The sequence below is a fragment of the Mustela putorius genome, unplaced genomic scaffold, assembly GCF_011764305.1.
Source record: "Mustela putorius furo isolate JIRA1106 unplaced genomic scaffold, ASM1176430v1.1 tig00000179_pilon_pilon_pilon, whole genome shotgun sequence".
In the NCBI taxonomy this organism is placed as follows: domain Eukaryota; kingdom Metazoa; phylum Chordata; class Mammalia; order Carnivora; family Mustelidae; genus Mustela; species Mustela putorius.
The window spans coordinates 11904877-12177947 of NW_025421305.1; the positions used below are offsets into that span (position 1 = coordinate 11904877).

Here is a 273071-nt window from a genome sequence, read left to right on the forward strand (position 1 = left end):
TAGGCCAGTTACCTCTGGGAGTCTCATTCCCTCATTGGTAAATGGAATTGATGCCTCTTTGGCCCGAATAAACCCATGAATGTCAAGATCGCTGCCGGGGCTCTTTGAAACAATAAATGCAGGTTCTGTACATACGTGTTTACTCTTTGACCCAGCGATTCTCCCAGAAGTTTACCTTGAAGCTCTGTCTCCTCCAGTTAACACAATACATGCAAAAGTTTATTCACTATACCTGCACGTCATATCTATTTGTTTTCTGTGGCTGCCTGATATATTTCTAGACATTTAACTGAAAGCAATACCTACTTATTAGCTCATAACCGTGTCCATCAGAAGCCTGACATGGTGGCTAAGTTCTCTCCTCAGGGTATCACGGGGCAAAATCAAGGTGCTGCTTGTGGCAGCAGGACTGAGGATCCCACTTCCTTGTTGGTGTCAGCCGGGGGCCACTCTCCGCTCCTCCAGGCAACCTCCATTTTTTGCCACACACCTCTTTCACCTTCAAACCGATCCATCAAATCCTTCTTGTGATTCGAAGCTCTCACGTTCCTTCTAAGAGCAGCTAGAGAAAACCCTGCTTTTAAAGGGCCTGTGTGATTAGCTCATCCACCTGGACAATCTCACTATCATGATCTGCTGATTTGGGACTTTCTTTACATGCATGCAAAATCCTTTCACTGCCATACCTAGAGGAGTGTTTGATCAATCGGCTGGGAGAAGGTGTGTGTGTACCAGTGGCCAAGAATCCTGGAGCCCGTCTTAGGACCCTGTCCATCACACACTGGAAGCTGAGTACATATGCTGTGTCCATTCACACGACAAAGAACGATGCTGTCATGAGAAGTGATGAGAGAGGCCTCTGTGAGCTACTCTAACATGACTTCCAGGATACATTATATACTAGTACCTGAAAAAAGCAAGGTTAAATAAAGTGTGCTACCTTTCACATAGGGAAGAAGGGGAAATAGGAAAAACAATACATATATTATGGAAGGCAGCCTTGAAGATAGTCCCCCATGATCCTTGCCTCTTCCATATAATCTTATATAATCTTTTCCCTTTGAGTCTGGGCTGGACTTATCAACTGGTTCCAGCAGACAGAATCTAGCAGAAGTGTTAAATTGGGTTCCAAAGAGACGATTGGCTTCCATCTTGGAGTCGATTTCCCTGACTCTCCCCGCTCTCTCCCTCTCCAGGGCAAAGCAAGCTCCATGTTGTGAGTAGTTACATGAAGGGGCCACAATGCAAGAAACAGAATTCTGGCTCTTGCGGGTTGAATTGTGCCCTCCAGAAAGATATGTCAATGTCCTAACCCAACTGGTACCTATGAATATGACCATATTGGAAATAGGGTCTTTGCAGAGATAATCAAGGTTTTTTTCCCCATTTAAAAAAAAGATTTTATTTATTTATTTGACAGAGAAAGACACAGCAAGAGAGGGAATACAGGCAGGGGGAGTGGGAGAGGGAGAAACAGGTTTCCTGCAGACCAGGGAGTCTGATGTAGGACTCTATCCCAGGACTCTGGGATCATGACCTGAGTTGAAGACAGACACTTAACGACTCAGTCACCCAGGTGCCCCTCAGATATAATCAAGTTAAGATGAGGCCATGTTGGCTTAGGGCGGGCCCTATTCCCATGACTTATGTCAGTATAAGAAGGAAACTGGGAGGGCACCTGGGTGACTCAGTTGGTTGAGCAACTGCCTTTGACTTAGGTCATGATCCCAGAGTCCTGGGATCGAGTCCCACATCGGGCTCCCAGCTCTGCGGGAATTCTGCTTCTCCCTCTGACCTTCTTCTACCCTCTCATGCTCTCTCTCTCTCAAATAAATAAATAAAATCTTAAAAAAAAAAAAAAAAGGAAACTGGGACACAGAGGCACATACACCGACGGAAGAACATCATGTAAAAACAGACGCAGAAACTGAAGGCATACAGTTGCAAGCCAGGGAATGCCAAGGGTGGCTGGCAATGGCTCAGAGTTAGGAGAGAGACAAGGAAGGACTTTCCTTTGGAGGCTGCAGAGAGAACATGGCCTTCCTTCATCTCGATTTTGGATTCCTAGCCTTCAGAACTGTGAGAAAGAGAATGTATTCTTGTTTCTCAAAGCCATCTAGTTTCTGGTTTTCTGGTCATTTGTTATGTCAGCCCCAGGAAACAAATACACTGGCCAGTGTCCAGTGAGGACCTGAGGCCTGCCAATAGCCATGTGAGTGAGCTTGAAACAGGATCTCCTGAGGCCTGCCAACGGCCAGGCTGCGTGGACTCAGGAGCAGATTCTCCCTGACTCAAGCCCCTGATGTGCCTGGAGCCCCAGGTGCCACCCTGACTGCAATCTTGGGAGGCCTGGTACACTGCCTATGGGAGCCCCTCTGGACTTTTGACCCACCGAAACTGTGAGCTCATATGTGCTTGTTGTTTTAAGCTGGTAAGCTTAGTTATATAGCAATCGATAACTAAAAAATCCATATAGTTCTATATATTTTTAACTTGGGGACAGTGGAAGAATATACTAGAAACTGAGGAACAGGATTACTGCTAGGAGGTGAGTGGGACCAGAGTGTAGGGAATGGGAGGGAGTTACACCTTTGTAAGATTTTATTTTGAACCATGTGGATGCTTTGTACATTCAAAAAATGAAATTGAATAAAAAAAGATGAAAACAAAAATCTAAAATTGATGAAAATGAAAATGACCAACCTGACAATATATCAAAGAGAGAATATAACCATAGCAAAAAGCAATGAATTCAAGTAAACTTTGAACACAGTGCTCTACCTGCACATAATTTAGAAGGATGTATGATCAAGATATGAGAAACTGCCAAGAAATCTTAAGTTTAGAAGATTTGTTGCGGTGGTAGTACTGGTATGTGATTCTCATCTGGTTTCTGTATATTATAGAACAAATGATCAAATACATTGATGCTGTCGTGAACTAGGGTTTTCACTGAGGGAGAAGGAAGATATAAATATGGAAAGAAGGAGACTTTCTGATGTTGGATTTTGACATGGAGGTATGAATTCATGATTTAAAACTATATCTGGGTGAAAGGTATACTGTTTACTGCATTACATCTATATCTCCATAGATATATTTGTGCAAATATATATATCTTTGTCCATTGTAAGGGCCTGGAAGAATGACATCCCAGTGACAGTGAGCACAAGAACTCTGATCTAATTTTCTTTTTTTTTTTAAGATTTTATTTTTATTTATGTGACAGACAGAGATCACAAGTAGGCAGAGAGGCAGGCAGAGAGAGAGAGAGAGAGAGAGGAAGGGAAGCAGGCTGCCTGCTGAGCAGAAAGCCCTATGCAGGGCTCGATTCCAGGACGCTGGGATCATGACCTGAGCCTAAGGCACAGGCTTTAACTCGCTGAGCCCACCCAGGCACCCCTGATCTAATTTTCTAAGTGCCATTTCCTCCTAAAAGCAGCGAGGGTTTTCCTGCCAAGGGCAGAGAAGATTCAATGAAATGTTAGTAGGTCTTGGGTCAGGAAACAAGGAAGTGCTCAAAGATTGATAGGGTATTATACAGGTAAAATCAAAGGAACCAGGCGAGGGGGCTTCCACTGATCAAATATCAGGAATTTGAGCACCAAAAGTAATAATAGTGATGCAGTAATAGTAATAGTAATTATAGTAAGTGACTTAAGTTGGATTTCAAAATGCAGGAGTCCACACTGAGTCGACACTGTTAACTCAAAAAGGGGAAGGTCAGGAAGGGGAGCTGGGAAGGGAAAAAGGATGAGAAGCAGGGGAAAAAATGAGAAAAGGAGAAAAAAGGGGGTACTCTTCTTTAGATGGGTAGAAGAAAGATAGCATTAGAAAATCACCATTTTATAAACAATTCAATAAGCATTCATTGGTGTGTGCTTATACCCCTTGCGCAAAACAATTCATGTGGTTCAGCCTATCGCTATGGACAGTCTCTGCTGCAGTAGGAGAGAGGTATGGTTGAAATAAAAAAGAAAGGGAGCTCAGGCCTGAAAATTCTCTGCATGGACAAAAAAACCAAACCAAACCAAACCAAAACGAAAAAAAGAAAAAAAAAAACAGTTTAATCATACAAAGCTTAATTTGCAAGACTAACTTCACCTGGATAATGTCTTGCTTATGCCTCTGAAAATCCTAAGCAAGTCTTGAGCTGTTTGTTAAGTTTGGTAAGAGGTAATCACTGACCAGCTCCCTGTTTAAGAAAATTCTAATATTATAACCAATCACTGTGAAGAATAGCCACTGCTTCCTGGCTATACAAGCTGTTTATAACGTAATTCTGAGCCTCCTTCCGTGTTCTGGTTTGAGTGCTCCCAGTTTGCAAACTGTCTTTCTGATGTGTGCACAATAAACTTTTACTGATTACTGGCTTAGTGATTCCTTAGTATTACCTCTATCATTTCTGAGCTTCTGACAGTATCTTTGTGGAGAGATTGGCCAGCCCATGCCTTGATCAAGTGATCCATCTTGGTGGTACAGATGATGGGACAAAAGAACATGGAGATACACATCACTTCCCACTTCTACTAAAATGTTTGGTCTGAATCTGATCATAAGGGAGCAATTCGAAAAATCCAAAATGATGCAGTCTACAAGACATTTGGCCTGGACTTTTCCAATATGTGGAAGTTACGAAAGATTTTGACAAAGTGAAAGTCCTAGTAGATAAAAGTTTCTAGAGAGGCACGGTGTTAAACGGAACGGGTGAATCTTGGGTAGACCCCGAGTGTGCAATTGTATGACATTTTGGGGCAATAAAGGAAATTTAAATAAAGACAGTATGTTGAATGATATGACAGAAATGGTATTAAGTTTCTTATACATCATAATAGTGAGATGTTTAGGGTCGAGGCAGGGTTGTGTGCGACTTTCCAAAGGTTGGCGGTGGGGCCTACATTGTGAGAGGACGCAAATGTGAAATGGTGGTCTTGAGTGAAGGTTATATGCTTCATAGTACTATTTTTGCAACTCTTTTAATTTTTTAAAAGATTTATTTCTTTGAAGACAGAAATTACAAGTAGGCAGAGAGGCAGGCGGGGGCGGGGAAGCAGGCTCCCCACTGAACAGAGAGCCCCATGCAGGGCTGGATCCTAGGACTCCTCTGGGATCATGACCTGAGCCAAAGGCAGAGGCTTTAACCCTCTGAGCCACCCAGGCGCCCCTAGTTTTGCAACTCTTCATCGGTCCGTAAATTTTCAAATTAAAAAAACTGGGATTAAAAAAAATTAGTGAGCTCTCCCTTTCTCCGACTGCGGAGGTTCACATAGGGAAGCAGCACCCCAAGAAGCCTCCAGTTCCGAGGCTCCCGGTGCGTTCCCTAAAGTTTCTCTTGCACTGCGGAGTGGACCCCGGAGGCCGTGGGAGTCACCGAGTTCCCACAGCTCCCCGCCTGGTCAGCCGGGAGCCGGCTACTCAGTGCCCGGTCCCTCCGCGGTCAGCCAGTCGCCGGCTGTCATGGGCGTGGCCTCGGCCCGGGCGGCCAATGGGAACCGCGGCAGAGGGCGGAGCCCCGAGGGGTGAAATGGGCGGGGCCGCTCGCGGCTCCGGAGCTTTTTCTCCAGCTGCGGTGCGGGTTGGCTCCAGGCGCGCTGGAGCGCAGGTAGCGGGGCTGGAGGAAGTCGCCGCCGCCGGGTAAGTGTCTGAGCACCGCGCCGCGGTCGCGCTGACCGCTCAGTGCCTGCTCCGGGTCTCCCTTCCACCGGCCCGTCCGTCTTTCGCCGCGGCGTCCTGAACTGGTCGGCGTGGGACTCCCTGCCCGGCCGCGGGCGGTGCTGCCCCTCCGGTCGGCCTCGGCCGGGGCTGGGACTGCGGTCGGATGGCGGCCCGGGAGAGCGCCGACGGGGCCGGGCGTGCTCAGCGTCTGCCGCTGCTACCTGGTTTGCTTGCGGAGCCCGGCTCCCTGGGGCGCGAGGTTCCGGGGCTGGGCCGCGCTCTTCCGGCAGGGGCGCCGGCGGCGGGAGCGCCGGCTGCAGGGCCTCATCACTTGGCTGCGTGGGGTGACTTATGCCCCCGCGTCACAGGTCCCAACTGTGCGGCCTGGTCCCCACGGTGTGTTTCTCCTGCCTCTGCATCCTTCCCACTCGCGTTTCACTCGGAGTGTGCGGCACCGGTGCCCGACAGCGTCTTACTCTGGGAAAGGGCACACTGGGCTTTCTTTGAATTGCTCCTGCAGGTTGGCTCACGTTTGTAGGGACGGGTGCACTTCATTTGCTTGGAAGGTTAATGTAGGTCTGGATCTTAGAGTCTTTCTAGGTGTAAATTCGTATAAAGCGTTTGCGGTGTTCATCATTGCTGCTCCTGCGCCAGAAGAGCAGAACAGTGTTGGGACTGTCCTACAGATTCTAGTTTTCGTCTTCCTCGGGTACTGAAAAAAGTTGAAAGGCCTGAACGGTGGTCTTGGCTTTGCCGCTGCCAAATTTTGTGATCATGGGCTCAGTTAATTCGTATGAAATGAGGTATGACTTCTAAGATTCCTTTTAAATTCCACGTTTCATAAGGCTGTAATGAGTTTATTTTCCATACTGTACCTTGAAAGAGAATGGGAAATGAAAGTCTATGAAAGGCAAACATGAGGAACAAAGATTTAAGAGGGCACAGTAGTTTAGAGACTGATTCCAGTTTAAGACTGCAGACTGAAAAGGAAACCTAAGTAAATCTGAAAGAACTTTTTCAGAATTAATTATAAAACAGAAACTTGGAAAGCTTTCAGAAGTTCCAGAAGCAATTACTGTCGTATATTTTACCTCTTTTTGCAGCTGTGCAAATGAGGTAAGGAGAGAATAAGTACTAAGTGAGAGAGGATATAGTAACTTAGTACATATCTAAAGATTTGGAATCCTTAATTTTGTAGGCATTTCTACTCAGGAAACACTTTTAAAAAATAGGTGGAAAGTTTGTATATCCTTTGCAGGAAAATCGTACATTTATTCCGATTGTGCAGAATTTCAGCACTGCCACCCGCTAATATTTTTTTAACAGCCTTTGGAAAATAACATCTGGCTTTGTAGTACAGAGAGGAGAAAGATCATGTGTTCCTTCAGGGAGACCTTAGTTTGCATACTTGGTAGCTGTGTGACCAGGAAAACTCACTTTTCCTCTCTGAGGCTGTCTTTCCTCAATTGTGAAATGTGGCTAACGTTCCCGATTTCATAGGGTTGTAAGGATTAAATGAAATTATTTGTGTGGAAAATCTATAGCAATGTCTGGCATGGAAGATACTCAGCAAAGATGGCTGTGGTTATTAGCATGGTGTTTAAAACGCAGCAGAGAAGTGGTCCCAAGATTTAGTAGGGCCAAAGGGTATGGCCCTAAAGAGGAGTGCAGGGTGGGAAGTGATCACAGGCACTGGTATGCCCGACACTGGAGTTTTTCCAAAGTTGTAATCCCTTCCCTGGGTCTCAGGCTGAGATGTCATCCAGACACTAGTGACTGCTAAGGACAGAAGGCTCCCTGACTGTGCTGGACTGTCGTGCTTGGGGCTTGAGTAGATTTGGGATTTTCGCAAAGAATTGTGCTAGGAAGTTAAGTAACGTATGTAAGAAAAACCCTTCCAAAGAGCGCTCCAAAATAAAGAAATGGTTCAGTTTACTGAAAAGAGATTTCAGCTTGAGATAGCCGCAACCCTGTCTCTGCCTGCGGTGGCCAGCATACCGTACTGAACATAATGTCTCCTATTCCAGCTTTAGCTAGAACCTTCTCTAGTTGGATCAACAACTGATACTGTCTGATTAGCCAGAGTAGTCTTTCTTTTCTTCTTCTTCTTCTTTTTTTTTTTTTAAGAGTCTATTTACTTATTTGTCAGAGAGATAGAACGCAAGCAGGGGGAGCAGCAGGCAGAGGGAGAAGCAAGGAGCCCAATGCGGGACTGGATCCCAGAACCCTGAGATCATGACCTTAGCCGAAGGCAGCTGCTTGACTGAGCCACCCAGGCGTCCCTAAGATATTCTTTCTTTGACACAGCAAACATTAACGTGGGAAGGCAGGCAGCAGGCTTAACTCCCCAGTAATCTAGTCCTAGCATTAGGAAAGCGAAAGATTTTTACCCTATTCCTAGCTAACTTTTAAAAATTGTAATTGAATAGAAAGTAAGTGCTGTCTCAGAGTTTAACCTGGGGATGCAGGAATGGACACTCACTTGGGGAAGATGAGTTTATGGTCCAGGCGCATCTGAATGGGAACAGCTGGGTGTGTGCTCCGCCCACTTGATTCAAAACCCTGGAGAGGCACTTCTACAGCAGTTTTGAGTTCTAGTTGAGTATTTGCATTTGAACCCAGAGCTTTTGGGTTTTGATTTAACCGAAAAGTTGATATCAAAACTGACAGAAGATGAGGGGTGGGGGCGGCAGGTGGGCAGGGAGGGGCACCTGGGTGGCTTAGTTGGTAAAGCGTCTGGTTCAGGTCAGGTCATAATCCTGGCTCAGGTCGTGATCCCCGTTCAGGTCGGCTCAGGTCGTGATCGTGATCCCTGCTCAGGTCCTGGTCCTGGCCCAGCGTCTGCTCAGCTGGGAGCCGCCTTCTTCTCCTCCTCTGCCCTCTGTCCCTTCCCTCCCCCCCTACCCCAACTCGTGCTTTCTTGCTCACTCCCTTGCTCTAGCTCTCTCTCAAATAAATAAAATCTTGGGGAAAAAAAACAAACTGATGTAAGACAAAGTCGCCAAAAGTAGCCATTAAAACTAAGCTAGTAAAACAAATAAGTAGTGGCAGGAAACCAGAAGGTTAATTGCTGAGATGGCATGAGGCCATATGGCATTAGAGTCTTTAAAAAAATGTTTGTTTTGCTTCTAAATTTGAGATTAGTTATGATTCCATTTCCTTTAAAGTTTTGCTGACAGTTTGCAGGAAACTTTCTGAACATACATGTGTGTAGAAAAAGAGTCACTACTAAATAAGATGAGTAAGGGGCGCCTGTGGGGCTCAGTCGTTAAGTGTCTGCCTTCCACTCAGGTCATGATCCCAGGGTCCTTGGATCAAGTCCCACATTGAGCTCCCTGCTCAGCAGGAAGCCTACTTCTCCCTCGCCCACTCTCTCTGCTTGTGTTCCCTCTGTTCTGTCTCTCTGTCAAATAAGTAAATTCAAATAAATAAATAAATAAATAAATAAATGAGTAAGGAGAAGGATAAGCTTTAACATCATCACTGAGAATTAACTACGTAAAGTGGGCATCTAAGTGCTAAGTGTTCCAAGGTGCGAATTGGGCACCACGGATATAACTCTCTTATTTTCAGTAACAGCACAGATGCTTTGGATGTCCCCGACGTCCTCATTCCTTAGGTGGGGCCCTAGGGTCTGAACTTTTCAGAAACTTGGTCGTCAGCTTAGGAACTCCTAATAAGGAGTTTTGTGTGCCACACAGATGCTTACCGTGTACATAGTATCACAGACCTGAAGGGGCTGTTGGGGGGCGGGGGAGTGGGGATCAGCTGGGTAATGGTTTTCTTTTCTGGGGATGAGAATTTGGAACTAGATAGCCCCAGGCGCTCACCACCACCACCAGCATCCTGAATGTGTAATGTGCCTCTGAATTGTTTACCAAATGGCTTATTTTATTAGTATGAGAATTTCACCACCGTGAACAACTCCCCAAATTTATTTGAATACTATCTTTGTATACTGTGTATTGGAAAAAAAAAACAACTATTGCTGTTTAGGTTGACTGCCTACCTTCTGAATATTATAGTCTCTCTTAAGACTTTTAAATTAAGTACATTTTTGTTTTTTATAAGATGCTGCTTATCAGTACTACCTTTTTGAGGGTGCTTAGCATTTTTTTCTCCTTAATTAAAACATCATCGCTCCTTTATGGTTGCATACAGCCTCAAGTTGTAGCAGAAGGAACACTGTATTTGGAATCAGAAGCCTTGGGTTGGAGGCCCAATTCTTACACCGGTCAGCTGTGTGCCCTTGGGCAAGGCACCTTGCTTGAGACTCTGTTTCCTAGTCTGTTTTTCTGTTCTCCCATCCCAAACTTGTTGGGGGATCCAGTGATATTGTTTGTATCAGACACTTTTATAATGGCAAATTATAGTGCTTCCGCGTGTCACTGTTACATAGTTACTGCTTTGTTTTTCTTAATTTGAATTCAGCAGAATCCTAGAATGGATTAAGAATGGTACTAGTGGAATGTTAATGAGTTATTAAATTTATTATTAACGTGTTCAGACAGTGTATATAGCTCATAGTATTAATCATTATATTATTAATATCATTAGGTTAAGAATTAGTTATGTACAGATATTATTAAATGTTTGTAAGGATGATAGGGAGTTGAGATGAGTTTTTGGGGGCAGGACTTGTTCTTGGTCCTGAAACAAAGCAAATGATGATTTTTCAGGTTCCATGCTTATAGAGCCCTTTATCTTACTTTTTTCTTTTTTTCTTTTTTTTAAGATTTTACTTACTTAACAGAGAGAGAGACTGCAGGAGAGGAAACACAAGCAGGGGGAGTAGGAGTGGGAGAAGCAGGCTTCCCTTCTGACAATCAGAGAGCTGGATGTGGGACTTGATCCCAGAACCCTGGGATCATACATGACCTGAGCCCAAGGCAGATGCTTAAAGACTGAGCCACCCAGGCGCCCCTATCTTACTCACTTGTAACCAGTCTGAATTCGGTTAATGTCTGTAAATGTAGATGTATTTAGAGTCTCCTTTGGGTTCCTTGTGCTTTTTCTTAGTTTAAGCAAGCCCCTGGGCCTTGTTGCAAACTGCCATTTTTGGCAATAATGACTTGTGGCAGGCCTTTCTTGAGAAATGTAGTCTTAGGAAACTTGTAAAACCAGTAAAAACCCTGGGTGTATCGCTCACCAGTAATGATTATAATAAATTAGGAATTTTATTTCAAATCACAATAATTATGGCTGATGGTACACATGCAAATATGTGTTAATTTGCATGTTTTCTCCTGTTATTGGCAGAGGCCAGATTTACCAACTGAAAGTGCATAAAACTGCAGAATGTGTAATAAATGTGTGGGACCGGGCATGGCAGGTGTGTAACTACGTGTCACAGCGTGTGAGCACCTTTTAAGTGAAAGGCAGATGGAAGGTGACAATTGTTGACTGTATTTTTTGTGCTAGTTTGAAGGTGTATATTTATTCCCCACTATGGGAGTACAAACTAGGCATTTTACTTAGCGTAGTCAATAAAAGCGTGGGCCCCACCTCTAACTGGTTGTGTTCGCTGCTTGGAAGGTGATGACGTTGTTGAGGAAAAACCCTAGAGGTTAGTAGGAACTTCCCTAGGAAGGATGACGGGTGACTCTGACCCTAGAGTCCACCCCTTTCCTTCAAACCAAGACACCTCCCAGCTCTTAACGTGAGGTGGATAAGAAAAGAAAACTAACATTTATGGAGTGTGAACTAGAAGTACACTGTGGTACTTTGGAGTAATTGTCATTTTATCTTGGGACACTGGGTTGCAACATTTTCTTTGCTCTAGTGGACCTAAGGGACAAAGACAGTGGTGACAAATGGCGCATAGTTGTTGAGTGAAAATGAGTGGATTTTAGATAAAACGGACTACCCAGAAAATAGCCTCCCCTGTGTTCCACTAAATACATTCACTATATCATGGGAACAGCATATTGCGTTACTTAAGGCCTGAATGCGATTTCAGGCAACTGATAAAATGAGATTTGTAGGTAGCTGAGCTTTGCTTTCTGAAGGCGAGGCTCCCCTGAGCTACTGGGGTGGGGGTGAGTGGTGTGGTTCACATACAGCATCTGATGGCAGTCTCCAGATGGAACACAGGTTTTTTTTTTTTTTTTTTAAGATTTTATTTATTCATTTGACAGAGAGAGATCACAGTAGGAGAGAGGAAGGGAAGAGATCACAGAGAGAGGAAGGGAAGCAGGCCCCCCGCTGAGCAGAGAGCCCGATGTGGGACTTGATCCCAGGACCCTGAGATCATGACCTGAGCCGAAGGCAGCGGCTTAACCCGAAGGCAGCGGCTTAACCCGCTGAGCCACCCAGGCGCCCTGGAACACAGGTTTTAAAGAAGAAACTGCTTGTGCATGGAGTTATGACTTCGACATGCCTTCCTTTTGTGTCCAGGGAAGACCCTGTCGGAGGCTATGTTTCTCTGATCCAGGAGAAGGGACGGTGGTGAAGATGTCTGCCCTCAACTGGAAGCCCTTTGTGTACGGAGGCCTGGCCTCCATTACAGCGGAATGCGGTAAGGAACCCCCTGGGGTAGGGGGCACTCAGGTCCCTTGCTTGCTCCTCTCTGGGGTGTTTGATGTGACCGTAGTTCCAGCACAGCATGTGAGAATAGAAAACATTAATCTCCGATTTCAAAATTGTCTTCTTTTGGTATGTTTTTCCGACACATGGTCATCTGGCTGCCAGGAGTTTAAGAGTTCAGAGTTCAGTGTGGAGAAAGTAGAACTTGTTAATCAAACAGCAAGTCTTATCAGTCATTTGTAGATTAAGTCTGTCTGGGTGTGCCTTGTCCTCCCCCCCCCCCCCTGTGCCCCCGTGAGCGCCTGGGGCTAGTAACCGTGCGGAGCCCCTGGTCTTCCCCGAGCCTGTTAGCCACACTGTGTCCGGGACTTCCTTCTCTGCTGAGCTCCACGTCCGCATTCTGGTTAGCACTGTCTGTGTCCTGGCATAATTCACTCAGCATATTGTGAGCCGCTCCCGAGTGCCAGGTGCTGGGCTGGACACGCGGTTGGCTCCCAAGGCTCGGTTGCTGCCGTCCTGGGACAGGGGCTGCCCCTGAAGGGTCTGTGAGGACCAGGGCTGGGGGGTGAAGGTGTTTGAACCACCCACCCACTTCGCTGCCTGTGTGGGTCAGCTCTCCCATGGCCACGGTGGGTCACCTTTGCTGAGAATGAGTGTTACATGTTTCTGTGGACTCTCCGTGAGGCACTGGGTTAAACTTTTTTTTTTTTTTTAAGATTTTATTTATTTATTTGACAAATGGAGATCACAAGTAGGCAGAGAGGCAGGCAGAGAGAGGGGGAAGCAGGCTCCCTGCTGACCAGAGAGCTCGATGAAGGGCTCAGGCCCAGGACCCTGAGATCATGAAGGCAGAAGCTTTACCCACTGAGCCACCCAGGCGCCTCTGGGTTAAACATTTTTACCTGCATGAAACAGATTGGCTTTTACACTACAGAATACAAAGTGAGATGTTCCTTTCTAAAGGAACGTCTCTCTCTTCATTCATATTGAACCCGATTTTAGCTTTCGGAGATGCAAAAAAATAATAACATTTTAAAATTTCCTGCTCATGTAAATCATTCCGCGTAGCTACCTTTCACATCAGTAGTGCAGCTTTCTCAAATCCTATGTCGAATAATATGGGAAACTACATAAAAAAAGGAAGGTATGTTTATGAATCTTTGGGGTCTTTTTAATCTTTTGGTTCCTAGTTTTTTTCCCAAATAGAGAAAAGATTGCAAAAGTATTTGCTATTTCTTAATTCTGTTTCTTTGTTTATGTTATAGTCGAAATGTTTCCTCAGTAATAGGTCATCATGTTTCCTTTATTTAGTGGAATTTCTTTTTATTGAGTGAAATATTTCTTTTTTTTTTTTTTTTTAATTTTAAGGTACTTTTCCAATTGACTTAACCAAGACCCGGCTCCAGATTCAAGGCCAGACAAATGATGCAAACTTCAAAGAAATCAGGTATCGAGGAATGTTGCACGCGTTAGTGCGGATAGGCAAAGAAGAAGGGCTGAAAGCTCTGTACTCAGGGTAAGTAGACTTCTGTACGTTTATATTTGATTATTGATCTTCCAAATGAAATAGACTGAAAAGTAAGATGTCATAGAGAAAAAGTAGAAATTTGAGGTATATTTGAAAAGAGCAAGTAGTTTGGGAGATTTTTCATGTTTCATTTCAATTTTATTTTCTGTGTATCTCTTAAGTAGTGAACGTTGTGGTGAAAGTATGTTTTTATTATTTTCAAATACAGATACTAATGCAAAAATTACGTTTCAAAAAAATTTCATAATTCAGTGTTTCATTCTGAGAAAAGCCCTTCCCCTTGGCTATTCTGAATTACCAAGGTTTTTGCTCTAAGGAAAATGATGGCGTGTTCTCTGTGGGTAAGGGTTGTGAACAACGTTTCTTTAGTTCAACATTTAGGGAACAGTGTGCTGAAGGCAGGGGATAGGAAAGTAAGTAAGACAGGTGCCTCTGTCAGCCCGAGTTCTGGAGAAAACAGAATTCACTTGGGTGGTTTCAGTGAGGAGACTTTAATGGATGGGTTACTTGAGGGTTAAGGGAACAAAAAGGAAGAATATTGAGGTACCTAGAAACGATCAAAGTGAGAAGTTGTTACCAACCCTAGGACCAAAAGGACAAGCACAGGAATGGTGTTAGCAGAGTCTGTTAGGACGAGAGCCTTGAAGGAGCAAACAGTAGTTGTGGGGGGATGATGCTTCCGTAGCGCCCAGGGAGAGGAGAATCCCTCTTCTTCCTGCTCCCTCCATCCCACTGTCGGCTGGTGGAATCCAACTGGAAGTCAGTCGGGGGAGCCTGAATGACTCATCCGTGAGCACCTCCCTCTCAGGGTGCAGAGCATCACCGAGAAGGCTGAGACTGGATCTGGGAGCACAGAAGGAGATCAGCAGCAATACACAGTCGCGAAGGAGCTGTTGCTTAGTTGGGGCTGCAGATGTGTGAAGAGGGGGTATGATGGATTCACATAATGAGTGCTAGGGTCTGGTAGAGGCAGGCAAGCCCAGACTACGAGGACAGGGGAGGGTGTGTTTCGGGAAGGCTGCTTGATCCAGGTAGTGCCCAGTGTGAGCTTGAAGGATCAAGAAGAGTGAGTTAACCAGGTGTAGTTAGAAGGGAATTGTGTTTCTACAGAGCCGGTAGAATGTGCAGGAAAGCTTGGTACATTCTAGGAACTACAAGTAAGGTGGTGTGGGTATGGTTTGGGAGGCAGTGAGCAGGAAGAGCTGGAGCCATAGTAAAGGGTCAGGGCATGGACAGTCTCGGGATGGGCTAGGTATCCTGATTTCATCTGGTCCATCAGAGGGCCCAAATCCCTTCCCTGGTCCGGGAAATAGAGAGGAGAGCTGATCAGTTGAAGTGGAAGAACATTGAGTCCACTGTGGAATTCTGGATCTGGAGACGGACTGGGTGTAGGATGTACACTGAGAAATCTGCAAAGTGGTTGGAAATGCATGGTTGGATCAGTGTTGGAAGCAGGAATTAGGCGTCCTGAGTCTTTGTGGTGCTGGAAACGTGGGAGTGGATGAGATCGTCCAGGGAGTGTGTGGAGCGGGGAGAGAATAAAGCACAGGATGGAATTCTGGGGATCCCCCAGAGGACAGAAGTAGGAAGCAGAGGAGAAAAGGAAACAAACGAGAAGGGGATGTTGTGGAGTTCAGGGAGGAGACAGCTGCACGGAGGGCAGGGTGGACAGTAGCAGATACCACAGAGAGGTCATGTAAGGTACTGAGTAGAACACCTGATGAATTTAGTGACAGAGATGTCAACTGGTCACCTTGGTGACGGCAGTTTTGATGGAGAAGGAAGGGGGACTGCATTTTGAGGAGGAGCTGGGAAATTCAGGAACAGCTGGGTGGACAACTGCCCCCGGGTGGTTCTGGGGTCCAGAAGGCTAAGAGAGGGAAAGGACTAGAACAGGGCCTCCAACGAGGTGGGAGAGGTGCTCCAGAGAAGTAGTGAAGAATGCTGGCTGCTTGCAGAGGGTGGGTTTCATCAGGAGCTTGGTCCCATTTCCCTTGAACACCGGTGAGCAAACAGAACTCCACGGTCACTTACCTTTTCTGGAAGGATGACTACAAGGGGTTGAGCTTTCACTTAGTAAACTAATAATTTGCATAAATTTAACTGAACACAACTATATTTTTTGTTGGATTTTGAATTGTGAGAAACCTGGTTTAGCATAGTTTGATTGTAGAAGGCAAACACATGGTTGCATCTGTGTGTGTATATGCGTGTGTGCGTGTGCGTGTGTGTGTGTGCGTGTGTGTCTTCTAGAGGATTTAAAGTGATTTTTAGGATCTTTGTCCTTTTGTATGTTGGTGTGACAGGATCGCCCCTGCGATGTTACGCCAGGCTTCCTATGGCACTATCAAGATAGGCACTTACCAGAGCTTGAAGCGACTGTTTGTGGAACACCAAGAAGGTGAGTGGGGAGTCTTTTTTCCACTTGTGGATAGGAGCTGGGTGGGTTGTGTGTCTCTAGTCAAGGTGAGATCAGATTTTCTTGAGCCTAATTGTGACTTTACTACTGCTGAGGAGAAAACTGGCTGGAAAGTCTGAATGAATAGTGTTTAAAGCCAGTCTGTCCTTACCTGAACTTAGGGGAGTGATGGTGACGGTTAAAGAAGGGGCAGTCTCAACAAATTTTTAGTTGTCCCCATCTCCAAGACACCCAGACTGGAGGGTATGTTGTTGTTGTAGTTAAAAATTTCCAAAATCAGGAATTAGGCCTATTTTTCAGGAAAGCAGTGAATACCTTCCTTAGTATCATGAACTGAATTCTAATACTCTATTGCTTGTTGACTCTGTGACTTTGCTTTAATCCATACAACTTTTTCTGGTTTTTTTTTTTTTTTTTTTTTTACAACTTTATCTTCTGGGTATCTTCTAGGAGTGGTTTTTGCTTGTTTGTTTGTTTTTGTTTTTGTTTTTTAAGATTTATTTATTTATTGGAGAGAGAGAGTGTGTGTGCTCACATGCCCTAGTGGGGGAAGGGGCAGAGGGACAGGGAGAATCTCAAGCAGACTTTGCTCAGCTGAGCATGGAGTCTGACTTGGGGTTCGATCCAGGACTTTTAGATCATAACCTGAGCGGAAATCAAGAGTTGGATGCTTAACCAGCTGAACCACCTAGGGGCTCCAGGAGTGTATCTTTTTTATTCTCCTATGAGATATACCTCATCTTAATTACTAGAGTGGTCTGCATTTAACACAAGAGTGTATTGGTATATGGTTGTCTACTTTGCATGAGAATTCACATTCCTTTTTTGGTATCAAGTCATTTTGCTAGGCAAAATCCCATTAAGCCAGCAAAATTCCTAATATTTTATTTTATTTTATTTATTTATTTTTTTAAAAGATTTTATTTATTTATTTGACAGAGATCACAAGTAGACAGAGAGGCAGGCAGAGAGAGAGAGGGAAGCAGGCTCCCTGCCGAGCAGAGAGCCCGATGAGGGACTCGATCCCAGGACCCTGAGATCATGACCTGAGCTGAAGGCAGTGGCCTTAACCCGCTGAGCCACCCAGGTGCCCCAAAATTCCTAATATTTTAAAAATTGCTTGATTCAGGGGCTACTGGCTGGCTCAGTCACTGGAACATGTGACTCTTGATCTTAGGGTCATAAGTTCAAGACCCACACTGGGTATAGAGATTCTTTAAAAAAAATTAAAAATCTTTTAAAAAATTGCTTTATTTGTAAAGCAGAGATTTTACTATTCTCTGAAGATGTACAAGCAGTATGTAAACGAGTTACACCTATATTTGAGCGATTGATACAAAGAGCTTTGTGTATATGAAAAGCTGAATAATATGTGCTTGTTTATAGATGAAACTCTACTGATAAATGTGGTGTGTGGAATTCTCTCTGGAGTCATATCCTCAACCATCGCTAATCCAACTGATGTTTTGAAAGTAAGCAGTGCGATATTATCTCTTTTTTTTTTTTTTTTTAAGATTTTATTTATTTATTTGACAGAGATCACAAGTAGGCAGAGAGGCAGGCAGAGAGAGAGGAGAAAGCAGCTCCCTCCTGAGCAGAGAGCCTGATGCTGAACTCGGTCCCAGGACCCTGGGATCATGACCTGAGCTGAAGACGGAGGCTTTAACCCACTGAGCCACCCAGGTGCCCCACAATCCATATCTTTCAGGCATACTCCACGTTTTCTTATTGACAACAACATTCAGATAATGAAAAGCTGTGAATATGACATAATGTATATGTGAACTTTAAATGTTTATAATTTAAATGTCATGAAGACTGTAACTTCGAAACCTCCACTGGGTAGATTTCCCACTGATCCGGAAGGAACTCAAAAGTAGAGCTCATGGAGACAAGGTTTTTGGTGATTAAGCAGAAAAAGAATTTGGGCTTGGATACATTTGAATTTCATTTTTCACTGAAAATCTTCCAGGTTTTATTGGTTCATTAAAAATGGATGGGCTGCAGATTCTACACAAGTTAGCTCACTGATGACCATTTCTGAATGCGTGATGTTATCTGTTAACTTAATTTCAGGAAATACGAATGGAAGTATTTCCTTACTGCAGTTAGACATTACGTATTGGATGACCTTGTTGCCAACACCAGGGTACAGCCTCCTTAAATTCTTTCTGGAATAAGACAAAGAAATAAATTAATTAAACAAAATAGAAATTAGTCAGAACTTCCTTTTTCTTTTCTTTTCTTTTTTTTTTTTAAGATTTTTATTAGAGAGAAAGAGAGCATGAGCAGTGGGGAGAGGGAAAGGAAGGCTCCCTGCTGCAGAGAGCCCGATGCAGGGCTTAATCCCAGGACCCTGGGATCATGACCTGAGCCGAAGGCCGATGCTGAACCTGAGCCACCTAGGTGCTCCAGGACTTATTTTGTCACGGCTCTCAGGATGTTTGTCTTTTTCCCTCTCTCTCCTTTTTTGTTCCTATTAGCTAACCAGCATTCGCTGCTTCTGCCTTCTATTAGTTGACATACTACGTGTTTAGGATCCAAAAGCAAATAAGATAAGGACCCTGCCCTCAGAGCCTTCACTCTATTAGAGATTCTGATAGACATCAGAGTTTTGTGCAACAGTGTGTAGAGTACAGCATGTGTGAAGGTGCTTTTACTGGGATTTTGTTAGGAAAGAGTGGAGAGAAATATCCATACGTCCCTTAATCTCTCAGACATACATACGGGTTTGTAGAAAGGCAGTTCCTGTATTTTGGTTTATTTTCCCATGTTAGCATGGTAGTAACACTTTCCTTTAGAAGTTAGAGATAATTGCTCCCTAAACAAAAGTAAGGAACAAATTTTTAGTGGGAAATCCCTTTTAATTTTAAAAAAATTTGGAGAGCTACATCAAACATTATTTTTATGTTGGAATCTTGGTCATAAAAATTCTGTGGCTGTTGTCAAGGTTATTTGTACATTCAGGTGTAACTGAGTGTGATGGGCATTGTGTGGTCATCTCGTGCTCAGCTCGCTTGCATACCTTTTGGTTCAGCTGGTTGGAAAGAGTAGAGGCTTGAAGTAACTAATTTAAGGAATACCCTTGCCCATGCTTTGTACTGCCACGTATGCTGGATACTCTTATCAGTTACATGAAATCTTAGCATACCATCACATTCTCTTTCCTGTTCAGTAACTTAGAAGAAAATAATCTAATTTTTTTTTCCCTTTTCAAAAGACTACTTTAAAAAATCCATTTTTGGGGACACTTAATGAGCTCTGGACTCCACTGGATGCATTTTGTTGATTCCAGAGTGTCTCAGAACCAATCCTTATGAATGTTAAATCCTCATAAATAGAAATCCTTATAAATCCTACCAGGGCATTTTAAACTAGCATTACGGTCCTATGTATACTGCAGTTCTTTTAATGGTTAGTAAACAACAGATTGAATGGTTTTGAGAAGTCTACATTTGGAGAGAAATGTGCTTTCCTTCTCATGCTCGTCTTTAAAATAATCTCCAGATTCGGATGCAGGCACAGAGCAGCACGATTCAAGGTGGGATGATAGGCAACTTTGTTAACATTTACCAGCAAGAGGGAGCAAGGGGCCTGTGGAAGGTAAGTCCACAAAACAGAGCCAACTTCCTGACTTAGTTCTTCCCTGTTTTCCTTCTTTGAATTTATTTTTCCTATTTCCATCATCTTCTTTAATCCGAATGGCAAAATGGCATATAGGAAGAAGAGTGACGTCTGCCCTCAAAATTGCTTTCTTCCTTAATTTTATTGTCTGTAGAATGGAAATTACAAGGAATATGTCATAGTTTCAAAGTACCTTTTGAATAATTCATGGATAAGAAATTCTGTGAAGATGGAGCATTTTTTTGTTTGTTTAAAAAAAATTCTTATAGAGAAGGGTTTTCTAGGTCATAGTTATGATGGATTTTTTGATCTGTGTAATTTCTTGGTCCTTAAGTGAAGACCGTGAATAGGCAAGTGCTGGTGTGGGCTGCTGCTCCCTGGTATTCCAGTGACCCGTCCGTTCACAGAGTAGACCCTAAAGGTCATCCAGTAGGGTCCTCTGTATGTACTTGGAAACCGGAGCCTCTGTGAGGCGACTTGGCCTGGCCAAGTTCTGGCCAAAGTCGTACAGTTAGTGCCAGAATCAGAACCGGGCGTGGGACTTCTTAATCGTCTGGACTTTTCTACTCTGTCACTGTGTAGTTTTTTCCCAAGGCTGGTTCCACGGAGAGCTGTCTAAAACTTGGTTGTTCTTATTTTTATGCAGGGCGTGTCCCTTACGGCCCAGAGGGCTGCCATCGTTGTTGGTGTGGAGCTGCCCGTCTATGACCTCACCAAGAAGCATCTGATTCTCTCGGGCCTCATGGGAGACACTGTGTATACCCACTTCCTGTATGTTTAGAGATTTTTTTTTTTTTAAGATTTTGTTTATTTATTTGACAGAGATCACAAGTAGGCAGAAAAGCAGGCAGAGAGAGAGGAGGAAGCAGGTTCCCAGCTGAGCAGAGAGCCCGATGCGGGGCTCGATCCCAGGACCCTGAGATCATGACCTGAGCTGAAGGCAGAGGCTTTAACCCACTGAGCCACCCAGGCCCCCTAGAGATTTTTTTTTAATGATATTTTAGGGATGCATTAATTCAGGGTGGCAGTTTGCTATAAATGTATAGAAATTTTAAAGAAGGTTTATGAATATATCCTCATATTTGAAAAGTTACAATTCAAAAGTAAACCAAGAAAAAGTGAAAGTTCTTATTATCTGTTTACATAGGTAACCACGGTCAACAGCTTGGTTTTTGGGCACATGCAGATATGTCTATAAATGTATATCATGTGTACTTATTACACAAGCAAGATCATGCTTAGCATTCTCTTTTTATTTTTATTATTTTAATTTTTTAGTTTTATTGAGCTATAACTGACAAATCTGTGAGCTATTAAAAACATAGGACGTAATGATTGATAGCATACACAATGTGAAAGACTCTGCCCCCAGAGTTCATTGATGTTACCTCACATGTTTATCCATGTATGTGTGTGTGTGTGTGTGAAAACATTTAACTTTTACTCTCCTGGCAAATTTCAGTTATATGACAGTGTTCTCAGCTATGGTCACCCTATTACATATTAGATCCTCAGCCCTTGTTCATTTTAGAGCTGAAGATTATGGCCCTTCACCAGCCTCTCCCTATTTCCTCCATCCCTCACCCCTTGCAACACTTTTCTACTCTGTTTCTAGGGTTCTATATTTTTTGTTCGTAGATTCCACATATAAGTGGTACCATGCAGTATTTGTTGGTTGCTTCCTTTTTTTAATTTAATAATATGCTCCAATTATCTTTCCATATACATACAGACAGACTTCATGAATTTACAATAGCTGCAGGTTAGTATGGATGTATTATGGTTTCATCCACTGAGGGCTGATTTTTGCCCCTCGAGGGACCTTTGGCAATTTCTGGAGACTGTTCAGATGGATAGGATTAGGGAATACTGTTGGCATGTGCTTCCTGGAGGCCAGGGAGCTGGTCAACAGCTTACAGTGCACAGGACAGCCCCCCACGACACAGACTTGCCTGATCCCCAAAATGTTAGAAGTGTGAAAGTTGAGACACACTGCCCTGAGTTGATGGATACCAAGTGTGGTCTTAGTCTTGTGAGATGGAAGGTTTCGTAGACCCGGAGACCCCTCGAGGGGTGGGGTGGGGAGGCATTACAATGAGGACTTTTTCTCTGCTCTCCCAGAACAGTATGGTTATGATAGGGCTAAAATTACTTTGATGCCTGCTTATAGCAAACAGATGCGATAAATCATCATTGGAGGACATTCCTTCATGTTTCTATGATTCTTTGACATTCTGGAACCTCAAAGGTGTTCTTAGTTGGGACCAGAATTTAGAAGCCACTATAGTCAGTGCCATATTTAAGAAGTTGATGCAGCACTCTAGTGATGGGCCTCCTCCTGGGGACCTTGCCTTCTGTTACATGTCACTTTGGCGATGTTGGGGAGGAGGCTGTTTCCTGCCTCTGCTAGTGATGGTTGTGGCTCAGTGGTGGTGAACTGTTCATTTTTCCATTGGTATCTTTTTCACAGCTCAAGTTTCACCTGTGGTCTGGCTGGGGCCCTGGCCTCCAACCCCGTGGATGTTGTGAGAACACGTATGATGAATCAGAGAGTCCTACGGGATGGCACGTGCTCTGGCTACACAGGTACCCTGGACTGCTTATTACAGGTGAGAGTGGATGTGCCCCTGGGCAGGGTCATGTGGTCCTTGCATGGCTTATTAGCTTCCTTGCTCCCCTCTGAAGAGTTTTCTTATCACCATGAAAAAAACAAGGGTTAGATAAGCAAGACAAACCTGTGGGTTGGACACTTGTGACTGTCTGACTTTGGCGGAGGTTCAGACTCTACCTCAGTTTCCTCATAAGTGAAATGGGACAATAATAGCACGTGTGTCATAGGGTTCTTGTAAAAATCATTGAGATGATGCCTACAAAACAGGATAGTGCCTGGATTTATGCATAGTAAGCCTTGTTAGTATAATAATAATAAGGGACTCTTATGAAATAAGCTAATATATTTTACTTACTCTTCACTATTCTTGTGGTTTGTTTCGGTCATTGGAACTGCCCCCCAAATGTGTGTGTGTGTATGAATATAGACCTGCATATTCACACACACATATTTGTATATATCTGTTTAACTAAAGAAGGGACTAAATTTTCAGGGTGTTATAACTAACATGAATGATGCTCCAAAACCTTGAGAAGGTGCCCAGTTTAGGCCACACTGGGGCTAATTTTATAAATACAAAATCTTGATGAATCTTTAGAAATGAAAAGTTCATTTCCTTTATACCGCTGCTCTGCTGTAAAGGGAGAGAAAATAGTCAGATTTTCTGCCATCATAGTAGAACTGTGTGTCCTTCCAAAGTGTACCTCCCTCCTCTCGAGTGCTGCTGGAATGAATATCCCGCATTCAGACATCTCTCAAAAGAACACGTCGCTCTTACTGTACTTTTCAGTGTGAACAGTGAGGGCTCCTGTTCACGAGGGGATGCAGGTTCGCAGCTGTCTCCCGACTAGATTGCCAGCAGCCCAGCATCCGGGTCTGCTTTGCTGTTCCTTTTCTCTGGCGTGACGCGGGCACAGCCTAGGCTTCAAGTGCTGCTGCAGCAGAGCAGAGAGGCGTGTCTTTATCCACCTAGAGACGTGAAGTAGATGCTCTGAATTAGGTCTTTACCGCGATCGCTTCACTTCTTTCCCACCTGCTCGTGAGTCACGTGGCCAAGAGGCAGGCGACTCCAGCTGGGCCTCAGTCTCCCTTCTCCCTCCTCCAGCTGCTCTCTGCCTGCTGGGGTGTGGGCGCGTTTGACACGCCTTCCTCAACGCGGAAGCCTTTAAAGAACAAAAAGGGGCAGGGGGCAATGAGGTTTTAAACAGTCTTTTCAAACAGGATTTTATTTTTAAGAAACACAGATAATTTGGTCTGGCTCCTAAAGAATTATTAACACATTTGACCTAATTGGAAAGTTCAAGTTAACTTGTTTTTCTCCCCCCTCCTTGTAACAGACATGGAAGAATGAAGGGTTTTTTGCTCTGTATAAAGGATTTTGGCCAAATTGGTTGAGACTTGGTCCTTGGAATATCATTGTATCCTTTTCTACCCCAGTACATCTTAAGAAAGATGGAGCTCGAAGAAGATTGTATAAACTGTCATGTTATTCATGATAATTTAGAAGTGGCTTCTTTTGAATTCCTCTGATTCTGAGAGATAATAACTCAGTTTTTATCTCAGCAGGTATAAAATCTCTGGGCTGGACTATATGAATCTTGATTTAGTGCTGGTATTATTGAAAGGGAATGACATCAATACAGATTTCTATTGAGACTCTGTTTTAGAAGCTGAGAATACTTAAGAGTACAAGGAGAAACAGGGATTGATTTGATATCCCAAGCCACCCTGGGGAAGGATGTGGTTTGACAGCGGTGTTCTAGAAAGCTTATTTTAGAGAATGCCTGAGGATAAACGGGAATTAGCTCCTGAGTTATTGGGCCGATTAGCACTGTTTCCTGTATGCCAAGTGGGAGGCAGGTTCATCAGACAGGGAAGGGCAGAATTACAAAGAAGGGAATGTGGTTTTCACCATCTCCTTTCTCTTTATCTGTGCCTCCCCCTGCTGAAGGCCTGCCTCACCGTGACCCTTGAGGAGAGCTTCCCAGGACTTGCTGTCTCTGTTCCACACAGAATTTACTGTCCTGGAGAGTCTGCCCACCTCAATGGTCACCAGAGCTAGCCAGGGGGGATGTCATCTACAAAGGGGCTCTGGGAGCTGGTGCTAAGGGATTTGGATATCTCTGCTGTGGTGGTTCTGTTTTAGGCTGACCTTGGGGAGGCCGGTGGGAAGATCTTATGGGATGAATAAGGATGGAGTCCCTCATGTTCAGTCCTGCCCATGGCACATGGTCTGCCCAGACGTATCTGTTAAAGGTGCTATCTGTGACCCTGTTTTTAGAGGTCTGGGTTGTTAAGATGGTGTCTTCTCTGTGAGCCTTAACCGGTAACCGCAGTTCTTTGTGACCTATGAGCAGTTGAAGAAATTGGACTTGTGACAAGTCAAGGCTGCATGAGACAGTGCTCTGAAAACACTCCCTTTTGAACCAATAAAGCTTCCTGCGTGTCACGCTGCTTCTCACTGCTTGGTTCACCACAGATTCTGAAGGGGTTAGTTCAGATTGCTGTGTGTTGGCAGTGGACGCCGTGCATCGACTGTTTCATGCTAGAAACTAACATCCAAACACGAGTCCTTACCATGCAAGTGCCCTTCGACATCAAAGACCGCATGTGGAACATACGTTTCTTGCTAAAGAGAACTTGCGAGAAGATCAGGAACTCGGTGTCGTTTTCTTCAGGGGAAAGCTGAGAATGCCAGGCTGCTCTAGAGAAGCTCATCGGAACCATGGAATAGAGCCTCCAAGAGGGTGTTGTTATTCCTGAACTGGGGACTGTCCCTTCTCGTCAGCTGAAGAACCTTCACACATGGAGACCTGGCCCTTTCAACTCCAGGTGGAAACAGTACAGGAAACAGAGCCCTGGAACATTGCCCTGCTTTATAATTTCTTATTTTGGCAGGATCCTTCACTTAAAATAAGTGATTTTTGGCCTTCGAAGGCTTGACCTTTGTGAGGAATTGTTAGGAAGTATTAATCTCTAAATCCATGATGGTGGGATGTGTTGGCTTTTGAACATGGCAGGGTCCATGTTGATGGAAGATCTTTGAGGCAGCTGGGGTTCAGTCTTAGGTAATGTTAGCAGTCTGCTCTGATTTTTAGCAAAGTTTATTATTTCTGTAAAATGGGGACGATAACCTGTATTGATATGGAGGGTCAAATGAAGACAAGAATAGTGGTAGGTGATGGACCTCAGCCCTGCTGTCGTCCCGCCAGAATCCCAGCATCAACAGGCTGGTGTAAAGAAGAGAGAGTGGTTTCATGATGGGACTCTCACTGGAATCCCTAGCAAAGCCCCTCGCCAAGGCCTTGTGAAAAAAGAGAACACGGTCTAAGTTTTTTTATGTTTTCCGTAGCAAGATGTTGTGAGGGAATCAGAGTTGATTTTTCCGGATTTCTCAGTTTTTACTTTAGTTCAGGTTATCTATTAAGATATGTCCTGTTATATTAAGGAAGTTATATTAAGGAAGTCCTCAGACTTCCTGTTCAGTTTGGTTGGAAAACACTTGCTTGAAAATTTAGAAACTATCTCTTCAGTGCTGCACCTGTTTTCCGGTTTCTGAAAAAAATATATAGCATCTTCCTTTCTTTCCCCAAGACAACAAAAATCGTTCTCCCTCTTCTTTCTCACCTTCGTCTTGTTCTTTTCAAACTACAAAGTGACTCTGAGAACCCGAAGAACTTTACACTTCTCGAAGACAGCCCAGGGAAGGGGACATATTTACTTGGGTACCTTCAGTTCTTCCATTCGAGAACATGACACACTGACGGGGGCTCTGGGATGGACCCTCCTACTAAAGTATTTGCGGGGCAGGTTCTCAGTTTGTTCCCATCCTGGATCACCACCTTCCTTGTACCCAGCATTGAAGGGGTGTAGGTTTCTCTTCCGGATGGGGCCTTTTCCCTGCCAATCACTTTCACGTTGCCTTCTCTATGAACATTTACTTTGAAAAAGATTTCGTGAGGTAGAAAGGTTATTTCCAAACTCGAGACAAAGTCATTAAGAAGAGAAGTGGTGGAGTGGCGTGTAGGTGTTTGGTTAAAGACTGAGTTGAAAGTCCAGATCCCCTCGCCCACTCTAGACGTGACTGCAGAGCAGGTGCACGGGGCCTAGCTCCTGGTACTGAACCGTTATCTTTAGACAGAGATTTTTTTTCTTCTTACCAAAACATTCCATTGACCTGGTCAGGGCTTTCTCAGAAAGGCTTTCACTTTTGGGTTCCTCTAGTTCAAAGGATTACTTTTTTAAGAACCACTTTTTTTTTTTAAATGAAGAAAACATTGTATTTTTAAAGTGTACATTAAATTTCTAAAATAGTAGAAGCAAGTTCATTTTGAAGACCAAGAGTCCACGTCATGCAATGTTGATTGTATCAATTTATTCAAATTATGTACATGTTCATACCAGGATGAAAAGAAACGGAAACCTCACTATAAAAGTTGAGCACATTTTTTAAAGACAAAAATGAAGTATTTCTCCAGGGTAGATTTATAAAACACGTTATGTAGAACAGGATCTTCACCTGTTCTGGTTTTTCTGCTTCCTGAAGGAGTTCATGCAATTGTTAAGCTTCTAACCAAGAGAGAACTTAAGGACTTGGAGAGTCAGTGCCCTTATTTTCAGGGGTGTGACTACAAGTCCCCCAGCCCCCTTGGATATTACTTAAATGTGGCAAAAGGATTTTTAGCTTTTATAACTAAAATGAAGATCATGGATTTTTTTTTTTTTGTCTGCTCGTGGATTTGTATAATCATCGATGCTGAATGTTGCCGATCTGTGATATAAAAAGGCTCCTGTTCTCCATATTTATTCATGAGCTAGAAATAGTATGTATTATGTAAAGACTATACATTTTTCATAAGCCTTTATATCTCAAGCTCTTTTATTTAAGCATTGTTGGCATATGTGGCATAAGCTTTGTTTCATTGTTTAATAAGCTGGAATAATACATAACAATCCAAATGATTTGTGTTTATTTTGGATAAATAGAAACCTTTAAACAAAGACAAGGTCCAAAGAGTCCAGAAGGTTGGAGTAGAAATAAATGGCACTTGTGAAAGTGGCTACCGACATTTCTCCTCATGGAGAAGTTGTTGGGGGGGTCATCTTTTTTTTTTTTTTTTAATTTTAAAATAATCTCTACACTCAATGTGGGGCTTGAACTTAAAACGTGAGATCAAGAATTTCATGCTCTATCATGTGAGCCAGCCAGGTACCCCAGGATCACCCTCCTTATTGCCTGAACATCTGTGTGACCTCCCACTATATGAAATCCTCTGTAGCCCAGCAGAGGCCAGTGACTTTGATCCATGGACTGGCTGGGTAAAACCTTCTGGAAATGCGGAATACCAGGGTGATGGCATGGGTGCCTTGAGCCTTCAGGTTCCCTCTGTCCTCCCAGCGTTTGGCATTGGCAAGAGATGGGCTGGGATGTTTGATTAACTGTGGATCAGGCAAAGGCACCTGTGTTTGGCTTAGAAGAGCCATGGGCTAGAACACAAACCTAGTTCATTAAATTTTTCACCTAAAAATATTCTTGGGGCACCTGGCTGGCTCAGTCGGTAGAGCATGTGACTCTTGATCTCAGGGTCATGAGTTCAGGCCCCACACTGGGCGTAAAGCTTACTTAAACAAAAATAAAAATTAAAAAGAAACCTCCATAAGATTATAAAAAACATAACACTTCTTTTTTTCTAGGTGCCTGTCTTACTAACATTTGAATTAAAGATGGTGGTTTATTGAAAAAAAAAATAAAGCCAGGAAAAATGGGCACTTTCTTAGTTCTCTTACCTGAGAGACTAAATGACACACACAATTGACTTTGTATGAAGGTTAGCAAGAACCACTGGCTGCTAGTGTTTCTCAAAGGCCTGTGGACAGTAGAACTGTCATGTGCATTATGGTACCTGTTAAGACATACTTGGCTTTTAGGGGCACCTGGGTGGCTCCGTGGGTTAAAGCCTTTGCCTTCAGCTCGGGTCATGATCCCAGGGTCCTGAGATCGAGCCCCGCATTGGGCTTTCTGCTCAACGGGGAGCCTGCTTCCTCCTCTCTCTCTCTCTGCCTGCCTCTCTGCCTACTTGTGATCTCTGTCTGTCAAATAAATAAAAATCTTAAAAAAAAAAAAAGACATATTTGGCTTTTAATCCAGGCTATTTATTTCTAAACTGGCAACTGGGAAGATGAGACACTAAATTTTTGGTAGAGTATAACTAAATCCATTCTGAAGCAAAACAGGAATACAAGACAAGGACAGTGTGTATAAATAGGTTTCTTGAAAGTTTGATGCAAATAACGGAATGAAGAACAGAAAACCTGGAAACTTCTATGTCTGTATATCCTCTGCTTAAATAATCCATACAATGGCTTACTGTATTGGTCTTGAGAAGAATGAATTAGATCTCAGCTGGCTGACTTGGAAAGATATCCATAATACATTATTAAGTAGGAAAAACTTAAGGTGCAGGCTCCTGTGTATACCATGAACTCACTTCTTAGGGAGAAAGCAAACTTAACGTTTGTAGGGAATGGATTTAAAGGGTATGTATTAGAGTTCTCCAGAGAAACAGAACCAGCAGGCTGTGTGTGTGTATGTCTGTATATGTATATATACATGATTTATTTTAAGAAATAGTCTCATGCAACTGTGGGGGATTGCCGAGTCCGAAATCAGGAGGACAGGTCAGCAGATTGTGGTGATTGTACCATTTTAATGTTCCTACCAGTAGTGCACAAGGGTTCTAATTTCTCTACATCCTGGCTAACGCTTGTTATTTTTTTGTGTTTTTGAGAGCAGCTATCCTACTGTGTATGAGGTGATATCTTGTGATGTGCATTTCTCGGCTGATTAGTGACATTGAATATCATGGCTTGATGGCCATTTGCATATCCTCTTTGGAGAAATGTTTATTCAGGTCCTTTATTTTTGAATTATGTTGTTTTTTGTTGTTGTGTTTCAGGAGTTTCATGATTTGCAGATATTTTCTCCCAATCTGTGAATTGCCTTTTTGCTTTATTGCCAGTGTCTTTTGATACACAAAATTTTTTAATTTTCATGAAATCTAATTTGGCTATTTTTATTGTTACCTGTGCCTTTGCTGTTCTATCTAAGAAATCATTTTCAGAATCCAATGTGGTAAAGCTTTTGTACTTTTTTTTTTTAAGATGATTTTTTGAAAGATCTTATTTATTTATTTGACAGAGAGAGAGATCACAAATAGGCAGAGAGGCAGTCAGAGAGGGAGGGGGGGAACCAGGCTCCCTGCTGAGCAGAGAAGCCCGATACTGGACTACATCTCAGGACCCTGAGATTATGACCTGAGCTGAAGGCAGAGGCCCAACCCACTGAGCCACCCAGGCGCCCCTGTACTGTTTGTTTGTTTCTTTCTTTCTTTCTTTTTTAACTTTTTATTTATTTTACAGATAGATCACAAGTAGGCAGAGAGGCAGACAGAGAGAGAAGGGGGGGGTGAAGCAGGCTCCCTGCTGACCCTGAGATCATGACCTGAGCCGAAGGCAGAGGCTTTAACCCACTGAGCCACCCAGGTGCCCCCGTACTGTTTCTTTTAAGAGTCTTACTGTTTTAGATTTAGGCTGGTGGTTCATCTTGAATTAATTTTTAAAATTTTATTTTTTTTATTTTTATTCTTGTTAAAAGATTTTATTTATTTGACAGAGAGAGAGACAACAAGAGAGAGAACACAAGCAGGGGGAGTGGGAGAGGGAGAAACAGGCTTCCCGAGGAGTAGGGAGCCCCACACCGGGCTCAATCCTAAGGTCCTGGGATCATGACCTGAGCTGAAGGCAGTTGCTTAACCAACTGAGCCATCCAGGTGCCCCTTAAATTTTATTTTTAAGCAAACTGTACGCCCAGTGTGGAACTCAGACTCAACCCTGAGAGCAAGAGTCGAATGTTCCAACAACTAAGCCAGGCTGGTGCCCCGTTTTCTAGTCTCAATTTCATTGATCTCTGCTGGAGTCTTTATTATTTCCTTCGTTTTGCTAGCTTTGAGTTTAGTTCTTTCTTCTTGTCTAGTTCTCTAAGTTATAAAGTTAGGTGGTTGATCTGAGATTTTTCTTGTTTTTGAATGTGTTTAGAGCTATAAATTTCTCCTTTTGCACTGTTTTCACTGCATCCCATACGTTTTGGCAAATTGTATTTTCACTTGCATTTATCTCTAAGTCCTTCCTTCCCCCCGTCCTCCCTTTCTACTTTCCTCCCTTCCTCCATCCCTTCTACCTGCCTTCCGTCCTTTTGAGAGAAAGAGAGTGAACGTGTGCACGAGCAGAGGGAGAGGAGCAAAAGAGAGGGGCAGAGGGAGTGAGAATCCAAAGCAGGCTCCCTGTCAGCATGGAGCCTGACACGGGGCTTGATCCCGTGACCCTGAGATCATGACCTGAGCTGAAATCACAAGTCAGTTGCTTAACCGACTGAACCCTCATTTGTTTCTAAGTATTTCCAATTTCCTTTCTAATTTCTTTGATCTATTGGTTGCTTAAAAGTGTGTTGTTAAATTTCTATAATTTTGAGGAGTTTTTCTGTTTTCCTTTCTTTCTTACTTTGTAAAAGATTTTATGTGGTCTGTACACTCAACCTGGGGATTGAATTTGCAACTCTAACATCAAGAGTTACATGCTCCACTAAGGCAGCCAGGCACCCCTTGTTACTGGTTTCTAATTTCATCCTACTATGGCCATTTATTTATTTTTTTTAATCTATTGAGACTTAATTTGTGACCTAACATGGTTTTCCTAGAAAATGCTTCATGTGCACTTAAATAGAATGTGTATTCTGTTGTTGCTTAGAGTGTTCTATATATGCCTGTTAGATCTAGTGCTTTATTGTGTTACGTCCTTTATTTCCTTATTTATCTTCTGTTTAGTTGTTTTATCTATTATCATGAGTGGGGTATTGAAATCTCCAACTATTACTGGAGAACTGTCTCTTTCTCCCTTCAGTTCTGTCAGTTTTTGCTTCAAAAATTTTGATGGCTTGTCATTAGGTGTGTAAATGTTTATAATTGTTATATATTGTCTTACTAAATTTAACCTTATATTAATATTCAATGTTCTTCTTTCTCTCTTGTAAGCTCTTCCGACTTAAGTCTATTTTGTCTGATGTTAATACAGCCATTCTTGCTCTCTCGGTCACTATTCCTACGGACTGTCTTCTTCCTTCTATTTTCAGCTCGTTTGGTCTTTGGATCTCAATGAATCTCTTATATATAGCATATATTTGGATCTTGTGTGTGTGGTTTTTATTTTTTTTTTTTAAGATTTTGTTTATTTATTTGACAGAGTAGAGGCCGAGGGAGAAGCAGGCTCCCCGCTGACCAGGGAGCCTGATGCAGGACTCGGTCCTAGAACCCTGGGATCATGACCTAAGCCAAAGGCAGATGCTTAACCACCTGAGCCACGCAGGTGCCCTGGATCTTGTGTTTTCAATCCATTCTTCCAATCTTTGTCTTTTTTTTCCCTTAAAGATATACATATTTATTTATTTTTGAAAGAGAGAGAATGAGAGAGAGAGCGAGCACAGAAGGGGAGGTTTGGAAGGAGAAGCAGACTCCCCACCAAGCAGGGAGCCCAAGGCGGGACTCAGTCCCGGATCTCGAGGATTATGACCTGAGCGGAAGGCATTCACTTAACCAATTGAGCCACCCAGGCGTCCCTCTTCCAATCTGTGTCTTTTGAGTGGAGAGTTTAATCCATTTACATTTAAAGCAATTATTGATAAGGAAGGACTTATATCATTATGTTGTTTTCTGTATGCCTTATAATTTTTATCCCTCATTTCTCACATGACTGTCTTATCTTATGTTTACTTGACTTTTTGCAGTAATATGTTCTATTTCTTTTCTTGTTTCCTTTTCTGTATATTCTACAGAAATTTTCTTTGTGGTTACCATGGGGATTACATTTAACGTTCTAAAATTACAACACTTTAATTTGAATTTGTACCAGCTTAAATTTAATAATGTACAAAAACTCTGCTTCTTTACAGCTCTGTCCTCAGCCTTTTGGTTGTTTATGTCACAAATTTCTTTATACATTGTGTGGCCAAAACAAACTAAAGCTTTTTTTTTTAATCTTTTTTTTTTTTTTTAAGATTTTATTTATGTGTCAGAGAGCACACAAGCAAGGGGAGTAGCAGGCAGAGGGAGATGCAGACTCCCCACTGAGTGAGGAGCCCAGTGCAGGACTCAATCCCAGGACCCTGAGATCATGAGCTGAGCCAAAGGCAAATGCTTAACTGACTGAGCCATCCAGGTGTCCCAGTAATTGCCATTAAAAAAAAAAAAAAAATTTATTTATTTACTTGAGGCAGAAGGAGAATGAGTGGGAAGAGAGGCAGAGGGAGGGGGAGAAAGAATCCCAAGTAGACCCCCAGCTGAGTGTGGAGCCCCACATAGGGCTTGATCTAACCTTCCTGAGATCATGACCTGAACTGATACCAAAAGTCAGACGCTCAACCAACTGACCCACCCAGGCGCCCCTGGAAACCTGATTAAAAGACATTTCTTCAAATACAGCGTGACACAAGGAGATGGAAAAGATCTGGGGGGACCAATGAAGACTAACCACCTGGGCTGTGGTCGTGGATTCAAGACCTCCAGGCTTGGTGGTACAGAGGTGCTGTTGGAAGTCTGAGCAGTCAGAAGATTTTCTTCTCCAGTTCTTTTCCAGCAACGCTCCTGACTGGGGCCGATACATGGCAGCTGTTCACTTTTAGCTGGTGCCTGTGTGTGGCTCAAAACCATCTATAAGCAGACCTAGGTCTTTCCTTCCTCTGGCCATAGGGAAATCCCAGTGATGCCGCAGGTGTGGCTTGAGGGCAAGGAAGCCATGCAGTAGAACCCCATGCCTGGGGAGTCCGAGCCACCTCCTCACGCCTCCAGCAAGTGCCTGTGCTCCATCCTGTGGAAACCATGGTGCCCCTGTGTACCGCGTTCCACTGCCAGGCCCCCTCTCCTCCTGTCCATTTTACTTCATGCTCAGTGAAACTTCAAGCCCTGTGGATTTTATCCTAAAATGTTTTCCAGGCATCTGCCTTTCTCCACGGACTTTCCTGTATTCAGGTCTTCTAGACAACTGAAACAGTCTCTGCTGCGTCCCTACCTCCCGACTGGGCTCCTGTCATTGCATGTGTCCTTCTGTCCAGGACCTTTCCACATGGTGCATCTGGCAATGTCCTCCCTGCTCGTTCTCTTCAGCGAAGAGGCCAGACTCCTTAGCATGACATCCAGGGTTTTATAGATTTGTCTCTATGCACTCCTTGGTCTTCATCTCTTGTCACTTTTCTAAACTCAACTCCACTTTCCAGCCATACTGGACAATTTGTGACTTCCTGAAAGTGTTCTATACTCTGGCTTCTGGGCATGAGCACGTGATGTTTCCTTTGTCTTGAAAGGGTTTCTCCTCTGTTTGTCCCCATTGCCCTTCTGATACCAATTCATTCAAAATGCATTTATTGAGCATCTACTGTATGCCAAGCACAGTGCTTAGATGTTCTTTCCTGCAGGAAATAAAACTACCTTCCAAGAATGGATTAGATGCTTTGCTTCAGTGCCTTATATAATATCATCAATGTTTACTCCAATGATATATTGGAATAATATATATGATCTATACAATCGTATATTGTATTGTACTTTCCAGTACTTCTCTGTCTCTCTCACTAGATTGTAAGGTTCTTGAAGGCAGGGAATGTTCTTTAGTATTGAGTACTCAGACTCGTTAGCACAACACCTGACACATAGTAGATACACACTAAATGTTTAATAAGTGGTTGGGTTCATGAATGAATTGGTTATGGTTTGAGATCCCTAACACTATAACACACACCTATAAGACACCCACACAACCCCCACACACACATAAAAATATATAGGAGTAAATAATATATGCACACTGTGACAAATACACACTTAACAATATTAAAAAACAGAAAATACAAGTAAAATGGAAGCAGTTTAAAATGATGGTTGGGGCGCCTGGGTGGCTCAGTGGGTTAAGCCTCTGCCTTCAGCTCAGGTCATGATCCCAGGGTGCTGGGATCAGGCCCCACATCAGGCTCTCTGCTCAGCAGGGAGCCTGCTTCCCTCTCTCTCTCTGCCTACTTGTGATCTCTGTCTGTCATATAAATAAGCAAAATTAAAAAAAATTAAATGACTGCCTAGTAGACCATCAAACAGGTTTACTATAGTTCTGACTTAAATTGCTTCCAAATGTTTGTTGGTATCCCATGATGAACATCTTTGTATATAAAGATTTTTTTTTTTAATATTTAAGATTACCAGTTTTTTAAAAAGCCCAAAGAGGGACATCTGAGTGTCTCAGTCAGTTGGGCAGCCACCTTTGGCTCAGGTCATGATCTTGGGGTCCTGGGAATGAGTCCCACATCAGGCTCCCTGCTCAGTGGGGAGTCTGCTTCTCCCCCTGCCTGCTGGTCTTATGCTCTCTATGACAAATAAATACATAAAATCTTAAAAACAACAACAACAACAACAACCAAAAACCCAGAAGTAATTTTAAAAAACTGCCACTGACAGATGTTTCCAAAGTTGTTTTATCAATGTTTATTCTCCTCACCAGCATGTGATAATGACTTTATTGCATTGTTTTAATTTTATGACTAGCCAAGTTGCACCTCATAGGTTTTTGAGGTCGAAATATTGGAAGGCAATTATGTGTATCTTCAAATATGACTTGACTGTAAATATGGATTCTAAATTCTAAGCTGGAGGACAATTTGTCTGGTCCAGGACAGCAATTCTTCTCTTAGCATGAAATAAAGTCTTAGCTATGTTTAAATAAATTGTCAAAGTTTAAGGTGATTTGTCCAGTTCACTGATGTGTAAAAGAAATTGATAGAGTCAGCAAGGAAATAACTTGCAAAAGCAAGCAGATCTTCAAACACTTGATAAAACTACAAATACTATCCCAGGAGAAGTGGTTCTAGTGATTGTACATGAAGAAATTCATCAATTCCAAATTAACGTGCTCTGAAAATTCAAGACGGAGTTGCAGGTGTGCATAAGAATATTTTCTTTTTAAATTATTCCATTTTGCAACTTTATGGTAAGTGAAGACAGCAAATGGAGCATGATCCGAGAAGCCTCCTGTTTTATCCTACCTCCTCTATGATGCCATGATTTAGTGTTTGGGACTTGAACTACTCCTGTCTTATTATAGATAGAACAGAACATACCAAAGCTTTAAGCCCTTTCCTCCTGGAGGTGTTTCTTTGAATTTGTAACAGTCACCCTTAAGACCCATCCTTGCTAGAATGTCCCGTTACAGAAAAGGACTAACTGGTTCCAATGTACGTCCCCGTGTCACTCACTTTCATACTGTTAGTGTAGAGGGAAGAGAGAAGGCCTTGTCCGGCATCCCTGTTCTAGTGATAATTCTGCCCCCTGCTGATCATCAGCTTAAGTAGGTCACAAACCTGCCTGGGGTTCAGTTCTTCATTCATTCACTGGGGATGGATGATATCTACCAACTCTTTCCCAGAGTTAAAGTGGGAAGCAGATGGGAGATACTTTGTAACTATAACATGGGCTAGCTTTGCAATGTTGCTTTATGAGCAGGGCCCTGAAGTGTTCCGATCTTAATCATTGAGTGGGGTTGACCAAGGTGAATTTTTGCAGTACCCACTTTAAGAAGGTTTTTGGATTCCTATGTCCTATCTGTTCTGCTTCCCACCCTTTCCTGACCTGGTACAACCCTGCTGCTTGTCCCTTACACATTTTTGCCTCACCAGTGCCCCATCCTAAGATCCTGATGGATGGAAAATCTTAAGAAGCAAAGGCATGGTTCTGGAATGTGGAGTTTCAGATTCTTGTAGCAGGTGACAGGGACTGTCTGTGCCTCTAGGACAGCAGGACAGGGTGCAGCATTTCTCAAACTAGAGTCTGTGAACAAAGTTTTAAAATGTGGGGTTTTGGGGCACCTGGGTGGCTCAGTGGGTTAAAGCCTCTGCCTTTGGCTCAGGTCATGATCCCAGGGTCCTGGGATCGAGCCCCGCATCAGGCTCTCTGCCCAGCAGGGAGCCTGCTTCCTTCTCTCTCTCTCCCTGCCTCTCTGCCTACTTGTGATCTCTGTCAAATAAATAAATAAAATCTTTAAAAAAATAAATAAAATGTGTTTTTTTTTCATATATTTAGACAATTATATGAATATTCTGGATCACCAACATGACTATCTTACAGCTTAGTGTTGCTGTGCGATTTCAGCCAGCACCCTCCTTGTTTGTTTATATAGATTATTATAGTTAAGCCACTAAAAAACGGGGCACCTGGGTGGCTCCATGTGTTAAGCAGCTGCCTTCAGCTCAGGTCATGGTTTCAGGGTCCTGGGATTGAGCCCCATGTTGGGGGGGGGGCTCTGCTCAGTGGGGAGTCTACTTCTCCCTCTCCTTCTCCCTCTATGTGCTCTCTCTCCTTCTCTCTCTCAAATAAATAAATGAAATCTTAAAAAAAAAAAAAGGCTACTAAAAAAGAACAGGGAGGGGCGCCTGGGTGGCTCAGTGGGTTAAGCCGCTGCCTTCGGCTCAGGTCATGATCTCAGGGTCCTGGGATCGAGTCCTGCATCGGGCTCTCTGCTCAGCGGGGAGCCTGCTTCCTCCTCTCTCTCTCTGCCTGCCTCTCTGCCTACTTGTGATCTCTCTCTATCAAATATATAAATAAAACCTTTAAAAAATAAAAAAATAAAAAAGAACAGGGATTGATTTTGTATGCACATGGTAGATCGAAGCTGGTTAATGGCAATATGGATATTAGGGAGCTAGCCTGACTGAAGGCTTCTTGGTGATGCAAATGGCAGGGGAATGGAGCATGCTGCTGGTATGACACAAGCACGGGAACCCCAAAACAGCTGTGTGGCAGCCGTCCACACCATCTTCATGTTGCCAGTGGCAATTCTGTTTCCCAGCAAGACAACAGCCTCCCTCTCATTAGTGTTGTTACATGGACTGTTACCAGTTTTATACTTTTATTGGCATGAGACTGGTAAGTCTTTTTTAAAAATATTTATTTGACAAAGAGAGAGATCACAAGTAGGCAGAGAGGCAGGCAGAGAGAGAGAGGGAGAAGCAGGCTTCCCGCTGAGCAGAGAGCCCGATGTGGGGCTTGATCCCAGGACCCTGGGATCATGACCTGAGCCAAAGGCAGAGGCCTTAACCCACTGAGCCACCCAGGCGCCCCTGGTAAGTCTATTTTGATGTAAACACACAAAGTTCATGTCAGGTTAAGTCATACTTAACCTGAAGTCATACTTAACCACAAGTTAAGTCATACTTAACTTGTGGTTAAGTCAGACTTAACCACAAGTCATACTTCTTGTGCATACTTAAGAAACATCCTACAACTCTTTACATAAATTGTTGGGAATCTAATTTTCTTTAAAGGGCTTTGCACATCGCTTAACTTGGAGAAACTGAGGTAGTATGAGACCATCAGCTGCACAAGTCAGGTTATCTGAGTTCTAACTGGCCTTTGACACTAATCACCTGGAGGACTTTGGGCTCGTCATCTCACCTCAGTACACCTCAGTCTGCTCCTCTGTGGAATGGAGGGGTTTGATGATATCTTTAGACTCTCTTCCAGCTCTAACTTCTATTCTTTAAGAAGTCAAAGTCCTCATTTGGGAACACAGCCAAGTACTGACTGGTGCTATTTGTACTCTGAGAACGAAGGCTGAAGTCGCTGTGCATTTAGCCAGAAACTTCGAAGACCACCAGGCAGCTGCTTGGGGCTGCCCTGACCCCGTGGAGGAAGGAAGGCCTCCATCAGTGTTGCCGACTCAGGTGCAAGGCACTCACCCTGGATCACCCTGGTGTATGACGATGACTCCTTATGGGGGGGTGGTCATCAAAATCAGGGCTTCCCTGTCTGGAGCCCTACCCTGCTTGAGAACCAGGTTGAAATAGACCTCTCCCCCCTCCCCACTTTTGCTTTTGGGACTGCATCAGATCTCCCTAGGGTGTGACACAGAAGAATGCCTGGAAAGCAGCTGAGGAATTTATCCTTGGAATGCACACAGTGCATTTCTGGAAGATGCTCACAGGCAGAGGTACAGCTGTGACCCTGTCCTGGAGGCTTTGGAGGGTCAGCCTGGAGAATTCCAGAGGGATTAAAATCTAAACAACTAGGCAGTTTCTCTTCCCTCCTCTCCTCCCTCTCCTCTTTCTTCTTCCTTCCCCTCTCCCCTCCCTTCAACAGCTAAATCTTACTAAGCACCTCCCATGTTTGATTCTAAGGCTTTCATATATATATCTCTCTATATCTATGTCCATATCCTAATTTCCAAAATTCCTGAGATTATATATATATATGTGTATACACACACACACACACATATATATATTTTTATTTTATTTTATTTTTTTTAAAGATTTTTATTTATTTGACAGAGAGAAATCACAAGTAGATGGAGAGGCAGGCAGAGAGAGAGAGGGAAGCAGGCTCCCTGCTGAGCAGAGAGCCCAATGCGGGACTGGATCCCAGGACCCTGAGATCATGACCTGAGCCGAAGGCAGTGGCTTAACCCACTGAGCCACCCAGGCGCCCCTATATATTTTATTTTAAAATTATTTTTAGTTAGTGCGCATTTTCCTACCAGGACACAGAGGCGCAGAGGTTCAATTTGCCCATATTCATGTGTAGAGGAGATCCAGGGTTCAGCCTTGGGTGGTGGGGCTGTGAAGCATGGTGTGAGCACAGAGGCAAGCACAGGCAAAAGCTGGCAACACCCCGGGCTGCAGACCCTGGGGTAGACCTGGCAGCTCTGAGAGCGCCGAATCCTAACCACTAGACCCCCAGGGAAGACCTGCAACCTGGCAGCTCTGAATGTAGCGCTCAAGCAGCGTTTGGGATAAATAAAGAGATCCGAGGCCTGCGTTCTCTAGCTGAGCGGTGGCTGTCTCGAATCTGCCAAGAATGGACAGGAGGTCCCCAAGCAGCCCATTACTAATGGGCAAGGGCTGTCTCGGCGCCCCTCACCCGGAGTTGGCAGGGTTTGCCTGGACCGGAGTCGCAGCCCCGGTCCGGGGAGAGCGCGGGCTCTTCCCCGCGGCTGTCGCGAGTGGATGGTCGGGCGCCCGCGGATCAGCAGCCGCCACCTGGGGGCGCCCCTGAGCGCAGCGGCCGCCGTCTCTGCCTGAGCGGCTAACCCCAAGTACGCGGAATTGGGGCTCAGGAGCGGGCGAGGGAAGGGAAGCCAGGACCCAGCACCGCAGACACAGCTGCTCTGCGACATAGGGCCACAGCTGTTCTTTAGCAAGCTCACATCCCAGTAAGGAAGTCAAAATAAATACGTAAAAACTTTAGAAAATGTTTCTCTCCTCGTTCCCCTCTTTAGGGTTGTCGGTTGTGTACAACAAAATGCCAGCCAGACGTAATGAAATCTGCAGACAAAATGTAAACATACAGCCTAGAGATGAGGCTGGTCGCGTAGCTGCCTTTTACGCCATGCTGCAATCGAAAGAGAACACATACGTTTCTTGCTTTTTTTGTTGTTGTGTTTTTATTCCCGCACAAAAAATTCACATACCAGGCTGTTAGTTTTAAACCCGAGAGCTCCACCCGTAGAAGGCCTTCACGGATCACCAGGACCTGCGCTCTCCGCCGTCCCTGCAGATAGGAACAAGGAGGGAACCTGCTCTGGTGTGTGTTGGGGGAGGAGGGCCCCCCATTTCAGACCTTGGACCAGGGCTCATTTGTCTGAGATTTCCCAGGGATGCATGTTAATAACTTTTACAGATTTTATACCCGTAACTGCTCGGGGTCCTGGCAGTGGAAATGCAAGCTGAGTGAGTACTGTGTGCGGGATTAAGAGGAGCAGAGGCCACTGGAGATGGGTTTCCAGCGCTTGGTCAGTCCTCCGAAGGCCTAACGTGCCTCCGCTTCCCCAGCTGTCGCTGAATTCCAAGGCTACTGTGATGTCTATGCCAACGTTCTTCATGTCAGAGGGCAGCAGTAGATCTCTTTTCCTCCACCCTTTTCTGAAAGGCTCCTCAAACCATTGAAAAATACATATTTTAATAACCATCAAGTGAACCCTTTCAGTTTCCTTATGATAGTTTTGCAATAATGGTTGCTCACAGGTTGTAGAACATTAGGGATGAACACAGTCCCCCAGAACACAAATGAGGTAGCCTGAAAAGAGGCCCCAGCAGAGTGGAAAACATGCATTGCCTTGCACCCTCGATTCAGGTCAGAACAGCTGCTCCCAGCTGGCCAGCTGCAGGCGATTGCTTGTGCTCCCTGGCCCAGAGAGGCCCTCCTCCTCATGAGCTTGGTGATGGGAGGCATGGGGAGGGGTTGTGTGATTTGGGTGGGTGTGAAGAGTGGACTCGACAGAACCCTGACATCACAGCCTGAGCTGACCTCCAGAGTTGGATACTTAATTGACTGAACCACCCAGGTGCTCTGGAAGCTTGCATTCTTCATTCAATAATATATGACGAATCTTCTTCCATGTCAGATCTTCCATGAAGATCTGCTTCATTCCCCCTCACCCCGGTTTTATCGAGGTGTAATGAATATGTCGCATGTGCAAACATATACTATTTAACTGTGCAGTTTGACCCATTCTGACCCATGTGTACAGTTGTGAGACCACGACCACAACAGAGATGGGACATTTAATAGATACAAGATAACATTTGATAAAACCAGGACATTTCCATCACTTTCAGAAGCTTCCTTGTGCCCCTGGGTAATCCATAGGGTTGCATGGAAGCAGAATTGATAAAACATTTCATTTTTTTCAATGGTTACCAAATTCGGCCTTGTGTGGTAGATTCAAAATGCTGCCTGTTCTTTGCAACTCCTTCCACTGGGAAGTGGAGTCATTTGCCTCCTAGATCTGGCCTGCCTGTTGAGACTCTCCTGACAGTGCAGCGGAAGTGACCCATTGACTTTGAAGGGGAGGTCAGAAGCCTCTGGAAACAGTCTCTCCAAGCCTCAAGCTGCTGTAAGAAGTCCAGATACTCTTCGTGCTGGAGAAGGCCTGTGGAGAGACCTGTGAGGGTGCAGAGATGTGCAGACAGCCCTGGGAGGTCCAGGCTGTAGCCATTCGAGTCACCCCAGCTGTGGTTTCCAGATGTGGTAGGCAGACATGTGTCTTCTCTGCTGTGCCCTATAGACTTTTCTGATGCGTGCAGTTATGAAAGATAACAAAATGGTGGGCTATTTTTAGGCCACAAATTTTTGGTTTGGTCAGCTAGGTAGCAGTAGATAATAGGAGCAAGACTTCTTTTATAACCAAAAAATATTTAGGTTGTATCCATTTTCTCTCCATGTCTGCTTGGAGGTTCTCCCCCTGTGCTCCCCCCTACACCCCCTCTCTTGGGCACCCGCACTCACTTTCTCTTTCTCAAATAAATAAATTTAAAAAAGAGAGAGATCTCTCTTCTCTCTCCCCATTTCTTCAGCTTTGATAGGAGTTGGCAAATTTCCCTCTAGAAAGAGTATATAAAAGTGGCCTTTTCCCATGGCCCCCCCAAATGTCGTTGAAAACTTTCTTCACCATCTTGTGTGAAGTAAATGAGATGAACTGCCATGCTGCTTTACTCATAGGATTTTTGATCAAGAGATTAAAAGTGAAATCTGAAAAGCACAAAATGTCATCTATTGTGATATGGGACCTTGATCATTTGGGTATGAAGCTCCTCTGACCTCATCTTTGTCATTTTCCCAAGATAGCCTATGCAATCAATCCTGTCTTATTTCCTCTTGCACACCAACACCCACACATGCACACAGTATGAACACAAATGTGTATCTTATAGATGTACAGGTTTTTGCAATATGAGCTTTCATTATATCAGTTTGAATGATTTTATGGGAAAGGGTAGCAATTCTTGACTCAAGTACATTTGTAAGAATTATAGCAGAGAATTAAAACTAATTGTATTTGTCATGGCCTCTAGAACTTCCGGGAATAAGTTAATCACCAGCTGAAAACAGGAGATGACTTGTAATACAAAGTATCAACGTGGATTCATTTTAGGAAATTTGTACTTTTTTTGGTGGGGGTGGGGGGACCAGACAATACTTGTCCATACAGAAAGGAACATTATTGTCTGAAGCTGAAGAATTATTATATTGTACACCACATTTCTAGTATACCTAGAACAACCTAGAGCAACCTCTGCCTTGTTTGCAGGTGTATATTTCTATGCCAGTGCTCCACAAGATTAAAATACCCCATGCAAACTGCTGTTACTCGGTTTCCCTGTTCTTATCTTCCTCCTGTCCTTGCAGGGCCAGCTGGTGACTGCTGGATCCCCCAGGCACTCCTTCCTTAGCTCTCTCGGTTCTTGGATTCAAGAACAGACCAGGCATTATTGTGTTGCATATCTATGGTCCTCTCCCCTCATTTGATCTCACAGCAGCTAGTTAAACATTCAGCCTTGACCCGAATCTTGGCCATGGGTACCATGACCCACATTGCATTCCTTTATGTCGGCTTGAAGCCTTGGAAATTCCATGGCTGAAATTAGAAACTGGCAGCCACACTTGGAAGGTAATGGAGAGGCCAAAGAAGGTAGCAGGCCACTCCAAGACAGAGGCCTTCAGTGGGTTTAGTCATATATTCAGTCCAGATTGTCTCAACAACGTATTATTCTCTCAAGGTTGTGTCCTTGAAAAGAGCCCCCCCACCCCCATGGGAGCAGTGGGCAAAAGTTACATTCTAAGGACAGGGGAAGAGGTGAGGAGGCTTGATGGTCGCAAGTCCAGCTCTCAGGTCAACTGGCGGTCTTGTCTTCTCGATGACCTCCTCCAACACTTTAGCATCACAAATCACCAGTTACTAAAAATATGTTAAGGAATTAAACATAATATTTAGAAGAAAGTAGATTTAGGAGAATCCGCAATAGAAACACATTTGGGAGGGAAAAATGCTTATATTTGGATAAATATAAAAGGATGATGTTTGGTGAGGAATTGACATCACAAAACTCAACAGCATTAATTTTATTTCTGAGATTTTTGGAACTAGAGACCAGTCTGGCAAGAAGAGAAAGTGTTTTAAGTACTTGGTGTGTTTAGGTACTTTGACGAATAGATCCACATGTCTCTATGGATCTACAAGAAGACTTTCTTTTCTTTTTTTTAAGATTTAATTTATTTGACAGAGAGAGAGATCACAAGTAGACAGAGAGGCAGGCAGAGAGAGAGGGGGAAGCAGGCTCCCTGCTGAGCAGAGAGCCTGATGCAAGGCTCAATCTCAGGTCCCTGAGATCATGACCTGAGCCGAAGACAGAGGCTTAACCCACTGAGCCACCCAGGTGCTTCTACAAGAAGACTTTCTTTAGGAAATAGCAGTGGAGTGGTTTGATGGGGAAACAATGCTCTGAAACTGGGTTGAGTGATTAAAAAAAAAAAAAAGATACGAAAAGAAAAAAACCCATAATTAGTAATCCCAACCACCTACATTTAGATAGATAAATGTTTTCTATAGCATGAGAGTTTTAACTCTTGACTTTGACGTAATTTTAGACTTCAGAAAAGTTGCAAAAGTAATAGAGAGTACAGGTGTGCCCTTTGTTCAGCTTCCTCCACTTTATCATCTTACAAAATCATGTACAATAATCAAAATGGAAATTAACATTGGTACAATAGTGTAATCTAAACTGTAGGCCTTATTCAAATATCTGTATTTTATTCTATAATTTTCCTTTTTTGTGTCCCAAGATCTAACCCTGATTCCTGTACTGTATCTGGCTGTAACAGTTCCATGGTTTTTCCTTGTCTTTTATGATCTTAACACTTTTGAAGAATACTGGTCAGTTGCTTTACAGGAAGCCCCTCAATTTGAATTTGTCTGATGTTTCCTTATAATTAGAATGTAGTTTTGCATTTTTGGCAGGAATACCTGCAGTATCACCACAGAAGTGATAACTGTGTCCTTCTCAACTTATCATGTTGGGAGTTTCATGATGATGACATTGACCTCTGTGGCTTGGTTAAGGTGATACTTGTCAGGTTTCTCCACTGTAAAGTTAATATCCGCCTCCCTCATTGCTATTAATAAATACCTTGGGGAGATCATTTGATACAATGTGACTTTTTCTCCTCAAACTTTCACCCACTAATTTTAGAATCCATTTTTAGATTTTGTCCATCAATTATTACTATTTTTCTCACTCTATTATTTTTTTAAAATTTAATTTTATTTTTCAGTGCTCGTTCTATATTTATTGATTGGAATTCCTCTGTAGAATTATCCCTTATCCCCCATTTACTTACTCAATCATTTATATTAGTATGGACTCACAGATATTTATTTATTCTATAAGTTATAGAATATAGAACTTTTATAAGTTTATAAATTATCCAGTATAATTATTTGTTTTTAATTATTTGTCAAAGCTACATGATTAAAAAAACTACAACATGATTTAAAAGGAGAGTATTTTAAAAAATTTTTTATGTATTTTAGAGAGGGAGAGTGCATGAGAGCAGGGGGGAGGGGTAGAGAGGGATATAGAGAAGCCCAAACCGACTTCTGGGTGAGCATGGAGACCCACCCCTGGACCCTGAGATCAGGACCCCAGCCGAATTCAAGGGTCTGCCGCTTGCTGGGGCTTAACGGACTGAGCCACCCATGCGCCCCTGGACAGAATAGGACCTTAATTACGTGTCAATGCCATGAATTAATCCAGTTCTTCAATGTTGGACATTTGTTTCGTTATTTAATACTATTAAGAATTTTTGATATACAGAAATCTTTGAAATTTTGTTTTCATAACTTAATTTTCTAACAGCAGATTTATTGGACATTGGAAAAGTTTATACTGGTGGTTGTGATCTAGGCGGTGGAAACTGTCAACATGTCTACACGGAAATCACACGGTCCACGCACTCCACGCAGACTACTCAGCTGTGAGCAGAGGCACGAGATCCTGGAGCTCGGGAGGACCTCTGCCGGCAGGGTCAGGTAGCTCAATTGTCAATAATCTGAAGAACACGTAAAAATAAAGTTATTGAAGTTGAGAAAGAGGCTTCCGGTAGGGGCATTTCTATTTCCGTCAGGGCCTGTCTCCTTCGCCCGCTTCTTCTATATCCCAACCGGAAATATTGGTACTCTGTTTAGAGCCACGTCTATCCTGGACTCGGTCCCGCCCACACACACTGTGGAAGCATTTCCGGGGTCAGGTTATTACGCTCCGCCCTGCCGCCGGTGCCTCGCTGGAAGCCCTGGCTCCCCCGGAAGTGGCCCGGGCCTCTCTGTCGGGGTCCCCACCACCCCGGTGTTGCTGAGGCCCACAGGGGCGGCGGCAATGGCAGAGGCGGCGCTCCTGCTGCCGCCTGAGGCGGCGGCAGAGCGGGACGCTCGGGAAAAGCTGGCTCTGTGGGATCGGCGACCCGACACGACGGCACCGCTGACCGACAGGCAGATGGACTCGGTGTTGGAGCTGAAGGCGGCGGCAGAGAACCTGCCCATTCCGTTCGAGGTGAGGTGACCTGCTGGAACCGGGCTGGGGCGGCAAGGAGGCGGGGCTGGGGTGCTCCTCGGGCGCGCCTGCGGACCGCGGCCTTGCAGCCTCCTGCACCGGGGCTTTCCTCGCTCCTCCCCAGCCACGGTGACGGCTCGGGTGGGAGAGGCCCCCTCACCTTCCGGGGCTGTCAGGCCTTGCACTGCCGGCGACCGCCGACTCGACTCTCGCGCGGGGACGTCTGCGGGGGCGTCCAGTGGCTGGTGTTGGCTGGCACCCAGCTCTCCGGGACGGTTGGCGCGGAGCCTTGCCCTGAGCGTCTTGCCCCCCCCGTGTCCCTGCTATCAGCTGAGACCCCTTCCTGCTGCCCACCATCTCCCAGGACAGGGCACCGAACCCGAAGAGCTTTGCTTCAGGACAACCTTCTTCCTACTGGTATTCGTTTACCACCGTGATGAGTAACCCAGCTTCCTTTTTCCACGGGGGCACTTGGAGAGACAAAACTTGATCCCGAATGACGGTTTCATCCATCGCACATTGAGCACTAAGCTCTCCAAGTGCGGGTTATGGGAGATCGATTGATCTGACCTATAACGAAGCCATAAAAACGAATTTTCTTTGGAAGCTGGGTCAGTACCTTATTAGGTAACGCTGGTTTTCGGTGTTAGTGTCAACATTTTTAATCTTCATTAAAATATTATGTATATTACCGCTTGTGTGATTCAGTTCAAGCAGTTGCAATACCAAGAAGTACGTCTTATGAATTGTCAGATGCTTGACAGACACAGACTTTTTTCTGGTTTCGAGGGCCAGGTTTGGGATTATCATTTTATTAATGATGATGGTTATTTTTTTATGTTGGAAGCACTCCTTGTACACGATTTGGAATTGTGTCCAAAGGCAGATTGTTTTTAGAGACTTAAAGTTTTTCTTTTTTACCCTCAAATATTAGAGGTTGAGAACTTGGATTTGAAAATTCACTGTTAAGTGCTGCACGATAAAGTACAGGTGTTCTTTCTTGTATTCCTCTGTCCACCTGTAGGATGCTGTGCTGAAATAAAGGAGGAAACAGGTGGAAATTTCTTTGGCTTGGCTATCAAAGTCTTTTATGCTCTGGATAATAGAACTTGTTTGCTCTATAAATGTTCCAGTCTGTTTATAATTGATTTGGCCTGTTACAGAAGCAGGATGCTTGGACATTGCCTCACCTGTGGGGAACACAGTCCACAAGAATAGTAACCCAATTTGTTTTTATTATCTTAGCTTATAAACTGTTATTATTGAGCATGAAGGAAAGGGGTTTGGAGGAGGTAAATGGAATCTTTCATTTTCACCCCATTTTTTTTTTCATATTTATGTAGTATAATGCCCACATTCTCCTTATGCAGTCATTTAATATATATTATGTGCCTTCTCTGGGCTAGGAATTGAGGCTAGAAGGGTAGGAAAATCAAGATCCTAGTCTCATGGAGCTGACATAATTGTGATCATGAACTTGAAAAAAGAATAAGGTAAGTTCAGAGAGTGATCCATGCATGATACAAGGAAAATAAAACAAGATAGTGTGACACAAAGGGATGAGATGTGCTCTGGACAAGGAAGGAAGCCTAACAAAGTGAGAATTTAAGGTGAGAACTCATGGTGGAAAACAAGATGCCAGCCTTGCAAAAAGACTAGAGAAATAACCTTCCAGGTGGAGGAAAAAACAATGGAAAGTCATGGGTAGGAGATGAGCTTGACAAGTTCAGGGATTCAGTGAAGGTGTTCTTGTACACAAAGCGTAGATACCGGATTCCTACGAGAATGTAATGACCTTTATTTACCTGTCTGGGATCCTTCAGAGGGATCATTGTTTTGTAGCTCTCTACAGTCTTCATTTACCTTTACTAAAGTATTTATATGTCTGGTAGGAACATTGGAATTGAATTCTTTATCTCTTACCACTCTTAACACTGGTGCTGAAAAAGAATGCCTCAATTTTTATTTCAAGTGTTTCTGTAAAGGATTTTCTGTAGTGTTTCACAATTTTCATAAGATTAATTACTTCCTGAACAACTGGAACTAAGCAGGTTCGTTGGACAGCAAAAGACCAGCTAACGCTTCAGTAAATATCATAAAGCTGTTAACTTCTTTAGAAAATAGCTTTCTCTTTTATGAAGGGGAACTGGTCTTATCTTGGAAAGAAGTTTTATCTTTTTTTTTTTTTGGTGTTAGATAAAAGAGTTTGCAGAGTATTAAGTAGACTGGTTTCTTGTAGCCAGGGCAAATTTTTTAGTAGTGAGGGCCTTTTTCTTTTTGCTGAACTTAGTAGTTCTTGATAAAGGCTACAGTAATTGATCCTGAAATGTACCTGAAATGTACTGCAACAGTGTTTTCCTAAAGGCTGTGTGTTCTTATATATTTAACCTCTTTTTTTCTTCATAAAATGGGGATCATAATAGTACCTTACTTGTCTGATGGGGAATTGTGAGAATTCAGTGAAATCATGTATGTAAACTGCACACAGCAAGTGTCCTGGTAGTATTATATTTTATGCTTTTGTCCCCCAAATGATTAATAACTTGAGAGAATAGATTAGAATCTTATGATCCTGAGCTGGTACAGGTGTCATTCAGACCAAAGGTAAAAAAAAGAAGAGGTTAAGTGCCTTGAGGAAGGTTCTGGGATTCCATCTATACCTCTTCAGTGATTTGCTCCAAAGAGAGAAAGTAACATCAGGGCTCGTTTAAGGAATGAAGTGTTTGGATTATGAAAGTGATATTGTCTAACCCAGAACTGTGCAAGAAGTAAAGTTTGGGAAAGAAAGGTGTATTTATTTATTTGTTTTTTCCTGGACCTGCTTAGCTGGTCAGGTAAGGTTGATAGTTTATTGTAATTATTATTTAAGATGTTAATGTACCATTTGAGTAAACTATTCGGTAACTCTCCAGGACTGCCAATTAGGAACCTAGATCTGTGTTCTTCTCTCTCTGGTAGTAAATGTCAGTTCTCTCTAGCAGCCAATACAGTGTAAGTGAGCCAGAGGACTCAGGAGTGCTTGAGAGCCAGTTTATTTATTTATTTATTTATTTATAAAGTAATTTCTACACCCAGTGTAGGACTCAAACTCACAGCTCCCAGATGCAGAGTTGCATGCCCTACTGCCTGAGCCAGCCAGGAGAGCCAGGAGCGAATGGGAGGTCAAAACAGGAAAGTTTGTGACCATCACACCTCTTCTTGATTTTCCTTTCTGTTCCAGGTGCTTTGAGAAAGGAAGACAGTTGAGCAAATGTACCTAATGGGGGCATTTTCTCACACTCTTTAAAAAGCAACTTGTTTTTTTTTTTTTTTTTAAAGATTTTATTTATTTATTTGACAGAGAGAAATCACAAGTAGATGGAGAGGCAGGCAGAGAGAGAGAGAGAGAGGGAAGCAGGCTCCCTGATGAGCAGAGAGCCCGATGCGGGACTCGATCCCAGGACCCTGAGATCATGACCTAAGCCGAAGGCAGCGGCTTAACCCACTGAGCCACCCAGGCGCCCCAAAAAGCAACTTGTTTTGTTTCTATTAAAAATTACTTATTAGAACTGGTCAGTGTGGCTTCTCTCTTGCTTGGTTTGAGAGAAATTGGTTTTGTGTTAGTGAGAACAAGGAAACAGGACAGGAAGCCTCCTTCTGCTTCTGGTATTTAAAAGTTCTTATGCAGGGCACCTGTGTGGCTCAGTTGGCTCAGGTCATGATGTCAGGGTCCTAGGATAGAGCCCCACATGGTGCTCCCTGCTCAGCTGGGAGCCTGCTTCTCCCTCTCCCTCTGCCTGCCACTCCCTCTGCTTTTGCTCTGTCGAATAAATAAATAAAATCTTTAAAAATAAAATAAAAGTCCTTATGCATGAAAAGTAGTTAGGATTTGTACATAAAGTAATCACATAGAATGCTTTTTCATGTATTTAAGTTACCATGTTTACTCATAGCATCATAGATTATATCTGGAATTCCTGCATTACCTTCTCAAGTATCTAGAGTTTTTCATATGATTTTGTTTCTGGAGTAAATTAGAAGATAATTTTTTTTTTAGATCTTATTTATTTATTTGACACAGAGAGAGAGATCGCAAGTAGGCAGACGGCGGGCAGAGAGAGGGGGAAAGCAGGCTCCCTGCTGAACAGAGAGCCCGATGCGGGGCTCAGTCCCAGGACCCTGAGATGATGACCTGAGGCGATGGCAGAGGCTTAACCCACTGAGCCCCCCAGGCACCACTAGAGGATAAATATTTTTTGGTTCAAGATGACAGAGTGACCACATTTCTATGACACCTTTGGTCCTTTTGACATGACAGTAATATTTGTGGCACCCCAAGAAGAAAGACATTATCAGTGAACTTGTAGTTCTGGTAAATTTATGGAAGTCAGGAAGAATGTATTACCATTTTAAAAATCTAAAGATTTAATTACAGAATAAAGTATAAATATTACATTTTGAAGAGCTACAAAAGAGATGATATAAATGACAGGATTTGAGATTAAGCATAGAGGAAAATATTAGGGATGCTCATTTCTTCATTTTACTTAGTGGGGACCTCAGATTGTTGAATTGAGTGAAGACTTGTGTAAATCTGTTTAGAGTTAAGGGATAACCATCAAAAATATTGAAAATGGTTAAATTGGCTAAAAGTGGGGGTTAGGGGAAGGATCTTTTCTATTGTAATTATTTTGATGATATTTATTTATTTATTTATTTTTAAAGATTTTATTTATTTGACAGACACAGCGAGGGAGGGAAGACAAGCAGGCGAAGTGGAAGAAGGAGACGCAGGCTTCCTGCTGAGTAGGGAGCCAGATGTGGGACTCCATCCCAGGAATCTGGGATCATAACCTGAGCTGAAGGCAGATGCCTAATGACTGAGCCACCCAGGCACCCTCTTTTGATGATTTAGAATAAAATTATGTTTTTGTGTTTTGAATAATTTCTATAAGGGAAGATTGATTAAAAATTATAAATTATCTCTTTCATTCCTTCTTAAGTTCTTCATTCTGCCCTCAAATTCCTTAGCAGAATTTCTCGATTATAAACACTGGTATTGTCTTAGAGAAGAACAACTAGGAGGGCAGAGGAGAAGACGACTTGATTTTTACTTAAATAACCATTCTGTTCCCCTGGACTTCTAAAATAATTGGCCTTTTACGGTTTAGTGACAGTTATGAATTTAAAGTGAGAGAGTAAAATCCATACTCTGTTGAAAAACAGTTGAAAATGATGTATATTAATTGGAAAAGGCAAAGTGTGTATAGCATACTATTATTCAGGTTACAAAGGTACACTTAACCTTGTGTGTATTTAGGCTATTGTAGGAGAGAGTCATGAGAAAATTCTAATAGCTTCTGAAGAAGGAACTGGATGGTTGGAGGATGGGTCCACAGGAAGGGGACTTTCACTGAATGCCCTTTAAACTTTGTACCATGTGAATTTATTATCTTTTCAAGTTCCTTTGTTTAAAAGGACTGCTATGGATATTATAAATGATTCTGGAACAAGTAGAATTTTACTTTTCATTTGTAATTTGTGATATATTGTCAAGTGGTGTCAAAATTATGTCGTTTAAGACCTCAAACTCTGATAAGAGAATATGATTACATTTTCATTTTGCAAAACCATGTATCGTGTGTTTCCTGGTATCACAACCAGAATTTTGACATTGATTTATATGATTTTTAAAGATACATTTAAGATCTTTTTCTCAAAGGGATTGAATTAAAGATGGATATAGGTCTTAGTGGTATTGAAGGACTGAATTTTGCTAGGTTCTCTGTGGATTTTCAATATTTCAGATGATTGCCCTAGTGTTTACAACATATTTCTTCAATTAGTCACAGCCTAATGAACTGTAGTACTTCATGGGCGAATAAGAACCTCATATTAGTAGCCTCTTAATTCTTCCTTTTTCTCTTTTGTGCTATTGTTATGTATTTTACTTTTACATATGTTTTAAACCCATGATACATTGATACTATGTTTGCTTTTGACCTTTAAATCTTTTTGAGTAATTAAACATTTTAAAAATTGTCATATATATCTTTATTTTATGCACTTCTGGAGAGCTTTAGTTTTTTGTTGTTTATTTGATTTTTTTTTTTTTTTTAAGATTGAGGTTCCCATCTGGTATTTATGTTCTGTCTGCTTTTGGAGAACTGCCTTTAACATTTCTTGTAGTACAGGTCTGCTAGAAATGCATTTTCTTAGCTTTGTTTAAACAGTCTCTATTTCCCTTTCATTTAAAAAAGATATTCTAGATAAAGAATGCTGGATTCAAAGTTTTTTCCTTTTATCACTTAAAAGATTTGCTTAATTTCTGATGGGAAGTCTGCCATAATTCTTATCTTCATTCTTCTGCATGTGAAGTCTTTTCTCCTTGGTCTGCCAAGATTTTCTTTTTAATTTTGTTTTTCAGGAGTCTGAATTTCATGTGCCTAGATGTGCATTTGTGTGTGTGTGTATTCCATTTGGAATTCTCTGAGTTTAGAGCTGAAGTTTGATGTCTTACTACTTTCGGAAAATTCTCAACTAAAATTTTTTTCTATCCTATTCGCTCTCCTTTTGGGATTCAAATTATGCATATACTAGGTAATTTGATGTCATCCCACTGTTCTTGGATGGTGTGTTCAGTTTGTATTTTCTCACTCCGTTTTCCCTGGGTGTGTTTACTGTTGGGTGACTGTATTGACTGTCTTTAATTTCACTGATGCTTTAGCTGTGTGGAGTGCATTGATGAATCTACTGCAGCAGCCCTTTGTCCAGCTTTCTTTTACCTTAGCCTAGAAAAAAGCCTAGTATCCCTGCTTTTTAGTATGTTTTTCAAATCTGAGCCCGATCCACATCTCCCTCGGAGCCCTTTTCCCTTTTAGGTATCATATGTTTTAATTTTTTTTTAAAGATTTTATTTATTTGTCAGAGGAAAGAGAGAGAGCACACAAGGGCGCAGCAGACTCTCCATAGATCGGGGAGCCTGATGTCGGACTCCTGGGATCATGACCAAAGCCAAAGGCAGACGCTTAACCCACTGAGCCACCCAGGCATCCCATAGTTTTGAAATTTGTCACAGTCTGTTCATTTAGAGCTAAGTTTTACTCCTAATGAGGTATAATTTTATAAAAATAGCATATGGACTGTTCTGTTCCCAAGAAGCACTCTAGATTCTGATTTAGAGATTTATGCTAAATACACCTAGTGTTGTTTCTGGTGGGTCACCTCCCCCTCTCCAAAGAGGCTGTTTGTTGTTAGTAATTGGGCTGGTTCCACAGAGCAGGAGCAGTGTGAATGCACAGCTTCTCTGCCTCCGGACTCAAAACTGGAATTGAAATGAAGCAAAGGCCCTTTACCCTTGGTGGCAGCACACAGTTGCTGGTGATGCTTCAGATTCAAGGTAGAGTCTCACTGGGTTTGAGAATCTTAGTGCTTACTCTGTCCTTTTGTACTGAGGTATTATGTCACCATTCAGGTAGTTTCCATGAATTAGTGATGCTCTTAATAAGATGTATTTACATATACCCACAACCTCCTGGCTCTTGAGTTAGACTCATTTGTGGGGAGAAGGCAGATCAAGGACCTTCCTAAGCAGTTTTGTTTTTCTTTTTTGGCCTGCAGCTTCCCAGGAGTTTAAAAAGCCTGTTTTCCCACATCTGTGTTTTCTTTTTTTCCACAATGGCTTCATAGTAGAGATACAAGGATTTCTTTTCTTTTCTTTTCCCGAAGATTAAAAATTTATTTATTTATTTATTACTAACATATCATGTTTTATTAGCCCCAAGAGTACAGGTCTGTGAATTTCCAGGTTTATACACTTCACAGCACTCACCATAGCACATACCCTCCCCATTGTCCATAACCCAACCACTGTCTCCCTGCCTTCCTCCCCCCAGCAACCCTCAGTTTGTTTTGTCAGATTAAGAGTCTCTTATGGTTTGTCTCCCTCCCAATCCCATCTTGTTTCATTTTTTCCTCCCCTACCCACCAAACCCCCCACGTTGCCTCTCAAATTCTTCATGCCAGGGAGATCATATGATAATTGTCTTTCTCTGATTGACTTATTTCGCTCAGCACAATACCCTCTAGCTCCATCCACGTCATTGCAGAAGGCAAGATTTCATTCCTTTTGATGGCTGCATAGTATTCCATTGTGTATATATACCACATTTTCTTTATTCATTCATCTGTTGATGGGCATCTAGGTTCTTTTCCATAGTTTGGCTATTGTGGACATTGCTGCTATAAATATTCAGGTGCACGTGCCCCTTCAAATCACTACATTTGTATCTTTAGGGTAAATACCCAGTAGTGTGATTGCTGGGTCATAGGGTAGCTCTATTTTCAACTTTTTGAGGAACCTTCATGCTGTTTTCCAGAGTGGCTGCACCAGCTTGCGTTCCCACCAGCAGTGTAGGAGGGTTATACTCGCCAGCATCTGTCATTTCCTGACTTGTTAATTTTAGCCATTCTGACTGGTGTGAGGTGGTATGTCATTGTGGTTTTGATTTGTATTTCCCTGACGCTGAGTGTTGTGGAGCATTTTTTCATGTGTCTTTTGGCCATCTGGATGTCTTCTTTGCAGAAATGTCTGTTCATGTACTCTGCCCATTTCTTGATTGGATTATTTGTTCTTTGGGTGTTGAGTTTGAGAAGTTCTTTATAGATTTTGGACAGTAGCCCTTTATCTGATATGTCGTTTGCAAATATCTTCTCCCATTCTGTCAGTTGTCTTTTGGTTTTGTTGACTGTTTCTTTCCTTTGCTGTGCAAAAGCTTTTGATCTTGTTGAAGTCCAGTAGCTCATTTTTGCCCTTGCTTCCCCTGCGTTTGGCAGTGTTCCTAGGAAGAAGTTGCTGCGGCTGAGGTCGAGGTTGCTGCCTGTGTTCTCCTCAAGGATTTTGATGGATTTCTTTCTCACATTAAGGTCCTTCATCCATTTGGAGTCTGTTTTTGTGTGCGGTGTAAGGAAATGGTCCAATTTCATTTTTCTGCATGTGGCTGTCCTATTTTCCCAGCATCATTTGTTGAAGAGACTTTCTTTTCTCCATGGGACATTCTTTCCTGCTTTGTTGAAGATTAGTTGACCATAGAGTTGAGGGTCTATTTCTGGGCTCTCTATTCTGTTCGATTGGTCCATGTGTCCGTTTTTGTGCCAGTACCATACTGTCTTGATGATGACAGCTTTGTAATAGAGCTTGAAGTCTGGAATTGTGATGCCACCAACTTTGACTTTCTTTTTGAACATTCCTCTGGCTATTTGAGATCTTTTCTGGTTGCATATAAATTTTAGGATTATTTGTTCCATTTATTTGAAAAAAAAATAAAGGATGGTATTTTGATAGGGATTACATTAAACGTGTAGATTGCTTTAAATAACATAGACATTTTCACAATATTTGCTCTTCCAGTCCATGAACATGGAACATTTTTCCATTTCTTTGTGTCTTCCTCAATTTCTTTAATGGGTACTTTATGTTTTTCTGAGTACAGATTCTTTGCCTCTTTGGTTAGGTTTATTCTTAGGTATCTTATGTTTTTGAGTGCAATTGTAAATGGGATTGACTCCTTAATTTCTCTTTCTTCTGTCTTGTTGTTGGTGTAGAGAAATGCAGCTGATTTCTGTGCATTGATTTTATATCCTAATACCTTACTGAATTCCTGTACAAGTTCTAGCAGATTTGGAGTGGAGTCTTTTGGGTTTCCACATAAAGTATCATCTCATCTGCAGAGAGTGAGAGTTTGACTTCTTCTTTGCCGATTTGGATGTCTTTAATTTCTTTTTGTTGTCTGATTGTTGAGGCTAGGACTTCTAGTACTATGTTGAATAGCAGTGGTGATAATGGACATCCCTGCTGTGTTCCTGACCTTAGTGGAAAAGCTCTTAGTTTTTCTCCAATGATATTTGCTGTGGGTTTTTCATAGATGGCTTTGATAATATTGAGGTATGTACCCTCTATCCCTACACTTTGCAGAGTTTTGATCAAGAAAGGATGCAGTACTTTGTCAAATGCTTTTTCAGCATCGATTAAGAGTATCATATGGTTTTTATTCTTTCTTTTATTAATGTATTGTATCACATTGGTTGATTTGCGGATGTTGAACCAACCTTGCAGCCCAGGAATAAATTCGGTTGTGGTGAATAATCCTTTTAATGTGCTGTTGGATCCTATAGGCTAGTATTTTGGTGAGAATTTTCACAACTGTGTTCTTCAAGGATATTGGTCTGTAATTCTCTTTTTTGATGGGGTCTTTGTCTGGTTTTGGGATCAAGGTAATGCTGGCCTCATAAAATGAGTTTGGAAGTTTTCCTTCCATTTCTGTTTCTTGGAACAGTTTCAGGAGAATAGGAATTAATTCTTCTTTAAATGTTTGGTAGAATTCCCCTGGGAAGCCGTCTGTGTTTTTAAAGATTTTATTTGAGAGAGAGCGAGCATGAGCCAGGGGAAGAGGCATTGGGGAGGGAGAAGCAGACTCACCACTGAGTCAGGAGCCCCATGTGGGGCTTAATCTCATGATCCTGAGATAATGACCTCAGCCAGAGGCCCTGATACTGTAATTTTTATTTTGTAGAAAAAAAATTGAGGATATTTTATAGAGAAGAAATTGAGCATTAAGTAATTTGCTCATCGTCTCTCAGCTTATACAAGATCAGGACAAACCAGGTGTCCTGCTGTAAGATGCTTTACTATACCAGAAGGTATCACTCAACTTGAACTCAGATACAAAAAAGCCTATTTTTATTTTATTTATTTATTTATTTATTTATTTAAAGATTTTATTTATTTGACAGACAGAGATCACAAGAAGGCAGAGAGGCAAGTAGAGAGAGGCGGGGAAGCAGGCTCCCTGCTGAGCAGAGAGCCTGATGTGGGGCTCGATCCCAGAACCATGGAATCATGACCTGAGCCGAAGGCAGAGGCTTTAACCCACTGCGCCACTCAGGTGCCCCACAAAAAAGCCTATTTTTAAAGGGTTGTTTTTCTAAATTGGTGATGGTGCATTGTGCATCTAGCTTTTTTTTTTTTTTTTTTTTAAGCTTTGAAGATCAAAATCCTATCTTCAGATGAAAGTTTTATATCTAGAAAAACAGATGGGGACAATTTCCTAAAGCCCTGGGTCAAGGTTTTATATAGGTGGGTCTTAAATGTTATGCCCTAAGGACTAAAAACTGGAACTGAAATGAAACAGGCCTGTTTACTTTACCTTGCATCCACACTCCATTTATTATAGGCCTAAAAATAGTATGTCTGTGTGACTATAGGAGAACTAGAAACTGCTGTAGGTCTGAGGACGTCAAAGTGAGGCCTTCTAGGTGGGGCTCTTCTGAAACTAATGGGGAACTCTGAAATTCTTTCTACTCAGTTGAAATTTCAAAATAGTCACTAAGAAGGTGTGTGTGAAGTGTGCCGGGGGAGACATGGCAGAAGGAGATATTTGGTAATTTTGATAGTTAATTCTCGGGTGTGATTTATTTTCTCTTGGTGGATTAATCAGGCCAAGTTCTTTTGTTAGATCTGGAAAGGCAAGCTACTTTCAACAACACAGGTTTTTGCCTTTGGGGCCAGTTTACAAGATGTTCAAGTAAGAAAATGTGTATTGGTTGGCATAGATTAATGACCAGTTTTAGAAAGGTAACTCAAAAGTCATACTTTACTAGTGGTGTGATACCAGTATCACGTTTATACTTTGAGACTAGCATTTACTAAAAAGAGCCTAGTTGTATTATTATATGGCATTTATTTACCTCAAATGGTTTAACAGAAAACATTCCTTTCTCTTTCAAAACAGTGAGATGGAATAACTTGAGTTTAGAGAATTTTCAAGTTATTTAAATATTTTGGGGGCTCTTTTTTTTTTTTTTTTTTGAAGCTTCCGGTCGAAGATATGTGTAGCATAACATCCCAGTCGCTGTCCGTTGCACAGGCTTCGGTAGTACCTGAATCTACAGAAGACATTCTCTCCAAGGGTTTTACTTCCTTAGAAATGGAAGAAGAAAGAATTGAAACTGCACAGCAGGTGAATGGCAGTGTTGTTTCTAAGGACGTTTGATTATTCTGAATATCTCAAGACAGGGCTAATAAAAATGTCCTAATTAAAAGTTCTGAACATTTGAAACTATAGTTAATATCAGATCTTTCTAGAACAATCTTGATTTGGTGTTACCTGTGGCTGTTTTGTGTTTTAAATTAACCTTTTGTCCAATTATACTTGAAATACAGATAAAGATATGATATTCCAAGTTTGGATGTTGATAGCTAGTCATTAGGGTTTTAATAGTTCATGCACTTTTGACTTCCCCCAGTGTATGTTTATGTTAATGCCCCCCCCCAGCTTGCGTGTGTGCATGCGTGCGCGCACATACTCCCACATGTGCAAATACACCCTCTGCTTGTTGCTTTGTAATTTCTTTTTTTAAGAACTTAAGTATTCTCTTTAGATGAAATATTTATAGTTACTTTTGAGTAATTTACGTGTGTAATCTTCCCTTAATTTTTATTTATTCCTAATTTTAAACCTAAATGTGTAGCAGTTTCTTCTGCTACTTCCTCTGGTTCTTCTTCTGCCTTGTAAAAATCAGAGCCTAGTCATTTACCAAGTAAAACAAAAAGGAAGCCTGCTGAATTGCATATGTAGTAAGTAAATCAAGAGGCAGTGCTGCAGAGTGAAAAAGAGCTCCACCTCTTAAGTCAGGCCAACCTGGATCTGAAAGTCTCCTCCATGACTTACCATCTTTGTGAGTTTAGCCAAATTACTTATACCTTAGGCTTTTAGTTTTCTAATCTGTAAAACAAGGATGATTGTATAACCATTCATGGGATTTTTCTGAAAATTAAGTAAGATAATGAATACAGTGTATGGCAGGCACACAATGTTCAATAAATGATAGCTAAGGTACTTGACAAGCCTTATATTTTTGAGAGCATAAAGCATACCCTTGGCTTCAAATCCCACTTGAGAATTATAGAAGATAATCTTGCACCGTGTCACTGAACTTATTTGGGCTGTTAAAAAAAAAAGTCATCTGGGCTAAATTTGTACTTATGTCTCTCTCTTTAAAATAAAAAAACTAGTATATTGAGTTGTAATTTATACCCAATAAAAAGTACTTGTTTTAAGTATATCACTTGATGAGTTTTGACAAGTGTAACTACCAGTATGATTGAGATATAAAACATTTTCATCATCCTTTATGTTTCCTTAAGGTCGGTCTTCTCCACCTTTTTTTAATAATAGCTATTTTTCATGACATAAGTGGTAGGGCCAGAACTCAAACCCAGGTTTAGCTGTTAACGAAAATCCATGTTCTTAAGCCACTCTATTATATTATTTCAGTTTATATTATTACGTTTCTTATTAGAAAACATTAATATTAACATTTACCCCCAAACCCTAAGTTACCTACTCAAATTGAGCAAAGTAGCAAATAGACATTAGCCTCTTAGGAAAGAATGTATATTTTTTACATATTGTATCTTTAATAGTCCTCCTTGTTTGACTCTAGGTATGGATATGGCCAGTGTTTTTAATATCCTTTGCTTTTCCTAGCATGTAGATAATGACTATGGAATTAAATTGTTATCTCCTGGTTAAAAGTAATTATTAATATCTGAGCCCCAAACAATAAGACTTAGATAGTGTCTACCCTTTTGACTTGCTGTTTAAATATAGCCACTTTGCATTTTGTCTGTTTTAGTTTTGTTGACAATATAATACCCTTTATTTTTGTAGTTTTTCTCATGGTTTGCAAAGCTACAGACTCAGATGGAGCAGGATGAAGGAACTAAATACAGGTATGTGGTTCTTTAGTTTGTTGGCTATCCTGATTTTTAAATCACAGTCATCTGCAGCATTTCATAATCTGTGTCTTCAAACAAAATTAAGGCACAAACAAAATTCCAACAGCAATATTTTCTTTAAAAAGAGCTAGAGAGAAATTGTGTGATTAAAAAAAATAGTTATAATTAATAGGCGGAGAGGTACAGTTATTAGTTTTTAGATAACCCTAGAAAGATTTGGGTTCAAGTGGGAATTTTACAGGCACTATAAGAGATACTTGTTGCTTTCTTTAGAAGTAGAGACCCAAGAGATTTTAGGAATGCTCACCTAGACTGTATATAACTATGTTGTTCTGTTTGTGTGTATTGATAGCATGGAAGAAATGATGGTGCATAGTTTCTAGCTGATTTGGGGACTGTGGGTTGAATAACTGCATTTATTTAACATTTATTAAGTGACTATTATTGCACGCAATATGTTAGGCTTTTTGATACATGATTCCACTTAATCTTTATAGCAGCTGTGTGAAGAAAGGTATTATTTTTCCCATTTTACAAATGTGCAAACTGAGGCCTAACTTGCCTAATGTCATAGAGACTTGGGCAGAGCTGGGACTTGTACTCATGTCTTCGAATTCCAAGTCCAAAATTCTTTCCATGGCATCACACCATCCTGGGATTTTTGGCATGAATGACTTGAGGGATTGACCTGCTCCATAGCTTGGGATGGCCCTAGTGTCCTAGTTTTTGAAAGTTGAGCTGTTGATTTGTTACCTTATATGTGAAAAGCCAGCTTGTGACTTCAGGGCTGATTCCTTTTGTTGCTTATAGTTGCAGTGATTTCCCTCTAAATTATTGAAAAAGGTGTTAACATAGTTTTTGCATATAATTAGCTTTAGTGAATGGTCAGACTTCTTTCCTGAAATTCAAGCATTTGGGGAAAAATGAGACTTTGTTATTTATTGACTCTGCTTATTGGGGGAAAATATTATTGCCAATCCCCTTTTGGTTCTGTTTTCTAGACAGATGAGGGATTACTTGTCTGGGTTTCAGGAGCAGTGTGATGCTATATTGAATGATGTAAACAGTGCTCTTCAGCATCTGGAATCATTGCAGAAACAGTATCTCTTTGTGTCCAATAAGACAGGAACTCTCCATGAAGCCTGTGAACAGCTCCTAAAAGAACAGGTAACTTGGAGTATGGGAGAGGATTAGTGGTTATATTTAATATTTTATTTTTAAGTAGATGAATAGAATTTAATTATAATTTCTCTATATATTGAACTGTGCTGTATGAGGCCTTGTGCTAAATAAGCATGCAAATTGTTATATTGTCAGACTGTTTTGTATTTTAAATAAGTTTACATGAGGGAACGGGGCAAAGCAAGCTTTCCTATGTTTTTGAGTTGTTATATCAGCACAATTTCAGAGTGAAGAGGGTACATTAGTTTGCTGTGTGTACTCTTACTAATGACATTTTTCAAACAAGCGCAGTGATTGTAGTAATGGTGGGGTTTATGAAAAGATGAACTGATCTGGATTGCATTTATATTTATGACTTAAAGATAGAACATTTAGGGCACCTGGGTGTCTCAGTGGGTTAAGCCTCTGCCTTTGGCTCAGGTCATGATCCCAGGGTCCTGGAATCAGGCCCTGCATCGGGCTCTCTGCCTGCTTCCCCCCCCCCGTCTCTCTGCCTGCCTCTGTCTACTTGTGATCTCTCTCTGTCAAATAAATAAATAGAATCTTAAAAAAAAAAAAAATAGAACATTGAAGCTATTTTATCTGTGTTTTTTCTATGTCTGCTGTGTGTTTTTTTAAAAGGCATTTAATGTTTTATGAAAGATCACATGTAAGTTGCTGTATTAATCATTGCTTATTAGTCCATAATTGCAGCAATCTTTGAGCATTAGTCTGAAATCTTATGTCAAACATAAACGTATCTATCTGGTATAAATCTGTTCAATGTAATTTTGAGACTGGAGTGTTGATTCTTATGTTCTTAACACTGATTTTTTTCTCTTTTAAAAAATGCAAGTCGGAACTTGTTGATCTGGCTGAAAACATTCAACAAAAGCTTTCCTATTTTAATGAATTGGAAACTATTAACACAGTAAGCATGGTTTTTTGCTTTTTGTAAAGTTAATGACCTTATTTTATATTTCCCTTTCTAAATATAATTTTTAGATTTCTATATTAGACTGAGTGATATTTGAACTTGATAGTTTGCTTGCTGATAGGTATTTCTATTTGTACCTGATGGAAATATCACCAGTTCAGATTTTTTCAAATATGATTTAAGTAGTAGTTCTTAAATTTTATTATTATTATTAAATTCTTTTTGTCAGTTAGCACTTATAATGTCTTATTGGTAAGCTGTGAAGATTGTAAGAAGGAATATTAAATTTTAAATCTTGCTGTGGTTGTGCTATTATTAGTAATTGAAATATTTTTAAATTAATCTCATGTTTAGTTTGAAGTATAATCCTTATAATGCATACTTGTATCCCAAAATAATAGTCTCAGTTAAAACTGCTGTGTAAATTATATTCCTATGTCTTTCTGGCTCATAAATTAATCATACTTACTATATATAAGTTAGTAAAATTATTAAATTAATCATAATTATTGTGATTTACTACAAAGATAAAAGCTAGGAGCTAGTAAACAGTGGAATATAAGGAATTTGTTCATTGCCAAGCTATCAAGATAAGAAATAATTGACTTTTTAAAAATATTTTAATATAAATTATTTATATTTTTGTATAATTATATTAAAGATGTATGTAGTTTTATATATTCTAATGTGTAATTTTATATATTAAGTATATAACATATATATAAGTATATAACATTTATGTTATATATATTTGTACTTACATTATTATATTTGTACTTACATTATTATTACTTGCATATATTTTTATATGTGTTTACTTATATTCTACTTATATATGTTTTACTTTTGTAATATGACTGCTAAATATGGTATGACTGCTAGTTAATCCTTTAACCTTGAGAAAATCACCAGTGTTTGAAAGTACAAAATTTGTATATATTATGAAGTACTAGAAAATGGGAAATCTAGGTAGTTGATGTGTTATTTTAGTATAATGTTGTACAGTGGGGTAATATAAATACTTGTTAATTTATGAAGAGCCCTCTTAAAGCTAATTAGGAATAAACTGAATTAAATCAGTATTTTTTTTGTCCTTTCATTATTAATTCACATGGGCTATATTTGAGGATATTTTGGTGATTCTTAAAATGTAAAGATACTAGTATAACTGTGTTATAGCCTAATGAGAAATAGGCTAATTCTAATACATAATTTTCAACTTTTGCCTGTATATTTTTTGTGAATTAAGTTTTTTTTCTTTCCTTAAAGAAATTGAATTCTCCTACGTTGTCTGTTAATAGTGAAGGATTTATACCTATGCTGGCCAAGTTAGATGATTGTATAACATATATCTCATCACATGTAAGTCATGGGGTTTCTGTATGTTTTTAAGAAATCTTAATATCCCTATTATATCATTTCTTATGCTATAAAGTAATTATTTCTTCTGAAGGGAAAAATATATCTGTAGTATACTTGAAGAAAGACTGTAGTAAATTCTTAGACATTGTCAGTAGTGATGTAAAAAATAAAAAAGTACTTCAGTTGCTGAGGCAATCCCTGGAGTAGAAAGAGATCCTAGCTGACACTATTCTATCCCACCTAAAAGGATGAGTGATTTTCAGGCTGTTGACTTCCTATTGTTTTAGGTAATTCTTTGACAAACAAAAAATGTTACTTGGGAGGAAATAAAGGAACAGGCCCTTTCATTTAATCAGCCTCTTTCTGTGCCCCAAGGATTTATAGCTGTTTAGGTTCCCCCACTATATGAAAGTAGAATGTTCCTATGAAACTTTTTGTAAGCCAAAGTGGCATAAAGTGAAGAAGCAGTTAACATTTCAGAAAAGTGAAAATCCTCTGTGGATTTCTTTTGGTTAGTGAAAACAGGTACTATTTTAGGTCTTTTATAAAAGCCATATGGCTTAAAGTGAACTTTGGTTGGGTGGGTATGAGGGAAGGGGCAGTGTGTACTTGTCTTTCCTGAGCTTACAATCTGTATAAGACCATATAAAGGACGGGTTTGTTTTCATTGTTTACTTTATCTGTTTTTGTTTCCTCTTTGTAAATCTTTCCCTTTCTCTTACAGCCAAATTTTAAAGATTATCCTGTATATTTGCTGAAGTTTAAGCAATGTCTTTCTAAAGCTTTGCACCTTATGAAGACATACACTGTGAACATACTACAAAACCTCACAAATCAGTTATTAAAAAGGGTGAGTTAACTGGTGAAGTGTTTTTTCTCTTCTTTTTCTTTTTTAATTCATTTATCTTTCATAATCTAAGTGTGAGATTAGTACTCAGTACTCTAAAAACATTTTTTTACCTTTTGTTAAATAATAATATCTCTCAGTTTTATTTATAATAAAAAAATGGCTGTATTATATCTGTCCATCAGAATCTTATTTTCAAAGAATATTTAATAGTACTGTATGATAAATAATAAGATTTAAACTATTTGTCACTTAAAACATTTTCTTATCTAATTCATAAAAATATTGGAAGGAAATACACCAAAATGATAAAAAGTGGTTCTGTCTTAGAGGTGGGATTACATACCATGGAGACTTTGAATTTTTTTCTTTATGTATGATAGCTAATTTTCTGTGTTTAGCAAATATATTTTTATTGAGTGACTTCTCAAGGCTTGGCATTGTACTGGGAACCATACGGTAGCGAGAGGAGCCAGCAAGGTCCCTGTGTTCATGGTGCTTAACATTCAGGAGAAGTAATCAGTGAAGAAGGAAACAAACAAATTAGTCAATTACAGATGGAAGGAGCAAGCTAGGTGGAAATTGAGGGGAGTGGTATGTTAGAAAATTAAGAGTAGAGGGGCGTGTGGGTGGCTTGGTGGGTTAAACCACTGCCTTCGGCTCAGATCATGATCTCAGGGTCCTGGGATCAAGCCCTACATCAGGCTCTCTGCTCAGCAGGGAGCCTGCTCCCCTTTCCCCATATGCCTGCCTCTCTGCCTACTTGTGATCTCTCTCTCTGTCAAATAAATAAAATTAAAAAAAAAAAAAAAGAATTAAGAGTAGAGCTGGCCAAGATGATCATTAAATACATTTCTTTCATAAGAAAATAAAAATAAAGATTATGTGTTCTATTTTTTAAGCTCACTTTCTAAAGAACATGGAATCTTGAACTCTCAGTTCAAAGCTACTGATTTTGGGGTTGCAGTTTATAGTTCACATTGCTCTTAGCTGATATGAAGGCCAGACTATATAATTTTTCTATTTTGTAAAATTTTTAAAAAGTTTAGGAAATTAATACCTAATCAGAACTAGTACCTACTGTGTACTAGTAGCTAGTACTTTACTGTTGAGCTGCATAAAACCTTTATGAATACACACACACACACACACACATACTTAAAGATTTTATTTATTTATTTGACAGAGCACAGCAGAGGGAGTGGGAGAGGTAGAAGCAGGCTCCCCACTGAGGTGGGAGCCTGATGCGGGGCTTGATTCCAGGACCCTGGGATTATGACCTGAGGTGAAAGCAGACTCTTAACCACCTGAGCCACCCAGTTGCCCTTTATGAGTATATATTATCACCATTTAATGGATGCCCTGAATCTCAGAGAGGTCCAGTAATTTGACCAATATTCTACTGTCAGTAAGTGACTGAGCATGAGTCTGAATAAGTCTGTTTACTACCAAAAATCATGTAACTCGGGTAGATTTTAATGATGAAGAGGAAGGAGATGACAGCTCCACATAAGTATTTCTCATTTGTAGCAATAATACTAATATGTAATTTCTTCTTGAGATTTTTCTCTCTAAGCTTTTGGTTGGTATATAGGCCAAGCAGTAGCTGTTTGGAATGTTTGATGTCATATTTTCTGAATAATTATTTGTTTGCTAATTATCTTCCTTCCTTCCCCTTCCCCATGTCTCTTTAGGATCCTGCATCCATACCTAGTGCAGACAATGCCTTCACATTATTTTATGTGAAATTTCGAGCTGCTGCTCCCAAAGTCAGAGTAAGTCTATTGACATAAATAGGATATTGCTATGAAGTTTATTTAGCCAGCCCTTTTGAAGTTCTACTGTATGTTAGACCCTTTGCTTATACCAGAAATGAACACTTGTGAAAGGTAGGCATTGCCCTTCTACAGTGTGATGTCTTAAGGGCATGGAGCAGGAGACACCTAGCTCTTCTGTGATGCTCAGGGAAGGCGTCTAGATGGATGTGATATTTGAGCTTAAAGAGCTCAGATTTATAGTGGGCTTGAGGGGATTGATAAGGGTGATTTATACAGAGAGAACAATATGTATAGGGACAGTTGTAGACATGTATTTTGAGAGAACTTGTAACTTGTTATGATCAAAACACAGACATTAATAGCATCCAGTTGGGAAAAAAGACAGGAAAGACTGTAGGCATCATTTCACAAGGGGTATCACATGTCATGCTAATTCAGGAAAAGTAAACAACTAGTGAAGTATTTTATTGTATTTATTTATTTATTTTAAAGATTTATTTAGTTAGAGTGAGCAGTCGGCGGGGGAGGGACATAAGGGGAGAGAATGTCCATCAGATTCCCTGCTGAGTGCGGAGCTTGATGTGGGGCTCCAATAAGTGAAGTTTTTTAAATAGAATGATTTGGTCAGATTTACCATTTCTTTTGATTTAATGATGCGCTGTGAAGAATGGATTATGGTGAAAAGAGTTTTGAGACAGGGAGGTCTGATGAGCAAGGAAGATTTTTCAGTAGTCCATGGGAAATAGGGGTTGATCAGGCGTTGGTAGTGTATTCTTGAGGCGGGGAACATGTGCCTTATTTATTCTCCTTAGCACAGTGCCTGGTACATAAAGGAATGCACTATATATTTATCTTGATTGAGTGATTGGAAATGGAGGGTGCAGAAAGTAGGTATATGTGTTAATATTTACGCATTTAAGATATCCAAGATACAGTTGACTGGAGCTGGCACATTTATCTTTTTTCTACTCATTGTGAAGGTACTAGAAAGAGTAGTCTACTTTTGTTGCCTCCGACTCTCTTGCTATTTCTCTTGAGAGTCAGTTGAAGGATTTTTTTTCTTTAATTTAAATTTTAGTTAGTTAACATATAGTGCAGTGTTGGTTTCTGGAGTAAAGTTTACATACAACACAGTGCTCGTGATAAGTGCCCTTTTTAATACCCATCACCTGCCTAGCTCTTTCCCCATCCACCTCCCTCCCATCAGCTGTCTATTTGTTCTCTATCATTAAGAGTCTCTTATGTTTCCCTCTCTCTCTCTTTTCTTTTCCCCCTTCCCATATATGCATCTGTTTTCTTTCTTCTATTCCACATATGAGTGAGATTATGCAGTATTTGTCTTTATCTGACTGACTGACTTCGCTTGGCATTATTTCACTCTAGCTCCAATCATGTCATTGTAAATGGCAAGATTTCATTTCTTTTGATGGCTGAGTAGTACTCCATTGTATGTATATACCACATTTTTTTCATTCATTCATCAGTCGGTGGACATTAGGGCTCTTTTTCATAGTTTGGCTATCGTTGATAATGCTGCTATAAAAACATCAGGGTGCATGTATCCCTTTGAATCTGTATTTTTATATCCTTTGGGTAAAGTCCAATTGCTGGATTGGAAGGTAGTTCTATTTTTAATTTTTTGAGGAACCTCTGTACTATTCTCCCAAGTGGCTGTACCAGTTTGCATTCCCACCAACAGTGTAAGAAGGTTCCTCTTTCTCTACATCTTTGTGTCTCTTAGCCATCTGTCGTCTTTGGAAAAGTGTCTGTTCCTGTCTTCTGCCCATTTCTTATCTGGTTTATTGGTTTTTTGTGTGTGTGCAGAAGCTTTTTATCTTTTTTTTTTTTTAAGATTTTATTTTATATTTATTTGACAGAGAGAGAGTTGGCGAGAGAGGGAATACAGGCAGGGAATACAGGCGAGGGAGAAGCAGGCTCCCCACTGAGCAAGGAGCCAGATGCGGGGCTTGATTCCAGGACCCTGGGATCATGACCTGAGCTGAAACCAGACGCTTGACAACTGAGTCACCCAGGTGCCCTTAGAAGCTTTTTATCTTAATGAAGTTCTATTAATTCATTTTTGGTTTTTTATCCCTTGCCTCCAGAGATGTATCTAGTAGGAAGTCACTATGGCTGAGGTCAGGGAGGTTGCTGCCTGTGTTCTCCTCTAGGATTTTGATGGTTTCCTGTCTCACATTTAGGTCTTTCATCCATTTTGAATTTTTTCTGTATGATGTAAGAAAGTGGTCCATTTTCATTCTTCTGCATGTTGCTGTCCAGTTTTCCTAGCACCAGTTGTTGTAGAGACTGTCTTTTATCCAATAGATATTCTTTCCTGCTTTTTTGAAGATTAGTTGACCATAATAGTTATGGACCCAGTTCTGGGTTCTCTATTCTGTTCCATTGATCTATGTGTCTGTTTTTGTGCCAGTCCCATACTATCTTGATGACTACAGCATTGTAATATAGCTTGAAATCCAGAATTGTGATGCTTCCAGTTTTGTTTTTCAGAATTGCTTTGGCTATTTGGGGTCTTTGGTGATTTCTTACAAATTTTAGGATTGTTTGTTTTAGCTCTGTGAAAAATGTTGGAATTTTGATAGCGATTGCATTAAATGTGTAGATTCCTTTGGGTAGTAAAGATATTTTAGCAATGTTTTTTCTTCTAATCCATGAGAATGGAATGCTTTTCCATTTTTTTGTGTCCTCTTCAGTGTCTTTTGTAAGTGTTCTATAGTTTTCAAAGTACAGATCTTTTACCTTTTTATTTAGGTTTATTCCTAGGTATCTTACTGTTTATGGTACAGTTGCAAGTTGGATTGATTCCTTGATTTCTTTTTTTACCATTTCATTATTGGTGTATAAAAATGCAACAGATTTTTGCACACTGATTTTACATTCTGCAGCTTTGCTGAATTCATGTATACCTAGAAGTTTTTTGGCGGTCTTTTGGGCTTTCTATGTAGGGTATCATGTTGTCTGCAGATAGTCAAAGTTTGACTTCTTCCTACTGATTTGGATGCCTTTTATTTCTTTTTGTTGTCTGATTGCTGAGACTAAGACTTCCTTTACTATGTAAAATAGTAATGGTGAGAGTGGACATCGTTGTCTTGTTCCTGATCATAGGGGGAAAGGCTCTCAGTTCCCCATTGAGGATGATGTTAGCCGTGGGTCTTTCATATGTGGTCTTTATGATGTTGAGGTATATTCCATCTATCCCTGCTTGTTGAGGTTTTTATCAGGAAAGGATGCTATGTTTTGTCAAATATTTTTCAGGATCATATGGTTCTTATCCTTTGCTTCATTAATGTGGTATATCACAATGATTCATTTGTGAATATTGAACCACTGCTGGAGCCCAGGAATAAATCCCACTTAATTTTGGTGAATAGTTCTTTTAATGTACTGTTGAATTTGATTTGCTAGTATTTACTGAAATTTTTTACATCTGTGTTCATCAGGGATATTGGGATCATCAGGGATATTCTCCTTTTTAGTTGGGTATTTGTCTGGTTTAATATCACACTAATGCTGGCTTTGTAGAATGAGTTTGGAACTTTTCCTTCCATTTCTATTTTTTGGAAAAGTTTGAGAAGAATAGGTAGATATTAGGTCTTCTTCACATGCCTGATAGGATTCCCCTGGGAAGCCATTTGGCCCAGGACTTCTGTTCGTTAGGAGATTTTTTTTTTTTGTAAAGATTTTATTTATTTATTTGACAGACAGAGATCACAAGCAGGCAGAGAAGCAGGCAGAGAGAGGAGGAAGCAGGCTCCCTGCTGAGCAGAGAGCCCAATGTGGGGCTCGATCCCAGGACCCTGGGATCATGATCTGAGCCAAAGGCAGAGGCTTTAACCCACTGAGCCACCTAGGCGCCCCGATATTTTTTTTAAAGATTATTTATTTATTTATTTGACAGACAGAGAACAAGTAGGCAGAGAGGCAGGCAGAGAGAGAGGGGGAAGCAGGCTCCCCGCTGAGCAGAAGCCTGATGTGGGGCTTGATCCCAGGACCCTGGGATCATGATCTGAGCTGAAGGCAGAGGCTTTAACCCATTGAGCCAACCAGGCACCCCCATTGGTAGATTTTTGATTACAGATTGAATTTCTTTGCTGGTTAAGGGGTCTGTTCTAATTTTCTACTTCTTCCTGTTTCAGTTTACTAGTTTGTAAGTTTCCAGGAATTTACCCATTTCTTCTTATTGCCTGGAAAGATACTTTTTCATAGTATTCTCTTATAATTGTTTGTATTTATGTGGTGTTGGTTGTAATCTCTTCTCTTTCATTCATGATTTTATCTGTTTGGTTTATTTCTGTCTTTTTCTTTCTTTTTTTGATAAGTCTGGCTAGGGATTTATCAGTTTTCTTAATTAGGAACCAGCTCTTAATTTTGTTCATTCATTCTGCTGTTTTGTTTGTTTGTTTCTATTGAATTATTTATTTCTGCTCCAGTCTCCTTATCCTTCTTCTGCTGGCATTAGGCTTTATTTGCTGTTCTTTTCTAGCTCCTTTGGGTATAAGATTAGGTTGTGTATTTGAGACTAATCTTACTTCTTTTTTTTTTTTTTTGAGGCTTCTCTTACTTCTTGAGATAGGCCTGTATTGCATTGTACTTCCCTGTTAGGACTGCCTTTGCTGCTTCCCAAAGGTTTTTGGACTGTTGTGTTTTCATTTTCATTTGCTTCTATGTGCATTTTAATTTTCTGGGTAACGCATTCATTCTTTAGTAGGATGTTCTTTAACCTCCATGTGTTTGAGGTCTTTCTAAATTTTTCCTTGTGGTTTACTTCATGTTTCATAGCTTTGTGGTCTGAAAATATGCATGGTATGATCTCAAGTCTTTTTGTACTTGTTGAGGGCTGATTTGTGACTGAGTATGTGATCTGTTCTGGAGAATGTTCCATGCGTACTTGAAAAGAATGTGTACTCTGCTGCTTTAGGATGAAGTGTTCTGAAACTGTCTGTTAAGTCCATCTGTCCAGTATGTCATTCAAAGCCTTTGTTTCCTTGTTGATTTTCTGCTTAGATGATTAGTCCAATTCTGTAAGTGGGGTGTTAAGTTCCCTACTTTTATTATATTATTATCAAAGAGTTTCTTTATATTTATCATTAATTGATTCATATATTTGGGTGCTTCCAAGTTGGGGGCATAAATGTTTACAGTTGGTAGATCTTCTCAATGGATAGACCTTTTAATTATGATATAACACCCTTCTTCATCTCTCATCATAGTTTTTATTGTAAAATCTAGTTTGTTTGATATAAGTATGGCTACTCTGGCTTTCTTTTGATGTCCATTATCATGATAGAAGGTTCTCTATCCCCCTACTTTCAAACTGCAGGTGTCTTTAGGTCTAAAATGAGTCTCTTGGAGACAGCATATAGATAGGTCTTGGTTATTTATTTTTTTTTTTAAATTTTTATTTTTTATAAACATGTATTTTTATCCCCAGGGGTACAGGTCTGTGAATCGCCAGGTTTACACACTTCATAGCACTCACCAAAGCACATACCCTCCCCAATGTCCATAACCCCACCCCACCTTCTCCCAACCCCCCTCCCCCCAGCAACCCTCAGTTTGTTTTGTGAGATTAAGAGTCACTTATGGTTTGTCTCCCTCCCAATCCCATCTTGTTTCATTGATTCTTCTCCTACCCACTTAAGCCCCCATGTTGCATCACCACTTCCTCATGGTTAATTTTTTTTTACCCATTCTGATGCCCTGTGTCTTTTGATTGGAGCATTTAGTCCATTTACATTCAGAGTGACCATTTTTAATTTTTTATTTATTTTTAAAGATTTTATTTATTTGAGAGAGAGAGAATAACCAGTAGGGAGGGGCATAGAGAGAGAGAGAGAGCAAGAGAGAGAGGCAGACTTCCTGCTAAGCAGGAAGCCTGACGTGGGGCTTGATCCTAGGTCCTGGAGATCATGACCCGAGCCCAAGGCAAACACTCAACTGACTGAGCCACTGAGTTATTATTGAAAGATTTGAATTTAATGTCATTGTGTTACTTGTAGAGTTGGTGTTTCTGGTGATGTTCTCTGGTCCTTTATAGAGTTTGTTGCTTTTGGTCTTCTTTTCCTCCACTCAAAGAATCCCTTAAACATTCTTGCAGGGCTGATTTATTGGTTATGAACTGCTTTAGTTTTTGTTTGCCTGGGACACCCTTTATGTCTCCTATTGTGAATGACAGACTTGTTGGATAAAGAATTCTTGGCTGCATATTTTTCTTATTTTAACACATTGAATATTTTCTGCAACTCGTCTGGTCTGCTATGTGTCTGTGGACAGACCTGCTATGAATTTGAGCTGTCCTCCCTTGTAGGTTAAGGACGTTTTTGCTGTTGCTGCTTTCAGGATTCTTTCCTTGTCTGTGTATTTTGTGAATTTGACTTTAATATACATTGGCAATGGCCAGCTTTTGTTGAATTTAATGGGAGTTTTCTGTATTTTGATGTCTGTGTCCTTCCCCAGATTAGGGAAATTTTCAGCTATAATTTGTTTGAATAAACAGCCTCCTCTTTTTTCTCTCGCTTTGTCTTCTGGGACTCTTAGGATATGAATGTTAATATGTTTTAATAAGTTGCTGAATTTCCTCAGTCTGCCTTTCTTTCCTTCTTCTTTTTAGCTTCATTATTTTTAATAATTTTTTCTTTTCTGTCACTGAGTCACTCCTCTGATTCGTCCATCTTTGTTTTTATCTTTTAATTTTAATTTTGGTCTGACTAGCTTTTAGTTCATTTATTTCTGCAGGAAGGGATTCTCTGGTGTCTTCTATGCTTTTTTCAAGGGCAGCTATATTCTTATAATTGTAGTTTTAAATTATAGTTCAAACATCTTACTTATATCTGTGTTGATTAAATCCTTGGCCTTGAGTTCTATTTCCTATTCTTTCTTTTGGGGTCGATTTCTCCATCTTGTCATTTTGTCTGGAAAAGAAAAGAAGAAAGAAAAAAAAAAAAGCAAAAACCCAAACAAAGAAAAAAACCAAAAAAAGAAATAAACTAGATCCTGTGTGTGTTTTGGTCTGTTTGTAAAAGAATCTATGTCCCAAAAGAAAAGAATAAAGAAAGTGAAAATAAACAAAAAATTAGAAATATATGTATAAATAAAAATTTAAAAATTAACAATAAAAGATAAGGACTTGAAAAAGAAAATAATTGAAAAATAAATAAATAAAGAATAAAAGTGAAAAAAGAAGAGAGATTCTATTTCTGCAAGAGCTGAAGCTTTGCAGTCCTCTGTGATTGGTAAACTTGGGCAGTGAGTTTGTGCTTGTCATCTGGGGGTAGTGGGCCAGGGCCTCCTGCCCTGCTTCTCAAGTGGACTTGTTTTAAAGGAAATGTGCGTCCAGGGTGCAGGAGGCTTGGTGTATGCCGCTCCAGCCTCCTCTAGGTATGCAGTTTTGCTCCCTGAAGGCACTGATGAAAAGGATGAATACAGTGGTGCCTGGGTCTTGGCTGAAAGTCTGTGCTCTTATTCTTCAGTGAGCCCTCACAGAAGAGCAGTCAGTCACCACTCTTTGTTTTGGTTTCCCACTGAACCCTGTGTTCACCATGCCTGTGTCTGAGCTTTTTTATCTCAGGGGTGCGGCTTAGTTTCAAAACTCTAAAATTTTAGGAACTCCCCTGGTGTATACCTGTGCTGTTCTCCTGGGGAGGATCTTGCCCTGCTTTTTTCATTTGCTGGCAGGTCCCAGGAAAGTGGTCACATGACTGCATAGTTGCTCACAGTTTATGGCAAAACAGAGTAGAAAGCGGATACCAAGACCCACTGCTCTTGCTCCTATTCCTGGAAACAGTGGTGCCACCCTTCTTGTGACCCAGGCGATCTTCAGACCCAGATGTCACTGCTGGGATTCTGCCCACTTTGCCACCTGAGCTTCTTGAAGCCAGGCACGTCCCCCATGGTAGAGAACTTCTAACAGTTCAGATTGTGCTGTGCTGCTTCTAATACTTTGCAGTAGGCACGGTAAACAGTCTCCCTCCTCTTTACCAACAGCTATATCTTCCCCAAGTCAACTCTCTGCATCTCCTGTCCTTCAAGAGGAGGTTGCTTTTCTTCTTGTAGATTCGTACTGTTTGTTCTCTCAGACCTCCAGTTGATTTCTTGGGTGTTCAGAATGACTTGACTATTAAGCTGTGTTTGAGGGTTGAGACAAGCTTAGGATCTCCCTACTCCTTAACATCTTGACATCTTAACTCCTCCCTCAGTTTTTTGTTTTTTGAAATAAGAGACACTTGGTCTTATTTATAGAAGATACAGGAGAATAGTGGTTCATTGATGGTATAAGGTTTAGCTTGTGCCTGATTGTTGCTTTTGCTTAGTAGTCAAATACCAGTGGTAAAAATTTGATTAGAAAAGAAGTGGTATAGGTAAGTGTGATATAGCTCAGTGTGGTAGATAAATATAAAGTTAATTATATAATGATCAGCTCCTTTCCTACATGCCATTTATCAATGGTAGTCAATGAATACATGCAATGGAGTCCTATTTATATTAGTGACAGCATAAATACTTACCTAGAAATAACTCTACTGGAAATACAAGGATGAAGAAAATGACAAAACTAGACAGAAAGTTTTAAGAGATTGAATAAATGATAAGCTTCTCTTTTTCCTGATCAAGGAGACTTAATTTTTTATTTTTTTTTAAAGGTTTTATTTGTTTATTTGTCAGAGCAAGTGAGAGCAGGGCAAGGAGGGGGAACCGCAGACAGAGGGAGAAGCTGGCTCCTCCCTGATCAAGGAGCCCAATGCGGGGCTCAATCCCAGGACCCTGGGATCATGACCTGAGCTGAAGGCAGAGACTTAGCTGACTGAACCACCCAGGCATCCCGAGACTTAATTTTTTAAATGTCAGTTCCTCCTAATATAATTCATCATCAAATATAATCTTAACAGAAATCCAGTGTAATTTCTTTCTGGATGATGCGAAAATTTATCTGGTATACTAAATAAGCAAGACTAATTATACAAGTAAATTTTAAAAATACATTGATACTGATTCAAGAATTCATTGATGGATCATTGGGGTGAGAAATTCTACAACTTGATATAAAAAAAATCAGTCTTAAAGAGGAAGGGTTAGAGTTTTCTACATAATATTGAGAAGACTTGCTGAGTATTTGGGGGAAAAAGTAAACTCTATAAGCTTTATAGCATTACCAAAATACACTCTAAGTGAACTAAAGAGTTAAATGTAAAAATTAGCAGGGAAAAAAAAAAACCTCTAGCAGAAATTACTGGGGAAAAATTACAGAGTAAAAGGCTCAGGATATAAAAATTACATTTTCTGAATTTTAGACAGCCAAAGAAAAGCAGAAAGTAGGATGTTTGCAATAGATAAGTGAGAAGGTTAATATTTTTTAATGTACTGAGTACTTCTAGCTCAGTAAGAAAGATGAATATCTGATATATAAATGACCAGATTTTGCAAAGAAAATGCAAATGGTTCATTAAATATGAGTGCCTCTGTAGCCTCAGTGGAGAAAATGTGCAGTTTAAGGTTAGATGACCCCCAACTTTTTTTTTTTGGTCAAGACAATGACAGATTAAGTTGTAGCAGTCAGTCCTTTTGAGGTTTTGGTGAGGGAGACAGTACTACTGACAGGGAGGTAAATCAATTCCTTTTTCAAAAAACATTTTAGGAGAATGGAGCAAAAGCACCTATAAGTATTAATCTCTTTTGTTGGGGATCCCCAGCTGGGAAGTAGGTACTGTTATTATACCTGCTATATGGTACAAAGTGGAAACTCAGAGAAGTGAGCCCACTCTCTTGAGCTCAGACAGCTCCTGGGGAGCTGATACCCATACCTTCTAGTTTCACTCCAGGCCCAGAGCTCATAACCACTGGACTTTTCTTCTCAGGAAACAGTCTAGATGTCTAACACAATATTTGACTTATGGTACATTTGTCCAAGGGTATATTATGTAGCCATTTAAAATAATGTTTTAAGTAATAATAATAATAATAATAATAAGTCATCAAGTGTTTACTAGGTGCCAGACACTGTGCTAATAAGGCTTTCCATATGTTTTCATCTGATGTTGAGTAGAATGATGTTTTGGAATATAATTTTTTGAAAGCAGATAATCATGTTGAATGTATAATTCCAGGTTTTTTTGTTTGTTTTTAAATATAGTAACTGAAAGAATATTCTAAAATATTAGTTGTGGTTATTTTATGGTATTACAGGTGACTTTAAAAAGAAAAGATTTTATTTATTTATTTGACAGAGATCACAAGTAGGCAGAGAGGCAGGCAGAGAGAGGAGGAAGTAGGCTCCCCACTGAGCGGAGAGCCCAATGCAGGGCTCGATCCCAGGACCCTGGGATCATGACCTGAGCTGAAAGCAGAGGCTTTAACCCACTGAGCCACCCAGGCGCCCCTGTATTTACAGGTTTTCTAACATTAGCCTGTATTAATTAAAATCAGGAAGTAATTAAAAGTATAACTAAAACAGATATATTTTAATATACTTTTATTTTGCAGACTCTTATCGAACAAATAGAACAGCGATCTGAAAAAATACCTGAGTGAGTACCTAGAAGTTCTTCAAACTACCTTCTTCTTGATGTGGTCCTGGTATTTTCTGAGCAATTACCTTTCATACTATGTAGCACATAACTTATTTTGGGAAAAGTTTGTAGACCTGACTTTGAGTTTGCAAGGCATCTTTTTTTCCCATAGCAGTATTTTCTTTTAATTTTAACGTTGTAATATCTTTCTGTACTCTTGGGAGATAAATCTTTCTTTAAAAGAATAAAAATTAACAGCTTTTGAACCACACTTCATTATGGTTTGTTTTTTCTTTTTATACATAAATATTTCTAGTATTTAATGTGGGCAAATGAGGGGTGACCTTATCACTTTAGAGGTTTTGAAATCTTTTCTGGAATTTAAGATCAGATTTAATTTCCATATCTGAAATGAGAAATTTATATTCTAATCTCATTCGCTTTTCATCAGATACCAACAACTGCTAAATGACATCCATCAGTGTTACCTTGACCAGCGGGAGCTCCTTTTGGGCCCTAGCATCACTTGTACTGTAACAGAGTTAACAAGCCAGAATAATAGAGATCATTGTGCCTTGGTAAGCTTCAGCTAGTTTTGATTGATGTTAAACCTTCTTCTAAAATATTTTGGTCTTTGAAGCTGTATTTGGGTAGATAAGTTTGGATCCCATATCAACAAGCTTTTAGAGAATTTTTCTTTCAGTTATGAGGAATCAAGTAATTAATATTCAGCTTATCAAAATAATCTCATTTTTATCTTGTTTTTGAAGAATGAAGATTCATGAACAAGTATTACTCCTTGAAAGATGTAGTTTCAGAGTTTGTGGATTTATACTGATGATTTAATTTAGATTTTGCTGAAGAAGTGCTTTTTTTGTTTAGCAATTTTAATTCATACTATAGAACAATACATAAAGATTGTTTTATTAAATACCCCTCTTAAACTAGAAGAGTATTTTCACTGTCAAAAGTTTAGAAAAAAAAAGAAGAAAATAAAAATGAGCCATATTCACATTTTGCCATAAACCATTGTAAACCAAGCAATTTCTGTTTTTCAGTGGGTTGTTTTATGAATATATGTGCATAATCTTAGTGCAAATAGAGTATTTGTTTTATTCATAAATGCTGGAATCATTGTGTGTCTTTAACTGTAGGTAATGTGTGTTTATTTCCTGCAGATTCGTAGTGGCTGTGCCTTTATGGTCCATGTATGCCAGGATGAGCACCAACTTTACAATGAATTTTTCACAAAGCCAACATCAAAATTAGAGTAGGTAGTACACAAACTCTTGTTTTTAAGATTTAATATGCTAATGATCATTGTGGCTTATTATATTATAGGAGTATTTTAAAATTAACTGCAAAGTGTTTTAACTTTTATGAGTGTGTGAACAGAATATTATTGGATGGAAAGTGATTATTTTAAAATAAATGTGCAATTTAAAGGCCAACATGCTTTTATATTATTTATAATATATCTATGGAGACAATGTGGTATGACAGTAAGAAGCCTATATTGGAAACTAAGTCTTGGCAATGTATATCCCTTTATCTCCACCTAGTATGCTAATTCCTTATAGTTAAAAAATTGTTCTAATTAGTGAAAGACATTTAAAAATATAGACAATATTTAATACGTTTTCCTTATTTTTCTCAAAGTGTCTTTTCAGCTCCTGTGTTAGTCACTTTTGATTTCTTCATGTTGGTGATTTTGACTCTTAGAAAGATTCCAAGATTATAACTTTTATAATGAAGAAGAGTCAAATGTATCTTATAGTTTTGATTAGATTGATCACTTTTGGTGAAATGCTATGTATAGAAGAGTACTATGGACAGTATGAAGAATATAGACAACTTAAGTCTTTCTTTTCAAATGTTTAAAATTGTCAAAAATACTTGTATGTCCAAGTACTTTGAGTTTTATCTAAGTCCAAGTATTAAAGAATTTTCAGTTCATCTTTCCTAGGGACAATGTTACATTTGATTCACAAATGATGTAGAATATAAAAGGATAATTATATCAACCAAAATATTTGTTACCATGTTTTAAAGGACATATATAAAATATGGCTAAATAAGTAAAGTTGTAATAAATTGACATAAATTGATATTTGGCCACGGCAGCTGCTTTGGAGTGGCTGCTGAAGACTGCTTATGGATTTTGCGCTTTTAAAGTAAAGAAAGATCTACAGTATTATTTTCACCCTTTGATTTCTCATTAAATAGTGTTCCCATGCATGATTTTCCAGTAGATTTTTATTTTTATTGGCTAGAAGAAATCAATGATGCCTTTTAAACCATTAGAAAAATCATGAAGATTACTACTTATAACCATGTTTTATTCTTTCATTTTAGTGAACTTTTGGAGAAACTGTGTGTGTCATTGTATGATGTCTTCAGGCCATTGATCATTCATGTTATTCATTTAGAAACTCTGTCAGAACTTTGTGGGATTCTTAAAAATGAGGTGCTTGAAGATCATGTACAGAACAATGGTAAATAATAATTAGAAATGATAATTTCAAAAGTTTTAAAAATTATATCTGTGGCTCAATGAATTTCAAAATCCTCTATTCTTTACCCCATTCACCGATATAAATTTATTATTTTTATAGCCTGGTTTGATGCCTTTTAAAATCAAGATACACCTTATTTTTTGACTAGGTTCAAATTAAATGGGAAAATAATTTTAAGATCTGGGCAAAATTGCTAATAAAATTATAGTTCACTTTTCTTTCTGTCATCTGTCAGAGAGAACTGTCAGTTTTGAGCTAGACATTTTTAATACATTCTTACCAAAATACCTGAAGTCATTGGCTATATTGCATACTTTTAATTTAAAAACAAGAATTATTTTAGTGTACATATATAATAATGACTTATCTTTTTTGAAATTACAAATAAAATGAATTCTCTGGAAAACTCTAACCATCTGATACATTCTTTAATATTTGATTCTGTTGTCATAGAAAACATGACTTAAGTAACTTTAAAAAAACCCTTCAAGTAATACTTTACTGGCAGAAATTATTGTTCTTACTTTGACTTTCTTTAGGAGACACTAGGTTTGTTATGTTTCCAGAGTTTCTTATTCTGCTGCATTTAGTTATTCTAAGATGTGCATTTTCTTACATATTAATGCCTCTGAATTAAATTAATTTGAATATTTATGTTTTTATATCATATCTCCAACTCCCCAGCCCTTGGAAAGTTGTTACAGAATTAATGGTTTGTCTTAACACTGATGGCATCTTAGGAATGCAGAAATTCTATATGAACTTATACTTTGTTTTAATTTTTTACTCATATTTCTTTATGGAAACCTTAATAAGTCATTTTATATTTGTGGGACTTCATTTATTTGTAAAATTGGGATAATAACCCAACAAATAAGCTGCCCTAGCTGTCTCAGGATTGGTCTGAAGCTGAATGAGATAACTTTTAACAAGCACGAAACACTTTAAAATTCAGACTTTATTATTCATGTTAATAATAAAAATAATATCACAAAGTGTCAGAAAAAAGGTACAAGGGCAAATTTCTTTCCCAATTTTAAATTTGAGGAAATTGAAAGACATTTAATTAAGTTTTTCTGAGGTCATTGAGTTATACTGAAATAGAATGCAACCACAGTCCCAGAGGGAAAAATGCTTCCTACTACTGCTGGACACTTGAGTAATATTTTTGCTTGTTTAAAGAAAATATTTTTCTAAATATAAAAGAATGGATGATTATACTTTTTTATCAGCTGAACAACTGGGAGCATTTGCAGCTGGAGTAAAGCAGATGTTAGAAGATGTACAAGAGCGCCTTGTATACAGAACCCACATCTACATTCAGACAGACATCACGGGGTACAAACCTGCTCCTGGAGATCTGGCATATCCTGATAAGTTGGTGATGATGGAGGTAGGGTTCTCTTATTTGATCTTGATTTCTCCCATACACTTTTTGGATGTTTCGTACTAGTAGAAATAGGATTTTTCTTTTTAATTCTCATTCAAGATGTAAAAACAAGATAAACTTGCCATAAAGTCACAGGAAATAAAATTTAAAAAAATTGAACAACATAATCTGTTAGGTTCTTTTTCCTTCAAGTTGTATTTTATAATTCATTTCCCTCCCCTTTTGTAGGAAATAGGTGTTCTCAGGTTTTTGTTTGTTTTTGTTTTAAGATTTATTTATTTACTTTAGAGAGAGAGAGAGAGTGTGTGCTCGTGCATGAGCATGGGGCAAAAGGGCAGAGGGAGAGGGAAAGGGAGAATCTCAAGCAGACTCCCACCTGATCATAGAGCATGACATCAGGCTTAATCCCACGACTCTGAGGTCACAACCTGAGCCGAAATCCAGAGACGGACACTTAACTGACTGAGCCACCCAGGTGTCCTGTGTTCTCAGTTTTTAAATTGAATTTGTGCTCCCTGTGATTTCTCTTTTTTAAAATAAATGGCACAGAAGAGGGTCTTGATAACATAGGAGCCACCATAGTTGATTGTCATAGAGCCATGTGTCATCCTGTCTCATAAAAATCGTGCGGGCCATGTCCTCAAAATTCTGCAGTACTGATGTCCAGTTTGTAGAGCTAGAGTTACCTCACTGATCATTTAGCTCACTGATTCAGTTATATACGAATCTTTATTTTCTTTTAGTGCTGGACAGAGTTTAAATAATGCTGAGGGTATTAGTACTAAACCAGAATTAGAGCCTAGAACCTTTTTTTCTTTTTAAGTGGGCTCCATGCCCAGTGTGGAGCTCAACATGGGGCTTGAATCAAGATCAAGATGGGCTCACATCAAGAGTCAGACACTTAACCACCTAGTTACCCAGGCACCCTAGAACCTAGAACTTTTTTAATGGAAGTTTCAAATATAAGCGAAAGGTAGAGGGAACTATATAATGACTCTTGCATATTATTACACCAGCTTCCTCGTGGCCAGTCTTACTTCACTTAGAGCTCCATTACTCCCTTCCACACCATTAATTATTTTGGAGCAAATTCTAAAGTATCAAAAGGTAAGGCACATTTTAGTTTTTGCAGTGAAGTCTTTTTCTAGTTTTATTGAGAAATAATTGACATATGTCAGTAAGTTTAAGGCCTAGAGCATGATGATTTGATTTACATACATTATAAAATGATTACCACAATAGCTTTAGTTAACACCCATCATCTTATATAGATAACAATCCAAAGAAAGGAAATTTCTTTTTGTGACAAGAAAGAACAAGTTGTTCTTTCTGAACAACTTTCCTATCTGTATACGATGTTTTTTGTTAACTATAGTCATTGTGTGTATTACATTCCTAGTGTTTATTTTGTAACTGGAAGTTTGTTTGTTTTTTGTTTGTTTTTAGATTCACATATAAGTGAACTCATACAGTATTTGTCTTTCTCTGACTTATGTTATTTAGCATAACATCTTTAGGGTCTCACCATGTTTTTGGACATGGTAGGATTTCCTTGTGGTTTTTTTTTTAATGGCCAAATAATATTCCACTGCCTGCATACACCGTAACTTCTTTATCCATTCATTCATTGGTGGACACATAGGTTGTTTTCATGTCTTAGCTATCGTGAGTAATGCTGCAGTGAACGTAAAGGTGCAGATATCCTTTGAGTTAGTGTTTTCATTTCCTTTGGATATATTCCCAGACGTGGAGTTGCTGGATCATATGGTAGTTCTATTTTTAATTTTTTGAAGATCCTCCATACTGTTTTCCAGAGTGGCTGCATCAGTTTACAGTTCTGCCAGTAGAGCACCAGGGTTCTCTTTTCTCCACGTCTTTGCCAACACTTGTTACCTTTTTTTAAAAAAAAATTTTTGTCAGAGAGAGGGAGAGAGAGTACTTGCATGCATGAGTGGAGGAGGGGTAGAGGGAGAAGCAGGCTTCCTGCTGAGCAGGGAGCCTGATGTGGGACTCGATCCTAGGACCTTGGGATCATAACCTGAGCTAAAGGCAGACGCTTAACTGACTGAGCCACCCAGACGTCCCAACACTTGTTACCTCTTATCTTTTTGACAGCAGCCATTCTAATAGGCGTGAGATGGTGTCTCATTATGTGCATTTCCCCGATGATTATTGATGTTGAGCATTTTCATTACCTGTTGGCCATTTGTATATCCTCTTTGGAAAAAATGTTGATTCAGGTCCTTCGTCCATTTTAAATTGGATTATTTGGTTTTTATGCTATTGAGTTATATGAGTTCTTTATACCTTTTGTATATGAATTCCTTATCATCAAGCTTTGTAGTTTGATGGTAGTCCCACTTTCTTATTTTGGTGAGGGTACTTTTCATTTTAACACAACCATGATATGGTTATCACATTTAAAAACATTATTATAGTTACTTAATATCACTGAATATTCAATTAAGTCTGGAATTTTTTCAGATTTACTAGTTGTTAGTGTTTTGTCCCACTTACTTTCTTTATGTGTATGTTTTATTGCTGAACCACTTGAAAGTAAATTATAGATACAGTGATACTTCACTTCTGAATACTTTAGTTCTTACTCTCTTAAGAATAAAACATTCTTCACATAATCACATGCCATTTTTTACATATATAAAAATTAATATTAATTCAACATATTATTTATATGTAGTACATATTCAAATTTTTCCAGTTGTTCTTCAGCTATCTATAAAACAGGATCAGAAAGTTAAAAAGTGGGATCCAGTCAAGGTTACTCTTTCTCCCCACTTGTTTTTTTTGTTTGTTTTTTGTTTTTAATCACCTGGCTTTTTTGAAGAGACCAAGCCAGTTTTATTGTAGAATATGCCACATTCTGGATTTGTCTGATTGTTTTTCTCACATTTAGATTCAGATTAAACTTTTTTCTTTCTTTTTTTTTTTTCTTTTCTTTCTTTCTTTTCTTTTTTTTTTTGGCAAGAATACTACACAGCTGATGTGTACTTACCTTATCACATCAAAAGCACGTAATGTCAGGATGTTCCACAATTGGTTAAGTTAGTAATTGTTAATTTTCTTCATTATAAAAGCATATTCCCTTCTTTGTAATTAGTGAGTACTGATGAAATGATACTTTGGGATTATGTGAGTTCCCCAGCATCTTTTTACCCAGTGGTTATTACAACCATTAATGATCTGGGCCTGAACCAGTTATTATGTTGGGAGTAGCAAATTTCATACCTGCCATTTTCATATCTGCCTTTTCTTCTGCATTCATTAGTTGGCATTCTGCTGAAAAGAATTAATTTCTCCTTCTTCCTCCCTTTTGCCTATCCCTGACCTTAGTAGATTAGTGGAGTTTTTTAAAAAGTCATTATAATCTATTAGCATTGCTCTTTTTGAAGCTCAGAATTGTCCCAGATTTGACTAGTGGAAGATGGGTTCTTTGTCCTTTAGATGGCTTCTTTGTCATTTTGTCCCTGTAATCTTTGAGGACTTCTTTCTTTTTTCTTACACAGTTTTATTGAGTTATAGTTTATAGACCCCACAATTCACCCATTTAGAGTTTATAATTTATGGTTTTTAATGTATTCATGGATAGGTTCAATCATTACCACAGTCGGTTATAAACCACTCACCATCTCAGAAAGCAACGCTGTACCTTTAGCTGTCACTCTCTGACCCCAGTCTGAGGGATCAGAGAACTTACAGTGAGTTCTGTGAACTCTATAAATGTGTCTATATATATATGTCTATATAATATATATGTATGTATATATATGTCTATAAAATATATATGTATCTATAAATTGCCTGGTTTTAAACATTTCATATGAATAGGATTATATAACATACGGTTTTTTGTGATGTCTTTCACTTAGAATCTTTTTACAGTTCATCCAAGTTACAACATGTGTTAGACTTCATTCCTTTTTATGCTGGATAGTATGCCATTGTATGGATACGTCACATCTTATTTATTCATTCTTCTGCTGATGGATACTTGGGTTGCTTCCACCTATTGGGTGTTATAAATATACTGCTACAAACATTCATGTATGCATGTGTTTTCATTTCTCTTGTTTATATGCTTAGGAGTGGAATTTTTGCACTGTATAATAACTCTGTGTTTAATCATTTGAGGAATGGCCAGACTGTTTCCCAAAGTGGCTGTACCCATTTACATTCTCACCAGCAGGATATGAGGGTTCTGATTTCTCCACCTACTTGCCAACTCTTGTTAATATTTGACTTTTTTGACTTAAGGCATCAAGTGGGTATGGAGTGATGTCTCATTGTGGTTTTATTATTATTTTTTTAAGATTTTATTTATTTAATTGACAGAGAGAGATCACAAGTAGACAGAGAGGCAGGCAGAGAGAGAGAGGGAAGCAGGCTCCCTGCTGAGTAGAGAGCCTGGTGCGGGACTCGATCCCAGGACCCTGAGATCATGACCTGAGCTGAAGGCAGCGGCTTAACCCACTGAGCCACCCAGGCACCCCTCATTGTGGTTTTAATGTGCATATTGTCCTTGCATCATTTGTTATCCCAACATTCTGTCCAGTTGTCCCAGCATCATTTATTGAAAGGCTATTCTTTCCTGCTGGATGGTCTTGGCACCCCTGTTGAAGCCAGTTGCTAATAAATTTTTGGGTTTCCTCCCTCCCTTGCTCCCTTCCTTCCTTCATTCCTTTCTTCTTTCCTTCCTTCCTGTTGATTTATTTGAGAGAGAGAGAAAACAAGTGGGGGGAGGAGCCGAGGGAGAGAGAACATCCTTAAGCAGACTCCCTGCTGAGCACAGACCCTGACTCAGGATTTGGTCCCAGGACCCTGAGATCATGACCTGAGCTGAAATCAAGAGTCACATGCTCAACTGACTGAGCCAGCCAGGTGCCGCGGGTTTGTTTCTGATCTCTCAGTTTTATTACATTGAACTTTATGTCTCTCTCTTTCTCTTTTTTTTTTCTTTATGTCTCTTTTTATGTCAATATCAGACTGATTTGATTGTTTTGTAATAAATTTTAAAATCAGGAAATATGAATTCTAATTCTTCTTTTTAATGATTTTTTTTTGTCTATTCTTGGTCCCTTGCAAGTCCATATGAATTTTAGAATCAGCTTGTCACTTTCTACAAAGAAGTCAGCTGGGATTTGTTAGGGATTATATTATATCTGTTGATCAGTTTGGGGAGCATTGCCATCTTAACAAATGTTAACTCTTCAAGTTCAAGAACATGAGATATTTTGAAATTATTTAGATCTTTTTCAGTTTCTTTCAGTGATATATTGTAGTTTTCAGAGGATAAATTTTATACTTTTTAAAGATCTTCCTAAGTATTTTATTCTTTTTGAAGCTTATTTAAATGGAACTATTTTCTTAATTCTGTTTTTTGATTGTTGATTGCAAGTGTATAGAAATATTTTTGATTTTTATATATTGATCTTGTATCCTGTTACCTTGTTGGACTAGCTTATTCTAATAGATTTTTGTGGATTTTTTAGGATTTTCTATATGTGTAACTATATATGTATGTATGTATGTAAGATCATGTTGTCTGCAAATAGAGATAGTTTTACTTCTTGATTTCCAATCTTTATGCCTTTCATGTATCTCTCTTGCCTAATTGCTTAGGTAGAACCTCCAATACAATGTTGAATAGAAATGATGAGACCATATATCCTGTTTTATTCTGATATTAAGGGGAAAGCTTCTAGCCTTTCCTATTTAGTATGATGTTAACTGTGAGTTATTCATACAACGCCCTTTATCAGGTTGAAGAGGTTCCCATCTATTCCTGGTTTGTTGAGTGCTTTTATCTTAAACAATTTTGGTTTTTGTTAGATGCTTTGTTCACAACTATTGGCATGATCTAGTGAAATTTTGATTCTAGTGAATTTGAAAATATCCCCTGAAATAATTTTGCTAAGTCATTACATGTTTCTAATGTTTTTTCAAAAATGTAGTCTAATTTTTGCAAGGTTTGCAAATTAGGCTTCCAGCTGGAATGCTGACTTAAATTTATTTGTCTATGAAAAATAGGTTTAAAGTCCATTTCTTCATAAGTGTATCCTATATTCATCAACATACCTTTTGATACCAAGTGGGAATTGCTTTTGTTAAGTTGTAAATGTGGCTCAGATATTATCCAATTTCTGTTTAGACTGCTTCTCCTGGATGTCACACATCCTGATTTTCTTTTCTTTTTTTAAATTTATTTATTTGACAGACAGAGATCGCAAGTAGGCAGAGAGGCAAGCAGAGAGAGAGGAGGAAGCAGGCTCCCCACTGAGCAGAGAGCCCGATGTGGGGCTCAATCCCAGGACCCTGGGATCTTGACCTGAGCCCAAAGCAGAGGCTTTAACCCACTGAGCCATCTAGGCGCCCCAACTTTTCTTTTTTCTTTTTTTTTTTTTTTAATACATTTTATTTTTTGGAACAGTTTTAGATTTACAGAAAAATTGAGAAGGTCTTACAGAGAGTTCCTATGTATGTCACATCCAGTTTTCTCTGTTATTTAACATCTTATATTATTGTGGTCCAATTATGGTGGTGAATGAGTCTGTAATGATACATTGATATTAACTAGAGGCTGTAGTTTTTTCACATTTCCTTAATTTTTATATAATGTCTTTTTCTATTCCAGGATCCCATTATCCATTTGTAGTTACTACCTTGCATTTTTTTTTTCTTTCTTCCATATCCTCTTAGGCTCTTCTTGGCTCTGAGAGTTTCTCAGACTTTCCTTGTTTTTGCTGATTTTAATTTAACATTTTTGAGGAGAATTTGTTAAGTATTTTATAGGGTGCCTCCCTATTGGAATTTGTCTGATGCTTTTCACATGGTTAGACTGGTATTATGTGTTTTGGGGAAGGAAACCCAAAAGTACCATATTTATCACATCATACCCAGGGTAGACACATCAATATGATTTACACTGACATAGATCACTTAGTTGAGGTGGCATTGTTAGGTTTCTTCATTGAAAAGTTGCTCTTTTTCCCCAAGCTATGCTACTTTCTTGAGACAAAGTATTTACATACATTATTTGGAATTTTTCTGCAAGGCAGATCTTTTTCCTTCTATATATGTAAGTATGTATATATGTATTTATTCACTTATTGATATCAGTATGAACTCATGGATACTTATTTCATATTTATGGATATTATCCACTGTTTTATGAGCACTTCCTTATCTCTTGGGTCTGTAAGACATTTTAGGCTCATTTTGTCTATTTACTATCTTAGCCTTAGAATCAGCCATTTCTCCAAAGAGTCCTGGCTTCTTTTATTGGAGAATGGTATTGGAAAACAAGGTCTAGGTGCTAGGTGTGCTCATAGCTGTAGAGTGTTCTTGATTTTGGTCATCTCAGCTGATAGCAAAGAAGTATGTGTATGTATAACCTATTCCTGTTGCAACACCTCCTCACCAGCATTTTAACTTACCCTAACTTATTTTAGTGCCTGGACTGATAAACATGTTGTAATAGGGGTGTTTCTTTTAAAGCTAGCATGCTTGAAATACACCAGGCTGTGTAATTTACTGCCCTTATCTAAGAATGTTTTTCTCAACTTTCATCCCTTCTCCTGACTTCTATTTAAATTTATATTTTGGATAGTTATATTAATTATTTGTATAGTACTTAAAAAAAATAATACATAAAATCAACTTTGCAGGAATCAGGTATGTGGTAGGTAGGGCATATAGTTTGGGGGCTGTTTGTTTATTGCCCTGCTTTCATTATTCTGTAGGCTTATAGTAGGAATGTTGCTAATAATTCCAGGAAACAGATAATCCATTTGCAGGAGTTACCTTGGGTTTGAAGGCCACAAAGTGGGTATGATGAAGACAAGATCTATTTCTCAGTCCAGTCTAGGGAATTGTGTTCTTTTTTCCTTTTATTTCTTTGTTTTCTTTATGAATAATTGGTTTTATATTAGGTAGAATGCCTGTTTTAATAGTTCTGATAAGATGTTAGGTGATTAAGATTACTTTATAATTTAGTGATAATTTAGTATAATTTAGTGATATATTTAGTATGTTTTATTTAGTCGTCACATAGCCAGTGTCCTGATGCCTTCTTGTGTGGACCTTTTGGTTTAAGGATATCACTTTCAGTAAATATGCTTGCTTTGCTTTTCTTTTGGTGAGGGACACAGGGGCATCAAGGTGATCCTGCTGTGACATCTTTGTGCCATGTGTTTATACTTTCTGGTTTCTGCATGCAGAGTTAGGACTGGCCCAAGTGATACAGAGTCTGTATCCCAAACACTTCTCTGGGCCATTCCTTTTGGCAGTAATTACGTTTGTTGGTCCTTCATTTTTATTTCTACCTTTATAAAACTATAAATGTAAATTAGTGAGATCTTCATCAATAACTTAGTAGTTAGTGACCTGTGTATATTTGATGTTATTCTTTAGGCAGTGAAGAAGGCTCTCAAAAATAGCTTACTGTAGCTATTCTCACATAAAGAGAAAAGCAGTTGTTTAGATTGGCTGGTTACTTGATAAAAACATTTCTGATATTCCGAATGTATTCTGTCCAATCTTAAATTTTGTTTCTAAACAGAAGTTTAAAATTAGCTTCCTAGAGGTGACTTGTGTATTACATGAACCTTCAGCAGATACCTGGTAATGGTTCTGAAATTAGTGGTTCACAAAAGACTGTGGATGTGTTTATGGGAGTAGAGACGCTCCATACTAATTTAACTTTTTCATTTCCATGGGTTGTTTTGGTCCATTTATTTATTAACTAGTTTTTTTTTTTTAACTTCATGGAAAGATTCATATTACAAACACAGCTGAAAACTACACCTTAATCTTTCTTCTGATTTCTTTATAATAGCAAATTGCACAGAGTTTAAAAGATGAACAGAAGAAGGTACCTTCAGAAGCTTCATTTTCAGATGTTCGGTTAGAAGAAACGGAGTCTAATAATCTAAGAAAATCCGGTATGTTATGATTAACTCCAACTTTATTCATTCATTTAAACTTCTGTTGAGGACTTGTCATGTTCTGAGCATGAGAAACAACCTTGTGCATTTGAAGAGCCCAAACTTGGGTGGGGGTAGATTGATAAGCTGTAACTGTGTGGCCATGTCCTAAAGGTATGGACAGTGTACTCTTGGACCATGGTAGAAGGGCATCAGAATTATGAAGGGAGGTGAGCTTTGAGTGCAGGAAGGTGGGTTCAGTGAGAGATGTGGTGTCTGAAGCTATACTCTTTATAAAGGTAGGAATGAGTGAGTCAGGTGAAGTAAAGTTGTTTAAGATAGAATAGTATGGAGATGGGCAGGCAGGAATGGAAGACTATGGTTGCTTTGGGGAAGTCAAGTGGTTAGGTATGTTTGGGCATAGGTTATTTGGAGGGAGGAACAGATAAAGCTGGCCAGATAGGTGATAATCTCAGAGACTTTGAACTTCTTGCTAATACAGTGTATTGGAATAATTGTACTACCAGATTTGCGTTTTGTAAATATATGGAGTGCCTGTGACTAGGGTAAGATACCGATAAAAACATTTGGGCTGGCTTGGACTAGGGTAAATGTTATGCAAGGAGTGAAATTGTCCAAGAAGCATCCTGGATGTTTATGAGTTACGTAGACAAAAAGCTAGATGAGAAACAGGGATCCTCTCCTCTCTCCTCCTAGCTGTAAGGGAGACACTGAAGCTCAGGTTTTTGGGGAGCTGGGATTGGCTGGGAGTTGGGGTAGTGAGAATGGGAGGCTTTAATAGCCCCAGTTGTCCCTAAATCCCCATGCTTAGGGCATCTCCAGGTATTGTGTGTTACTCTATGAACAGCTGATACCTCAAACCCAGACTGCCAAGCAAACTGGGTATTCCTTGTCTGGCAAAGCCAATTTTATCACATTTGTTTCATAGGAAGATAGAGCCATACCATAAGGGTTAAGATTTCCTCCTTTGAAATAGAACCTGTGCCATGTCTTCATATACCTTTTGTTTCTAGTATACACTTTGGTCCTAATAAATCTCTTCAAGAGTTAGTGGAGAGACTAGAGTACTTTTCTATCTTAATGACGTTGGTCTTATACATTTTCCCTTTGCCCAGTAAAGTCTATTCTTTCACCCTTGCTTGGCCTTAAAATAAATAAGTATCGTTGGCAGAACTGTAGAGCCTAGTTAGGAGATTGTTTTGTTTTCCATTTGAAAGATAAAAGTTTGAGCCAGGGCACTGACAGGGTAGGGAGAAAAGTGAATAGATGAGGCATCTGGTGAAAAGCTTGAATCAGTAGAATTTGATGACACACTAGATGTGGGGGCTGAGAAAGACTTAACAGCGTTCACATGGAACAACTGAGAAGATCTATGTATATCGATCTAGAGCTATGCTGTTCAATATGGCAGCCACCTGCCATTGAACATGTGAAATGTGGCTATCTGAATGTGCTGTTAGCATATAAAATACAAATCAAATTTCAAAGACTTAATATGAAATAAAGAATGAAAAAACCTTATTAGTAATTTGTCTTGATTACATGTTAAAATGGTGGTATTTTAGATATATTGGGTTAAGTACATTAAAATTCATTCCACTTGTTTCTTCTTACCTTTTTTAATGGGGCATTTTAACGTGTTACACGTATGGCTCACATTGTATTTCTGTTGGACAGTACTTTTCTAGAGCTATAAAGAGGACTGATTTAGAGATAAAGACTGTAGAGACGCTTTGGGCTTGTGTAGGGTCACCCCTAGGACAGAGAGTACAGTGACAATAGCAGAAATGTGGGGAGAGAACCTCAGCAGATGCTGACGTGAAAGAACAATGGAGGTAGAGGAGAGTCAACTTCATGTAAAGTAGACATTTTATAGTGAGGCCTTATAGAAGAGCTTTTAAAATTACACAAATATCACATGCTTTTGAAAAGCAAACAAAATAAGCTTACAGAATTATAAAGTGAAAGCACTAACCCACAGTGTTCTCTTCTTTCTTTTTCCCCATAAATCTGTACCATAAACTCTAGGCCTTCTAAGCAGAGGCTGTTCTGGCTTTTTTTTTTTTTTAAAGAATTTTGCTTTGCTTGGCTATACTTTTACTGTTTTAAGTATTGGCTATTACTTTTCTTTTCTTTTCTTTTCTTTTTTAAGATTTTAATTATTCCTTAGAGAGAGAGAGGGATCACCAGTAGGCAGAGAGGCAGGCAGAGAGGTCGGGGGAAGCAGACTCCCACTGAGCAGAGAGCCTGATGTGGGGCTAGATCCCAGGACCCTGAGATCATGACCAGAGCCAAAGGCAGAGGCTTAGCCCAGTGACCCACCCAGGTGCCCCTATGGAAAAAAGTTTCAAATATAAAGAAAAGTAGAAAGAATGATATGATGAACAGTGAACACCACTACCCACCAAATGGATTCAAGGCTTAACATTTTATCACATTATATATACATATATTCTTTTGCTAATCCTTTTTTAAAATTTATTTATTTATTAAGTAACCTCTACACCCAATGTGCGGCTCAAACTCACAACCCCAAGATTAAGAGCCACATGCTCCTCTGGTTGAGCCAGCCAGGCGCCCCAATCTTCTGCTAATCATTTTAAAGTAAATTATTGACATCATTGCCAGTTTACTCTTGAGTATTTCATCATCTCTCCAAAATATAAGGACATCTCCTATATAACTCTAAAACCTATTGCACTAAAACATTTAGAGTTTCCTAATGTCCTCTAATACCCAGTTCATATTTCATTATCCCCTCTTATTCCAAAGTATTATCTTAGCTCTGCTGTTGTGGCTCATTGGAACTCTCGTCCATTGAGCTGAAATGATTGTGCTTCCCTCACAGAGGTGTCTTTGCTCAACCAAGCTCCTCACTTGCTCCTCCTCACCCTCACCAGAGTGTCTGCCCTGTCTCGGAGAGAGGAGGGGACAATTCTCTTCAATTGGGAATTGGATAGACTAAGTAGGCCTATAAGTAATACAGCTAAGAGCATGGAAGGCAAGCAGTCAAGCAAACCAGCTTTAATTAATTTTCCTGTTTAGCATAGCTTTATTTTCTTGTCATTTCCTTACCTCCATTGGCTTCCAGTAGCTTCCACACGACTACTTACAGATCTACCTCCTTTTTGTATAAGGCATATATACTATTTATTCATTCTATAAGGATTGTTTTGTTTTAAAGATTTTATCTATTATTTATTTATGGTTTTATTTACTTGAGAGAGAGGGAGTGAACGAGCAGTGGGGAGGGGTGGAGGGAGAGATCAGGAGAAGCAGACTCCCCTCTGAGCAGGAAGCCTGATATGGGGCTCCATCCCAAGACCTGGAGATCATGACCTGAGCTGAAGGTATATCCTTAACCAACTGAGCGACCCAGGCACCCCAGATTTTATTTATCTGAGAGAGAGAGAGAGACCACGAAGGGGGAGGCAGAGGGAGAGGTGGGAGCAGACTCCCTGCTGAGCAGGAAGCCTGATGCAGAGCTTGATCTCAGGACCCTGGGACCACTGTCTGAGCCACCTAGGTGCCCCCATTCCGTAGACATTATTGATCACAGTTTTGGAATAGCTTTTGAATTAAGCATATATATATGAGGGTGGGATATATGTATGTATTTATGTGTAGTCTCACTAATCGTGTTGAATATCAGCTGTCACAATTCCTGTGGGTTCCTGTGGCATTATTGATTAAAGGTGAAAATACTTGGAAAAGAAATGGATGCCTCTAGCTACTGATAACTAAAAGAACAAACAGTTTATGTTTACTGTGCAAATAAGACAAACCTCCAGGTATGTGAAATGTGTCTTTTTTTCCATTTGGGTTTTTAGGTTCAACAGAATCCCTCAATACGAGGCCACAGACCACAATTTCTCCAGCAGATCTTCATGGAATGTGGTATCCTACAGTTCGAAGAACTCTTGTGTGTCTCTCCAAATTGTACAGATGTATAGATGTACGTGTATCAATTCTTATTTATCTTTACAGTAAATTGCTTGCTCTTTCATGTGAAATTTTTAAATTTTAAGTTTATTTTAAGATCTTAGTGTAGTATTTTGTTTGGTATTTAATTAGAATCCTATGATTTTTAGATACAGAGGTAAGTTTAAGATCAGTCTAATTTAGGGGTTTTTTAAAAAAGATTTTATTTATTTATTAGAGAGAGTGAAAGCATGAGCAGAGGGGAGGGGCAGAGGGAGAAGGAGATGCTGATTCTCTGCTGAGCAGGGAGCCCAATATGGGACTCTTGATCTCAGGACCCTGGGATCATGACCCAAGCCAAAGGCAGCTGCTTAATTGACTGAGCCACTCAAATGCCCTTAATGTAGGGATTCTTAATGTGTGTGTTCTGTAGAACTTTACAATTCACTAGTGGCCTTTGGGAAGTCTTTGGATACCTTGAAATTTTGAGTAAAATTGTGTTTGTATCTTTATATTTGTGTCTTTTTGAGAAGGATTATAGCTTTCATTGCATTTACTATGACCACATAAAAGTTTAAAAACTACTGGTTAATTCATCTGTTTTAGTTTATAGGTAAGGAAAAAGACGTGCAGAAAGGTTAAGTGATAATGTCCAGTGTCACATGGCTATAGTACATATTTAATATAAATTTGTTATTAAATGCATTTACTTTAGTTTCTTTTTTTTTAACTTTAGTTTTTTTTTTTTTTTTTTAAAGGTTATTTATTTTAGAGAGAGGGTGCATGTATGGGATTGATGGGAGGGCCAGGGGGAATGGGAGAGGAAGAGAATCTTAAGCAGACTCCCTGCTAAGCCCGACCTGGGGCTTGATGTCATAACCCTGAGATCATGACCTAAGGCAAACCTTAGGACATTTAACTGACTCAGCCACCTGGGCACCCCTTTATTTTAGTTTTGTACTCCATTTTAATCAGCATTTTTTTTTAAAGATTTATTTATTTGAGAGCAAAAGTGCAGGGCGGGGAGGCAGGGAGAAGGGCAAAGGGATAGAGAGAGTCTCAAGCAGACTCTGCATTGAGCACAGAGCTCATCATGGGGCTCTTTCCATCTCACAACCCTGAAATCATGACCTGAGCTGAAATCAAGAGTCGAATACTTAACTGACTGAGCCATCCAGGTGCCCCTAAGTCACTAAGAAACCATGGACTAATTTTAGTTATTGCTGAAATTGTAGTACCTTTTTTTTTTTTTGAAGCACGACCTTAAACATAAAGCATTGATTTTAGGTCAGAGCTGTTGTAAGCATTCAAGAATGTTTAATGATATGATTATCAATCTTGAAAGATTAGAGTTGTTTATACTTCATATTAGGAGTTTGCTGCTGAAATAGTTTATAAGATTAAATTTTTAAAAAATTTTATTTAAGTAATCTCTACACGCAACATAGGACTTGAACTTACAACCCCAAGATCAAGAGTGCTCCTCCCGCTCCTCCAACAGAGCCAGCCAGGTGCCCCTGAAATTCAGTGAATTTAATTTAAAATTTGATTGTTACAACTTAAATAGCATATAAAATGTGACAAAATAACAACAGCAATGTAATTGTCCTGAAGCTGTTGTTTAAGAATAGAGACCAAAGGGGGTATGTCTATGTTTCTCAGCCCCCTCATCGCCTCCTCATGCCCCCCAACGGCAGAAATGTTTTATATCTCAGAGGCCTAGGGGCTGAACAAGGTGGCACAGTTTCATTGGTTCAGTAGAGTGCATAGTACTTAGTGTATCTATTTTAAGCTACATAGTTATCGGAGTTTGTACTTGCAGAGATTTTGAAATTTAACCAGAAAATACCTTTTGGCCTATTCTGGGACTTTTAGGATGCGGCAAGATCACCTTTACAGTTAGATGTCTCAGCCTTTTTGTCCAGCTAATGAGTTGTCTTCTAGAGGGAAGTTTGGACTTTGGAATCTCCTCTTCCCCAGGTTCCCTAGCAGGAGTACTCAATGACAGTATGAGGCTAGGATTAGGAAGCTCCCTAGAGTAGAGCTGGGATACCAGGGGGATACATAGGGGCGTGTTCCACACAGAACCCATTGTCATCACAGACCCTAGTGAAGCCTTTTCGGTGCTTAAGAGGGATTTGAGCCAAACAGTAGGATAGACCTGAGGACGCAACTCTGCCTGTTTTTATTTTATCTTCTGGGACTGCCTGTTTTTTTGTTTTGTTTTGTTTTGTTTTGTTTTTTTAATAACGTAGCTATGTCTGAATCTTATTCCTCTCTCTTTTAACCATCTAAGGCGAGGAAAGCCAAGTCTAGTGAAAAACGCATTAAGACTGAGCGGGGGAAGAGTTGGTCTTAGTCGAGGCTGCTGATGTTCGGTCTTCCTCAGGCAGGAGCAGTGACCTAGCAAAAGGCAACCCTAATCTTTTCTTACTACAGAAGCTGCATAGGAGACAACTGAGAGGGAAGCAGTACAAAAGGAGAACAGCATCAAGTAGAGATCAGGACCCAGGATTGTGGCCTCATAATAAATATTTTGCTCATATTCCTCCATGTTAATTCCATCTCAGGTGGAATGGAGGCAGGGAGGAGGCAAGGGACCGGCAGGCGACCTTGACATGCCACACTTCTGACAAGATATAGAAATGACAGAATTAAGAATCATACTTCACATGATGTTTGTAACCCAATTATTTTGTTTTTATCTAATTATATTTTAAAAAGATTTTACCACCTCCTTCGGCATTCCTATATTTCATACACAGTATCCTGTAATTTGGATTTCCTAGTATTTTATTGCTTGACTCCCCCATCACTGAACATTTATTTGTTTTTTTTGGGTTTTTTTTTGCTGTTTTAAATGATGTAGTAAGAGCCATGTGCATGAATTTTATAATACAATACTGATTATTTGGGATACATTTTTAGAACTGGGTTTACTGAGGCTTTGTCTTAAAGTTGGTGGGGTCAGAACCACATCTGTCTTGTCCACCTACCACTGGGCATCCAGCATTTAGCACAGAGCCTAGCCTGAAATAGGTGCTAAGGAAATATTGCTGAAAGGTCACAGGAGAGCTTTGAGAGATGCAAATTACAGAACTACCTGTTGGTCTAGACAGGTTGCATGGGAATAGGAAACTCTAAGAGGAATATTTGCCAGTAATATAAGTTCATCCGGTGGATGAGGGCAAGCAAGCATTCATTGTTGAATTGCTTGTTCTCTGTTTATATAATTTCTCTGTTCCTGTGTTGTGAAGCACTTCAGTTAATGTTTTTCTTTTATTTCACCAGAGGGCAGTGTTCCAAGGATTATCACAGGAAGCCTTGTCTGCCTGCATTCAGTCGTTACTTGGAGCATCAGAGTCTATCAGCAAAAACAAGGTTTGATGAAGTGTTAGGTGAAATATTGTTACCTATAATAATATTGTCGAATATAGCATTTATTTGTAAACACAGAAATTTAAAGCCATTTTGGCGGGAGGATTTGTTTAATATGATTTAATTGAAGCCCTTTAAGAGAAGTTAAAACAGTTGACCCTTGAACAAGACAGGGACTCAGATCCTTTCCCCCACAGTTTGAAATCCTTGTAGAACTTTTGATTCCTCGAATACTGAACTACTAATAGCCTGCTGTTGACTGAAAGCCTTACTGATAACATAAACAGTCAGTTAACACCTATTTTGTCTGTTATGTGTATTACGTACTATATTCTTAAAGTAAGCTAGAGAAAAGAAAATGTTATTAAGAAAATCACAGGGAAGAGAAAATACATTTATAGTACAATGCTATAAAAAATTACCGTATAAGTGGACCAGTGTAGTTCAAACCATGTTGTTGAAGGTTCAATTGTGTATTATTATAGTGCTAAATAAAGACCACACTGTATGAAGGAGTTCCAGCTTTGCTGAAAAGTACTGAAAATGCCACTTTGGTTCTAAATCCTATAGAGTAAAGGTCTCTTACTATAGCCTTAGCAGCTGGGAAGGTAGTAGACTCCTGTTTCCCTGAAAGACCAAAACAGTGTTTATAAGAGAACATAGCAATTTATAATCATCCCTTCAGTGATGGTTTTAAATAGTTGCATGGCCTCACTTGAAGGAAATCAGCCAAGTCAATTTAGAAGACAGGGAACTGTGGCCCATGGGTTGCATGACTAGAAGTAGTTGCCGTGACTTCATGACTTACAGTTTTTAATCAAGAAGCAATCTGGGGCTGAAGGCTGCTCCCGGGGGCCCTGAGAATTTTTAAATAGCGTCATCAAAGATGTTGCTTCATTTAACTGTCCATTAAAATGCCTGTCACCTAAAGGGTCTAAGCTGTAGGGACTGTTTCCAGGGAAACTTTTTTTGCTTGTTTGGAGTATTCAAACTTGTGAACCTTTTTTGGACTTCCAGATTTATAAACTTGATTTCTTACTTCAAGGCTTTAGATAAATTAGGGTAAGACAAAAGAAAGCAAAAAAAACAAATGACAAAAAAAAAACTTCCCTCAAAAGAATTTGGGATTCGTTTCTAGGAGAGTTGTACCCCTGATTGTGACTGCTGCATTCTCCCAGTCATGGAATGAAAGGTTGCAGTGACATTTTTAGATGTTGGAAAGAAGATGGAAAGTTAGTTGTAGACAGGCAGATTTAATTTTTAAAAAGTATTTCTAAGCCTGAGCTCTCACATTTCTTAAAATACCTGAAATCAGGAAACATGTCTAATGTTAGGCAAATGGTTAAGTAAATTATGGCATACTTCATAGAGTAGACAATTACACAGGCGTTAATTTTTTTAATGAAGCAGTAACATTTAACTTAAATATGTTAAGGCAAAAAAAAAAAAAGGATACAACCAGATATACATCATGACTTTATGTAATGAAAACACTCAATAAAACATTAACATTGAAAGCTTTTGGGTGAATATGGATGATTTTCCCTTTTTTCACTACACTCTTCTTTATTTTCCAGTTTTCTAGAATGAGCATGTAGTTCTTAGATGATAAGGAGGAAAAAAAAATGACCTAATTTATATGTCTTCATGCACACCACCTCCTTTTTTTAAAGGGAGGAGTGAAGGGCTTTTTGATTATTATACCCTATGAGGCTATCCTGTTTTATGTAACTCTGCTTCCTGCATATTAGAAGGGGTTTAAGTTTGTGTGGGGAAGCTCTCGATTTGGCAAGCATTAGCTCATTTATTTTTGTTGCTGAGTTTGTGTACTTTTGCCTTTCAAGAAAAAAGTGATTAATGAAAATGACCACTTAATGTCTTAGCTTCTTAAGGCAGGAAGTTGTTGCCATACTTAATTGAACACCTAATATGTTTGCTGGATTATAGCAGCTTTAGTTAAGTGAATCTGTATTACACTGTTCTTTCCCCTTGGAATTGTTAGTTTTTTAAAAAATAGAGCAAGTATTCAAAATGTGTAGTGCTTCCTACTTATTTAATGCTCTGTGTTCCAGAGTACAAAGTGAGTTTCCATCAAATAAATCATTCTTGCATATTGATTATGTGTTTATTTAGAAGGAGGGAGGAGAGAGAGAGACACTAGAAAGGAGTTAGGTTGTTTAATAACCCCTTTAAAATTATTGCTGTTTATTGAAGGACAATTTTATTCTTTTCCTAATATAGTATGATGTTAGAAATATTTTCAAAGCAATATTCTGTCTTGATTAAGCAGCAAGAATGAGCAGATGCAGCCTTGCTCTTGTTAATATACAGACTTTTTTTGGAAGTGAAAGTTACAGTTATTCACTCTTTTAGGATTGGGTCAGACAGAGCTTTGAGAAGTAAATTTAAATCATAAGACTCTTCTAGATGGGTCCTGCCAGGGCAGATGCAAGTGTAGTGACTCAGGATATAGACAGTGCTCTGTTGGTGGCAGGATGATCCAAAATGGTAACCCCAAATCATTTTTGGATTTGGAAGCTCCTTTTGTATAAATATGAATATTTCTGATATTCTGGATATTGAAACCACTTTGGCCAAATAGAGCCATGGTGCTTGAAAAGAAACTGGAAAACCAGGAGAGGTCAGAGTTGTGTTTATGCTTTGACCTTTTCTTTATTTCCTGTTCTGTGCCAAGATTAGGTCACTTTATCTCTTCTGTTTCTAAATCAAGTAAAAATAGATTTGATTTCTTTTTCTAAATGTGTTACTTTATAACCTTTTATCTGATTTGCTTTCTTGGACTGACGAAATATGAGTGGGTGACAATGTTAGTAAGAGTTTGCAGTAAGATTTTTCCAGATAATTCTAACATGGGTAACGTGGGGAGAGTTCATTGCACCACAAAAGGAGTATTGGTACATACAGTTAGGTTAAGGGCCATACACCTCGGTAGATTAATGTTGATTAATAACACTGTATGTTTTACATGTTTTTATTTAATCTTTGATAATACCCATTTTTCTGTCTTATAATTTAGACTCAGATTGATGGACAACTTTTCTTAATTAAGCATCTTTTGATTCTTCGTGAACAAATTGCTCCATTTCATACTGAATTCACCATTAAGGAAATTTCCCTGGACCTCAAGAAAACTAGAGGTACTTCATTGTCCTGGCTGACACAGTTGGGTGTGTTTGACCTGTCCAAATGTGTCAGCAAAGGTTATAGGTTTATTTTATGTTCATCTGCAATTTTTTTTGCATGCTGTGCTTGCTAAGCATGTTACTTGTTCATACTGAGCTGAGCTTTCAGCGTCCTAATTACATCTAACTTGCTGTATTTTCTTTATGAAGGGAACTGTTTCTGAGCATTTCAATTTGTAATATAGCATTACTTCTCTTAGACTCTGCCACATATTACCATAACCAGTTAAAAAATGAAAAATCAGTGTAACAGCTACTTAACAGTGTCAGCCAATTGGGGTGATTTTAAACATTGAGTAGAGTTTGTCAGTTCATGAAAATTCAGGAAGCCAGCTGGGTAAAATGGTAAAATGCGAGTATTCAGATATCTAAGAGTGAAAGATTTGGGTTCCTGGCCCATCATTTCCTGGCTCTTGTGTGATCTTGGTTGGGTATTTTAGTTTTCCTATCCCAGGTGAAATGAGCAGAATCAACTTGTCACGATAACTTCTCAATAACCAGGTTATTGAGATCATTAAGCATGAAAATGTATGTTGAAGAGCTTTGTGAGCGTTAGGTGCTCAAGTAAGCCTAATTGGTATTATTTAATCAGCTGGTTGTTAGGTAATCATGTGGCTAGGCTCTTTGAGTTGTTAATAGACACTGAATCATATCTGTCCTAATGATTTGCCTCTGACTGAATTAATAGATGATTTCTAAAATATCAGAATAGTTATTTTCTTTCTTTTTTTTTTTTTTTAAAGAGTACCACTCTTTTTTTTTTTTTTTTTAAGATTTTATTTATTTATTTGACAGAGAGAGATCACAAGTAGGCAGAGAGGCAGGCAGAGAGAGAGAGAGGAGGAAGCAGGCTCCCTGCTGAGCAGAGAGCCCGATGCGGGACTCGATCCCAGGACCCTGAGATCATGACCTGAGCCGAAGGCAGCGGCTTAACCACTGAGCCACCCAGGCGCCCCAGAATAGTTATTTTCTAAGATGTTGATTGTAAGCAGTTAAGGATACACTATGAATATCCCTAGTTTCCTTTACTTACTTACAAATTTATCTAAACTTTATCTTTTCTTAACCATTGCTGAGGGAATTAAGTTCTCATGCCTTAAGCCATTGTTTATATAATGGAACTTCTCTCTGAGGTATTGGGGGAATTGAGAAAATAGTCACTCAAATTATTTCCTGTACTCTGGTTCAGAGGAACTCCAAATACGGTATTTCCAAGGGTAGCTGGTTATTAGTTCCCTAGTGACTGTGTTTATAAAATAGTGGGCTTGACTTAACTCACCTGAGAGCCATCGTGAGTCATATTAGAACAGTTTACTCTTTCTTTTCCTAATGTTCTCTTCTTTCCGCCATGGAGAATACCTTTTGGTTCTGTTGGAATTTGAATAGTAAACCTGTATGTTACTCATATTTTGTGATTAAAAAAAAAAAAAAGATTTTGTTTTATTTTAGAGGGTAGGGGAGCAGAGTGGGAGCAAGAGGGACAAGGAGACTCCTTGCTAAGTGTGGAGCCTGAGAATGAGGGGCTAGGTTTGATCTCAGGACCCAGAGATCGTGACCTGAGCTGAAACCAAGAGTCAGATGCTCAGCTGACTGTACCTCCTAGGCGCCCTGTGATTTTTTTTTTTTAAACAGTAGTCACATATCCTGGTTTTTGCCATTTTATAGAATGTGTATATATTTTTTAAGCTTATTCTTATCAGAGGCTTCCATCCCCCAACCAGTCTAGTTGATATCCTTCTGTCCTTTTGGTGTGAGGTGTGGGAGTAGTGCCCTAACCTTGAAGAGTGCCGTGGGCTGATAGTCCTTAACTTTATTTACATGATGGGACAAAGTAAGGCTGATCTACTTTCTTCCATTTTTTTCTAATTCATAATTTGTTGCTTCTTACTTAGTTCTTATATAGATCCATCGAAGTGTGAGATAATGAAATGCCCTAAAATTTTGGCAAATACTCGTTTAAAGTCTGTTTTCCCTAAAACATCATAAAGCCTATATAATCCTACTGTATGCTGTCGCAGACAGTCTTTTAAGTTATCTTGTACAAAAGACAGCAGAAACAAAGCTTTACTCTCAGTACTGAGTCTGATAGGTCTTTTACAGTAAGATCAGGGTCAAGGTAGTTAGTACTGTTGTGGTGTGTACTTGTAAAAACCAGGGTTGGAAGCATTTCATACTTGGCTTCTGCGGTGTGGCAAAACAAAGAAGTGGTCTTTTGTGACTATCACTTAAGAATACTTGCTCTCTTTACTTTCAGACCTCTAACCTCTCATAACTAACATTATATCTTAATTGCATTTGAACATCAATGAGACCTCAGTTAGTACTTTGTGTGGATTCTAGTTAGTCTGGAGGTTAAGGGGTAAATACGTCCTTTTGGTGTTTTCTTTCTGGCTGACACAGTAGTTTATTCATTCTGCTTCCAATGAATAAGTTTCTGTGCCAGCCAGGGACTCAACAAACAAAGCTGGGTAAGTATATGGATGTTTTCTGGAAAATCTATTTAGCAGCATAAAAATAAGGCAGTGAAATTTTCAGGTATCAGTTAGCATTTAGCTTTTTTTTTTTTTTTCTGTAAGTGGATAGTTGAGATTAATAGTCATTTCTCAAGTCTGACTTCTAGAAAATAACTATGTGTGGGTACTATAGCCATGGTTGGCACTAATCCCACCCTCTTCCATTCATGAAGGTGAGTTGGTGGAAATGAAACTGCTTTTGTTTTTGTGGTAATAGATAACTAGTGTACGTTAACACACTGAAACGGTAACTCGTCTTTTCTTTTAAAACTGTACCTGTTCACTGGATGAGTAATTTTGTTTCACAGATGCAGCATTTAAAATCCTGAACCCTATGACTGTTCCAAGATTTTTTAGGCTGAATAGCAACAATGCCTTGATAGAGTTCTTGTTGGAGGTGAGAAGGAGTCTGTTTCATTGGTGGTGGGAGATAAACAGCATTCTTTACACATCTGGTAATTTCTAGGCACATAAAAACAGGAGGAAATTGTCATCTTCTTTTTAAGGGTACTCCTGAGATAAGAGAACATTATCTTGACTCTAAAAAAGATGTAGACCGTCATCTGAAATCGGCCTGTGAGCAGTTTATTCAGCAGCAGACCAAGCTGTTTGTAGAGCAGCTGGAGGAGTTCCTGACAAAGGTATAGACCTTGGTGCATATTTGATAAAGTAATTTTGAATTCTTCCTTAGATTTCCTTTTGAACGAACCTCTTGTGAAAACTCTGGCAGGAGACAGTAAATAGTAAGCCTAAATCTTAATGATTCCATTTAGGAAATCACTGTGTTTCCTATAATGGAAGCTTTTTGATTTGGACTTTTAGATATGCTTGCATAGTTTTCAGTTTTTAAGAGAGAAAGTGCAGATATTGTCTCCTCTCCTTGCTAAAATCCATCCAACTGGCTAATGCCAGCAATGCAAAAATGAGATCATGGCTATTTTGACTTTTCCGTTTCAACCTAATTTTTTTTTTTTTTTTTAAATGCTTAAGTACCATTACTAAGGATTTTACTTCATAAAAATGTTTTAAAAGCCTTGAAATTAAAAAAAAAAAATTCTTGAGATTAGCTTTCATTTATTTAGCCTCTACTGTCTGTCCAGAATTAGAGTATATTATAAAAAGAGTAAAAATATGACAGCCCTTTCTCTCAAATTTACTTACCTAAGTCCTAACTGGGGAGACAAACTGTATCTCTGAAATGACCAGGAGACAGCTAAACAGATTATCTGTTAGTAATTTTTTGCTGGGGCCATTGATGCTGGTATGCCTGAAGCCTGTGATATTTGTTCAAAAGATAGAAGGTACTTGTTTCTGAAAATAGTAATAAATGCCCAAAAAAGCAGATATAGAAATGTTAAAGCAGTCAAACTACTCTTTTGTTTATCATTGGCATATAGTACTTGTTTACTGGGTTGTAGTCCATTCAAACAAGTATTTGGAGTGTGTGTGTTTTTTTCCTCTGCCAAATCAGTTTAAAAGGGGGGAGTGGTAGAAAGGTTTCTACTGGGTTTTGATTTTAAAAAATGGTGCAACTATTGATACTTTGTAATTTACAGATAAGCCCATTACAGTTTTTACTGAAATTGTTCTTATGGGAAGCCAGTCTGTAGATTGTAGTATGTATTTTTGGGAGAGCATCCACATTAGTACTGGTAGGAAATATTGTAGATGAGTATTCTGCAATAGCAGAGCTGCACAATGAATCTTCTGACATAAGCAAGTTGATTATAATGAAATCTAGGATTAAAGGCTTTTTCTGGAAAAGCACAGTCTTTGTAAAAGTCAAGAGAATGAAAATTCACTGATGTAGCTATCTAAGTTGATGGTAGTGTTAGTTTGGTAAATCTGGTATAACTCTGTAATTGTGCATTTTGGAAGGCTCTGGACACTATGAGCATTTTTTAAAAATTAGAGATACATGTAGAAAACATGTATTCCAAGTCTGAATTATATAGTGGTTTTCCATGGAATGCTACACATCTGCACCGGAGACTCCTGTATAGCCGGTCATGCATCTCTCTTTCTACACTCCTCCCTGAGGGATCGGAGAGGGAAAGGCCCTGCCTCTTGACATCATTGAGAAGTCAGTCCTGTCCTCCCTGCTTAGTCTGTGTAGTCTTTGCTCAGGTCATTCACTGTTGCCTCGTTTTCTTTTTTCAACCTTGGTCCCTAAGTGCTCTCCAGAGTCTGTTCAAAATATTTAGTAGGTAGTACAGCTTAGAGGGCTGAGCATCCCTTTTACATTATCTTATTCCAAATTCAGTCCCTTCCCCCATCCCGTTGGAGTGGAGTGAGTCAGAGACAAAGATGCATGCATGCACAGGGCATACATCATGAGCACTAGGGTTCACACAGATGTATGTGATCGTTTAAGACATTGCTTGTTAGACTTTGTGGACCAGACATTTTTCACTTTTATCTGGTGGATGTTACTAGTATTCTGAATAGCAGACACAGAATAAATGATTTTAAAACTTTAAAATGATTTTCTTTAAAGGTAAATCTGCAAGTGCAGAATCTTGTGCCTCTTTTATTATCGTTGGCGTCTTATAAGGCAGCCCGTGATTGTACCTTGATAAATGATTGCAAGAGAAGCAGCATCCATAGGTGCAGAAAGGGAACAGTATTTCATCTTCAATTTGGACGTATGCTTGTAGGTCTCAGGATTTTACCATTTGGATGTAAGCCTCATCAACAAATGTTCTCAGCTGAGAACAGTTTGGGCTGATTTTTAGAATACATGTGGGTTTGCATAATAAAACAAACTGTGTGAGTGTAGAGAACATTCTTAGGCTCTTTGAAGACTTGTTTTTGAGTGTAAAGATTCAGGGTGTGATTCTAGTCCTTTTTTTACTTGCTGTGAATTGGTCTTTTTTGTTATGTAGCTCCTTCCTTGACTCTCCTTGTTGAGATGCTTTGTTTTCATTAATTCTCATTACATCTCTGGCACCTAGAGTAAGTAAAACATCTTCATTTCACAGAATGAGAAACTAAAGTTATCCAGAGTGACCCAATATATATAAGACAATCATTTCTACAAACTTAATCTGACTAGTATAAACATCTTCCCTGATATTTTGGTACAACTAATGAAGTTTCTTAAGAAAAAGAAATAAATTCTAAAAGAACATATCCTATTTCCTGCTCCTTGAAAAATAATCTTTTTTCTAAGTATTTGGTGGCCCTAGGGAGTATAACACTGTTCTAAGTGTTGGGGGTAGAAGTTCATAGGAAAATAATTTGGGTCAAATATCTTCTGTTAAACACAAAAACTGTTGATACTTTTTCTTTCCTCCCCCCCCCCAAGTTTTTATTTATTTATTTGACAGAGAGAGAGAGAGCACGCACAAACTGGGGGGAGGGGGGAGGGGGGAGAGGGAGAAGCAGACTCCCTGCTGAGCAGGAAGGCCAAGGCAGGACTTGATCCCAGGACCCTGGGATCATGACCTGACCAAAGGCAGACACTTAATTCACTGAGCCACCCAGGCACCCACCAAAAAACTGTCGATACTTTCTGTTTTCTTAGAATTTCATTATACTGAATATTGCGTGAAATGAACCCTTAAGTAGGGGTTGGACTGGTCATGGGTGTGGTGGAAAGAGCATAGAGTTTTGACTCCAGAAAGCTGAGCTCCAGCCCCCCTTTGTCACCTCCTGAGTAAAATGGTAGCAAGGTAGATTCTCCAAGTTTTGGTTTTCTAATCTCTTCATCAGAGATAGCTACGGTATCCCTCTTCCCAACTGAAGGTTATTATAAGGACCAAAAGAAGATCATATATGTAATAGTACTTTAAATGCTGCAGAAACGTTACAGGAAAATATGACAAATTTGAAGTGCAGGTTTTGCTTTAGGAAAAATTCTGAATAAACGCATTTTAAAGGAAGTACATTTCAAGTTCATAATGAAGCTCAAAGTGTTTCCCCCTAGTGGGACCAGTTTATGCTGAAAAACTCAAGACTTGTATTTAGCAATATTCATTTTTTCCCCAAGCAATTTATTGAAGTATTTCGAGTTTATTTGGCAGGGGATGGGGGATGGAGGGACAGAGGGGAGAGAGAATCTCAAGCAGGCTCAGTGCTTAGTCTTACAACCCTGACATGACATGAGCCGAAAACCAAGAGTCAGACGCTTAACCATCTGAGCCAGTCAGGTGCCCTACAAGTTTATTCTTAATACTCCCTCTGAAGTGTTATTAATTCCTCAGCAACACTGTAAATGTAAATTTTTTTTCTTGATTGTAGTTCATGTAACAGAATTTGACCTATAAATTTAATTTTTGTTCTCAAGGACTTAATAACCTAATGGAAAATCAAGATAGAAAATGCGTAAACATTATGAGGTGTAAAGCAGTGTCATCATGAGACAGTGGGTCTCTGTTCATCTCGTAGGGTTTTTGAAAGATAGGGCTAGTTGGGGAAAACTTTTCAAGAAAATACTCCCTGCAGTTTGACTTAAAGGGAAGTATGTTACCTAGATAATAAAGAGACATGGATATGTAAGTTTGTCTTTGTCCTTAATATAAAAATAATTAATACAGTCTAAACAGACAACATATATATCATTATGAACTTGGTTAAATTCTGGAATAATCAATGGAATAATAGGCAGCCATTACTAATAAAACATAACTGTTGGACACTGAAAAATGTCCAGAATTTAGAGTTAGGTGGGGAAAAAAGATGTCAGAGCACTATGGTCCTGTTTTGTAAATGTAGACACGTTAGTATGTTTATTTATGTTGGAGAAGATTTCGGATAATACATACTAAACGAACATGTTTTTCTTTTAGCATTGTCTAATCTACAATATGTATAATTTGTTTTTTAAAGCTGCATCTCACAATAAAAAAGTAAAGATATCAAGAGGGATAGATTGTAGGAAAGGGGTGATTTTATACACATGTGCAGCATGAGCAAAGGCCTGTGAGCTTACTTAACATTGTATTCTGTCTTGTGCCTGTGTTCTGCCTAAATATTTTTGTGGCCTTCTTTAATCGAAAGTTTTTGTTCTCAGATTTTTCTAATGAGACTCTCTGGTGAGGCCAAGGTCACAGCCTGCACCTTTGGCCCCTAACAATCCATTTAAAAAAATGTTTTATGCGGTTTCTGTCCTTCACCTTCCCCAATTACACCTTAGTTACCATATACCCCACCATGGTTTTCCATCTTTTTTTTTTTTTTTAAGATTTTATATATTTATTTGACAGAGATCACAAGCAGGGGAGAGGCAGGCAGAGAGAGAGGAAGGGAAGCAGGCCCCCTGCTGAGCAGAGAGCCCGATGCGGGACTCGATCCCAGGACCCTGGATCATGACCTGAGCCGAAGGCAGCGGTTTAACCCACTGAGCCACCCAGGCGCCCCATGGTTTTCCATCTTGAGAACATCTTAAGAGCAGTCTTGTCTAAGCAGCCAAATGTACATTTTTTCGTTTGCTGCTCTGTACTAACGGCTGAGGAATAAAAGGGGCATGAACAAAGGGTGGGCATTCCAGTCTGCCTATAGCACTGGTTGGTCTGCCTCCAGCACTTTGATGCTATTTGAAAATCTTGTTTGTTTTCATAACATTCTCTGCCTGAGATATAATAAAGGAAAGGAATCTCTAGGTATGTAAAGGAGATTTTGTCCTGCTGGGGTGACATTTTCCTAACAGAATACAATAATAATTAAATGTTGACATAACAGTTTACTTGAAAAGGGACCAGTTTTGTCCTCAGTTTTGTCTTCCTTCTCTAAAATGTTTTAGGCAGAATACCTCAGGACATCAGTGGTGTTTTTTTGCAAGACAGCAGATGCCTTGAAATCACAAAAGTTTTCTAAAATGTGTTATTAGTTGGAAGGATTATGAGTTATGATGCAGTTTTTTAGGATTGCACATTTGACTATCATTATGTTTTAATATGTCCAGATGGTGTTGTATGTCCTCGGAGAGCAATGAAATGAAAAGAAACGTTTTTCTTTTTGTCTTGTCTCACAGGTTTCAGCATTAAAGACGATGGCCAGTCAGGGAGGACCCAAGTATAGGCTTTCACAGCAGCCTTGGGCACAGCCAGGTATTCACGTTTTACTCCGTTTTACTCCCAGGGATTTCTTTTTTTTAGCTGTTGATTAATTTGCATTTATATAGTCTCTGACAGCTTGGAGTTGGTTTCCTTCTTCTGCTGTGGTTTGTGTTGATGCTAGGTGCAGTTTGGAGCTGACAGGTCTTAATGGTCCAGCACTACTTGCATTTTAAAAAGCAATTTTCAAGGAAAGAGGAATTAAAAAGAAAAAATACACGCAGAGTTAAAAATAAAACATGGCTTACATGGAAATCCTCTGATTCTGTACATCTGCTTTTTGTTGTTATTAGCGCTTTGATGAAAGTACCGTGTTTGATAGTCTGAAATTAGGGAGGAAATGCTACTGTTCTCAAGTATTAGATGAAGGATGTTGGTCATTACTTTGTTTCACATTTTATGCAAGTTATATCCTCTGTTAACATTTTTAGAGTGTTCAAAAAAATTATAAAAATTGTGGTGTCACTAGGGAGTTGGCAGACAGTATCCCTGTCTGATTGGCGGATGTGCTTGAGATGCTCCTAGTTTTACTCTTTCCTAAATGTAAATTTTTCTGTGCCAAAGAGTTTCTTCTTCTTCTTTTTTTTTAATCTTTAGCATTAGACCTCAGACATTTAGAATCAGACCTTTGGGGGTTACTTTTGGTTCATTTTGTGGCATTTTAAGTTGCTGTTAAGCCAGAATAAATCATTGTAGAGGATTAGTATTTCTGGCTGGTCCCTGGCCTACATCAGGATAGAGATCTTTTGAAACCAAAAAGGGCAAAATGGTAAAAGAATTCGTGTTTTAATTATAGATAAGCTGTATTAAGTTGGTAGGGCAACTTTTTTGCTGAAAATGAGAGAGATCCAAATTCAGGTTTAGCATCCATAAGAAATTGACTGTCTACAGGCACCCAATCTAGTATTAGGGTTTTTTTTGTTTGTTTGTTTAAGATTGTATTTATTTATTTGAGAGTGAGAGAGAGAATGAAAGAGACACGTCATGAGAGGGGAGAGGTCAGAGGGAGAAGCAGACTCCCCGCCGAGCAGGGAGCCTGATGTGGAACTTGATCCTGGGACTCCAGGTTCATGACCTGAGCCGAAGGCTGTTGCTTAACCAACTCAGCCACCCAGGTGCCTCTAGTGTTGGGATTTTAATATGATTGGTTTTCCTTATTGACAGAATGATATGTTTGTCAGGTACTTATTTCTTTTGGGGAAAAGAATTGAGGCCGTTCTAAAAATTTTTGATTATTCTTAATAATGGCTCAGGATAATTTGAAGTTGAACTAGAACTGAGAAGCTAAAAGAGTAGCTGTGCATCTCGGAGGAGGATTTGTAAATATACTGAATTATCAGTTGTGTTTGAATGGAAGAGCAGATTTTATTTCAACAATTTGTCATAAGAACTTTGATGATGTCAATATGGGTTTGCATTGATTTGCTTTATTGCATATGAACTTTGTCACTGCTTTAGGTCTTTTGTTTACCTGTGATGGAGACAGTAACTGTTTTACTGTTTACAAGGGTTACTATACCTTTGTATCATGTGAGATTGAAATAACATCTTACCAAACTGAGATCATACTTGATGCAGTAGTACATTCTGTCAGAAGAAAGAAAACCAATTTATTTTATTGATAACACCGGAAGTTCTTTTTAAAATGGATTTTATTTATTTTTAGAGAAAGAGTGCAAAAGCATGCGGGTAGGGAGGGGTGGTGGGGAGGGGGAGAGAGAGAGAATCTTGAGCAGGATCCTCACGGAGCCAGACAGGCCTTGACCTCACGGCTCTGAGCCACCCAGGTGCCCCCACCCTGGAAACTCTAATCATAGTTAGCTGTAGTAGTAGCCGCCTGTTCTGACCTCTCACAGTCAGGAGCGCACTTTTCACTCCATAACTCAGCACAATTCTAGAAGGAATTCTGACCACCTTTGGATTAATTGGGACTTTGGCTCAAGGTTTCAGTCTTTGATAGAACTTATATAGAAATAGGAGCTGACTTTATTTTGAATGTTTATGTAAATGAAACTCTTGGGTGCAATAAATCTTTCTTAAAATAGGTAGAAACCAACAAACAGGCCTAGGTGTACTTAATATAGCTAAGCCCAGGGGCTTGATGCATTATTAATGTATTTTTCTTTCCTCTTTGGAAAGATCCCCTTTCACTCAAAACGGGCTGTCATTTTCTCAAGTGGGATCCAAGTGGAGCTCCCGGTGTTAGGTGTATTGTGCTCTCCAGCATTACAAGCGCAGTCATTAGTAAAGCAGGAGTGGATGAGAGGAAGCTGATGACAGGACATATTGCAGCAGGGCTTGCTGCTTTGTCATTAACCCCTTCCCTGTCTTTCTAAGGGAGGAGGGCTTGGCAGAGAGAGCAGTGGCACTCCAGTTCACTCCATTCTTGTATCTTCTGTTCCGTGTAGCCGTGAGGAGCTGTGGAGATGCTTTTTCTTCATCTCTAGGACAAGATGCCCACACTGCAATGTCAGGGATGTTTGGGCCTTTGGGTGGGAGCATCAGGAACAACCTAGGGACTTGTCTAGGGCCCTGGAAACCCAAGGTGACTGGTTCATGCAGTCTTGATCAGGTTCCTGGGGATCATTTCATGACTTGGTGTCTTGGAGCCCATTCTGTACTGGCATATCTGGCTCTCTGCCTTCTCTTTAATGGTGCATGGCACGCATCACTCTAGCATAATTTCTTTAATAATTCTGTTAATTGTTAAAATATTTTTAGTTTTTTTCCCCCATCCATTATTTAATAGATGTCCCTGTATACATGTATCTTGGTATTTTGTAAGTATATCTGTAAGGTAAATTTCTAGTAGCAGCATGTTAAGTGATAGAATATATGTGTAGTTTCAGTTTTGCTAAACATTGCCTGGTTTATACTCCCAAGCAGCAGTGAGTAAGAAGGCTTGTTTCTGCACACCCTTACCAAATGCGGGTGGGTACTCACAGGCTTAGTGATTTTTACCAATCTGAAAATACCTCAGTTGTTTTAATATATATTTCTTTAATTATGAGTGAAGTTGAAGGTCTTTGTAATTATGAATCAGTCTTTTTCTTCATAGCTTTCTAGGTAGTTTCCTCTTTTAAATGACCTCATAAAGATAACTACTCTTCTTTTCCATTTGTACTTCTTTTCAGACACTACACTTAGCCTACATAATTATTTCAGTTACAGTTTTCTGGAATTCTGTCCCAATACAGTGTAAGATTGTAACAGATGGGGGCACCTGGGTGGCTCAGTCAGTTAGTTGAGTGTGTGATCTTGGTTTTGGCCCAGGTCATGATCTCAGGGTCCTGGGATAGAGCCCTATGTTAGGATCCACACTTAGCAGAGTCTCCTTGTCCCTCTCCCTCTCCTCCTCCTCTTACTCATGTGCGAGTGTGCGTGCTAGGTCTCTCAGATAAATAAATAAAATCTTAAAAAAAAAAAAAGTAACAGTTGGATTTTTAGTTACCGTTAAATATGTGTGGATGTTTCCAGAATCATCCCACAAGACGAAAGAGCATCTCTTGCTGTGAGTCGCTTCTGTAAATGAATAAGCTCATTCATAATGAAGTGATTCTTATTTTTGTCTCTCTGCAGATAATTTTTTATTTTATTTTAACTATCTCTGAATTCCAAAGGCTCCATAGTATAGCCCCTATGAATGTCCTGAAGGGTATTGGAGGAGTTCTTTTACTGCCTTACCCTTGGGGAGTAGAGTTTTGTATGTAGAAGATAATGAATGTTTATAGGACTTGTGAGTAAACAGGAAAAAGGAAAGAAAATTTGGGGAGAAATTGAGTCCTTTCTTCTGCTGTTTTTCTCTCCCCTTATTCCCCTCTTAAGGAAAATGGAAGTGTTTCTTCTCTTTTTCTTTGTAACAGTAATGAGGTTTATTCTTTCCAGCAAAGGTCAGTGACCTTGTAGCAAATGCCTACAAGACAATAAAAGCAAAGCTGCCTCTGACTTTGAGAAGTATGTCATTGTACCTATCCAATAAAGACACAGAGTTCATCTTGTTTAAACCTGTGAGGGTGAGTATTGTGATATTTTACTTGAATGTTGTCCAGTCTCTTCAAGTTTTCATTTCTTGCCTTGTCTACCATTTTCCTCTTCCTGTAGACATTTAAAAGTGTTAGTATACTGTTCTAGTAAAGTTGATTAATAATCACTGTAATTCCTGAGAGGATTACAAAGCCAGCACTGGCCTGATCATATCCACCCCAGCCTTTGTTTTAAGTTCTTTATGTTGTTACCTTTGGCGACAAGGTAATTTTGACCTTAAAGTACAAATTAGTAAATAAATAAGTCATCAGACCCTAACATTGAATGTGGCCCAGTACTTGAGAAAGCAGCATTTCAGGAATTACGCTTCATTTTACTGGTGAGTAGTGGAAATAAATGGCTTGCAGTGGCTGCCAAGGGATTAAATGTCAGAGCAAATTTAGTGCTCATAACTTCCAGCTCTGTGTTGAGCTCACATCTTTACTGAAGGCATTGGTTGGTTTTTAAAGTACATTTTATGTGTCTGGGAACTTTATTATCTTTTGTGTAAGAAATTGCTGCTGAAGGCTCTTATTATTCTCTGAGGGGGCCAGGGCTTACTAGAGTTTAGCTTTTCCAGGAAGTATTATCTGATAAGGCTTAGTTGGGTTGTGCTAGCATGTGAATTATATGTCTTTGGTAATCCAATGAAAGATACATTTCCTCTACTTGTTTGGCAAATACCATTAAGATTTAATATTCTTAGAGAGAGAGAGAGGCAAACCAAGAAACAGACTCTTAACTATAGAGAATAAACTGATGATTACCAGAGGGGAGGTGGGTGGGGAGATGGATGAAATTGGTGATGGGGTTTAAGGAGGGCACTTGTGGTGAGCACCCACTAATGTATGAAAGTGCTAAATTACCATATTGTACACCTGAAACTAATGTAACACTGTATGTTAACTAACTGGAATTTAAATGAAAACTTAAAAAAAGATTTAACAGTCTTAGTGCTTTATGTTTGAGATGATCACATATGTTTCTAGTAACTCATTTAATGGGATTTCCTTTCTTTATAAGAATAATGTTCAGCAAGTCTTCCAGAAGTTCCATGTTTTGTTAAAGGAAGAGTTTAGCCCTGAAGATATGGACATCATTGCTTGTCCTTCTATGGAACAGGTAATCTATCACCTGAAGATCCTTGTTACTTTTTATTCTTGATTATTTGGTTATTTTACTTGAGTAGGTAATGTCTGTCTTTGTATAACCATGTTTTTAATTTTAATTTTAAAATTGTACCTTATTTTATTCTGATGAGCAAGAATTCAGACTTTGAATTGCTCTCTCAAATTTTTAGTGATGACTTTATAAATTTTGATTGCTTTTTTTAATCCTTTCTGATATTGAAAATTGCTGTGTTTAACATGAGCGAACTGTTTGTGAAAAGTTCAAATAATGGTGTTTAGGATGCTGAGTAATTTTATTTACAGTATGCATGATAGGAGGCTCACATTTCACATGAAATAAAGTTACTTCACGGATTTGATGTTAGAAGTGTTTCTGTTTCCTCTCTCTTCCTAAATTTGAAAAACTGAATATAGAGCTTAGTCTGTATTTATCATTCAGTACAGCCAGCAAGTTTTTTTGAGCATGTATTATGTATTAGGAGTAGGCTGGTGCTATGGAGGGTATTTTATTTCCAGTTTTAAGTTTGGTATAGCTTAGGAGTTTTATATATGTCAGGACTAGAGGGTATGGGAGAGAGTAGTAAGGTATGGAGCCTGAGAGGAGTAGGTGGAGAGTTGGGGAAGGGACGAGAGGCAGTGAGTGAGGGTGAGTCTTTGGGGGGTTTTATCACTTTGGGAGAGAAAAAGTGTAGCTGGAAGGGAAATGGAGTCTTTTTGTAATTGACATAGAACTCATATGCCATAAAATTTCATTGGTTTTTTGTATATTCACTAAGTTGTGCAACATCACCACTATCTAATTCCAGAACGTTTTCTTGTCCCACTCAAAAGAAACCTCATACCCTTTAGCAGGTTCCCCACTCCTCCATCTTCTGTAATTTATTTTTTGTCTCTGTGGATTTGTTCACTGTGGACATTTCATTAAATGGAATCATATAATACATGGCCTTTTATGACTGGCTTCTTTTTCTTATCAGACTGTTTTTAAGGCTCTTCCATATTGTAGCATGTATCAGAATTGTATTCTTTTTTATGGCTTTATATATTCCTTTGTATGGATAGATGGTTCATACTTTAAAAAGATGTGTTTGTGGTTCCAGGATTGTAATTAAAATACTTTATTTATTTATTCATTTATTACAGAGAGGGCTAGCGAGAGAGGGAACACCAGCACAGGGGAGCTGGAGAGGGAGAAACTGGCTCCTCGCTGAGCAGCGAGCCCAGTATGGGATTTGATCCCAGGATGCTGGGATCGACTTGAGACCAAGGTAGACGCTTAACAACTGAGCCACCCAGGTGCCCCTAAAATGCTTTTTTTAAGAGTCACTTGAAGTCATTGTATTCTCTGTGATTATACCACTAACTTGATATATAGTTAGGTTTGTTTCAGTGTTTAGAGATTTTTTCCCCCACCATTTTGATTTAGTTTTTTTAATATAAAATATTAACATGCTTCCCAAGTCAGCATTCTAGAACAAGATAGAATTGGAGGTGTTTTGCTCTCCTTTCAGACCCCTCCAGCCTTCTCCTTCCTTTGTTTTATTTGTTATTGGATTATCTTTTCTTTTTTTTTTCTTTTAAAGATAGAAAATACATGTTTTTATATTCATGCGGAGGATCCGGAGAAAGGGAAAAATTGATGCTGGAAAATGTTCTTGAGTAGCAAAGGGGGGATGGAATCTCAGGGACAGTCGGAAGGAGGATGGAGCCTTTGTTAGGTGCATGTGTTCAGTTGCAAAAGGAAAGAAGGCCCAGTGTTTGGGCATGTGTATAGGGAGGCGGTGAACACGATAGGACAATAGAAGCTCTCATCTGATTGCTTCATGTCTGTGAGTGAAACAGGAAGAGGTTATCACAAAAATGTGGGGGTACTAAAGATTTGGGGAGCAAGGCTCAGTTGAGTTCAGTGGTTATGAATCCAAGAGAGGCCAGTCAGCATGGTTGTCTGTTTTCTCCAGTAATATGTAGTCAGTTGCAGGAGTGTAGACGTGGGGTAGCCAGACAGGGCTTGCTAAGAACATGCAGAGTTCCTGGGCCCTGCTGGACTCCTGCCAGCAAGATACATGTTTTGTGTGTGTGTGTGTGTGTGTGTGTGTGTGTGTGTTCGTAACTTAAAAGTTTGACAGTAATCAGTCACATTGCATATAATTCAGATTACTCTGCTCTGGCTCTCTTCCCTGTTCACTTGATGAGCCAGTACATTGTTTTCATGATGCACCAGTGGGTCACAGCCTGTAGTTTGAAAACCAGTGACAGAGCCCATCATTCTGTGTAGCTTGGTGTTTGTTTCATCATAATTAGATTGAGGTTTTGTATTTTGGGCAGGAAAAACACAGAGGTGATGGAGAGTCCCTCTCATTGGGGATACAGTTTTATAGAAGAGATGAGGGGGCGATTATTTTGATTACCAAAATAGTTTGTGTTATGTCAAAGGGTTCCCTGCCAGGTTCATTTGGCTGCACGTCTTCTAGGGCTTGGGTTCCAGATTGGCCATGGGCAGACTGCAGTTCCCCTGCTCTCTCCCAGGTGGGTTTCTCTGCTTCTCCTGGGGGCTGGCTCCATGTCCTGCCCTCCTTCACAAGTGGTTGGGGTCTCTAGGGCTCAGAGTTCGGGTTTGTGCTGAAATTCACTCTTTACGCCTGTTTTTATGTATCTAAAATGGTCATTCAAGGAATTCAGCTTACACACGCTTCTTCCCACAACACACTCTGCACAGAAAAAGGTGAAATTGATAATTTAGATCTATTTCTATCCCTTCTCAGGGTTGGTGTGTAGTTTTTGTTTTTGTTTTTTCCTCCTGTCATTTTCACTGGATTCTAAATAAGTTGAGGGCATCAATTCAGTGATAGAGTATGGCATCCTCCCCCAGACCACCACAAAGCCCCCTGCCCAATGGCCGTGTGGTGACTCAGGCCAGCATTGCGGGTTCAGCTGTGTTCATTTGGCTTCTTAAAAAATCTCAGACTTTGGGACGCCTGGATGGCTCATTTGGTTGGGCCACTGCCTTTGGCTCAGGTCATGATCCTGGAGTCCTGGGATCGAGTCCCATATCGGGCTTACCCTGTTTTGTGGGGAGCCTGCTTTTCCCTTCCCTTTCCCACTCCCCTTGTTTGTGCTCTCTCTCTCTCTCTGTCAGATAAATAAATAAAATCTTAAAAAAAAATCGTAGACTTTTTCTCTTCTTCTGTGTTTGAGGATTAGTATTCCACGGTGGAACTAACATAGCCCTTCACTTTGCTTTTCAGGTAAACCTCCTGCTGTCCGTTGCTAAATAACCAGGCTGGCCGGGCTGTGCACGTCAGCGTCTGTGCGGTCGGAGTGGGCTGGGAGGTCCGGCAGCCTGCAGGACGCCGAGGAACCGTATGTGGGAGTGTCCTCAAGCGCCACCCCGGCGTGCTGCTCGGTGCTGACTGCAGCATGAAATACAAGCAAAGTGTTTGGAAGATTGGTGTTTCTCTTTTAAAAACATCAAAATGCCAAAGATTAATCTAGGAGTGTGAGAACTGCCTTCTTGAAAAGGTCACGAGAAATGTGAGTTTTTTAGAGGTAGCTATGGTGGGCATACAGGGAGATGGTTCTTAGCAAAAGATGTGCAATGAAACTAGGTTACAAGAGTAGTGCAAAGAAGAGCTTTACACAGAAGCGCTGTTAATTAGAAAGCTTCTACAAGTACGGTTTGTTAAAGTGCAAAACACTGCAATACTTTGAGCCACAGAGATTCCACGGGGGCTATTTTTTACTTCTAGAAATCTTACTCCTACACTCTATTTAATGTAATGTTTCTCCTAGCACTTTGAAGTTTCGTTTGGAGTAGATTGGGTGCATCTGAGAACACATTCTGCTTTCCTGGGAATATGGGGTGTTCTCTTTCTATGTGTTTGATGATGTGAGGTAGTTTGAAGATGCAAGGATCCCGTGTAAGGTTCCAGCCTCTGTACTCCCTGAATTGCTTAGGTGCAGAATGTTTAAATGCAGGGCCTGGAGCCTCCTCATAATAGATACGTGCGGTATGTTTAATGATCATCTTCATGGTACAATAGTTTGTGTTTGTGAGTGGGAAGCACCAATTAGGTTGTTTTAAATCTGGCACGTAAGGGAGAGGAGGCAGCCTGCTGAATCATGTATCTCACGTATAAAGGCGAGGGTTACCAGCTTTCTGTACACTGCCTTCGGTATGAATAGTTCTTTCAACAGTGAACACTTTCATGTCCCATGTGTTTGTTCATTGGCTGTGCTATGTACCAGTGTCATGGAGGTGCAGCCCTGTCACAGCAGGATACATTTTACCAACAAAGGTGAGGAGGATGAAGGTGGCCCACCCCTTAAAATCTACTGTATTATTCAGGGATCATCAGATAAATTATGCACATCTATGAGTTTTCCTACAAACACCTATTTTCTGAGCGGATGGGTTTCACCTCACATAAGCTGCTTTTTTGGTTCAGAAGGAATTTTCAGTTATTCAAACACTATCCAGAGAGGGAACACTGGAGAAGGTTCTGGAATGTAGCCAGCAGACCTCCTTCTACAGGACTTGTCCCGTTGCAGCAGACTCTTGTAGTGTGTAGTTAGGTTACATATCCTGATGTCTGTCATTTTAAACAGGTCATTTGTTTTTCAACTCCATTTAAATTGGTGATGAATGTGGCTTGAGAGAGCTTAATAGTCTATTTTGGGAAGATAGAAGGGAAAGAGGGTCCATATTCATTCTTTGACATGAAATGAATGAATCAGGAAGATTGTATTTACTTCCACTTAACTATTTTAAATACATGTTTAATGAAATAAACTGTAAAATATCCTGTTTTCTGTATTGTATGTACATTTGATTTTTTAAATAGCCTTTCCAAAGAAATGAGGGCATGATTATTGTACAGTACTGTGACTGATTTAATTTGATGTACAGAGCAGGCTACATTCTTAAGGATAAAAATATTTGATGGCACTCATTCTTGTGTTTTGAATCTTTTCTTTCTGAAACACTCAAACATCGTAGAAAGTGCTGAGTAGGTAATAGTGATCCAACTTGTTGGCTAAATGAATATTTGTTTAAATCTGTACAGTTTCAGGTGTTTACTTATACAAAACGTGTACATACTTTCAAATAATTTAAAATGCTTTATATTATTTGGCTAGAAATTGCAGTTTTTAATAAATGTGAATTTTTTAAAAAATAAAGATTTTTGCTTCCTACTTTGTCTTCACATGTCTGTTGTATGGATTCTTTTTAAAAATAATTAAAAAAAATTTTTTTTTCTTACAATTTTATCAGTTTGACAGAGAGCACAAGCAGAGAGAGTGGGAGAGGGAGAAGCAGGCTTCCCATAGAGCAGGGAGCCTGATGTGGGGCTTGATCTCAGGACCCTGGGATCATGTCCTGAGCCGAAGGCAGATGCCTAACAACTGAGCCACCTAGGCACCCCTAAAAATAATTTTTTTTAAAAGATTTTATTTATTTATTTGACAGAGAGAAATCACAAGCAGACGGAGAGACAGGCAGAGAGAGAGAGAGAGGGAAGCAGGCTCCCCGCTGAGCAGAGAGCCTGATGCGGGCCTCGATCTCAGGACCCTGAGATCATGACCTGAGCCGAAGGCAGCTGCTTAATCCACTGAGCCACCCAGGCACCCCTAAAAATAATGTTTTAATTGAAATTTTTATTGAGCTAGCTTGTGATTCACATGTAGTTGTCCAAGATGTAATACAGGGAGACTCTGTGTACCTTTCCCTGGATTTCTCCTAGTGGTAACATCTTGCGAAAGTAGAACAGGTTATCACAAGCAGAAGATGGACAAAAGTACACCCCACCAGTCTGTTCACATTTCCCCAGTTTTACCTGTACTGTGTGGATTTTTTTTTTTTTTTTGGTAAGATAATTATTGTGGGAAGACATTTTTTGAAGCCTCTTAATGCTTCATTAGTTGAAAGATAATTTTTTTCTTTGTTTGCAAAAACTGCCAATTTCCTGTGCATCTTCAGCGCATAGTCGTGTTGAAATTTAATGTTACGTAAGTAGAAATAAAAATGAGTTTGTATTTTCCCCCTGGTTTAACAATCCCATGTCTTTAAATTCTCTAATGCAATTTATTACAAGAAAGAATAGTCAACCTTCATTTTTTAAAAAGGGGCCATTTGTACTGGAACCCGTGGTGTGTTGGTGAGAGAATGGTGCTTCTCAGAAAGGAGAGGAGGAACTTCATTGTTTCCTCTCGGGAGCACTTTTTCTCCTGGTGGTGGCTCGTCTCTCCACTTGTTCACCTTTTCTGAGGGCAGGTGGGTCTCCTCGGCTCCTCCCTGCTCATGCTCCAGGCTGGTCTGGGTCCGTGAGCGCATGTGCCAGATGACGTCACTGTCTCACGTGGGCCGGAAAGGGCTTTGTCGGAAGGAAATGGGGCGCTGGCCGGGGACATACCAGAGGCTCCAGGAGCAGAGGGATACAGGCAGAAAGTCCCACTGATGTAGCTATTCCTTCAACACGGAAGGAGTGGGTGTGGACTCCGCTGCTGTGGTCCTGGACTGAGTGTCCCCACAACACGTTCATCGCGGGCAGACTCAGAAGACCGTCTCTGTTCCAGGTACTGATTTATGGCCTCTCGGCTCCAAATCCACCTTTTTGGGCCCTCATTGGACACTCTGGAGCTGGGCCCTGAGAATATTCCTCCTCGCCCAGCGGGTGCAAGGTTAGGCTTTGTGGGGTGCTGGAGGTACACTGTAAGGCGCAGGAGAAGGGGCCTCCTGTTGCTGGCCTGTCAGTTTTTCCTTCTACGCGGTCGCTGTGGCAGCGCGGGGGGTTCTGGGGGTTCTTGCTCTATAGTGAGTTTTGATCCGAGTGAAAGCTGGCAGCTCCCCAGCACTCCAGTGAAGTACCCCCACACCCTCCCAAAGCCAGCGGGCTTCCATCCCTAGCTTTGGTGCTGGTGGGGGCTCTTCGAGGTTCTTCTTTCCCTTCCAAGCACGCCCATCATGCGCCTTCACCCCCACGCTTCATTCCACTACCCCTTCCCTCTCACACAGGGTCCTTGCTGTGCTGGGCTCCTCCCCAAAGCCACAGTTGCATTGTTTTGCTGTTGCTTGCTTCACTGATCCCCAAGTCTGTAAACCACCCCCCCCTCAACGCTGGGGGCGGGGGCGGGCAACCTGTTCCTTTCTCTTCCGACCTTGAGCACATGGTGGAAGCTCAGTGTGTATTTGTTGCATGGCCTAATTAGTTACTGAATTTGTTAGTAATTTTGTGGGCACTGCAGGAAGCCCCGTGTGCCTTGGGGCAGTCACTGATTGTTACTCTTCAGAGGACCCTTGTGTGTAACTGAAGAGGTTGGTATTCATAAACAGCCCAGCTTTTTGTTCATTTTCGTTTCCAGGAGAAGCCATGTCACTGAAGAGAGAATGGAGGTCAGGCAGGATTTGTCCCCTCAGGTAGGTGAGGGCCTGGCAAGGGCCCAGGGTGTGAGGCAGAGAGTGTTACAGGTTGAATTAGGTGCCCCCGTCTCCGCCCCACATTCCTGTGTTGGAGTCCTAACCCCCAGTGCCTAGAAATGTGACCTGGTTTGGAAATAGGCTGTTGGAGATGCAGTTAGTCCAGATGAGGCCATACTGGCATAGATCAGCTCCCATCCAATGTGATTGGTGTCCATATAAAAACGGGGACTGTGACTCAGAGATGCACACCCACAGAGAAGGCCAGGTGAGGCCTGGAGTGTGTTGTCTCAAGCCCAGGACCCAGAAGTCAATCGGGGCTGGAACACACACTCCCTTCGGGCCTTTGGAGGGAAGCCCTTGATCTCGGCCTTCCAGGCTCTAGAAGTGTGAACAGTAAGTTTCTGTGGTGGATGGCACCCAGTGCCGGTGTCGGGGGGAGGAGTCCTTGATCTCTGCAGTTCCTGGCCATCTATCTGGCTGGGGACTTTACTTCCTTACCACTCTGTGAGGTGATTCGCCTTCCTTCATGAGGACAGTCCCGGAGTCCACTCTCTGGTGACCGTGGCACTGAGCCATGGTTCCCAGAGGACCAGGAACCCCGTGCTGCTATGTGAGATTTCTGGTCTTTTGAAGGATTGGCCAATGGGACAGGACTGACTGGGCAAAACACCCCGGTGAGGCGGCCTGTTCACAAGCTCTATGTGAGTAGCAGGATGATTGCAGGTTGGTGGGAAGAGGATGATCAGGGATGGAGGGGAGCTGGCTGATGATGGTGGGAACCCACTCGGGAAGCAGGGAGCACAATGTCTTCTCCATGCCACTGCCTCTGACCCCTGGCATGTGGCTCTGTGAGGTGAGCTCCAGGACTGCCCTGCTATTCCAGGTGAGGAAACAGGGGCTCCTTGCTCGGGGGCGGGGGGGAGACTTTCTTGTTGCTGAAACCCACTCAGAAGCTTCTGCCTCTCGTGGTGGGTGAGGAAAAGGGCTTCTGTGCGTGCAACATGAGTGTGGAGCCCACAGGGCACACTGAAGCTCTGCTGTGGGCTTGTGAGTGTGGGCTGCTGCGGTGGTCATCTGTCATTTATGGCTCATGTCCTTGCCCCATAGTGACTGTTGTTCTAGCTGAGGACAGCAAGGTGTGGCAAATAGTGGGGGTGACTGTGGACGCCCCACCCCCCAACCCCACTCCCTGCCTTCACCTCCAGGGCTCCCCCAGCTGCTGGGTTGTCATGGTTCGGGGTCATGGTGACTTCCAGTGAGGGTTGGTCGCAGGCAGTGTGAGATCAGCAAGGGGGCAGGGCCATGAAGGTGGGACTCTGGTGTCATTGTCACAGCAGGGAATGGCCAGCTGCCAGGCTGGGCTGGCTGGCTGGAAGGGTTTTCCTATCTCATCTCAGTTTAGGCTGCAGTGGAGGTCATCCTGGGAAGTTGCCATGCCCTGGGGTCTATAAAAGGCACACTGGAGGGGGCTGCCCAGCTCCTGAGTCCTCCTTTTCTAGAAACTCCTGCCCCTCCCAGTGCATAGGTGTCAAGACATAGCTCCACCCTCCTTACCACGTGGGGCTGCACCAAGAATGGCTTCCCGATTAAGCCAGGCCAATCAGACACCTCTGGTGTCTTTTGAGACATGGGGAGGCAAAACCACATGAAGTGAGGGGCATAGACAACATGTCCTGAAGAATGTCACAGAGATGGGAATGGAAGTCATCTAGCTTCTGGGGACTTCCCATGCTCTGATCCTTTTCTGAGACCCACTGCACCTTCTGTCCATATGACTCATGTCCCTTTTTGCTTTACCTCCTTGAATTAGTGGCTGTTACCAGAAGTGTCCCAGCTAGTGGAGGGGGTTTGAGTGTGTGTGCTTTCGGGCTCCCGATGGGCTCCTGGGTTAGGGGACCTGCAGCAGTCTGGCGTTGGGTCACTGTCTGGGTCTCCCTGTGTCTTGGCAGACGTGAGAGATGGGTGTTTGTGATGATGTTAGGGTTAGTGAGAACTTCCCGGGTATCTAGACCCACTTTGCTGGCAAGGAAACTGAGGCATAAAGTGACTTGCCCCAGGTCACACAGCCAATGACGGGCAGAGGTATGCTTTGAGACTGTCTCCATACTGAGTCAACCCATGTACAGAGGAAGGCTGCAAAAGGCCTGCATTTTGTGACCAAAAAAGGTGACCAGTGAGGGCGGATGGGACAGGGGTTGACGGGTATTGCCTACTGAAACAACTTGCTCCTCATGCTGTCGGGTGAGGGTTTTTCTGTGCCCAGCTACAGATTCTTTTTTCAAACCAAGGAGCTGTGGTAAGTCCCAAATGACAAATCAACTCTCAAGGGACATCCACAGGGCTCTGGGGTTTTCCTCAGCACTCCTGGTAACTTTCCTGAGACAGTCCTCGGTGGCAGGAAAAGGCCCCAGCACGACGTGGTGACCACCCTACTTTGGGAGGTGAGAGTTCTCCTTCGGTTCCACGTTGTCGATTGGCAAGATCCTGGCATTATTGATGAAGTTTTCCAAGTCAGGGATGGTCAAGAAATTCAGGATCCTATTCATTTTCCCCAGGAGGACCTGCATCTTCCGAGCTGTTGAAACAATTTCTACCTCCAGGATGGCCTTCTGCTTCATTTCACTCAGCGCCTCTGGGGTTACGAACTGTGGGAATCCACAGAGAGCTCCGTGAGGATGAATGCTGCCCAGACACCATGCTTTCCACCCCAGGATTAGGCCCCGTGGACCAGGACTGAGTTTTCTCTGGAGACTCGCTCCAGGGCGAATTTGTGCTCCCAGCCTTGTCACTGGCAACACGTCCCTTTTTTGGCCCAGGCCTGTGACCACACAGCCACAGGGATGAAGGCTGAGACTACACTCAAGCCTGACCCTAAACCAATGGGTTACCAGCTCTGGGGCCCTTGTGCAGCCTGCCTGGCCAAGGCTGTCTTCCTGGGACTGTCCGGCTCCTCCCCATGGATTCCCACCGTGGAAGTGGGGTGGGGGAGACAAGCTCTACTGCAGGCGGGAAACTACAGAGCCTGAGCAAAGAGCCTGAGCTACAGAGCCTGAGCAAAGAGTCTCCTGGAGGGGGAAACAATAAAGGGGCATAGCAGTGTGTTCTGTTTCTGTGACGTATCCAGCTTATGAAATGTTCTCACACTAGTACCTTATTTAATCCTTACAATAATGTGGTGTCCCTTTTGCAGGCAGTAACGGACACGGAAAGTTCATGAGGCCTGCCTGGTGTCTCATGGCAAGAGGAGGGGCTAGTATGTTCTTCCTAGGGTGCCCTGGCTACTGGCCTTGGTGGACCTGCTGACTAGTCGCATGTGTGCTATTGGCTTCATTTGCCCCTGACCCCTTGCCCCTGCACTGGCCCAGCTACTGGGGCTGCCAGGCCTCCTGGGTTTTCTGCCTGCACCAGCCCTTCACCTGCCCTTCCTGGGCACTGGCTCCCTTTCCTGGCCCTCCTCCATCACTGGGACCCCACTGTCATCCAAAGTCCAGGGGCCCAGGCCCTCATACCCTCTCCACCCCAGCTGCTCCCTTAGCTCATCACCGCTGTGCAGGGGGAGGCTAGTGGATCACTGGGGATGGTGCTGTGTACCTACATTCCTCCTCTCTACTGGGTTGGCTGCTCCGGGGGACCCGGGGTAGGTAAGGAGGTTGGACGTGGTTACTTAGGATATAAAATGGCAGGCCTTGCTGGGCTAGCTGTCCAGATCTGTTTGGAACTTTCCCAGTTTGAGCACTCAGAGTCATATGTCCAGGAAAATACCTCAGTCCTGGGCAGGCTAAACCTTCCACGTTCTCTGCTTTCCTTCCCAGAATTTCATATGGCTTAATTTTGGCAGAGTCTGCTGTTTGGTTCTTCCCTCCATCCACCTACTTCTCCATCTGCTCACCTCCCAGGAAACAGGTCTGTCTGTCTGTCTCCCAGACAGGCCGTCCTACTTGCAGAGATCTTGAATACTTCTCTGGTGGGTCTGTAAACAGAGCCTTCCATGAACGGGAAAGGGGAGCCAGAGCACGAGCAGGGTCTTGTCTGGGTCTCAGAGGGGGGCCAAGGACACCCTATTCCTGTCTTGAACTCTGGAGAGAGAAGGGTCTCAGGAGCCCACCTTCTTTCCCACTCACAGTCAGAACTCCAGGGTGCAGACTCCCCATTTGTAGGGGGTTGAACTGTGACCTCCAAAAGATATGTCTGACTCCCAGTCCCTAGGACTTGTGACGGTCACTATATTTGGAGAGAGGGTTTTAGCCAATATAATTAAGCGAATGATCTCAGGATGAGGCCAGCCTGGACTTAGGGTGGGCCCTGAATCTGCTGTCTGGTGTCCTTACAAGAGAAGGGAGAGGGATATTGGATACAGAGAAGCCGGCTGCGTGAAGGTAGAAGGTTGGAGGGATGTCCCCCCAAGCCAGGGGGCACCCAGGGCCCCCAGAAGCTGGAAGAGGCAAGGAAGGATTCTCCCCCAAGCTCTTTGGAGGGAGTGTGGCCCTGCTGACACCTGGAGTTCAAGCTTACAGCCTCCAGAGCTGTGAGAGCTGAAGTTTCTGTTTTACGCCAACCAATTTGTGGTCATTTGTCATGGCAACCGTAGGACATGAACACACCTTTGCTACTTTCTTGCTCAGCCCAGGCTGAGCCCCCTGAACCTCTAGGTGCTCCTTGAGTGATTTGGGGGAGAAGAGGACACCAAGGGCAGGCGTGGGAACACAGATTTACCCATGGTTTCTGTTCCTGCCAACTGACAGGGCTGATGTGAGTGTCAGGTGAGAAGATGTATGTTGACATCTTCGCTTTATTGTCTGGCTTGCATCTGGGCTCTTTGGGGCTGTCTGGTTCCTCAGCTGGGAATCTCTAGGTGCTGGGAGTCCTGAGGGACTCGGAAGGTAAATGAACACCTCTGTCAAGCATCATGTTAACAAAGTTGGCCAGGTTGCTCTCTGGGTCACAGTGATGTAGAACATGTCCCAGAGAGAGGCCCGTGGCATGGCCCAGTGGGCACCTGCCTGGTGGAGGGAGTTGAGACCTTACCTTGTACTTGGTGCCCAGGTTTAAGCAGATTTGCTTCTTTTGGTGGCTGAAGCAGAAGATGATCTTATCCTGGCTCCTTATTTGTACCTTGATGTACTCGTTGATTTTCAAGGAGATGGACTGGAAAGGGGGTGCATGGACGTGGAGGCTGAGGTCCCACCAGTTCCAGGCCTTCTGGTATTTGCCTTTGGGGAAGTAGTAGCCCAGGTTTTGGCTCAGGCTCACCCTAGACCAAGGAGGGATCAGGCAACACTTTTTAAAAAGATTTATTTATTTACTTATTTATTTGAGAGAGAGCACAAGTAGGGGGAGGGCAGACTCCCCACTGAGCAGGGAGCTCAGTGCAGGACTTGATCCCAGGATCCTGGGATCATGACCTGAGCCCAAGATGATTAACTGACTGAGCCACTCAGGAGCCCCCTTTGCCCATAATTTTATGTATTACTTTGGGTAAGTCACTTATATTCTCTAAGTTTCTTTGTCAAGAAAATAAAAGTAGTTCCTAGATTTCCCTAAGGTCTCTTCTGGCCCTAAAAGGAAGTGTCATTATGGAGAAGAGGCCCTACAGAATGTAGCCAGATACTATTTGAAATAATTGTCTGGGTTTCTCGCCCACTGGCCACCTGGTACTTCTTGCACCTTTCAGACATCAGTTTCTATACAAAAGGCCCTTAGGGCAGGGCAGGTACCTCTGAGAACAAAGTTGTCAATTAGGAAATAGCATTTTAAAAACTCAAAGAAAAAAAAAGAAAAATTAAAGGAAAAAGCAAAAAACACACAAAATTTAAAAACTCAAAGAATATTTAAGAAACTGTTCTTAAGGGGTGCCTGGGTGGCACAGCTAGTTAAGTGTCTGATCCTTGGATCCAGCTCAGGTCATGATTTCAGGGTTGTGGGATCAAGCCCTACAGCTTAAGACTCTCTTTTCCTCTGTCTTGCCCAGCCCTTCCTGCCGCTCTCAAAAAAATAAATCTGAAAGAAAGAAAGAAAGGAAGGAAGGAAAGAAAGAGAGAGAGAGAGAAAGGAAGGAAGGAAGGAAGGAAGGAAAGAAGGAAGAAAATAGTCTTAAAAACCAGGACTGGTGGAGTAAAAATATTTTGGGGGGATTAAAAGCCAAAGTCTGGTTTTGACTACCAAGAAGAAAGGAAGTAGAAAGTTGATATAAGATGGTAGGCCTTTCCTACTCCATGACCACTTAGTGGGGAAGGGAAGAGGGAAATCCTGAAAAAAAAACAAAAACCAAAAAATGGAGTACTTACCCCCAAAAAGATGGAGAAAGATTCTGAAGTTTGATTTGGTAAGATGAAGTTTCCCACCATGGCCAGAAATGGGAACTTAAGAACTAAGTTCGAGTGATCATGAAATACTTAGAAGTTTGTTTTTTGGCCATGATACATGTGTCTCCAAAGCCCTCACCACACCCTCCTCTCTGAGGCACCTGGGACAGAGGGGCCCTGGGTCCTTCTAAGATAATTCTTACCGGGCTTGACTCTCAGGAGGTGTAGAGGACATGGAACCAAGAGAAGTAGTCACCGTGAGTCTCTGATTGCTATTTTACCCTTGGGGAAGCTATGGGGACAAGGACAGAGTGTCTTCCCGCAGGTCAGGGACCTGCCTTGCTGCCACCATGATACCCATCTCCCTGTTTGCAACATGTGTGGGTCGGAGAAACAAATTCACAAGCAAATGAGGGAGAGAGCGCAAGAGAGAGAGACCGAGACCTAACCCATTGAAGGAGGATGGCTGTGTGGACTGGGAATCAACTCTTAACCACACTGCCTCTCTGTGGAGAGGTGTGTTTGGGACTCCCAACCCAAACTTACCAGATTTCTCTGTTTTCATCATAGAAGGTAGCATGCCCAGAGTTGTTGATAAGGGCCTGGACATACCTTTCTTCACTGTCTTCCAGAATGATGAATGTTAACTCCCTCTGTTTTGTACTGAGGATGAGCAGAGCCAGCTTTCCTGATGGATAGCTGCAAGACAGTTAAGGCACATGCAGCCCCTTGTGGTCCCCTGGGAAAGGCAGAGCCCTGTGGAGGACATGGGCCTCAGGAAGATCACGCCCCATCCCTGACCCACACACTTCTCAGGCGCCATGTGTGTCAATGTGAGTGGCCCTGGGCTTTGGTGGATACTGTATCTGGCCTGATCCATCAGGAAAGAGGATTTGGAAGACCGTCTCACTGGGGTAGAGGGTTAATTTTACATCATGGTGAGGCACCTGGGAAGAAGAGATGAGCTTATTATAGAAAGTGCACAGGGGCTGATTGTCCCCAATTCAAAGTCTGGTGTTGTCACTAGAGTGCTCGGGATTGGTTTACTCTCCCAATGTCCACATTGCCAATCCACCATCACTACCCCACCCATCACTACTGCCACCTTGCTGAGGATTCTGGGTAGGAAGCCTCTCAGGGCCTCCTTGGTTTACTCATCTGTGTGACCAGGAGCTAGAGAGGGACCACTTTGTATGCTTGTACGTGCGCGTGCAGATTTTACTATCATTTCAATTCTCTAATGGTTCTTGGTTGTTTTTCTTTCTTTTTTCTTTAAGAGACTTTATTCATTTATCTGAGAGGGAGAGAACACAAACTGGGGGGAGAGGCGGGGAGAGGAGCAGATGGACAAGCAGACTCCCTGTTGACAGGGACACGAGACTTGATCCCAGGACCCCGAGAGCATACCTGAGCCAAAGTCCAGACACTTAACCAACTGAGCCACCCAGGGGCCCTGGTTATTGGTTGTTTTAGTTTTCTAGGGCTGCTGTAACAAAATAAACCAAGGATGCACTTTAAAACTACAGAAATTTATTTTCTTACAGAGGTGGAGGCCAGAAGTCTGAAATGAAGGAATCCGCAGGGTTAGCTCTTTCTGGAGTCTCCAGGAAGAATTTCTTCTGTGCCTCTCTCCTGGGTTGTAGTGATGACCTGCGATCCTTGTTCTGTGGCCTGTATGTGCCTGGCGGCAATATCTACCTTTATCACCATGTGCCATCCTCCCTGGGCCTCTGTGTCTTCACATGGCCATCTTCTTGAAAGAACACCCATCACGCTGGATTAGGGGCCCACCTTGCTTCAGCATGACCTCGTCTTAACCACATCCTTAAAGACTAATTTTCCAAAGAAGGTTCTGTTCTGAGGCACCAGGGCTTAGGACTTAAATACATCTCTTTAGGGGGATGCAATTCAACCCATAACACTGGCATTATTCAGGGTTTTTAAAGTTTCTTCTTGATTCAGTTTTAGTGAATTATATTTTTCTAGGACATTGTTCATTTTATTTATTTATTTATTTTTATTATTTTTAAAAAGATTTTATCTATTTATTTGATACAGAGAGAGGATCACAAGTAGGCAGAGAGGCAGTCAGAGAGAGAGGTTCAGGAAGCAGGCTCCCCGCCTGGCAGAGAGCCCAATGTGGGGCTCGAACCCAAGATTATGAGATGATGACATAAGCTGAAGGCAGAGGCTCAAACCACCGAGCCACCCAGGCACCCTTAGGACATTGTTCAATTTAGGTAAATTTTGAAATTTATTGTCCTAAAACTATTGTCATATGGTATTTTAAAAAAAAAACCCTCTACTGTCTCCATAGTTATGACTTTGTCTTCATTCTTTTTATAATGACTATCTTCTCTCTCTCTCTCCTTTTTTTCCCTGGATAAACCTCACCTAAAGATTTGCCTATTTTACTAGTATTTTCAGAGAGCTTGCTTTTGGTTTGTTTATTCTATTTGTTTCCCATTTTATCAATTTTTAGTCTTAATGTTATCATTTATATACTTGTACCTTCTATACTTTTTTATATTATTCTATTTTATAATTACTTGAATTGAATATTGAGCTCATTTGTTTTCATCTTTCTTCTCAATCTTCCTACTCTTTTTTTTTTTTTTAAGATTTTATTTTTTCTTTGACAGACAGAGATCACAAGTAGGCAGAGAGGCAGGCAGAGAGAGAGAGAGAAGAGGAAGCAGGCTCTCTGCCAAGCAGAGAGCCCGATGAGGGACTCGATCCTAGGACCCTGAGATCATGACCTGAGCCACCCAGGCGCCCAATCCTTCTTAACATATATTTTTATTATGTTATGTTAGTCACCATACAGTACATTATTAGTTTTTGATGTAGTGTTCCACGATTCAAGAGAACGTATTTCATGGAACACCCAGTGCTCCATGCAATACATGCTCTCCTTAATACCCATCACCAGGCTTCATCAAGATAAAATCTTCTGCACAGCAAAGGAAACAGTCAATAAAACAAGAGACAACCCACAGATTGGGAGAAGATATTTGCAAATGACACTACAGATAAAGGGCTGGTATCCAAGATCTATAAAGAACTTTTCAAACTCAGCACCCAAAAACAAGTCAAAAAACGGGCAGAAGATATGAAGAAACACTTCTCCAAAGAAGACATACAAATGGCTAACAAACACACAAAAAAATGTTCAACATCATTAGCCATCAGGGAAATTCGAATCAATGCTCCTTCTTAATATCAGCATTAAAAGTTATAGCAGTGCTCTCAACATACTATTTTAGCTATTTCCCACGCAAATAGAAAAGTTTACGATTCATTCCATTCTAAATATTTCTGAATTTCCAGTGCGATCTCTTCTTTGACATAATTTATTTGCAAGTGAGTTTTTAAATTTGCAAATGCATGGTGTGCATTTGGGTGATGTTATTATGACCAATTAAAACTCACTGGTCTGGGTGCCTGGGTGGCTCAGTCACTAGGCATCTGCCTTTGGCTCAGGTCATAATCCCTGAGTCCTGGGATCGAGTCCCGCATCGGGCTCCCCACTCAGTGGGAGGCCTGCTTCTCCCTCTCTCATTCCTCCTGCTTGTGTTCCCTCTCTTGCTGCGTCTGTCAAAAAAGTGAAATCTTTAAAAAACAAAACAAAACAAAACACCCCACTGGGGTAAGAGGACACAGTCTATGTGATATCAGCTGTTGAGCGTTTGCTGAGGCTTGTTTTGTGGCCCAGGGTGTCCTCAGTTATTGGAGGTGTGTCACATGCGGCTATTTCCTTGTGAAGGACACATGTCCTTGTCTTGTGTTTCCATGTGGGCACGAACACCCAAGCCCCTGGCTTATTCAGATGAGCTGTTCTCCCGCCTCTCGCCCTCCACTCCCAGCTCACCGCCCCGCCTCACCACCCCCTGCTCACACGCTCACTCCTCCGGTGTCTCCATTTCTCCCTCCTGGTGTTGACTCTGCCTCTTGCTTTCTTACACACTCTGCTCTGTATTTCTGACACTGACACTTTTTATGTGTCATCTACATTTCCCAGATGTTTGCAGTAGGAAAGCTTTTGGGGTCATCTAGTGTCCCACATGGCTCTAAATGGGTCAGTGGTTCTCCAGCTAGTATTTTTAACTGTTGAAGCCGCTTTGTTCAAGAAAGCTTACAGCAGAATGCCCAGATCTGAGATGATCAAAGACAAAGCTGCAGCTCTCTGAAGAGCTTAGGGCAGGCCTTGGAATACCATAATCCGGGCATCCGGGTGAGAACCACTTGAGGTGACAAAGGTCTGCAAACTGACTCCATCCCTACACCCAGCACTGTGCCGACCACTTTCTTCCACAGCGCAAGGACCCTACTAGGTAGACATGATCATTGGCTCCCCTGAAGATGAGGGCAGATGACATACACAAAGCTGTCCGGTGAGGGGAGAGCCAGAGGCCCGTGACCTGCCCCTTGCCTACAGACTCGTCCGTGGAATGCGCTGCCTCCAACCATTCAGCTCCCAGCTACTTCCCACATTCAGGCTACACATCACTGCCCTTTTCTGTTTTAACCTAAAAAAGTGCCTTGTAAAGACACCCAGGGTTGGTTTGTTCCTGATGGCCCGGAAGGAGCTTCTAGCTGTTGCTCAGGAGAGAATATTTGTATTTTAGGTCTTATTTTCACGCACCCCCTGAAAGCCTGACTTCGTCAAGATGCTGTCTGCCTGTCAAATTCAATTGTCATGGAATGATGTTTTCCTGCGAGGAGGACCCCACGGGCAAAGCAAAATCTCTGACCTGGAGGTGGACTTGTCGCATTTTCTCTCACTGGGAATTATGTAATGTATAAGTGGCTTCTCTAAAAGCCGATGCCTCATCACCATTTGTGTGGGGACAGAGTCTGAGACTAGGAGCTACCTAGTCTTACCTAGTCTTACCTACCTAAGAGAGGAGGGACTACATCTCTGGCCCATCCTTCATTTCTGCTAGAGTGGAAACTCTGCCTCTGGGGCCGGGCCCTGTGTTGTGAGAGATGTCTGTCTGGCCCCGAGTTCTCCCTGCCTCCTGGGTGGCTGCTGGCCACTCAACAGTTTGTTACACATTGGCTGTCTCCTCACCTGGAACAAAAATTCCATGGGCACGGGGGATTTTTTTGTTGGCCCTGGTATCTCTAGCCCCTAGATGAGGCCCTGGGGCATAGTCAGTTCTTACTTGATGTGTTCAGAAGGCATAGAGCCCATCACACCTTCCTCATTCCCACTTTAGTGACTCTTTTTTGAGCTTCAGACCTGGTTGTTCACTCACTCTGAATGACTCTCCTTTGAGAGGTGTTTACTTTGGGATAGTATCCAAATACTATAATAAACATTTTTTTTAAAGATTTTATTTATTTATCAGAGAGAGAGGGCGAGAGAGTAAGCACAGGCAGACAGAACGGCAGGCAGAGGCAGAGGGAGAAGCAGGCTCCCTGCGGAGCAAGCGTCCTCGATCCCAGGACGCTGGGATCATGACCTGAGCCGAAGGCAGCTGCCCAACCAACTGAGCCACCCAGGCGTCCCTATAATAAACATTTTTTAAATGTACCATGTGTTTTCTTTAATAGGCTTTATTTTTTAGAGTAGATGGCAGCAAAATTGAGCAGACACTACAGAGATTTCCATACATCCTTTGTCCCTATACCCATGCACAGCCTTTCCCACATTTTACACCCTGCACCACAGTGTCCATCACACTCAAGGAGCCTACACTGACACGTCATTATCGCCCAGAGTCCATAGGTTACATTAAGGTCCCCTTTTGGTGTTACATATCTTATGGGTTTGGAAAATGTATCATGGCATATGTCCACCATTACTGTATCATACAGACTATTTTTATTGCCCTAAAAATTCTCCATGCTCAACCTATGCATTCCTCCTTTACATTGTTTCTGTAGTTTTGTCTTATAGTTGGAGTGACTCTATAGTAGTCATATAGTAGTGACTCTGTAGTCACTACTATAGTGACTCTATAGTAGTGACTCTATAATAGTCATATAGTGACTCTTATAGTAGGAACACTATAATATGTAGACTTTTCAGTTTAGCCTCCTTGACTTAGTGATATGAAGTTAAGACTCCTCCATGTCTTTCTATGGCTTGATAGCTCATTTCCTTTTAGCACTGGATAATATTCTATTGGATGTACCAGTTTATTTACCCATTTACTATGTGATTGATTTAAAAAAAATATTTTATTTATTTATTTGACAGACAGAGATCATAATCAGGCAGAGAGGCAGGCAGAGAGAGAGGAAGGGAAGCAGGCTCCCTACTGAGCAGAAAGCCCGATGTGGGGCTCAATCCCAGGACCCTGAGATCATGACCTGAGCTGAAGACAGAGGCTTTAACCCACTGAGCCACCCAGGTGCCCTATGTGATTGATTTTTGATAGAGATTTTTAATTTATTACGGGATGGAATTTATGTATTGTAATATATATTTCCCTTACTCTCCTCCCAATCCCATCCAATTGCCTAAGTCAGGCCTTGCAGGGAGAGGAGTCTCAATGAACCCAAGCGAAAGTCCCAGTTAATCTGCCCATAACCCACACACTCAAGTGTGCCTCTCTATGTGGAGCACAGTTTTCTTGTTTGATTTCACATTGCATGTTAGTTCTGATGGCTCCCTGATGGTGTGTGTGTATATCTCATCTGAGCAAAAACCCCACACAAAGTGAAAACCCCAAGGCACTGCCCTACCTACCTCAGTCTTGCTCTGTACCCATTCTGTATCTATTTCTAATTTCTTCTTAGGATGAAAAACACGACGGGGTTTTTTTACTTCTGTCACAGACTCCTGGACTTCTGGTGGCTGATTCCATAATTGAAATGTGAAAGTAGAAATATCTGGGCCTTCTGCAGCAGTTTTGGGGTTGAGTAAGTCTGAGAGAGAAGAGAAAGAAAGTTTAGCCCAATCTTTCTCAGGACACCAAAGGGAGGGCGAGGGTTTGAGATATTGACCCTATCCACCAAGTAACGAAGGCTGCCCGGTAAGTAGAAAGAGTAAACCTTTGGAGAGAAATGTAGGCATTGAATTTCCAGCTTTCTTATTTTCTGCATTCATGCATTCAACATATATTTATCCAGACCTACCGTGTGCCAACCCAGGGCTAGCTGCCAGACACCGTGCTAAAGACCAACCAGGCCAGACTTGGGGATGCTGGGGGTGATATGCCAACCCCATGCCACTAACTGGACTGGCTGCTAAACTGTTCATTTAAAAAATAGGCAAAAGTGGGGCATCATTAAAAAAAAAAAAGGAAACATACTCTAAACATGCTATTTTACCTTAAAACCTAAATGTGTATTAGCATGCCATTTTGAAACGAGGGCAAGGTCTTTCCTTTGTGGGTGGATCTGATGACAGGCTCTGTGGTCATTTTTGCTCAAAGCATGTTCATAATTTATTATCTATAATTTTCATTTTTGGTAGATTCTAAATAGTCTGAGTGCAGAATCATGGTCTTTAAAAAGTTTTAGCTATTCCTCAATCTTTTTTTTTTTTTGTTAAATCTTCATGCTTAGAAATTTCTGAACTTTTTTTAAAAAAGACTTTATCTACTTATTTTGACAGAGAGGGATCACAAGTAGGCAGAGAGAAAGGGGGGAAGCAGGCTTGCTGCTGAGCAGAGAGCCCGATGTGGGGCTTGATCCTGGAACCCTGAGATCATGACCTGAACCGAAGGCAGAGGCTTAAACCCAGTGAGCCACGCAGGCGTCCCTTTTTCTCAATCTTTAATGTATGTTTTGTCCACATCTAATTTAAAGCAGGTTTTTAAAAAAGCTATTTTCCTATTGAGTTTTTTTTTAAAGCATTCAGCTTTTTTTTCACAGCATAAAGTTTCCTTTTATCATCATTTCTGTCCATTTTGATAACCATTGAATTTTGGAACTAAATGAGGAGGGCTGCTGAGGAACAACCCTGCTCCCAGTGACTCCACAGGCATCAGACAAACAGCCAGAACTGAGGGGCTGCGGCCCGGTTCCCTTGGCAGCTAACTGGACCAGCGGGAGTGGGCAGTATGTGTCAGTTAAGAGAGCTTCCTTGTCCTACCACTGGGGTCAGCACTGTTGGAGGAGGTCAATGGGAGCATGGGATCACTGGTTGACCTCTGACGTAGAGCCAGGCAATTAGAAACTCCTCACCTGCTCCCTATCCTTGGAATGTGCCTTCTGCCCGCCAGCCCTTCCCACAGCCAGAGCCATTTTCAAGGCTTTTCAAGGCCTTGAGAGCTGCATGGAATTGAGACCTGGGACTGAACCCAGTGCAGGCCTCTAGGTCAACTTGCAAGATCCTGGCGGGCAGGTGTGGACATCTACTTGTCTCTCGGCTGCCCAAGATGAGCCTCAGAAGTAAGTTCTCTTGCTTATTGAGACGGCCACCGACCAGTCTGGAGAGGGCTTTCTTGAGTCTCTCCTGGGCCTCCAGTTTCTAATTTCACCCGGAGCCCTGCCAAGGTGTCCCCCAGGGGCCAGGAGAGCTCCCAGGAGGGGACCCAAGGAGGCCTGGAGGCTGAGGAGACAGCCAGGGAAGTAAGCTTCTGATAGGTAAGGGGAATTTACAGTATAAGTATGGTGCCGTGGAAGACCACAGTGGGACAGTTAGAGGTGACTGGTGACTCCAGGGAGTCAGGCAGGGCGTTCCCTTGATCACTCATTTAGTAAAGATCTGTGTATCTGGGGCCCAGAACTCTCCTCAGTATTGGGGATTGCTGTAGTCCCTGCTTTCCATTCTAGTAGAGGAGGTTGATGCTAAACAAGTGAGCAGATACAGCTTAACATGCCAAATGGCTGGGAGCGCTTTGAAGAAAAGTCAGGCCGGGTGAGAAGGGTGGAAAATGTGTGTGTGTGTGTGTGTGTGTGTGTGTGTGTGCACGCGTGTAGGTGTATGCACACTGGCTTATAAAGGGTAGCCATGGAAACTATTTCTGATAAGGTGACAGTTAAGAGAGACCTGAATAAAGTGAGGGAGCAAGCCATGGGGATATTGGAGCCAAGAGTGCTCTAGACAGAGGAACAGCAAGTACAAAGGCCCTGTGGCAGGGGATGTCTGGCCCATCCCAGAACTGAGGGCTTTCTAAGCCATATGAGGAAGGTGGGCATTTTCCTGGAGCCAATGGAGGGCCAATGAGGAGTTTTAAAAAGATTATTCAGAAAACAGTGCAAAGGAAGGACTGAGAGAGGAGGAGAAGGGAATCAGGGAGACTAGGGAGAGCTCCTTCCCAGGAGAGATGAAGGTTCTTGAGGTAGAGTCAGTGAGAATGGGGAGGGGTGGCTGGGGGATGGGAGGAGAATCTAGAACCGTGGCATGTCTGAGGAACTAAAGCACCTACCAAGTAGAGCTCAGGGAGGCAGAAACAGGGGTGGCAGGGCAGGGTCATTTGGAGACCTGTATAGGAAGTTTGGAAGCAGGTCTCAGTCTCCCTGTGAGGAGCACCTTCCTGCTCTAGTATCTGCTTACAAATGATAATGATTTGTCAGAGGGGAAAAGCGACGTGAGCCCAGCTGTGGTTCCTGAGTGTCCATTAGAAATTAATAGCATTTCAGAAAAAGGTGAAGGTAAAAGAAGACATTTATATGTTCATTTTGTTTCCCTGTCAGAATGCTAAAATCATGGACATTCTGGTCTGAGCTGTACTCCAGCTCTGCCATGATGAGGGCGAGGCTTTAGACCACCCTTCCGAGCCTCAGTTTCCTTAAAATAGGATGATGCTTTCTATAGAGACCTATGGAGTTACTGTGAATATTGCCTGCTGGGCGCCAGCCGCCCGGGGAGTGTCCATAGATCTGTGGTCTTCACGCAGGAGCTTTGAATTTTGACCGTTCATGATTTAGGCTGTGTAGTACTCTCCCACCTCTTTTCCTAGACGAGATGGTTCTGAACAGGAAAGGCTACGTAATTTAAGAGGCCCCATGCAAAATGAAAATGCAGGAGTCTTTGTTCTAAAATTATTAAGAATTTCAAGACGATGACAGCAGCGGACATTAAACCAAGCACAGGGCCTCTCTAAGTATGGGGCCCCAAGGGACTGATCACAGGTCCCACACCCATGCACTCAGCCTGGGCTCAGAAATCGGTGTGTGCAGAGACTTGGGGCTGTGTGCCTACAATAGGGAGGGTCTGCCTACTGGAAGTAAGTGAGTTTATATCTCAAAGAGGCTGGGAGGTTTCTTTGGGACTGGTTACAACAAGAGCGCAAAGAGGTTATCTTTATCTATTTGAAATGTCGCTCTTTTTTGTTTGTTTAAAAAGCTCAAACCTTCTAGGCTTCAGCTGTCCAGAGGAGCAGGGAGTGGCGAGGAGCGGTGGTGAGGCACTATGGGAGTCTGGCGTATCAAATCTCATTTGCTAGTTGGAAGTCCTACCCTGGCCATGTGACAGTGGAGTATCCTGGTAGGCCTTAATTTCCCACAGGAACAGACAAACAAAATCATGCATGCCTACACTATCAAACAAAACACTTATTGAGTGCCTACTGTGTGCTTTGCTTGAAGGTGCCAAGGGATGAAAGACACAGTTGTCTATAGCCCAGAGGGAACAGAACTATGAGCAGTAGACAAGTATAGCATTGGAAGAGAAAGAGATTTTTGTTGTGTTTTGGCAGCTGAGCATCTGAACCCCCCTCCTTGTTTTGGGGGCACCCCGCTGTGTGTGTCTTGGTGAAAGGCAGGGGCTTCTTACTATGGAAATTGAAGGTAGCCATTCTTCTCCTTGCCTCCTAACCCCAGTGAGGACACGAGAGCTAGGCTTAGAAGGCCCTCACGTTTTCTTCTCCAGACACACTGGCCTTTTGTTGAATATGCCAAGGGGATGAGCCCCAGGTTTGGCCTGAGAGGTCTTGGGCAGAATGTGGCTTGTGCCCTCACAATGGCTGGATGATCTCAGGTTAAGTCTCCTCCTCGCCTCCCTGAGCCTTAGCTGCTTTATCCTGCTTCACGTGGTTAGGAAGATTATTCGAATCATATGGAATATGTGAGAGAACCTAGTCCACAGCAGTTACTCCCGAAGAGTGAGGTCATGGGCATAAATCAGTGTTGGGGGACGGGAACACGGTCTTGGGAAGGAATCTGAGGCCCAGTGAGAAACTGGTTAGGACTGGTTAGCTATGTCTGCCATGGGTATTCTTGCCATTTCTACATTAGTTGTACCTAGTCATCTGAAAGATAAGTGGTGGCTTTGAGTTTCTGAATGAAGTAGGCTCACAGCTTAGGCTCTTGGCCCAAGTTTCCACAATGAGACTTAAAGACATTGACAACCTCCATGATGCAAATCTTAACAGCTGGACCTAGATGCATTCAGTATCTGATCTAGGTAGCCCCACAAATCTAGGTTAAATTCTTTCCTATGGGGCTGCATAAGCTCTTCTTCCCACTCTAGTACTTAACCCTTGCATATGTGAATGCCCCTGATTTCTTATCTATCCTCATCCATGTCCCCCCAACCCACCCCAATAAGGATAAGCTAGCCCCAGACTGTGTCCATCTTGCTTGATGTTTTATCCCTGGCAGCTAGGACCTTGCAAACCCAGTAGGTGCTCAAGCTAGGCAAGGAACATTTCTGCCTCCTTTAGGATACATGGCAGAAGGTGAGAGGCAGCCAGATTCCCACAGCAGAGCTGATCACAGGATGGAAAATGGGAGAGCAGTCCTTACTTTCACGTTTCTTCATAATCCAGAGGATCGTTGTTCTGTATTTTTCAAAATTTTTCTTCAACCTAAAAGGAATGCGAATTACATTTAAAAGCTGAGACTATCAGGCTCTCTGCTCAGCAGGAAGCCTGCTTCCCTTCTTCTCTCTCTGCCTGCCTCTCTGCCTACTTGGGATCTCTGTCTGTCAAATGAATAAATAAAATCTTAAAAAAAAAGCTGGGACTAAACTCATGTGTTGTACATGTCATGCTATGCGTTGTAGACAATGCTAGAGCCTCCTGGGTGTTTCTCATCGTTGAAAAATCGGGCCCATGGCTCTGCTTTCAGACTGTTTCTTCCAGTCAGGACTCAGGAATAAAGGGACAGCACATTGTATAGACTCAGTGCTTGATCCTGGACTCTGAGCTGACCCCCAAACCATTCAAAATGAATTTAACAAGGGTCTTCAGGAGCTGCGACAGGGCTGGGAAGTCCAAATGCAAGACCGGCTCTATGAGTTAAGCTCATGTAGGTCTGACCTTTCAATGGCTTGTGCATATCCCAGAGAAAGTTGCATTTGCAAATAGCTGGGAGGAACAGCCCTGCAGAGTCACTCAAGACCCCTTTGCATGGAGTGGAAACATTTCCAATAATCTTATTCAAAATGACATGAAAGCCACACTGAGGTACAGCTCTTCAGAGTGATCAAGCCCTTACCCCATTCTCTTATCCATATACAAAGCAAGTCATCTTGGGACTGCAATGGCTGGGGCTGTTTTACTTCTAAATAAGGGTAGTCTCCAGGATGCTTCCTGGTTCTCAGATCACAGCTCCTTTGAAAGGGAATGTGTTGGAAGGAGTGAGCTTCCCAGGCTTAACTGGATCTGAGAAAGAAGGCGGCTTTTGACAGGACAGATTTCAAGTTCTCAGTTTGGATTCATCAAGGGGAGAGGAATAATTTAACCTCAAGTAACTCCAGGAAGCAAATGCCTTTTGCTGGGAAGGGCTGAGCTGTTTTCCCTGGCAGGGAGCAGGTTTCCTGTTTGTACTTTGGAAGCAATGGTGGAACTTGAGAACGAACTCTTCATGGCCCATTTGTATCAAATGTTTTTTGTTTTATCTATGAGCACTTTGAGTGGAATTAAAGCAGTTACCTAGCCTGCCATCCTCTGTGAAAGAATAAGGACTGAACTGGGGTTGGGGTGAAGCCTGACGTACAGGCTGAGAGCAGGTTGCCAAACATATGCAAGAGTAAAGTCCAGTGAGGGGACCCAGCCAGAGGCACCTAAGGCCCTCCGGGAGATGTTGCTCCTTTGGCTCCTCGCCCACCTTTCCAAGCTGGTGGAATTCTTGCCAGCTAGCTCCTCAACAGCAGAGACTCTGAGATACACACTGCTCTATCGATCAGCACCCAGTAGATCAGCATGTACTAGGTGCTCAGGAAATACGTGTTGAGTGCAGTAAGATTAGAATGAACCTTGGTTATGGACTTCAATGGATGGAACAGGTTGGGGAATTGTCACATAGGAGGCAAGATAACCTACATGGAGGTTACTTTGCATTTGTTTTTGTAGCTCTGTAAGGATCTGAAAGCTTGGATGGTCCTTGTGTTTTGCTTCCTAGAGAAGCCTCAGGGGTCTCTGGCTCCAGGGGTCTACTGAACCCAAAGCAGACGTCTTGGTTTCTGTGAAAGCTTCAACTCCTCAAGGAGGTTATGTGGGGCGCCCTGTGTCCCTACAGCCTGTTCCTTGGTACCATTGCCAGAGTCTGCAATAGATGTACAGGAGGCCTGAACATTCTTCTTGCTTGCTAAGGTTTCTGATAGTTGAATAAATGAAAATTCAGGCTTATCACGCATCACAGACTGGAAGTACAAACAGAGTTTGGGAGCATTTTGTGACCTGGGACCATGAAAACTAGGAAGACTTGGTGCCAGGAAGTGTGGAGTAACCTTATTTTTCCTCACTCCAGTTGGAGATTCTGGCCATGACTCCCATGTTGGTGCAGCTCATGGCTTTTCCCACTCCAGGGGGCATGGAAGAGTATTGCCTAACCTATGATGCAGATGCCTTGATCCCCCATTGTCCCCTCTTTTACAAGGCCAGGTCTCTGAGCCTTGCTCCCTAGACTTCTGTATAAACTCATGGTCCCTCTAAGACTTTTCTTACCCTGGATTTCCATCCCCTGTCACTGCCAGCCTTTGATACTATTTCGACCCTTCCACACTTATAAATTTCCTTGTTCTTGGCTTTTGGCAGCCAGATCATTCTGTTCCCCCACCTCCTGAACTTGCCCTTGCTCTTGGGCCTGCTCTTTGACTCAGGGAACCCGCCTGACCCTGCTCTTTTCTCTATGCTGGCCCAATTTAGACTTTTCCTACTGCTACTGCCAGCCTGCCTGAACCCACTGACCCATAGCTTGATCCCTCCTGTCACTTACAGAATTCCCAGTTTCCTTCTGGTTTCACTCTCCAGAAGTCCAGTCAGCGGGACATCAATATCCTCTTCCTGTTCTTTGCGAGCCGCCATTTCTTTGAGCATGGTCCTAAACACTGCCTGATAGGAGGTGCTATGATGCTACAGAAAGAACAGAATGAAAGACCCAGAAAAGGGGAATTAGCTTACCAGTGAAGCCCTTTCCTGACTCCCAAAGGCGCCATGTGAGATTTCAACATGCTACTAGAAAAACGCGAACAGTGGGAACAGTAGAGTGGCTGGCAAGATTTGTTTTAAAGAATATTTCCATTATCCTCAGACTCCACACTCCCCAATTCACTCAAGGTTGGTTTGTTTGTTTTTCAATAACAGCATGCCAAGAAATCTTTTCAGACCATAAAACTACCCTTTTACCGAATGTGGAGATGGGTATAGAACATAAAAACACCTCCATGATTTAATAGTGTAACAGGCTTTCTGAGTTGCAGGAAAGGCCTGGCAGGAACGGTTGCTTCCCTATGAAGGATGGCAGTTTCAGGAAGGCGGGGTAGGATCTAGCATGTTATAGAGGTGGACAATTCTGTATTTAGAGAGTCTTCCAAAGCAATGATGTTGCCAGCTGCCTTTTGATTTTGTAAATTGGAGCATTCTGTCCCAAGTCTGTGAAGCTAATGACCATGACTGACTCATAGGTAAGTCCTCACTGGAGTTTCTTTTCTGGATCCCTTTGGACAGAGGAGAAATCCAGCTCACTGTCGAAGAAAACCAGGGTGCTTTCATGTTGCCCTGCTCGCCTACAGGCTGAGGCTTTATGGTGGTTGGTCAACATTTGATCATGTATAGCAGACCATTAACTTATCAGCCTCCTGTCAGAAGCAGAAGGCAGACAGAGCCAAAGTTGCATGTGGGCTGGGACAAAGATAAGAAAGTAGCCTGTGGTTGACCATATTTTCTAGGTTTGGGGAAAAGCTGAGGTGCCTCTGGTCTGGCTTGCCCAATTCCCAGCCTCTGTATGTGCCTCTCCCATCACTGGTGTTAATTAAATTAGCAGGCTATTCCACAGAGGTGGCTCAAATGCTGGGCCTAGGTGAGCAAACCAAAATCTTAGCCTACTGATGTCTCAAAGTTATGAATCAAAACCTAAGGACAACCAATTCCGAGCAGCCAATTAGGTCTTAAGCGATGGCCAATCAAAAACGTCCTTGCTCCGCTTCTGCCTCTTCTTGATAAACGCTTCTCCCCCCCAGCTCCTGCCAGTGGAGCACTCCTAACCACTTCCAGTTTGGGGATGCACAGTTCCAATCAATATATGCTCAATAAAAATGTTTCATATGCCTCAGTTTATCTTTTAACACTGGAGTCAGCACCTCAGAGCCCGGCGAGGTTAAGGCCCAGGGTGCCAGTATGTCTTCCCCTAAACTCCTCATGGTTGACAACTCAGCCTGTGGGATGGAAAGACTCCCTGTTTGCCTAGACCAGTGATCTCTCACCATCCCCTTCGGATTCAAAATTTGAAAATATGATGAGAAAATATGATGCCCACCATGGTCCAGCAGAAAACAAACCCATCGATGGGCCTCGTTGAAGTTCTCATCCCATCTAGGAGTTGCCACCCCATTCAATTTAGCCAGCACATGTGGCATCTTAGAGGTTTGCCCCATTTGTGTCCCCTGCCTGTAGAGTAGAACTGTCCTCCTCATCATGCTAGGTGTATCAAGTACCCCAGTGATGAGTTCTCCAGGCCCAGAGACTCCTCCAGGGGGAATCTCTGGTTCTTACAACAAAAAGCATTTGCACAACAAGGTTTGGGACACATGGGCATGTCATAGAGCTAAAACAAGCATGTATAGTGAACTAAAAAGAGCAAAGGTGTTGAACTGTCAGAATAACCCAAGGTATAGGTTGATAGCATCTATCCAAAGAGAAGGACTTCAGCTGCCTCTCTTTAGTTTGTACCTCTGTGGTTTCTGGTATTCCTCCAAAAGGGGCCTCAAAAGGCCATGCAAACAAGTTGTTGAGCTGCAGGGACCATGTGGCATTTATTCCGATCTTTCTGTCCTGCTCTGGGCCCACTTGTCCACATCTGCCACCTATGATGTTTCTCGAAGTACTGCTTTCCAAGCTGGACAGCTGCCTATCATAAGAACGCCAGCATCTGGGCAGGGGGCTGTGTAGCCCAGCAGTCACTGAGCCCTCCCAGGGCACCATGTACAAGCACACAGGCCATGTCTCCCCTCTGCCTGCGACTGCAGCTTCGGCCGCCACAGTGAACCTCTGCTGACAGGCACGCTGACAGGTTCTGAATAATTTAAGTTTCTAATTAAAACAATTCATTGAGATTTCAGCTCTTGCTGAACAACCTTTCGAAAATGCCTGAGCTTACTTTCCTATCTTAGTAAATCCAGTGAGGTGAACTTGAGTTCCAGAAATTGTTTCTTCTCCCTTTTAATGTGGTTTTCCTGTATTTGAAAAGCAATTCTTGCTAATATGATGTATACAGAAATAGCTGTGGACAACAAGAAATTTAGGGCTAAATACAAACTGAGACCAGAAATTTTCCTCATTAAAAAAAAAACAAACCCAAATACCTGCCTTTTCTTTTCTTTTTGTTACTTTTTCTGTTGTATATTTAGAAAAATAGATATCAATTTTGAGTTCCATGGACACAAGATTTTACTCTTGTGATTGTAGTTAATACCAGGAATCCTGAGAAAGTTTCTTAGCCATAATGGAAAGGATGCATATTAATGTTTCCGTCTGCATCAACATGCATTGTAAGTCTTAGAAGTAAGTTGACACAGGAAGTTAGAGCCACCAGGCTGTACCAGCAGATAAAATATTCATGCAGGAAAGACACTGCATACTGTAGACATAAGGCTTATTTAAATTATTATGACTTCCCATCTCCTCTCTGGTTATGGGCTCCAGCTGGGGAAAGGACATCCCTTGACGCTCGGGGATGGTTCTGCACCCCTCTGCAGGTGCTAGTGGCAGGTGACAGATCTGGGGAGGGTCATCTGCTGCTAGTTGCCGTGGTGTCCACTTGGGTGGCAGCGGCTGTTGTCTCCAGCTTCTGTCTTGCCAGGCTGCCCCATTCCTGGCTCTTTGGTCAGAGATAGCAGGTGTTCCTTGGGGGCTTTTGTTGTCTGTGCTTGTTGGGGTTTCCGAGTTGCTGTCTTTCAGCACTTCATTGCCAGGGAGAGATGAAGCAGAACGAAAACCCAGGGAACTCACTGCCATGTCATCCCTTGGGTCCTGCAGTTCCTAGCCAGTCCAACTTCTGTTCACTTTCCAGAAGCTTCTTCTGTTTGTTTTATAGGTAATGTCTAGGGTTTTAAGCTGTGCTAAGTGGGAAAAATACATCTATTGCCTCTTTCTGGAATTGAACTTCATTTTTATTGAGGGCTTCTACAAAGACGAATTTGCCTTGATAGCTAGATAAATTAAATGTTTTTTTTTTTGTGTGTGTGTGTGCTTTGCCACCTTCAGATGTGATCTGGACAAACACACAGGAGTGTGTTTCTGTTATCAGCGGGGCTCTGGAAGTAGGGCTGTGGAATACTCCATTTGGTTTTCCTCTGACCCACTTTGATGTAGTATGTGTCATTTAAACTTACTTCTGTTTTAAGAAAATCTCTCTTGGGCTGTGCTAACAACAGAGAGAAGCTAGGAATCCCTGTGCTCTTGGGACAGCTCCCACCGGGCCTCAGGCCACCCTGCCCCATTTGGAGGATGGTGGTCTTGAGTTTTTGACTTACCTTCTCACCTGGACCCTCAGCTTCCAATGAGTCAGTGGGCTCATTTAATAAATCATTCAAAAAGTTCTCTTTGGTAACAAAATCCAAGACTTCTGATTTTGGAAGGCACAGCAGAAAGAAAGGCATTTGGAAAAAGAATCACAACAAGAAACAGACAAAAACAAAACCAAAAGGAAACAGAGTTATGGCATTTATCCTTGCCTGTTTAAATAAAAATGCATGCATCATTGTTAAGACTTGAAGTAAATTGACCAAATAACCCAAAATTTAATGGGGGGGGTATTAGTAAAATAGGAACAAAAGGGTCAGTTTCTGTGGCTGACTTTAGATAGTGTGTGTTCCTGATGGACAGCAAAGGTTCACCTGAGGAAGTAACATTTGAGTGGGTCCTGAATGAAGGAAAGCAATGAGCAAGGAGGCAGATAGCTGGGAAAGAATATTCCTGGCAGGGGGCTAGGAGGTGCAAAGTCCCAGTGGTGACAGTGGGTGGGAGTGTGGTTGATATAATTGACAAACTGTAAGAGGCAGAGTATTCCTGGAGAGGAGGGAGTGTGGAGAGTAGCAGGAGTGGAAATGAGATGAGGTATAGGGCCATCTGTAGTGTGGCAAAATCCCACCTTATACCTGCAGAGGACCCCGCAGACTATGGCGAGGATTTTAGTTTTATTATGGAAGAGGTCTATTCTAAGTGTGATTTTCTCTTGGAAATCCTGAGAAATTTTCCGATCTCTTGCCAATTTTGTAAAGAATTGTCCATTTCTACACTTGCATATGGGTTCATAATTGTGAATTAAAGTATATGAGATATATTCTCAACCCAGTGAGCTCATGAAGAGCCCTCCAGAGAGTAAATGCCTTTGTTCTCAAGGTCTGCTACAGCCTGCTGTCTCTGGGCCAGGAGAGGGGTTTAGAGCCTCCAGTGTTGATGGGGTGCAAATTAAATCAAGGAATTGATAATTACAACTTGGACTCCATCTCCTGCTCCTGGGAAGGTGTGGCTCCTGAGGCGGGAGCTCGAGGACTGGCTCTCATGCGGTAATGGGGTCCCTGGGGAAATTTCATCTTTAGGATGACAGCAGCCTCTTCAAGCTGGCCTGTCCAGAGAGCCCTGAAAATCCACCAGGCTGGTGCAGGGCAGATGTATTCTTTCTGATTTTGTGTGTCCATGACACCTTTGGAGGTGGAGAAGAGACATTCTTCAGGATCCCTCTACACATGAACTTCGCATTTGTCCCCAGTTTTGGTTCAGTAATAAAAACTCTGTTGGGATAGAGAACACCACTCGGCTAGATCTGCCTGCAGCCCCCCTATCCCAGCTTCGGTATGTCTCTGACAGAAACCTGACATGTCTGTGATAGACCCTGTGTGGGGAGAAGCCTTCTGGCAATTCCTTCTGTTAGTTCTCCCATGCACACTGGGGTCCTCTGAGCTGGCGAGGCACCGGGGCCCTTTCAGCTAGATTCCAAGAACACCGTGTGTCCCCGGACTGCCCGCCCTGGAAACAGTGGAGAAGAGTTTGGAAAAGACATCCAGGAACACCTGACAAGAATCCATGGGAATCCCAGTGAGCTCTGAGGAGGAAGCTCCTTTTAGGTGTCACCGGGCAGGAGAGGGGAAGGAACTGGGAGAACGGGTCTGGACAGGCTGAGGGGCAGCACCTCCCATGTGAGATTTTTTCGAGTAAGTGCCTGCCCTCGATTGGGAGCAAGAGTCTGGCTCTGGATCTAGTAGCTCAGCAGACCCCCATCATTTGTGATTGCCTGGTTTAATAGGCTTTATTGAATAATACAAAGTTAATTGGAGGGAACGTAGACTAGGTGTTTTTCAAGGGAAGAAGGTGACCCAGCAGTCTTGGATACTGAAGAGCACCGTTGAGAAGTGTTCGATTCAACAGCGTAATTAACCTTATTAACATCAGTGGGCACTGTCTACATGTCAAGACAAGCACAGTAAATATGCAGTAATTGTCATAACTGGGGCTGAACGAAAAGGAAAAGCTTTCTGCCTAATTAATTTTTCCTTTGGTGATTTCTCTCAACCGCTCCCTTTGTTCTAGTGAGATCATTATCTTCCCATGAAGTGACTCTACAGGTGGGGGAAGTGACAGGCCCTTGAGTGGTGTCCCCCAGCCCCTTGGCACTCTGGGCCCCTCATCTGTGTCATGGGAACAGTCAGGCTCGTCTTCAGGGTGGCGCACCAGAGCCCTACCGTAGGTAAGCGCCAGGCGTCCCCCATTCCCTCATGTACGGTGTGTCTTCTCTGCATCTGATCAAGAACAAATCTTAAATTTTTATCCTTCCAATCAGTGCCTCTCTTCTCATGGTTCTTCCTGGCAGAACCGTAGTTCCCGAATTTGGGAGGGGAGTTTGAGCAGTGTGTGTCAGCCCTGTGGGGCAGATAAGGGCGGGGAGAGGGAGTATTGGACTGGCCTCGGGGCCAGCTCTGAAGAACGAGCAAGCCAGTGCCGTTGACAAATAGGCACACAGTGGCGACCGTCTGTTTCACCTCCTCCACCTTTCCTGTAGTAAATTCCTTTTTAGCCTCCATAGGTGGGTGGAGGGCTTGGCTGGTCTGGTGCTTGTTATGGGCACAGATCTATTAAGCTGTTCTCAAATCTTACTACTCAAAGTGTGGTTCATGGTTCAGCAACAGTAGCGGCTGCGGCTGGGAGCTTGTGAGACATGCAGAACTACTGAGTTAGAATCTGCATTTCAACAAGATCCCCAGGTGGTCATTTTTTTTTTTTTTAAAGATTTTATTTGTTTGTAAGAGAGAGAACACAAGCAGACCGAGCTGCAGGCAGGGGGAGAAGCAGAGAACTCGATGTGGGATTTGATCCCAGGACCCTGGGCTCATGACCTGAGCCAAAGGCAGACGCTTAACCCACTGAGCCACCCAGGTGTCCCCCTAGGTGATCATTCTATACATTAAAGTTTGAGCAGCATGGCTCTAAACTCTCCCTGGGAATGGGATAAGATAGAAATTCTCTTGATCAGTTCCCATCTGGAGGTGGTGGGCACTGGGTGGGATGCATTATCTAGAATCTGAGAGCTCATTTATTAAGCCACCTGTGTGTGTGAGACTTGATCCTCCCCTTGGCTCCCACCATGCTGAAAGACAAGAGATTGTAGTCCCTAAGTTGTCTTCTAATAAGGTGGGCCTGGTTTATTATGGGGCTTTTGGTTTATGGAATGATAGGTGTAAGATGGGATTTTGCCACCCTAAGGATTCTCTCTTTTCTTTTCATAGGATTCAGTTAGGCCCTCCTTAATAAAGAATTAAAAGTTACTAAAGTGCCATTTGTAGGGGTGCCAATGCCAATTTATTCCTTTCCAAGGTGCCATTGGATAAGTCTGTTTGGAGGGGCCCTTGCATCCCAGTCAAGCCCAATCAAGACCTTAGGTAGCCCAGACCCTCTTCAAATGTGGGGCTCCCTAGACCAGAGCTCTTGAATATAGAGATGGATTTCTGTCCCAGGTCATTCCATCTTGCTCCAGAGACCCTCTCTCTCTCTCATCCTATCCCTCTTCTTCAGGGAAGGACAGCGAAGCTCATCCAAGTTTGGAGGCTACATGCCCAGCATGTCCCTAATTCCTCTCTAGGACTCAGTGCAAGCTGGACCAGCAAGAGACCCATCCACCTGGGGCACTATCCCCAGCCCAGGACACTCTGCAGGGAACAGGGATCTTTGGATGTATTATGTTGGGTGCTTACCATTTTCTTCCCTCTGAGACACGTCAGGGATAACATATACTGAAAAATAAGAGCAATTATTAATAGGATATGGTATGGTGAAATCATGGGGACTTTTAAGAGTTTATTTATTTATTTGTCAGAGAGAAAGAGCACAAGTGGCAGGGACGGAGGGCGGGGTGAGGGGCAGAGGGAGAGGGAGAAACAGGTTCTCTGCTGAGCAGGGAGCTCGATGTGGGACTCAATCCCAGGACCCTGGGGTTCATGACCAGAGCAGAAGGTAGACTCTCAACTGACTGAGCCACCCAGGCTCCCCTTATCTGAACCTTTTGGTGCCCAAGGGAATCAATTTAAAAAGGATGTCCTAAATAGTGGGGAGAAAAGGTAGAGATCATGTGTTTTAGGATAAGTAGCTTTCATAATCTTCAGCAGTCTGAGGCTTGTTGCTTAACACTCAACAAATATTGATTTCCCTCCCTTTGTTCATATTTCGTCTTGCGCATTAGAATTTAAGTTCTGAATACAACATAGGACTCTGTATGTTCTGCTTTGCTCACACACAAGCGTGGCTATCCTCTGTCAGAGGGTGTGATGGTTTTGTCCATCTTGTGTCCTGCCCCATATGCAGTAGGTGTACAATAAATGTCAGTAGGTATACAGTAAGTATACCTTGGAATAGACTGAGTATGGGTAACCTGTTATCTTTCCTTCTATAATTCCAGTGGTGAATGCTATTTCCTCCTTCTTCAAAATTCAATTTTAATTCACATTTGAAAGCCCTTTGACCCTTTGGCTCAGTTTCTTCCCTGAGCCCTAAGCCCTGCATGAAGCCCTGGAAATAATACCTTAACCACAGGCCTTAGTTAAGATGGCTTAAAAAAAAAAAAAAAAAAAAAGATGGCTTTAGTCTAAAATGGTCAAAAGGAGGTCTCTCTCTGGCTGGGAGCAGGCTGATTCTGTTTTTCTTACCTTCTCGTGGGTAGATCGGCAACTTTCACAAGTCATTTAAAATCATCATCAAATTATAAAATGTAAATACCTTCTGAACTGGACTTTAAAGAGGGGAACGTGGTTATTGACATTTCTCGTCCAGTTTTCGTTTTTGGTTTTACAGGTGCTGTTAGAAGACAGAAGAAGGCGACCACTTAGCGATTTTAACCTTCCCTTTTCCAGGGGGTTCACAGCAGATATTTTGGACCTGAGGGTCTTCCTAGGTGCCCAAGGCTGATCCACAGAGGCGAGGAGCGCCTTGGAGGTCACTGAGGCCAAGTACTGGGTGGGTCCCCTGGCTCTCCTCTTTAGTTTTGTTAACTTACTGGAATTTTGTAGTTCCTGTTCCTTTCTGTATCTCCCCCCACCTCCCCCTTTCCCTAAATGCGTGTGTGCACACACCCTAGGGACACCAGTCTTCAGAGCAGAGAGTGGCAGACCAGTGGTGAACAAGCAGAGGCAAACCATGCCATCCTCTCTTGGGGGTGACGGGATTCAAGCCTGGCCCGAGGTGCCCGGATGAGAATTCTCCCACACATGAGCTGTGTCATGCCCTGCTGGTTCCTCAGCTGGGGCTGAGCCCCCTGCAGACAAGGAACTCTCTGGCTTTTAAGAAGATTCATCCCACTATGGCAGTAGGAACCATTTCATTTTCTTCACATAGTTCCCTGAAGGTGGTGGTCTTAGTCTAACCATTCAGGACACATGTGGAAAGTCAGGTCTCATTTTCATGTGGCAGATCGTCAGCTAGGTGAAGGCAGTCTTACCTCAGAGCCATGGGTCTTCCAGGCTTACCATCCCCCACCCCCCCAATAGTGCCTGACTTAGTCTCTAGGTCTGCTTCCCCCCACTCTTCCCCCTGAGCCCGCTCCCAACTCTCTGGAGTGCAGCAGCCCCCACACTGACAGGTGTCCTGGGGCAGGCCCTCCAGTGCAGGCTAAAGCATGGATAGAAGCTTTGAATTGTACCTGCTTGCTTTAGCTTTTCTGGCACTCAGCTCAGTGATGCCACTGAGTTGTTGAGCTTCTGGATGGGTAAAGTATCTACAACAAACAGGGCTTCCCCACCCTGTTCTTTTCTATCCTATTATTTATATGGGCCCAAGAACAGGATCTAATAGAGGCTGGCCTTGTCTTGTATCTAGCTAGATCCTGTTCAGTGTTTCTGCCTGTCAAGATCTTTTAGGATCTGATGACATTATTCCCATCAACCAACAGCTTCAGGTCACCTGAAAATATAAATACTCCTCCTACAACTGTGTCCAGGCCTGTGAAAAAATGTTGTGACGGACAGAGCCCTGGGTCTTCCCACTGCAAACAGCACTGACTCTGATTTTTCAGCAGTATCTCTGGGTGGTTATTCAACAGTTATCCTTCTAGCATCTTCCACAAGCATCCACCTAATATTTCCCTATCTTGTCCACAGCAGCATCAGGAAGGCTTTAAAAATGAAACCCATTGTGGAATTTGGGTCTACTGGGTTATCACTGTTCCCTTATCTATGAATTTTGTCCAAAAAAGTGACCTAAAGCCAGTATGACTTGATTTGTTCTTATTGATCTTACACTGGTTTCTCGTGGTCCTTCTGCTCTCAATATTTGCCCCAAATTGGCCCCAGACTAATTTCCCAGTTCCCCAGAAAACCATAAACGTGGTTAAGCTTCCTTGCTCTCTGGATACTCTGGTGGGTATTTTATCCAAGGCAGGACACAGCAGTTAACCATTCCCTTCTATCTTTTCATCAGTCTTTGGTTTTGGCTATTTCTTACCTAATTCAGTTGTACCCATTTTAGTCTGGAGATCATTTTCCTTCACAGTAAAGTCAAAATTAAATAGCAACCGGAGAACCTGACTATCTCTGAATCATTCCTCTGCACTTTAAGATTTTATTTATTTATTTAGAGAGCGTGCACGAGCAGGGGGAGGGGCAGAAGGAGACGGAGAGAGAGAATCCCACGCTGACTCCTGGCTGAGCACGGAGCCTGGCTTGGGACCCCATCTCACAGCCCTGAGATCACGACCTGAGCCAAAATCAAGAGTCGGATGCTTAACGGACTGAGCCACCCAGGTGCCCCTCTGCTGGCACTATTCTTAAGATTTGAGCCATTTTCCTACCTTTATCATAGGTAACTTTATCATTTTTTTTAACCTCTGTGTGTGAGCTTTTAAAATCTGAGTCCATGGCAGGAAACTGCACGAACGTCAGTGTGCACTGTTGGGAGTCCTCCAACACTCTCCTCCATCTGGCCAGGTGACTCGAAGCAAACTGTGCCCCCAACAGCACTTCCTCCCTCTGTCTATCCTCACCAAATTTCTAGACACGTAGTGTCTCTTTGTGGGTGTATTTCTATATGCAACCTTCTTCCCAACCAGACTTGGGCGTAGGATACGCCCTCTCATCCCCATGCCTGATCTTGAATCCGATGAGGGTTCAACAACAATTTTGCAAGTATTTAATAAATATTTATAGTCACTTACTATGTGCCCGGCACTGAGTCTTGAGGATTTTTACAGCCATGAGTAGAATGTTCTGTGTTAGAACTTCTGTATTTCTTTATGACCCTGCTCTGTGCCTGGATAGGTAGACCCCTGAGGCCATAAATAGTCTTTCTGGTCCTCCTTTGGAACACTTCCTTACGTAGGTCACGAGGCATTTCTGGTGACTTTAGCATTCCTTCCGTATCAGAGCTGCTTCTCTGTGTAGTAATAGGTTTCAAGGATTTATCTGGGTGTTTCCCCTCCAGATTCAGTTCAAAGTCTTATTGGTTGAGAAGGACCCTGCCATGTAAAATGCTGTTTCTGGCCCGCTGGGATTGAACAATCCCATAATTTACAAATGTTTTAAAAATAAGACACCAAGGACCCATGAAATTCATCCTACACTCGAGGTTCTCTGGTTCTCCAACGTTCCTGTGCCTAGGAGTCCTCTGGGGATGGTATTAAGCATGCAGACAGGAGCCCTGGTAAGGCTGGAAATCGCATCCTTACAGGCAATGGGGGCACATGGCAATATCTATGCCCGCTCTCATCTCTGCTATTCTCATGGGCCCTCAGCCCCCCACAGCCAGCATTTTGGATTGCTTTTGCCTTGATTGTCTGTGTTTCTCCACCAAGTGGATGGGTTGCTTCTGCCCTGGGCTGAAAGAAGATTCCTTTTTGCATCTCTCCTGCTGGGAAATCTTCAGGGTTCTGTATTCCAGCTGCAGAAGGACTGGCTTTCTTCCATCCCCACCCCCCTTCATACCGCTTTCTGCACATCCCCTTCGTCTCTCGCCTCTGGATGTGGTTTTGAGAACTTCTACCTTCCCGGAGCTCCATCCTTCCTGGGTTTTTCTCTTACAACTCTTTAACACTCAGATGGAAGTATCTTTGTCATCTGTTTGCCCCATTCTATTGCCCAGACACAATCATGTATATGTCAGAGGCAAGGTTTGCCCGACTATTACCAATGCCCTCCAAAAGACAGACGGCAAACCAAATGCAGAAAGGGAAAGAAAAACCTCCATGAATTTTAGAGAACTGCTTGTTTTTCCTTGTGTTTCAATCTCTTCTCTACCCACCATCCCCTCACATAACCGCAGGACCCTGGGGTGTGACGGTGGCTCAGAGGCTCTGACAGAGCACACCTTCGGTCCAGGCTACCCCTGTCTCGATATTTGATCAGTAGGCATTTTCTGCGGGTGGCTAGACTTTTACTAAGCACTAACCATGTGTTGGCTCCGAGGAACTCAGGCCTAGAAAGACACTTAGCTGCAAAACACGCCCCTCCAGACCAAATATGCAGAGTGCTTAAAATCCCAGTGAGCTGCAGACATGACCTGCTTTGGAAATTAAGCTTAGGGACCAAAAGGATCGTGAACAAACAGGTCAAATGAAACTGACCGCTGGAGGCTGCTTCTCTGGAGGTGGGCCCACAGGGGGATAAATGGGCTCCGGGGCCCCCCATTCCCTCACTCCCGCCGCCTTCTCTCTGTCCCCTCCCCTCCCACATCCTTTCAAGCTTAGCACCAGCACTTTACAGGCTATTACTCGCTAAATGACTTTTAGAATCCTGCTTATGAATATTTAGATAAATGCTCGGATTTTTCCCAGCTGTCATGCTTATTGACTTTGAAATGGTTCCAGTTCTCAGGGCCCCACCGGAACGCACATGCTGACAAAAGTCCCACATGAACTGGTTTCGCCTGTAAAGTCCTTTTCCTGGGCTGCCCATGCAGCTGAGCTCCGGGCTTGTGCGGGCCTGCCCTCTGCCTCTCCACCCTCCCTCATTGGATTTCTGGCACCTAATTCCATGGAACCACATTTGAGCTACAAAATAGAGCAGGCACGGGTGTGGGCCCGGAAGTGAGTTGCGGCGGGCGGGGGGGGGGGCTCTAATTTACCGCTGCCATGACTACAGCTGTGAAATGAATCCGTGAACCTGTGATGGATCAATCTTACAAAGGCAGGATTTAAATTATTAATAATGGTAAGCAATGCTGCTCCGTCTTGCATCCCAGGATCTGAGGGTGAGGGGACTTTGGGCTTAATTGGGTAGAGGATTAAGATTCTCAGTACAATCTTGCCACACTCTCTCTTGAGTGCCTCCCAGTTGTGGCTCCAAAAGTTCAAACTACAGATGGTTTTGGCCTGTTTGAAATCGGGGCCGGCTTTGACTGCCTGCTGAGACACAGTCCCGCTTGCCATCATCCACGTGACCATCTGGATACAGCCCATCACCTCAAGGAACCCATCTGTAATCTGGGAAGGTAATGGCCTGTGTCCCTGAGGGAAATGGGGCCCATGTTCCCATAGAGCAGGAACAAGAAGACTAATGAAAAGAGAAGGAAAGACTGGAAAAGGTATTTGTTTCAGCCCTTTGCTGATGTTTCCCTGAGGGGGGCTCTGGGTGGAGGAAGCGGGGAGCAGGGCTAGGAGAGGAGCTTAACTTCTTACCTAAAATACCACTTCGAATGGCACAGGAAGTCGTTGTATAGCATTAACATGAGAGACAGTAGACAAGCTGTGATATTTCATACCCATGGAATGCATTACCCCCCTCACCCCCCAACCCCTGCTCCAGCCCCGCCATGTGATGGCCCGCAGGGTGTAGTTCCCCATCCCCCACTTACTCTCATAGATCCATTTTGTCTGCGTGCTCTGGTCTTGACAGGCCAGAAGTTCTCTGTCTTGCTGCATGTACGAGGTGGAAGGCCTTGTGTCATCGTACGGACTCTCATAGGGAAGTTCAGAGATGGAAGGTGGGACAGAGAAGAGCATCGTCTCCTCGTAAGGGTTGGTTGCGGAACTCCTGTCAGAGGTGAACATACGGGTAGCTCAACTTCCAGGCAGGGACCAGGTTAGGCACTGGGGCGATGGGCTGCGGGGACGGTGGGGTGGCTACTCTCCAGCTCCTGCAGACTCTGCCTGCCCCAGATGGTGGATGTCACAGGTGAGAAGGGACCCGCAAGTCAGTGATGGTGAATAGGCCCCTGTGCCATTTCAGGCAACAGAACACCACATTGCCAACTGCCACTTCGTTTACTGGAAAAGGCTCTCTGGATGCCTTCAAAGGCCAACGGCCCAGGCTTCCATAACTGACAGTCTAATGTTCTGGAACATTCTCCATCCTTTGTGGTGCATGACCTTGCCCATCCCAGTGGCCCTTCCTACCTTACCGCTGCCTCGGGTAGAGTGGGAAAAATACCAGAGTAGATGCTGCAGCAGCTTAAAATCAAGCACCGAGGTCTGTCCCCTCTAGTCTGCCCACTACAAGTACCACCATTATCGAGAAAGGTTTCCACAGGGCCTGATGACAGAGTATTGGCTCTGAGGCAGATGCCCTGCCATCTGGTAGCTTAAGATCCAAAGGGACGACCACAACACACAGACCCGCACTGTGTTCTTCTTCAGGAATTTCTGGCTTTTAGCTGAGGGTAAAACCCTGTCATTCAAAGGGATAAGAGCAGTCTTTGGGGTGTTTCAGCCCTGAAGTCCTCTCATGTAAACTGGCTGGAATGGCAGAGACAAGCGTAAGGGAAAATGGCTGCCATATAAATGGGCCCTGACTATGTTTGGTAGAAAAAACGCAGACTTTGATGTCAAGTGACACCAGCTGAAATCTTGGCTCCTGCACTGTAGAGGAGTAATTGGGTAACTGTTGAACGTTTCTGCACCTTTTTGATAATCATACCTCCCTTACAGGTCCCTGCGAGGGAGGACAAAGTGAGAGCGGGCAAGTGCATTCTTGGCTGCTGCTGTTCTTACTGGTGAGGGGAGCAGTGCTGTGGCCCTTCAGAGATGGGCCTGTTCCCTGCATGGGTCAGTGCTCCCCCCATGCCCAGAGGGACAGGGAGTGGGTGAGGGGCAGCAGTCTGAAGCTGAGGGCAAAGAGAATGAGGAAGAGAAGAGGGGGCCGCTTGCTCTCCTTGGGAGGCTCAGCATCTGTGGGACTTACAGGTATATCTTGTGTCACTTCCAAGGGACACATGGGAAGGCCTGGGTCTGTGCCAGCGTGTGGCAAGGGCATGGCAGCTGTGTTCTCAGGATGTACCAGGGAAAAGGGGTAATGGGGCCAAGTGGGTAAGATGGCAGATCCTTGATCAGGTGACCACAGGGATCAAAAACTAGTAGACACAGGTATGCTCTTTAGACAACTTCAACTCTTGCCCTCTTCCAGGCCTCAAGGCCAGATCAGGAGACTCCCCTGAGTTCTGTCCTTTTAAGGGGATAATGTAAATTCTACCTCATTTACCAGGTACTCTCTGGGACCCAAAGAGGTCATGTAAGTCTCCATGAAAGGACTTTGAGAAGTCAGAGCTGCCAAACACACTGAGAGATCACATTTAAGGTAACAGTGAGCCTATCTGGTCATTGCCATCTTCATGCACATTTATTCAGCATCCTCCCCGTCACACCTACCTTGGGCTGGGACATGGTGGGGTCTTCTGGGGTACCTATGAAAGCAGGACTGGGGTTCTGGTCTACCTGGGTCAGGTTCCAACTCCCTGCCCCATCTGCAATGGAAGGGTGTGGGATCCTGGGGAGATTGGATGGTTCCAGGTCTGCTTCTTCAGCTGTTTCATAGAGGGAAAGGGGTCTGGTGTGTGCTGGGGGACCTTCTATGCATGTGTGTGAGAGTGAGAGAGGGAGCCTTCCTGTTGATAAGGGACCCATGAAATGCTTGACCTGAACCTGATCCCTTTTCCCGCTCCCTGCCTAACAAACAAATAGGAGTGTACACTTCTTGCCTAAAGTGGTTTGTAGGTTCAGTCTCTCAGCAACCTGTTGTCAGGAAAATCCAGGGCCTCTCTGATTCCCATGAACTCCTCTGTGAAAGGAAAGCCACTCAGCTGAAATGTGGATAAAGAATTGGATGGGTGCCTACGTTTGGAATGAAGCTGACCCGGAATCATGACTCCTGTTCTCTGCCTGCTAAGTTTCCATGTGGTGGCTTGCAGGGAGCAGGAAGCAGGAGCGCGACTAACAGTGACCCATAGCACGTCCTGAACCCCTGCTCTCAGGGAACTCCATGAGCTAATACTCATTGAATCCCCACCACAGCCTCATGAGGCTGAAACTCTTCCTGTCCCCGTTTCAGCAATGAAGAACCTGGGGCACAGAGAGTGTATGTGGCTGCCTGATGGCATGCCGCTGGCTGAGATTCAAACCGAGTGGTCTGGCTCCCGAGCCCCTGTTCTCAGTCATGGACCTTCCTGCGTCACAGCCGTGTTGCTTCCTGTGCTGTGGGTGTCCATGACTGAGGTGAAGGGGCCTCCAGAGAGCCATGCCTCTTATGTGTTGGCTCAGTGGGGGCAGTGCCATCTGATCCAGGTTGCTGAGCCCCCAGGACTCTGAAGCATGGAGCTCAGGGGCTGGTGGAGAGCAACGATGGGGGTTGACCTCACCAGGATGAGGGGTGGCCCTCAAGTAGTAGCCTGTTGCTTGCCTATGCAGCAGAGCAGGGATCTCATCCCAGCTTCTCACCATAACCCAACTGGCCTTGTGCTTTCTTCATATCCAGTGCCAACCCGCCTCAACAGTGGATATAAATGCTCTGCAGTCACTCTCAGGGGAGGGATTGTAGGGGATGACACACAAGGATGGGGTCTGTGAGCTGGAAGTCTGGGGTACCCCTCACCTTGGTTTCTATAGAGCTGAGCACATAGGAGGCACTGACTCATTTATCCCATAGGTTTGTTAGTGACAAATGTCTTGCATGTGCCAAACCCTGTATGAGTGCTCAATGAAGGGTGGCTGAGACCTTGGGAACATGCCTGAGTAAGGAAGATGGCAACTCTCGTTTGGGCATTTATCCCTCTGTTCACTGCGAGCATGGCCACAAGCCCCTTGCTCTCTTTCCTTGGTTGAGACCTTCTATGCAGACTCAGATAGCTCTTATTCTTTCATCTCTATAGTTCTGGGTGCCCAAGACTTGGATCTTGGGACCTGTCCCTCACCCTGTGAGTAGCTGAGTGGCAGAGTGGACAGTGGCAGGAGGTCCTTTCTGTGTGACTCCTGGAGATACTCCAACCTGAATCCCTCCTTCCTCAGGGAGCCTGAACCCTGTACCTCCACACCACCCATCTCCCATTCCAATCCTGGGACTGCAAAGGCTCCTGCAGCATCATCCTCAAGCATGGATTTCCACCTGAAAAAAGGAAAGCATTACCTTGAGATAAGATGAGGCAGGGTTTGGTATGAAGAAGTAATCTTGAATTCTATTGGAAAAAGAACAGAAAGACAATATTGGGGAAAAAAAGAAGGTATCTTTTTTTTCTATTTAAAAATGTGTTGTTAAGTACATGATGCTGGAGTTGGGGTAGAGAGGCCTTAGTTTATAGAATTCCTTTATTTTTATTAGTGTTCTTTCTTAATGGTTTCCCTTAGAAATTACAAGGTTAAGTTTTATAAAGTTAACAAGAACTCAAGAAGGTAATTTTCATAAAACCATGGATTTTGGAAATTCAAGTTTGCTTTGTTAATCTTTGAGTTATCACAGAAGCCTTGCTGTGTCATGAGATGAAAGATATCTGTACAGAAGAGGTAACAGAGGTTCAGAGGATCTAAATATTTTTAAATGATTTTTAATTTCAAAAACTCTGTGTCATTTAATCATCTATTTGCCTTGAATGATACATCAAGAATTTAATGTACAATTGGGAGAGAATAAACCATCAATTCTAATAATAGAGTCCAGCCCAGTGGAAGTAGCCAAGAAATGAGAACCACAAATTGAAATTTGGAACTTAAATGTTCAACACTTAAACTTATCCACAGTTTACCTATGACACAGAATATTATTGAGGAATATTACTTGGCTCTTAAAATGATATCTACAAAGGCTAACCAATATGGGCAAATATTGAAGTCACAATTCTGTTACAAAAGTAAAATACAGAAGATGGTTGAGGAATAGGAGACCTAAATTTTGTCTGGTCCCAGGAGTTCAGCTAGATAATTAACAAACCATTCTGAACACCTATGAACTCAACAGGAGATCAAAGAAAAGAATAGCAGCCATTCTACGAACAAAAGTGACCACTCTCTGGAAGGTAGGATGCACGGAGAAGTGAATCTGAGGTGATATACCAGAAGATAGACTGCAGGGGGTAGAGCCTCCATGAGCCAGCTCTTGGCAATGGCTAGACCAGTGGAGCACAAAATCAGAACTTTTAGAAGTCTTCTCCATAGAGGGATATTGTTCCAGGGCTAAGTGGAGGGTGGAGCCCTTGCTGGGCCAGTGTGGTCTCAGGACCCTTGGAGTCACAAAAAAAGTAGGGGTGCCTGAGTGCAGCAGAGCTGCCACATTTTGGTGCAGGGAAGCTGGCTGCAGAGACAGAGCTGAGGAGTGGGCTCTCAGCTCAGGGTTACCATAGACTGTGATCTGAGGCACAGTCAGCCACTGCTTTTTGATCTGGGACCCCACAATTGGCAGATCTGGGGAGACACCCCTCTTCTTTCACCAGGAGTGGTGCAGGAGCACACAGCAGGATTCTGCTGGGTTTGGAGACTCCAAACCGGACCATGCATCAGAGATAGAAATGCTCAGTCACAGGCTGGGTGAGCTTGGAGTGTGGCTGGAGACCAGGGAGACAGGAGTGATTGACTACTTTTCTCTGAAGGCATATTGAGGTGTGGGCCCTGAGCTCTTGGCTCATACGGGCCAGAGGTTGGGAGGCCATCATCTTCATTCCTGTTCTCCAAAGCTCTATGGAAAGCATTCAGGGAACAAAAGCTTCTGAGAGCAAAACCGAGCAGAATATTTAGCCTGGCCCTTGGCAAGGGTGGTGCAATTCCTCCTCAGGCAAAGACATTTGAGATCACTGCAAGAGCCCCTCCTCCCAGAAGATCAGCAAGGACATCCAGCCAAGATCAAGTGCACTGATCAATGAGAACTGCGGAATTCCAGAGCTAGAGGAATACAGCACATAGAATTCTTGCTTTTTCCCCATGATTCTTTAGTTTTTCAAAGTTAAATTTTTGAATTTTCTTTGTTTTTCTTTTTCTATTTTTTTGTTTTTCCTCTTTCCTATTTTAACCACTATCTTATCTTATCAATACCTTTTAAAAAATCTTTTTAATTTTCATTTTTATAGTCCTATTCTATCCCTTCATTGTATTTAACCTTATGTTTTGTATATCTATAAGTTTTTCTTTCTTTAAATTTTTGGAATACAGTTTCTTCTAACAGACCAAAATATACCTAAATCTAGCATATGGCTCTGTTCTAGTCTCCTGCCTGGTCACATTCTGTTTTGTTGTTGTTGTTGTTGTTAATTCTTGTTTATTTGCAGTTTCTTCTAAGAAAATACATCCAAAATCTAGTGTGTGGCTCTGTCCTATTCATCAGCTTGATCATACTCTTTTTCCCCCTTTCTTTTCCCCCGGTTTTGGGTCTTTTCTGGTTGGTTTAGTGTATTTTTTCTGGGGTTGTTGTTACCTTTTTAGCATTTTGTTCTCTTATTCCTCTATTCTTCTCTGACAAAATGACAAAATGGAAAAACTCACCTCGAGAAAAAGAACAAGAAGCAGTGCCAACTGCCAGGATCCTAGTCAATATGGACATTAGTAAGATGTCAGAACTAGAGTTCAGAATGACGATTATAAAGATATGAGCTGGGCTTGAAAAAAGCATAGAAGACACTAGAGAATCCCTTTATGGAGAAGTAAAATCTAACCAAGTTGAAATCAGAAAGGCTATTAATAAGGTGCAGTAAAAAATGGGAGGCTCTAAATGCTAGGATAAATGAGGCAGAAGAGAGAATTAGTGATATAGAAGACCAAATGATGGAGAATAAAGAAGCTGAACAAAAGATAACTACTGAATCATGAGGGGAGAGTTTGAGTGGCAAGTGATACTATAAGATGATACAGTGTTAGAATAATTGAGATCCCAGAAGAAGAAAGAGAGGGTGGCAGAAGGTATAATGGGGGCAAATTATAGTAGAGCACTTCCTTACTTTGGGGAAGGAAACAGGCATCAAATTCCAGGAGGCACAGAGAACCCCCTTCAAAATCATAAAAATAGGTCCACACCCTGTCATCTAATAATAAAACTTACAAGTCTCAAAGACAAAGAGAAAATCCTGAAAGCAGCTCAGGACAAGAGGTCTGTAACATGCAATGGTAGAAGTGTTAGATAGACAGCAGACTTGTCCACAGAGACTTGTCCAGCCAGAAAGGACTGGCATGATATATTCAGCACTAAATGTGAAAAATATGCAGCCAAGAATACTATAGCCAACTAGGCTGTCATTGAAAACAGGAGAGAGAAAAAGTTTCCAGGACAAACAAAAAATAAAAGAATTTCCAAACACCAAACCAGCCCTACAGGAAATATTGAAAGGGATCCTTTAAGCAAAGAGAGAGACTAAAAGTAACATAGACCAGAAAGGAACAGAGACAATATACACTAACAGTCACCTTAGAGGCAATACGGTGGCACTAAATTCATATCTTTTAATAGTTACCCTGAATGTAAATGAGCTAATACTCCAATCAAAAGACACAGGGTAACAAATTGGATAAAAAAAAAACAAGGACCATCAATATGTTGTCTGCAAGAGACTCATTTTAGACCCAAAGACACCTTCAGATTTAAAGCGAGGGGGTGGAAAACCACTTACCATGCTACTGGACATCAAAAGAAAGCTGGGGTGGCAATATTTATATCAGATAAATTAGATTTTAAGCCGGTCTATAGTAAGAGATGAGGAAGGACACTATATCATACTTGAAGGATCTGTCCAACAAGAAGATCTAACAATTTTAAATATTTATGCCCCTAACATGGGAGCAGCCAATTATATAAACCAATAAATAACAAAATCAAAGAAACACATAGACAATAATACAATAGTAGGGGACTTTAACACCTCCCTTACTGAAATGGACAAATCATCTAAGCTAAAGATCAGCAAGGAAATAAGGGCTTTAAATGACACACAGGACCAGATAGACATCACAGATGTATTCAGAACATTCTATCCCAAAACAACAGAATACACGTTCTTCTCTAGTGCATGTGGAACATTCTGCGGAATAGATCACATCCTGGGTCACAGATCAGGTCTCAACCAGTACCAAAAGACTAGGATCATTTCCTGCATATTTTCAGACCACAGTACTTTGAAACTAGGACTCAACCACAAGAGGAAAGTTGGAAAGAGCTCAAATACATGGAGGCTAAAGAACATACTACTAAAAAAATGAATGGGCAACCAGGAAATTAAAGAATTTAAAAAATTCATGGAAACAAATGAAAATGAAAACACAACTGTTCAAAATCTTTGGTATGCGGTAAAGGCAGTCCTGAGAGGAAAATATATAGCAATACAAGCCTTTCTCAAATAACAAGAAGGGTCTCAAATATACAACCTAACCTTATACCTAAAGGAACTGGAGAAAGAAGAGCAAAGAAAGCCTAAACCCAGCAGGAGAAGAGAAATGATAAAATTCAAAGCAGAAATCAATGAAATAGAACCAAAAGAACAGTAGAACATATCAATGAAACTAGGAGATGTTTCTTTGAAAGAATTAACAAGATTGATAAACCCCTGGCCAGACTTATCAGAAAGAATAGAGAAAGGACCCTAATTAATAAAATCATGAATGAAAGAGGAGCAATCATAACCAACACCAAAGAAATACAAACAATTTAAGAACATATTATGAGCAACTATACACCAGCAAATTTGGCAGTCTGGAAGAAATGGATGCATTCCTAGAGACCAATAAACTACAAAAACTGAACCAGGAAGAAATAGAAAACCTGAACAGACCCATAACCAGTAAGGAGATTGAAGCAGTCATCAAAAAAATCTCCCAACAAACAAGAGCCTAGGGCCAGACAGCTTCCCAGGGGAATTCTACCAAACATTTAAAAAAGAATTAATACCTATTCTCCTGAAACTGTTCCAAAAAATAGAAATGGAAGGAAAACTTCCAAACTCATTTTATGAGGCCAGCATTACCTTGATCCCCAAACTAGAGACTCCAACAAAAAGGAGAATTACAGACCAATATCCCTGATGAACATGGATGCAAAAATTCTCACCAAAATACTAGCCAATAGGATCTAATAGCACATTAAAAGGATTATTCACCACAACCAAGTGGGATTTATTCTTGGGCTGCAAGGTTGGTTCAACACCCAAAAATCAATTGATGTGATACAATACATTAATAAAAGAAAGAACAAGAACTATAAGATACTCTCAATAGATGCTGAAAAAGCATTTGAGAAAGTAGAGCATCCCTTTTTGATCAAAATTCTTCACAGTGTAGGGATAGAGGGTACATACCTCAAAATCATCAAAGGCATCTATAAAAAACCCACAGCGAATATCATTCTCACTGGGGAAAATTGAGAGCCTTTCTCCTAAGGTCAGGAACTCTCCTTAGGCAGGGCTGCCCACTATCACCACTGCAATTCAACATAGTACTAGAAGTCCTAGCTTCAGCAATCAGACAACAAAAAGAAATAAAAGGCATCTGAATCAGCAAAGAAGTAGTCAAACTCTCTCTTTGTAGATGATATGATATGATACTTTATGTGGAAAAGTCAAAAGACTCCACTCCAAAACTGTTAGAACTCATACAGGAATTCAATAAAGTGTCAGGATATAAAATAAATATTTTATATTTATATTTACTTATATTAAATAAATTTATATTAAATTATATTAAACATTATATTAAATAAGTATTTATAAAATAAATTTAAAAACCAACAACAAGACAGAAGAAAGGGAAATTAAGGAGTCAATTCCATTCATAATCGCACCCAAAACTATAAAATACCTCAGAATAAATCTAACCAAAGAGGTAAAGAATCTGTATTCAGAAAACTATAAAAATACTCAAGAAAGAAATTGAAGAAGACACAAAGAAATGGAAAACCGTTCCATGCCTATGGATTGGAAGAACAAATATTGTGAAAATGTATGTGTTACCTAGAGCAATCTACACATTTAATGCAATCCCTATCAAATACCATCAACTTTTTTCCAAAGAAATGGAAAAAATAATCCTAAAATTTACATGGAACCAGAAAAGACCCCAAATAGCCAGAATAATGTTGAAAAAGAAAACCAAAGTTGGCAGCATCACAACTCTAGACTTCAAGCTCTATTACAAAGCTGTAATCCTCAAGACAGCATGGTACTGGCACAAAAACAGATACATAGATCAATGGAATAGAAGAGAGAACCCAGAAATGGACCCTCAACTCTTCAACGAACGGTGTTGGGAAAACTGGACATCCTCATGCAGAAGAATGAAACTGGATCATTTCCTTATACTGTGCACAAAAATAGACTCAACATGGTTAAAAGACCTCAATGTAAGACAGGAGCTCATCAAAATCCTTGAGGAGAACACAGGCGGTCGAACACCTCTTCGACCTCAGCCGCAGCAACTTCTTCTTAGAAACATTGCCAAAGGCAGTGGAAGCAAGGGCAAAAATGAACTATCGGGACTTCATCAAGATCAAAAGTTTTGCACAACAAAGGAAACAGTCAACAAAACCAGAAGACAATAGACAGAATGGGAGAAGATATTTGCAAATGACATATCAGATAAAGGGCTAGTATCCAAAAATCGATAAAGAACTTCTCAAACTCAACACCCAAAGAACAAATAATCCAATCAAGAAATGTGCAGAAGACAAGAACAGACATTTCCCTGATAGTTAAGAAAACCATGCCGAGGGATTAAGTGACTTGCTCAAGGTCGTGCCCTCAAACTCAGGTAGGTAAGCTCCTGAGAGGGGAAGGAAAGAGTGTTCTTTTCTTTGTGATATACTCACATCTACCTCCAAACAGACAAATACATGGCATTCCCGCTCCTCAGTCCCCATCTGATCCTGTGGTAGGCATCACTAGTTGCTCATGGCTCTCTTTCTTGCTGAGGCGAAATTGGCCCTCACAATCTTCCTTGACATAGTGCTCCCCAACTAGTCTCTAGCAATTAATCCATCAACCCAAGCAATAAAAGCCCATTTGTCATTTCTAGAGCCCATTTCCAATCAATTTCTAAAAGATGTTTCTAAAAATAAATGCAGGTGCATGCATGCATGTGTGCACGTGGACTTATGAATGAAATTGAACTTGACTCGTTCGCATGTCCTGAGCATTTGCTAGGGGTCAGGAAGGCACTCCTGTGTGCAGGGCTCAACAAATTTCTATCTTAAAGGTATTGGCAAAATGTTCCACATTAAGAAATCTTGATGTAAATTCTTTTAAAAAGTTCCGAATCCTGTTGTAGACCCTCCTTAATCTAATGCTTAATTTAATGTTTTGTGAAGTGTGGCTTGGTACCCTGGGTTTTCACACACCAAGACATTCTTCCATGTGCCTTTAAAGGCATTTTAGCATTCCTCTACAGTTTTCTCAGTGCCTTTCCAAATTTTGCTAGCAGGGCATTTATTTTCAAAGCTTTTGCTTTATATACACAGTTCCATTCACTTGACAGCATTGTATTTGTCCCACTGTCGTGGGTAATATATTTACAAAGGCCCAGTGCATACAGGGGACATGTTAAGATTGCTTGATTCATACTGTGCAAAAGAAATGGCCCGAATGCTATTTTTCAGAATTAGAATTACACTTGGTATTTCAACCGCAGGGACACTAGGATTCTGAGAGGGAGCTTTGTATGGCAGAGGCACATACCAAAGAGAGTTTCCCAGCAGTAGAGGTATCACCTCTCCAGTCCCCCAGTGAAACTTCCACAAGGGTAGGAAGAACTTGGGTTGATGCATCTGGTTTGAGGAAGAGGGGCGTAAATGCCTGTGTTGAGTGCTAAGAACAGACAGCTCTTAGGATGTAGGCAGTATGTAATGAGATCAGGATTTAAAAATTCAAGCTGCCTGAGTGGCTTGCAGGTGGTAACGGAATCAGATCCAGAAAAATAATGTTGTCCTATTTCTAGGTCAATGTCGTGATGATGCAGATGACTGGGATTTTTAACTTTCTGAACCTAGTTGGATATGGCCCTGCAGTCATGTCAGCAAGGGAAGACACCACATGGACCTCAGAGAACGTGAGAATCAGCCACCTCTAACAATGGCACAAGGAGGCCATAGTCAAATAATAAAACCCAACTTCAGGAAAAGGTGGCAATCGCAGGAATGGTACTGGAAAAATGTCAGCCCTAGGGTAAGAGAATTCACTCCAAATACTCACAGCCAGGGAAAGATGAGGCCTGCCAGGGGCCCGGCAGGCACTGGGAGAAGCACTCTAGTGTGTGTGGACCTAGCAACAGATTGCGGGATGGATTCTGGGAAATAATTAGAGGTCACTGATAAAATTGAGCCCTAAGGATGTTTAGCAAAGTGCTGTTTGAAAAAGTAACAAAAACCACAGTAGAAACAATGAATGATTAATAATAATCAGGAATTGATTAACTAGGGCTTGCAAATACAATACAGAGTGATGTAGCTATTAAAATGATTTGTAGAAAATTTAATAACATGAAATGTATTCCTATAAGTATGAATTCTTATAAGAATGTAGTATATGTATTATATGTCAACTGCTTTTTATGATATATTTATGTATATATAAATGTATATATAAATTATTTTATGTATATATAAATTTTATGTATATATAAATTATTATATGTAAAGCATAATATATCTTAAAAAGCAGGTGACTTTAAACCCTGGAGAGGATATATATATATATGTATCTCCCCACATATATAAAGGGTAAAAGTGAATCCCCCCTGGGTGGTAGTGATGGTTACTTTCTTCATTTTTCTTACATGCAGTTTCTCAAACATCCACGATAAACATCTATTACCTGTGCAGTAAGGAAAAGACACAAATTATAGGGTCTGTTCGGTTTGTTTTGTGCATGAGTAGGGGCCTTCTGTTCAGTGGGCCTCTCTGCTCTGTGGGCGCGCTGCCTGGGGGCACGGCCATTGAGGCTGGGCGGAGACCTTGGTGAGTCCTGAGTGGGCCTGCACACCGCGGGGGTTTTGGCAGACTGAGCTGCGGCTTTATTCCAAGTTAGATCTTTGTTCCTGGGCGCTGCGGTGAACTAGACTTGCTGTCTTTTAGGGCCCTCACCTCCCCAAGTCCCCTCCGTGACACTTTTCCTCCATACACATCCTCCTTTCCTTTCAGATACTGTCCCTCGTCCAGACACTCACCGTCTTCCAGACACTCTTCCAACAGATCCTCTGTTTCTTCCAGATGCTTTTTCTTCTGCAGATGCTTTCTCTCCTTCAGAAACCCCGGAATCTCATACAGATAGGGGTTCTCTTTCAGAAACCTTTCCTCCTCGAGATACTCTTCATCGGAATAGATTTCCTCTCCCAGATACTCACTGTCTTCAGGAGATAGATACTCTCTCTCTGAATTCTCCTCCTCCTCGCTACCTCCTTCCTCCGAACAGAAGGTCTGGGTGGAGTACCAGGAGGTTGTGGGAAGGGAAAGAGGGGACGTTCCTCCCGAGGACTGATTACTTCCAGCAGACATTGGGGCAGCATTAAGCAGAAGAGACCCTTTAGCAAACAGCAGTAGGCAGTCGCTTTACCGTCCTGGGAACCAAGAAAGGAATAGCATCCCATTAGTCGGTAATTCCCACCACACATCGCTTTAAATCCATGTTTGTTCACTCATTTCAGTCAGTAGTCGTTGGGGGGCCCTTTGAGTGTGCAGACCAGTACATGGCGGTCCATGAGAAGGCACATACGAGGAGGAACAGGGTTTTACCCTCAAGGAGCTGGTAGGAGACATCACACCCTATGGCAACACCTTTGCAATTACCGCACAATATGAAACGAGGGAGTGGTTGTGTGTCTGGTGGTAATGTCATCAGGGAAGACTTTAAGGGATCCTTCAAGAACGATTTATCACCACAGTAAGCGAGACAGAGGATGTCTAGCAGGAGCTTGAAATCTGGCGTGCAAACAGGTTTCTAGCCACAAAGAACCAGGCGCAGTGCGAGAGGTACCAGTGGGTGGTACAGACACGGGGACCCGGGCCTCGGCCTGTGGGCAGCGAAGGGCCGCGTCGCTGGAGGTCTGCCAGGCGCGTGCTCGAGGCCCTGTGGGCTACCCACCCCACTCTCACCACCCTCCCCCCCCACCTCGCCAGAAGCTCCACCCACCGTTCATTCCCTCCGCAAACACTAATTTTTACTTCCCAGCTCGCATACACCTGGGAGTGCCTAGGCTTCCCCAGGAAGTCTTCTGTGCTCTACCCTAAGCTCCCTCTACACTCTCTGCATTTTCAGGAAAGCTTCTGTTTTGCGATATGACGTGGTTTGCTTGCACAGCTGTCTTTCCAACAGAGTGTAAAGGTTCTGAGGGCCAGAAGATGGATTCTTGTTTAAAAATACACTTGAATCTTTCTACTCTTCTCCATCCCCACTGACTACCTGCAGTGAGCCGTGTCATTGGCCAGCGGGATTCCTGCAGCCCTTTCCAGACTGGCCTTCCTGTGACCGTGGCTACCATGCCCCTAACATTCTCCGTGGAAGAGTGTTCATGGGAACTAGAAATCAGACCATGATCTCCCGTGCTTCAGCTTCCCTCAGAGGTTTTCCCCTGTATTTGGAATACACTGTAAACACCATTCCATGTCCCCATAGGCCCTGTGAGATCTGGCACTGCCCAGGCTCTCTGACTTTATCTCCTGCCACCCCTTCCTCTGTTCTCCGACCCCGTGAGTTTCTCTTGTAGCACTTACAGTATTCCTGATGACGTTTTTTGTTTACTCATCCAGTCTTTCTTTTCCACAAGACTGTCAGTGTCTCAGTGACCGTGTCTCATGCTTAATAAATCTCCAATAAATTTATGATCAGTGACTGAGCGAAGGGCCGAAGGAATTGGCTCTAGAGCACTGGGTCCCAAAGTTTTAAAAAGGATGATACTTATTCTGCACAAGGGGATAGGTTGAAGAGGCTGCTCATTGTGGAGGCCAGGGTCCAGAATCTTCCTGTTTGCTCCAAGGACTTCTTGGGTCAGTATCTTGGCCTGCCTTTTCTTTCAGATCTTAGACCAGGAAGCTCTGTTTTAGGGAACTGGCCGGATGAGATCATAGGCTCTTTTGCCGTCATGTGGGCAACATGATGCTCAACATGAGAAGTGTGAGGTGTGAAAACACTCACAGTGGGTTGGTGGGATTATCTGTTCACCTGCAGCGCTGCTAGAACCCTTGGATTATCAGATTCTGATAGGATTATCCTGGGGCAGTGTGGTGAACTGCCGGGGTGCTGCCCAGCTGTGGAGACTGTGGTCTATAGACAGTCTCTAACCACTAGTTCCTTCAGGAACTGCCCTGGCTGCAGAGCCACCTTCCAGAAGTTGTGCCCTTCTCAGGGCAGCCCGCATCTGGTGACTGAGCAAGGTGGGGCTGGGGGTGGGGGGCTTTGGAGAGTGAAAGTCCGGCAGATTCTAGCAGGTCAGCTTTGACAGGCGGGCCTGCTGAGCCTGTTCCATAAGACCCTTCTCTCTGCCAGTCCTTCCCCGCCTTTCTCAGGCTTTGGTCCCAAATCCCCATCTGATATGCCACTGATGGCACGTCAAAGGTCTGCATTTTTAAGTCCATTTCCAGGCCACCCACCCTGTGACAGGCAGCGTCACAAAGCATAAACTGACTGTGGGATTGGGGAAAGTGAAGGGGAAAGGCCTCAGAGGTAGTTTGGGGTTTAAGAAGGTGGGAGGCTGGGGAGTTAGCTGAGCTGCCTGGGGCAGGGTAGAGTGTCCTGGCAGAGAGAGGACTGGGTAGGAAAAGTCAAGGCAGAGTCAGTGAGTGGAGCGCTGTAGAACCTGTTATGAAACATTTTGTGCTGGGTGCTGACTGGGAAGGTGAGAGGATTAAAAACTCCCCAGGAGGGGACTCCTGTAGCCATCTACCAGAAACAGCAGGGACCTCTGTCACTCTGTCACTCTGTTCCTCTGTCACTCCCAGCTCTGGGGTCTGCACATGTGTTTTCGGTAGGCTACCTCAAACGGAGCACTGTGAGCCGTAAATCCCAGAGGCGAGGGGGAGGAGATCACCGACCAGGCAAAGGGTGAGCTATGGGAAAATGTGGGGGCCTACAGTTTTGTCTACGGGAGCCTCCTCTGCTTTAAAGGGGCCCCTCCAGGCTTATTTTGACTTAAAATCTGAACGTGCCTGTTACTATAGCTGTCTACTCCTGATCCCCCACTCGCTCCTGAGCCTGGCTTCCAGTGGGAGAAGGAAGGAGCTGGGGAAGATGAGAGCAATCAGAGACGGGGTCTCTCCAGCCCTACCCCGGGAACGGTGACAGCAGGGGTGGGCACAAGTCCTGCCATCAAAGGCATGCTTACACTTTAGGGTTCTCCTGTCTTTCATATTTTCTAGCTGCTCGAGATAAAAGGTCAGAATCCCCTGGATCCTGGAACGGCCCTGAATGCATTTATCATCAGCATGCTGTCATTCAGTGTTAGGGACCTTTTTTTACCCCCGGTTTCTCACCAGGCCTTGTAAAAAGGCTCGGTCCGCTGCATTCTCATTTCAAAGATCAGAAAAGAAATTGCACTCTCGACATTCTCTCTTTAGTTCTGCTAGAAACTTGTAAGAAAAACCATCAGGCAGAAATAAATAAATATCAAGGCAACTTAATATCCAGTGTCTCAAGGCAAACATCCAGGTTTTGACTTGTGATTTGGACACGACTCATTTTGACCCTGCTTTCTGAGACATTGCGGCTTAATTTCTGTGGTCACAACAAGAAACACCCACTCTATAATGGCCGATTATAGGTCATTACATTTTAGACTGACTTCACAAAATGGCTGTGTCAATCAAAGCCGGCTGGCAGACATTCTACTCAGCTTAAGTCATTTAAAAAAAAAAATACAGAGTGAGTATTTAGAATTGGCAGAATTCACAAAAAAACAAAGAATTCCAACTTCTCCTGGAGACTGGACTCTTGGGCAACCCGGCACTGGCTTTCCCATGTGGAGACGGTGCTGCTGAGGCGAGGATGCCTTCCTCCAACGGGGCTGAATGTTCCATTTCTGCTTCCATCCCCACCACTACCTGTCATCTGCTCAGACACCCAGGCAGCCTCCTCCTCACATAGGTCCTGTTGTTTTGTTTAGAGTAGACCATGGCTCTCTGTCTCTAGCAGAAGTTGGAAACTCGGGCCCCTGGGTAGCTCAGTGGGTTAAGTCTCTGCCTTCGGCTCAGGTCATGATCTCAGGGTCCTGGGATCAAGCCTCGCATCAGGCTCTCTGATCAGCAGGCAGCCTGCTTCCCGCACCACCACCCCCTGCCCCCTGCCTCTCTGCCTACTTGTGTGTGCTCTGTCAAATAAATAAAATAAAATCTTGAAAAAAAAAACAAAACAAAATGAAACACAGAGTTTGGACTACATGAAGGTTTAACTGTAGCTTTGCCACCTTAAAAAAAAAAAGTTAGAAACCAAGAGATATACAAAAGGACAGATGTTTCTCCCACTTTGCCTACTCATGCACTGGCTTTATCTTTCTGGCCCCAGAGAGAGATGGGGTCTTTGCTCCAGGCTCTTTGGTGCCATCATTACACAGACAGGTCAGCACTGCACGCCCTGCCTACCATGACTGGCACGTAATAGGCACTTGGTAATACTTGTTGAGTGAAGAAATGAAAGGGCAGAGCAAAGTCTTAATAAAAGACTATGTGCTTTGCCAAGTATATTTACTGATTATGTGCATATGCTCATTTAATGAAGAGGGGTAGAACTTTTGTATCAGAGGTCACCGTAGGACCACAGTCTTGGAGACTTAGATCATTGTAACCCTTTCCACATTGCACTGTAAGTAAGAGGCCAGCTGATTTCTCTATAGTGATTTTTTTGGGAATCTCAGTTTTCATTCTGAGAGGTTGAGGCCAGGATCCCCAAACATTCTTGGTTTGAAATATATGAGGAAGACATAACTGGTTGATCTCATCAAAAATAACCACCACCTCTGGCTTCGAAGTGAGTGACCCAAAGAAAGGCTCCGTGTTCTGGTTCTGGTTTTTTAGATAAAGGGATTAGTAGGGTTTCCCCACTGGTTTCTAAGAGGGGAAGGTGGTTTGCTCCTAAGTTGTTTTTTGTACCTCTGCCTGGGGCCATGGCCCTACAGACTTGCTGCTGGGCTTCATGCTTTGGAAATCAAGTGCAAGCAAAGGAACTTGTCGTTGGGTGGGAACAAAGTCCTTGGGGCAGGAAAATGGACTGCTCCGTGAGAATGAGTATGTTTGCTTTGTACAGCTCTTGAGGCCCTATGTGATGGCCCTGGGCAGTGAGAGGATGGAAGGATATACTGGGACATGTTTTCCCAGTTTGACCAGCACAGGTGTCCTCCCCTCATGCCTCCCTCCAGTCCTCCTCCGCTCTCAGGACATCAGTACTGCGATGTTTCTGGGGAAGCCACCCGAGGACCTCAGTGGACCCTTGGTCTGCTAGCACCAAATGGCGGTTCTTTGTCATCACTATCCTCCCGCTTTGCGTTCTCAAAATAAAGGAAGGCTCTGGCTTCTCTGACAGGGAAGGCACTTGGAGGTCCAAGCGCCCTCTGGTCCCTGCACAGGGTCCCTAGAGGGGCCTCCGTCTTGGTGTCCAGCTCCCTACCTCAGCCAGGTCTCCCTTGCCAAACCTCCCCTCCCCCAGGGTCCTGTGCACACCTGTGGATGGACCCTTCCAGGTCCAGCCCTGCCAGCCCCCCTGTTCTCCAGCAGGGGGTGCAGCTTTATAGACTGGCCATTTCCTGGTCAAAGACTCAACACTGTTTCCCACAGAACTGCTGCAGAGGGTCAGCAGAGGAGGGGTCTGAGTAGAAATGGAAAGGGAGGATTGAAGCAGGAATGAGAAACTTCTAGAAGAGCAGGGGGGCGTGGTGGTCAGGATCTGGGGCCAGGTTTCCTGGGGTCAAATCCAGCCTGGCCACTTACATGTGACTTCAAGTGAGTTTCTGAACTCTCCTCTGACACAAGTTCCTAACTAGCACCGAATATAAGTGTGTGTGAGTGTATGAGGTGTCCGTGCCTTACTTAGTTTGTGGTATCGGGAGAGAGTACAGACTGCTTTCCACTGCCCTACTCCCTGGTAGTGACTGCAGCCTAGTGAGAGGGTGGGGGATTAGAGTCTGTCTGTCGTTCAGTCCAGGTCTTGGCTGCTGGGCCCTGGAGGAAAGATGGCCGCACGCATTGCCAGAAGCACCCTCACCCTCTGGAGGCTGAAACCCTCCCTGGAAGACTGCCTGGCCCATGGGAATTTTACGGTGATGTCTTTCTTGGCCAGGACATAACTTTCTGCATTGTGCGTCAGTCCGCTTCCTGACTCTCAGCCCTGATCTCAGGAAGCTGTTATCTAGAAACAAGAGATGGCCTGGTGGAGGCTGCTCGTTCAGCTTTCACATGGCTGTGATTCAGCAGCGCTTGAACTTCTTCGGGGCCTTTCTCTGACTTCCACTCCTTCATCCTTTTCATCCCTGGGGAAGCCACAATAAAGGGTTCTCACTCCTCTTCCCCCTTGACAGCCTTTGAAGTGTACGGAGGTAGCAGGCAGACCTTTCTCCAGGGCCCCGGGCTCAGATCTCCCACTCCTTCTCGACATCTCTGCTTGACATCAGCCAGGCCACCCAGACTTGCTGGGCCCAAACTGCAATGCTGCTCTTCCTCCCTGGGCCCCTCAGCTGCCGACAGAGTCCTGCAGTCATCCCTTCTTTCCTCCTCACCCTGCAGCCCGGCCACCAAGAAGTGAAGCTGGCTCCTCCTTCAAAGGGTTTCCCATTTCCCACCCATCCCCGGCTAATCAGCGCCCCATCTTGCCCCAACTGCCATAGCCCTCTGCTAGCGGCTGATTCTCTGCAGGTAAAACCACGGTCCCCTCACCTCACCCCTCTGCATAAAACCCTGCAATTGCTCACATCTTGCACTGAAAGGCAAAGCCCTTTCAGGCCTGCAGGGCCTTCCCACCTGGCCCCCATCACCTCTCCTACGTGTCTCCTCCTGCCCTCTCCCTCCTTCCATTCCTGCCACCCTGGTCTCAGTGCTGTCCCAAACATTGCCAGGCACTGTTCTACCCGAGGCCTTCACTCTACTGTCCCCTGAGCCCCGTTCCCTGGGAACCCTGACCCTTCTGCTCTTTCCTTACTTGCTCTAATTTTTCCTTTTTCTTCCAGAGCATTTATCACTTTCTAACACACTGAGAACTTGATTCATTAATATGCGCATTGCCTGTCTCCTCTCACTGAAATATAAATTTCCTGAGCACAGGGATCTTTGTTTTTGTCACTGATTTGCCCAAGTGCCTTGAACTGTGCCCCACACGGAGTAGGAAATAATAAACGTTGAATGAATGTGTGAAGCCTGATCCAGGCCCAGTGTGAGCGTAGCCATCTCCCCGACACTGTGGGCCATGGCTGAGAACACTTAGCTTGAGGCTCTGTTAGTGCATTCAGAGCTCTGACTCCAATAGGATGATGGGTCCGTTTCCTGTCTCACCGGGACTTAACATCTTCTTCAGCTCCTCTCCGCTATTTTTTTTTGGACTGCCATTCATTTCTGAACTCTCCCAGCTTCCTAGTATGTGTGTCTTCATGAAATCACTGATACAAATGTCAAACCAGAGAGCCCCAAGGACACCAGCCAAATCTGTCCTGCCATCTTCATCCATCAGTCAGGAGAGGTTGGGGGAAGGGAATGAACATTTCCATGTCAGCCATTGCTCTGGCCTCCTTAGTCTGTATAACAACCCCTAACGGAGGCACAGTCATCTCCTCTTTATAGATGGGGGAATGGGGCTCTGCGTTTAAGGGAATCATAAGGGCTTACAATCTTTAGAGGGTCACAGTGCCAAAAAATAGTTTACAGAAAGAAATTGGTTTTTTTCCTGAGCATCAAAAAGCTGAAGTGGGGAGAAAGATCTTACTACATTGTTTACTGAGAAAAAAAAGGAGAGCGAGAGAGAAGGCCTTTTTAAGGAATAAGGCAGCTTTCTCTAGGCAGCTGGCAGGACCTAGTCTTTGAGGCTCCTCCCCCTCCGCCCTGGGAGCCCACCTGCCTGAGGCTCCTCCTCTTGGCTCTCTGAGCACAACCCCCCCACCCCACCCCCCCACCCCCCGCCGTGTTCCCTGAGGCTTACCCCCTCCTTCTTCTCTCTCTGATGCCCCTTTTCTCTCTACTGTCTTGGGGGGAGGGGTCCTCTTCTTTGGCTCCCTGGGACTTGCCCTCCCTCAAGATTTCCCTACTTCGCTAAGGCATGGTCAGAGAAATCCAGTTCCATGTGACTTGCTCTTTAGGGATCCGTGCTACTTATCACCTCTCCCAAGTGCTTCCAAACTCTTACAGGAAATGTTCTAGAATTGTGCCCAGCATCAATATCAGACTCACTGGGACTTAATTTGCCACATCTGCCTTTTCTTTTCCTTTTGTCTAAATCAGGACAATGTTCTCCTGTTTCTAGATTTGGGGTTCTACTCCCATTCTCTAAGCTCCAACTATTTGTATAATCCTTTAATTATACCAGTAAATGGGCCTGATTAAATTTGTTCATTATGGCATCCTTGAGAGACAAACACGATTATCACCGTTTTACAGTCAATAGTCAGGTTCCGAGAAATCAAATGATTTGGTTGGTTAAAGTCAGACAAGTAAAAAGTGACCAAACTAGCATCTGGACAAAGGTGTGCCATTGCAGAATGGTACCCCCCTTACCCCCCACCCACTATCTTGTGGGTTGAGGGACTGTGTTCTTGGGAGGGCAGCACTTCCTGGGGCACTGGCATCAGTTCTCAGCACCCTCCTACCACCCCAGGTTAAACAATCAAATTCTGTGATAAAGTCTGCAGGATGAGGTGAGGGGGCGCAGGGGAAATGAGGTTTGTGTCATTACTGAGAATTTCCTATGTGCCTGAACAGAATAAGGTATTTTACTTTTTTTTTTTTTAAACTTAAAGATTCATAAAAATCAAGTAAAGTGTTACTATCCTATCTTTTCAACTTAGAAAACCAGAACTCACATATTTGGGATTCCACCCTGCCCAATTCCAAGTCAAAACCATGCTGCAAAGAGGCGAGAAAGATATGTCATCTTTCCAGTTTTGACAACTCAACTTCTTAGCGATTCCCTTAAGCGGAGAGGCCTGAATGGCAATTATTTAGAAGACCCGAAAAATATTATTTAGGGTTTCTATTTGCTAAAGGAAAATTCATTTAGATGGGAAAACATCCCCAGTTAAAAGTTTACTGGACTAATCTTGAAGAGTCATATAGAATGCCTTTGAATTGACTTCCCTCAGATCTTCAAAATTATATGAAATGAAGTGGGATTATTGAGAACTGTTTTAATAGATGATATATTCATTTTCAGGTAGTTCAATTTAGGCTCTCAGTAGAAGTGTATTTTGGGTGTGCCCAGTGGACACTAGCCGTGTACTGAGGTATTATGTTCTCAGCTCATGGGAGCACACATGGAGGCGCCTGACAGGGCCATGGGCAGCAGATGACAAGAGATGTGTCACTGTCTTGGTTGTGCTTCAAGCTGAATGTGGGATTTTGAGTATGTTCCCCGTGTCTCCCCCTTGTGTCTAGGCTTCTTGTCTCATTTGTTATCTCAGTTGGTTGATCTAGAAGGGCTCTGGGTTCCTTCTGGGCCTACAAATCTAAGGACTGTCTCTTATTTAAAAGCCTTAGGGCAAGTTGGGTTGTGGCATTCAGGTTTGTTTCTGATTTAGACTGTCCTTATGGTGATTGTGGCCTAAATACATGTCAACCCTAGAGGGGCCTGGGGCAGTACCCTGTGGTAAATCTTACTAGTATTTCTATAGCCAAACATGTACATTTTCACAGTAAGTAGGATAAAGAGAAACTTTAAATGGCTTCACATCAGTGTAGGTTGGATTTTGCTTTGAACCAAGTTCTAGCAGTTCAGGTTTTGTGGTCAAATGAGTTGGCCACAAACTTACCAAGAAGACTCTCAGTTGTCAGAAATTTTTTTGGATTTCAAAATTGGAGGACATTTGGCTCTTGCGTTATATTTCTTGTTGGTGGTCACATCTGGGAATTACCTAATGTAGTGTTCTTGATAGGAAATGCAAGGAGCTTAAAAATTACTAGAGGAAAATAAAATCCACTTTGTGGAGCTCCATTGCTATTTCTGGGATTACAGGGTGTCTAACAGGGAGGACAGTGTGAATTATTTGCAATCATGACCGTGCAGCCTTCAACACCTGGGAACAACAGGGGTTATGACCAATTACGCTCATGGCTCCATACTTACGATGTCAGGGAGTGAACTGAGTCCAAGCCAAGAGATTTTTCAATAATAACAGCTGAAAGAAAAACGTTTTCTGGTTAGCTCTTAGTTATCCGAAAAATTAGCCAGAGAATACCTTAATCCCTAAGAATATTAGAAAATGGCTATTTTTCCTATGCTAATTTGGAATGGTTTACTTTTGTGCTACAGTGCATTTCTTCATTAACCTTCCTTGGTCAGTAGCTCTCCTTGAATCTTCACCATGGAAATCAAACCTAAGCAGCCCTCACTTACAGAACCTCCCTTTCCATCTCCCCACTCCTTCCCATCTCTAAATGGTTTGACCCATCTGAGCACTGATGCTCCCTGGGCACTGCAGAGAACTCACAAGATGCTGTAGTAGATTTTAAATTTTTGAAGAAAATAGCAATACTCAGCATCTGTTGGGTAGTGTATGAAAACCTAATTTTTGGTTATCCTGTCTTCCTTTTAATTATGGCATATTTTGCAAAGCTGGGTTTTTGGCAGTTGTTGAGATAAAAAGCAAGTAACACGCAGAAATTAGTGTGGAGTAGAAAATGAGGGTGACCATGTGCAATCAGCTTCCAAGATCGGAGAAATCACACAATGCCCAATGAGCACGCACGTTCTGTTAGAAGGTCATCGTGGCTATTCAAGAATGAAATTAAAGTGTAATTTATTCTTTCAGTTTCTATAGTAAGTTGTGACATAAATCTGTGACATAAAGATGCACAATATTTATTATTTAGATATAACTAATAAATGAAAACTGTACAGATTTCTTTGGGTGTAGGGGGGTGCCATGAAAAATTCACTGAGCCACTAAGGGTGCCATGAGCTGAGAAAGTTTGGAAACCTCTTATATAATTCATATACTTGCTCAGATATAGAAATTTGGAGTCATCCTTGATTCCTTCTTATTTCGTCCTCCCAAATATACTAATCAATCATTAAGTCTTCTTGGCACTGTCTTCCAAAAAATGTTCTGAATCCTTCCTTCGGTCTGCTACTGCTGTGCTCACCCTTGTCTAGCCCATCACTTCTACATCTACTTCTATGCTTTGGTTCTTGCTCTCCGATAATCCACTCTTCAGAGGCAAGCTTATTATTATTATTATTATTATTATTTTGGAAAAGATTTATTTATTTACTCTAGGGGGATAGAATGTGTTGTATGTGTGTAAGCAAGCGCTCATGGGGGAGGTACAGAGGGAGAGAGAGAGAATCCCAAGCAGACTCCCTGCTGAGTGTGGAGCCTGACACGGGGGTTGATCTCACAACACTGAGATCATGACCTGAGCCGAAGTCAAGAGTTGGACATTTAACTGACTGAGTCACCCAGGCACCATTCTACTCCTGCCACCTAGAATGATGCCTGGCACATAGGAGGAGGTTAATAAATATTTGTTAAAATGAATAAATGGGTGATTATTTCACATACTTGTAACTTTGGATCATTCACTGATGACTCTTAATGGAAGAGATCCAGAATTTGTGTCCAGAGGGAGGAAGTCAGTAATTTCATTTACTGATATGTTTGTATATAAAAATACATTTATATGCAAAATATGTTTTACAAACCAGGTAATCTAATCAAGAATTTCCTATATTTTCCAGAAAGAGACAACTGATTGTTATCCTATATGAACAACATTTTTCTTAGCGGTACTGATGGTTTATCATAAATATGTATGGAATTGGATAATTAATGAACAACTCCATCATTTCATTTGTTATCTTTTGTAATAGGCAAGCTCCTCCTACCCCTTTTTTTTCTTTCCTCTTTTCAAATTAGGAAAATGAGATAGAGATGTATTAAGGGAACATTTCTACAACGACAGCATTAAAAAAAAATTATTTGAGAGAGAGTGAGCAAGAATACACATGCAGGGGGGAGAGGCAGAGGGAGAGGGAGAAACATGTTCCCTCATGAGCAGGGAGCCTCATGCAGGACTCGATCCCAGGACCCTGGGATCTTGACCTGAGCTGAAGGCAGATGCTTTAACCAACTAAACCACCTAGGCGCCCTCTATAACATGGGAATGACATGATCTGGCCTACACCCACCAATGTGTTTTCTTAGACAACACCAAATCCAGGAAGGGGGCACAGGCAGAGACAGCAGGATCAGGCATGGAATTATTCAACATCTCTGGCAAACAGCAGTGGGACTAAACCGAGATTTCTTTAATGAGATTAATTCTGAAATACTAAGAGCAGTTTGGCATATCCCCCAAAGCACAAAGCATTTGTATCTATATAAGATTAAAGGAGTTTTCACACAAAGCAATTTTCTTCTTCAACATCAAAGCGATGCTTCAGAGGGGTTGCTTGAAGGAGGCACACTGCAAGAAATGTGTTTCTTTATAAAAAAGATGGTTGGCTCAGCCAGGAATTGTATATGAGGCTTTCGCTACCGGGACAGACAGAGCATTCATTGTTCTTCAAATCACAGGATTACGGAGAAAAGGAGACCAGGGGTTAGGAATCAGGTTGACAAACATCCCAGACAGGTGGTTACCCAGTGATAACCTTGGATTTCCAGGGATGGGAGCTCAGTGCTTCCCAGAGTTGGACAGCTCTTATAATAAATAATGGCAATGATGCTGGTAATAATGATAAGAAAGATCACAGCCACCATTTCTATGTGTGAGACAGTGTATTTAGCACATAACGCATTACACAGACTTCTGTTAAATCTTCCTCCCTTGGGCTTTCAACCAGCCTTCCCGGGTCTGTTCTCTGGAGCTACTCACAACAGATTTGCTCTACAGAGAGCTACAAATATTCAAAGGTAGCTCTTATGTACTGTACCTTTTGTTTTTTTGGGGGGGGTTGTTGTTGTTTGTTTTGTTTTGCTAAACTTATTTTTGAAACTGATAACCAGTATTCATGTGGGTCAGTATTAAATTTCATCTTGCTGGCCCCTGCCTCACCCTTCCAGGCTGCTCAAATATGTGTGAATCTGAGTCTATCATTCAGTGCTTATTAATCAGACCTCATAAAATGTGCCAGTGAAAATGATGAGCTTGCAAGGATCCCTCCTATCCCTTTTCCCTTTCTTCTTTTCCTCTTTCTTCCACAAACAATCGACTTTGTACGTGCCAGATACTGTCAGGCATTGGGACTGCAAGATTGCGTAAGGCGTATCTGTAGACCTCAAGATCTTGCTTAAGCAGGGAAACAAAAATAAATTAAAGTACAGTATAGTATGATTAGGTCATGAATGAAAACAGAGGAGGAGCATGTCAGCTGGGCGAGTGTCTGTAAGGGGAGAGAATAGGGAGCGAGAAGGCCAGCACTATGCCTGGCTTCTAGGGTGTGGGGCCCGCGAGGGAAACAGGCAGTCCCCACTTAATTCAAAGTGAGCCAAAGGACGTTCTGGGGTTGGGAGGGCAGGGGGTAGGCTTTAGCCACCATAAAGACATGGAAAGAGGATTCTGTGTAGAGGGAGGAGGTGAGGGGAGCTTGTTTATGAAGCGGCTATGCCACTACTGCTCAGCCATACAGACCCTTCTCTCTCCTTCCTGCCTAACCAGGGTGTCTCCTCCCTCCCCCTGGGTGGACCTCCCTACAAAATTAAGTTCAGCTGGCTTGGCTAGTGGGTCTAAGTTTTCACACGGTAGACTGGAGAGGCAGGGAGCATTCTAGATTTCAATGAGACACCAGGGAGACACAATATGAAAGAGGAAGAGGGTTATTTGTGACCTGAAAATGCCGTTAGTCACTGGAAAAGCTGGTAAGACTGAGACCGAAGGGACTTTTTATTATGATTGCTTGTCGGGTTCTAACAAGCGTAATTACCCAGTCATTTAGAATGTAACTATGAAGACTGAAATCCTCAGGAATCAAGGCAGAATGGCTTATCTACTCATGTTCAGAGTCCAGGATGGTGCTGGGAGCCTGCAAGCTCCCAGGTGTTAGGAATTTTGTAGGACAGCGAACAGGTGCCCTTGGCAGACCTATTATCCCATGTTGGCCCCACGGCCTGTTCGAAGAGGGATATCTCTGAGACAGTGAGCCCTTTCTAAGGAGAGAAACCTCAGCAGCCAAGAGGCGATGAGGTCCCATGAATTAGTGGGTTCTGGCCATTGTTAGGTGCTCAATCTCTCCTCAGTGCCTCCTGGAATTCCTGCAACTGTAGATGGTTGGTAGCCCAGATGGGTTTGATGAGGACTGAGGAGCTCCACTTGTTGTCAGTTCAGAAAATTATGGCTTGGGTGAAGAGTGCCGGTAGTGTTAATTACCCGTGTGAACACGGTTTGGTGTAGCTCTCCCGGCAGAGTGCAAGGCTGTAGGCGCACGCACAGACCTGAGCTCTAAAAGCACAGCTCGAAGCTGGGGACAGACATGGAGCTGAGGTTTATCACAGTCACGCCTGAAAACAGGACTCTGGGGTTTCACTTGATTTGGAACCAAGAAGGAAGTTCAGGACCTGGGTGTGCTGCTTAAGCATCCCTTTGTTCTAAAAAGGTAAGGGCATCCGTCAAGAAGGGGGAGGATCTTTGGAGTTGGGAGGGATGAAGTACCCAAAGGAAACAAACTCTTTGTTATTAGGCCAGCACACCCTGGTTTTGGTGGGGTGGGAAGAACAGAGGTAGGTTGTTTGTCCACTAGGAGATTCTAAGCAACACAACCTGAAGTGAAGAGGTCAGGTAAACCCTTAAGATTCCAGGAGAGGGCCAGCAAGTCCTAGATGAGGACTCATGGCTGCCAAGGCCTTGCCTAATTGTGTATTTCAGTCCAGCAGAGCAGAGGAGGGAGAGCAGGGCTTCACTTGTCTTACGGGGCAGGAAAAGCCTCGGGCTTTGGTAGACAGTTGTATGTACTCCTTTCAAGAAGATAATGAAGAGAGATTTGATTTTAGAACAGTCCGGCTTATTCCGAGCACTTCCTGAAGGCTCGTGCATTTCCTATCAATCCTCCATGTTCCTAGCAGGCGGCCCTGTTAGCAGTGTTTTATTACTGAACATGAAGAATCAACTCTGGAGAAGGCCAGGGATTTGGCTGGCCACGGAGTGCCCCTAGTCCCAGTGGCAGCGGCCAATATCTCCGGAGCTGGGACTGAGGGATCAGTCTAGTGACCTGTCCTCCTGGGCGGGGCGTCCTCCTGGGCGGGGCGTCCTCCTGGGCGGAGCGTCCTCCTGGGCGGGGCGTCCTCCTGGGCGGGGCGTCCTCCTGGGCGGGGCGTCCTCCTGGGCGAGGCTTCTATCTCCTCTTGGTTTTGTACTTCAGCATATTCATAGTCCTACTTTCTTTTCTGGAGGACGGGGTACACACTGACGCCAACTCTTCCAGAGCGGGATTTCTTTTTGGGGGTCCTAGCTGGCTTTGGAATTTCCTAAAGCACGTTGAAGTCTGTTCATCCTCCAAAACCCAACTCCTTAAAGTCACCTCCTCTGTGAAGAGGAGCAAGCTCCTCTGAAAGGACTGTACCCCCAATTCCCCCTCCAAATCCCCCCCACCCCGAAGTTCTCTCATGCCCTTTCCTTTCCGCACTGTTGGCGTTTGTGTGCAGATCTGCCTCAGCCACGGGGTTGGCAGCCTTGCACAATTCCTGGCACGTGGCAGGATTTCCACAGAAGTCCATGGTTGGGATAGATGCTCCCTAGGAAGAAAAAGCACACAGGAGCCTGGGGGCACATACAGTTTCTGGTTTGCAACCTGGAGCTGGGCTGGGCGCATCACGGGAGCTTGGGTATGACTGGGGTGCTGCCAGCAGAGGCTCGGGAACTCTGGCTGTGGCCAGCGGAGAAGCCTCGTTTCTGTGAAGGAACGGGTAAATGCAAGCCCTTTTGTTGCCGTGGCGGTTTCTAACCTCTCTAACTGGCAGGATTCTTGGCTGAAGGCAACTGCCTTCCCTCTTGGGGGAACAACTGGATGGCCCGCTTTGGTGAGTTCCATGATGCCATGCCTGGAGTGATCTGGATCCACATTTGAACATGCCAGGGGACAGGCACAGAAGTCAAACAAGTCTTTTGACCTCCCTTCGACCAATCAGTGCAATTTTAAACAGAATAGACACCCCAGTGTACTCATTAAAACATCATTTCCTAAGGCCCTTTTTATAAATAGAATTTCAAATATATCCAGGTTTGAACATGCAGGGAGGGTGGCCTCGAGCAGGCACTGGACCGAGAACACCTGTGGGACACCAGTCGGGGGCGCGCCTCACCATCTCCCTGCAAGATTAGGACCATTGTTTCTCTCCCATTTTAGAGGTGGGGGAAGAGGATGCAGGGAAACCCAATGAATGGTTTGCTTTGGGCCGCAGGAACAGGTTTGTGGGCAAGGCTGGAGTTTTCCATCTCCGGAATTCTTTTTCTGCTTAGCTGGCTGGGCTATGCTGGCCGGAAAGGAAGAAGTCATACCATCCACAGCCATAGTTTTTCCTTAAAATGCAGAGCCAGAAGGCTCCCTGGAGTGGCAGGGGCCCAGTCCTCCTCTGTTTGTAGTAATATCAGGAGCCAACACCGCCCTTTACAGAGGGAGGAAAAGCAGAGCAGGGGCAGAAAGGCCAACAGAGGGAGGGGCAGAAAAAGGGGAGAGACACAAAGAAGGTTGCCTGTGGATGCTTCTATGTTTTCTGGACCCCCTCCCACCTCCACACCGTCCCAGGCCCCACCGGCCAGGCGGGGGCTGGAGGAGGGAGTCCCGGCTCCTACACACTCGTTGGCTAAGGTGCGAAGCCTTACCCAAGCCGGACAGCCGCGCAGATCCCCACAAAGTCGCGGGGCTGCTCGCGTTTGTTTTAGTTCCTCGTTACCATGGGAACGGTGCCCCCACGCCCGGGGGGGAGGGGTGGTGGTGGTTTGGTAGTGGCGGGTTGGTTCCCAGCCTCCACGCTCTCTCGGCTTCCCTCCGCCAGCCTCTCTGCCCCTGGGGAGGTGCCCGGGCCACGGGGCAGTGGCTGGCCAGAAAGTTGTGCTCGTTATTTGCGCCACGGCCCACTGCGTCAGGTGTCCCCCTAATGGAACATGCAGCCCACGAACGTTTGCGGGAGGCTGGCGGCCGCCCTATTGCCCATCCACCCTGGGCTCCTGGGCAGGAAAGGACCGGCAAGCACTGGGTGCAGTTTTCTTTTTGTTGTGTTGTTTATTTAATGGTACGTAACTTTTATAGCTTTGTTTTCCTAATTACAAAATCGTGCTGCATGGTTAACTCTCCTGAATCCTGGGGCCCAGGGCTGGGCTCGGTGGGCTGCTGTTTAGATGGAAGGACGGAGGGGGGGGGGAGTGGGAGGGTGGTCTGTGGCTCCCAGAGCTGACAGCTTTGAACTCAGTCAGGTCTGCCTGTGGGCTGCAGGGTGGGTTCGAGGGGAGGGCAGGTGGGTGTATTCCCAGGAGACACCCTGAGTAGATTCATCTGGGCTGGTCCCCAGGCCAAAGACCTCCAAGAATCCTTGAGGACAGCAGCTCCTCTGTTCTCTCTGGGGCACTTTTGGGAGGTCTGGGGAGGTTGGTCACTACCTGAAGAGGACAGAGTCTGTAAGAGGAAGCCGGTGACGTTCACATGTTCTGGCCATTCTGAGTGGATTTGTGGGGAGTTGCAGAGTGGCCCAGTGGGGACAAGGAGGCCTGGTCAGTTGTCGCAGACAGTTTGGAAGAAAAGGTCCTGGATCTTCGAAATGTTAGTTATTTTTTGTGATTTCTTCTCCCATTCTAAACAAATAATCACATTTGCACCTACATTTATAATTTAATTTTTTTTTTTCGAAGAGGGTTCATCATATCGTGTAAGTTCAGGCATCCACAAACCCTGAAGAATCATGAGCACCCCGTGCATACCAGCGGTGTTGTGGGTTTCTTCATGTGTTCTCGCAGGGGCCCGTGTCAGGCTCTTGGGAAGGAGGTGGCAATGACAGAAAAGGGGATTCCAGTGTGAGGGCTTGCTGGTTCTTGGTGGTTCCACTTCTGCTTGGTGGTAGCATAAGAGATAAACCTATGAAAGGTGACCAGCTAATTATTTATGCCTCTCCTCTTCCGTAGTGGAGAAAGTTGGAGAAAAGCAGAGGAGAGGTCAAGTCCATACCAGTATTATGGGGTGACAACAGGAGCCTCAGGGAGTTGGGGAAGAGTGTAGGAGAAACAGGAAGACAGAGGATGTTACCAGGTGTCCAAAGAGCTCTTTGGATCTTCTGTTCCCAAGGATCTCTTGAAGCACAGAGGAAGAATTTGAGCCTAGGTTATTACAACAGTTTTTAGTGAGGGGAGACTGGTCAAAGACTACTTTGGAGAGCTATACCTCTCAGTTTTCTCAGGACCAGTGTCAAAGGCTGGCTTGGGGAAACTTTTGTAGACCTCTATAATGTCTACCTAGCTCACCTGAATCTAAGTAAAGAGCATACTTGGTTTTCAAATATAGCTTCAAGGCCTTTTCCTAGCCCACTATTCCCAGTAGACCATAGCCCCTCAGGTTCTGTCACAGGGAAATTTCAGTGTCCATTCCCCTGCCAGGAGACTATAATCTTGTTGTCATGGTAAGACCTTCCACAAGATGGCGCTCATAGGCTTTTTTAATTTTTTGATGTTGACTGATTTCATTGCTTTGTCAGTATCTTATGAATGCCTACTATGTGCTGGTTTTGTCCTAGGAGTTATTGGAAATACGGACTGAGTCTCTGGTTTCAAGGAATTTAAAAAGGCTGTGATTTTTATACTTTAAGAGTTAAAACACAACTGTTATATAGGTTTCCCATTTATGTTGCTGAGACGTGCTTTTGAAAGTTCTGCTATGTTTCTGACAGTTGCACAATTTTTTTTCCCTCCAGACTACTGTGGCTTGGGGGAATTATAGACACTTTTATTATTTGGCTGGGGAAAGGATTAACTGATACCTGCCTGTGTAAGCTACTGTCTGAGATCCATCCTTTCGCCACGAAAAACAGTACATCTTAACTTGGATAATACCAAATTGTTGCAAAGCACCAGCTTCTCATTCTGAGGTCTCAGCTTGGGATTTGTCTGCCCATTTGAGTAAATATACAACTCCTTTAAAAGAAAATTTTGAGTAGGTCTTTCAGGTATTCCGATGACCTTCCTACAAGTAAGAATGAGACAGGCTTTGATCTGGTAGGAATTTACCAGACTCCTTTTTTGCTTTTCATAGCAAAACGTCAACCCTACCACTTAACCATCTACCCCAGAGAATAAGTAAAATCAAAGAGCTCGCTCTTTCCAAAGGCAAATCTGAAACACAGTTAAGAGGAAACATATAGCATCCATGTAAACTTTCCATTCCGACAGCTTCAGTAAAGCTGTATCCTTGTTCTAAGATTCCCAAAGGCAACATGTTTTAGGACATTTACTATACTAATTTGGCTGTTTCCAGAAATACTTTCACTTAGCTATGATTGAAGAATATGACCTTGATTTTTTATCTCAGACTGAAAGAAAATGGTCATTAAGACAAATGTTTCTGTATTTCAGCAAAAAGTAATTGTTAAAGACCTTGTTCATTTTACCATTCCGTATCCTTTATGTGAGGATTCATGAGGATCCCAGATTCATATCTGACCACCTGCCTGACTTGACATTTCTACCTGGGTGTCTAGTAGGTGTATCTTATTTAACAGCCCAAATCAAACTCCCAGTCTTCCTCTACCATCTGCTCTACCCTCAATCATCTCAGTAAACAGCAACTCCACTGCTAGGACGAACATCTTGGAACCTTCCTGGCCTTTCTCTTTCTCTCACTCACCTCACATGTAATCAGTTATCAAATTCTGTTGCCTTTACCTTTAACACACACCCAGGATCTGGTCACTTCTCACCGCCCTCTCTTGTCTAGAAAATTCCACAGACTCTTTCGCTGGCCTCTATACTTCTGCATATTGTTCCTCTAAATCTATACTGGACATAGCATCCAGAATGATCCTTTAAAATATGTCAGGTCATTACCCTTCTCTGCTCAATGTCATCCCATGACTTTCTATCTTATTGGGAGGAAAAACCCAAGATTTCCACTTCCAGTCCCCTTCCCACCTTCCTATCTCTGACTTGATATTCTCATAATCTGTTCCTGATTCATTCACCTCACGTGCTCCTGTATCGGGGCTTCTGTCTGGAGGGCTCCTCCCGAGAGAGCCGCACGATCCCTCCCTCTTCCCCTAATGTCTCATCTTTCCTCGGATGTTACCTTCTGCAGGGAAGAGGGGTGAGTGTTTCCTCTTAGAACTGTAGGCCCCTCCCTGACCTCTCTTTATTCTCTGTTCTGGATTCATTTCTCTCTATAGCACTTATTACTGTCTGATACACTGTATATTTTATTTATTGTCTGTTTTGTTCTTGGGAATGGAAGCTCCTTGAGAGCAGAGATTTTTGTCTCTCTGCTCTGTTTTATTCACTTTTGTATCTCACCACCTAGAACACTGCCTGGGACAAAGTAAGTACTCAATAGCTATTCACTGAATGAATGATTAAATTCTATAAGAATTAGTGTCAGAAGAAAAAGCATCATCTTTTTTTTTTTTTTTGGGTCAAAGTTGTACTTCCTTAGGTGATGTGATTGATGTTATATATTGTAATTTACTTTTTGGTTTTACTGCTGGGAAGCTCAAAGTGAAATACAGAAGGAATTACAAGTACTGTTTCCCCATAGTCTCTAACACAGTAACCTCCTCCTCCGTATGTTTTTCATTGCCCTCACTTTTAACTTTTATCTGAACAACTTTGTGCATATCTATCCCTTCGGGTAGTGTTCGTGAGACTTCAGGCTTCCACGAAATATTTGCCAAGTGAATGCATTGTATTCTGTTTTAATCCTTTTTGGAAGTAAGTGGGATATCCATAATAAATTATTCATGATGTCTGGGATGACTAAAAAGTAATGAGCTAGAGAGAAAGAGGTGGTGATGAGGAGAGAGAAAAGGAGAAGACAAGAGAGGACAAGAGAGGAGAGGCACTGCCCATGTCACCCTCTGGCTGGGGCAAGCACATGATGGTCATCCATGCTGGGACCCTCTGTCAGTGAGAAGGGACAGATGAATAATTTTGCCAGCACAACAGACATGAACTGGGGCTGTCTGGGCAAATGAGGACAAATGGCCACTTTAGCAATGGTTAATATTTATTAAATAGTAAATATTTAATTTAGGTTCAGGTTCAGAAAAGTGTGCATCAGGAAAGTTGACTCCTTTGCCAGGATCCACAAGAGCCACCAGAAATGTCACCAGCACCTAATGAAGACATGTTCCCATGTGTTTGAAAAGAGTTAAATAAGCAGGTTGAGTCTTTTTTTTCCCCCCAAGATTTTATTTATTTATTTGACAGACAGAGATCACAAGCAGGCAGAGAGGCAGGCAGAGAGAGAGAGGAAGGGAAGCAGGCTCCCTGCTGAACAGAGAGCCCGATGCGGGGCTCAATCCCAGGACCCTGAGACCATGACCTGAGCTGAAGGCAGAGGCTTAACCCACTGAGCCACCCAGGCGCCCCAGCAGGTTGAGTCTTGTTGCTACTTCTCAACATGGGCTTTGACAGAGCAGTTTGAAACCCTGGAAAGGAGAAAGCAGTGAGTCCGTTAGGATCAAGGGGGACCATCCAGACGATACCAAAGAGAGTAGCTTACAGGGGACCAGAGAAATCCTGCTGCTGTTCACCTACCCCTGAAGCAGGGATGGAGGTGAATGGGCCTCTCTTGCACCTGGTGGGGAGTCCCCTGCCTTATGTCCCCTCCTCATCCCCAAAGCTGGGATTTCTGTCCTCTACAGTTCCCAAGATCACCTATTCAAAGACCAGTTGCTTAGGTTGCTGGTGGCAATTAGAACTCCCCAAGCATAACTGAAGTTTCTGGAAATAACATCTACTGCTTTCTTGCATCTGCCTGTCACTCTACCATGGAGCCACGTAAAGGCAGGCTGCTCCTCTACTTTTCACAAACCCATGCTGATGGTTTCTCTTTGCCTCCCATTGTTCCACGTGACTGCAGACGGACTCACAGAGAATCCATTTTAACATCTTTCCAGATAGTACAGTTGGATAGAATACTTCACAGTTGCCAAGGGCAGCTGTCCTTTATAAAGCCGGACACCACCTTTATTCCCCTTTTAGAATACAGGCACCCCGGAGCTTTGTTTCAACCCCCACCAGGGTCTTCACTCATTACCAGGTTGCAGCCATCCCATCCTGGTTAATGGGGTTAATGGTACGGAGCTGTCCTCGATTCTTCCTCTCATTTGGATTTCTACCTTCTTGTTCTAAGATTAACTAGCCTGACAGTTGAAACTCAGAGAGTTAGTTAGCCCCTCCCCCCCGTAAAGGACAGCAATGAAAAATATTTTGAAAATCCTGCTTCTGGGGCGCCTGGGTGGCTCAGTGGGTTAAAGCCCCTGCCTTCGGCTCAGGTCATGATCCCAGGGTCCTGGGATCGAGCCCCACATCGGGCTCTCTGCTCAGCAGGGAGCCTGCTTCCTCCTCTCTCTCTGCCTGCCTCTCTACCTACTTGTGATCTCTGTCTGTCAAATAAATAAATAAAATCTTTAAAAAGAAAAAGAAAAAGAAAAAGAAAAAGAAAATCCTGCTTCTTCATGTACAATCCGCGTTTCTTCTCCTGGAGTTATGCTTCCCTGATATTGTCTCTGTCTGAAGACTGGAAGAACTTCCTGCAGGTACGACAGCTCTGTTATGTATCTCTATACACATTCTAGCCATACAAACTGTACCCCAGGGGAACAGAGGGCAGCGAAAGGTCTCTGGGCCCAGAAATACAGGAAGAACAGATGAACCAGCACATGGCTAACTTGGCTGTACTGTACAGAACCTTGATCCGTGTTTGAGGGCATCACAAGAAAGAAGGCATTGCTGAAGAATAGCTAAAAACAAGGGAAAAGAAAAGAAAGAAAAAGAGAAAGAAAAAGAAATTAAACACCATGTGAGGTTCTCCCATGAGGGCCTGTATTTGTTGTTGTATGGCCCAGCTCATTGTACTGTAGAGAGTGGCCCATTTGGAAGATTTTTCTTTTTGTTGTGTTATATCCTGCCTAGGAAACTTCAAATCTCTTAATAAACTAGCGGGTAAAGAAGTACGCTCTAAACTCCTTTACCTTGTTTCTAGCAGGCAACCAGCTTACATTTGAAATACTCCTAAGTGGGGGAGGGGGGTACTCAGCAGGGAGCCAACAACATGTGTTCCTTGTAGATTGTGGGGACAAGGCCTCAGTCAAATACCCTACTGTGGATGTCAGTGACGCAGAACCTTGTGAATAGGACAGACAGACGTCAACTTCAAGAACACTAGCTCTCTGTGGACATAGTCATAGGGGGCCAAGCTTGGCCACTGTCCCAGCCTACCAGCTCTTTGCCACCACCCTGGATGGGCCAAGCCCCTTCTAGATGACACCATGGTTGCCAAGGAATGTCCTGAGCTGCCCCACTGCTTGGTGGCAGTTGGTAGTGAGTTCCCCACAGTTCTTCCTGGATCTCTTTGGAAAAATCTACCTGGAAACTGTATGGCTTCTGGTTCTCTGTAGTACTCAGTTGGGAGTAGGCCTCCTACCCTCTACATTAACAGCACAACTGATAGAACTGCCTCCAGAAATTGAGAGATATTTTCAGAGATTTCCTTCCCTGGCAAAGCCGAGAAGACAGAATATTGTTTAGGGATCAAGAAATATTTGTACTTTGAAACCAAAGCTTTGCTGTAAGGAAAGGACAAGGTGTGCTTCCTGTAAAAATATATCCTCACTTTGGATTCAGCGTCAAGGGCATCTTTAGATGCAAAGATCACATCCTTCTATTTTGTGTTATCTTTGGATATAAGGTGTGTTGAGCCTAAGCAGAGCTCTGTTAAATTGAGGACTCATCAATGGCTGGGTGCGGGCCCAGATCTGAGGTTTGGTCTTCCTGAGGTACAGGTAAATGGAAGGCCCAGTGGAACCTAGTAGCTCCATTTGTCGATGTGCACACTTGGTTCACCTGGCTGGGTAGTGAGCCACAGGTAAAACAAAGAGTCTTTGAATTATTACCTCAACATGCGAACAGTTTTTATAACCTGTTCTAGGGGATGATGAACTCATCAAGGTGAGAAACCTGCCTGCTTTGAGAGAACTGGGCTGTGATTGGGTGCTGTGTTCCAGTGATTTATTGTCCCTTTTAATGCAGTTGGGATTGGGAACGAAGGTCAGAGTGGGTCTTTTAGCAGATGTATGAGAGTGGATTTTAGATATAAATTATGCAATACTTGAAGTTCAACACAGATACAAATTGAGCAGCTCCTTCATGGTGTTTGGGGAGTTGTGACTGATTTGTGGTCTGCTTTTGAATGGGAGTAGGTCACCCTTCAGTTATGAAAGTATTTTTCACATTAGGATACCCATAATTAATTAGGGGTTCATGTGGTGAGGTCATGGATGGAAATGCTTGGTGTGTTGACCCCCTAAATCTGTGTTCCTGCCCACAAGGCCTCAATGATAGATTTCCTTCATAATTCACAAAGGAATTATGAGATTGTGTCTCCTAGTACAGCAGGAAACATTTTCATGGCACCATTAAATTGGAGCTCATTTAGGTTGCCACTAGGAAACTGGCTTTTCATAAGACAAATCATACAGAATATTTTATTTCAGTCCAAGATTTCACTTTGAGACTCCTCAATCTTGATTTTACTTTCTAGATATTTTGGCTAAAATTGGTTTACTCTTCCATGAGAGGCTAAAAAAGAGTTCTAAACAACCCAGACTTCATCTTATTAATCAAATAATGGGAAACTTGAAGCTATACAGCAGTGAGAAATAATTTACCTCCCAGTTTAACTAATCCACGTCCCCTTTTGATGGTAGCATGCATGCCTGGAGCTTTGCTTTGAGTTGTTTCTGAAATACTCAAGGAAGCCCCAGGAGCCAAGCTTGTTATTTTTGCATGAAGTATTTGATGCTAAACCTATACACCCTCAGTGCTGGGATCCCAAGAAAACCAAGACTTTATTCTGAAGTCCCAGGGGTAGGCTCTCTACATCTCATTAAGAAGAAACCACGCCAGAGGACACCGTTCACCCTCACTTTCAGCTCCAAGCCTGTAGGGTGGGGTGCTGTCATACCTTAGAGAATTGTTCTCTCTAGATCTTGGAGTGGTGGTGCCCACTGGTTCTGCTCGTTTGTTCCTATAATGTGAGATGTTGTACTCAAGTGTCCCAGAGTGGACCAATATACAGAAGGGCACAGTTATCGAGTCACATGGGATTACATGATTTTTTTTGGAGTCCTCTACAGAGGTTTGCAAGTTCAGGGAGATCTAAAGCTTTTAAATCAAGATGGCGCCATCCATGTGGTTGTCCATGTTGTCTCTCAGGAAATGCTGTGGGACATTTTTTCCTCCCCAGGAGAGGATTTTCTCTGTTTCTTCTCTCTAGCCCACCCTATATCCTGGCTCTCTTCTTTTCTTGTCCCCTTGTTCCTCTTCACTGAATTCACAATTCTTTTGAGCACTTGATCCTATCTCTTCTACACAGTAGACGTGGGCCACCTACTTACACATATTCCATCTCAGCTTTGCTGAACTGCTAAATGAACACCAGACCCTGTTTGCCTCCATATTGCTGGTACAATCTACAATCAGGTTTTCTGCTACTTTCAGCCAAAGGCCTTCCTGACTTAATCAGAAGGAAGGCGCCTAAAAATGACAAAGATCAGCTGTCAAAAACCAACAGCAAATATTAGTATGAATAATAAAGCAAAAAAATAATTTCTATTAAAACTAAGAACTGCACAGAGATGTCTCCTTCCTGCTATTATTAGTCAATAATTTTCTTAAAGGCTCTAGAATGCCTCAAGGAATGCCATAAGGCCAATTAAAAACAAAACAAGACAAAACACTGCAAGACAAAAACAGTAATACTAGTGCAACAAATGACGTCCTGAAAATTCAACGGTGCAGAGTTCTATATTGTATTTTGTACACTCTGGCATTGGCTTTCTGTGTGTTAATCCATGAGATCAGTTGTATACTGACTGGGAATTTGGGGGTTAAGCTGTGCTTTCTAAATAAATGATTTCCCAGTTGTAGTTTGATGCTACTTGATAGAACTTAAGTGTTTCCACTTAAATATCCGTGGGCTGGACTTTCCAGGATATTGGTATTTATCCAGAAATTTCTCAGATATTTTGTTCCTTTTTCATTGGGTAAATTGGTCCAAGAGAATAATGGGATATGGGTAGCCACTGTTCACCTTCCCCATATCCTCTTCCTCCCAGATAAAAAGTTACCTTCCTCCTATTTGAGCTTGATTGTTTATTGTCTTATAGCAGTATTTCCATTGTTACAGGCTATATTGTTATTTTTATAATCAGTATAAGCAATGAGAAAAAAGAGAGAACTTTTTTTACATGTGATATGACTATTTTCTCTGAAAATCTACCAGAATAGCGAATTTGTTAGTGTTTGAATACCAATTAAGTGTATAAAATCAATAACTCTTCTCCATTTTAGCAACACCTAGGAAAAACCTAAATATGTCATTAATGCTAGTTACAAAATTCATAACATGCCAATAGAAAAAAATATATAAAGTATAAGACAAGAAGTGTTACTTGAACAAATGAAAAGTCACACTATATTCTTGGAAGAGAAGACATGATTATTCTAAAAATGTCAGTTCCCCCAAATTATCATAAATATAATACAATTTCAGTTAGAAACCCAGCAGTGTTATCTTTATATGTTTGCTTGGTTTTAAATTGAATAATGTGATCTTAAAGTTAATTTGGGAGAATAGTTATATCTGAGGTTGCTAAAAAGGTAGGAAAACATAGTAAGGTGGTCTTTCCCATACCAGATTTCAGAAAACACGCCAAAGTCACTGTAATAAAACCAACCTGATAGAAGTATGATACAAAGAGAAAGTGACACAAAGTAGAGAATCCCAGAATGGATTCTACTCAAAGTGAAGAGCTTGATTTATTTAATCAAAGATGTTGGCCCAACTAGTTCTCTATCTGGAAGAAAATCAATTTGATATCCTGGCTCCTATCATAGTCTAGAACAAAATTCTGAATGGATTAACGAGTTAATATAAAAAGAGAACAACAAAGGGGCGCCTAGGTGCCTCAGTCAGTTCAGCATCTGACTCTAGATTTTGGTGTGGGTCATGATCTCAAGGTCATGAGATCAAGCTCTGCATTGAGCTCTGGGCTGAGTGTGGAGCCTTCTTAAGATTTTCTCTCCCTCTCTGCCCTTCCCCACTGCTTACGTGAGCATGCCCCCCGCCTTCCAAAAAAAAAAAGAGAGAGAGAGAGAGAACAATAAAAAATTATCTGAGGACCCAAGAAACCTGAGTTGGGTGCCTGGGTGGCTTACTCAGGTGGGCATCTGCCTTCAGGTCAGGTCATGATCTCGGAGGCCTGGGATCGAGCCCCATAGCAGACTCTCTGCTCGGTAGCAAGTCCATTTCTCCCTCTGCTGCTCCCTCTGCTTGTACTCTTTCTCTCTCTTTCTCAAACAAATAAATAAACAAATAAAACTTTTATAAAAAGTCTGGGAAAATGCAAATACACTCCAAGATTTGGAGAAACATTTGTCATTAAGACTGAAAACAGTATCTATAAAAGAAAGAAACTTGTTTGACTGTATAACATAGAGAACATACAGATTGAAAGTGTCTTTGATAGACAATGTATTAAAATCTGTATATAGTGTAAATACAGTGATCCCTTACTGGTTTTCCAGACCTTAAAGCAAAACAAAAAACTCAGGAAAAAAATTCATAAATATGAGTGGACACTGGATGCAAGTAGAAGCTTCTATGTGCACTGGGCTCACCCTCTTGGAATGCTGCCACCAACTGGACACAGTTGGCAAGCTGATAGCCAGCAGCAGCTGCTGACATGTGAGTGAAGCCCTTTGAACTATTTAGATGCTAAACAGCTGTAGTCACATGAGTGACCCTAGGGCAGGAGGGCAGTTGGAACTGTCAGGTTGAGCCCCGTCCTGATTGCTAAGTTATAGAATCATGGGGAAATAAATGGTTGCTGTTTTAAGACAAGGGTTGGCAAAAAGTTTTTGGTGTTTTTGTTGTTGTTGTTGTTGTTTTTTTTTTTTTTGATAGCATGAGAGAGAGAGAGCGCATGAGCAGGGGTCAAGGGAGAAGCAGACTCCTCACCTAGCAGGGAGACTAACACAGGGCTTGATCCTAGGCAGACACAACCACTGAGCCACCCAGGCACCCCTGTTAGCAATAAGTTTTTTAAAGGGTCAGATTGTCCGTACTTTAGGCTTGTGGGCTATAGGATCACTTTTACAATTAATTACCTCTTGTGTTGTGGGACACCAGCGGCCGCAGACAAAAGGGAAGTGAAGGGGTGCGCCGGGCTGCCATAAAACTTGTATTTGCAAAGACAGGTGTTCGGCTTACTGGCTGTAGCTTGGTAACCCTCCCGAAATCAGTCAGTCACGCTGCAATGACTAACTGACAAATGGGGGTGGCCACGGTTGTTGAGGGAAAAAGTCAAGTTGCTGAATAATATGTACAATGTGATTTTTTAAAATCTTGGCCAAAAATCTTCTATAAGCAAAAACCAGAAAACCTCCACTGTATGTGCATGTCTGCCTGAGTACCTGTGCATGAGGGCAGAGAACACACCCTAGACTCCGGATTCCTCAGAGGAGTGGGTTATTGGGTGCATGTGTGGTGGAGGAGGGGCCTGTGCAATGAACGTTGTTTTCAGAACCTTTTATGTCATTTCGTGTATCACAATGAGCGTATGACTTCTGAATTTTGAAAACATTAAATAAGGGAAAAATGGAAAATAAGTAAGTGCCTCGAAATTTCTGTTGTATTCCATTGAAGACCACATAAAGCCAGTGACATCACCTGAAGGCACCACTGAATCCATCCATAGTCATCATGAGAGGGGGATGGGCATTTGGCAAGTGGCAGAAATGAGGTGGTTGGTGGTGGTGACAGGAAGATGGCCTACTGAGCAAGAGGAGTGAATTTTCTGTTTGAGTTGTTTTTGTGGGCTTGGATTTTCTGAAGGCAGACAGAAGCCTGAAAGTCATGCTCATTGCCTAGTGGGCTCAAGATCGAAGGACTGATAGAGGCCAGCAACTTTGATTTCTTGGACTTTGTGTGGAGCCCCAGCTGTAGGCCCATTGTCCTTAGGGCCTTGCCACAGAGCACCCCGCTATAGCAGCTGGGCCTTCCTATGAGCTCTGTTTACTGTTCTTCCTGAGCTGTGGGAACCTCTGCTACAATTCGTGACAAGCTGTCCTCATTGGAATGTGAAATTTCTTCTTTTCTCTGCAGAAAACCTCTCTTGATCGATCATTCCAATTGTTGTGAGAAGGAAATCATTTACAAGAAAGATCACAGGATAGCATAGCAATTAAAAAAAAAAAAAGTGCTTAATAGCTTCTGTCAGCAATTCCCAGGCCTGTCAGTGAGTCCACTGATGGTGAACGTAGGGTAAGCCCAAGTAACGGGGGCTGCTGAACCATCTGGCCCTTTGATACTCAGCCATTGCCTCCCAAAAAGGCCAGTAGAACCAACCAGAAAGAAATTGTTTTCCGGCCCAGACCACTGAGAATTTTTTTTTTTTAAAGATTTATTTATTTGACAGACAGAGATCACAAGTAGGCAGAGAGGCAGGCAGAGAGAGAGAGGGAGGGAAGCATGCTCCCTGCTGAGCAGAGAGCCTGATGAGGAGCATGATCCCAGGACCCTGGAACCATGACCTGAGCTGAAGGCAGAGGCTTTAACCTACTGAGCCACCCAGGCACCCCGACCACTGAGAATTTGAACATAGGTGAAAAATATGACCAATATAAATGGGTGGAAAAGATTTTTCTTGTGGGGGAGTTGAGAAAATTTTTTGACCAGTTCTAATTGTCCATCACCTAAATATACATAATACACAGGCATATATATGTATACATGTGTATATGGATTATATATATATCTCGTAACCTAGCTCAGACTTGTGCACAGTATTTTAGCTTTATCAAAGCAGTCTGAGATCTGTTACTGCTTTCAAATCCTCATATAGGCTTACTAATTACATAAGTCACATTTTGGTTTCATTTAAGTTTATATGTGAAAATAATTTCATCAATTGAGCCACACTGACATGACAGTACATTTTGAAGAAGTTAATTTGGTCTCAGATTCCTGATTCCTAGATTTCTCAGTGGCCCAGCAAGAAGGGACAGAGGGACAAAGGTCACAGTTGCCAGGGCCAGGCTGTGGGGGAGCCACAGACATGTGAGTTTTCCAGATGCCTGAGTGGCCACCACGATGGTCGGGGGCAGGGCGCCACCTTCCCTTCTGCTCTCTGGGACCTGAGCAGAAGCTAAGAAGCGGGAACGAAATCCATGGAGGGAGCTGACTCTGTCAAATACAGTCTCATTTTAAGGACATGGAGGAATACTCCCTTTGAGGATTTATCTATTTGTAATTTTTTATCACAAAAGATTTATTTATTTATTTAGAGGGCACAGTGGGGATGAGCAGAGGGAGAGTGGGAGGGAGAGACTCTCAAGCCGACACTGCACCCAGCATGGAGTCTGATGTGGGGCTCGATCCCATGACCCAGTAGATCATGACCCGAGCAGATGCTCAATGCACTGAGCCACTCAGGCGCCCCTGGTTTTTTATTTTAAAGAAAAAAAAAAAAGAATACCACCACAACCAAAGAGGATTTGACACAACAAAACCAAACTTTGAGAATTCGTTTGGAAAAATTATCCCACTGTGTGGCAGGGGTTTGGAACAAATGGCCTTAAGCCCTTTTCCATGGTTTCTTGAATCAGTCACTGGTTGATGTGATGTGCTCAACAGAGCACTGTTCACCTGATGTCAGTCAAGCACCAGGACCCCTAGTTTCTGTGCGGGGTGGCCTTGGTACTACATCACCACTGAGCTGTGGCTCGGCTGTAAGACTGGATTATGTACTTCCTTGGTGATCCAGGAGGAACTTCAGTTCTGGAAATTTGGACATGGAGGCACATTAGGGTGCATCCTCCTTCTCAGTGCTTTGCTAGGACAGGTGACAAAAACAGCAGCAAGGATGCAGACCCTGTTGTGGGAGCACATGTACAGCTGTGTTGTACAGGGAGTAGTGGAAAAGGAGGGAGAAAGGTGCTCATCTGGGACAGGAAGACAGGTTTTCTAGGGTACTTGGCCTGTTCTTTGGTCTTCACTCCCCTTTGCCAGCATTTGGTGGAGGACAGCCCAAGAGAGGGCCAAAAGGAGGTTGTGATGAGCTCATAAAATTTCTATTATATGCACTTCTACAGAACCTCAGTGTAGCCATCTGCCTCTGGATGTTACTGGCTCTGGGGAGTCAGGGCCAGGAGGGGAGGCTTTTATTTCCACGCAGGAGCAGTGTGTGGGGGGGGGAAGAGCCAGGAGCATGGACCCAGACTCTCGCTAGCTGCATGACCCTGGGCATTTATTTGACAGACAGACAGACTTCCTGTGATTGGGTTTCTTCCTCTGTTAACAGGAGGTTAGTGAGATGCTCCTAGGGTTAGTGTGGTGATTCAGGGCTATCTTCAGATGAAATAGAACAGTAGAGGCATGTCATAATCTACGTATTTGAATAATCACTTCGTACATTTATTGCTTCTCATCACACATTTATTGAGCTCCTTTTGGGCTGCTGGTGTCAGATCAGGGCTAAGAGCCACCTCCCAAGAGGTCATGACCAGTGGTTCCAGTTTTTTTTTTCTTTCTTTTCCTCCTTCCTCTCCCTCCTCTTCCTCCTCTCCACCCCTCCTACTTCTTCTAAGATTTATTTATTTGAGAGAGAGAGAAAGAGAGGAAGAGAGCAGGAGCAGGGGTGGGAATAGAGCAGGGATCCTGATGTGGGACTTGATTCCAGGACCCCTGGGATCGTGATCTGAGTCAAAGGCAGACGCTTAACCGACTGAACTACCCAGGCACCTTCTTTCCAGTTTCTCTTAAAGTATCTGGGAGAGCATTCATTGGAGTTAGACTCCCAATTTACGTAACTGGTTGTACTGGAATACACCAGAGCGTCTGGGACAAGCAGGTGACAGTCCCTGAGGACAGGTCAAGGGATGGAAGCAACTAAGAGCCATGTCTTATTAGCCGACTGGTGCTCTAGAGGGGCCTTCAATCATCGAGCCAGTTCTCTTTGTTAGCGAGACTCATACTTTCCACACGAAGGTGCCGCTCGTCCATAACATTTATTCCGCCATTTTCCATCACAGAGCTCTGGTGACAGTCCTTCATTAGTCCCCAGAGAGGATTCTTCTTTGCCTGTAACCGCATCGCAGAGAACTGGAACTGGGCTGCTGATTGGGGAAGGCAGACACACAATCACTCAGCTTGTATTTGCACAGAGCGGGGAAAAGTGACAAGGCTGCAGTTCATGTTCTTACAGAGATGATGATCTGTCTCAAACCAGCAATTTGGCTAAAAAGGAGTCTGCACGACTCCAAGTAAATTTGTCACTTTATGTTCTCTTCCTTTCTCCTAAGTGTTAATGCAAGTTTGTAGTTGAATTTCAGATATTCTGAAATTGCATTTCCTGGCATTCATTGATGCTATAGTGAAAGCAGAATGCTAAGTACAGTGTATTTTTCTTTTCCACCCAACTGAATCTTGGAACTGCACACATACACATACATATATATGGTTTTTCCCTCCAATTCTTTTTGCTTTAGCTTTATAGACTCTAGACCCAGACACCATCTCATTTCTTTCAATTCTAGAAGTTTTTGTTCTGCCATTGCTACTGCATGGACATTACTAGAAGAGTTGTACCCAGATTTTAAAAATAGCAGGTAATCCTACATTTTTGGGAACCAAGTAAATGATGTCTAATGTTAGGATGTATCCTGATATTTTTTAGGGTCAGAAAAGACCTGGAAGGAAATATTCAAAACAGAGGGTCTTGAGAAAAAGAATCAGAAGACACATTTAAAAATATCGTCTGAGAATTGCTTTGGCTACAAAGTTCAGATTAGGAATCAGAGCTGTCTGAAGCAGGGATGAGCCTGTGGAATTATCGCAGAGCTGAGAACGGTGTCCAGGGGCAGCGGTCAGATGAGAGAAAGGAGAGCAGTCATAGTCAGGAGGCAGGTGACAAAGTCATGGACTTGAACCCTGGTACCTTCTTGAGAGAGAGAATACAGGCTTCCAGGAGAAGTAGTCTTAAAAGGGTCATAAAAAGCCTCCACAGCTTGATGGATATGGACAACATCTACCTTTTTTTTTTCCCCAGTGTAAGGAATGGGAACCTATAAAAGCGTTCCCTAACCAGGAAAAGGATTACCTTTGTGTAGACTAACTGAACGCATCCGGGCCCTGTGCCACCTGCCGCGGGCTGTCCTCACCACACACCCATTTACGCTCACGTACTGCTGGGTGTTTTGAGCTTCCTTTGAAAGGCAGCGGTGGTGATGTGTTGTTTTCAACCTTCGTGGAACCTTTCTGCATTTTGAGATCTCTTTTATATCAGTTATTGGAGATGGCGGTAAGCATGTCCCCTAGCAGCAGGCAAACTCGGTCTGTGCCCCAGCCTGCCTGCAGCTCCAAGAAAAGACCAGGCGGGTGCCCGAGCCGTGGCCATTCCTTGAAAAGCCTACAGCAGTTCCTCGCTGCTGTCAATAATGGTAATTATAGTTATAGAGCGCCGTCCCCCGAGGAGCTCAGAGCACTTTATAGCCTCTGCAGCATTGATCCTCATAACATGAGTGTAACAGGGAGAAGGAGCAAGCATTGTTATCACTTTATAGATGGGGAAACTTAACAGAGATCGGCAGAGATGACTTTCTGTTTGTGTGGAGCAGGTAGTGCCGTGGAGGTTTCATGAATTCTGATGTGTGTGCTAATCATCTTGCAAAATCGCCACTGCAGATCAGCCTCTCTTAATAAGGATGTCAACTCAGGCGTATCGCAAAGATGGCACTCCATAATGAAAAGTCATTTAAAGATAATTCAGTTCTTCTTTTATTTGTATTTTCACCAAAACCCCCCAAAACAAAACAAAACAAAACACCCCAAAACTGTAAGATAGCTTATTATAGAAGTTATTTCCAAGTAAGGATAGAAGAACAAAGGCGAAATATCACGACACGAACAGGGAGGAGGGGGCCGTGGTGGGGCAGGGGTGAGATACGGTGGTGGGGAGTGTGTGCTAAAGCCAGTTACTGCAACTGAGCATAGCATTCAGCTTTGAGATTCCTGGCAGTCAAGGCGTAAAGGAAAGCTAGATGACTCATGAAGGTATCTATCCATGAAAATACAGTATGTTGGGAAATAAGAGGAATTTAAGTGGGTGAGCTCAAGTTTACAAATTAGCCTAGGAGCAAAGGTTTAATTTTGCATCTTCTGAAGGAGCATCCTAAGGCCAAATGTCAGAGTGGCTGGGTGCTCGTCTCAAAACACCACACACACACACACACACACACACACACACACTTTCACACACACACTCCCACCCGTTCATCCTTACGTTCCAGTACTTTTAAGTTGAAGGTGAAATGTGGTCAAAATTAGATCGAGGGCAGACTTAAAAGGCACAATGGGAATGGAAACTGTAGGTGGGCCCTGGGTGGCTGACAGGTGGAAGGCAGTGGAGGGGACGTTTTTTCCAGGTATCAGCCTCTTCTGGCAATGTATGATTCCTCTTATCCCAGTGCTGTCTTTGTCTTTCTTCCTGACTTCAGTATTGCTTGGGTGTTTAGAATCTTCAACTGTGAATGAACCTGGGGGGTTATCTTGGCTTTTACCCCAGGGGCAAACTGGGATCTCCAGATGAATACCAAATTCCAGAAAGAGCTCTTTGCTCCCTGTTGCTGCAAAATAACAGGTCTCCAAGCTCCCTGCAAACTGGGGGCTCTTTAAACAGTGTTTGAGATAAGAGGCAACTGGCCAGATTGGTCTTTCTTGGTTATGCTTTTTACTCTAAACCGTCTGAGAATAACCTCAAGGGTTATGTTTTTAGAGGCCTGGCTTTTTTGGTTCTAGAAAATGGATTGAGGTTGTCACCAACTGCCCTAAAAGAACATTGCCCAAGACAAAATGTTGGCATTCTAAAAGTGTTCAGGGATTGAGAACATTCTCTCATACACTGTCTTTATGAGCAATGCCCACTTCAGCTAAATCCTGCTCAACCTTATTTTCCTCTGTGGCATGTGTGTGTGTGTGTGTGTGTGTGTGTGTGTGTAGGAAATTCGAACAGTTAGGCATGAGGCAGAAAAGAAAAGATTAGCAAATGTTGCCTTAGATAAATAGTGCCTCTCAAGCCACTTGCTGCCTTTTTAACCAGGGGTAAAATACAACTTGATTTCAGTATTATTGATATTATTTCTGGCTCTCAAAGACCTATGAAATGAAAAGGAAGCTTTAAAAGCTTTGCAGCTAATTGCTGCTGAGTTAAGTGTTTTTTCTTTTTTTTTTTTTTAACACCTTCGTGCTGACACATAATTTAGAAAATCAATCAGAGAGATGAGGAATAAAAATATGGGCCTAAAATACTCCTGGCTAATTAGAAAATGCTGTAATAAACTCTGAATGGCCCAGAGCACCGCGGAGGGCCTGAGGCTCATGTTGGGGACTACTGGACAGCTGGGTGTCACAAGGCAGAGGGAGAGAATGAGGGTGGGCAGAGGAAAGGTCTGGAGCAGCTCGGAAGAAGGTTCTCCCTGTTAGTCAAAATCGGCCCTGGTATGGAACCTTTCTTTAGAGCCTGCCAAATTGCGGGGAAAGGCAGTCATTGTAGAAATCAAGGTGATATTTATGCTTTCGTAAATGGATGCTGCCCTGGTAAAGAGGCTTAATTTCAAATCCAGCCCTTGACACTGTCAGAAAGGATATAAATGAGTCTCGGGTCCCCCTGCTCTGTCTCTATCCTTTCCACCTGAGTGGTTCCTTCTTCCATCTAGCAGGCTCCCGGTTTTCTACGTTCGACAGGGCATGCTCGTAAACCATCACACCTATAAATGTACACAAAGGCCTTCATTCTCCCTCCTTGTGGTGCTGGGCAGTGATCCCGCTCCCAAGAGAACAAAAGTTTATTCTTGGGAGGCAAAAAAAAATCTTATTATTATTATATTATTATATTATATTATTTTTTATGTATAAAGTACAGAGAAACATACAATGCACACACAGATACACAGAATCTATGTATCTGTGGTATTAAAATTTCATTGGTGGGGAGCAATTAGGAAAAAGATGTCTGAGGACCCAGTGTGGTGGAGGGGGCACTAGGAAGAATGCACGTGGGAAACCCTCCCGTAGATTGAAGGGTTTGGGCCCAAGTTAAAGGAGCACAGAAGGCCAGATCTGCGGCAGGACTCTTTGCCAGCACCTCTTTTGCGGGTAAAGAGTTTGGAGGCACCAGTGCCTGGTCCCAGTTACCCATGGGTTAGGAATAAGGTGAAGATTTGAATTTATAGTGCCATGAGTCATTCCCGCCCAGGAAGGGAGAGTTTTCAGAATTATGCAAAAGGCATTAGAAAAAAAAACAAAAAAACAAAGAAAGGGGAGGAGGAGGGGCAGGAGGGAGGAAGAATGGGGAGAACAGGAGGACAAGGAAGAAGAAGGAGGAGGGATTCTTTACCCCCGTTTCTTGGCTTGTTTTGGTGGAGTACATCTGACTGATGATGCTTCGAGCTGAACTTGAACACTGGCTTGGGAACCGAACCTGGGGAGGGAAATGCTCATCTCGTGTGGTCTCCCTTGCAGGAGTTCAGTCCTGTCCTTCCCCACTGCTGGGCAAAATCCAGCTCTGTGATGGTTCAGAGAATGCCCAGCTTCCTGTCCTTGCCTTTGGCATTTTCTGTCTACTTGGGTCTTTTATTTGTTCTTAGTCCTTTCTTGTGGCGGAATGAGCTTTTGGTGTCTGAACTTGTGTCTGACATCACCCAGGGACATATGGGCTGTCAGTGAGTTTTGCTAAGTCTTGCAGATAAATAACAATCAGCCAGCCATCGGGGCATCCCAGCAGCACGGCATTCTTACGAGGATTAAATTAGCACCAAACTTCCCGAAGTGAAGCAAAAAGCACACAGGAAATTGCTAACCCATAACTCTAATTCCCTACCTGGTAAATTGCAGAAGCAATCAATAGCACAGACAGTCTGGAGGCCCCCTTGGGAAGTAAAGGTGATAAATGTGTTGTAGTCCCATAATGGAGGGGATGGGGTCTGCAAATGGAGGCCCTTCTCAAGGGGGACATTGGGGGGCTGCCATGGTAACCTCGGCCGTGCGCTCCTTGTGTCTCACGAGTAGGTCTGGAATGTACGGGGCTAATTGGTTGAAACCAGCAAAAGGAAGGGTTCATTGTGGGGTTGTCCGAGGCTTTGCTGCAGTGGGTCACATGATCAGAAATCTATATGTATTGGGGCACATGAATTTTTCATTGATTATAATAGTCAGTTGGGAGAGTCCCTGCAGGGCAAACGAGTATCAGCCCTGTTTCAAACATGAATCAGTGCATTTAAGGCCTTATTCATATCTCCACTTTGGTCATTAGTCCTCTAGCGTCCCAAGGTTACGGTATGCTTTTAGTAATACTGGATATGAACGACTCAAGTTTGCATGATTGATTACATTGAACTTGTTTTATACCAGCTAATTAATCCATGCCGGCTGCCGTGGCACCTGGCAGTGGTCAAGCATACAAGGATAATGGTGGACAGATGGTCAGGCCCCGTGGCCCATGCATTCATCACGTGGATCAAACAATTTGTTAAAAACGTTTTAATTTTTTTCTCAGAATCTCAAGTAGGATGTCCTTAGAGACAGGTAGGTTGCAATGAGTCATACTCATATCTTACGTTGCATGGCTGGGCCCTTGGGACTAGCAGTCGAATGAGAGTTAGAGATCCCTTTGGGCACCCTGTCCATTGAGGAAGCAGTAGGGTTGTGCCACCATCACTGCATTCAAAGCCAGAAAACCTGGCCTCAAACCTCAGCATGGCTGTATTCAATGTGAATGACCTTGGGCAAATCCTTTGCATGTCTTTGACCCGAGTTTCCCCCTCTGTTAAATGCAGATAATTCTGCCTCTCTTAAAAATGAGAGATTTTGGGGTCCCTGCGTGGCTCAGTGGGTTAAAGCCTCTGCCTTCGGCTCGCGTCGTAATCCCGGGGTCCTGGGATCAAGCCCCGCATCGGGCTCTCTGCTCTGCAGGGAGCCTGCTTCCCTTCCTCTCTTTCTGCCTGCCTCTCTGCCTGCTTGTTATCTGTGTCTGTCAAATAAATAAAGTCTGGGGTGCCTGGGTGGCTCAGTGGGTTAAAGCCTCTGCCATCAGCTCAGGTCATGGTCCCGGGGTCCTGGGATGGAGCCCCACATCGGGTTCTCCACTCAGCGGGGAGCCTGCTTCCCTTCCTCTCTCTCTGCCTGCCTCTCTGCCTACTTGTGATCTCTGACAAATAAATAAATAAAATCTTTAAGAAAAAAATAAAATCTTTTAAAAAAACGAGAGATTTTGTGTTTCTATGTGGGAGATCGTGGCTTATCATTGGCACTGAGTAGATGCTTAGTCAGATTTCTACAGAGGCACGTGCTTGGTCCCAGCTAGGGAGTCAGCTACATGGTCCTCAGGGAAGTATGGGACCCTGAAGGACTCACAAAAAAGGTCTGTTGCCTATTTTCTTGACTTAAACTGACTCGAGGAATTTCACCACTGAATGAGGCATCCTATTCAGTTCCTTGTCTTTCTAAGGACTGTGCAGAGTTTGTCCCATGCAGCATCTGTCATTTCTACCCACATTCTTTTGGGCAGAATTCAGTGGCATGGCCTCAGCCTAGCTCATGGGGACTTTGAGATACAGTCCCTTCCAGAGATATCTAGACTCTCTGCAGGGGAAGGAGTGCAACTCTTTGGTGATCGGTAAGCTGTCACAGACCTACTAGTAAATATAGAAGGTCCTAGCATGTGAAGAAGAAGGGGCATGAGTTAATAGGAATTAAGGGGATGGGAAAAATGTGGGTTAATCTACCAAAAACAGTTTCTTGCTACATTAAGAAAACAGCTGTCTGTCTCTGGCGCCTGGCCTCTTAGCCATTCCTATAGATGAGTGCTTTTAAAGTCAACTCCCGGAGAGCATCCAAAAATTACCACTTGACAACCATTTGATTTCTCATTCATTGTAAGCATTTCACTGCTATTTGGAACATCTCTCCTGGGTAGAGTAGGACGTACCTGTAGAAAAATAAGTTAGACCATGATAGGATTTCTAAGGAAGGCTTATTTTTATTTGCATTTATTCTGGTGGGAAATTGATAAGAGACCTTTAAGAGCCTTGGTTCAAGGTTACACGGCAGATTAATAGACTGTCGGGGAACAGGACCCAGGAGCCCAGTGATCCCAACCACAGCCCTTGGGACCCATTCACCACATGGATAAACCTAAGCTTTGCTTTCAGGCTCCCACTTTTGCAGGTCGATGAAGTCCTCTTGTTGCACTGGCCATGTTAGTCGATAAATGTCCCCCCACCTGCCCATCAAACTTCTTTCAATGGCGGGCATGTTCATGGTGAAACTACCTTATGGAAAACCACTTGCCACTTAACAATGCTGTGTGATTGGAAATTATGAGCTATTTCTTTCACTTAATGCCCTAGGGAAATGAGCATCTGCTAGACCCAGAACCTGCAGTTTGAGGTGAAGGTAAGGTCTGGGTTGGGTGTCCACCCTGTTTCTGTTTCCTCCAGGCCACACACTCCTCACATTCTGTATTCCTGGACTTAATAGTTTCCTTCATGACCTCCCTATTAAGAGTTGAGTTAAAATGGAATTTTCTTTAATGATAGTAGGTGAAAGCAGTTTCACAGAATCAATTTCAATTTTAAGAGCACCTTGAGGATTACTGGGAGTTTGTAAGTTTTATTAAATTGAATTGTGTTGTATTAATAGGCATTTTTGAAGCCAAGATTCTAGAGTTCAGAATGCCAAATTTTTTCCCTCTTGGCTTCACTTCAATGATTATAATGGAAAAAATGATCTTTAAGTGAGACTTCTGAGCAGTGTGCCTTGCCAATGATGGTCCTCGTGGAAATACAATCCCTTTAGTCCACTCAAGCCTGCTACCGTTTAAAGTTGAGAGTCTGTATTTGTATGAAGAGTTTTCAAGGATTCAGGTCTTTCTTGTGGAGATATTACTTGTATTTTCTACTCAGGGGGTAAAAGGACAATAAAGTTCAAGTGTACAAATTGTATCCTTAGGCACAGCTATCCTCAGGATTAGTACTTGAGGGTGGAGAGGAAGACAGGCCTCTCTTTTTGACTGGTTAAGTGCTGCTCCAGTTGGGGGATATAGGTCAAGACGCAGTCCCTTTATAGAACATTCTTAAGGTGATTTACCCCTGTTGGTTTGGACTGGTGGTGAGAAGGCACTATGTGACCTCTTTTGAAATCTTCAAGGTCATTTGTATGTCTTATATATTAAGGTTTCCAAACTTAATTGTGCATTGGAATCACTAAAGGAATTTGAGGGGGAAGAAAAGTATTTAGGCTCTACCCCAGATATATATTTTTTTAAACTTTTATTTATTTATTTATTTCTATTTATTTATTTTTTTCACCCCAGACATATTAACTCTGAATTTTTTTTGGTTGGGGGGGGCTGGGGAATTCATATATTTTAAAAAATGTGCCTCACGTAGATTTGGATGCAGTCAGTTCCTCCCATTTGGGAATTGTGCTGGTTATTTTGTTTGTCCCGAGCATGTAGTCTTCGCCCCTCTCTTTGCTCTGAGATGCTGGCTCCACTGGGAGCGCTCTTGCGCTCCGGCTTCTTGGACTTGTTCAGAGGGAACCCAGGGCAGGAGGTAAGAGTGAGGAAGGTGGTGCAGTCAGGCAACCTTCTCCTGACTCCACGCGCCTCCCGGGGCCTACCTCACCTCCTTGGGTGGGCTCTTGACCTTTGGCTTTAGACATTGCTTCTCTCCAAGTGGTACCATCTTCTTTTCTTTTTATTGAGGTAAAATTGGCATATAGCAATTTATGTTTCAGGTGTGACAGCATTATACTCTGACATCTGTGTCCACAATGGAGTGATCGCCCCTAAGTCTGGTCACCATCCTTCACCTCACAATTGACTCCCTTCCCCTCTGGGAGTCATAGTCAGGTTCTTGCTGCAAAGCCAGAAGTGTGCAGCGAGATAGAAGAGGTTATGGATGCAATTAATCTGATTTTAACAAGTGAGAAGTTTGTATAAAATGCCAGGACTTTTGCAGTACTTTGTACCAAGGTGGAGAATGACCGTAAAAATCCCTTGTGCTGGAGGGAGTTTTGTAGCTCTCTCTTTTTACAAATAAACCAAGTGGTCCAAATTTGCTGACCCTTTCTTGGGGTGATCAATGACTGTTAACAGTCTGCTGTCTAGCTGCCATTTTAAAAAAGAAGAAAAACCACAGATATTTTTTGTCTTCATGGAAAGGATGATGTTTTAACAATGAGTGAGAGAGTTTAGAGTTTGTTTTTTTAAAAAACAACAACAACAAAGCCAAACTTATTCAATGAAGAAAATGTCTTGAAAATGGATGCAAATTTTAGTAAAAAAATTTTTGCATTATTTGGGGATAAGGCTGAATAAAGAGTATTGGAAATTGCAGTCACTAATGTGTTTTACCATTTGGATCTATGTTCTTTGTGAGGTATCCTACCCAGTGAGGTCAGCCATTAAATTTAAAATTCTGAGTCAACTGAGTGTAGAACTTGACTTTGGGCTCACTGTGTTAAGCTGAGATTTTGAGAAACAAGGGACCATATTTAGTTACACTGTGCTTACTGAAAACATTATTGAGAATTTTTTGTGGGAGCAAAATATTTTTTGTATTATTGATGAGTCAGGTACAATAGTACTATTACAAAAACAATAATTTTATCTTCATTTATCTTAGAAGAATTTCAATTTGGGTATGTTTTAGAATATAAATACCCTAATCACATGTTAAAAAAAGCATTGCATTTGTAAATTAGGAAATACACTGGTGAGGGGTGGCACTCAGAGTAATTGATTGGTAGGATTTACTAGGAAAAGACTTTGTAGCTTCCCGACTGTAGATTACCGATGATCAGGTATAATTCTATGATACAGTGATTGAAATAGTGTGGGTCAACTTTATGAGAGTCTGAAGCATATTTAGAGCTTAGGTTTTATCTGGGGGAGGAAAGGGGTCTTTAACTGATAGAAACTCTGGTTTATAAACAGTGATGGCAATGTAGAATCAGGTGTACCTAAACTTTTATTAGATAACTATGGCATGCCAGACACAATGCAGAACTCTCCTTCTCGTCTTACTTCGTGATCATAACCAGCCATGCTTTGGGGACTGTTAACTCATTTTACAGCTGAGGAGATCCTGGCTCTGAGGTGAAGGAATTATGTAGGGCTACCAAGATAGTATGGAAAATGCAAACTGGGGACTTCCAAGTCCAAGTCCAGGATCCTCCCTTGTTTCCCAATAGGCAGGCAATGTTAAGGGTGCTGAATTGGAACTCTGTCCCAGTTCTGGTGCTTGCTGAGTGATGAGAGGCAAATCACTTAGCTTTTTGGTACCTTGCTTTCCTTACCTGTAAAATGGGGACATAATTAATAGGCACCTCTTTTCCCGAATTGTTGAGGAGATTAAATGGTACTTAAAGGGCTCATAATAGTGCCTGGAATATAGTAAGCACTCAATAAATATTAGCTGTTATCCTTCTAGCTCCTGTTTCCCCCAGTGCTGCTCTCTCATTCGATTACAGTCCTTTTTGGGAGCAACAGATGGCCTCTGACTTCTTCTCCCCTTCTCCTTCCTTAGCTCCACTACCACACACACTGTCTTGCTCAGAGATGATGCTCAAGCATTTGTTAATAAGGATTTCAGTTTTCCCGAACTTTACATTTAATAGATGTTTGTTGAGTGACAGTGTGGGCGAAGCCTGTGCACCACTGTTTTGAAGTTCTTCTGTCCTGTGTGATCTCATTTAATCCTCATCACCACCTTAAAGTGTGAGAATGATCATGGTCATTCTCTCTGCAAAGCCACTGAGACTCAGCAAAAGACAGCGGCAGGGTCACACAGCTAGCTGGGGCTGGAAACAGGATTCCAACACAGGTAGTCTGACTCAGAGTCTGCGCGCCTGTCCAGTGCCCAGTGTGGAGGCAAATGTCTCCTCCAACGCTCTCACTTTAAGAGGTGGTTCTTCTTCACAGTGATGCAAGCCCAATCTCAGACCGACTTTTTGGAGACTAAACACATTAAAACGCACTGAGAAGGGGAGTGTGGATGGCTCAGTCAGTTAAGCACCTGCCTTTGGCTCAGGTTATGATCCGAGGGTCCTGGGATCGAGACCCATGTTAGGTTCCCTGCTCGGCAGAGTCTGCTTCTTTCTCTGCCTCTGTCTCTCCCTGTGCTGGTTTTCTCTCTCTCTCATGCTCTCTCCCTCTCTCTCAAATACATGAATAAAGTCTTAAAAAAAACCTCACTAAGCAAACCAAACAAACGGAATCCTTGTTACTTCTTGAAAAAATACTAAATCAGTTTTTTTGAGCACTATTCAGAGATCACACGCTATTTGATAAGCATTCCATTATCATTAAGGAGTGACTAATGGATAATTAATTGAAGAGATTACACACAGAACTAATTTGATGATTTTTAAATTTTGGTTAGATTGAAATATACAGAACCACATAAATCACAATTAGAGCTGTGCTAATAAACAAGAGTCAGTTTTGCCCCCGTTGGTCAGAAGCAGAGACCACCTGCCTCTTGGTTCGGAAGTGTCTGCTCCCATGGCTTCTGACCACCTGCAATGACAAGGCCAATTCTTGTCTCTGACTGGGGCCAGAGCTCACATAGTCACCGATTTTTGTTTTTGTTTGTTTTGAGAGAGTGCATTCGTGAGCAGGTGTTGGGGAGGGGAAGAGAGGGAGAGACAATAAGCATCAGGCAGAGCCTGACACCGAACACCATCTCACCACCCTGAGATCATGACCCGAGCCAACACCAAGAGTTGGTCGCTTAACTGACTGAGTCACTCAGGCACCCCACACCTATTTTTTTTTTTTTAACTATTGAAGTATAATTGACGTACAATTTACATTAGTTTTCGGTGTGACTTTTTCCAAGCTAAAAGAGAATTTCTTAGAGACTGAAAATCTTTTCCATAGGATTTCTTTTGATAGAATCTCTGTCTTGGAGCAAGTGAACAAATGGTCTAATACCAGGAAAACGTCAGAACTTTTGGGGAATTTCTTGCAGCTTCTGGGTTCAGAAGGAGAGCCTGGTTGTAAAGATGGGACACAGCTCTGGAGACCCCCAAGTTTTGAAATTACTTATGAGAATCAGTCTGGCACATGATCTCCTTCCTGACTTCAAGAAGGATTTACTTATCCTGATTCTGTTTGGAACTTTGGAATGCCAACTATCCTACTTTCTAGGGCATTGTACCTCTGTTGTTTTCCTTTAGTATTCCCACACATGAGTGACTCTTCTAGCAGTAACAAACCATTCACTTCAGCCAGCTGCTCCTGATAGCTGCCATTTGTTTTTCTACTTCCTTCCCTCTTAGATTTTTCCAGCTGTTGACCTTTATTTGTTGCCTGATAGACTGACCAGCAGCCTTTCTTGCACTTCCTGGCTGCTGCCTTCTGCTTCCTCAAAAGGTGAGGGCCCCCAGCTGTCCCTACGAGAGCGTGGCCTGAAGCCTTGCTACACTCAGGCTGCATTTCCGGCACCAAAGTTGAGCTACCCTCCCTAAGTAGCAAAAATAACACATTTGCAACCATGTCATGCAATTGGGAGATGACAGTCATCATGATAATTTACTACACACATCCAACTTTCCATCGCCTTCTCTGCCAATGAGGAGAGAAAGGTCAGAAAGTACCTCCCCTTCTCTCCCCCACCTCTGACTCCTGAACCAACAGCTGCTGTTTCTATGACTCTTCAGCGAAGGGCGAGGGGCCTGTGCTCTCTGATGGACTCTCCTGCTTCCTGAATTTTTCTCTGTGATTCATCATCTGACAGTTGCAGGTGAGGAAAGAAAGTCTGTAGAGTCTCAGATGCATGCTTTTCCTTTCCTTTGTCTCCACTCTACCTGTCTGTTTAGATTAGAAACCCATGAGGCATGTCTACCTCCATGTTCTGCGTAGCGTCCACCAACTGTGGTGTTCACAGAACGCGGATGATTGATGATGGTGCTAATCTGAGTAATAACAGGCATTTTGGGTGCAATCTCAAGGAAGCGTCTCAGGGCTGGGTCACAGATACATGTATTCTACTGAGGAAGAGGGAACCCAGCTAATGGGCAACTGTGGATGCCGGTACCAGGATGGCCCTGTTGGAAATGCTCCTCCCTTAAAAGCAAAAACCAACCAACCAACCTACCAGCCAATCAATCAATCAGGCAAACATAAAGCCTTCATGTAAGCTGTAGTATCAAGACTTTTTAATGGTAGCACCAGTTGTGTGTCAGCTGCTTGAGATCATAAGTCAAAGTGAGCAAGATGATTTGGTAGGAGGGCTCCCAGGCAGTGAGGATTTATTGAGAACTTGTTAAGGTCAGTTTCTTTATGTATGTTATCTCAAATTATGTATGATTTCCTCCTTTTCGAGATGAGAAAACTGAGCTTCTGAGAGGTGGGGTGACTTGCCCAACTCACGTAGTGTAGAGACAGAATGTTTGTGTCCCTCCAGAAGTCATATGTTGAAGCCCTAATCCCCAGTGTGATAGTATTTGGAGGTTTGGCCTTTGGGAGGCCATTAAGTTTAGTGAAGTCTTGAGGACGGGCTTACTGTCCTTATACGAGAGGAAGAGAGACCAGAACATATACACTTTCTCTCTCTCGCTCGCTGCCATGTGAAGACGCAGTGAGAAGGTGGCTGACTGCAAGCCAGGAAGCAGATCTTGTCAGGAACCAAATCTGCTAACACCTTGATATTGGACTTCCCAGTTCCCAGGACTGTGAGAAATAATTATTTGTTCTTCAAGTCACCCAGTCTGTGGCATAAGCTAAGATATATAGTAACTATTTCTTTGCCTCCAGATTTGCACACGGTCTGCTGAAGCCAGCGTCCATGACCTTGCTATTTGCATCCTCATTTCTTCTTCTTCTCCTCCTTTTCCTCCCCCTCCCCCCCTCCCCTCCTCCTCCTCTTTCTTCTTTTAAGACTTATTTATTTATATTAGAGGGAATGAATGAGTCCTGGGGTGAGGAAGGGCAGAGAGAGAGGGGGAGAGAGAATCCCAAGCAGATTCTATGCTGAATACGGAGCCTGACCATGGGGCTTGATCTCACAACTGTGGGATCACAACCTGAGCCAAAACCCAGAGCCAGATGCTTACCCAACTGTGCCACCCAGGTGCCCCCATCATCCTCATTTATTCTTATCTGTGTCTTTCCTTCCTTTGGGTTCAGTAAAAGAAGTTCTTTTTACACTGATGTGGTAGGACAGTCAATGTGTCCATTTGTTTTCTTCCCTTCCCTGGAGCACATCCCCTCTCAGGATGGGAGGGAGGGTCTGTGATCAGATAACAGTGGGTAATGAGTTGCTGTCCTGTTGTGAGGGCCACCACTGTCAGCCGTAGATCTGGTGGCTGCCTCTTCACCTGGAGCCAGGGCTCTGACCAGAGAAAGGCAAAGGACTAAGGCAGAGGTGAGGAGGGAGGGAGTCCACAGACCGAAGGGTCCCCAGATACCCATCAGAGGAGGACTCTGCTGGACCACTTGGCACTGAAATGGAAAAAGGAAAGATTTACACCATCATCTGGTGTTTTTGTGATCATCCAATAGTAAGACTTCCTTTCTATGAATGAGCTATTCCTTAAGTTTCCCCTGAAATCATGGGTATAATTTTGGGCGGGTTGTCACAGTAGAAAGCCAAGAGGAAGTAAATAGGGTGGGGTGTTTCTTTCTGCAGATATGGCCTCAGGACAGGGCTGGGGTAAGGATTTTACCTCACTGCGTGGAACGAGGTGCCAGATGGTCAAAAGTATGGAGAAGGCAGAGAGAATGAGAGCAGGCAAAAATCACACAATGAAAATAATAACCAATATAAATAATATGTAGTATGTACAATAGTGATAGAATACATCAGGCTTACTAGCAGATTCCTTTGTCCATGAGGAGCCTTGCAGGGAAGAGCTATGCTTTTTGGCACTAGGGTTATCTTCTGTGGGAGGAAGGGGTTCAACTGAACCTGTTGGAGATGGGCCAGGGCGATGGGCTTAGGGACCCCAAGGGTGGGTTCTCACTCTGGGAGGACTTGCATATGTCCCAGTGACTCTGATTAAATAGCACATATGAAGTATGTGGCACTGCTGGTGCTCATCTCCTTAATGTTATCTTCTGTTATGGGTTGGGTTGTATCCTGCAACCCCCAAAAGATGCGTAAGTTGACATAAAAACCCCCAAGTACATCAGAATATACCCCCAGGTACTTCAGAATATGACCTCATTTAGAAATAGCGTCATTGCCGATGTGATTAAGATGAGGTTATACTGGAGTAGGGTGCGCCCTTAATCCGGTGTGACTGGCATCTCTAGAAGGAGGGAGGACAGTTGTAGACACACAACGGGAGAAGGCCATGTGATGGCGGAGGCAGAGAGGGAAGTGGGGCAGGTGCAAATCGAGGAGGGACAGGGATTGTGAACAACCCTCAGAAGCCAGAAGTGAGGCAAGGGAGGGTTCTCTCCTATGGATTTCAGAGGGATCATGGGCCTGCCAATGATTTTGACTTCTGGCCTCCAGAACTGGGAGAACAAAATTGCTGTTTTTTAAAACCATTCATTTCGTGGTCTTTTGTTAGGGGCAGCCCTCAGAAATGAACACAGCAAGCTCCCTCTTTATTTAGATTTCCCAGATCAGCCCCAAAGGGTGACATGCAGGTGCTTCTGTGAGGTGCATCTATAAAGGAAAACTGAACTGAGTTTTCTAATAGTATGGGATTGAACCTCTAGAGACCCATGGAGAGAGCACCAAATCCTAACCACTAGACCACCAGGGAGATTTAGAGACCCATGGAGAAACAGAAAACAAGTGTTGACAAGGATGTGGAAAACCTGGAACCCTTGTGAGCTGTTGGTGGGGATGTAAAAGGGTGATGTGGGAGCTATAGGAAGCCAGTATGGAGGTTCTTCAAAAAATTAAAAATAAAACTGTATATAATCCAGCAATCCTACTTCTGGGTATATATCCAAAAGAATTTAAAGCAGGATCTTGAAGAGATATTGCATGCCCACTGCAACATTATTTGCAATAGCCAAGAGGTAGGGAACGACCCATATGCTCATCAGTAGGTGAATAGATAAAGAAAATATAGCAATACAAAAGAATATAATGCAGCCTTAAAAAAGGAGAGCCTGTTGCAACATGGAGGAACTTTGAGGACATTATGCTAAGTGTAAAAGCTAGTCATGAAGAGACAAATACTGTGTGATTCTACTCCTTCAAGGTATTTAACTTGGTCAAAATTACAGAGATAGAAAGTAGAAAGGTGGTTGCCAAGGGCTGGGGGGAATTGGGAGGGGGAATTAGAGTTTCAATTTTGCAAGATGAAAAACTTCCAGAGATCTGTTTGCACAGTGATGTGAATGAAGATAGTTAACACTACTGAATTGTATACTTAAAAATGCTTAAGATCATAAATTTAATGTTACATGTTTATGACCACAATTTAAAAAAATGAAATGAAATAAAAAAAAAGAACACTTGGAGAAGTTCCCTTTAAAATGAAAGTAATAACAATATTAATGATTTATTTTATTTATATATATATATAAATAAAAACACACACATATATAAAAATACTAATAAAACATATCAGGCTTACTGGCAGATTCCTTTCTCTGGAAAGAACCTTGCTTTTCAGGGCAGAGCTCATGCTCCTTGGACCTCGAAACATCTTCTGTGGGAGGAAGGGCCTCAACTGAACCTGCCGGAGGTGACCAATCCATTCTTTGATGATGTGATTAATTACCTTCTTGGTTTTGTCATGCAAGTGTCTCTGCATTCTGTACACTGGATTTTCTTAAAAGCAAGGCTTGCTTGACATTTGGGTGTGGAAGATTCCAGGGCAGTTATGGTATCCCTGGATCTGCTGAGCCTGATCCAAGATGGCATAATAATGTGGATTTGGAGCTCTCTGCCTAATAAGAGGCTTAGGAAACAGAAGGTGGCTCTCACTTACAGTCTGTAGAGGCAAATGATTGGACAGAATTGAGGCCAGGGGGCTGGGCTTCCCCTTTCACGAAGCCCAGACGTCAGGACTGTGGTCTTGATATTATACCCACTGTGGGATATAATAAAAACACATGTTTGGGTTTTGTTCCTAGTTCCTGGCATGGAGGTCCTCAAACCCCTGGAATTTCTTTTCCTTTTTTTTTTTAAATTTTTAAATTTTATGTATTTATTTGGAAGAGAGAGAGAGAAGGAGAGATCATGAGGGGGCCAGGGGTAGAGGGAGAAGCAGACTCCCCACTGAGCAGGAAGCCTGATGCGGGACTCAGTCCTGGAACTCCAGGATCATGACTTGAGCAGAAGGCAGTTGCCTAACCAATTGAGCTACCCAGGTCCCCTGGAATTTCCTGAGTGATCGAAGTGCCTTTTTTTATTTGTAAGGAACCTGGCTGGGACACACCTGAGTTCATGCTCAAGCACTGACTCTTGGTGGCCTGTAGATGGCTTTTGGATGGGCACTGGTTGTGGGAGGAATCACCATGTGATTAGAGGATTGGAACTTTCAGCATCCTACCCGTCCACCTCTGGGAAGGGAAAGGTTTGTGCTGGAAATTTTCCATCACCAATGGCCAATGATTTAATCAGTCATGACCAGGTAATGAAACCTCCATAAAAACCCTCGAGTGATAGGGTTAGGAGAGCTTCTGTGTTGGTGAACACATGGAGAAGCTGGGAGGGGGGGTATAGCCTGTGAGGATGTGGAAGCTCCATGTTCTTCTCTCCCCATTCCTTGCCCTAAGCATCTTCCATTTGGCTGTTTCTGAGTTGTGTCTTTTATAATAAGACTAATTGTAAGTAAGGTGTTTTCCTGTGTTCTGTTAGCTGTCCTAGCAAGTTATTAAAGCTGAGGATGGGTTTGGGGGAACCCCTAATTCATAGCTGGTCAGTCAGAAACACTGATGGCCTGGGACTTGTGACTAGTGTCTGAAGTGGGGACAGTCTTGAGGGACTGAGCCCTTAAACTTAGCTGACCTGACACCAAGTCCAGATAGTGTTAGAATTGAATGAGGTCATCCAGTTGGCCTCAGAGAACTGGAGGATTTATTGGTGTCAGAAAATATCTCAGACTCCCTATCTTCTCTTGGTCTGGAATGAGTTCAGTTTGGGTTTCTTCCTTCTTGAGTGATACAACTCCAAGTAGATGATGCTAGCTCTAGAGAGAGGACAGGAATCTCAGGCCAGCCAGCCATGAGGATGGGAATAGCAGCAAGGATGACCAAACAGGGGCTAATGTTTGAGTTATTGTGTGTCACACTGACCATGACTGGACAGGTAGACACAACCAGGGTGAACTCTTCCTAATGGTCAGATGCCTCATTCCCACCTGTGATGCTCAGAGAGACCATGAGCCCTGAAAAACACCGTATTGTTTTGTGATGTCACCTCTGGAATGTTCTGAGTGTTTTGGTGACCAACTCCTGCATAGGACCTATACCTGGCACCTAACACTGGTATGGCTTTTTCCTTGAGCTAAAAGTAATAATCTTAGAAAAGATAGTAGGTATGGGTATCTCTGTTCCAAGGACTTTCTAGAAGGTTTTTACACCAACTATAATAGATGTCTAAATTTCTGTCCAGAGAGAAGCATCTTGTCACACGCCATCTTCACATTCTCAGACTCAGATTTTCATACCGTACATAGTTGACAAGAGGGGTTAAGTGAGTAGAAATTCTTTTTTTTCAGGTTGAGTAAGTGAGGCTCAGAGGATGGACTGGGAAGCAGAAATCGTCTTATTTTCTCTTTTCTACAGCACTCGAGGCCAAATATTACAAGAAAAAGAGATACCAGACCTGAAAGCCTAGAAATCCCAATCAATGTGGTTCTGCCTCAGGTACGGAAAATCACAGAAGAGGTTAACTTCCTTATAGCCCAAATAACCCTCTTCTTTTAAAACTGTGAGATACTGTAGAATGAGCAGAGTTCACTTAGCCACCGTGGGTCTTGGGTTTGTCATCCTACAAAGCAGGAAGGTGGGTCTGGTGACCTGGTAAGACCTTCTGGCCCTCATACCACTTAAAGTTTCTATGACCCTCTGATATAAACTACTCTTCCCAGACTTCGGTCTTGGTTCTTGCTGTTGGACAACCCTCCAGATTTCTGGGGGAGAATTATAACTGGGACCTGGAACCAAATGCAGATGGCTGAATCCATGAGTAGGAAGCCGAAGGCCTGGACCAAAAGGTACCAGGTGACTTGGAGGTGCCAAGAGAATTGAGGCCAGCTGTTTACCAAAGATAAGGGTGCAAGGGGGACTCAGAAGGGAGTCTGGTGAACGGATGAGGTCTGGACAGGCTGCAGAGTGTCAGGTCTTCTCCTCAGGTCTCCTAAGCAGCCGTTTCCTTGGTGGGGTTCTCCTGACTGGATTGTTCCTCCCGCGGCTATGTCACAAAGGAGGTAGCCTTGCTTCTCCAGAGGCACCTAAGGCCCTGTTGGAAGATCATGGCCGTGCAGCCAGAGGGGCTGAAATGTAGGCTGGAGGAATCGAGTGCAGAGGTAACAACCTGAAAGCTAGATGTGAGGTTGTGTAGGAACAGGATGGAGTGCCTGTGGGCCTCCTTTATATACATATTCATTTATGCTAACATGTATATTTAAATATATCTCCATATATAGTATATAACTACATAATGGTATATAATACATATAATCAAATTATTCATGTGTTTTCTAAAGTCTGCTCTTAAGGATTTTCTGAAGAACAAGATTACAAAGAAGACCTTCAGCATTGTTTTGATAGGTGGAGATAAGTGTAACAATCTTGACAAGTATGTTCAGCAGGAGGGAAAAACAGGACCCCAGAACATTCTGGCTCTTTCTTTTCACATCATCCTTGTAACTTTGCAATAAGCAGCCACTTCATCTGTTTCAGCTCCCGAAGCCTAACACATAAGCTGACTTTATCCTGATGGTTGGACAGGAGGGCTTGCCTACAGGAACCCTACAGCTCTAGGAACCTTCTTTTTAGGTCTGATTTTTGCCTCTGAAATGCCGTGTCGTTCTGCGGGCCATTACTCCCCTGTGGGGGGGTGTTGCTCCTACGGTTTGTTCATAGCCCACAAAGATCAATCTTGGCATCACTAAGGGACAAGAAGAAGGTGACAGCCTGGGGATAGGGGAGGGAATAGGATTAGAAATAGCGGTCTTGTGAGAAAGAGATCGGAAAAAGTCTTCTGTCTACACCTGACACAGCTCTCCCTGCTGAGCTCCCAGTAGGTGGCCAGCACAGAGGAGGAGAGAAGGGGAACGGAACTGGGGAACTGGGAATGCTTTAAGAAGGCTGCAGCTGGCTCTGCCCCCGGCCCCCCGGCCCCCACACTTCCTGCACAGAAGGACCTGATGATGCTAGTGTGAGGTAGGGACTGTAGAGACATGGGAACTGGGATGCCCAGCAGCCCCTCTAGTAAGGGCAGAGCTGAAGGGAGGGCCCACGCCCACTCTCTCCACTACACCCCTGCTGGGGCCGTGTCACATCCCTGCTCCCTCTGTTCTCTTGCCTTTAGGAAATAGTGCCTCCTCTCTCCGAATCCTTGCATGTATTTGCATGTGCTGCTTTTTCTGGCACCGAGCCCATCCGTTCTCGTGTGTCCAGAAAGTGCCTCTGGTTTCCCAGCCCCCTGTCATGCCGAGCTTGGGCTTCTCAACTACCCGGCATGTGCCTGTGCTTCACTGTGTTAGCATCCTTAGGTCTTCTCAGGTCTTACTGATTTTCAGTTTTTCTTCTCACATTAAACGTGTGTGTTTTCTGATCTATTTTCCAGCAGTGCATTCACCTGCCAGCCCTCAAGGTTTGTTCCTGCCCCAGCTCGCTGACCTGGTTCCTTCTGTTCTCCCAGGATCCCTTCGCTCCCCAGTGAGTGCTCTCAGTGAGTCTCACGGAGGCACTGTTTCCGGCGGGATCCTTAGCAAAGGGTCCAGATCAGGAGGAGATCCCACAGCACCGTCCAGCGTCCCTCTCAGGCCTCCCCTTCTCACTCTCCTTTGTTCAGGCTTGTTCTTCAAGAATGAGAAGCTATGGGATCTGCTGACACTCCCTGCCTCTCTCGCAGCTGGAATAACTTCTAGGAGGAGGATGTCAGGAGATCCTATGTTGCACAGTTACCCGAAACTATCACATATGGTGACATTTTTATCATTATTGCTCTTCATTTTATAATTCTCTTGGAATCAATCACTCTGACCTGCCAATTATCCTCTTACCTGTTAGCATTTATTAAAACCAACGTTGGCTGTATCATGGTACTAGGCAGCTGAATAATTTAACGGTGGGCTGGTGAGACTCAGCCTTGTTCCCTCATCTGAAATTTAGTAGCATACCCAGTTCTTCCTTCCAGCTTCCTGGGGCCTCTCAGCTTTACTTGTCTGGACAGTACCTTAGACGGCTGATGTTCTCTGATTGTAGCCCTCTGTAATGTTGGGAAAGGAGGTGTTTAAAAAACTTGGTTCAAGAGGTTTGGAGTCTACTGGGGCATTTGGACATCTCCTCTGGTCTGTGTAGCCCTAGTTTTCCTGGTGTGGAGAGAACTTTCGAAAATGTCAGCTAAGCCTGTGTATTTAGTGTCCAGTCCTTCCCAAATGCTTTAGTTAGCAGGCCACCAACCTCAGAACTCCATCCAACCTCAGAGCTCCACCCCGGAAGGTCCCACTCAGAGAGTCCTGTTCCTTAGAAACTCCACAGTACCCATAAGAGACCTTGGTCTTATCACCTCCCCTTTGTTCCTTGCCCTGCCTCCCCCTTCCCATTGACCATTTTTCCTCCATGCTCTCCATTTGCCACAGGGACAATGGGCAAAGGCACTCAGTAGTTGGTGATTTCAAGCATTTTCCTTGCAAGACCACTTATACTTAAAAAGGAGATGCTGGGGAGAGGTCCACGCCTGATGCTAAGGAGGGATTCCCATCCACAGGTGGGATTCAGGCTCTGCAAGGGAAATGTCTTTCCCTTCTCTGGATCACTGACACCACGGCTTCGTAGGTTACAACAGTGAGCACAGTGTTCCTGAGGGCAGAGGCTCTTGGTTGTCTTCCTAACAAGATGATGGAAAGGTGTGATGGTCAATGGTATTCCCCTTCCCACATTCATTCTCACAGGCATCCATCCTTTCATGAAGAAGCCAAGCTTTCCTTCTTTCCTCTACTGGGTCTCTATCCATGTAGGAGGGCATGTCCCACAGATCAGGGTAGAGACAATCTTTTCTCTATGGGAAATGGGGGCCATGCCTGTTCTGGGGGCTTGGATTATGTTGCCATAAGCTCTACCTCCTAGGCTTAGAAGAAACTTTCAGAGCTCTCCTGAAAGGCCCAGACGTCCTATCAGACCTCAAGGACATCAAGGACAGATTCATTTAGCCCAGGAAGTGATACCACTGGCTGAAGAGGCCTACTGAGAAGGGGCTGGCTTCAAACACAGCCTGAGAAGTCCTGGGGTTTTGGACCTCATGTGTTTACCTACCTCACAAGCTCTCTCCTTGGAAAGCCCTTTGGTAGATAACTATATTTAGCATTTGCCACAGCACGGTAGGCCAGGAACATTGGTGTCTTACCAGCAGAACTGGTCATCTATTTGGTTTTTATGACTGCTCGCTTACCACTTTTTTGGCTTTTTGCCCCAACCCCAGGAAGTAGACAGAGTGGCTATATGTTTAGGTTCATTTCAGAGGTGGCATTTAGAGAATTGAAGTGACTCGAGTGCTCAAAAAATGGGACTTACTAGCCCAAAGCTTCCGGGAATTTGGGGCCTCTACCCTCACTGGATTATAGGTTCTGGATGGGGACATGAAAACCAGCATGCTTGGGCACAGGGGCAACCTCGCTTAAGGATTACATAGGCCTAGGGTTTTGTGGAATTCTCATGGGAAAGCCCACTGCTCTAGACTTTCCACCACATAGTCACAGCTGTGCAGTTTAAAAATATGAATTGAAATGAAGCTATAACTTCATGAAATCCACTAAATATATGAAGACATATGAAATCACAGCTTTTGTAGGCCATAGACGGTACAGCCTCAATGGTTTCGCATCATTCGATTGAATATCTCTTCCTTACCTTTTGTGTATTTTGGTTGATTAGTTCACTGGCAAGGACTCAATATACCTCTCTGTATGTGAAGCGTGCTAGGCATGTTATAATTTACTAACTAACTAACTAACTAACTAACTAACTAAGGGACAGTTCACTTCCTTAGAGAACTGTAGTTTACCATTTGGGGAGAAGATGGGACAGGGCAAAAGAGAACTACTGTGAAGGAATGATATCAACACATGCAAAATAAACTCTCTGGGCGTTGTGAAGAGCATGATTGAACGTGTGGTTGGAGGCAGAGATCCTGTTTTAAACCCTCGTTCTTCCCCCTTGCTGGCTATGCAATCTTAGGTAAAACCTGATAGTTCTTCTCTGTAAGATATTGCATGTGAATATGGAAATCAGTTAGTATATTATCACATAATAGTCATTAGTCATCATGTTAGTTCCCTTTTCTTGTTCTATAAATCTTCCTCTAAGAAAATCTAAGCACATTCTCTTCTGAATCTGCAGTAATCATCTTTGTAGCTCTCTATAAACAAAGAAAATGTCACACATTCTCCTTTATTTTTGAACTCTACAACAAACTCCCTGAAAGAAAGAGGGCAGATGTTAGTAAGGTTACGGTGGATAGTTGCACAGGTTGTGTACTGCAGTAGCTGTGACTGGCACTCTCTAAATTTGGTCATTGAACAAACATATGGGGTGGCTCTGAGTCATGTTTGCATCTCCATTTTCTAGACCTGGAAATGGAGACACAGAAAGAAATGATTCTGTAAAGTTCATGCCCTCATACAGTGTAGAGCCAGGACTCATTTCGGGTTTTGTGATGCCTGGTCCCCTCATCCCCATATCTAGGAACCTACATTAATGCCTGCTGCTCTTTGACCTCCCTCATTTGCACCACGCAATAATTGGTGCTATTCATTGAATTTTCAAATTGACTGAAAGTTCCCTGGAGATAGGGTCTGAGACCAGATGCCACATTAATGTTAGTTGATTTGTCAACATAAATGTGAAGGAAGGATTAGTCCAAGAACATACAAAGTGGAAATAGAATTAAGGTGGGGAGTTTTCACAAGGCCAAGAAGGAGCCTTTCTTTCTTTCTCTTTTTAAAATCCTTATTAAATTTTCTTTTTTAAAGTTTTTTTTTATTTTGAGAGAGAGAGCATAATTGGGGGTGGGGGTGAAGGGACAGAGGGAGAGGGGGAAGCAGGCTCCCTCCCTGATGAGCATGGAGGCTGATGTGGCACCTGAGCCAAAGGCAGAGGCTGAATCAACTGAGCCACCCAGGCACGCCCAAGAAGGAGCCTTTCTTGAAGGATTAAGTCCAGCAAGGTCTGATTGGCATTGGGGAAAGAAAGAATTTGTCTTAATATTTTGTCTTGTCTTAGAGTTTAATCATGATTCCTGGCATCTCTGAAATGCCTGGATATTTGACATTTTTCCTTAAATCTCAGTTTCAGAAGAAGGTACTGATTTACTTTAGCCTCTTGATACTATCCATAGGATTATGGGTTTGATGAAACAAACTCTTATGTTCTTTAAACTTCAAAAAAATTTTAAAAGATTTTATTTATTTGAAACAGAATGAAAGAGAGAGAGAGAGAATGAGAGGGGAGAGGTCAGAGGGAGAAGAAGATTCCCTACTGAGCAGGGAGCCTGCTTCAGGACTTGATCCTAGGACTCTGGGATCATGACCTGAGCTGAAGGCAATTGCTTAACCAACTGAGCCACCCAGGCGCCCCAAAATGTTTTTGTGTTCTATGAGGCAACACTGGACTTGACTTCCTCCTTGAACCTGTCTGGGAACAGGAAGGAAAATATAGGACTAGTTACAAGAGAGCATTGGGTTCTGGGGAAGGAATTAAAGTGGTCCTATTAGCCTGTCAGTATTTTCTGGATCAAGTGCTGTGGGCATGTAACTGGGAAGATACAGAGTCTGTGTGGGAAGCAGTGGCCATTTAAAGGAGGGGATAGGATGTTAACATTAGTAAAGAGGGTTGCTAGGGCCATAGTAGTGCCCACTTATAAACATAGATCCATTAGACCAGAGAAAGTTAGACCAAGAGAACATTTGGAGATCATGTCACTAACCCCTCATTATACAGATGTGGAAACCAAGGTCAGAGGGTGAGAGGACATGCCCAAAGTCACCTGATGGCATGCATAAGGATTAGGGCCCAAGGACTCAGATTATTCATGGTTAGGGATCTGTCACCCCCCGGTAAGATTTTATTTAGTGCATTTCTGCTGAGGGGACAGTCAAAAGGTCCTTGGGTAACCAAGGCAGAATCAAAGCAGCTGGATATGGTGATTTAAAGACCATAATGGATACTCTGAACAGTAATAAACAGTGGAAAGCACTAATTTTTCTTTGGATGTTTAGCTAGATCAAGTTGCATATCTCTGATTGAAATGAAATAATCACAAGGGCACCTGGGTGGCTCAGTGGGTTAAAGCCTCTGCCTTCAGCTTGGGTCATGATCCCAGTGTCCTGGGGTCAAGCCCCACATCGGGCTCTCTGCTCCACGGGGAGCCTGCTTCCTCCTCTCTCTCTGCCTGCCTCTCTGCCTATTTGTGATCTCTGTCTGTCTGTCAAATTAAAAAAAAATCTTAAAAAAAAAAATGAAAGTCATAAAATAGAAAAGACAACTGGGGAAATTTGAATAATGATTTAGTATTTGCTGATATGAAGTGATCATTGTTAATGGTATTGATGCTTTATTGAGAAGATATGCATCAATGTATCTATGGGTAAAATGACATGATGTCTACACTTTTCTTTAAAAGAACGCGGTAGCGTGGGTGTGGTGGCGGCATTGGGTGGTCGTACAGCTGAAAGGCACGTGGGTAGCCTGGACTTGGTAACTGCTAAAGCTGGGTGAGGGGTACATGGACGTTTACTGGGCCCTTCACTCTCTCTTTCTCTGTGTATGTTTGACGTTTTCCATAATACAAAATTAACACAAAAGTATTTTCACCCCCTAACTATTGCAAGTCTTTTGTTAAATACACGGTGATTTCCTGGGTGTGTGCTTCACCCAAGTAAGCTCAGGCAGCTGGGACTGGGTTGATGACTTGAACGGGTGCAACTTAACTGGTTATTTAACTTTGACTCTGAGTTTGCTTCTCCATCTGTAAAATGGGAATAATGATAATAATACTTCATGAAGTCAGGGTTGCAAAGGTTAAATTAATTCAGTGCACAGGTATGGCACAAAATGGGAGCTCATTATTTGTTTCCTTCTTCCTTTTTCTTCTCAAAATTGAGATCCACACTGTTGACTAAAGCCACCATTTCCACAGTAATGTTTTATAGAGCGAGACCTTGCTGTGATCAAGGCCTGCAAAGGAGGGAGAGGACCTCTCACGACGTGCTCCTTAGTGATTGTGGCTAGTCTCCCCAGAAAACTGTGACCAAGGGACCTTAAGTAGGCTGGGCTGTCCACAGTGAAGTTCATTCTGGTCACAGGTTCAGCCACAAGAGCAAAGGGACTCTCCCAGTTGAGAAAGGTGAAAACCATAGAGGCTGGATTTATTTAAAGTAAATAAGGTTCTGATTGCCCAATGCCCCTGGACCATCACTATCTAGAAGATTAAGCACATATTTTTAAAGTTAATGACATGTGCTTATTGCAAAGTTAATAGCATAGAACTGAACCTCCTATTTAGCTAGCTCTTTGGGTCTTAAAGAATTCACGCCAACATGATAGACCGTGCAAATTATATTTTCTCTCCATACCCATATATATAATGCAGATAACCTGACTTGTTTTCTATCTTCTCTATCTGTAAAATTGTGAAAATAACCTAAGAAATGAGGAATTGATATTTGGAGGGCATTGCAATGTACTTAAGATGAAAGTTTTTCTGTATTTAGAAGTAGCTATCATGATCCTTATTTTTATTTAAATTCATTGCTGCAACTGCTGTCTTTTCTCTGGGACACTTCCCACCTGTTCACCACTTTCTGAATACACCTCAGAATTCTTCCATTAGCGAAACCTACTTTTCTTGATAACAATACCTTACATTTCTATGGCACTTGGCAGTTTTAAGAACACATTTACAATCGTTATCTCATTCAGTCATCACAATGGTGTGGTGTACCAAACAAGGCATATGTTTTTATTTCCATTTTACAGGTACATTTCACTGATTTTAAATGTTGGGAGGTGTCTTTTTCTTTAAAAAAAAAATTTATATATTTATTGTAGACAGAGAGAGACAGTGTGTATGAGTGCGGGCAGAGGGAGAGAACCTTCAAGCAGATTCCTGCTGACTTTCGGAGCCCGACATGGGGCTCAATCCCACAAGCGATGAGATCACAACCTAAGTGGAAACCAAGAGCTGGATGCTCAACCAACTAAGCCACCCAGGCCCCCCTTGAAGGTGCTTTTAAGATCAGGGAGTCTGGCACTCTCTTTTTCACTAGCAAAAAATTGGGGTCTCAGAGAGAATGAAAATTTCCAGTTTCACACTATCAGCGACAGAACCAGGATGGGAATTCTTGTGACTCCCAGTCTCAACACCTTGGCTTTTAACCGTGGTGTAAGCTGCATCTGGGCAAACGGCACATTCTAGCTGATTCAGAGCTGTCCTAACCACCAGCAGCCAGAATTACTGAGGGAACTTGTTGGAAATGCAGATTTCTGGACCATGACCCATACTAAGTAAATTAGTCTTATAAGCAAAGAACTCAGAAATCTGAATTTAAGGGGCACGTGGGTGGCTCAGTTGGTTAAGTGTCTACCTTTGGCTCAGGTCATGATCCCAGCCTCACATCCAGTTCCCTGTTCAGTGGGGAGTCTGCTTCTTCCTCCCCTCTTACCCTCCCTCCCCACTCATGCTCTCTCCCTCTCTCTCAAATAAATAAATAAAATCTTTTAAAAAATCTGCATTTTAAAACACACTCAGCTGATTATTCTATAATGGAACGTGTGAAAGCTACTTGCTTATTGGATTTAAGCTCTGTGGCTCTAATCCCCTTTTACATATGATGGTCTTGAAATGTATGGGTCACCATCATGAATTCCTCTTTGTGAATTCCCTGGTGTCCTTTGCTGTCTTCATTACCACAAGTTGACCTCTCACTGCTCAGTGATATGTCTGTGATGGTGCCCTTCTTTTCCAAAATTACATGCTGGATTCTCCTTTGAGTCTAACACTCTGTTGGCGGATGTGAAAGGGGCTGCTGGAAGGACAGACTCAGGGTGGCTGAGACTGAAGGACGGGACCGAAGGGGGCTGGGGAGCCGACTAGGTTGATGGATAGCACCGCCATTTTGGACACAGTGCTTTGGGTGTCTGTTGGGGTGATTCCTGCTGCCGGTGCCCATTGTGGGTACATATCTGCAGCGGGGGTCAATTGAGAGGCATGTTTGTTCCTCCTCTAAGGTGACGGAAGTGTGCCAGAGCCCACGTTTCATGCTTTCATCCATTATCCCTTTTCATCCTAAAAAATAGCTCTGTGAAAAAAGGCAGTAGATAAAGTTATCCCAAGTTGAAAATGTGGAAACTGAAATGCAAATAACTTGTCATATTCTTGTAACTGACAAAATAGTGGGGCTGGGAATCACGATATTTGTTGACTCCAAGTCAATGCCTTCAACCTACACAATATATATGTGATGGCAAGTATTTTTGAATTCCCTATTTTTGTGTTTGCCCACTCACTGAAGCCCGTAACCATCCAGTCAACCCCTGTGGCACTTTGTTGACCATTCACAGACGTGCACAAGGGTACAAAAAACTTAAGCCCCCTGATGCGCACATTTTAGATAACGACACTTGTTTCTGCTCCCACACTGTAAAATTATGTCCTTTGTACAATTAATGGAGCGCCGCATTTTTTACATTTTTTGTGCTTTTTTGGGTGATTTTATGGTTTCAGATGGCCCCCCAGTATATTGAAGTGTCGTCTAGCATTCCTAAATGAGAGAAGGCGTGAAGTGCCTTATGGAGAAAGCACGGGTTAGATACGCTCTGTTCAGGCATGAGAGACCACACTGTTGGCTGAAAGTTCAATGTTAACGAATCAATAATCCATACTAAACATGTCTTCAACAGAAACACATATAATACAAGGTTACGTATTGACCGGTTAACAGAACCGTGGGCTGGCAGGAACCTAGCCCTCCATTTCTCCTAGGAGCAATGGTTTGGTATTCATGACTTTGGTGTTTGCAGTCACTTTACGGAACAGAGCTACTGCAAATAAATGAGTGTCTGTTGTATTTCCTTGACAGGACTCCCCGAGGCCCAACACAGAAGCGTCCTCTGTGGCCAACCAGGATTATCAGACTAAGCTAATTGTGGGCTACCGTGTGAGGCAGACGGGGTGTCAGCTCCTTCACTAACTCTGGTCTTCCCTGTTCTCTCCCACAGAGGGGCACCGCCGAGCCTTTCCTGAGGCTCCACAACTTGTACCCCACCCCGCGCTGCGCCCGGCAGGCTGCCCTGCCCCGGCTGAGCCGCCGAGTGGTCAGCCAGCACTCCTACCCGCTGAATCGCTTCTCCTCGGTGCCCTTGGACCCCATGGAGCGCCCTACCTCCCAGGCGGACCTCGAGCTGGATTACAACCCCCCGCGGGTACAGCTCAGCGATGAGATGTTTGTCTTCCAGGACGGGCGGTGGGTAAACGAGAACTGCCGCCTCCAGTCCCCCTACTTCTCTCCGTCCTCCTCTTTCCACCACAAGCTGCACCACAAGAGGTTGGCCAAGGAGTACCTGCTGCAGGAGGAGAACAAGGCGCTGCGGGAGGAGAACAAGGCGCTGCGGGAGGAGAACAAGACACTGCGCAAGGAGAACAAGATCCTGCAGGTCTTCTGGGAGGAGCACAAGGCCACGCTGGGTCGGGATGAGAGCAGGGCCTCCTCCCCACTGCTGCACAAGGACACCGTGGCCCTGGAAGTGGTGAAGAAGGACACAGCCTTGCAAATGCACCACAGCAAGGAGAACAGCACCCTTCAGCTGCTCAGGGAGGAGAACAGGGCCCTGCAGCTGCTGCTGGAGCAGAGGAAAGCCTACTGGGTCCAGACGGAGGAGAAGGCGGGCCCCGGGGAGGAGGCCAAGCCCATCGCCTCGCCCCATGAGGAGCCCCACGTGCCCGGGCTGCTGCCAGACCAGAGCACAGGCCTCCCCTCCTCTTTTGAGGAGTCCAAGGGGTCCCCGACCCCCCAGGAGGACTCCAAGACCCTCCGGGTCCTGCGCCAGATGGTCAGCAACCTGTCTGGCTCTTCCGGGGACGAGGAGGTTAAGGCTGCCTCCGGCCTGCCCGACGGGGGCCAGTCCCTGGAGCTGCTGAGAGAGATGAACCAGGCACTGCAGGCCCTGCGGGAGGAGAACCAGAGCCTGCAGATCCTCCGCGAGGAGAACCGGCTCCTGCAGGAGGAGAACAGGGCCCTGCACGTGCTGCGTGAGGAGCACAGGATCTTCCAGGAAGAGAACAAGGCCCTGTGGGAGAATAACAAGCTGAAGCTGCAGCAGAAGCTGGTCATCGACACAGTGACGGAGGTTACCGCCCGGATGGAGATGCTCATTGAGGAGCTCTATGCCTTCATGCCCGCCAAGAGCAAGGACCCCAAGAAGCCCAGCAGGGTCTGAAGCCTCCAAGGAGCACAGGGCACAGAGCGCTCGGCCAAAGAAGAAGACCTGCCTTTTGTCCATCTCCCTCACCATCAGCCGCCAGCTCGTGTCCACTGAGGAGCAGAACCACCACCTTTCTAAAACTCACGGAAGTAATAAAGGCGCGAGGAGGCTGGGGCCAGTTAACATCATCAGTGTGCTTCTCTGGCTTCTTTTTTTCCCTTTTTCAGCAGTTGTGGGTTCACAGTGAAATGGAACCAGCAGTACAGATTGTTCCCATAGATCCCTGTCCCCATGCGTGCACGGCCTCCCCAGCGATCCCACCAGAGTGGGGCAGTGTCACCGCCGAGGAGACTACGGCGGCATGCTGTTATCGCCCAGGGTTCTCAGTTTCAGCTAGGGTTCCTGCTCAGTATTGTGCCTTCCATGGGTTTGCACAAATGTATCATGACACGTGTCCACCATTATAGCAGAAGTGCATTTTCACTGCCCTAAAAATCCTCTGTGCTCTGCCTCTTCTCCCCTCCCTCCAAGCCCCTGGCAACCACGGAGCTTCCTACAGTGTCCACAGTTTTGCCTCCTCCAGATGTCATCTACTGGAAACACACAGTATGGAGCCTTTTCAGGTTGGCTTTTTTCACTTGGTGATATGCTTGTAGGTTTCCTCTGTGTCTTTTCATGGCCTGATAGCTCATTTCTTTTTAGTGCTGAGTTGTATTCCATTGTCTGGCTGTGCCACTGTTCATCCATCCCCCAGCTGAAGGACAACCTGGTCAAGTTTTGGCAGTTAATGAATCTGCCTTCTTTTGTTCCCCAACCCCAGCCCCCCAACCCCAGTCTCTTCCTTCATTCTTGTCTGTTTTTTCTCTCTCATTTTGTCCTATTTTTCCTTCTTTTTTCTCCTACTCCTGTGCTCTCTCTCTTGTCTTTTTCTTTCATCATCTTCCATTTCTGAAGCTATGGCATGGTTGGTGGCCTGTGGGAGAAGTTCCTCTAGGCTAGGGCTTTTCAATTGCAGTGCCAGTGACACTTGGGGTGGGTAAATCAGGGCTGTGGCGGGGGCGGCTTTCCTGCATGTTGGATGTTTATCAGCACCCCTGGTCGTTGTCCACTGGATGCCAATAACAGCTACCCAACCCCCATCTGTGATGACCAGGGGTATCTCCAGATATTGCCAAATGTCCTTTACCCCCAACATTGCTCTAAGTTTCTCAAAGTATATTCTTTGAAACACCAGTCCTTGACATGCTCTGAGACAATAAAGTTTTCCATGGGGAGAAATGTTGTTAAAATCAATCCTTTCTGGCAGATTCAGAATCATACTCCAAGTTGAAGGATCTGAGAAGTCCTGCAATGAAGAAATCCGCTTAACTTTGGGAAACTCAGAATAGCTCAATTTTATTTGATCTCGAAACCTCTTTTTATGTTATCCTGCTGTTCACCCAGTGTGGGAAGGGGTGCCTGTGCTCTCCCCAGCTCTCGGATCATATCCCTATTCCCAGGTGCTTGCCCTCTGCTTGTCCATGGTTCACATTTCCCAGTTGGATATAAGTGGTGGGGCAGATGACTGCCAGACTTACTGGAGGGAGGCACAGAGGCTCAAAATTCTGGGCTTTGATTCCCATTTCAAAAGCTGGACAGAGTGTAGAACCAAGAGGTTGAAAGGAACCCCTGGGTGACTACAGAGGGAGTTGGGCTGAGTTTCCCAAACCTTGCTGTATAGTGGAACCACCACAGGGGCTTTGAAAAATGCTGCTGTTGCTGCTGCTGGAAACCATGTTCTTTCTAATGAATGGGATTTTGAGCCCTGGGCTGTTTGTAGCACACAGAATGTTGGTCTGTGGAGCTACCCACCCCCTTCCTCATTCACATTCAGGTCTTCTCCAGCTTGAGCTGTGATCAGTTTCTCTGGGTAAATAGTTGTTTTCAAATTCCTTACTTTTCATGTTTAAAAGTTCCCCAGGTGTTCCAGTCTGCAACAAAGTTGAGGAACCGGGGTGGTGGTCCTTGAGCTAATTCCTTGGACTGATTCTCAGTATCCTGCTCCACTCACTCGCTATGGGTCTCTACCAGGAGAGAGGTGTGAGGGAAAGGAGGAATTTGCCCACTTTGTGGTTGGGACAGACAGGAGTTGGGAGACTCTAACCTCACTCCTAACTCACTGTTCATGCTAGCTAGATTTCCGAGCCTTGAATAAGCTCCAGAAGGTGAGACAAAGGCAGTTACCCAGCACTTGCCACTTGATGTGACCCCCGTGATCTTTGGTTCATGGGAGGCAAGCAGTACTGTTGCTTCTCCAGCTAGAGAATCTGGGATGCCAAGAATTGTGAGAGGTTAGCCAGCTAGTAAGAGCCAAATTGGGACTTCAACACAGACTCTGTGGCTGCAAATCTCAAGCTTCTTTTAGATCACATTGCCAAGAAAAGCTGGTGTCCAAAAGTTAAGTTTAAAAATGGTTTTTGGGCCTATTTTCCAGATTCGAGAAGTTGTTGAGTCCTACCCAGAATAGCATCAGAGATCCCAAATGAGGGAGAATGATGAAAGTATTTTTTCTTACCAGTTGGTGACTACATTTCTAGTCTATACTTAGGAACAGAGGGGACGGATGTCCACACAGAGGCTCAGTAATTCATTCCCCTGTTGCCACCCAAATCTGAGAAATAGGAAGTTGTTGCTAACGGACCTCAGGCCGTTGGCAGTTTTTTTTTTTTTTTTTCCATTTGGCAAATGCGTCATGCAGGATGTCATGGTACGCCATACTCCATTTAAGTCAATGTGATAACCCCAGGGGGTAGGATTTTTTCTTCTTCATTTTTTTTGATGAAACCAAATTGATTTCTGTGATTCCAGACAACTAAAAGACAAAAGACAGGTTCTCCCCATGTTTGTGTTACAAATATTTAACTTGGATTAATCTATGTATCAGCAGTTGGGAGCTTTCTAGCCAGCTGAGGGAGCTCAGAGGACTTAATACTACTTAACAATGTCACCTTTCTCTGTCAAGCCAAATCTAAGTGAGTGAAAAATTAGCAAGACAAGCCACAAAATGTCATTTTTTATGGAGTGGGGAAGATTTACTTCAATACAACATTTCATTGTGTAGTGCAATCTGTGACAGATTAGCTAACATTCCGTGGGAGCTAACTTCTTGTGGAACAGAGTGAATTTCACTCTTCAAGGAGCACTTCCTGTAAACACCTCTGCTCCCTCCTTAGTTTGCCTCCTTGAGTGCCTCACTAATGGCTGAGGCTATTTTCTCTTTGCAGGGAAGGTTTGCCCTCAGAGAGCTAAGCATTCTTTCTCTGCCATTTGGCCCTTGGCCTGGCCAACTGGCGCCCTTGGTAGCTGGGGTCAACTGACCATTCCTACTGAATTGGCTGAATCCTGTCCTTAGGACTATGCAGCGCCCATTAATTAAGGGTCAGGTCAAATGGAGACTATTCACAACCTACAACAACTGGCTAGTTAATGGAAACTGAAGGTTGCCAGAATTAGTGCAGGGAAGGAATTCCAATGGGAAAATCCCCTATGTGAGGACAGTCATTCTGTGGTTAGCAGAGAGAGCCAATGTGAAGAACCAAAATCAAAACAACTCTGATGAAAATCTTGCCAGCTTTGAATGCTCAGATTCTATTCTTGAACTCTCCCCCTTTCTAAGGACTTTTCATAAAACGGAATGACCTCAGTCTGCCTGTGGTGAATGCTTGCTGGAGTCCAGTGTGACTTCAGGGAGGCACCTGGGAGGAGGGCACATGAGGGCGAGGTGTCTGATGGAGGAACGTGGACACCCGAAGTCCTCAATCACCATCAGCTTATTGTCCATGGAGTTGAATTTCTGATTCATCAGATGGGATGGCTCTTCCTGAAAGGCCAGAGCATTTTCAGAATATTCTGGGTCTACCAACACAGCTGCTGGAAACCATGTTCCTTCCGATGAATGCGATTTTGAGCCCCTGAGCCGTTTGCAGACCACAGAATGTTTGTGTTTGGAGCTGCCCACCCCCTTCCTCATTCACATGCAAGTCTCCTCCAGCCTGAGCTCTTATCGGTTTCTCTGGGTAAGTAGTTCTTTCCAAATTCCTTCCCCTCTTTGTTCACTCACACAATGGCCTTTGTAACCAAGAACAAAGTTAGGAGCAGGTGACAGATTATTTTTAATGCTGCCAAGACAAGTGGCTGTTTAATTTTTGACATTTTCTCTCTCTAAGCCTGCCTTTATTCTTTGCAGATGGGGTGACTCAGAGCTCTCCATCAGAAATCCTCACACCATGGCAAGATTCAGTCCAAATCTTTTTCAGACACCGGTCAGTCCTCATGTGGTAACACTCTGTGGAGTAAAGTAGAATTGCTGGGTTTTAAGTTACTTCTTGTGGCCGATGATTGGGCTGTCCTTGACTTTCCCTCTCCTCCACTCATTTAATCCTTCACCAGGTCCTATCTCCTACCTCCAACACAGCCCTCGGATCCTTCTACTTCTCATGATTCCTATGAGCGTGACCCTAGCGTGGCCACCATTATCCTCTGGGCGACTGCTCCAGCTCTGCATTCATCTCTGGATCTTCAGTGTTTCTTTCAGCCCATTTTCCATGTAGCAATCAGACTGATTTTCTTATACGTGGAGATATTCTCCCACTGTTTCCTTACTTAAAATACATCACTACCTTTCCATGGTGGGTCTTTTTTTTTTTTTTAAGATTTTATTTATGGGGTACGTGGGTGGCTCAGTTGTTAAGCATCTGCCTTTGGCTCAGCTCAGGGTCCTGGGATCGAGCCCTGCATCGGGCTCCCTGCTCGGCAGGAAGTCTACTTCACCCTCTCCCACTCCCCCTGCCTGTGTTCTTTCTTTCACTGTCTTTGTCTCTCTCTCTCTCTCTCGTTGTCAAATGAATAACATCTTTTTGTCAAATAATCTTTTTAAAAGATTTTATTTTATTTTTTTAAAGTTATTTATTTATTTATTTGATAGGGAGAGAGAGATCACAAGTAGGCAGAAAGGCAGGCAGAGAGAGAGAGAGGGGGTAGCAGGCTCCCCACTGAGCAGAGAGCCCGATGCGGGGCTTGATCCCAGGAATTGAAACTCCTTCAGAATTCAATATAATTTAACCAAATGATCTCCTTGTCTCTTGGAGATTGAATCCAGAGAGGAGAGATCCCACCTCCTGGGAAGAGCAGGCAGAGTGCTAGGGAAGATGTACTTGCCCTGGTGAAAAAGGATGGGGACACCTGTGCTGCCAGGTGGTTGGAAGGAACCTTCTGCAGTCACGATCAAGCTGTTGGGTGTCAGAACCCAACAGCTTCCCATTTTTCCTTGTCTTTCATGGAGATCTCCAATCGGAACAGCTTTGCATGAGCAGTGTGGAATTCAGAGGCAGACCTCTGGGTACCTATCTAAGCTCTACCACTCACTGTGAGACTTTGGGCAAGGCAACTCTCTCTGCCATGGTTTCCTATCCTAGTGAAAACAAATGGCACCTGCTTACCTCAGTTAGCTGTTCTTGCATCATAAACCTGTTCTAAAACATAATGGCTTCCAAACCATTTATTTTAGTTGGGTTGGATTCAGTAGGTCAGTTCTGGTCATGGCAGGACCCGCTCCACCTACGGTCAGCTGGCGGGTTGCACGGTGGCTCTGATTCCAGTGGTTCGCTGGCAGTTAGGGCCCCCAGCTCTCCTCCATGTCGTCTCTCATCCTCCAGCCAGCTGCCCCAAGCTTACTCCCATGGCAGAGGCAAGGGTGCAAGAGAGAGAAAGAGCAGTAAGCAAGGTCTCTTGAAATCTAGGCTGGAACTGGTCTGTCCTTTTGCTGACCACCTTCTAGAGGCAAGAACAAGTCATGAGGCCAGTTCAGATTTCGAGGGATGTGAAATGCACTCCATTGCCTCCTGGATATAGAGCAGCCATTGATTAGGACCACCGATGCACTTAATCCATCATAGGATCTATGGGCTGTTGGTGAGGATTAGGCGAGAAAGTACGTGGGAAGTGCTTAGAACTGAGACTAGCACTTTGTAAACTCAAGAAGTTTTACTCGTTTTTATCATAGTAATCCTTTTTTAAGTGCATCTTTAAGAAAAATTATAGAAATTAGAACAACTCACAGAAAACTTCTTGATAATTTTTTGGTGTATTTAGCTACAATAATCTTTTTTTGTGGTACTGGAAGGCTGTCTAAAGTTGGCATCTGAGCTCCTCATTATGCTCTTAAATGCAGATTTATTGTGAGGATTAAATAAATTAATGTATGCAAAATGATTAACTCAGCATCTGGAATGTAATAAGCCCTAACGAATGGTGGCTATGATTATTCTATTATTGCAACAGGGTCAGTGACTTGGAAAAATCTGCCTTTTACCCAGGCTCACTTTGTCGCCCAAAACTAATACAGATCGGCTTCAAATGATGCTGAGAACTCAGATCTAACAGGTGGTTCATGCACAAAGTAGAAGAACAAAGCTTTAGGATGGAAATTTTCTCACACACACGTAAGTATAATGAGCCTCAATACCTTCATTATGCGGCTTCCCAGGATCAATCCATGGCCAGTCTTCTTTTATCCTCCCCTACTTCCTTTCTTTTGGTAGTTTTTAGAAGCAAATCCCAGATGTCACATAAATACTTCATTTTGTTTCATTTTAAGGAAACATAACCACCATATTATTGTCATGCCTGTATCCAAATTAACCCAATTCTTAAATACTAATACCTAGTTCACAATAAAACTTCTCCCATTGTCCATCAGAGTCAAACTAGATGCATATATTGTGTAAGAAACCCAAGTGTGTTTTACAGGAGGAGACTTCTGTGCAATTCCTGGGGCAGCCAGAAAGGGCAGGTATTATGCAAGCCCGGCCTGCCAAGGACATGAAATGGGCCGGATATACTCTATAGGTGCAAACCAGTGTGGTTTCCTGAGCCTTTTCTGCATCTTCCAGGGAATGTTAATGGTACCATTCGGTGTGTCCAAAGCCACATTGATTTAGAGCTATTCAGAAAGGTGCTCACTAGAGTTGTGGTGTGATGTCCCAATAGTGGCCAGTGGTTAGCTTCATCAATCTTAAGGTCATTTGAAAGAATTGAGACCCACAGCGTTAATTTGACACCTGAAGTCTTGGAAAGACTAGAAGCAAAGAAGCTGCTTGTGCTGAGGAAGGCCCCCTGCAGTGCTCTCAGATCGGCAGATGGCGGGTGGACCCAGGCTAAGGAGAATTTAATGTCAGGCTGTCACACCGAAAATCAGATTTATTTCTTAACATTTTAAAATTGTGTCTCTGTAAGGGTTTGGCTCTGGTAGTCAGGACTGGGGAAAAGAAGAGAGGATGCCAAACACCCTTCGTGTATGTGGGTCTGAAGGAGAGAATCTTAAAAAACACAAACAAACTCTTTACTTCTGTATGTGTGGTATGATTAATGGGGAAAGATCTTGGTCTTTGGATAAAATAGATGTATGTATTTATACATTCATTCAATACCTAGGCTAGAAACCAGACAGCTATGCTGACTCCATTCTCTCCCCTCCCCCCCACATGTAATAAATCACCAAATTTGGCCAGTTTGACCTCGGAGTTTCCGGAACTTGTCTGTTTTTCTTGATCTGTACAGCCAACGACCCACTTCGGGCTCTCAGGTGTTGCCTCCTCTACCGTGGTCTCATGCTAGGTAAGTTCATTTACCATACTGCAGCCGGAGTGAGCCATTTAGAACACGAATCAGACTACGTTACAACTCTCCTTTAAAGCTTTCATTGGCTCCTTCCTTCTTTTGCAGACTTTCCCTACTAGCATGCTGGGTTGGGTTGCAGGTGGACAGAAGTATCAATCCTTTTAGTTCAAAGGGTTGGGAGCAGGCTCATTTATTCCCACCGTACTTCCTGTATTCCATGCCATGATGGGAATATTGCCCATGTCCCCCACCCCCACCATATTCTGTGCCATGGTGGGAAAAGGCTTATGGAATAAAATCCAGGCTGCTCAGACCTCTGTCCTCTCACCGGCTCCGCCTCTTGCGACTTCCGGCCTTGTGCCGTCCCAATATGGGGCGGTCTTCAGCCTTCTGGGAGTCATTCTTTGCTCATGTGGTTCTTTGCATCTGAAACATGTCTTGACCCCTTGTGTGTCTTGCAACCGTTACTCATCCTCCAAGATTCAATTTAAGAATCATTTATTTCAGGAAGGGTTCCTAACCTTCAAAGTTAGGTCAAGGGTTCCTCTTTTGTGTCTTCCGTATTCCTAACCTATGGCATATTCTTTTACCAGATCAACTTACCATATTTGCCAAGTGGTGGTTTGTTTTTGTATCTGTCCCTCCTCCCTCTCTTACAGTTTTTTGAGGACAATATTCATCATCTAGAAATTCTTACTGCCTGCCTGGCACAGTTGCCTGGCTCCCAGTAGGTGCTCAGTAGAAAAGAAACACCAGGGACTCTATGGAGGACAGCTATGATAGTCCTCTGCTGGAAGTTTAGCTAAAGACCCTGTGCTTTCCTGCCCTTTGCTAATGGGGTCTGATCTAAATTGTCCACCAGCTTTGGCTCATGAGGTCCAAAATATCAGGATCCTCAAGTCAGGATCATTAAAAACATATTGAAAAAATAAAAAATAAATAATGTTGTGATGTAGTAGAGAAATATAAAAATAAAAGTGCCTACCAAATACAAATGAATTAAAATTGCCATTCCAACTAAAAAACAAAACAAAACAAAGCCAAACCCCCAAAACCTACAGTTGAACACTGCTCTCTCAGCAATCTTACTGTTTTTAACAGCAGCGGATGACAAGAAACACGGCATCACAAGCAGGGAGACAGAGAAGGGAGAATTGCTGCATTAGAAAGGAAATGGTCCAACACCAGTGCACACCGTGGTTTACATCACCACTGCTGCCGCCCCAAGGATTTAGTGTTAATTCAGTTGTTAGAGTTTGTAGGCTATTGGCTGGTAGAAAATTACCATTTCCAAGATTATATATGTATAGAAAGAGACTGGTACAGAGTCAAGATTAGAGAGAGGTGCTGTCATTTGTAAAGACCAAAGGTTTGTAAAAATCTCACATCTTGATCTTGCAAACACACCCATACATACACACTCACATGAGTTTGGGGGCCATGCTCCCTTTAGAACCATGATTTGTGGGAGACCAACAGCTGTAGAAATGTTCACCCAAGATTCAGTGTTTAGAGGTCACTAAGATGGAAATGTCTTCCTTCGGTAACTCTAATAGGACACCATGATTAGGTCACAATGGCCTATTTATTTTACTTGTCATCGCGGATGGGAGGGAGAGAGGCAGTGATGCCTCTGGATATTTGAGTGAGAAAGAGGACAGAGAAGTTATAGCAGTGATTTTGATAATGGGCCCTCTTGGTAGGGAAGAGTTAGCTTTGACTTGACGTGTGTTGTATACTGTGGGAAGGTGTAATCAGAGAGCGTGTCTGTACGCCATCTGCTATGTACAACAGATCCTTACGGTGTTAGCAAGGAAAGACGTGATCATCGCAGCCTAACTCATTTGTTTGATTTCAGGGACTCAAGGGGTTTGCTAATGTTGGAACTAGCTAGGCTTTCTTCAAAATTAACTAATTTCAGTATCCAAGAACTGAAATGCTACAATACGCTGGGAAAAAAAAAAATCTGTCTTAAATAGAGCAAGTAGATGGTGGCACTACAAAAAAATATTATGGATATGATGGGTCACTTGACCCCAAACCTTATTCTCACCCTAAATCTTACTCCACACTACAGAATTCTGCTTTCTCCACGACTGGGTACTTGACAGAGATGGCCCAATAACTGTGGCTGACTTCTTTCAAGATGGAAGAGTTTTGATGGTGTGTGTGTGTGCATGCTTAGCTATATTATCATTCATCACAAAGAGCTAGAGTATAGCTAGAGTACAGTGTATATGTAAATACACATATTGCCTGTCTACCTAACATGTATACATACTTTACATATATATGTATATATACACATAATCTTATTTTTAAAGATTTTTAAAACTTATTTGACAGAGAGAGATAGAGAGTGAGCACAAGAAAGGGGAGCAACAGGCAGAGGAAGAGGGAGAAGCAAGGAGCTCAATGCGGAGCTTGATCCCAGGACCCTGGGAATATGACCTGAGTTGAAGGCAGACGGTTAACCAACTGAGCCACCCAGGAGTCCCTATATATACATAAACTTAAGAAGATACAAAACAAAGAAGAGTAATGCATTGAAACATATATCATGAAGTCATGAGTGAGAAAGGCATGCTAATGAGGCATATGCTAATGGGCTCCTCAATCATTTACTGTGTATTTTCTTAACACCTAACTGCATTCCAGGCTTTGTTATAGACACTGGGGTTCATTGAGGTTCAGGGCAGACCTGGGGTTTACATTCTAGTAGGAGAGACAAATAATAGCCAAGTAATCCTATCACAAGATCATCTTAGGTAATGCTAGGTGCTATGAAGAAATAGGTAATGAGCCGCTAGACTGGAAAATGTGTATGGTGGTTTTATACAGGACTGTCAGGAAAGGCCTCTTGGAGACTTCTTAAATAAGACCCTAGATGTGCAGTTCTTTAATTATATCCCCCTGTTATTATACAAGATCCCCACCCGTGTGACGGGAAGGTGTGGGATAGGAGAGTGTTCTGTAGTCTTAGTCCTTTGGTGAGCCTGAGGCTGTGACCTTCCCAGGTGCCCCTTAGGTTTTCCTCACTTAGGTGAGGTAGAATGGTCAGAGGGGGCTGGAGTTGAGTGGGGTGGGCTCTGATAAAACCCCAGCAGGTTAGGCTCTGATGAAATCATTTCTCTTGAGACTGGCCTTGTTAGGAAGAATAGGGTGTTCTGAGGCCTATCAAAATGGCTACTGTTTCCCCTCCCACTGCAGAAAGCATGGGGGGATTTTTCTCTGTTCTTCATTTTATTTATGTATGTATTTATGCATTTATTTTTAAAGATTTTATTTATTTATTTGAGAGAGAGAGAGCAGAGTGAGAGCACAAGCAGGGGGAGTGGCAGGTAGAGGAAGAAGCAGGCTCCCCCCTGAGCAGGGAGCCCAGTGGGAGACCTGATCCCAGGACCCCAGAATCATGACCTCAGCCAAAGGCAGACACTTAACTGACTGAGTTAAGTGGACACCTGGACACCCAGGTGTCCCAAGGTTTTACATTTTAAATGGAAATAAGTTATTTATGTTGGGGACAAAGACAAGATTAAACGGCATGCTCCTGATAACTTTGAACATACTACAGAGACAGAAAATTTATGGTAAAAATTCTCCACATGTCACTGCCTTGTTGTATGTGGCGATTAGAATGGTAACATGGGATCAGAACAAGCAGGTTAGAAGAGGACCCTTATTTGCTGATGGGGATCACTGCTCATGGGGAGCTTGTGCAAAGCCTCCCTGATTTGTGAGGCAGGCGAAGTGTGTTCCCTGGGTAGGCTTTATCCATGAGTGCTGGGAGCACGGAGAACACCTCATCCTGCCTCCTTCTGCAGACAGCCCACCGTGGCCGTCGCAGGCTGGTTAGGTGGCCCCCAGTGATGGGTTCATTCAAGCAACCATATGTTTGCCCTCAGAATAATCTGCCCTCTTGTGGGTTCTTAGAAGTCACATCTTGGAGTCTGCTGAAATCATCTTTACGGTAATTTGGTTGTCCTACCGGTAGAGGATGTTTTCCTTACCTGACTAGGTACTCCTAGGAAAGTTGAAGTCATTGAAAAACCTGCATTTGTACAAAGATGTAGACAAGCAATTGCCGGGTAAATTTGATTTGCACAAAGATCAAGTGCCGATTTCCAGATGAGAGCTCTGTTTTATCTCAAAGAGTAGTTTTCTTTTTCTTTCTGAGTTATGTGACCATGGTCCCAGTGATGCATTTCACTTCTCTGTTTGTATCCTGCAGACTAATTTAGCTTTAACTGTTCCGAGTGACAAGTATTCCATCATCTACCTATAGAAGTCATTTTGCAGACTAATTTTAGTTCTTGCAGTCACGTATTTGTCTAAATATGTCCTTTCTCATTTTAATTCCATTATTTCTTTATTCTATTATTCTCCTTTGTTATGTTAAACCTTCCTGTAACATTTTAGGAAATTATAATGTTCTCTCGTCAGCATGTTCTGGCATTATAGATTTTCTTCCTCTGAGTTCTGTTCATGATCCACCACCCCAATTTGCAGTGAACGTAGACATTGACCCCACATCTTCTTTCCAATGTAGGCCCATAATAGGGCTGGAGGGGACCCATGCCACACAGAATGTGGGGCTTCAACCTGGTAGAGAGTCGGCTTCCATGATCACGACTAAACTCTGAAGGCTCAAGGGAAGAATCCTTCCTGGCTTCTTTAAGCTTCTGGTGGCTCCAGGCATTTCTTGCCTTGTGGTTATACTATTCCATTCTCGGCCTCCATCTTTGCATCCTGTGTTTGTGTCTTCCCTTTCCTCCCCTCCTTCCTTCCTTCCTAATATCCTTTCTCCCTCCTTTCCTTCCCTCTCCTCCTTTCTTTCTTTTTCCTCCTTCCCTCCCTTCCTTTTTTTTTTTTTTTTTTTTTTTAAACCAGGCTCATGCCCAGCATGGAGTCCAATGCAGGGCTTGAACTCATGACCCCGAGATCAAGACCTGAGCTGAGATCAGCAGTCAGATGCCTAACCAACTGAGCTACCAGGTGCCCTGTGTCTTTTTTTTTTTTTTTATAAGGACACTTATCATTGGATTTAGGTCTCATTTGAGTAATTCAGGATGATTTCATTCTGAGATCCTAACTTAATCTATGAAGATATAGAAGGTCACCAAATAAGATCACCTTTTCTAAACAAGGTCACATTCACAATTTCTGGGGGTTAGACATGGACATATCTTTTGGGAGGCCATGATTTAACACACTACAGTGGTCATCTCTCTCCCAACTTGCAATCTTGGCCCCAAATTGCTACCATTTAGAAACATAACTGAAATTTAATCATTATACCTCTAGCAGACCCCTATTAAAAAGTCAGATATGTCTGAGAAAGGTCGTTTGAACATTTAGTGCCCATTAGTACAGGGTAGAGAGCAGGATCCTGGGGGAAGGGGACAGACAAGGCCAATATCAGTAAAGCAATAAGAGGCAAGGATGGTCTGGTACATCGGGTATTATGGGGTAAAGGACCAGACTGTGTTCAGTTGAAGACCTTGTACCCCAGCAGAATGAACCCATGAAAGTGCACTCCCATTGGGAGGCAAAGGCAGAGTTTGACCCTTCCTAATTTTGTCCCAATATGGGACAGTCCCATATCAGTCCCAATATGGGGCCTGAATTCACAATCCAAAGATCAAGACCTGAGCTGAGATCAAGAGTCGGATGCTCAACCGACTGAGCCACTCAGGTGCCTCCTAATTTAGTGTCATATTTATGCTGTGCTCCCCTGCCTGGACTGACCACCTGAACAGGGAAACTGGCCACATTTCTGCCCTCATGTCTTGGTTCCTGGAGCATCCCAGAGCAAGTGGGAAGCCTGCAATGGAACTGAATTGGGTCTTTAAGCAAGAATAGGATGTCGATAGCCATTTAGTCCATCATGAAACATAGGTCTGTGAGTTGAGAATCCAGTGCCTAACTAGTGGAAGGGTCTATGGGCTTCTAACTCCCAGGTGAATGTTTCTCCTACTACCTTCGGTTATCTCTAATGATCTCAGTGAATTTTAGGAATAGGTTTCATGTTTACAAACCTTTCAGTCAGAATTGGGCTTTCTTTCAAAAAACAGTTGACATCACAAAATCCCACATTTGTAGAGATTCCAGTGGTGTACACTACTGCTTGCCCCCCAGGGCTTATGGCTTTGACCTCTCTATTATATTTCAACAAGACATTTCATAGTGAATACATGAATGAAAGAACAAATAAATAATTTACACCAACCTTCTCTTTCAGGATTTTATGTGTTTGCCCCATGTAAGATCCGATGTTAGCAAACAGCCCTGGGGAAGGGACATCTCACTTATGCCTCTTCTTACTGAGAAGTGGGAACCTCAGGTCTACTAAGAGAATTGTCCATGCAGTTTGCTCCATGAGACTGCGTAGAGCAGAGCGGGTAAGTTGTGTTCTGGAACCAGACAGTCTGGGTTCCCATTCTAATTATTCCATTAATTCACTGCGGGGCTTGGGGGCTAATTACTTAATTTCTTTAGAACTCAGTTTTCTTATCTGTAAAAGTAGAGGGGAATAATAGTGCTATCTCTTAAGGCTGTCGAGAGAGTTCAAGAAAACTTGGAGAGTGTGTTTTCAGGAAGTTGTTACAACTTCTGTCAGAAGCAATGCTTTCCGTAGAGAGTCAGTCAAGATCAGATGGGTTGGAAAGACAGGAAGTATATGGTCAATACCCTGCCTTCTGGACTGCAGTAGGGATAAGGAGATGACAATTCTTTATTAAGGGTCCAATTTTGCGAACCTGGCTCTCCCCCTAAACATTTACTCCCTGTACCTCTCCAGGCTCTGAACCTGCCTCGCCGATGATCTGCTCTCCATGGAGCCTTGCTCTATGTGCACAGGTATTACAATGAAATTCATCATTAGAAAGATTTCCTCCAGGCTCCCCAAGCACATGGTGTGGCAATTTGGTAATTATGTGTGTTGTTTGGAGTGTGAGGTATTCTAAAATGAGAAATGTTGTCAACTTTTTAGAAGTGAGGGCTGGTGTGGAGATTACCCATGACTGTAATGGTTTCCAAATGCAAATTGAACATCTTTCTTTTGATCCTGAATGATGGCAAGAAGTGAACACGGATCTTTGATCCCATGCCAGTGTCTAGAAAAATTATGAGGTCTCTGGGATGGGATAATAGACCCTCATCAAGACTTCTAGCTTTAGGAAATTGTTTAATCTCTATTCTCAGTGGCTACAGCGTTGAGGCAGCTGTGACTGCAAGGTCCCAAGTGCTATTGAAAACAGCTCATCGGTTCAGAACAAAGCTGATTATGCAAATTGTGCATTAAGATGCGGCTCCAATTTAATTTTACTCTGTAAATAAATATCCCATTAACATCCATCTGTTGAAAGTCAGGTAAGACACTCTCTAAGACTGTGTGGCTAGAGTCCCAGCGAATGCCCGGTTAAAAACTGATGGGGGCAGGGGGAGGGATTAAGACATACAAATTCACTATGTAGAACTTCAGTTTTTTTTTTTTTTTTTTTTTTTTTTTTTTCTTTCAATGGCGAGTCAGCTATAAAATCAATTTAGAGCAAGAAGAAACTCTGATTGGCCAAGAAAGACACTGCATCTATTTCTGGTCCTGCTCTTCCGAGGGCACACGAAAGCTTTCTCTGATTGCTGTCACGGAGATCAATAATAATTATAGCTCACCAATTCCCTCCCAAAATAAAAACATTTCAGCTGATGAGAAGCGAACACTAAATTAGCACCAGCTCTTTTTGCTGCAGGGCAATTTACCCAGCCAGAAACGCCACTTGTAAGAGTTGTCTTTGCTGAATGGGTGCAGCTGGCCTCTTGGAGTCTGGCGTGGTGGAAAAACCCACCCCGCCTCTGGACGGAACCGGAACCGGAACCGGAACCGGAACCGCCAGTGGGATTGCAAGGAACGAGGCAGGCTGCCTCCCGAGTGCTGCTGTCTTTTCTCTGGTCAGACCGGTAACGAGCCATGGCCCAGCAGCTCTAGGAAGAGCTTTTGGTACTTCTACAGCGGCCTTTTAATATCAGTTGCTCCTCGGGGGCATAATGCTTGGGTATTGTTTGCTAAGATTTTGGTGGGGATGAATTGCCAGTCCGCTGCCTTGAGGTAAGAACCGGTTGTATTTTGGGGCGGTGCTGTTTGGTGGGGGTGATAGTACGGGTAAGAGACAAGGGGTGGGATTGGTAGGAGGTTAAGGACAGTCCAGGTACTGACCCATCATGGCTTATACACTGTGATCCTAAGGTGCTGTTTTCTAAACTATTGGTCATGTTTCCTGTACAAATGACCATTGCATGTGGCTGGGGGCGTCTCTGGAAGGATGTGAAGGATGTCAAGCAAGGTACTAAGCCCCAGGCCACCAGCATATATGGTGCTTTGCACATGTTGCAAAAAGAACCTCTGAGTAGAAAAATTTCACAGAGGGGTCCCTTCTTTCCAGCTCATGAAGCCCTGAGTCAAGGCCCATAGATTCAGAAGAATAAAGTACATCTCTCCTGTACCTGTCTGTCTAAAATATGCCTCTTCCCCCAAGTATGAGACCTGGGTATCTGCCCCACAATTTGTACCACAGGGATGGGACCGAGGCTAGCTCCTCCCCTTTTCTTCTTACTGTCTTGAAGGTGGGCATGATACTGAAGCTAAGCAGCCATCTTGTAACCATGAGGCAATAACATTTTAACCTGCTTAGGAAGGTGGAAGGAAAGATGGGTGGAGCCTGGGTTCCTCATGACTTTGTTGAGTTGCTACACTAGCTCTAGACTACCTACTTCTGAATTCCTTGTTATATGAGAAAGATAAATCCTTATGTTAAACTGCTGTTAAGTAAATGTTCTGTTATTGCCAAAATAACCATAATGGAAGAAAGGAATGGGGAGCTAGCAGATAGGTGAATGGTGGAAGAGTCTGAATTTCTGATTCTTGGCGAACTCGTCTTCAGAGATCCCACTCAAGTGAATGAGGCATTATGGTGACTGTCAGCCCTAGAAGTAAAATATTAGAGGTGGTTCTGTGGGCAGGAGTGAGGTGAAAACTTGTCAGCATGCATGGGAACTATATAGCCAAACGAACAGCTCCAGCACTGACCACTTCTGCAAGCCATGGTCCTTATGAGACCTATGGTCTGAAGTGTCAGAAAGGCATAAAAGAACTTCGTATCCTGGCTTCTTCTCTTCCACAGAAACACACACACACACACACACATACACATACACATACACAAAAATGGTTATAGACAAGGTCATGTTGCAGGAACATTTATTCCTCTGTGTTGCCTTCCTACTATACATCTTGCCTCACCTTCACCCAGACTGGCTCCTGGTGTCTTCATCCTTCTTCGTTTCTATTAGAATAGACTAGGTCATGCTGTGGTTATTGGTTGCTTACACTAATAAAAGGTTTTCTCTTGCTTATGCAGCAGTGCCTTTGAGGGGAGATGGGGGGCTGTCTCTACATCATAATCATTCTTACCCTAGGCCCTTGACCATCAGAAGTAGCCTTGTCTGGCACATTCCCAGTTGCTACAGCAGAGGGGGAGAAAGCTCTAGGCCAGCACTGTCCACTAGAAATATAATACAGGCTACCTACATAAGTTCACATTTTCTACTAGCCACATTAAAAGCATAAAAGGAAGGTTATGATGGTGAAGTTAATTTTAATAATGAATTTTATTGACGCCAACATTATAATTTCAACACATAATTAATGTAAGATATATTAGGGCTTTTTAATATATATTTTCCTTTTTGGATACAAGCTCTTTGGGATCCAGTGTGAGTGTTTCACACTTCCTGCACCTCTCAGTTTGGACCAGCCACACTGTAAGTGTTCTGGAAACATCTGTCGTGATTGGCTACCACCCTGGGTAGCAAGTTCTCAGGGTCCCTTTCGACAATTACTTCCTTAATCTAGAAGTGACTAACACACATCTCTTCTGCTCACACCTCACTGGATAAAACTGGTCATGTGGCTCCATGCAACCACAGGGAGCCAGCAGGGGTGATCCTTGTTTGTGCCTTAACACGGAGAGATGGGAATGGTTGACAAAAAGCAGGCATGACCAGCAAACCCTTCTCACAGCCCCTCACTAGGACACCCCGCTGGCTGGTGCCTCTTCTAGTGTCTGTTTTGACTTGACTCCATTGCTTGCTTGGCCACGAAATGAGACAGATAGGCCAAATATCACAGGATAGGACCCAGAAGGTGTGCCATATTATTTTTAGAAATAGAAATTTCTTGGAAGTGTGAGGTAAAATACTGATGAATTCGGATGACTGGGAAGGCCAGAGGCTAAGGTGCGGGAGCAGAGGAAAGGCCCTTATGGAGCAGAAGACATTTTTGTTCATCCTTCTCATTTGCCAATACTGTTAGCTTCCTTGCTGACTGCCTTGTTGCTGGCGTCCCTGAGCTACCCGCTGTCTCCCAGGACCCCACAGCTGGGAGCCCAGGAACAGGATGACTGCCCATTATGCCCTATAGAATATAAGGTGATATTTAGTTGCTAATGTTTTTTATACTGGAAGCTCTTGGAGGTCTGGACAACAACGTACTTCTTCCTGAATTTCTGTTACTATCTGGTTTATAGTAGATGCTGAGTAAATATCTGAATGAATGAATTTTGTGTTAACTTTGACAGAACTGTGTCGTGCACTGTTTGTCTTTGTAATGGCACTGCAACGGAGAGCAGAGCTGGCCTTCATGCCAACTGGATGCTGCTGTTGACGGGCACTGGGAAGTCATCGCCATGCCTCCTGGGAAGGACCCTTCAGGAAGTCAGTAGAACATGTACTTTGTAAACATCCATAACGTGTGGATTTATATTGTTTTAAAACGTACATTTTATTTATATTTGGGTATGGGGAGGCCAGTAGATGAGGAGATGACCGCCATTGAAAAGATAGCTTACGACTATCTTTTCACGGTTCCAAAGAGGAGGGAGGCGTGCCATGTCATATAGGGAGGGCCACCTGGGAGAACACCACAGTGAAGATGCGGGCAAAGCATTTTTATCGTGGTTCCTGCAGGAAATGCAAGGCAAGGCACGGTAAGCCGGCTTAGGATTGGCTAGTTTGAATAATTCCAGCTCGTCCTGGGGTGCGGGCGCCATCCTTAGTCATCTGGTATATGGCCGTATGGTGACTGGGACAAGGAGATAGTAAGTAGCTCCGTAGGGAGAGTCAGAGAGGCGGCGGTGGGGGTATGGGCTTTGCAGATAAAAGACACACCTGCAGAGGAGTCCTTTCCTGCCTCTGAGAATTGGCTAGCCATGGGAGGGACAGTCCCTCTGGGGTCAGCAAAGCCCCGGATGTCAGAGCAACAGAAACACAGAAAATAAAAAGGCATTATTAATACATATATAAATGGCTCTATTGAGTTCAAAGGTGGCATTTCAGTCTCTTAGGGCTTAATAGAAAACTGCAATTATATGCCCTTTTAAGTTTTCTAAAGTGGTTCTGATCACTTGTCTGGATATTTGAAGGGCAAAAATGCAAGTACAGAAGTTAGAGACCTGAGCTTTATTGTGGTTCTAAGTGGATCCCCTGGCATCTCCATCCTTGGAGAAGAAGTTTCTGAATTTTTGGATTAAAAACAACAGAGATGTGTATGCAACTGGAGAAGCTGAGTGGGACAGAGGACGCAGGGAAGATTAGCTGCCTGAACTTTCCAGCATGGATCAGGCTGCCAGTGCTCCACATTTTGAGTATCATGTGATGGCTCCCTAGCACCATGGAGAGTAATTGGAAGGCTAGCAAGGGAAGAGTGGTACTCTTGAAGCCTATGGTGTTCGTGAGCACACTGAGCTCCGGGAGTTCCTCCAAAGTGTCATGGGCTTTTGTGACAGTTACTTGGAAAGTCAGGGGGGACTGAGTGTCACCTGAAAAATGTTGATGTGCCATTTGGTGTGCCTTGAGCTTCCCTACTGAGCTTAAACCCATGGTCATTTGATAGAATGGAGCCCCAAGTCCAATCAGAAGTTAAAAATTGTCTCCATTTCAAAATGTCTGAGTGCCTCAATATGTCCTATTGAACTGGGGGCCTTGTATGCTATCCAGCAAGGAGAACTCTTAAAATGATGGTGTCTAGACCAGAATGATGATAGCCATTCATGGCCAATAACCAATAGCTGATATTGGCTTTGTGAATCAGCAAGCACCAGGCAGATGCCTGTGTGCAGCTAGTGGTGACACAGTGCTTTATAGTGAGGTCCTGCCAAGGCATTTTCTTCAGAATGATTACAGCAGAAATGCTAGCAAATTCTTTGGAGCTGGAAGAAAAATGTATCTAAAATCTGTATTTTCATTTAAATATATATATTTTTGCAGTTAGGAAAATATTTTATGTGCTAACTCAGACTCACTTATCTAATAAAGAAGATAGTCACTAATAGCTGGAAAAAGGCATTAATAATAATACTAACCATTCATTGCTGATATGACTAACTGATACTTACTATGTGCCAGGCATTGGTCCATGGGACTTATACTGATTTGTTAATTTCTTACACCATCCCTAGGAGACATATTATATCATATTCACTTCACAGAGGAAAGCAACTGAGATTAAACAATTTGCCCATAGGTCATACAGCTAGTAAATGGTGGAACCCATGTGGTCTATCCCAACTGCATGCTCATAATCCTAGGACTATCTTAAAGTGGGGAGCACAGTTGAGAGGACAGTACTATCCTTGCTCCAGCTACTTACTTTTCAGACTATATTGAGGTCTACTGAGCACTTCTTTTATTTTTTTTTAAAGATTTTATTTATTTTATTTGACAGAGATTACAAGTAGGCAGAGAGGCAGGCAGAGAGAGAGAGAGGAGGAAGCAGGCTCCCTGCTGAGCAGAGAGCCAGATACGGGACTTGATCCCAGGACCCTGGGATCATGACCTGAGCCAAAGGCAGAGGCTTTTACCCACTGAGCCACCCAGGCACCCCTCTACTGAGCACGTCTAAAGACAGATTTATTTATTTATTTATTTGAGAGTGAGCTGGGGGAGGGGCAGAGAGGGAGAGGAAGACAAGCAGACTCCTCACTGAGCAGGGAGCCCGGTGCAGGGTTGGATCCCAGGTCATGACCCAAGTCAAAGGTAGATGCTTAACTGACTGAGCTGCCTGGGCTTCCCAGACCTAGTGCTCTGTAATTTCCTCTTAATTCCTGCAAAGCCTTCCTACAATTTCAAAGCTTCATTTCCTTGATTGTTCCTGGTTTAAAAGCTTTGTTTCTGAATCAGTCAGGATAGGCCACCATGTGTTTCATAACAAACATAGTATGTTGTATAGTATAACATTTTATAACAAAGGCTTTTCATGATACTTGCCCCTGGGTCCTAGGTGTGTAGAGAGATGCTTGCATGTTACATGCCTATCCCAGGTTCCCAAGTGGTCTCTGCTCATAAAAGTCCTTCAAGGACCTAGGATGACAGAGCAGCTGCCATTTTAAAGATGGCAGTAGCTATACCATAGGAAAGAATGCCCTGAAAGCTCTTATACCTGCAATTAAAGGTTCTGCCTTGAAGAAACACATAATTCATGGGCCAAAACTGGTCTCGTGGCCTCATCCAACCATAGGAGATCTGGAAGTGCAGTCCTTACATGTGCCCAAAGAGGGGAGAACAAGCCATAGTTGGCAAACAGCATTAATGACCTCCACATGGCTCAGTGTGCACAACTATGAGAAAGAGGATTTTGGAAAGCTTGCAAGGTACTAATCAGAATCCATGGAGATCTTGGTAGTACACTGAACTGGGATCAGGGCCAAGCTTCATCGAGTCTGACTTAAATGCATTAGATTAGAGAGCACTCAATTGAGCTGGTTGTTTTCCTGGTTTCAGTGACTGCTCCATCCATTTTCTCCTGCATGCCTCCTCCTCTCATCCCCCATCCACCTGCCAGTTCCCAGGATTGTAATAGCGATGCTGTTCAGTTGGCATGAGGCAAGGCTTCAGGACAGCTTTCATTCATCGTGATTTCAAAGGTTGAATGAAAGTGGGATCACAAAGGGTAAAGAATAAGAACATATGTGTAAACATTTTATGCACCTCCCACTGATGTTGTGTTCACAGATGGGGCTCCAGGAGACTCCCTCCCCACCCCTCGTGCAATAGAACTGTCTCTACTGTTTTTCGTGTGTGTTCAATACAGGTTTTCACCCTGTAGGGACTCACCATCAAATTTGACTCTGGACTGACCTAGAGCAGAGGAGGTTTGAGACCTGTCACTATGTCTCGGTTTGACTGATTGTAGGGAAAAGGCTGAACTGCAAACGTGGTAGATCTTGGTAGGTTTTCCACAGGGAAAAAGAGGAAAGGGAATTGATTCTGAAGTCCTACCAACTGAGTTCAGATGTTAGCAGCACAGTGTATTAGCCTGTGATCTTGGACAGACCTGTTTCTTCATCCTTTGTAAACTATCAAAACTCAGTGCCAACAGCTGCTTCAGAAATTTGTCTCTTTAAACAGACATAAAATAAGGAAAGCAGTAGGCTGCCATGACCTTGTCTCTCATTCTCACATGTTAGGAACTATAGTAGCATTATCATGGCAATGAACCGATGAGGCTCTTCTTAGGTCCCATTCAGGAAGCCCAGAAGACACATGTCTACATGAACTTGTCACCCTCTCTCCTTCCAAGAAACATAGTTAAATATTTCAGTGTGTGTTTCACACTGAGGGGATCAATAAGTAGAGATTTTTTTTTTACACTAGTAAGAACACCTTTGGAGAAGAGATATATCAAAATAGCCCAGGGTGGGGCAGGGAGGGGGTGCTGATATTGTCATGTTATTGACTAGAAGTAGCCTGACCTTTAAAATTACAACATCCAAATACATCAAAACAAGAAGGGAGAGAATCGAAATAAAGGGGTTACTTTTATTGCTTCCTTATCCAGCAGGGTTGGGTGAATATCCTCTATTGTGTTTTCCAGAAAATAGATTTAAACCATATTTCTTGTTTTCTGTTTCATTAGAGTGAGCAGTAGGATGATGATATGTGGTCAAAACAGAGACCCATGAATTCTGCAGTAAATCAGTAAATCACGGAGAATCACAGACTTTTACCAAAACAAAGACCCCTTACGTTCTGCTGATGGCCCTCTTCCCAAGTCTCATTCTGGGGGAACTGCCCAGTTTCCCTCTCATTCCCCTTGTGGCTGCAGTGATGGGTGACTAAGCCTAGAAGCCCCTGACTGAAATTAACTTACTGAATCAAAATCCCTAGGGATGCAGTCCAGGACTCTTCATTTTTCCAAGTTCTCAGAACACCAATGTTTGAAAACCACTGGCTGAACGTCCATATATGAAATGATTCCTGAACTCCATTATTAGCCCAGAGGAGCCTCACACCTTTTAAGGATTATAAAAACTGGAGGAGTGTTCTAGAGCCTAACCATGGGCAGAGAGCTTCTTGAAACCTGAGTAGTTACCGGCTTCCCCCAATTTTATACTCAAATCCCCAGTAAGCATGCTGAGTAGAATGCCATTTGCTGGGGATTTTCCTACTTTTTTTTTTTTTTTAAATTAGTGACTTTCTTAAGATTTCTCCTTAAGTTTTCACAGCTTACGTTTTGCCCCTTTGACTACAAATGACTCTCTTGGTTGTGTCTTGGCACTTTTTGTTTCCTTTGCACCCAGCACATCTTCTGTATTTTGGATTTCTATATATTCATTGATTTGGTGTGGCTCGAACAGTTCAAAGTTGAAAGATCTCTTGAAAGAAACCTCTGTGTTTGAGGCTCCTGCTCCATCCCTCGTGCCTGTACAGTGTTGTCACGTGGCTGGGGCCCAGAAAATGCCTGCTAATTGACTGAGTGACCTTAGGCTTGCTCTCCATTTTGACCAATGCCTTCATATCTTTAGGAAAATCTGCTCCTGCCAGCAGTTCCCTGTGAACATCCAGCGATCATTCCAGAAATGGCCGCTTCTCAGGTGGTTCCTCTAGAAGTTAATGCTAACACGCACTACCTGCCTACTTGACATCTCCTCTTAGCTGTCTGGCGGACATCTCTAACTTCACATACCTCTCTCCATTCTCATTCTTCACCATCTTGTGCAATGGCCACCCCATGCTTCCAGATGTTCAGGTCCAAAAGTCTGGAGTCCCCTTTCTTTCCACTCTTCCTCTTGCATCCCATATCCCGTCTTCAGTAATTCCGTTCATGCTATCTTCAAAATAGATCCAGAGTATGACCTCCTCTCAGCACCTGCACTGCCCCCTCCCTGCACTTAGCCACCATCCTCTGTCTCCTGCAGTGTTCTCCCCCTGTAATGGTCTCCTTGGTTCCCTCCTCATCCTCCTCTAGTTTACTTTCAATACAGCAGCCAGGGTAACCTCTGGAGAGTTAAGTTAGATTATGTGACTCTGCTGCTAAAACCCCTATAATTCCTTCTCCTTCCATTTCGCCAAGAATAAAAGCCCAAATCCGTAACTGGGCCCTCTCATATCTCTGTGACCTCATTTGTGACTCCCATCTTGCTCAGTCAGCTTCAGGGACATTGTGTGTCCCAGTCATGCCAGGCACCCCCCACCCCTCCCCAGGAGGTGGCCATTCTCTCTGAAAGGGCCCCACAGAGAACCACCCCCTGCTTCATCCTCATCTTTGCTCAAGTGCCATCTTCACAGTGATTCCACACCCGCCCCGGCCACTGAATTTAAAACTCTACCATCTCATGCCACACATAATCTTTTTGCCCAGCTCTAATTTTCTTGTAGCGTTTACCACACTTTCTCACAAGGTATATGTTACTTGTTGATAGTGCTTACTGGTCATATATTTTCCCAACCAGAATGGAACCTAGGCAGAGGCTTTGGTCTGTTCACTTCACTGATGTTTTCCCAGTGCCTAGACTGTCTAGTAAACTGTTAAGGAAGGAAGAAGAGAGGGAAGAAAGGAAAGAAAGATTAGAAGGGGGAGGGGAGAAAGAAGGAAGGACTCCCATTTTGTTGGAAGCCCTCAATATTACAACCAAAGTTATTACGGCGAAAGCAACATAAATCCACGCTGAGTGGAGAGAAGAGCACCACATTTGTGAGAACCAGTGAAGGAGGCATTTCTCACATGTCAATGGTTTCTGACTGAACTCTGTATGAGTGGTCTGCAGCACCTGCTCAGACTGATTAAATGGCTTCCTGTCTAATCAACTCTGCATCAGTTATCATCTCTGGTGCTCACCCGTCAGCCATATCGAATGGTGAATGGCTCCCTCTGGCTCCTGGTCAGGCTTTCACAGGTGGGGGGTTTGTGAGATAAAGTTCTGAGGAGGATGGAAGAAGACCCGCATCTAAGTAGAGGTGGACAGAATCTCCCTGTTGGTAGCCAAAGGTCCCCTCTGTAAGTGTCCCTTGGAAACCAAGGCTTTTGTGGGGATTCCTACTTAGGCGAGCCTGAAGTGAAGCTTTTATCCCTTGCACCTCATCTAGGAGCCACTGCTGCCTGTGGTGAGGAGGCAGATCCAAGAAAGATGTAGATAGGTTGAAAGCTATTTCTGCATCAGTAGTATCCTCCGCATTAGCATTTGACAGCAGCACCGGGTGTTATTGGGGGTGGATCTGAGGTCATATCAATTCCGTGGTTCCCTACACATGTGGTCCTTAGGGCGTTCCCACAGGGTGCATTGGAGGTGAGCTCATCCTCTGATATCTCCTAGCCACTCAGGAACTCACCCTTCTGGGTGTGGACCCAGTATACCTGTGTTGTGCTGGTTGAGGTCCTGGTGGGTTGGGTCATCGAATGGTTTCTCCGTGCTTCCCAAAGGCCAGGACTACATGTGGCTGGTCCTTCGGGGTAAGAGTGATTGTGGTGGTTTTAAAATGTGCTCCCCAGTTCTTTGACATATCTTGCATGGAGAGGTTGGGGTCTACGTCCCTTCTTCGGTCTGGGTGGGTTCTGTGATTACCGTGCACCAAGAGAGGAAGGGGAAGCGATGTGAGGTACGTGACTTCCAAGGTTAGGTCATTGATTGTCATGTAGCTCCTGTGCTGTTTGTGGAAACCCTCTCCCAGAGTCCTGATCCACCAGGTACAGAATCTGATGATTGGAGACCATCACACTGGAGAGGCCCCAGGGAGGTGCTCCAAGGGAAAGTCCCATCTGACTAAACTCAACCTTAAGTCCTCCTACCCAGCCACCAGGCCCATGAATAATGGAGCCCCTTTGAGAGGGGATCCTTCAGGCACTGTGGAGCCACGGTGCCCTTTCCACATTTCTGACCTATAGAAGCTTTGAGCATAGACACATGGGTATTGTTTTATGCCTCTGAGTTTTGGGATACTTTCACATCAGCACATAACTGGACCAACGGGATATGGGGAAATACCAGTTTTGGAGTCAGTTGTAGGTCAGTTCGAATGTCAGCTCCTACTTGGCTAGCTTGGTGACATGGGACAGGGTCTGATAAATCTTTCAAGTAGGGAAGCTATCACGTGTGTTTCAGGTTGATGTAAAGGGTCAATGAGGTAGTAGATGTACAAGGCTTAATCAAGTTTTAGGGATCTGAAAAAAATCTTAGTCTCCCTTGTCTTCCCTTTCCTTCTACCACAGAAAAAAAGAAAATAGTAGCCTGGCTGTGGCCATGCTGGAACCGTGAGTACGGCTGGTGTCTCTTGTGATCTCAGGGTGGGCTACTCTGTATTTGAGCTGTATTTGAATTCTTGCAGTGCCTGCCCCCACTCGCTGCCTCCTCTGCTCCTTTAGGCAGGCTGTCTATAAGCTTAGAGCTTAATAGCAGGTCTGGCCCATGATAGTTGCTCCATAAGTGTTGTCAAATAAATGTGTTAAGATATGTATGCAAGCAGAGATCTGAACCTGCAAGTGTGGCTTCATAATGGGTTAGGGGTATACAGAGAACTCTATTTCTAAGAATTAAACCTGATTTTTAAAAAGTTAGCTGTTAAAGAGATCCAGATTCTGGCATTTAACTCCCAAGGGTAAAATCCTGGCTCTATTCCTTATTGGCTGTGTGACCTTAGGCAAGGTACATAACCTCTCTGTGCCCACATTTCTCCACCTACAAAAGGGGAGAAAAATAATGGCACGTAAGGAAGGCAGAAAATGTGTATCACAGTGCCTAGCTTGTGATAACCTTTAGTGTCGTTTCTCCAAGTATGGTGTATGGGACCAGGAACATTCATGTCACCTATGAATTTGGTATCTCTGCAGGACTCTCAGGTCACACCCCAGGCCAATCAGATCAGAATCTGCATTTTACCAAGATCCACAGGTGATGCATATGCCTGTTAAAACTTGAGAAAGACCACTCTCATAAACTTTGGCGATAATTATGGTGTAGAGGAGAATGGTCTTGTGTTTGGAAAAACTTCTTTTAAAAATTTTGTGCAGCCCCAACATGCAAGGGTTTATAAAATGGGATGGCCTTGGGATTAGGCCCAATGACAGACAGTGCTGGGGGCCGCCATACACCTGCGGACAGCAGCCTCCTCTTCTCCTCCAGCTATGCTCTGTCCCCAGAATTTCCTCTCTTCTTACCTGTAGGCTAATGCACGCCTTGCCAGGGGGCTCCTACTTTTTTCCTGGACTTGAGCATTCTCGGGGGCTCAAGTACAGCTTATTGTCCAGTGCTCACTCTGGGTAAAGCGAAACAGTGTTATCTGCGGTATCCCATGCCATGGAAATCAGCTTGACATTTGTCAAAGGCTTCCTCTTTTGTTATGTGTGTAAGTGCACCTATAATTTTATCTCAGATGAAGGAAACATTAACAAAATGTATTCCTTTGTGTAAAGCCTTAGACAGCCTCTCAGTTAACACCCTCCACGACTCTTATGCAAAAATAACCATTGTGGCCTATTTGTGGCCTGGTTTTGTTAGTAATAGATACCTCTCTAATTCCGTGCATCACTGTGGAGATGGTTACTCAAAATGGTTTTTGGAATGAAGATAATCATTACTTTTAAAATTACTGCAATCTGACTTCTCATTAAAATTTCATTAATGCCTTTCCCGAGTGTGTCAAATGGGATACTTTAAAAAGCGTATTGCTCTATTATATTTCCATTAATACTGTCCACTATTTTAATAGCCCTGGAAGGTTTTAATACCTTTGTGCACTTAATGCAAGAAAAAAGCCTTGGAGAATGACTGAACTAAAGTAAACATCCTGACACCGTGTTCGGCACAGCCCTGTCCCATTCCCGCAGCTCTCTAGGACAACCTCTGCAGAACTCAGCAATAAAAGTGACAATTCTCTTGGGGGGAGCCTGGGTGGCTCAGTTGGTTAATCATCTGCCTCCAGCTCAGGTCATGATCCAGCGAGCCCCAAGTCAGGCTCCCTGGGCAGCAGGGGGTCTGCTTCTCCTCCTGTCCTACTCCACATGCTCTAATAAATAAAATATGGGAAAAAAAAATAAGAGTAGCCATTCTGGGACACTATTAGGAAATCGGTGGGTTCTGCTTTAGGAGTCTTTGGACTGCTGTGTTGTCATTTGACTGATAAGAGCCACCCAGGGCTGGGAATGCCAGTGTTTTCGATGGTGCGCTGGCGACAGCTCCAGTCTCCTGCTCCTGCCTAGGCTGTGGCCACCACTCATCTCTGGACCATGTGACCAGGTCGGGGGGCATCTTCTACTCCTGCTTGGAGGAGGGGCTCCAGTGCCTCCCCGCTCCATGGAGTCCACCTTGCCCCCTCTGCCTTCAATGGCCATAGCCTCCTAAGACACTGCAGATGCCAGAGATGAAATGGTTTGGAACAAAAAAGGAAAGGAAGAAGCCACCGCCTCACCGCCTCACCCAGGCGCCTGCCTTCGTGCTGCCTCCTCTTCCTGCTGTGGTTTAATGATTCAGTTGTGGGCAAAGAAAGCTGCATGTTTTTATGTCCCCAAAGGGAGTCATTCACATTTGCAAAGCCTCCTTCCCAGCCTGCAGGAGTCCTAAGGTTTTCTGGACCAAATGATCTCTCCCAGTACAGATGTTATTGTTTTAATATAATGAAAAATGCAGTGACATCAAGGGCTCACAATAGCCCCCATCATTCATCCTTCCAAGCCATGCAAGTGTATTTTGTAAACGGTTAGAGTAATCAGGGAGCACAAGGCAGGCTGATCTATTATTCAGGTTATTACAGAATCGGCAATGTTTACTTTCTTATTATAGTTTTCCAATTAGTGGGAGAGCAATGACAATAACCCAGCTTGGGGTCTCCAGGGAGATGCCTGAAATTTTACATGCAACTTAAAGGGATAGAAGAAGTTATCAGGGCTGGGACACAGGCTAATCTTCCCTTTTCACCAAGGGATTAGGCAGAGAGTTATAGATTTGCAGTTTTCATCAGAGGAGCTGCTGGAACTTTCATCATGGCCTCTGAATGATGCCAGTGGCTCCTTCCATCTCTGATGGAGCAGGTCACTGGATCCTTTGTGTGCAGGATCTAGGATTATTAGGGTTTTTTGGAGTTGGCAGCTGTGTGGTCAGCTCTTTCCGGTTCTGAGCACAATGAAACTTCCCTCCACTCCTGGCTCTGTGCTCCCGTGTCCCTTGGCCACGAGTGTGGTTGAGGATGCCATACTTCGCTGGGCATTTCTCCTGCTCCAGCCAGACTGGCCACTTGCACTGCCTGTGCCCATGGCCTTTCCTGGAATGCTCTCCTCCCTTCTCATGGGCCACCATTCTTGGCTGGCTTTTTCAGCCCTGAGGACAGCATTCCCTGCCCATTTCCTTCCTCTCAGGGCTCGACTGGTCTGTAAATAAGCCCTTGTTTCTTAAAAAATATATATACTACGCTAAGATCTAAGAGCAATTCATTTTAGAAAATGGTGGTAATAAAGAGTATAATGTAAACTAGCATATAATCCCACTGCCCCTCAAGGTAATCACGTTTAGCTCTTTAGCAATGGTTTTTATACGTACATATTCAGTTACTTTCGTCACTTGACCGTATGCCAGGAGCTTGTTCTCACATCATTAACCATTTTCTAACAGCATCATTTTAAAGGGCAGAATGGTGTTTTATTATACAGGGATCTTGTTATTGTTTTAAAATCAATTCCTTATTTTGGGGCCATTTAAGTGGCTTCGAAAATTTCTCTCGTGCAAACTGGGCAATGATGAATGTCTTTGTGCACATCTGTTATTATTGCCTCCAGATAAATTCCTAGAAGTGGAATTGCTGATTTAAAGTGCCTGCCTATTTGAAGGGTTTGACCGATGTTGACATTTTATTCTCCATAATTATTGCGCCAACTTCTGTCGGCCCAGCAAGCAACTGTGTTGTTAACAACTCTTTCCTTGTTTCAGCGGGGCAAATGGGTGAGTTCCTGAAGGGTAGGAGTCCTCTTTCCTCATTTTGTCTCTATACCAAATATGGGAGACTGTCTCTTATCCATGTCCAGCTAATCAAGGCTGGATCCAGTGGGTAGCTCGCACTCAGCGTTGTGCAAAGTGCAAGGTCAGAGCTGGTGTCTATTTATAATTCTGATTATTTTTCTTCATGGATTTTTTTTTGGCATCAATTTTTAAAAATACTGCATTAAAGTATTTATTCGTTATTGATTTGGGGGCACCTTCTTAAATTTGGCACCTGAAGTAAACATCTCATGGTCCTCACCCTATTCCTTGTCCTGTGCCAGCTAGAGAGGTCTTCTCTAACCCACTGCTACCTGCCTTGCAGGGCCTGGTCCCTGTGGTCCAGCCTGGGCTGACCAGCTGCTGGGCACTCGGGCTCAGCCGTGTCTCTCTGGTTCTCTTCCCACGACAATAAATGCATCCCAGTCCTTGCTGATGCTTGGGAGGACAACGGTGGCTCTGAGGTTGAGGTGAACCTTTGCCCACGTGTTGCTTTTGCTGGGGGTCAGTTGCTGGAGGAGGAGGAATAAGAGATTCAGGGCAAGAGAATGGGGCTGGGGGGCAATGAGTCTCAGGACTTTGCGTCAACAGAGATTTAATTCTGGCCAGATCCTCCCCCCTCTTCCCGCTTTCTAAACCCCATGGGTTTCCTGCCTCGTGGTCTTAACAATTTAATGGTCATAATAGACCCGTTATCAGACCCTTAGTGGATGCTCAGGAGAACACAGCCAGGAGGAGATAGAGTCCTACTTAAACTCATGCCACCCAGCCATAGCAAAGTAGTCACAGACTACTTTGGCTCTGCGTTCAGCCCTACTGCATTCAAAATCTAATTTGGCCGTTTTCAAACTGGGTGACTGGGCCGGTTACTTCAGCCTCCTTAAGGAAGCCTGGGTTTCTTCAGCTGTGACATGGGACTGACAGGAATGCCCATTTTATAGCGAGTGCTCTGCTACCTCGTGCTTTGTATGTAGAAAGTGGGAAGCCCAGTGCTCAGCATGTGTCAAGTGAAGCTTCCGTGTTTGTGTGGCAGAGAGAGTAGCTTTTCCTGCAGAAGCTGTTCTGTCCTTCTCATGTGGCACCCAGAGCTCCCGGTTTTTCTGGGCATGTGGCCATACAAGCAAGGACTCTTCTTCCCAGTGTCCACGAGTCAGTGTGGTGACCCTGGGTCCCACCCCTCAGAGAATCACAGGCTCAGTCCCAGCACTGAGGGGGCTCAGAAATCATCTCGTTCATTACATAGTTTGTGAGCCGAGGCCCAGCAGCATGGCTGTTCCTCGGGGGGCTTGTCTGAAATGCTGAAACTGAGACACTCCCCAGCCCTATGGAATCAGAGCCTGGGTGTTTACAAGATTGTCCAGGTGATTCCCAGGGACCCTAATGTTTGAGAAGCGTGCATCTGGTCTGATTCTCAAATCTGGCTCTCTTTCTCCAGGTCACCGTGTTCCACATCTCTGCTCTTACCCCCTTACCCCCTTTGAGTGTTAACGGTGGGTACTTTTCCCCTCTCCTTTCTCGCTGATGCCCCTTTTCCCCATCGGGGAGAGACATAGGACAACATGATGCCATATTCTTGAAAAGCTACTCGCCTTCTAATCTAGGCTCTCAAGATCCTCCTTCTTGGTGTCCCGTTCAGGACTCCCCCTGTCCATCAGGCTCGACTCTGACTTATATAGGAACGGTGAGAGCTCATGTGGCGCCCACACTCAAGCCAGATTCTGCGGTGATTGCAGTATTCCCAGATCTGTGTGAGTAGGGAGCATATCCCTGATTGGCCCCAGAAGGGGTTAATGTCGACATGGGTGGTGGATCTGGGGCTAGGCATGGAGAGGGAGCACAGTGAACCAAAGAGCTAGGATGGTTGAATTGTACCAAGGTCACACATGCCAATCCTCAAATCTGCTGACAGGGACCCAGTGTCAGAAAGGCCAGGAGGGGAGTCATGTGGAATTCTCTTTGCAGCATTTGCTAAAGTCACATTGCTCTTTGCTTTCTGTATTTCTCTGGACTTACCTTTTGGACTTACCTTTTACCTTGAAATTCAGCATTATCAAAAGTAGCAAACGCTAATTGAGCTCCTACTAGATGGTGGGCTACGTGCGAGGGCTAAAGAAGTGGTGGTCCGTGCCTTGCTGTTAACGAGGGCTGGAGACAGAGGTATCTGTGAATGACCGGAAAGGAAGAGCAGCGGGATGGAGCTGTGATGTGCTGCAGCAGTGACAGGAGAGGAGTCCGGCGTGGGGGAGGGGCACATGCCTGGGCTCTCCACCAAAAGGCCATCAGTCTTACTTCCTCCCAGCTACAGTTGCCCTCATTTTGTGATTCCCCCATATTGGGTGATCATGGGCATCAAGGGAATTAGATCTTATGTAACTTTGACAACCTAAAGAGGTTAATGAAGAAAGGGAGGAGTATAACTTTTTCAGAAACGTCACTGGTGGAAGTAATCATATTCCATTTTCATCTGTTTCTCTCTTAACATCCATCTCCTTCCACTGTAATATAAGGCCCTTGACAACAGGGATTTTGCCATCTTGTTCACCCTGTTCAGGGCTGTTTTCCAACACTCTGGGAACAGTGTCAGGCACGTGGCAGATACATGTCAGGCATGTGGCATGCGGCAGAAAAATGCAGACTCACCCAGGCAGGCAACTCATTTCAGTGCAGCGAAGAGTTATGTTACTTTTTCTCTTGTGTGCCAGACCCTGTGTCAGGCCCTGGGGTACTACGGTGAACAGACAAATCCAGGAAGAGACACAAGAAGGTACTGGCAGAGTAATGAGTGTTATGTGGCTGGAGGATTTAAAGCAGTGTGAGCCTGGAGGGTGCCTGGGTGGCTCAGTCGATCAAGGGTCTTGGTTTCGGCTCAGGTCATGATCTCAGGGTCGTGAGATCAAACTCCGTGCTGGGTGGGGAGTCTGAGAATCTCCATCTCCCTCTGTCCCTCTCCCCCATATGCTCTCTCTCTAAAATAAATCTTGAAACAAACAAACAAACCTGTGTGAGCTGTATGTTAAAACAGAGACGTCAAAAAAAAAAAAAAAAAAAACAGAGACGTCAAGTGTAACCCCCCCCCACCCCCCTGAGGGGACAAGAAGGAGTGAGAATTATTCAGATAAATGTGGCTGGGGTGGGGTGCAGGAGGGAGAGCATTCCAGACAGAGGCAAGAGTATGAGGACCCTGAAGATAGAGTATGTCATACACGTCCAAGGACCCGAAGGTTGTGGGGGAACAGAGCCAGGGAAGGCGGATGAGTGGGGCTGGTGGAGAGAGCTGGATGGGCGCGGGTCAGGCGGACAGAGCGGGCAGACAGAAGGGAGCGTAGACTGGGGACCTGCACTGGGAAGGATTCAGGTGGGGGTCAGGTGACCGTGGGTGGAGGCACACAGGTGAATGGCAGTGTGCATCATTACTGGTTAGAGCTGACTGTGGGAAGCATTTTCCCCATGGGCACTGGCTTGAAGCCCACTGCTGAATGACTTCTGTGGACCCCACTTGAAGCCGGAAGAACATTGGCAGTAGAGTGCCCCGGACTCTGACAGCACCCCTGGGAGGGACATCCAGGGCAGAAATGGGGGTGGTGGGGGGGTTGCTCTGAAGCCGAGCTCTGGAAGTCGAATTGGCATTACAATATGGCCTCTCAGGAGAGTACTGCATTTTTTCCTCCCTCGTTTTATTGACATGTGCTTTTAATTTCTGTTAAAATAACAGGATAGAAATGTCTGAGGCCTTTCCTGGGGGAACTCTAAGCCCTGAATTTAGCTCCATTAATAGGGCTATCAAGACTTCCCTTCCCTCAGGCTCGCCCAACTGGTCTTTCTCCAGAAATATTTTGAGCATAGCAGGATTGGCTGTCTCCACTCAACTCAGGAAGCATTTCTTGAGCAGGAACTATGTCAAAGTGCTAGGCATGGAGGGAGACCCAGAAATGAATGGGACGGTCTTGGCTCACTCCGAAGACACACCTGTGAGGGGAGAGGTGTGTAAACAATTCAGCTGTGGTGCAAGGAGGGATGAAGTGGGCCCTCGAATGGGGCTTAAGTAAAGCATTCACGGAGAATAGGGGATCTGGGAGCAGGGAGGCATCACTGAGGGGTGACTGTCATCTGGAAGTTTAGACACTTGATAGGAGAGAAGGGGAGTTCGAGGGGAGGGAGCAGCATAAGCAAAGGCCTGGAGGAGTAAGATCATCCCAGGTATTGATGGGTAGTGTGTGGTGGGACACAGCCTGAAAGGTAGCAGAGACCCATTGTGATGGCTATACATGCCACATTCGAGAGTTAGAGTCGCCTCAGAACAGTGGGATGCCAGGACAGGCACTAAAGGAGCGACGTGGTCTGATAGGCGCTGGGTAAAGATCATCTTTCTGGTAGCGTAAAGGGCAGACTGGAGACACCAGCAGCTGGACACACAGGGAACGGGGTAGGGGGCGGATGATAGTATTAGGATCCAGAGAAGAACCTGGAAAGAAGTGGTGGGCCTGGGAAGGAAACATCAAATACGAGCTGTAAGCCAGCAGTATTTATCAACCCCATTTGAAATGAAGTTCATGGATAGCATAACCAACCGACCCTCGTAACTTCAGAAAGTATCATGCACTAAGCGTAATATAAAGATGAAACAGCAAGGAAGTTATTTACAGTCAATCAACATGCATTTCCACATAAACTAGTCAGATCCTTTCACCCATACTAAGATCACTGTGAAGGTGCCACCTTGAAAATCTAACATGATATCCCGTGGGGTGTCTTAGGTGGGGATTTGCATACCTTGAGTGATACCGCCATTTGTGATAGAATTTTTTGAGATGTGGGACCAGACTTGGGGAGCCCAGTGGGGTAAGAGAAGGGTCAAGAGGATGATCCTCAATCCTTGATCCTTGGAGAAGCCCGCAGAGGAAAAGGGAAGGGTTTTAAGATGCCTCTAGGGCTTCTAGTCCAGGCAGCCGAGAGGAAGAGTGCTGCCTTTCCCAGGGCAGGGAACTCAAGAAGAACGCAACGTTTGCTGGGGATGCCCCCCACGGCAGGTAGAGGCAGGCCCGTGCTGACCTGGGTAAACTGTGTTTGAAGTGTCTAGAGGAGCTCCGTGTATGGTGTTTAGGAATTTCCTGGAAATCATGAACATCCATGGCGTCAAATGTGGCAGAGAGTTTGGGTACAACGAAGTTGGAAAGAGGCGAATGTATTTGGCAGGAAAGTGGTAGCTTGTGACTTGGAAGCCGAGAACTGTAGTTGTGAGGGATGACATTGGAACGCAGAAAGGAAGACATCGGAAGTTAATGAAGTAGAAGTGACAGATTTTAAGAGTCTGGATCCTTGGAAAGAGTGGGGAGTGGGAAAGGAGCGCGCGAACAGAATGTGTGCGTTCTCACGCTACTGCGCAGGCGCACATATTGGTGGAGAGCCGAGCTAGGGATAGAAAATGACAATTCATGTGACTTAATTTCTATTTAGAACTTGTTGAATTAATTAAAAAAAAAAAAAAGATTTTTTTTTTCCTTAAGAAATTTAAAAGGCGTCTAGCCCAGTGTTCTTGGCCCACAGCATTGATGCTTTATTATTGTCGGTTAAATCTAGTCATTGGTTGGTCTTACAGTTAAATGGAGCTAACCTAGTTAAAGGATTCAGTGGCAATTTAATTATTGTTTTCCAGTGACTAGGCCAAAGGGTCTCTTGGTGGCTGAGGAGGCCTCTCTTGGGCTAAAGGCTTCTGAAGGAGGCAGTGGACAGATGATAGAAATCATTTTTCCATTTGAATATGGACAAAGAAAAATATGTATGGTTTTGGTTTTTTTTTTTGTTTGTTTGTTTAAGAAAATGGTCCATCACAGAGTACAAGCATTGAAATCCGTGTGGGGCTGGGCCCTGAAATTAGAATACTTGTAGGCTCAGGTTGAGAGCTCATCCCCCACCCCCACAACACAGTCCCCCAGTCCCCCTCTCCAAGCCCACACAGGCAAGGGGGGTGTGTGTGGGGATGGGGTGGGGGGTGGGTGGGCGGTGGATTCGTCTGATTCCATTTTACATCTTTGACCTGCTGAGCTTATATTACCTTGCCTTTCTCCCATTCAGCCAATTGGTTTGTACAACTGAATCAAGCTGACATTTTGATAGTAAGCTCCAAGATGGGGCAAGTTTTCAAATTTGGTGTCTTTTCCCCTAATATGGTTTTCATTGATTCGGAGAGTTACTCTCTTACAATTCCCAGGCAGGGGCAGGGACAGAGCCATTCTTCCCCGAGAGCAGGTGTGGAGAACACTCTCTTTGTACAAAGATGGCTTAGATTTCTTCCCAGCTTCCTCTCCTGCAGCAGCTCAGGAAGCATAAAGGGGTTGGGGGGATGGGACTTGTGTCGAAGGTAACTAATTTCAAAGCAACCAAACAAAATAGATCCTTCAGAATGATTTTATTTTCTGTGGAGACATAGTTGTGGGCACAAAATCTCCTCCTTTTCTTTAACCTGCGTCTGTAGCCTTTTGCATTACCTCGTCACTAGCAGAAAATAGGATTTCTCACCTACAGATGGTGAAGAGAGAAGAGGCTAGCCTGAACATTAGGTAGAAATTACTTGTCAAGTTTGATCAATTCAGAGAAAATCCAAATCCCCTTTGAAAAGGCACAGTTGATATTCCGAGATTAGTGGGGATGTCCTTATAGATCCATTGTTTGGCTAAATTGTCTGCATATGCAGCGTGTTTGCTAAATGAATGATACATTTGCATCTAAATGGTCCATAAATAATTTGATTCTGCTCCAGACAGGGTAATAAACAAGCCCCCTCCCACCGTTGGACTTGTGAGTTGTGTGTGAGTGTGAACTCCTCTCTCATTGCTTTGACTGTGCTATTATTTGACAAGGCACTGGGGAAAGGAGTACATGAATCTATTAACGAGAACCAATCTCCATTATGAGCTGAGGTCTGAGTGAGCTGGCAGAGAAATCTTTCATAATGCACCGCTTTTGGCCTCCAGCTCTCTGGGCAGAAATTTTTAAAAGGAAATCAGAGATCCGGGTTGCTGCCACTATAGAAATCCTGCTTTGTGTGTTGGGGACAGGGGGAGGCATTAATTAGCATCTGCATGCTGCTTTTTATGAAAGCATTAAGTATCGATGTCTCCCATCCAGCACGTTGGTATTTATGGTGCACATGTGGGGCCCGAGATCTGCATATGAGTTGGTACTCCCAAGGATTTTAGCTGCTGAGTGGACACGGTATTAGAGTCACGCAGAGCTTTCCTTCTATGTCCAAGCTGATGACTTCCAGCTCTTAATTTGGAAGGCAGGGAGCTGACAATGGCATTGACAGTTGCCAGTTTCCATCTGCAGTTATGTCATGACTGTTATGTCAAAACTGTGACTTTTTATGGTCTCCTTTCATGAGATTTGTGATGTTCTGTTCTTTTAAAGGCTCCAAGGGGATGGTATACCTTGATTTAAGAAAGCTCAATATATTCAATCTCACTTCACGTGAAAGAAATATAGAAGCGTGGTTATTCACTTTGCAAAAAGATTCACAATGGGATTTTTTCAGTAATAAATATTATATGTGGCACTTAGAATGTGATTTCGTTCATTGTTTCAGGAATAGATCTATTGGCAAAATGCAGTCTACTTAAAGGGTTTTGGTGCTTCTTAGGGCAGATTATTAACCCCTTGATTCCCAAGGGCTCCACCAGCATGGGAACAGTCCAGAATTCAGAAGACCATTCCAGTGCTGCTGCGTAACACCAGTTTTGTTCCTGAAGCTCTGTCCTTCTTTACTGTGGCATCTTTGGCTGATTTGCTTAGTGCAGACACCAGTCCCCTTTCAGGTTGCCTTCTTGACCAAATCTGAGTCTGAAAGCTAAGACCTCTCCTTTGTAGCTTTCCGGGCATTTAGGGCTCTTTGTATAGTTTAGGGATTTGATCTTTAAGCAGGCATGGAGGAAGGGACATCTGACTCTTGCAGGGGGAGGAGGAATCATTTTCCCTCTGCCCGTCTGAGTTCTTAGCCGAGACCCTTGGAATAAAAGATGAACAAGAGAAAAGCAGTTCATTAATTTGTACACCTCATGTCTCTCTGGGAGATACTCAGGAGGTATGAGTAAGCTGAAGAGGTGGCTTTAGAATTTAGGGTTAAATACCATCTTCATAGGGAAAGGAAAGGAGGGACTTAGGCCTCTTAGGAAAAGGGAATGACTTCTCATAAAGATGTACAGGCTTTTAGAAAAGGAATAGGGAGGAGGTACAGTCAGTGGTATAGTCAGTAAAAGTCCAACCCTTGGTTTTGGCTCAGGTCGTAATGTCAGGGTCAGCAGATTGAGTGTTGCCTCTGGCTCTGCCCTCAGCTGGGAATCTGCTTACGACTCTAACCCCGAACCCTCTTGCCCTCCCCTGTCCACGTTCTCTCCCTCTCTCTCTCTAAACTAATACATAAATCTTTAAAAAGTAGTATGGAGTTATTATAGTTTGTGATGAAGTTTGTCTGAGTGCGGTGTTAAATTGAAGTCTCCTCTCCATGGTAAGAGTCAGTCTTCTCCCATTGTTGAAGCTCTCGGGGAGGACATTTGCGACAACAGAGTTCATTTTGGAGGACCTGTAAGGGAGTTCAGAGAAAGCCTCTCCCTGCATTTCATGTTTTTTAACCATCCACAGCTCAAAATATCAGTATACCAGGGTGATATTTTAGGGTGGCATGTCCTCAGCTCCTATAGGCATATTTTGGAGTGGCTTGTTCTGCTCCTCTTCCCTTTTCTAGGGCAGCTGTGACAGAGTTTCTGAGTCTAGTATTTGGTCCCTAGCATCAAGGTGTCAAGCAGCAGAAGGCTACACCAGTGGTATTTCTGCTAGAAGAATTCTGTACTGTAGCCAAGAGTTTTCTCTGGCTCTGTTTCTGACTGTGTGACTCCCTCTGAACCTTCTGTGAATTTCCTGCTTATTCTTCCTGCTTAAACTAGCTAAACTAGATTCTACTGTCTGCAACTTGGCTGATATACCCTCCCCTTTCCTGTGTGTCCTGCATGGTTCACACTCAAGGCTGCTGTGTACAGCTGTTGAGATTGTACACTGCACAACTATGAAGAACACCATTCAAATAGGTTCCTTACAAATTGCTGTCTTCTTGAAAGCCTCTTGGCTATCACTCAGCTCTGCTGCTCCTACTACCTTGTTTGGTTCTCACTCCTCAATCTGTACATGAACCATCCATGTGTAAAGGGAGAATGTTCTACAAAGATTACAACTCTTTCAGCCCACATGACCTTCTCTAAGAGATTACAGCTCTTTTAGGATGTACTTTCTTCTCTACAGACCCTTAGAAGAAAGTTGTCCAGGGGCTGGGCATATTAATCATGTTTTTATTTTTTGCAGTTTAGGATGATTTGATACCTTGAGGTCTTGAGCACCTGGGGAGGTGAATGCCCCTCCCAAAGTCAGCTAATTCCTAGAGATAGCAAACAACTAGCCAATGAGCATTCCCTCAGCATTCAAACCAACCAATCCTGAATCCACATCCCATCCCTATTTCTTTTATCAGGCTTTTCAAGTCTGAGACTATCTCCCTGTCCCAAATCACCCCAGTACGAAATACCAGATAAATTCTAGAGACCGATTTCCTAGAGCTCACTGAAATGATTGAAACTACGCAATCTTAAACCTGCTCAGATGTTTACTTTGCCACATCTATTCCTTCCTATAAAAAACCCACATTCAAAACTCTTGCTCATGCTTTTCCATGACTTCTGTGTTCCAGTCAGCCCTGGGGCTACCTTGTATGGCCCTGCATGGCATGCATGGTGTGTCTCCTTCTCTTGGAAATTATAAGCAGTACATTTTTCTTTCAAAGGCAGTTGTTTCCAAGCCTGTAATTTCACCACATGTGATTAAAACAAATCCTGGTACCTCTTTAAAAATTGGGAAAGGAGGTATTTGAGCAGTATTACATGCTGTCATATTCCAAAGCCTTTATGAGGAATTGGATTTCCCACAAGAGAACCTTTGTATCTTGACTGGTTTCTGCCTCAGGGAAGTTACTTGCAGAATTATCCATCATCGTATTTCCCCTTATTGTTAGGATGAAGCTTAATCTCAGTGTTAGGGACAGGCCACTGACCATCAGATTCAAAGTCCCCTTCATCACTTATTTCAGGGGACCCAGTAGCTCTCATAGGAGCAAGGCTGCCTGAGCCCTTCTAGAATCTTCTGGTTCTTCTAAAATCTTGGAGATGAATACATAAAAATTCTAACAGCACTCTAACTTCATCTTTACATTTGAGAGAAAGCGCTCACTATGCCTATATAGTCTGTAGTTATTCTACCAAATCCTTAAACAGTTACGGAATTTCAGAGCGATAAAGAACTCCCAGAAGTCACCTAGTCTGGGTATTTCCTCTTACTCTTTTCCTTATTCAGTGCTTTATCCAACTCTCCTCCCCTTGAATAAATCCCTTCCACCATTTCTAACTGATCATCCACTGCGTCTGTTTGAGTGTTCATTGTGTATTCTAGTTTAGAAGTTGACAAACTACAGTCCATGGGACAAAATCATTCTGCTGTGCGTGTTTTTGTAAATAAAGCTTTATTGGAACACAGCCACATTTATTTAGGTACTGTCTGCAGCTGCTTTCACATCACAATGACAGAGTTGAATAGTTGTAATATAGGGTATACGGTCTGCAAAACCTGGAATATTTATCGTCTGGCTCTTTATATAAAGAGTTTGCCAACCATTTTTCTGATGGATGAAAGAGGTTTGCAGTCTTGGATATTATCTGTAAGTTCTTCAAGGACAATTTCAAGTTCCTCTTTTTCTGTGAAGCATCCCCCCCCCCAAGGTTTTATTTATTTATTTGAGAGAGAGAGAGAGCAAGCGAGAGAGAAAGAGAGAGAGCGAGCACATACGACTCATGGGAGGGGCAGAAGGAGAAGGAGAGACTCCCAAGCAAGCTCTGTACTGAGTGCAGAGCCTGATGCAGGCCTCGAGATCATGACCTGAGCCGAAACTGAGAATTGGATGCTTAACGAACAGAGCCACCCAAGCACCATTTTTTTTTTTTTTGAAGTTTTTTTTGTTTGCTTGTTTTTTTTAACTTGACAGAGAAAGACACAGCGAGAGAGAGAACACAAGCAGGGGGAGTAGGAGAGGGAGAAGCAGGCTTCCTGCTGAGCCGGGAGCCCGATGTGGGGCTCAATGCCAGGCCTCTGAGATCATGATCCAAGCCGAAGGCAGCCGCCTAACAACTGAGCTAATCATATTGGTTGCCGTCAAGCTCCTCCTCAAACCACATTGTAAAGTTTTAATCATCTGATTGACTCTTCATTATATAAGGCTCTGTGTTGCTGTTGGCAGACAACTGTTCATGAATATCTCATGTTTTTACAAGTTGAGGCATGAACAGCCAATTTGCTCCAGAACTCTTTTTAGGAATGTCAATAGAAGCTTGGAGGCACTAACTCCTCCTAGAGCAAATTTATTTACATTCCTGGATAGTGAAGAGGGATGCATTCCCTTCTCAGAGCAATTTGCTTACATTCGAGGCTAATAACAATAATCTCTCTCTCCAGAAGGGAGAACAGGCAGGTTTGCTGGCAACCCCGTATAAGATTAGAGTCTCCTAATCTCAGGGTGTTATATAATGTACCCCCAATTTAGCAGGCAACACCTGACCCTCACCATAGCATCCTGTTAGGATTAGGGCTCAAGGAACCTGGACCAAAATGTTCTTATTGCTGCAAATAATAAACTGTCTAAGCCCATTTGGGCTCATTGCCTCCTTATGGCCGAATCTATGGAGGGCTGTACACCAGCCCCACCGCCGCTCTTCCTGCCCAGCTGCTTGGGAGCTGCAGGGCTGCTGCATCGTTGTTTGATGCAAGCATAAGTGCATTTGTTTTGTTGCTTCAAGTGCACTGAGAAGTTCCTCAAGGGCAAGGCCCACATCTTCTCTTCCCTTGGTATCCTCCAGCAAGCCCTGCATACAGTAGGCATTCAACAGGATTTTGTTGTTCAAGCTAAAGATACCTCTACTTTGCATCCTGAAACACTCTTCTTAGTGGGACCCAAAGACTGGGAACTATTTCTAAATTGCCATGGCTTCTCTCTGCTCGGGGGTGTCTGAGACTTGGAGATCGGAATCCAACTGGTCTTATTAAGAAGCAGATTCCAGTTTCCCTCCACCAAAGTGCCCCTAGAGAGCAAACCGCCATGGATGCGGCAGCAGGGTCTTAGAAGCACAGCCTGCGGCCCTGCGGCCGGAGAGAGTTGTCCACATCCCTGGCTGCTCAGATTAGGGGCAAAGTTGTAAGGCAGGGGGAACCCTCCCTCCCTGAGGGCCTGCTCTGGATAGTAACCTGTACTCTCAGTAAAATGTAGGTCCTTTATGGACTCTTTCCCTCCTAGGTTTGCCAGATTTAGCAAATAAAAATACAGGACACCCAGTTAAATTCACATTTCAGATAAACAATGAATACTTTTTTAGTATAAGTATGTATATTACGTATTGTAGGTATTGCAAAAGATATACTAAATTTTTTTTGTTGCTGCTGTTTATCTGAAATTCAAATTTAACTGGGTGTCCTCTGCTTTGTTACACAGCCCTGTTCACTGCTGTCTCCCCACTGGAGCCCATTCTGCAACTGAGCCTCCTCCTCCAGGCATGACTCCTACTCTAAACCTGCCCCACGATAAGGGTTTTTCCAATTCTCCTTGTCTATAGAAGCAAAGCTGGGTGTTTAGGGAAAGCTCGAGCCTTTGAGGAGAATTTCTTTGAGTTTTGCCTGGCAGTCTAGACCTCTGTCGTTGTATGCCGAAAGCAGGACCATGAGGTGGCAAACTGAGTTTGCCTTTTGAAGGATCTAGAAGCATTTTGATGTTTTGGGGGAGCTTGATTTCCTGTTTGAGTGTTTCATTATTTTTAAAGATTTTACTTATTGGTTTGTTAGAGGAAGATCACAAGCGGTGGGGGAAGTCGCTGGCAGAGGGAGAAGCAGGCTCTACACTGAGCAGGGATCCTGATGTGGGACTAAATCCCAGGAGCTTTGGATCATGATCTGAGCCAAAGGCAGATGCTTTACCAACTGAGCCACACAGGCGCCTCTGTTCTTTTTTTTTTTTTTTTATATCTGTAATTCTCAGCATTGTCTGGTAGGTCCAGTGTAAAAACTCAA

At 43.1% G+C, this 273071-nt stretch overlaps 4 protein-coding genes and 2 long non-coding RNA genes across 11 annotated transcripts; 5 read left to right on the forward strand and 1 right to left on the reverse strand.

Annotated features, from left to right (window-relative positions):
• The first annotated feature begins 2300 nt into the window (after positions 1–2300).
• SLC25A30 (solute carrier family 25 member 30) lies at positions 2301–27324 on the forward strand. 3 transcript variants are annotated; one of them, XM_045076655.1, is made up of 11 exons: positions 2301–2399; positions 2907–3019; positions 12052–12172; positions 13549–13696; positions 16015–16109; positions 17514–17599; positions 19635–19730; positions 20398–20522; positions 22222–22360; positions 23700–23780; positions 24699–27324. In XM_045076655.1, the coding sequence occupies exons 2-11, from the start codon at positions 2999–3001 to the stop codon at positions 24738–24740; spliced, it is 954 nt and encodes a 317-aa protein (XP_044932590.1). In that variant the 5' UTR covers positions 2301–2399; positions 2907–2998; the 3' UTR covers positions 24741–27324. The 3 variants fall into 3 exon arrangements, with proteins under 3 accessions (XP_044932590.1, XP_012915296.1, XP_012915295.1); XM_013059842.2 differs by lacking the exon at positions 2907–3019; XM_013059841.2 differs by lacking the exons at positions 2301–2399; positions 2907–3019 and adding an exon at positions 5532–5634.
• Positions 27325–45504: 18180 nt separating this feature from the next.
• Positions 45505–118494, forward strand: COG3 (component of oligomeric golgi complex 3). 2 transcript variants are annotated; one of them, XM_004759222.3, is made up of 23 exons: positions 45505–45826; positions 57676–57822; positions 59536–59597; positions 60605–60770; positions 61621–61695; positions 62971–63063; positions 63788–63913; positions 65605–65685; positions 76186–76229; positions 76663–76789; positions 77390–77481; positions 78567–78706; positions 79960–80120; positions 88969–89074; positions 92908–93032; positions 96290–96379; positions 99414–99534; positions 102401–102489; positions 102599–102733; positions 108067–108142; positions 112034–112161; positions 113195–113293; positions 116547–118494. In XM_004759222.3, exons 1-23 carry the CDS (start codon positions 45653–45655, stop codon positions 116574–116576), a joined length of 2487 nt encoding a protein of 828 aa, XP_004759279.1. In that variant the 5' UTR covers positions 45505–45652; the 3' UTR covers positions 116577–118494. The 2 variants fall into 2 exon arrangements, with proteins under 2 accessions (XP_004759279.1, XP_012915265.1); XM_013059811.2 differs by lacking the exon at positions 57676–57822.
• A 704-nt stretch (positions 118495–119198) lies between these two features.
• LOC106006527 lies at positions 119199–123866 on the forward strand. Its single transcript, XR_001180627.2, has 4 exons — positions 119199–119874; positions 120661–120715; positions 121352–123159; positions 123274–123866. It is a non-coding gene; the product is annotated as an uncharacterized LOC106006527 (long non-coding RNA).
• Positions 123137–184139, reverse strand: ERICH6B (glutamate rich 6B). Its single transcript, XM_004759221.3, has 15 exons — positions 183926–184139; positions 177234–177285; positions 167161–167550; positions 158171–158219; positions 154632–154810; positions 149571–149648; positions 148553–148591; positions 144839–144930; positions 141085–141221; positions 138670–138731; positions 133721–133899; positions 127882–127967; positions 127567–127719; positions 125744–125969; positions 123137–123363 (listed from the first exon to the last, which is right to left on the reverse strand). Exons 3-15 carry the CDS (start codon positions 167486–167488, stop codon positions 123148–123150), a joined length of 1824 nt encoding a protein of 607 aa, XP_004759278.1. The 5' UTR covers positions 167489–167550; positions 177234–177285; positions 183926–184139; the 3' UTR covers positions 123137–123147.
• Positions 153903–159843, forward strand: LOC106006528. Its single transcript, XR_001180629.2, has 5 exons — positions 153903–153988; positions 154112–154819; positions 155704–155820; positions 156257–156349; positions 158053–159843. It is a non-coding gene; the product is annotated as an uncharacterized LOC106006528 (long non-coding RNA).
• Positions 184140–217657: 33518 nt separating the features above from the next.
• Positions 217658–230201, forward strand: CBY2 (chibby family member 2). Of its 3 annotated transcripts, XM_004759218.3 has the most exons (3): positions 217658–217821; positions 218122–218202; positions 228781–230201. In XM_004759218.3, exons 1-3 carry the CDS (start codon positions 217747–217749, stop codon positions 229996–229998), a joined length of 1374 nt encoding a protein of 457 aa, XP_004759275.1. In that variant the 5' UTR covers positions 217658–217746; the 3' UTR covers positions 229999–230201. The 3 variants fall into 3 exon arrangements, with proteins under 3 accessions (XP_004759275.1, XP_004759276.1, XP_004759277.1); XM_004759219.3 differs by lacking the exon at positions 218122–218202 and having other exon boundaries at positions 217659–217821; positions 228781–230200; XM_004759220.3 differs by lacking the exons at positions 217658–217821; positions 218122–218202 and adding an exon at positions 218769–218864 and having other exon boundaries at positions 228781–230199.
• Positions 230202–273071: the final 42870 nt, after the last annotated feature.

Excerpts from the sequence above, each read along its gene's own strand:
- SLC25A30 (XM_045076655.1), top strand. The coding sequence starts at position 2,999 with ATGTTGGATTTTGACATGGAG. Across the intron at positions 16,110-17,513 it reads GTTTGTGGAACACCAAGAAG|ATGAAACTCTACTGATAAAT; the intron begins GTGAGTGGGGAG and ends GCTTGTTTATAG. Across the intron at positions 20,523-22,221 it reads ACTGTGTATACCCACTTCCT|CTCAAGTTTCACCTGTGGTC; the intron begins GTATGTTTAGAG and ends TCTTTTTCACAG.
- ERICH6B (XM_004759221.3), bottom strand. The coding sequence starts at position 167,488 with ATGTCTGCTGGAAGTAATCAGTCCTCGGGAGGAACGTCCCCTCTTTCC. Across the intron at positions 133,900-138,669 it reads GATTATGAAGAAACGTGAAA|ACTTACTCAACCCCAAAACT; the intron begins GTAAGGACTGCT and ends CTTCTCTCTCAG. Across the intron at positions 125,970-127,566 it reads GATGAAAACAGAGAAATCTG|GGTGAGCCTGAGCCAAAACC; the intron begins GTAAGTTTGGGT and ends TCCTTGGTCTAG.
- CBY2 (XM_004759218.3), top strand. The coding sequence starts at position 217,747 with ATGTCACCTCTGGAATGTTCTGAGTGTTTTGGTGACCAACTCCTGCAT. Across the intron at positions 217,822-218,121 it reads ATACCTGGCACCTAACACTG|CACTCGAGGCCAAATATTAC; the intron begins GTATGGCTTTTT and ends TCTTTTCTACAG. Across the intron at positions 218,203-228,780 it reads TCAATGTGGTTCTGCCTCAG|AGGGGCACCGCCGAGCCTTT; the intron begins GTACGGAAAATC and ends TCTCTCCCACAG.
- COG3 (XM_004759222.3), top strand. The coding sequence starts at position 45,653 with ATGGCAGAGGCGGCGCTCCTGCTGCCGCCTGAGGCGGCGGCAGAGCGG. Across the intron at positions 93,033-96,289 it reads AATTGTACAGATGTATAGAT|AGGGCAGTGTTCCAAGGATT; the intron begins GTACGTGTATCA and ends TTATTTCACCAG. Across the intron at positions 102,490-102,598 it reads TGATAGAGTTCTTGTTGGAG|GGTACTCCTGAGATAAGAGA; the intron begins GTGAGAAGGAGT and ends CTTCTTTTTAAG.